Source organism: Heliconius melpomene, chromosome 11, assembly GCF_056956725.1.
Source record: "Heliconius melpomene rosina isolate 202511_hmr_F chromosome 11, ASM5695672v1, whole genome shotgun sequence".
NCBI lineage: Eukaryota > Metazoa > Arthropoda > Insecta > Lepidoptera > Nymphalidae > Heliconius > Heliconius melpomene.
Window position 1 is genome coordinate 5,832,130 of NC_140399.1, and position 272,800 is coordinate 6,104,929.

The window sequence follows — 272,800 nt, forward strand, 5'->3', positions numbered from 1 at the left end:
CGTCATAGCGCAGGACCACAAGCGTGCGTGTGGGGTGTTAAGTTTGATTCCCACTCGGGGGCAATATTTTTTTTTTGCCCGCACACAGCAAGCAAACCTAGTGTTAAAACACTTCGTACCCCATTTTTATGCTCTGGTATCGAGGCAAAGCCCGGCGTTGAGTTCTGCCACTCAACACGCAATGCCTTCATAATTCAGCAGAAAGTGGGGAACGGAGTGTTTCAACAGATTCTCTCTGTATATCCTGCTGTATGCGGGATACAGCGTGAATTTGAAAAAGATAATAAAAAAAGTATTTTTCTATTAAATAGGAATCGATCAAAAAAGAAGACTTGTGGCAGATGGAAGAGAAAATAACAAAAATAGTTCAGAAGTCTGCGGTTAGTAAAAGACAGAGATTTAATTGATGACGCTACTTAGTAGTTAGTATTATGTTTTGGTTTGCTATTTGACCTATTACTCAAGCAAGTATGTAGATAATAAAATAATCGTTTTTGTTAAATAATAATTGAATTATTTCATTTTATTAAACATTTATTTAAAACGAGCAACTTCATTTTAATTTGAAAACAAATCAAATCAACTTCACGCTGTATCTCGCACACAGCAGGGTTGGTAGAGGAAACATAGTGATAAGACACTTCGTTGTTGAGGGTGGAACTCAACGCTGGACTATTGCCAGAGCGAAGAAATAATAATTCATTCCTTCGAGTGGGGATCGAACCCACAACCGTCGCGTTGCAGTCAACCCCTTGTGCCACTGGGCCACGACTTAAATATAGCTTATATATTTATAGCGTTATATTTTCCTTAAATATAGCTTTTGTTGGTTTTCAGAAAGTAGAAAATATGAGCTTATTAAACAAAAACACTAAATGTAATAAGGAAATAGATGAAAAGAAAAACAAAAAATCGTTTAACAAAGATTTAAAGGGCAATAAATATCTCGAAAATGAATCTATTGCTAAGAAAAAAAGTCCCCAAAAAACAAGTTTTTGTTTTGAAGAGCGAAGTAGCCATTTAGAAAAAAGCCCAGGTAAAATTTTCAGAAAAAGAGAACAGTCTTTTGCTGTTAATTTATGCTTTTGTGAAACAGCAAAGACTGTTAATAAAATATCACATAACCAAAAGCAAAAAAGTTTAAAAGTACAGAAATCAAAATTGTCAAAACATAATATAATTAATACAATTAGCTTGAAACAATCAAAACCAATGATGTTTTCAAGCTCTAAGGGTTATTATGAGGCTCCAGAATATAAATGTCCTAGTGATACATGTTTTCATAAAATACCTTCTAACAGATCTATAGACGACTTACTAGATCATTTAAAAAAAACAAAAGGCAATAAAGAAAATTTAATTGATGGAGATAAAAATAATGAGAAATATTATTTTACAATACCAGCGAATTTAAAAACAGTAAAAAGTGAAATAATCGAAAAAAATGCTGAAAGACACACTACTAAAAGTAGAACGAATATTCCCATTTTCTCCGTCATAGCATATAGTTCTAATAATAAAGGAACTGATTGTGTAGATATAGTACCATTGGCCACGCAATCTGAATATATAGCGGAAATAAATTTAGATAGAAGTAATGAAAATAATTGCAAATGTAAAATAAAACAATTGATTACCGGGCTTGACCATAGCTACGGCAACGACATATCTTCAGATGACTTATATACGTGCCTCGATTCTGAAACTAAATGTAAATGCATTAAATATCCCGAAAAGAAAAATAATAAATTAAAAGAACAACTTTCAAAAAATATAAAGCCTGTATTTCAAAAACAATCACAAAATGATTCATTAAGTTTACATCGACTTCCGTCTGGTAGTTGCGAATACAAAAAAAATAAACAAGGCCTAAATTCACCTATAGATTCCTTCATTCAAGATGTTATAAATAAATCAGAAATAATTTCCTCGGACAAATTTGATGTAAAATTTCTAGGTGTGACATTGAAAGATACTAATGAAAATAATGAGGCTAATAATATATTGACGACAGATAGTCCAATTAAAGAATCACAGTCACGTTGTTACTTAAACAATTATAAGAATAGAGATTTATTTCGAAATGTAAAAACTAATAAATTTGAAATTGAATCATTAACAAATAATTCGTCTAATAAAAAAATAAATGGTCAATCTAAGTGTGTTTGTTGTAAAGAAAATTCGATTTCAAACGATTTAGAGATAAATGTCTTTAATTTATTAGAAGAGCACTTAAAAGGAAAGTTATATGAACTCCAGCGTAAATGTAAATTTTCTCATCTAAAAGAAAGAGAATTGTTACTTTCTATTTTACAAAAGGTGAAGGAGGTTATTTCTGAAAGTACTAACCCTCTTACTTGCTCATGTTCAGGATCAAATGATAATGATGTACCTTGGTCTAGAGCCTATGGTTTGTTACAAGAATATATAAAACTAAAAATTAAACGGGTCCAGTGTTCTTGTGAGTCCAAGGATCAAAACGAAAAATCTCCAGTTCCTAAAATTTTACAAAAAGTTTGTGATTTAATTGAGAATGATTTTCAGCGTTTAAAAGGAAAATATATCTTTGAAAATAACAGAAACACTTTTGATCAAACGCAATTGGATAAGCAAACTTCTCCCGTTCGACAACTGCTCACAGATATACTTGTACAAGTAGATGAAAATAATAATAATAACCAAAAATTAAAAAGTATAAGTGATATCAGTTGTCAAGTGTCTTCTCATATCAATGCTGAGAACAAATCATGTGAAGTTCTGTGTAGGGAATTACTAAACTTAAATACAAATGAAAAAAATATTTCTTGTGATTTAAGAAACGTTCATGTAACTGATTGTGAATGTCAAAATGCTGTACAACATTATGTTGATACAGAAGTTTTCGTTAATTTATATACGGAATGTAAGCCAACTTTTTTTTTGGAAGATAAGAATGAGATGTCCAAGTCACCTAAGACCACGTCATCAGCTTTGTTAAGTGCAGACAATACAAAATCTAAAACTGATATCAGTGGAAATAATTTTGAATATCCTTATTTTGGTTATACACTAAATTGTTCGTGCGATCGCGCATTAGGAAAATGCCGATGTGCTATGTCAATGATTAATGCCAGCTACAAAAAAATTGACTATTTGTGGAAATCTGCTGCAAATGATCGTTGCTCTAAAAATATATCATACATTATGTCTAAAGTTCTACAAACAGTGAAATCAGAACCCATAAATATAAATGGACCATCCCATAGCTCTAGCTCTAGCAAGCAGCTTAAAATTGTTACCTTTTCGGATAAAGGAAGCTGTACACCATACTATAAGGACATCGTATTAAAAAAGTCCAAGGAAAAATATGAAATTTTCAAGAATATTGCAAGTTCTACTGACAATCATTTAACCGAGGTCTGTACAAGCAATAAAGACAGTAGTTGTCATGGTTCGAGCAAACAACGCTTTTTGCATGCCAACAAATATAGTATAGACTCAGAACATGCAAGCAACAAACGATTGCTCTATGAGTCTTTGCAACTTCCTACCGAAAATTTCTATAACCATAATAAGGAGAGCTACGTTGTATACTCAAATAATAACTTAGATGCAACGTCTGAAGGATGTGAATGTAAAAGGATTCCTGTTTGTCACGTAAAAATGTTAATTGAAGATATTGAGAAAAAAATGATTGAATCGAAATGTACGTGTGATACGTTTTCTTCCCGAATTTGTCCAGTTCACTCAGACGAGTTTTGTGACCAACAACAAATACAAATCTAATTTTTTCTAATTTGTTTTAGCTTCATTTTAAATATTGATCTAAATATTTTTATTTTCTAAATTTCTTATGATTGTACTTGTGCCATTACTATTAACACACTTTTAATAAATGTACTTGTATATAAATAAACTAAATTGAAACTAAGATTTCGGATTATTTATTAATATCAACTATTTTTTTTTAATAATGACGAAATTATAACTATACATATCTAAATATATATATGGTGATTTTTAAACTTCAAAATTATTAGAATGGAACGAAATAGTTCCCTCTAAATTACCTTAATAAGAATAAAAGCTATATCTAATAATTATATTTTTATTTAGAATTTATTCATAAAAAAGTATATGTTACACAGTTGATTATTAAAACCAACAAAAGTTATAAAAAAATATTCTGGTAAGTTTTTTAATTAGTTGAAATAAAAATATTCTTAAAGAAACTATATTATAATATATTTTTTAATTTATCTATAGTTTATTTTTTTTATTATAAATGGACATGTTTATACGCCTCAGCCTGTATATTATAATAACAAATTGATTATAACCATTATCAGTTGCTTTGCAGATTAGCCTAGTAGTATAGTACCCCAGACGTTTATCAAAGCAACACTTTTTTAAAAATTTAATAACTTTTTCATCTGGCTACAAATATAAACATATTTTAATTTATATGAATTTATAACTATGGATAAAAGTGAAAGCAATGACGTTAAGGAATCGGATGCGAAGAAAAAACGTAATAAGCCAAATATTATATCCAAATTTTTCATTTGCTGGGTGTGCCCTGTACTGTTTAAAGGTAACAAAAGGGATGTGGAAGAAAAAGATCTCATTGTTCCAACTAAGCAATATGATTCTGAGAAACTTGGGGAAAAGCTAGAAAGGTAAAATAACACTTTATTATTTGATAATCTATGAGCAATATTAAAATATTATAGCATATATCTTCATAGTTATCAACATTAATAATCAATAATAATATAAGTGTAATTGGTTATTGCATGTTGCTTTTGTAGTTTATTTATGAACATAAAATTCTCTAATCCATTGATATTTGCATTGATTTTGTAAATAATTTTGAAAAGTCCAAATTCCAATATTTTTGGTATGAAAATTGAAGTATGTAAACATATGTGGGAAGGCCATTTATAAAAGTTTTTATTAAAATTTCTCAATATAATAATTTAAAAATAATAGTAATTTGTACCTAAGTATTTAAATCTGTTAATATTACTGCTTTATTTTCTTTTTAAAAAATACATTAAGTTATATCGTATTGTAGATATTGGTTAGCGGAATATAGTCGCGCTTGCCGTGAAAATCGTAAACCATCTCTTTGGAAAGCATTAAGGAGAGCATATTGGTTGACTTATTCTCCCGGTGCTATTTTGCTTTTTATAAATGCTACAGCCAGGTATTTATACATTTTATATATTTGCAACTAAATCTTAAAAAGATTTCTTCGTCCTTCTCCCGATATAATTGATTGCTGAAATTTAGTATACATGTTTAGTTTGTATCACTATGTACGGAAGTTGTGTGACGTCATTCTACTCCTAAATCTTATATGGCGGTAATTCCAAGATGGCGGATTAAGTTCTTTCAATACATTCCATTCCATTCCATTCCTACAATATGGGTGTCAAATGAAAAGTGACGTCACCACTCTATATCCAATTTGGCGGACTTCTGACGATGACAGGCTAAGATTTTTATGCTTTCCTATTAATATGGGTATGCAATAAAAGGGTCCTTTATTATAGATTTTTTATTGTCGTTTATTTAGTGGAATAGTTTTGCAGCTTTAGTTAATTGACTTCGATTTGTGTAAATTGGCGCGATAAGCGTAATAACTTGAAATCAAGCCCTTTACTGTGCCAAGCTTCTTGGTTAAGTAGGGTAATATTATTAATTTAGCTTTGTTTTAAGTAAAATCCTATATTCTAACACACACGAACATTGACTTTATTTAAAAATATTTTAATACTTAGATTTACAATAATATAAAAGATAAATTGCTTTTTCAGAACTATTCAGCCTTTACTTTTTTCTACATTACTGACTTACTGGTCTGCAAACGCCAGTCAATCTATAACACAGCTGGAGGCCGGCTATTATGCCATCGGAATGCTTGTTCTAAATTTTATATCTCTCATGACACAACATCATAATAGTTTATTTGTAAGTCGCTTTAGCTTAAAAATGAAGGTGGCATGTTCATCACTTATATATAGAAAGGTAATTCTTTTCTTTGTAAATAAATAGATATATGAAAAAAAATATATATACAGGGTGGAATTGTCAGCACCACTTTAAATGAAACCACAGTTTTATCTACTCTATAATAGCCTAATAAACGCCTAATTAATTATTAAGCCTAAATAATTCAGAAAAAAATTAATTCCCAAAAAGTAAAAAGTAATTTTTTCAAACAAAATAAATAATAAAATTATCGTTTTATAATAAAACACCATTTGTAAAGTATAATATAAGCACGCACACACTTACCTGTCAAAGCGGCAACGTCGCACACTTATGTGTGCGTCACACGAAATACAGGTGTGGATAAAAATCTTGAAATGAAAAAAAAATCCTACGTCCAAACTGTTGAGGTACCGTGATTAATTTCTTTTGAAATATTTTACCCTATATGCAGTTTCAGTAAAAGGGGCGCTGCCTCTTCCACCCTGTATATATAATCGAATTAAAGAGTAGTATTTCAAAGTTCGAATCCTCTACATATGTTTCATTTTGTAGATACTACGAATGAGCCAGACGTCTATTAATGAAATCGCAGCAGGCAAGATAGTAAACCTTCTGTCTAACGATATAGCGAGATTTGACATGGCCTTTATGTTCTTGCATTATTTGTGGTTGGTACCGTTGCAATTATCAGTAGTTTTATACTTCCTATACGATGCTGGTGGCTACGCTCCTTTTGTAGGTCTCTTTGGTGTGGTCCTCTTGGTTCTTCCTATACAAGGTATAAATTATAGAACTTTATGTTATTAGTATATCTATGTTATATTCGTTTTTATATAAGAAATCTATTTCAGCTGCATTAACGAAGCTTACGGCTGTAATAAGGAGAACGGTAGCTCAAAGGACTGACAAGCGTATTAAGTTAATGGCGGAAATAATAAACGGTATTCAGGTAAGTAAATACAGCAATACTACATATATAAATACATATTGTATATATTTCCTAAATATAGAGAAAGCTTTATAATTTTATATTAATTTTACAGTTTACTCGTTGTAAACTATGTTAAGACAACGTATGTTACAGTATCACATATCGTTCCAATATATCGTTAATATTGTTCCATAGAGATATTATCTAGTGGACTTTTTTTATTTATATAAGAAAGAAAGTGTTAATGTTAATAATATGTAAGCTATATAGAGATATTAATATATAAAATATATAGATATGAACTAATATTGTCCACATAGTAAAGAAAAGTATTGTTGCAACAGGTAATCAAAATGTACGCGTGGGAAAAGTCCTTTCAGGCCGTAGTAGAAATGGCTCGCCAATTCGAACTAGCTGCTCTCAGAAAATCAATCTGCGTTCGAAGTGTTTTCTTAGGATTCATGATGTATGCAGAACGCAGTACGTTATTCATCACTTCCTTGACTATTATCCTGTCTGGAATGTTGCTTAGAGCTGATATGGTATGTGTTGTTGTAATAAATTCGTAAGAGGGTCGGTGTTTGTACTTGGAAGATATTTTAAAAAAAATGTTATTGGGAACCTTTATTAACGTAATTGAACCCAAAACAATGATTTTTAACATTTTTGTCTGTGCGTTTGTAATCACTAATCTCGCTTAACCGATTTAGATGCTCTGATATTAGATTCGGGAAAGCTTCCGAAAACATAGGGTTATTTCAATTTAAAGTAATTCGACAAATTAGCTAATTGCCGTAAAAATTATTTTATACAACTGTTTTACTAAATCAACTGAATCTTTAGTTTTTAATTTCTTTACTGATATTTTTATTTCAGCGGGCGTAGCCCCGCATGGGCCCACTAGTCATAAATATATTAAATACACTATTATATTTATTTTTGGAACAAATTGTGGTTGAAAATTCAACATTTACAACCTTTTTTTCAGATATACCCTATTAAAGTATTTCTCAGTATTGTGCAAATGAATTTGACCTTTATTTTACCGATTGCCATAGCAAGTCTCTCGGAACTAAATGTCTCATTAACACGCATACAAAACGTTCTCACAATGGGTAAGTAAGTTACATGTTATTTAGAGAATTAAAATGTAAATATAAAGATTTAAATAAATATAAAGATTTATTTCAGACGAACGAGAAGATTTATCGGTTTTAACTAAATTTGAAAAGCCTATTATTCCTGTCAGTTTTAATGGAAAACCAACCGCGATGAGTCCCAATTCAATAGTTGCACAGAAATATTTTGCAACAGACACTTTTAGACCGTCCATTGGTAAGCAATATTTAAAAGATTAAATATTTAAAGGGTGTTAGAATTTTATTTTCTTGTTAATATTCAATAACCGGTTTTACCGATAGTTACGTATAATGATACTGTATGGCCTGGATAAAACTTGAAACTAATCTAACTTTACATGTTATTTTTAGATAGAGAGTTAGTAAAAAATATTATTAAATTATACTAATTCAATGGATATAATTAATAAAATATATTATAATAATAATTTTGTCTAATAAGACAATATTGAAATAGACAATTTAAAACATTTATTTTATAGATTTTTTTAATTTATATTTATTTTCTTTAGTTGATTCACGTTTGCCATTACACGATTTACCAGATCGTATAGTAGAGCTGTCATCTGTAAGCGCTTCTTGGAACATTAATAAGGATAAAACCGAAGAAATGACTTTAAAGAACATTAGTACGTACATTATGAAAGGAAAGCTTTGCGCTATCGTTGGGCCGGTCGGCTCTGGGAAAGTAAATTATTATATGTATATTTTATACTTATATATAAAATGGAATATATATATTGTTCAATCAATTTACGTTTTATTGTTTATTATGTTTTTAGTCTTCACTATTGCAAGTATTGCTTCGTGAACTACCCGTAATTAGTGGAAATTTGAGCGTTAATGGCAGTGTCTCTTATGCATGTCAAGAATCTTGGCTTTTCCCCGCGACAGTCAGAGAAAATATTTTGTTTGGATTACCCTATGATGTTGCCAGATATAAAGAGGTATATCCCATTATCTTCTCTTTTAATTTAAATAGATAAATAGTATGAAGGCACAAGAAAATGTATTTATTTTGATTAGTTATTTCATTATGTTTTTGGAATCGGAAGTTATTTTACATAACATTTTTCATATTATTTCTTAATTAATTAATTAAACAATTTAATAATGTAACCTTCAATTATTATCGACTTTATTATATTTTTGTGTTAAATAAAAATTCGTAAACAATGATAAATTATTTTAAAATGCATGTTTTTAAGATATATTTATTCTATTCATAATTTTATTTTCTTACTTATCTATGTCATTTAAATTTCATAGTAATTGGATCTGTCTACGAATATTATTATATTTTATGTTATATTTTTTTCACGAAATCCTCTTTACAGTTTGTTTTTTAATATATTCACATTTTTTTATAAGGTTTGTCGAGTGTGTTCGTTATCACCGGATTTCACGCAGTTTCCATACGGTGACCTGTCGTTAGTAGGAGAGCGAGGTGTTTCATTATCCGGAGGGCAGAGAGCTAGAATTAATCTTGCAAGGGCCATATATAGACAAGTGAGTATGGTAAAAAATATATTAATATTAAATTTCATAAATAATTATATATCAAGTTAGCTTACTTCTTCGAAAATGACGTAAATAAAGTGGAAAACGCGGAAAAGATCGTATAATGGCGAATACTGTATGTAAATAAGGTTCTTTTTGCCCTGCTATATGTCTTTTCCGGAGCTAATTGGATATTTTTGATCTGGTGGGTTTTGTATTAATTATTTACAGAATTTATGAGTAATTATATTTTTATTATGTTTTTTCGCAGCTAGATTGTTAATGATTACTATTTAGCCAATAAAAGTTTCATATAGTATTATTTAATATGATTTTCATTTTCAAAAAAAATGATCCGGTTCGAATCGGTCTACCCTATATTCAATTATGAGCACTTGTATAAGTGTCCATATTATTGTGAGAAATACAAGTGAAAAATGTATGAAGTCAGTATACTTGTATATACATGTTGTTTCGGCTTTGCGGTGTGAAACGTTATGATGTGAAAAGTTACGAGTGTGGGGTGAATTAAATGTCACAGACTTCATATAATGGATTTTGTGGCTTGAAAATTTTGAAATATTAACATTTATTATTCTGAAAATATTGTTTTGTAATGATTATCATACTAATATTATAAATGTGAGTGTAAGTTTATATGTTACGCGAAAACTACTCAACTATGATAATCTATGAAACCTTGTACCCATATTCTTAGAGGTATTAAAAAGATCATACGACACTTTCATTTGAACACATTTATTAAGATCATATTTTTAAAAAGTTAGTCCTCTTTTGACTTTAATATAAAAATAAGTTTAAGCAAGCAAAGCCGCGTTTGAAAGCAGTATAATATTAATCTCAAACAAAATAATTATTCGTCTTGTTTTATAATCACAGAATTATAATTTTCGACATAAATATGCAAATATCTTCACCAACTTAGCTGTAACTTATGTTCATTAAAGTTTATAGTTTAGGTATATTGCAACCTATTTAGCCCAGATGGCGTCCGATTAAGTCATTAAGTAAAACCCCACCCCCACTTTCTGCCGAATTCTGGAGGCATTGCATGTTGAGTGGCAGAACTCAACGCCGTGCTTTACCTCGATAAGAGCGAAGAAATGGAAATATAAACGTAAATAAACATTTCACTTCCTCGAGTGGGGTTCGAATCCACAACCGTCGCGTTACAGTCACACCCTGGATTAAAATGATAAATTCTAAATTTTCTTTGTATTATTAGTTAAAATTTAATAATTTTTTGGTGATTGTACAATGGAATGTTTCAGGCTGATATATATTTATTAGATGATCCATTATCAGCTGTAGATGCTAATGTTGGTAGGCAGCTGTTCGAAGGATGTATACAAAGGTATTTAAGGGGACGAACACGTATTTTAGTTACGCACCAAGTACATTTCCTGAAGGCCGCAGATTTTATTATTGTTTTGAATGAGGTATTTAAAAATATTGCATCATTTAAGAACTTGAAATTAAAAGGATCTTTAAAAACTGTATGAAAACTTGTTTTCTTTAAAGGGTTCAATTAAGAATATGGGTTCATATGAGGATTTGGTTAAATCAGAAATAGAATTTTCTTCTGTTTTGTCGAGTAATAAGGAAGACGATGACGAGAAAAATACTGATAAGGTGACTGAAAATATTTTGAGTTGATTTGATAAAAATAGCTTTTATGTTATATACCTACATAACTAGTGTTTTTTTTAAAGGACGATGGTAAACCAGTATTACAGCAAAGTATATCAAGAGTGTCTGTTAGTGAGGACAAGCCAAAGGAAGAGAAAGAACAAGTACTGGAGGCAGAGGAACGTGCTAAAGGAAACCTAAAATGGGCAGTGATAAAACACTATATACAATCTGTCCAGTCCTGGCTAGTAGTGATGGGAGCTATATTCTGTTTATTGCTAACCCAAGCTGGAGCTACGTTTTCCGACTACTGGCTAAGTTATTGGTAAGCTAAGTTAAATAAATACTTTTATAAAGATATATGTATTCACTTTCAAAGCTTTTCTTAAGCTATAATTTATATTTCAGGACAAATCAAGTGGATGAATATGAAACATCATTGCCAATAGGAGTAGAACCAGGTAAAATAAAATGAATAATAAAATTTAAATTAAATTATTTCTTTTACTTTTAATGTTTAAATTAACTTTGCTGTTTAAGATACAAGTCTCGGAACACAAGTAGGCTTATTGACGACGGGCCAATATCTATGGATCTACGGCTCAGCAGTTTTATTTATAATAATAATGACCCATGCCAGGATACTGTCTTTCGTGGTGATGACAATGCGAGCCTCACAAAATTTACATAATATTATGTTTAAGAACTTGCTTACAGCAGTGATGAGGTTCTTCGATAGAAATCCTTCAGGTAAGTGGTTGAAAATATGAAAATGTTAGTCTTTAATTAATTATGCTTGCTTGATTTTTGTTTAACAATAAATACATATAATGTACCAGTGACCCGTTTGCAGCTTCGCCCGCTTGAACTACAGATATATTTATCAAGGGACCTGAATTATTTTTGTGTTCTAATAGCATTATTAATTTAAAGATAACAATTATTAATTATAGGTAGAGATACTGTTTTTAAAATGATATTATTATTATAAAACGAAAGTAATGCTTTTGAAAAGATTAGTAAATTAATAGTTTCGTAGTTCAAGCCAGCGAAGTCGCGAGGGGATCGCTAGTTTCATAATAAGTAAATTTTCTGTTTAAGAACCGAAAAACACTAAATGTTATGTATGTTTTTTTTTTTCAAAAAAAAAATGCATTTAAATCATTTAGGCTGTTTCTGACAAACTAACAAAGAGATAAAAAAAAGTAAAAATAATTGTTTTGGGTTCTATAATATTGTTATATATCTCCAAAAACATTTTTTTATATATCTCACAGTTACAATTTTGTTAAGTATAGATTTCATAGAAAAAATGACAACAGTAACTTATAAACAAACGAAACACTTTTACATAGTAAGTAACAAATAAAAAATAATAATTTTGTATTGTTTATTCTGCGATAGTAATTTATAATTTATAATTATGTAAATGTTCACAATAATTCTCTATAAACGGAAATTATTGTCTTGTGCAAGCTTAACAGCAGTGATGCATGCTAAGAGCATCAAAGTTATCAGATTCAATAAATAAGTATATTTGCATTCTTTGTTTTTATCAAACATTTGATAAGTTCAATGTTTATGTAGTCATTGAACGTCATTATACGCACCTGAAAATAATTTGATGTCATCACGTTAAGCCCCAAGATTGGCTGATTGTAAATTACTTTTAAGTGATTGTACATATTTATTTTAATTCATATTCCTGTGGGTGACGATGACTTTTTTTATCAGCTTCGTTGTATCCCGCTTGTAGCAGGATAGGCAGAGAGAGCCTAATGTTAGGACACTCAGTTCCCCCACTTTCCGCCGAATTCTGGAGGCATTGCTTGTTTTTTCATTTATGTTGATTAGATAAACTCATTGGGGACCAGTCGAGGCCCTGAGGCACAAGCGTGTAACTATAAATACGACAGATCGTGGGTTCGATTCCCATTCGAGGAAATGAAATATTTCATATTATTATTTCTTCGATATAGCACCAAGGCAACAGTGTGGTGTTGAGTTTTGCCATTCAATAGGGATAGCCTCGAAAAATTCAACGGAAAGTGGAGAACGGAGTGTCTTAACACTAGGTTCCCTCTGCCTTCCCTGCCGTATGCGGGATACAACGTGAACCTAAAATACATGTATATAACTGCGTTCCAGTTCCACTGACAATGTTGAAATGTGATGTTTAAATCATATTAATATAAATAGCTTTGTTCTATTTTTAACAAAACAACAAAATTATTTCTTTAATATTTTCTTAACGATCGTTTTCTTAAACAGGTCGCGTCCTAAACAGATTCTCCAAAGACATGGGGGCTATGGATGAACTTTTACCTCGTAGCATGCTAGAGACAATTCAAATGTATCTATTTGTTTTAAGCGTACTTATTTTGAATGCCCTGGCTCTTCCCTGGACCCTCATACCGACTGTTGTACTCTTGATTATATTTTTATTATTGTTAAGGTGGTACTTGAATGCTGCTCAAGCTGTTAAAAGATTGGAAAGTACTAGTAAGTATTTGTGATACAAATTATATATAATCTCTGAGTCTAAGAAGTTAAAAAAATAAAAATCAGCTTCACGCTGTATCCCGCACACAGCAGGGTAGGCAGAGGGAACCTAGTGTTAAGACACTCCGTTCCCCACTTTCTGCCGAATTCTGGAGGCATTGCGTGTTGAGTGGCTGAGCTCAACGCCCCGCTTTGCCTCGATACCAGAGCGAAGAAATGGTAATATAAACGTAAATAAATATTTCACTTCCTCGAGTGGGGATCGAACCCACAACCGTCGTGGTTCAGTCACACCCTTGCACCCTGCGCCATGACGGCCTCGACGACGGATTATTATTTATTTTTTCAATATTATTTTTATTCTTTAACAGCGAAAAGTCCAGTGTTCAGCATGATAAACTCTACAATATCAGGACTTTCAACCATTAGGAGTTCGGACTCACAGCACAGATTGCTGCGTACCTTCGACTCCGCTCAGGTATCTTATCAAACATTAATTAAATGTTATTGACTGATAATATATCTATTACAGTCTTTCATTCCTTTATATGATAACCTTGTTTTAATGTTTTTAAACTACCATTGTATGGGAAATAAAAGAAAATATTTATGTAAAATATGATGTTTATATTTTCAGGATCTCAATTCCAGTGCATTTTATACGTTTTTAGGAGGATCAAATGCTTTTTCCTTACTCTTAGATATTTTATGTCTGATTTATCTGGGAGTTGTTCTTGCTATCTTCCTTTTAATCGATTTTGGTAAGTTAATTGTAGTAATGTAAGTAAAGAATTAATTAAATAATAATTTTCGTATTATAATAATTTTAAATATAATATTTTAAGTAATTTATTAAATAATAAGGTTCTTCAGAATTCGATAGAAAGTGGGTAACGGAGTGTCTCAATACTAGCTTCCCTCTGCCTACTCTGCTGTGTGCGGGATACAGCGTGAAGCTGATTAATAATTTTATAATTTTTTAATCCACTTGAAAACTATTTAAATAAAAAAACTAACGAATCCAGTTTTACCAAGAGCTTCGTAAAATTAAATCCTGCCTAGGAGCAGGAAAATGTATAATGATTAATGATAGTCACTATTTATGCACGTTACGTACGTATGGCTAATATGTGTGTTAATGTTTTTAATATAAATCTATTTGCTGAACTTACTATGTTTATTTTATAATATACCATTAAAGTTATTACTTATAATTAAAAAATTAACGTCTGTAATAATAGAAAACATTACTATTAAATTTGCAAAACCTTCAAGTATTATAATTGTGAAAAGTCTTTGAAGATGAATGGTTCGTTCTACTTTCACCCAAAAACTGCTTCTAGTAAGAAGTCCCATTAACTGACCAGATATTTTCGAAAATCATTTGAAAATATATGTCCACAGATTATATATAATTACAAATCTAAAGTAAACTTATATAAATAAAATAAAATACGCAAAAATCCCTCAGGAACCCTCATACCGGTAGGCAGCGTGGGACTGGCAGTGAGTCAGTCCATGACGTTGACCATGATGCTGCAAATGGCGGCGAGAGTCACCGCTGAGCTGCTAGGGAATATGACGTCTGTTGAGCGTGTGTTAGAGTATGCTCAACTTCCCGCCGAGGAAAATATGGAAGATGGTCGTGAGTTGATATATTTTTGAGGTCATATCTTCACCACTTTTTTGCTAATTAATTGTAGAGCACAATGTAAATTTGTAAGAATTTGGTATCTTCTAAACTGAACCGTGTTAAAATTATAGTTGGTATTCAGTAAAAATAAACAATTATTATATTAAATGTTAGCACATGAAGTAAAAATTTCAATAATTCAATATCTCTACAGTAACATACATACATAAGTAAATTCAATACTTTTCAATAAAAATGAATATTTTCAGCGACTCGTCCTCCACAAAATTGGCCGACAGATGGACAAATTCATTTTGAAAATGTCAGCTTAAAATATGGAGTGGAAGATGCACCTGTTCTTGTCGATTTGAACTTCACTATAAATAGTGGCTGGAAGGTATAGAAAATAATTTTTCATTTTTAAGTGTATACAAACCTACCTATAATGGTGCCAATTGCTGTGTAATATAAGTTTATATAAGAAATAAATTCTCTAGGTAGGTATCGTGGGTAGAACAGGTGCGGGAAAGTCTTCATTAATATCGGCGCTCTTTCGACTTTCCCCCATCGAAGGTAGCATTAGGATCGATAGCATCGACACGTGCGGAATATCTAAAAAGGTAATTATAACTTATATATTTTATGGTAATAAGTCTATAATTTCATTGAACTTCTTTTGCTTATAGTGAAACTTGGATTTTTTTTTGACTCCAGTATATAATTTTTGAGGCCAGGCGTGGCGCATGTGCAAAGGTGTGACTGTAAACGCGACTGCTTGTGAATTCGATTCCCACTCGATCGAATATAAATTTAAATAAATATTTAATTTAACGATGAAATAATTATTTAAATTGATATTTTCATTTCTTCGCTCTGGTGTCGAGAAGTGCGGCGTTAAGTTCAACCAATCAACACGCAATGTCTCCAGATTACCGCAGAAGATGGAAAATAGAATGGCACACATAATTGCACTGAACTAGCTGTTTTTTTTAGATAATAATGTTTTTTAAACAACTTAAAAATACCTTTATTATCTGCTCTTGTGGATTTTCTATAAATATTTTAATATACCATTATGCCACCGTTCTACGATTACTTAGCGAATCTTATTATGATAGGGCAGGTATTTCTCGTTTGACAGCAAAATTATTTACAAATTATGTTAAACAAGTGCCTATTTTGTACTAAATATAGGTAGGCATAATTTGAAAAGGAGAACTCTATATATATATTTAGTTTGTTACAAAAAGTAATAATGCTTTTTTTTAACATCACGTTGTATCCTGCACACAGCAGGTTACGCAGAGGGAACCTAGTGTTTATACATTCCGTTCTCCATTTTCCAATGAATTCTGGAGGCATTGCGTGTTGAGTGGCGGGACTCATGAAAATATAAATTTATATTGTAAATAATAATAATAATATTTTTTAATTATAATAGAAACACTTTAATGTTTTATTTACTTTATTAATTTAAGTTATGATTTACTGATTTTCCTTATAATTGTTTGCAGGAGCTTAGATCGAAAATATCCATAATACCTCAAGAGCCTGTATTATTTTCTGCAACGTTGCGTTACAACCTCGATCCTTTCAATCAGTACAGTGACGATGAAATATGGAAAGCTTTGGAACAAGTGAGTGTAATTACTATTAGATAGTTTGTATATAACATTATAATATATTTTTGAATTTGTTTAAATATTTAATTAATTTATTAGTAATGTAATATATATGGAAATGTTATAAATACCGATATGAATGATGCCTTTCGATTATATAAATTTAATGATTTAATTTCATCATTATCTATATATTGTGTAAATGATACATTAACTAAGTTTTAAATTACTAACTAAGTTTAAAGAACAAACCAATTTGGATACTCCGGCCATTATTATTTGATGTACCATTAATCTTTTATTCTATTATTCGTAATATTTATAGTAAATAAGTATATAAATAAATATGAATTCCAGAGTTTTCGTTGTTTGTGATACGAGTTTCAGAGGTCAAATGTCAAGCCCTACTGGAATTTTAATTACGAAATACTGCGCCATCGGTAGTTTCGCTTAATGTTTGTACATACCTACCTACCTGTTATGTAAAATATGTCTGCCGAAATAGGAAGTTTATGTTGTTTATATAATAAAAATAGATTTTAAGAATGTTAATCAAACAATTATGGTTAATATTGAAAGGTGGATCGATAACAGTTTATAATATTTAAAACATTTTTTTTATTTCTAATCAGCTTATCGCTGTATCCCGCATATAGCTGGGTAGACGGAGGGATTCTAGTGTTTTTTTTTTTTTTTTTTATTTTAAAAGCTACATCCACGGGCGCATAGTTGCCCGTGCCTTTTTTTATTATAAGATTTTTTTTTTTTTTAACGTACTTGATTTTGGGACAATTTGAACTGTACTTATATCTAGAGCTTAAACTAGAGGGGTTGGATGAGACCCCTACCGACAATATATATATATATTTTTTTAACATATATTATTATAGTATATTACATATATAATTGTCTTTGATATAATTATTTTATACATTTATATAGCTGTGGAATTTTAGATTTGGCCTGGCTTATGCAGAACGCCTTCAAGTTTTTGGATCAGTGCCTCTATCACCGTATCGTCCCTTTCTTCCCGGGATTCTAGTGTTAAGACACTCATTCTCCACCTTCAGTCGAATTTTTTCCATCTCTTTCAGTCATTGCCTGATGAGTTGAACTCAACGTCTTGGTACCAGATTAAAGAAATGAAAATATTAATAAATTATAATTCATTTCCCCGGGTGGGGATCGAACCCACAAGTTTCACGTTACAGTCATACCCTCGTACCTCTGCATCTCAACGACCTCCAATTATTTATATATAACCGTAAACCAGGTGGAACTTAAAGATGCGATACCGGCCCTGGACTACATGGTAACAGAAGGCGGATCAAACTTTTCCGTTGGCCAGCGTCAGCTCGTGTGCCTCGCGCGCGCCATCTTGCGCTCCAATAGAATACTCGTTATGGACGAGGCGACGGCTAACGTTGACCCGCAGTGAGTAATCAATCTTTATAAAATATTATACTTCCTTATAATCTACTCTTTTATGTAAGATAGGGGGTAGATATAAATTATTGCTTAAATATTTGGTTCTATAGTTTCTGAGGTTTTTTAGAGTTCCGTATCGGAATACAAAAATACGTAAGCCTTTAAGGATCATTTTGTTTGTCTGTCAATATTAACCTGAAATTAATGTCAAATATTTGCGACCACGGTCTCTTGGAACACAGAAGAAATCATTCTTCTAAGTTGAAGCAACTAAGATTTAAGTTTATGTAACGTTATAAAAAACGTTATATATAAAACAACTTTAAGTACATTCATTATATGTTTCATACATTGTATGTATTCATTATTCTCTTTAAAGTGTTTATTATATATATCTTTATTATTTTTCATTGTTATTTTTGTGGTTTTAAATCGTATATTTTTTGTATAGCCTTTGTCACTTCGGCCTATGATACTATTGGTAGAGCACTTTCTCTACAATAACACTTTCCCTTACACTATTAATTGATATGTCTTTTGCATATTTTGGTAAAATAATGAATTTGAGTATTTGACTTATCTGACATTGCTATAATCGGGTGAAGGCGCGAGTTAGTGATGCCCCCCACTACTTTTTTTTTTGTAATTATAACATAGACAAATAAGCAACTCAACCTAATTAAATTCTTTATAGAATAATAATAAATTATGAATTAATTATTGATTAATTTTTATTAACATTTAATTATTAATTAATGATTTTTCTTTGTTTTAAATGTTTTTCCTCGTTCTAAACATTAAAATATCTTTGAAAGAAATAGCCAACTACCGGGAGGAAATGAAAATATTAACAAATATTTTCATTTCTTCAAGTGTCTCAACGATGCCTAAATTTTATTATTATATGTTTTGTTGATTAGTTAATTCGTTATTATTTGGGAGAATTTATTCCATTATTCGATTATGGGAATTTTAGTGAGAAGAACCTGAATTTTAGTGAGGTTTCTATTTTTTATATTTTATACACTGGTATTTAAGACTGCTTTAAAGCATTTTGTAAATTATTTTGGCTTTAAAAAAAACAATGCCAATAACATAAATTTTCGTTTATGATTATGTAAAGCTGTTATTTACTGTAGATGTTAATGTACGTACTCTGCTGACATCAATAATTAAGCAAATAGAAAAATAAAAGGATATATATTTTTTATTTTCATACAACTTAAGCAATGTATGCTTGTCATAGTGATTTGTTACATTTGGCACTTGCTATCATGCTATTGTTTTAATACTTTAAAGGATTAGTTTATTAATGCCTTTATTAAAATCGCTAGCGCTCAGCTGTTGTTTTGCTTGAGCTTCGCAACATAATTTCTAAATATTTCTATCGGTTTCATACCATATTCAAAATTTGACAAAAAACAAACCAAATCTTCATCATCATCATCAGCCTGTTATCGTCGACTGATGGATAGAATCATTGCCAAAGTTACTTGGCGTAGTATCTACTTCAGAACGTTTGCTTCTTATACTAGTCTTTTTTTATTTGATGTGCTACGGTTGTGAGTTCGATCCCCACTCGAGGAAGTGAAACTTAGAGAAATTTATTTACATTTATATTTCCATTTCTTCGCTCTGGTGTCGAGACAAAGCGCGGCGTTGAGTTCTGCCACTCAACACGCAATGCCTTCAGAATTCGGCAGAAAGTGGGGAACGGAGTGTCTTAACACTACGTTCCCTCTGCCTATCCTGCTGTGAGCTTGATACAGCGTGAAGCTGATTTTTTTTTGTTTATTTGATATGGATTGTGTTCAATATATTACAATAATTTTGATGACAATATATGTACCTATTTTTTTCAGAACTGATGCCCTTATACAAATGACAATTAGACGCCAGTTCGCTACTTGTACAGTACTAACAATCGCCCATCGTCTCAACACCATCATGGATTCGGATCGGGTCCTGGTGATGAGCGCCGGCCGTGTAGCAGAATTCGATCACCCGCATCTGCTTCTCTCTAATCCTGATAGCTTACTTAATTCAATGGTGAAAGAGACTGGAGAAAATATGAGTAGCCAATTGCACGATATTGCCAGGCAAAAGTATTTAGAAACTACTAAGTCAAGTTAGTTCTTTGTTTGTCTGTAAGTGTTAGAGTTTTTATTGTTATGTCTCTTTTTTGTATGTCGAAAATAAATATTTATTATTCTAAATTATTTAGTATTTTTATTCATCCCCTTATTTTGATACTGATTGAGGACAGTGGTACCGCAGGGGTAGCAGTGTGTGACTGTAATCGCTGTAGGTTGTGGATTCAATTCATACCCTTGTAAATGACATATTTAATGTTCTTATTTGCTCGCGCGCTCGTAACCAGGTAAAGCGCGGCGTTAGGTTCTGCTACTCAACACGCAATGCCTCCAGAATTCGGCGGAAATTACAGTACGGAAGTATTTTAATAGGAACGGAGTGTCTTAACACTCTGGTGTTATGTTAGGTGCTACGGAGAAGGAACCTGGAAACCTATTCCCGGGTCCCTATCCTGTAAAGTGCGGGATACTGCGTGAAGCTATTAAAAACAGGATAACATGGAGACTGAATAATAACAACATAATTAAAAATAAGCAGCGCAGAAAAACTTCCAGGTGTTATGAAATAACGAAGGTCTTGATGCCACAGGTTCTTGAGCCATTATTATTATTATCTATGTTATTTTAAATTTTTAACATTTTCCAATTAATGCTTATATTTTGTATTCACATTTGTGAAACGATCATTTATTTTTAGCAATTAATTTATTACTACTACTTTTTACTGAACAGAAATTGCTTGTATATGTAATATTACACAAATTTTGTATTGAACTTAATTAGTTATCTATATAGGTACTAAGTAGAAAATGTGAGTGATCCTCTGTGTTTAGTTACTTGATAAAGCTGTAATCGTAAATTTCTCTTAGACTAAAGGATCGTTTGATCCGTTTCTATGATACTTATCGCTCCTTACCTTTGGGGTTTCCACAAAAAGCCTTCATAAATCCGAACATCAATCTCAGTTGTTTGAGAATCTTCAGTTTAATCTTTTAAGAGTTATAATAATCCTGAAACGCTTGTTCATTTTAGGTAACTTATGATTTAAGCAGCTTTTTGTTTAGCCATATTCACTAGAAACAAATGTTTATAATTTAACAAATGTTTATAATTTTATTAAAAAAAGTCAGCTTCACGCTGTACCCCGCACATAGGGTAGGTAGGGGGAACTAGGTGTCAAAACACTCCGTTCCCCACTTTCTGCAAATATTTATTACTGGCATCTAACATTAAGGAGTTTCTTGTAATGTCAATCGAGATAACGTTAGTAACTCGATGACGTTTATTAACATCATCACTGCAAGGATGGCAGAAATATTAAATTTAACATTTTTCTTAGGAAATGAATAAGTGTAATTATTTATGAGGAAAAACAGCATAAAGTATTTTCTTGTCGTAGCCATGCTACCGCAAGACTATGTGGTTATATAAGCTTTGTACGTATTCGGATCACTGTATATATGCCAAGTATGTAGTATGCAATTTATTCGAAATTGGAAGAAAATTGTTAGTAAAATTATAAATTATGTTTATTATAATTATTAATTTCTTTGATTTCAAATTAGAAACAAATATTTTATTTACGAAATTAGAAGTTTCAAAGATATTCTTCATGGCTAATGTAGCATATATCGTGTAATATAGATTAAGTAGATTCAAATCCCTAAAAAGTATATGAAAAAATCAGCTTCACGCTGTATCCCGCAAATAGGGAAGGTTGAGGGAACCTTGTGTTAAGACACTTCTCCACTTTCCGCCGGATTCTGGAGGCATTGTGTGTTGAGTGGAACTCAACGCCGCGATTTGCCTTGACACCAGAGAAAAGAAATGAAAATATACATTTAAATAAGTAAACAAAAAGTATATAATTGCATAATTATTAGTAATATAATATTTATACATTATAAAACAGCAATAATTAGTTTAATATATTTTAGGTCAAATTAGAAACCTAAATTCAAAGCCATGAGTTGCTGCGGTGGATGCAAACAAATAAAGTGGAAAAGATTATTTGAAACTCATAAATTCCATTTATTTTACATAGGCGTAGTTCTAATTATATTAATGCTCTCATATCGACTCTACCGATGCTATCATCCACGCCGGCGCTTACTTTGCATGTTGTTTAGATGAATAAATGAAAAGTAAGTTTATAAATATTTTAAATACATGTATTTATTATTATACGCTTAAAATATTATCTTACATAACATTTTTAATATTTATCTAACTATTTACATTATTATATTATTACTAGGCAAGTTTTTTTAAATTTGTTTTAAATGTACGTAAAAGAAAAAAATCATATTTCTAAAATATTATATAAAATTTATAAATGTTAGAAACATATTTAATGTCATCAGTGAACACAATTAAATGAGCTTTTAAAAGGAGTATATGAATATTTAATATCTTTAATATAACGTTGTTAAATTTTAATAATTTTATAATTTTTGGTTTTATTACAAAATAATAGTTAGTGTTTTCTTTCTTTATTATATTTCAGTCACTTCATTTAATCACAGTTTCTTCAAGTGTTGAAATATCGTTATTGGTTTATTAAATTCCAGTCCATAAAAGAAATCGTACATTAGTAAAAAAATTACAATAAAACATATAATTAATCAAAGGAAAGCTAATCTATCTATCAATCTAATACCTAATCATGCCTAGGACTGTGCCCATCATCATCTACCATTTTCCTTGATATTACTTTGAAAGTAAGTATCTTTGGATATTTGGAATAACATTTCACTGTTCTTTTCACCGGTTTCGTTGACCATCGATGTAAAGTGACTGTTCGGATTTGACAGTAGGATGTATGGATGATCAAATTCTGCAATTTCTCCACTGTTCATCACTAGAACTCTGTCGGAATCCATGATTGTGTTGAGACGGTGAGCGATTGTTAATACTGTGCATGAAGCGAATTGGCGACGAATTGTTTGCTGGATGAAATTGTCAGTTCTGTAAAAAAATAAAGGTTAATTTTTTTTTCTACTTATATCTATTTAAATAAGATATTATAATTAACTTGATTGACTTACTGAGGATCTACATTAGCAGTAGCTTCATCCATTATAAGAATTTTATTTGATCGCAGCACTGCGCGCGCCAAACACATTAGCTGCCTTTGGCCGACTGAGAAGTTAGAACCTCCTTCGGTTACTTTAAAGTCTAATGACGGTACAGAAGATTTCATATCAACCTAAAAATACGAAAGAAGCAATTAATATAAAAACTGCTTAAGGTTTTGGCTTTCTTAAATTTGTATTTGATAATAATAGAAACCTGTTCCAAAGCTCTCCAAAGTTCATCGTCACTATAAATATCAAAGGGATCCAGGTTGTATCTGATAGTCGCTGAGAAAAGAACTGGCTCTTGTGGAATAATAGAAATTTTTGATCGTAGCTCCTAAAAAGAATTAAATCAGAATTTAGCGCCTTTTGCATTAATTTCATAAATAATAATGTAACATATTAGTTTAAGTTGCTTTGGTGTCAGAATTGAGAACTAACCTAACCTAACTGTATAACCATTTTTCTGAGTTCCATTTTGATTCATAGAAATGTTTATCTATAAATAGTTTTCTCAGTATCATTAAGAACCATGTGGGATTCGGTACGCCTACACAATTCACAAATGTCTCTAAAATTATGCTTACATGAAGAGACTGACATTATCACAAGGTTTTTAAGTGCTATAGTAAATTCGTTGAAAATAAATCATGAATTTCTCTATTTACCTGTTTGGATATTTGCGATGTATCAATACCATCTATTGAAATCTTTCCTTCTATGAAAGCGAATCTGAATATCGCTGAAATTAGTGAAGATTTTCCAGCTCCGGTTCTCCCAACGATTCCGATCTGTTAAAATATTTAGTAAATGTTTATTTTCAATGTATATTTCATTATTTTATTAACTCTGTATTAGGAGGATAAATAACAAACCTTCCAACCACTTTCTATTGTGATATTTAAGTTCTTTAACACTGGAGCCTCATCTGGAGCGTACTTAAGATTTACATCCTGGAACAAAACACGGCCGTCATCAGGCCACGTAGGTGGTAGAGACAGTTCTGAAAATGGCACATATATATATACAAAATTATATGTTAAATTATTACTTGTATCAATTTTTATTATATAAAAAATGCTTACGGCCGTCAAAGAGATTAGCCTCTGTTTCTATTTTAGTATATTCCAGCACACGCTCTACGCTAGTAAGTTGTGCAAGAAACTCCACTAACATTCTTGCACCGTGTTGTAACATTGCGGTCAACATGTTGCTTTGAGTCACCGCCAACCCCACGCTGCCCACTGGTATTAAATCACCTGGGCATCAAGAAGTAATGTTAATAAAAATTAAGAATCACGTCGTAAATTTAGGGGGTTCCCCCTATGTTTTACCTGAAGGACAAGGAGAACCTACTAATATTTAGATTTGTAATAAAAATCAAAATATATATAAACTTACACCCATCTGTAAGTGCTTCTCATGTGAAGGTGTAAGTTATCATTTCAAAAATAAAATGTTCTTTTGCAATAGTAAACTATTTTATTTAACACATATTATTTGTTGTCATGTTACCTTATATCTCAGACACTCACCAAAGTCAACATATAGAAATACGAAGATAATAACAGTTAGATACAATTGGCATAACGTGTCTAAATAGAAACCAAAAGCGCAGCCGCCTCCTAAAAAGCTATTCCATGCTGATGTATGTAGATCCTGAAATAAGTATGCATTTTAAATATAAAATGTTGACTAAAAAAATTAATTTTGTCGGCATGTTAAGTAAAATATTGTATTAAATAAAAGGGTTCGATTCCCATTCGAGGTAATGGAATATTTATCATTTTCATTTCTGCTCTCTGGCAAGAAGGCGAAACGTGGCGTTGACTTGTGCCAGTAAACAAGCAATGACTCCAGTATTCACTGGAAAGTGGGAGTGTCTTAATAGGAATAGAGTATCTTAAAAGTATGTTCCCTCTGTCTACCACAGGGGTGTAGCGTGAAACTAAAAAAAAAAGTAAATATCAAACATAAAAATGCTTTTAATAATTTACCTGGTGATTATCAAATTCATCAATTAGTCTATGTTGCGCACCAGCAGAACGGATTGTAGCTATTCCATTAAGAGAAGAGGTGACCATTCCAAAGACGGGACTTTTTGCTGTTATATGAAATTAAATAATTGTATTTTATCTATGTATTGCACACAAGCTTAATTTCGCATATTTTTGAGAATTATTATATACATAAATAATTGTTACTTACTTGTCCCCTCAAGTCTTTTCACTCCTTGAGCCGTTCTTAAGTACAACTTTACGAAAAAGAAGAAGATGATCATGAGGACAGTAGACGGTATTAAAGTCCAATATAAGGCCACAGCATTTAACACCAATATAAAAACTAAAGTACTGTAAATTTGGAATACGTCGAGCAAAGATCTTGGCAATATTTCATCTAAAGCTCCCATATCCTTTGTAAAACGGTTTAAGATACGTCCTGAAAAATTAATTTATGATTTTGGAAAACATGTTGGTTGGCGGCGATAGGTGCTTTATTTATGATTATATTAATAAAAATATGGAAACATTTTCTAAAACTAAAAATATCTTACCAGAAGAGCTGGTGTCAAAGAATCTCATAATGCCCTTTATCATGGTGGAGAACATTCGGTCGTGAAGTGTTTGCGAGGCTTTGACGCAGAGGTTGGCGAAGGGTATAACTCGCAAGTGGGTGAGACAGATGGCGACTAGCACGAGTCCTCCGTGGATCAAAATATATTGCCCAGTAGTAAACAAGCCGACTCTATTGTTTAGTCCGGAATCTAGCGAAATTAAATTTAAATGGGTTAGTTTTATAGACGAATGTATCAATATAGTTAATAAAAATGTATATTATACATTATTTTCTAATTTTCTATTATATAATTTCAAATTTAAGTACTGAAGACATATGTCTCGTACTAGTTTCTAGCTTTTATTCATTTATAGAAATATTTTTCCATGAAGAGTCGGACGCTTATTGCATTCGCTATGAAACTCATACTTCGCACGATGTTCTTTGTACATTTCATACGCATCAGGTACATTCCATTACGATAGTGATATCACGGAATATATCCAATATGAGCATATCATTTTCCATATTTTATGCTCCTTTTCACAAAAATATATTTTTCAACAGAATACATCTCGATATTTATTATTCATATTTAAAGAAATTTAATATTAGTTTCTTTTACACTAAGTTCAACTAATATTCAATTACAGCAAAAATGTTGACAACTTACCCATATTTTCTGTGCCCGTTTCTTCTTCATATAATGCCATTTGGTTAGACCTTAAAAATATTGATTTTATTATATTTCAATTTTATAAACTTCGTATATGTACCAGAAATGATAAACTTTAATTGTTTAACATGTATGTAATCATATTATTACTGTACTATAGCTTAACTTATTCTAGTTTAATATTATCAAAATTGATAAAGAATAAGATAAACTTAAAATTGGTGTTACTGCCTACGTAACCCTTTTTGCCATTTTGGCCATCAGCGCGATAGTAGCGGATGCGATCCCCACATAGATTAAATTCAATTGAATTTCCGCCGCCGTCGTATAAAAATTGGCGTAAAGCGAAGAATTCTATTTCACGATTTTCTACAATTTTCATACGATCAACAGCCATCCACTAATACTCGCTATATTGAATTTGGACGGAAAGTGGAGAAAGTAGTATATTGACACTACGTTCCTTCTACCAACTCTGTTATGTAGAAAAAAATCAAATCTGCTTTCTTTTGCTTTCATAAATAAAGGATTTTGTTAATTTTTTTTTAGCATTCATACAATAGTCTCAAATAAATGAATTTGTATTGGCCATTATAAAAAAAATAATTTTATTTAAATTTGCAACAAATATGTAAAAATATAGTAAAAGTTAAAACTCTATCGTGAGGGTTGAGCCAAAACTGAGAAGTCGCCCTCGTATTGTTTGTTCTGCTTCAAAGGTCAAGTGTTAGTTGTTCCGCGGCGGCAAGCCTTGCTGTTATGTCATTTTATCTCGCTTTGTACGTGTTAACAATGGATAGAAAATGAAGCCTTAGATATTACCTGAAACTATCTTCTTACATGTCTCTATTATTAATTCAAGAAGATATTATACGTTTCTGGAGTTAAGGCTTACCTTTATTTTTTTGATAAATATTATTATGAAATATGTAAAATTTTAAATAAAAAATATACCAATAACTAATCCAGAAGTCTGCAGCCGACGCGCTTGCAGCAGTAAGCAAAATCATCAAAATATTGAACAGTAAGAAAAACAAGCTGCCTCCAGCTGTGAAATATCCATATATTACTTCCCAGCGTAGGTTCCCCGATTGTTTCTCTTCGGCGGCCATTTTTTGGGCTTCGAAATCAGGTATATCTTCGGACTCAGCGACTGATATTGCTTTCAATAATACAGGTTTTTCCTTGTCTTCTGATCTCTATAAGTTTTATTAAGTATAAGTAATTAATTTAATTTCGTAAAGTTTATCGTTATAAAATTTTAAGCGGATTTAAGTAAATAATAATTTTAAGAAACAATATTTTTTCAAAAAGTGGTGTTTAAAGTATAAGAACAAATTTTTAAGTATACATTTTGGCTTATTACATATTATTTAAAGCCAGTCGTGGTGCGTGCCATAAGCGTGTAACTCTAAACTCTATTGATTGTGGGTTCGATTCCTCGAGGAATTAAAGTATTAAATATTTTCATTTATTCGCTCTGGTGTCGAGAAAAAAAAATAAACAAATACTTACAACACTGTCAGTATCTTTATCTTTGCTTTCTTGAATAGAAGATAGCATTTGTGCGAATTCTTTTCCTGTTGCAACAAGTTCATCAAATGTTCCCATGTTTTCAATGCCTCCCTGTAAAGATGAAAATGTTTTTAATTTAATTATGGAATGAAATAGCATAAACTCGGCAATATAAATATATCTATTTTTTATTTAATATATAATAAACTAGTGATAGAAAATAATAAAATAATACCTCATTTAGTACAATAATAAAGTCGGCTGCCTTAAGGAAGTGAATTTGGTGAGTGACCAGCACCCGAGTTCTTCCACGTAGGTAACCATTGATACAGCCCTCGAATAACTGTCTTCCAACGTTCGCATCCACGGCCGAGAGGGGATCGTCCAGTAAGTATATGTCGGCCTAAAATGTTAAATTATTAATATCTTAAGATTTTGTACGAAAATTATAGACAATGCACTCTCGAGAACGATATGATGATGATGATAAAAATGGACTATATGTTACTCAAATAGACTCTTTAATTATCCAAAAAGTTGAGATGTATAATAGTATGTTTTTCATGACGTCAGCAATGAAATATAAAATTTATTATAAAATTTAATTACACATAAATTTGTGTTATAACAAAATCCAATAATATCTATCCTAAAATCACTGAACAAATAACTACTCTAAGCAGCGCAAAAGCTGGCGTGAAAAATAAAACAATTACTTCTCTATACACGGCTCTTGCCAAATTGATTCTTGCACGTTGCCCTCCCGAGAGGGAGACTCCCCTCTCTCCCACTAGGGTTTGGTCACTGTAAGGAAACTGCTTGAAGTCCTTTTCTAAAGCACAAACTTTGCAAACCTGAAATAATAACATAATATATACTCGTATAATGCTTATATTGTACTATTCATGCTTGTAGGACTTTTTTCCTTAAAAACAGAGTATTAAATCTGTTTTTTTTTTCGTAAAACTTTCTATAATAAAAATATTTTTATTCGTATACAGTCTCTCTATACAATCCTGTTTTTTGGGTGCATTTATAAAGATTACATAAATAACGTGACAAATAACAATGACTATATTGGGAAATTTGATTAAATATAGTGAGGTAGGTTAGGAAATAAAAAATATAATTAAATTTTCGGTTGATAGTAATTTAATAGTAATTTCGTATTTGACAATTTTTTATCTTTCAACCTCATTTTTTTAAATAATTACAAAAGCGCTTGAACATTTAAGATATCTATTTATGGACTAACATTAAGTGTGAAGTACAGTTGTCGCTATCTTAACGCAGATATAATTATATTTAATGTTTTAAAAGCGACGAAACTATATTTAAGATATTTTTTAGTAGTGATACAAAAATAGAGAAAACATTTTTGTTTTCATTCATTTTCACGAACAGAAACACTAGAAAAGTTACCTTATATATGACCTAGACTAGGAGTTCTTCCATATGGGATTTAAACTCAGAACCTACAAGTATAGGGTTATAGCTCTCCGTGAGTTTACTTAAGCCGCAATAATATCAGCATTTATAATTTAATCAAAATAAAGGAAAAACAACATTGATTTATCCGTACGAATGAGATATCAATTCAGAATTTATATTGAAATGAATATTACATAATACGAGCCAGATGCTGGTAAAAATAGTGGATAATATAAAATTCATACCCTTCGATATTTATCTGCATCATAAGGAAGTCCAAACAGTATGTTTTCCCTCACAGTGCTCGGAAACATCCACGCCTCTTGGCAGGCGTAGGACACGTCCCCGAACACCGACACGGTGCCGGTGCCCGCAGGCAGCTCTTTCAGCAGAAGTTGTAGTATTGACGACTGAAATATATTTTACATGAACCTTTCAGGAGAATTATACACTTTATTTATCGTTTTCTGCTTATATGCTTCACGCTTTATCCCGCACATAGTAGGATTGGGAGGGAACTGGGTTGCCTCTGCCTATCCTCACGTTAAGACACTATTTTCTGACGTTTCTTATTTGTCTACTTGTAAAAACAGAAACGGATAATGAAATAATTATATATATATGCATTCAATTAAATAATTTTGTTTGTATTATTTCATTAGCCATAATAAAATGATATAAAAGGTAAAGTCTGCATATTGAAAAACGTTATTATGCATTCGCTTTTGTTGGCGCTGTTTTTCCAATCGTGGAATGTTTCAGTTGCACCTCCATTAGCGTGCCGTATCCGCGGATCTGATATACAATTTAGATAAAGATGAAATTTATCCCAGCTCACGAACTACTTGTTCAGTCCGAACTGGAAATTTCCATTTTTCATGCATACACGATGAAATGTAAAATATGAGATGTTTGTAAATTGAGCTCCGTGAATTTTTAGGTTGCTATTCAAATTACGTAATGATTTAGTCGACTGTTTTGTTTTATTTTTATCTAAGATTTCTTCTTAATGGGGACGGAGAGTTATAACACTAGGTTCCTGGATTCTCTCTGCCTTCATTGCTATGTGCAGGAAACATCGTGAACACAAAAAACAATGAAAATAGACACGTTATTGAACGTGTAAGGCAATGTTCCAGATCCAACAGCCTCAGTAATAGCATACAGTTTTCTTTTATGACGGAGTAGTGAAATGAAAATATTAAATATTTCATTTTTTCATTCCCTCGCTATGGTAACGAGGTAAAACTCGGCGCCATTTAACATCCAATGCCTCCAAGCATTCGGCGGAAAGTTGGGAACGGAAGTGTCTTAATGGGAACTGCCATGGGTCCCGCCTATGGCAGTTCCCATATAGTATGAACATATTAAACATAAAAAATAAAAAAAACACATGTGCAATACCTTTCCAGATCCAACAGCGCCAATAATGGCACAAAGCTTTCCTCTACGAAGGCGTAGTGAAATATTTTTTAGAGCTAAGAATTCCGGATCTCCAGTCCAGCTCGCAGATACGTCTCGGATCTCCACCGCCGTGTCATTTGATAGAGATAAGCTTCTACGGAATTTTTTACGAAGTGAACCTGTTCAAAAGAAATTATACTGCTTATTATTTTCTCTCTGAAGTGCTTCTCAAAGTATATTTTCAAAAGGTTTGACCGTAGAGTTGAAAAATATTATATTTAGCTTCAAAAATAAATACAAGTCGCTATTTAAATAACCATCGTAAAATATTTTAGCATAAATTTCTCAATTCAAGCATTTTAATATAAGAAGAGTTGTAAAGATTTATATTTTTAAATTATACAGTTTTATATTTAATATTTTAATAATTTAATTGAAATAAATGGCAAAATTGAAATACTAAAAGTACTTTTAAAAACTAAACAACATGTTATTGGATCCAAGTGGAGGTTTCTTTTATAAATGGACGGGATGAAATCGGAAAATTTCGCTGTCTCAATACGATTTCCAATAAAGATTGGAAGGTATTTGTTTTGCTGCCTGTAAATAGCCACTTCTGTCCTTTAATTTTCTTGTTTAATAAAATGTAGCTTTGGAACAAAATTTTAAAGTGGAGAATAAAAATATTAAATATTTTTAGTTTATCTCGCTATATCCCGCATATAGCAGGGTAAGTAAAGGGAACCAGGAACCTTGTTAAGACACTGCCAAGCACCACCTAATTTTCGAGACATTTCGTGTTGGTAAAATTTAACGCTAAGCTTTGTCTTCTTACCAGAGTGAGGAAATAAAAATAATTCATTCTTCAAATGGAAATCGAACTAACATGTGGCATAACAAACAGTGTGCGAATCGAAACGATTCTTTTTGCGAAAAGTACCGAGTGTTTCAACACTTGGTCTCTCTTTGTCTACTGTGCTATATGCGAGATATATCTAAAACTAAAAAAAAATCAAAAAAAATTAAAAGCTTCCACTATACAAAACTTGTAGTACTTTAATACTGTTATTATACGTACCATTTACACCATTTTCAATAGGAGCATCAGTTTTGTGAAAAGAAAGAGCTTTTATAGAGTCTTTCTTATTCTTTTTGAAGCTACCCACAACATTACGGAACAAATTGGACGATGGAGTCGCCGTAATTGCTGTTAAATCTGGTCTGTCCTCTGTAATAGATTAATATTTAGATATTAGCGCCATCAAAATTAAAAGTTAAACGTTAAACGTTATCATGGATATGTTAAACACGTCATGGCATAGGGTAGGCAGCGGGAGCCTAGTGTTACGACACTCCACTCCCTACTTTCTGTCGAAATGTGGATTAAGTGGAGGAACTGAACGCCGTGCTTTTGCTTTAACACCGTAGCGAAGAAATGAAAATATTAAATATTACATTTACTCAAGTGAGAATCGAACCCACAACCAGTAAATGGTTCTAATAACTAAAATCTACCTAATTTATTTATTTAGTTTTATTTTTAGACAACATAGTAATATTTAATAGTCTCGAATTGGCATTACTTTATTTTACCGTCTGTATATTCATTAACGAAACGTCAATTACACAAAATTTCAAAGTTCATCTCATTAAAGTTAACTTCGGAACAATGTCAAGTGATGATTATAATGATGACAGTGTAAATCTTCATACTTGGGAGGAAAATATTATGAGTAGGGTAGCTGAAACTAATGCTAGGCCTCGATCTAGTGAAGAAAATCGATGTTTTAGTGGGTACTGAACTAAATCTATATATATAAAAGTACTTGTCCTCACTGACTGAGGTAAGACGCACGCACAGCCGTAACCGCTGTGCGTTGAAACGTGGAATTTGGACAGATGTTTACTTTCGTAATCTGGACATCCACTAAGAAGGGATTTTGAAAAATTTTAACCCTAGTGGGGTGAAATAGGGGTTCAAAGTTTGTATGGAAAAAAAAATTAATCGGCACCGATTTTTATAAAATTTGAAATTTAGATTTTTAAAAGTATTTAATTGAACACGTGTTTCATCGTTTTCTAGAATTCTCCCTCTAAGGGTGCAAATAAGGGGTTGAAAGTTTGTATAGGTTTTTTTTTTAAATGGTCAACAATTTTTATAAAATTTGAAATTCAGACTCTTAAACGTATATAATTAAACACATGTTTCATGGTTTTCTAGAATTCACCCCCTAAGGGTGCAAATAAGGGGTTGAAAGTTTGTATGGGAAAATTCTGAAATCGCCACCGATTTTTATATAATTTGAAATTTAGACTCTTAAGAATATTTTATTGAACACATGTTTCATGGGTTATTAGAATTCACCCTTAAATACGCAAGCAAAGCTGCGCGCGTCCGCTTGTATATAATAAAATTATAAAAATAGTAGAGGCGAGTCCTAGCGCAGGGGCTGAAGGGTGTGATTGTAAACTCGACTGGTAATTGGTTCGATTCCCACTCGATTAAATGAAATATTTTTTTAAATTTATATTTTCATTTCTTCGCTCTCGTTAAGCTACGCCACTGAATACGTAATGCCTTTAGAATTCAGCGGAAAATGAGGAACGGAGTGTCTTAACACTAGGTTCCCTTGTTATCTATGTGTGTTTTAAATACATTGAATATTACTTACCAAACACCAAAAACTCTTGAACTCTCCTTAATGACACGAAGAGTTCTGCAGTAAACGACAATACGAGAGGCAATATCAATGTTATGTTTATCTGCGCGGCGTTTATGAACTGCTGCAGTGGATAGATCTGTAAAATTATAATTTAAACTTAATGCTATATGAAATTTATATTTTACATATAATAGTAATTATTACATAAATAATTTAAATAAGTCTTCAATTGTTTACTTAATTTTCACCTGTTTCTCAATTTTGTTTTAACAAACTGAGAAAACGCCTTTATAAAAGACTAGCGGCCCGCTCGCGGTCTCACCCGCGTGAACTAAGTTATTATTAATTTCTGTCTCCATGGCTATGTCCTAGTGACGTCTATGCAAAATTTGAGACTCCTAACATTTGTAGTAACGAAGTTTCATACAAACTTTCGACCCCAAAAACAACCCCTTAGAAGTCGAATATTGCAAATTCCCGTCTTAGCGAGCACCTACGTCCTATAAGTAACTCCTATGCAAAATTTGAGATTCCTAGCACTTGTAGTTTCTGATATTTCGTGATGAGTGAGTGACCTTTCGATTTTATATATATAGATTAATTTTCAAGCAAGTAGAGAGACAGAAAATAATTTATCTATACTTTTAATAAAATCGTAAGAAGGTCGGGGTTTGTAATTGGAGGATATTTAAAAAAATGTTATTGGGAATTGGGAACCTTTATTAACCTTACAGAACCCAAAACAATGATTTTTAAAATTTGTGTCTGTTTGTCCGTTTATCTGGGCGTTTGTTATCGCTAATCTCAGAAGCGGCTTAACCGATTTAGATGCGATTTTTACTATTGGATTCTGGAAAGCTTCCAAAAACATATAAGGTTTATTTTATTACAATCGGTTTATAAATAAAAAAGTTATGTTAATTTAAAGTACCTAGTTGGACAAATTTGCTAATTGCCGTAACATTTATTTTATACAATTGTTTTACTGAATTAACTGAATCTTTAGTTTTCAATTTCTTTATTAATATTTCTATGCCAAACGGGCGAACCCCGCACGGGCCCACTAGTACATGATTCTATACTAGTATATGATTGATGGAACGACAACGTTTCTCAGAGCACCATATTAGCGTTAGACATTCGATATAAGAATTTATGTCCTATTCTACTAAATAAGCGGTTAAACTGTAACCGCAAATCTGATTATTGCTATTTATTATGCGTTACACGTATTATAAATATAGAGTTCTGCTTCACGCTGTATCCCGCACACAACAAGGTAGGCAGAGGGAACCTTGTGTTAAGACACTTCGTTGTCCCTTTTCCGTAGAATTCTGGAGGCATTGTGTGTTGAGTGGCGCTTTGCCTCTACACCAGAGCTAAGAAAAGAAAATATTCAATTTCATTTCTTCAATATTTTTTTAATCATTTCTTCGCGTGGTGATCGAACCCACAAATACCGACCCCTTGAGCCCCTGCATATACAGAGTTATGATATACAGAGTTTATTTCAAATTAATCGAAATGAGCAAAAAACTATATTTAATTCTTGCTATTATTTTCATAATTACATGATTGGTCACTTAAAATAGCAGTTAAAATCCTAATCCTAAGTTTAAAGTTCAATTTTACATAACGATACCTGAAAAAAAATACCAAATATGTTACAAATTATATAAAAAATATTAATTTAAAGAAATATTTTAAATAGACATATCATATCGTGCCTTGCTATATCAGTCCCTGGAGTAAGACCTCCCGGACGCCCAAGGAAGCGCTGGTTGGATGTCGTGATGCAGGACATGAGAGCCAATGGTCTAACCACCGAGGACGCAAAAGACCGTGCAAAGTGGAGTAGGTTGAGTAGGAGGGCAGACCCTGGTAATAACCGGGATTAATGCCAGGAGGAAGAAGAAGAAGATTTTAAATAGACATATGAATAAAAATAATAATAATAACTAGTATGTAGATATACTGTATTATATGTATTAGTTATAGTAATTTGATTTTTAATGTGGAATTTGTACTGTACAATAGCATTAATAAATAGTAAATAGATAATTGCGTCTGTTGCAATATAATTGATTATTACGCGTTGCTCTATAGAAAGAGTGAAATTATAATTGCAAAAGTAGTTGCTATGTTAATATAAAAACGCAATGGCTGAAAATAATAATAAACTATACTAAATGAATAGTAGTTTATGTGTGTTCATGTATGTAAATGTGGAAGAATTCTTTTTGTTAGCGAAAAACATTATTTATATAATTTAAAACAAATTAAATATATAATCTTGTATTTTTATAAGTAAGTTTTGGAAGCGTTACGTTGTTGGGAATCCCCAGTATCGTTATCAACTGATTTCGCATATTAGCCTATGATTTTTTTTATTTGTTTCTTAAACTAAAAGAAATCGTCATTTATCATCAATCATTATTATATCTCAATATCATATTAATTAAAGATATTTCGGAATAGCTAATACATTAAACTGTGAGAACTGTCTTTAAACATGTAAAAATTGTGTATCTGTAATTAGGTGTATTACGCAGTTTCATCCGCGTAAGTTCTAATTATTATCATTTTAGCTGATAGGCAAAGGGAACTGTGAATCTAGTTTTAAGACTGCGTTCCCATTAAGACACTTCGTTCCCCACTCTCCGTTAAATTCTGAAGGCATTGCTCGTTTAGTGGCAAAACTCAACGTCGCACTTTTGCTTAATACCAAGGCGAAGTAAAGAAAATATTAAATATTCCATTCCCGAGTCTGAATCGAACCTACCACCTGTGATGTTGCGCCACTAGTGGCCTGAAGTTCTAATTATTATCAAAAGCTCGTGTGCTGTTCTAATTAGAGCACCTAATATGGTGAATACGCCTTATGTAGGTATTGGCTCTTCATCTTATCATTTTTTTACGTAAAGTCTGATCACCTCATATTTAATCAGTCGCTAGCTTGCATCATTTCTATATTGTTATCTGTACTATAATAAAACTATTAAAAGTTGTAAATTGTGTCTGTAGATATATAAAATATCTTTTATGAAAAAATAATTTAGGTTAATATAAAAATAGTACAAAAACACGAATCTATTGAATATATGAATAAATAATTTTTTAAATTTTTGTCTGTCTGTTTGTCTGTTTGTACACGCACATCTTTCGATCTATTGGACGGATTTGAATGAAACTTTTACTGTGTGTATTTCTAGTGTGCGTCGGCAGGATCTAGGCCATATTATATTTTGAAGATTTCCACATCTGATGTAGAACCCATAGTTTCGGCTTAACTACAAGAATGACTTAAATATGTCCTTTACACAATTTTAATGAACAGTCACAACATTTAATCTAAACTTTGACAAATAATGAAATGTTGCCATAATAAAAATTATTAAGCTTAATGAGCCTTTTCATTTTCCATTTGTTTAAAAAAATTGAAAACCTGAAACATCTCATGAATAATCGTAATAGCAGTAACTATAAGAAAGAATGAAAAGCCTCTAAACCAAAAATATTTAACGTGTTGGGTATTTTCCATTGATATATAAAAATTTAAGATGAAGAACTATAATAGCCCAATTGAGTTATAAGAAATAATAGAAATAAATTGCCTTAGCAAAAGATAATTTTAATTATTAAATAAAATTAACTGAAAATCTATTAAAATGTAGCAAATTCCTTTTCATTGTATTATTAAAATCTATACCTATATATTATTATTTATTCATTCATTTATGATTTATTCAGGAAAATAATATTTTTATCTTATCTTTGAATTTTTATACAATAAAAACTACCACAGATTAACATACATACGTAGCGTAATGGATATCAATGTACCTAAATGATATGGAAAATGGTTACAACAATTAGGTATAAATTGTTTGTAAAATTTTGTATAATCTTTTTCCCGACTGCTAAGGTGTATGTATGTAATATTCTTTATTACCTCCTATCTCTAGTACTGCTGAACAAATTTAAATAATTGAGGTACCGGTAGATTCGTTTCAGCAGCTCTAGTGTTCTTAGATATAATAAGTATGGCGGCTGGTATAAGCTGGGACACCATTGGACTTAGTGAAAAAAAAATTTGGGGTCGTATACCACAATATAGGTATCAAATTCAAGAACATTTCAAAAACGTATATCATGATTATTATTGAATCCTAACAAAAAAGTGAAAAAAGTAAAAAATAATATTTAAAAAACCAAAATCCCCACTGCATAAAACTAAAACGAAAATAAATAAGCCCAATACTTTATTAAGATTAACAGTCGGGACCTATAAGTAATTCTTTATTTAATCAAATCTTTACCAGGAATATAATAATTTAAAAAGGTTCCGACTGTTAAACCTAATAAACTATTGGGCTTGTTTATTTTTTTTTTAGTTTTATGCGGTCGAGGTTTTGGTTTTTTAAATATTTTTTTTCAATATCTGTTTTAGTTACGAAAATGATAGTAATCTAAATGTATAGTTGTATAAACTACTTAGAAGTATATTATAACAAAAACTACATAATTATACCTAAATCGATACTTATTGTTTGTGAAATTGTGATTTCTTTTTAATTGTTATAAGCTTATATTTAAAACAGAGCCAAATTGTACCATAAAAACAAAAAATATATATATTTTCTTAGCTATCAACGGATTTTACACCGTTATTTATAAGGTTTATCTACAATATCTTAATTTATAATTTATAATATGTAATTAAGATATGTTTGAGCTAGTTTACAATTATTATTACATCTGCAAATACATGTGCCTCATAAAATTATTACAAACAAAATGATAACACTTACGAAGCCGCTCAGGTACGAGCAAACATAAAGATAAAACAAGTAATTAATTGACAATACGGTAAAAAAGGCAATAGGAAAAAATATATTTAAATACCTTTAAATATATAATCATTTTTAATTGTTTAGCTTCACCCGCACATGACAGACAGGTAAAGGGAACCTGGGAACCTAGAGTTTATTAATGCCTCTAGCATTGCGTGTTGAGTGGCTGAACTCAAAGTCGCGCTACTTTACCAAAGCGTAGAAATAAAAATATTAAATATTTATTTCACTTGAGTGGGAATAAAACCTATAACCTGTCACCCAAAACATTCACACGTTTGCACCTTTACCAACAACTAAATCACTTTTATAAATATTAATATCCTAAATTATTGTTTAATTAAATTTTCATAGTCTATTTCTCATAATCTATACCTTGATAAAAAAAAACATTTTCCTTTCAAACAAGTTGTGAATAATTAATATAAAGTAGAACTATTATGTTTTATTAAACAGTTGCAAATATCAATGGAGTCTACTTGCAATAATAAGTTTGCTGATAAGACGTAAATTTAGTCACGGTGGAATTAATTTAGCTCGTTGTTATTGGATATAAAGTAATTTAAAATGTCGTTACACTATCCTTTTGTAATTTTATATAGTTAAATATATATACTTACAATATTGGCGGTTAGAACATTTCCAAATAAAATATATGTTAGTATTGTAATAAAAATGGCAGCTCTTTCAGTGAATATCATGAAGCCGAGGAAGACTGTTCTTATAATGGTAGCCAATTTAACTTCTTTCAATTCCTCTTTACGTTTCTCCCCTACAACCTTTTGAAATGGAATCTCCCAAGCGTACATTTTGATCACCTGTAATTTTTTTTTAAAGTTTTTATTTCTTGCATATTATAAATGTCATACGTAAATGAAGTGTTGACTCGCTACTTATTTGTTTTTTCTTTTATTATATTATTTTTTAGTTTCACGCTACATCCTGCACAAAGCAGGGTAGGCAGAGGGAATTTAGTGGTATGACCTCCACCCACTTCCCCATTTTTCGCCGAAATCTGAAGGCATAGTGTGTTGAGTGGCGGAATTCATCGCCGCGCTTTGCCTCGACACCAAGACGAAGAAATTAAAATATTAAATATTTCATTTACTGAAGTGGGAATCGAACCCACAACCTGACTCTTATAATCGTACGTGTGCCCTTGCGCCTAGACTGGCCTCTACAATCATGTACTCGTATAAAACAATATAATGACTTATTTGTTTATTCTTTAATGATATTTAAATGTGAATATAACATATCTATTATTTAAATATAATAAGCCTTTTCAATTCTTAGTTTTATGTAAATAACATTAACTTTATCAGTTTTACTTGTGAAATGTATTGTTTTCTTAAAAGGTCGGATCGAAAAGTTGAATCTGACAGAATAATACAAATGTATCTGCCTACAATACAATGAAGATAACATTTCTTTACATCTTATCTTTATATATTTACACTCGCAATTGATATTTCTTTCTTAAACAAATATTTCTAAACTATCTACTATAATATGTTTATCAAATAATATTATTATTACATGGTCGTTAACACTTTTAGTGCTCACATAAATTTAACTTTTAAACCTTGAAGTAAATAGAAAATAGCAGTGCTGTTATAAGGTAGTATTATATTTGGAAGATAACAATTTGATAAATGTTTCATCTGAAAGTAAGGTATAAATATTTAAGATGTTGATAAGGTGACATCCAAACTTTTCAATGTCATCTCAAATGTCCTTTTAAAATAATATCGCAAAAATCGTATGTGAATGACTTTTTGCCATTTTTTCAATATTACATCGATTTTATTGTCATAATTAACCGATACTATTACAAATATTTAAAAAAAAAACATAATAAATTACACACAAACTAAGCTTCTGCTACTGTTAGTAATTATAAGAGAATTTTATTTTTAAGACATCATACCTGTATTCCGTTTATAACTTCACTCATTACTTTAATTCGCTCGTCAGTTTTTTCAGCTGTACGAAATCTGACTTTTCCAAGCAGTTGTCCAAGACCACCTAAAATAGAAATTGAATAATATTAATACTAGTATTTTATAAATATAAAGTTTATTGTTATAAATTGTTCATATTTATTCTTATACCTTGAATGGGTAAAGCAATAACGATGAGTGCAGCAAGGCCGATGAGTGCAGCGTACCCCGCCTGCATATATCCCAAGTAGCACACTGCACTCAATTGTATCGGAATAATCCAGATATAGTGCAGGAAAAGGAAAGCCAAGTCAAAACGTTGCAAATCATTTGACAGAATATTAACCACTTTCCCAGCAGTGGTGTCCCCCAGTGCTCCGTTATTCATACGCATTATCTAAAATTTTAATTAATTTTACATACATTTATAAAAACAATAAAAAATCTGTATTATTTTTTTGTTTTATCCTATTTAAAAAAAAATTGTTTTTTTTTTAAATTTCTATAAACGTATTTACATAGCTTTAGTCTGTCATTCATTCGTCTCCTGCACTACCCACATTTCGAAGCTATTTGTTTATGATGTCAACAGAATGGTTGGTATCTATACAGCATTGTATACTAAAGCTTAGTTAGGCTTACGTTTCGCCATTTCATTATTGGAAATTAAACACCTTTCATTCGTCTTATATATGCTCTTGATTATATCTACTATTTCAATCAATAATCTATATATATAAAAGGACTTGTCCTCACTGACTGAGGTAAGACGCACGCACAGCCGTAACTGCTGATGGTAGAAACGTGAACTTTGGACAGATGTTTACTTTCATAATCTGGACATCCACTAAGAAGGGATTTTGAAAAATTTTAACTCTAAGGGGGTCAAATAGGGGTTGAAAATTTGTATGGAAAAATTTTTAAATCGGCTCCGATTCTTATAAAATTTGAAATTTAGATTTTGAAAAGTATTTAATTGAATAAGTGTTTCATCGTTTTCTAGAATTCTCCTCCTAAGGGGGCAAATAAGGGGTTGAAAGTTTGTATAGATTTTTTTAAATCGGCACCAATTTTTATAAAATTTGAAATTCAGACTCTTAAAAGTATTTAAATAAATACATGTTTCATGGTTTTCTAGAATTCTTCCCCTAAGGGTGCAAATAAGGGGTTGAAAGTTTGTATGGAAAAATCTTTAAATCGCCACCGATTTTTATAAAATTTGAAATTTAGACTCTTAAAAATATTTCATTGAAATTTCCATTTTTTCATGATTTATTAGAATTCACCCCTAAGTACGCAAGCGAAGCTGCGCGTGTCCCCTAGTTTAATTATATTAATCTAATATTAAACAAATAATTTAATAACTATTTTTACTGTGAGAGCTGAGATTACCTTCCGGAACATTAAGCTGCTAGTAGCGATTCTCAACTTCATACCAAACTGTTGACAGTAGAAGTTTCCTTGGTGGTTAAAGAAAGCTGCAGTAAAATTTGCAAGCACCATACAAATTGCGTAAATAGCAGCCGTCTCTTTTGTCATTGTGGAATTGATTGACCAGTAATTGAGAAGACCAGCGAAAAGTAAAGGTGATCCAGTTCTATTAAACAAGAGAATTATTCTTACATTAAGAGTTAAATATTTTAAGTTTAATTTAAAATAATAGATATTAAAATATTCTATGTAAAAAATAAATAATTTTCAGGGATATATATGTTCTGGAGGCATAATGTGTTGAGTGGCAGAACTCAACGCCGTGCTTTGCCTCAACACCAGAGCGAAGAAATAAAAATGTAAATTTAAATAAATATTTCATTTCTTCGAGTGGAGATCGAACCCACAACTAGTCACAATGTGCCCCTGCGCTACGACTGCCCTCATATGGTTTCTATATACATAAAAATATTTAAAATAAGACCATTGAACATAGATAGACGACTATTAAAATTTTATGTATTTGGAAAACTGTGCGGTATCTATAAAATATAGATAATCTGAAAGAAAAAAATAAATAAATAATGACAACATTTCTTTTATCTTATCTTAAGAGAAAATAACGTTAGTATCTATAGCGGGTATTACGCGTTGGTAATTTCACATCCTTTATCCGATTATAAATGATAAAACAAAATCTTTGATAAAAAAAACATTCTACATATGTAGGTATTTTTTGCATATGCTATTAATTTTAAATATTTAACTCCATTTAGGAGTAAATTTTATATTATGAGAAATTATGAAATGCAAGAAATAACCTGGAAATTTCTATTTATTGAGACAAAATTAATTTTGAAAATAACAAAATTATATATAATAGATTTATTTTTCAAGTGAATATATAAAGTTTGAATTGATATAATAGAAAAGTACAATATATACGTACGCAGTGTTTATTTTCAAACGTCTATACATTATCGGTAGTATGCTGTACTTGTAATATTATTTATTTAAACTTGTAATAACCACTAGCAAACCAAAATCAAATTAATAAATAACTTTCGAGGCATTAAGATTAAAAATGAAGATTTTTGTTATATCACGAAATTCAAAATCCTTATTTTTTAAATACTTCTATTTCAGCTTTACTGCAGAATTTTTGAGAATAAAATTAAAAAAGCTAACATTCTAATTATAATATTGTGTAAAATTGCATTTAAATTATAAAATATTTGTTATTAACATTATTATTTCGCAATGTACATACAAATAAAATACATTCTATACCTATTAAAAGTACCTATGTATATATTAATTTGCCTTACGGTATATTAGTTCAAAATGAAAACTGTCACGGTCCTACAAAAATGTAAAACGGGGCTGTTAGAAACAAGTACCGTTCGTTGAGGCTTTGTAACAACACAGGCCGTATGTCATTAATTTTTGACGACACGCCGTTGTAGGGTGACATCATACATATTAATTTTCATGACGATTGCTGGCATGTCTCCGGGGATTGGTGAAGCCTTCGGAATTATAATCAGCTGCACGCTGTATCCCGCATGTAGCAGGGAAAGCAGAGGGAACATAGTGTTAAGATAATCTGCTCCTCATTTTCCGCCGCATTCTGGAGGCATTACGTTTTGAGTGGCGTAACACAACGCTGCGCTTTACCTCCAAGTACACACCAGAGCGGGGAAATGAATATTTTAAATATTTAATTTCCTCGAATGGGAATCGAATCCACAACCTGTCGCGTTTACAGTCACACACCACGACTGGCCTCCTTCCGAATGAAATTTAACTACATATATAATGTTAAAAATACTTATATTTTGTTAAAAATATTTCAATACACTACCTTAAAGAAATATATAAAAATTGCATTATTCCTCCAGGAATGAAAGACCATCCAAACGTTTTAATTAGTACTTTTGCAAATGACGCCTGTCGTCCAGCAGCTTTAGCCTTAGCTTCTTCTTGGAACCAATTTCTGAAACAATAGAACACAAATTCTTAGTTACAATTGAATTAAATTCATACTTATTCATAATGTTTTGTACATGTATTTTGATTTAGCTATATCCCGCCTATAGCAGGGTAGGCAAAGGGAACCTAGTGTTAAGATAGTGCGTTCCCATTTTCCGCCAGATTGGGCAACGTGTGTTGAGTGGTGGAACTAAACGCCGCGATTTTTCTTCTTACAAAAATATTATTAAATAAAAAATCGTTCCTCCGAGTGTAAATCCCACCCACAACAGACATATGACCTCAATACATCTCAGCCTGATTTAGAAGCCTAGTACGCATCTGTTTTTACATGGTTTTACACTAAGATTATAAATAATATAATACTTAAATTAAAAACTAAAGTAAATAAATAAATTATATTTTACAAATAAATAATATAAAAAATATAAATGGAATGGAAATAGTAATGGAATTTTTAAAAGGTCATCAATAAGTATTTTATTAAGATAAGCCTTCTTATCATTCAAAATGTCTCGCTATCTGACTACCGATTCCGTAAGATATTTATTTATTAGAGTATATACAAAATTATCATCGTTCATCCATCGTTTGCCATAATTTAATACAAATTTGTCTATTGTAATTTAATATATAAACATAATATATTTTAATTAGAAACAAACAAATATCAAGTAAATTTTAGAAGGCGTAAATTTCGCCTTTTATCTCTTTTAAATAGTAGCGTCACAGCGTCTGACTTTAAATGTGATAGTTGTAAGTTGTTCATGGGGTGAATGAAATATTTAATATTAACGTTAACAACACAAAGAACGGCGTTAAGTTCCGCACTCAACACGCTATATTCCGGTAATTTGTTGTTAAATGGAAAACGTAAGCCGGACTCTTTATTTGGTGTGAATTCTTCTAAATTGCATAATTCTAGGTCCACAGGGAGTATCCTATGGGTTTTAATTAAAAAATGTGGCAAAAACGATGCAGAAACGCTCGTATCTTTTGATTGTGTTGACCTAAAATTTTTTTTATACTTTAAGGAAATGTAGACCTGGATATTTGTCATTAACTTCAGCTTGATGATGTCCACGCATTCTTTAAAAAAATTGTCTTGGCAGAAAGTATGACCTTAAAAAAAATGTCTTTATATAACTATATTGATTATACTTAACGTATCACTAAATAAAAGTACCTATGTACACATATATAAGACAAATACATTCCATGTGGAAATATTTCGCTTGATTGTGGAAGTATTTAGTATTGTAAATTGAAGTATGTAATATTTATACTTCAGCAGGGTGGGCAGAGGGAACCTAGTGTTAAGACACTCCGTTTCCCACTTCCCGCCGAATTCCGGAAGCCGCACTTTACCTCGACACAAGAGTGAAAAACTGAAAATGTTAAATATTTAATTTCCAGTGGGAATCGAACCCACAAAATGTGGCGTTTACTGTCATACACTTATGCATCTGTATGCATACATACGTAGATAAATGTACGTATTTAATAAAAACGGAAAATATTACCGTCAACAGAAGATTCAACAGTTTGGTATGCCAAGAGGAAACAATAAAGGGTTTTTGCACTTGTGTATTTGTACCGACGGATGAATAATTTTCTTGATAGTGTTATAATGGTGTAAATTTTATGAAAGAAAAAATCGCACACACACATATTTATATGTGTCTTATATTAATTAGACACACTATTTAGTTTATTCTATTATTAGCAAGTTTAATTGATTATGACTAGATTACAAAATGTTAATTAATCCATTTACCAAATAAAAAAATATATTAAACAATTTTAAAATATAAAAAAAATAATATGTGTATGTAATTACAGAAAACAAGATATGATATTTAAGTAATAAGTTATACAAATACTGTTTTTAGTGCACACGCATATCATACAAATAGAAATAATGAAAATAATTTAAATATAATAATATATAAGATATAATATAAATCTCGTAAGTGGATATCGAACCTACTAAACATAGCAGTTACATACATAGACGTTTCCCTAACATTTAATCGTAAGGGAAAACGAGCGTACTTGCATTTAGTCAAAATTTTAATTTGTTTATATTTTATTAAATTAATTTATGATATTAATTTTTATTTTTATTTATTGAACTATTATTATTAAATCTATAGTTAATTTATGAAATGAACTGTAACTTAAATAAACTATTATTGTCATACTAAAGCTAAAATGTTTATTTCATGATATTATATAGTTATGCAGCAACATTTAATTTTTTACATTTAAATTTGGAACAATATTTTTTATTTCATTTCTATTTGTACCTTATTTAGTTATAGGCAACAGAGTAAGTTATTATTACAGAGTGTAAATTAAAGTCATCCTTTAATCATTTTAACACGAAAAGAATAAATTTATATTCTTCATTAATTCTGTTCTACATTTCAAGGCATAACATGAATTGCTGTTTATAATTTATTAAATTAGATAGCAAATTACATATTTAAGCCATTTATTAACATTTATCACACAGACAATTATCTTCTCAAATATATTCTTAAAATGCATTTTTTAAATTACTTTCATTACCTACTTATTTTTTAACTGTATCTTGCTTGTAGAAGAGTAGACAAATACTGGTTAAATTTGAGACATTATGGTGAAACTCAACGCCGCGGTTAGTCTTGCCAGGGCAAGGAATTAAAAATAATAAATTCCTCCGAATGGCGATTAAACCTATAACTATGGCATTAACCGACAAACGTCTCTCTACACCACCTATCCTATCTACCTTTTTTCTATCATTTCTATACAACTCAAACAACTGATTTACTGAAGTGAGCCTGTTTGATATTGGCTGTAGTGAAGTAGACCTCAGCCTATTAGCTAGTTGGACTTAAGTTTATGTCGGCAGAATCTTAATAATCATAATCTTTTTTGGAATCTGGAGCTTTACTGACCAAGATTTCTTGCTACCATAAACAAATTATAAAGCTACTGCATGACCGTCTATTGATGTTTTACAGATATCCAGGAAACTTCTCCAGTAATCTAAACTCAACTATCGACTTCTTTTTCATGTCAGTTCTAATATTGTCAGCAATCTAGTTTCTATGAAATATTGTCATCTCTATTTGAATATTTTAAGCAATTCCGTGAACACTGTTTTTCATTTCGACGTCATCTATGATATTGGCAATAAATCACCGCGAAAAAACCTCTATTGTAACGAACTTTAATAACTTCACTGTGCATTAGGGTGTTTCCCCTTTTTTTTCACAGATTGAACACTTCTACCCTTCGTCGGCCAATGAAGGCCAGCCAGGCGGGTGTTAGATTGCAATTTCCCTCTTGGACTCTTGGACTCAGGTCCGTGGGGTCACTAACATTACGACACTAAGATATTTAATATTATTTATTTATTTTTGTCAAATTTATTCGATCATGTAGTTCTATACTAAGTTAAATAGATAATATAAATTAAAAACACTCTTACCTTTCCAGGTCGTCGCCGACATTTTTTGAATTATACGTTGCTTTTGTTGGTATTAAATCTTCTTCCTCTAAATCACGTCTATTTCCATAATAAAAAAGAGGAAACGTCCAAATATATAGTAGACGTGAAATTAGTCCAGGGACAGATTTTTTTTTTGGTTGATTGCTGTTTTTATGATTTTTTTCATTTTTTTCATCAGTATGTGCGTTTAAATTTTTAAGTGTAACCATTTTGATAAAATTAATTATATTATATTATATATGTTATACAGTCTCACTAAAACGATAACAATTGGGCTGCGCGCGCGACATGCGGCATATCCGCACGATATCAGGAGCACGTTTAATATTACAAGACAGTACGGCCCGCTAATGACGTATTTATTAATATCTGCAATTGTTTATTAACTGATATCTTTTAATCTATAATACAAAAAGATTATGAACTGGTCGATGTATTCTGTTCATAGTCTCTTTTGCGAACACCTGATGTTTATTTGGTTGCGTCATAATGTTAACCAGATGAAAGGTCATTTCGATTTTGACTGAAATACCGATGGTATAATGGGATTTTACGTTTTGCATGTCAAACTTCATCACTTCATCAACAATTCCATCATTTATGAAGGTGAAGAAGAGAGTTGAAGTTTCTAAGATTAATAGGAATTAAGAAAATGTTTGTACTGTATTTAATAAGCACAAAGATATTTGGCATTTCAGAAGTATATAAAATCTTAGATATCAAAATAAACGTAGTAAATTTGTGGTTTTGCATAAAGATTAGTTATTCTCTGAAACTTAAATTAAAAAAATATTCGTTTTACATATATTTAAATAAGTGTTACATAAATAATTGTTTGTTTCGCACCACAAACCTTTAATTCACTTTAACCTTTAACTATGGACGTGAATTTTTTATAACACACATATGGACGTCGGGTCTGTCAGACCAGTGTATTTATTGGTCATATTCCGTCTGTTTTTTAAAGGAAGAAGACAATTTTTTGTTTTAGTTTACATGAATAGCCTCTAATCAAACAAAATCAATATAAATAAAATCGCTTTTTATTAAACTTTACGCATCACAACGATTTAAGTAACTTAAAGTCACAATTTCAGTCTTTGGCCACATGGGATGACTCTTAAGAAAATAATACTATAAAAAAAAAGACAGATAATAAAATAAATATTTTTTTAACAAAATATAAAGTCTAACAAATAAAAAAAATAAAGAAATTACATCTTATGTTATAAAATAAAAATTTTGACAACACCTCAAGATAAGGTATTATTGAACATCGATACACAATGGCTTTCAACATTGTTGGCTAACAGGACGATTGCAGTCAACATAAGTATGTGTTGTCTTTCTATATATCTTTTGGGGGCAAAGTGTACATATTTTTCAAGAACCCAAAACAATTTTTTTAGCTTTATGTTCAATAAATGATAGATCAGATCGCGAAACGCGAGTCAAAGTCATTCTCAATTCTTAGAGTAGTTTAGTATACGAAACGCGTCTTTTTATTTGATAAAGTGCTATTTTCTTTATAAAATGTCGTCGTCCAATTCTTTTGTTTGATGTTGATTATAAAGTATAGATATTTTTGTCCCTGACGTGCTTGGTCGATCATTTTTTTCCATTTTATCATGAAAACAAAAAAAATTGAATCTTTTTTAGGTAAATAATATTTATATTCCTAAAATATATAACAAACAATGCAAAATAATACATGATATATAACAATAAAAACATTTGAATACAAATAATACAATTAAAATATTAAAGTATATTTTGTAATATTATAAAAATATATGGTGTTTGTAGTAAAACAACTAGCTCACGACCAAGACTGACTTTTATTTCTTATAACCAGTATTACAAATGTTTTACATTCTACCTTACATTTATTAATATTACTTAATATACAACATCTTCCCCTTACAAAAAAAATAAAAAAAAATATACCATCACCAATATCTAGATTTATATAAAACTTAACAATATTTAAAATATACTAATATAGCTAAAAAACTATTATTTTTTTTTATTTTTATATAATAATGCCATTTTTTCGCGTGCTTTACATGCGGCTAACCTACGAGTACGAGTAGTTTCTATATCATCCGTGTGGGGCTCACTGGGCGACGCATTAACTAAAAATGGTTCAATATCCACTTCATTCTCTATGTTATCATCATATATCGCCTTTTCTCCTAAGATTGCAGAAGATGTATCTTGCAAAGACGTGCTGGCCTTAATAAGATGACGACGATTTCGTCTATGTAACCTACCCGTGTTATCCGTAAGAAAATAGGACCGTGGCTGCGGAGCAGGATCGCGAACAATCATACGTTTTCTTGATTTACCATCAACAACTATTACTTCTTCTCCAGAATTTAATTGCGGTAACTTTCGCGCCGACCTATCATAGTATTTTTTAGTATAAGAACGATTTTTCACTATATTTAGATAATCATCGCTATTGTTACGATCAGGTTTTAATTTATTAACGTGTATGGGAAGCTTTGTGTTCAAACGTCTACCCATCAACAATTGCGCCGGCGAGCTCACTCCATTACGAGGAGTCACTCGTATATTAAGAAGACCTAAATGCAAATCAGTCCCCGAAATAACCGATTTCTTAATAATATTTTTAACAGTTCGCACAGCTCGTTCACTCAACCCATTAGCCTGAGCGTAATAAGGTGAAGTTGTCGTGTGTTTAAAACACCAATCCACTGAAAATTGATTAAATTCTTTAGATATATACGCAGGACCATTATCTGTTACTAACTCAGCAGGTATTCCATGTCGAGCAAATTGATCTTTCATCGCGTTTATTACAGCACTCGACCCGATGTTTTTCAACGGACTTACTTCAATAAAATTCGAAAAATAATCAACTAATATTAAATAATATTTTCGATAGCAAACAAAAATATCTGAGCCGACTTTCCTCCATGGCAAACTTGGTACTGCATGCGGTATCATTGGCTCCTTGGAGGGTGATGTAGCAAGATCAGCACATACAGCACACGCCCGAACTACACGTTCAACATCTCGCGACATGCCACTCCAAAACATTACATCGCGCGCACGTCTCTTACATCTATCAATGCCTAAATGACCTTCGTGCACACATTGTAACATTGTCGTCCGTAATTCGCGAGGAATAAAAACTAAATTATCCTTAAATATTACACCATCAATATATTCAAAAGATGTCCTATACGGCCAATGGACACTAACTGCCTTATCCACGTCAGCTCTGTAACGCGGCCACCCGTATAAAATGTACTTAATTAATATTTTACATTCTAAATCCGTGCTAGTTGCATTTTTAACACATATTATTTTATCTCTTATACCGAATGGAATTTTTCGCACTGGACATACTGACGGACATACGTTTTTTTCAATTTTATATTTACCCGGTAGTTTACCTACACCCTGAAATAAATCATCATATGTTTCTATATTTAAAGAATATATACGCTTAATAATTCCCAACTTTTCACAAGTATCTTGACCTAAAACACTCTGACAGTTATCATTACATATTACAAAATTAATTTTATAAATATTATTATTATATATCCAAGACATCTCAATAGAACCAAGTATAGGTAAGTAATTCCCACAAAAAGATTTTGCTTTTATATTACATTTTGTTAAATCATTTAAACAATAACCTAATCTTTTATAAGTTATAAATGATAACACATTTAGATCGGACCCCGAATCCAATTTAAAATTTACAGGCACACCAGTACTATATAAATATAATGTTTCAAACCATTTGCTATCTTTATTACAATAATCTCTTACAGTTGACACAAGAAACGAGTCATGGTCACTAACACTTTCACGAAGCTCATGTACTTGTTTTTTACCTTTCACCGGACACATCTTTCTATAATGCCCTTTATTATTGCACAAAAAACACTGCACAAACCTGGCCGGACATCGATGGTAGCTATCTATATAATAAGAATTACCACACGCGACACAACACTTAGTCGGGACGCACTTGTCACTGTTGAAAGCAGTGCCCAATCGACGGTCTGCATTCCCGCTGTCCAGTGCGGGGCGCCCGCATACGTGCCCGCGGCCCGCACTCGGTGCCGCCGATGCTGCTACGCTGCCGCTACCGCCGCCACGCCACGGCGCACGCGCACCGAACAACGCGTCCACTGTTCGAAGCGCCGCCGATGATTCCGCGCCGTTACATATTTCGATTTGCTTACTCTCTGCAATTGATATTTCGTTTGCCTGACAAATTTTTATAGTTTTTTCTAAGGTCAATTCCTCTGTCCTTAGTAATCTGTCACGAACTGTAATGTCGGATATGCCACAAACGATACGATCTCGTATTAAACCATCCTCTAAATGCTCAAACTCACAGTGATGACTCAGCAGACGCAACGCAGTCACGTAAACGTCAATAGTTTCGCCCGGTTCTTGAACACGTGTAAAAAACCGGAACCTCGCCATTGTTGTATTATGTTTCGACACAAAATATTCATTAAATTTTCTAACGAGCACATCAAAATCGTCCTGGCTCTCATCCTTTGTGAACTTGAAGGTTGAAAATATGTCATATCCATCAGGTCCGATCAAATTAATAAGTAAACTCGCTTGTACTTCCTTTGTTTCTCTGTACACTCCCGATGCCTTTAAAAACACTTGGAATTGAGTATACCATTTACGCCACGCGTCCGCCCGATTTGCAGGGCCACCTTCCAGTATTAATTCCGTTGGAGGTCTAGCGTGTTCCATGTTTAATAAAAAACAATCATTTATCTGTTTAAATTTAACACCGCTGTCACCATGTAGTAAAACAACTAGCTCACGACCAAGACTGACTTTTATTTCTTATAACCAGTATTACAAATGTTTTACATTCTACCTTACATTTATTAATATTACTTAATATACAACAGTGTTTTGAAATCATTCATGTATGGGAAACATGGACGTCGGGTCTGACAGACCCAGGTCCCGTTTAGAAAGTTAAATACTCACGTGTTTTGAACCCAGAGACACAACCACTGCTATCTATACTCATTTTGTCATTAATACGAAAGGTACTGAGCGACTCAGTGGCGGAGGTCACCGAGAAGTGACTGATTTGTAGAATTCGTAGACCTAGATGGGTCTGTCAGATCCGACGTCCATACTTAAAGGTTAAGATTAGTTATCATTTCTTTTATCATTTTTAGTAAATATTTTATCTACATACCTATTTATGAATTTATAACAATATGACAATTATGTACTTTGATCAATGACATAATTTTTACAATTAAATACCTTCATTATGACGACTACCGTATCAGTTCATTTACTTGACTTCAAAGATCGAAAACTTCTGACGGTATTTATAATTAACTAGTGGACCCAGACGCGGCTACGCCTGCTTAAACCATAAGAATATTTATTAAATATATTATTTTCAGTTTTCAATAGAATTAGTAAGAAAATATAAGCTTAATTAATTAAAACGAATTATAAGTAGAGGCATATTATTAGAAAAAATATCTGAGAAATTGAAGTGAACCAACATAAGAAGTAAAAGTAACTATTCTTAATATTAGAAAAAGTACCTAGAACCGTACTTAGAAACTACCTAAAGCAATATTTTTTGCCAGCAATATCAAATAAAGTAAGAAGAGAAACAAAGTGTATTTTAAATCTATCTATACTAATATAATAAAGCGGAAGAGTTTGTTTGTTTGTTATTTGTCTGAACGCTAAGATCTCTGGATCTACTGAATCGATTGACTTTGTTTTTGTTTTGTATGAAAGCTGCATTCTTCAGAAGGGTTATAGGCTATATAAGATTACATTACACATATGTACTAATAAATTAAAATACTTTCTAATTTGACATGCAATTTATTCTGCCATGTTAATAACAACCTGAAGAAGCCTATAGCACTTCTGAATAATGCAGCTTTCATACAAAACAAAAACAAAGTAAATCGAACCAGTAGATCCAGAGATCTTAACGTTCAAACAAACAAACAAACAAACAAACTCTTCCGCTTTATTATATTAGTATAGATTGGTGGGATTGCCAGATACTGAATCAATTAAGTTTAAATAAAACAAATACTTAAACTCCAGTCCTATCGCTTTGGCACAAGCCTGTATGACTGTAAACACGACAGGTTGTGGATTCGATTCACACTCGGGGAAATGAAATAATTAATATTTTTATTTCTTATCTCTGGGGCCGAGGTAAAAGCGTGGCGTTAAGTACCGCCACTCAACACTCAATTTCTCTTGAATTCGGTGGAAAGTAGTGATTGGAGTCTTAGCACTAAGATCCCTCTACCTAACCTGCTACATGCGGGATACAACGCGAAGCAACAGTAACCAAGCAAAACGTCGTATTATGTGATTTCCGAATTGCCATCACTTCGAGGAAGTGTATTATTGCCCATATAAATTTATTGCGAAATATTATGACACATATAATTAATTCCTTTATTTCCTTCTATTGATTGCTTGTAATATGACGCGGTATCTTCTTAAGCTTACATTTGCTGATAAATCATTTATTATAGCGTTAAAAAAATATAAATAAAATTTATAGGTAATAATTATCTGTATAAATGAGCTTCACTGTATCTCGCACACAGGAGGGTAGCCAGAGAGAGTAGAGAGAGAGACAGTATGTTCCCACATAGGAAGCGATTTTTTAGAGGCATTTTGTGTTAAGTGGCGGAACTCAACGCCGGGTTTTTGGTTTGGTGCTAGGGCAAAGAAATGAAAATCTAAGCAAATTACAATTATTTCCATTATTTCCATGAGTGAGGATCGAACCCCCAACGGTGTTACAGTCACACCCTTGTGTCGCTGCGCTACAACGGCTTCAATTATCTGTATAGAAAAAATACATACAATATTCCATTGTTTTCAAATGTAACTTGTTTTTGGGGCTATTGTTCGTTTATCTGTCTGTCTGTCTGTCAAGATCCTTTATCTCAGGAACGATTGGAGATATCGTGTTGAAATTCAAACCATATACCTAGATTTACGACCTCATGATTTCCTGACTTAAATGTAGCAAAACGTAGTTGATACATTTAAGTTTGCGGGCATATGCACTAATTTTGTATTAAATGAACTACAAATATAAATTTACAATTTTTTTTTTATGAAATACGTATAAATTTTCGATTTTCAATTTTTTTTTTATTTTTATTGTAAGTTGTAATTTCCTGCCAAATTTGATAACTTCACGTCCACTGAAACCACTCTTTAAGTTTTATTTTCCTACAAAATGGAAGAAATAAATTTCAGCATGATCTACATGCGATTTCCAAATAAATTGTCTTGACAGATGGACAGGCAAAGAGATAAACTTACTAACTTACTTATTTACTTTAACGTATCGAATACATAAATTAAATTAATATATTATTTTATTTGTTTATATAATATACAGTTATTTAGGCCACTCGCGACTTAAGGCTTTACGCTCTGAGTGACACTCGAGACCATTCACACTACAAACTTGCAGTCGTACATCGTAAAGAATGAAGGAACGTGCTCTATTTTAAGATAGTATTTACTTTTTTTATAATATGCACTGGATTTTTTTTTTAATAAAATAATTTATCAGATTTTGCTATTTATTGGGGCCAGTCGTGGGGCAGGAGCACAAGGATGCTACAGTAGACGTGACAGGTTGTGGGTTCGATTTCCACTCGAGGTAATGAAGTGTTTAATATTTCAGAGCGACTAGGTCTGGTAACGAGGCAAAGCGCCAGAATTTAGTGGACAATGGGGAAAGGAAGTGTCTTAGTGTCTTAACACTAAGTTTATAGTTCTGCCTTCCCTGCTATGTGCGGGAAACAGCGTGAAACTAAAAAATAAACATTGGTTCAAACATACCTCACGTTTCCTTTATGCAATTAAAAGTCATATTCAAAAGTTTATGTAAATACAATTTTTCTTGCAATTATTTCTTTCGAAAATAGATAAATTTATTAAAATATAGGGGGCATTTTAATAAATTTATCTATTTTTTCTTTATATAAGCGAGAACTAATATATGTATTATAAAGTAAAATATTTTTAGTTTGTAATTACAGAATTTTCATTTCATAAGCTGAAACGAAGTGTTGAGCTTTAAATAACTTCGTAAACACAAAAGTTCTCTTTGAATGGAGAAATTATTATCATAATGCATTCACGCTTTGTTATGATGAGGATAAAATTATTCACGTAAAATTAATTTGAAAATAATTCTTTATAATATTTTACAGCTGTAAGGTCGATATTTTTTTTGCTTATTTTTTTTATACGCTGTATCCCGCACACAGCAGGATAGGCAACAAGAAACTAGTGTTAAGACACCCCATTCTTCATTTTCCGCGGCGGTGAGAGGCGGAACATAACGCCGCGCTTTGCCTCGACGCCAGAGAGAGAAATGAAAATATGAATTTAATTAAATATTTGTTTTTTTCGAGTGGGATCGAACCCACAACCAGTCGCGTTTGGTATCACACATTTGGGCCCCTGCGCCACGACTGGCCTCAACTTAATAATGGTGATATATTATTATGATTTGGGGCTTAAATAATTACATTTACTAAATTTGAATCAATTAATCCAAATCAAAAGGCCAAAGCTGGTTTCAGTTTCTTTGTAATACTTAAGTGTTAAGTGTAGACAAGTCCACATCTCATCATTACGACAGTTTCAGGTGGTTTAACGAAATTTGATACAAGGTTAAACATATTTATTGATCAGATATGAAAAATTGGAAACCCATAATTAATTACACATAATTGCAGGCTTCTTATTAAAAGCAAATATATGTTACGCAACTATGTTATGCAAGTTCCTAAAATATTATTAAACAAAAAATATATTAAAATGTGAACAATGTGAATTCTCGACTTCGGTATTCAAATGGAGGTCACATTTAAGACCAACCAACCCAGCTTACCCTAACCACTACCATATGCAAAAGTATTTGGTATTCGAAGCCTTACAGTGACCTATAGCCACCATACAAAGGTGGTAAAAATGTATGTAGTCCAAGGTCCATCAATATAAGCGATGGTGCGTACAGCGATGGTGTATGCGGCGAGCGCGGCCCGCGCCCCGGGCCCGAGCGCCGCCCGCCGCAGTATGACGCGACCCGCCACGCGCCCGCCCGCCCCGACTTCAACGACGCCAATGCTTGCTAACTGTTCACATATTAAATAAATATCATGTCTCCCAATACACATATAGTGCCTTTGATGCTTCTCAAACTTTTATTTATCAACAAGGTTGTGTTTTTATGTGTTTAATTATGTGTTTGTAATTTGGTGAACAGTGTTCTATGGTTCGTTTTATTGATATAGTTTGAAAAAGTGAAAAGTCAAGGTTTTTAGTATCATTCTTGTTTATAGGACAAAGGATATTGTTTACTAAGAAATTGTAGCGTAGCAACGGAATTGATGTGATCGATTTATTATTTGTAATTATTTATATTGATTGTTTTAATTTCTGTAATGGATATGAGTTAAATGTAATACATATTTCAATTTACATCGAAAAAATAATAAATTACACTAAGTTTCGTACGTAAACTACGTCAGCTTAACAAAACGCTTACCGCCAAAGTTTGTTTATGTTTAAAAAGCTTTGGTGACTCATTTTACTTTCATTTATAAAAAAAACTATATCTATATTATAAAAAATACAACAATTTTATTAAATAGTAATATATAATACATTAAACAAAGTATAATAAAAAGAAATCTATAATTTTAGGCTTATAGGCTGTGAAAATCTAGAAATATATACGAAAAAATAACCTTTAATATATCAAAATATGTACATAAATAAGTAGAATTAGAACTACAGTGTTCAATATATAGAAAATAAATAATCCTGGCTGTCACTTGTGGTCATGGAAAACGGTGCCTTAAAACATGGGAGCAATAACAACAATAACGACATTGTTGAAGAGAAAGTGGTAAGTCAAATGTTATTCATTTCTTTGTTATTGTTTAGAAATTATGCTTATTTGTACCATGCAAACAAATAAATATAGGATGTTTGTCTGTATATGTTGTTTTTAAGAACATTTATCATTATCCAGCAGACTGCAGGATAGGCAGAGAAAACATAATGTTAACACACTTTGATCACCATTTTCCGCAGAAGATTTTGGCGGCAGAGAGAAAATATTAATAAATAATAATTCATCCCCTCGAGTGGAGATCGAACTCACAATCGTTACTTTACAGTCACACCCTCAGACCTTTCCGCCACGACGAACTTATAATTTTAGTCAAATAATTAAAGTAGATAGGTATATTGTTATATAATTAATATTTCCATTTAATTTAATATTAATAATATGAGTTAACTATCTATTTATTAATATGCTTTAATCTATATTGATTTGTATATATGTATTTATTATGTACGTATGTATCAATAACACAGTTACCTACTTAATTAATATCGCTAATACGCTAAGCCGCTACTATAACGTAAAGTGAATATAATATAAGGTGGGGAAACTAATAGCCTAAGTGTATAGTCTATTATATTTGCCTTTATTTAATATCTTATAACTTTAAAAAGTTTTATTTAATTTATTTAAAGACGAATGATTGACATCATATCATTTCTCATATATATATTTGAATCACAGTTATATGAAATCGAACTTAATTCTGTTTCAAAGAACTACTTTGCAGGGCCTTCTCTTAACTTTCTCGTTCCCATAACTTTACTTAGTTATTTGAAGCATGCTCTTAATGTTTCTATAGCTATTTATATCCTAACCTGAAGACAACATATTATTGGCATTTTTTCGGGATTCCACTTTAAATACACTAAATAATAACACAATACTGTATGTCACACATAGCAGGGTAGGCACAAGGAACCTAGTGTTAATACACTCCGTTCCCCATTTGCCTCCCAAATCAGGAAGTAATGCGTGTTGAGTGGCGTAACTCAACGTCGCGCTTTGCCAGTCCAAACGCGATAATGGGATACGATTACTGTCACTAAGATAAAAATTATAATAAATTTTAATATAACATTTTTATTATTTTATTCCATTCAGCGCGACTAATTAAGCCGCAACTGCGGCATTATGCAGTATATTTTCTGTTTTTTTTTGGCTACATCCGTAATTCGTCAAGTTATCTCCACTCTGGTACCTTACTACCTATATTACTCTGGTATATCGTTTAATTAAAACTTATCTGATTTTTTACACTTTACGCACACGCCTCTGGTACATGTCTCCATTATCGTAATCTATATATATAAAAGGACTTGTCCTCACTGACTGAGGTAAGACGCACGCACAGCCGTAACTGCTGATGGTAGAAATGTGGAATTTGGACAGATGTTTACTTTCGTAATCTGGACATCCACTAAGAAGGGATTTTGAAAAATTTTAACGCTAAAGGGGTGAAATAGGGGTTGAAAGTTTATATGGAAAAAAATTTAAATCTGCACCGATATTTATAAAATTTGAAATTTAGATTTTTAAAAGTATTTAATTGAACACATGTTTCATCGTTTTCTAGAATTCTCCCCCTAAGTGTGCAAATAAGGGGTTGAATGTTTGTATGGAAAAATTCTTAAATCGCCAAAGATTTTTATAAAATTTGAAATTTAGACTCTTAAAAATATTTAATTGAATATGTGTTTTATGGTTTTCTAGAATTCACCACCTAAGGATGCAAATAAGGGGTTGAAAGTTTGTATGGAAAAATCTTCAAATCGCCACCGATTTTTATAAAATTTGAAATTTAGACTCTTAAAAATATTTCATTGAACGCGTGTTTCATGGTTTATTTGAATTCCCCCTAAATAAGCTAGCGAAGCTGCGCGCATCCGCTAGTTGATTATAATGTGCATATCATCGTCATTTACATTTTTTTTCATTGTAGGTAAAAAAAAGTTGATTAACAATACAATAATAAATATGGTATATTGGTATATGGACTAGCTGTTGGATCAAGAACCGGATGCAGAAGGCAGTTTTACATGAGACGGCGTGTATTGTGCGGAGGTTCCTCTCTCTGGAGCCCTAGCCATCGATGGCTTGGACCCTTGACCCGCCCTCGGAAAAGTGTTTTTTTATATTTCTAAATGTATTTTTTTATAATAATTTATATTTAAAAATGTAAAATGTATTCACAAATTTAATAAAAGTATATTCAATTAATATGGTATTATAAAAATTAAAATACCTAAATTAGAAGTATTGTGTTGAAAAAAAATGGGTATAGTATAGCCATTTAAGCTTGATTAGATATAATAAGCGAATATTTTTTTATTGATAATACACAAAATGATATATCTACATAAGACGTTTTGATTAAAATACTATCTTACATTTCAAATTATTTCCGGATATTCAAATTGTAAGTATGTAAATATATAACACATCTCAATTTTATTTTGAAGCAAATATTTATTATATCAGAATATACTTTTATTAAATTAGTGAATCAATTTTACATTTTTAAATATAAATTATTATAAAAAAAATAAAAAAAATACATTTAAAAATATAAAAAAACCACTCTTCCGAGGGCGGGACAAGGGTCCAAGCCATCGGTGACTATATTTTTATTATTATATATATTTTTATTTGTGTTACTGGTCAATATAAAATTTCAATTAATTGAGTACGAAAATTTTAAGAAAAAATTGAAATATTAAATTCAACTTAAAATTACAATGCCTATTTCATATTTTAATAGCGATAAATACGAATTAACGTATATGTGATAATAATATACTATTTACCTACTAATAATGAAATTATTATCTAGATGTGAGTGATGACGTTGAATATTAGCGATTTATCTTTCAATCTTTTTTCTATCAACCTTTTCTGTCTACCCAATAAGTCTATGCAACTTTTTTGTGTGACAAAATAAATCTTTTATAAAAAGACTTAACTATTTCTTTTCTTAACATCTCTTGACTATTTTTTTACAATCCTCTAGGTAAGTATAACGCGAACAAGTTTAAAGTCATTAAAAATATAATTGGATGCGACGGTGATGCATTTTTGAGAGGACTACTTAATCCTCTCAAAATGTTTCGTAGAGCTCGGTCGGTTTCTTATATTATAAATAGTTATTAATAATAATCCCCTAGATTCAATAAAATTAAGTAATTTGTTATCGAAAATTAATTAAGTTCAGCTTCTGTTCTATTCTGTTACATTGCACTGATGTTCCACTTTTGGCCTATACTCGAAATTCATGATGACGTTCAGCTCCACCTCTGAATACGTTATGTCTTGAAAGGAAGTGAAAAAAAGAATATATATATATATTTATATGGATCATATCCTCGTGGCAAAGTTAACAGTTAAGGTACAATTTCCGATGAGAGTAAGTAATAAGTAAGTAATTTAATAGAGAAATTAATGCAAAATTACATCAATAAGTCTTATTAACTTCATGAAATGCTACGCCATCAAGTTTTGTATCGATGTTAGTGTTTTGACGACGAAGGATAAGCCTATAATCTTTGAGCCTCTTTTGGTTCACGCGGTATCTCGGAAGTAGCAGACAAGCAGACGAAGCCTTGTAATGACACGTAATTCCCCACTATTTCAAATCTATCAAAAGAAATTACACTAATCTAATTGAAAAATCCACGAGACAATATACAGGGTGGAAGCGTCTGCGCTCCTTTTACGGGAACCACATATAGGGTAAAATATTTTAAGCACATACCTAAAGAAATTAATCAAGATACCTCAACAGCTTAGACGTAGGATTTTTTTTCATTTCACGATGTTTATCCATACCTGTTATTCGGGTGACGCAGTTACGCATAGATACCAATAACGGAAACACTACTACAAAAATACTACTAAAGGTTAAACAACTTTGAACTTTGCTGCCAATACATACGACTCGATTTTGGAATGAGGCAAGTGCGGCGGTTTTGTGGTTTTGGGTTGGGTTTTAAGGTTTTGTGTGCGTGCGTCGTCCTTAACAAACAATGATAATTTTATTATTTATTTTGCTTGAAAAATCTTTTACATTTTTAAGAAAAAAAATATATATTTTTTCTTTTATAGAGTAGTTAGAACTGTGTTTTCATTTAAAGTGGTGCTGACAAAACCATTCTGTATACGTAATTATTGCAGCTATCTTACAACAAATATCTTCAAATTAGTAATCAAAAACAATGATGCAAGCATGTTGCGATAACGAGCCTATCATGGCATGAATACTTATCTAAATCCATTATTTTTTAATTATTATATTACTGTTATATTTATTTAAATCGATACTTTTTTACGAAAAAAAGTGAAAACGGAGGCCGTCTGTCTACCTTGCTATGTGTGTAAAATACGGCTGTATAGGTACATACAAAATATATCATACACAACTCTTACTGGTTTCCCCTATTAAGCCCCTACGACTCTATACGGTTACGGCTCTATTGAAAAGTTTGTTAATATTATTTTTAAAAGCAATTTACAAAATTTCAGATATTCCAAGACTATTACAGATATCAAAATAATTGATTATTTTTTTACATTTGAGCATGGGAGCGAAGTCATAAGTAAATGCATCGTCTTTCAAATTCAAATTCAAAATATTCTTTATTCAAATAGGCAATTATTATAAGCACTTTTGAATCGTCGAATGAACATATGAACAAAAAGCTACCACCAGTTCGGAAGGCAGTTCTGTTGAGAAGAGCCGGCAAGAAACTCAACAGTTGCTCTTTTCAAAATCAATGGTACAATCTATTACATTAGTTGGCAGCTATCCTGCATTACATTCAAGAGACATTAATTCCATATATGTTTATCCTCTAAATATTCTTGAATAGTGTAATACGCTTTACTTGTTAGAATTTTTTTACAGATATTTTAAATTTTGGTAGTGGCAAACTAAGAATACACTGCGGAATTTTATTTTTCTTTATGCTTATAAACACGACGACATAAATACAATCAACATTTTTTTTTAATTTTAAAAGAAGCAGAAATTGTTAGTCTTAAAAATTGCCCAATACAAATTGTTTACTACAAAAAATATACTCATAATGGTATTTGTATCATATTAGTAATTCTTTTCCAATTTGATAACAGAATATGACTAGATTTTACCTGAAGTTTGAACTAGAGCTTGGACTTTTAGCTCTTCTGATATTAAAAACACTCGAAATAGCTGACAAACTTGTAAATGTATCCAAACAGTTGGAAATTGTTTTACTGCATTTGTAGCTGCAAAGCTTTTATTAATATAGTTGGTACAAAAAAGAGTTGATGAGGCCAGTCATCGCGCAGGGGCACAAGCATGTGACTTACTTAATTTCCCCCCTCTGATAACGAGGCATAGCGCGTAGAGTCAACACGTTCACGAATTCAATGAAAAGTGAAAACGGCGTGCTTTAACCCCTCTCCGTACCCTATGTGTACGGAATATAGATTGAAGCTAAAAAAACAAAAAGATACAATAAAAGTCTTTTTTACATTATGATATATGTATAACATTAAAAAAAATTTAACCAAAAATATATTTATAAATATATCCCCACTCGAGAAAGTGAAATATTTATTTACGTTTATATTTTAATTTCTTCGCTCTAATCCCCAGAGTTCGGCAGAAAGTGGGGAACAGAGTGTTTTAACACTAGGTTCCCTCTGCCCACCCTGCTGTGTGCGGGATACAGCCTGAACCTGATGTTTTTTTAATATTTATAAAAATGAAAAAATATGTAACATTTTAAACGTACTCGTACATTATTAGCAAACTCAAAAATTAATTAACAAGTAACATTATTAAGGTCGGCAATTTTCCCCACATGCTATTTCCGTGCAAGTGTTAGTGTTAGTGGGGCCAACTCTTGACTTTTCGTGAAATGCACTTGTAGCAGAGTGAAAGTTGCCATTGTGGCTAGCGGAGACTAGGTATAGGTAACTGTTGGACGCCAGCTAAGAGCTGCTAAACCTATTTGCGATTAACACGCGATAGGTCAAGGGCTCCGCACCCCATTTGAATATCTATAATATTTATAAGATGATGTAATCCTAAAAAATTGTCTTAAGAAGCCACCATAGTAAACTTTATATATTTGTACATAGAAAGTTACTTTTTTACCAAAAACTAAATTTAGAAGAATATTAATACGTCGTAAGTTTAGAAAATAAACTATTAATTTATAATTTTTAACAATGCATTAATTCATTACAATAACTTTCCCTTAATATATATATTTTTTGTAAAATCAAAGAATTGAAATTTACCACCACAGAGACCAATCGTTAGACCTTTGCCAGCACGCGATAGGTCAAGGACTCTACAGTGTACACACCTACGAATATCTACACAATCCATGCCCTCATTATGTAAATGTAAGAAAAATATTTAAATATAATACCAGAATTCATATAAATTTAATATTTTTTATTTTTTATATCTCTCTATATTTTTTAAGAAAAGTCAAACATTAGTTCAGATATTTCATTATCACTATTCTTTTTACTAATATAACAAATGAAAAGTAATTTACGGATGATGGTTTCTTCATGGATTTACGGATGAAAAAACATTTACAGAGCAATATTTGAATTCGAAAATTCGGCGTTAAGTTCTGCCATTCAACACGCAAAGCCTCCCGAATTTGGCAAAAGTGGGGAATGGAGTATATAATACTTAAGTTTTCTTTATGTAAACTAACGCTATCATTTTTCACAGTAATGAAGAAACATTTAAAACGCCATTACTAGCATTGGTATCTGTAATTAAAGGTGTAAAACCTGATACAATAGTTAATATATGTATATAGGTATGTTACGTGGTAATGAATGTGATAGTTTTATTTATGACAGCAAGTTCGTAACAATTTTTAAGTATAACAAATTATACTAAATTCTATAATCCATCCATATCTATATTATAAATTCGAAAGTAACTCTGTCTGTCTGTCTGTCTGTCTTTTACGCAAACAGGGCCAAACCGCTAATTTAATTGTGATAAAATACTCATATAGAGATACTTGAGGGTCTCGGAATGAACATAGGATACTTTTCTTTCTCATATTTGTAATATTTTCGATATATACCAATATATTAAAATACTTATTAATTTGACATGCAATTTATTCCGCCATGTTAATAACAACCGTCCCTATGCGACCGTTGCTAAGCAACGATTTTCAAAGTTTGTTGTTAGAAAACGTCACCCAAAATGACCTTGCTTAACGCATCTCTCTATTGAAAACTGAAAATAATTTCATAAATATATTTAATAAATATTCGTATAGTTCAAGCGGGTGTAACTGCGTTCGGGTCCACCAGTGTTTTATATATTCATAATATTTGTATGTATGTATCTGATATTCTCCAGTATTCTCTTTAGAATTTCAGCGCTAATCTAAACGTTTCAAATTAGTTCCTGAGGGTTTCCGGAATATTTAAAACATATTTTTATTACATTGACCTATAAATATTCATAATAGGGTATTATATAAATATATATAATGCACATAAAAATACTTTATTTATTAAACATTTAAGAAAATAATCAATAATAATATATCGTAGGAAAAATTAAAAAAGTAATAAGAAGGGGTCACATTGGTTTTCGTGTTTTGTAGGTCCGAAGCGCCGCATCGCGCTCTGCAAGCGGTAGCAGAGACACTTGTGTAGGACCGCTGGTGGAAGAGGTAAAAATATTGACATCATAAGGCAACACCTGTAAATATCACTATCTTGACAAAAAATAGTTCAAATAACTCGTTTTTAGGGCTCCCTAAAAAGGAATAAATAGAAGCCTTATATATATTAGCATTTTGTTGCCCGTCTGTCTAAACTAAATCATTTGTCACGAGTTCGCGTGAAGAAATGAAGCTAAAATTGCTATCAAATTTATAAATATCATTTCGAAGAGAAAATCATTACAAACTTATTTTATAGATGATTACCAAAATGAGTACCTTTCTAATTTTCCCGTAGACTTTCAATTTCGACATTTTTCAAGAAGTGAGAACTATAATAATTAATAATTATTTATATTAATGTATCTTACAAATAGAAATTATTATAAACTTATAAATATAAGGCACTTATCTAAAATATAAATTGTATTTATTATTTCACATTGACCTACAATCCTGAAATTGGTAGAAATTGTAGATGAACGAGTCCAACTCGTACTTGAGCGACTTTTTCCCAAAAAATGTTTAATTAATTTAACCTTTACAATATACACTATATTTGCTGATCGTAGCATCGAAGTGTAGCAGGCTATTTATAGCTGTATAACTTTAAATATTACTCAATAAAAAGGGGTAAAGTTTAACGTTAAGTGCGTAGCAGACTTTCCACCAAGGCTTCCGTACAAATTTCAGGATTGTAGTAGTATGGGAAGTATAAATTACAAAAGTTGACAAAGGCATAAGTGTCAATTTTGTATGAAATTCCTTTAAATTTTCACTTTTCTGGATATTTTCCTTTATTTATTTTGTTCTCACTTCGTGCCAATTTTCATAAGTGTAGGATTTCCACGACGAATTTCATACAAAATGCAACAAAAACATTGCAAAAATGCTCGTATCGTTTCATTGCTTAAAAGCTTGATTTTCCCTGTTCTCTAAGATCTGCATATTCGATATTAATTTCAGCTGCCTTACTTCACGTGATCTCGATATAAATGAGTTTAGACAGACGGACAAAAAGTGATCCCATAAGAGTATAAAAAAAAAGGTCCAAAAAACAGGATTCAACAATCTTTATTCTTACTTCTTTCCTTCAAATTCTTTATTTTAGAGTTAATAAAAGACGTTCTAATAAATAACTTAAAAAATAACAATAAATAAATTAATCTGTGTAAAACATAGGCGTGAAACGTAGCTTATTGTTAGAAGGCGCGTGGCGTGCGGTTGCGTCGACGAGGAACGCCGCGGTACGGCGACAATGCGTTCAGCTGAACCGTTCGATGGTGGGAGGGAGGTTGTGCGAGGTCACGTCGCTAGGGCTGCGCGCGCACCGGCCTCTGCGCGCGCCGCCCGCCCCCGACGAGTGTAAGTCCGGTGACCACGCTGCGGACTCTGCCGCCTCTCACACTGCCATCGAATTGTTATCTAAATCCGTTCCAGGGGCTTCGCCTCTCGTGAACGTCGCCGCGATATATGCTGTTGACGCTATTTACGCAACAAATCATTCTAAATCCATTTTAAGTTCTCGATAATATGTGAAAAAGTATTTTAAATGAGTCGAGTGCTTGCTTAATCGATCGGCTGCATTAAAAAGTATAAACTGTTATTATCGTTTTGCGGTCATATTTTGCAGCTTTTGTTGCGCTACAACCCAGCTCCAGCTTCAGGGCTTCACAAACCACCAACTACCATCAAATATTCCAAGTGGTTACAGAGCTTGTACGATCGTTTAAATTGAATATCAAAGTGCCGTCCGTGCTTAGTTCATACTGTGGACAGTGCGTGGGTTTAAAGAGGTGTTTTTGTCGTTAATTTATTTGCGAGCTTTAGCAATTTATTATTTATTAATTTATTTTATTATTTATTTGCTATTATTGTGACAAAACGCGATCCATGCTTGGAGTTATGACTACCATGGTATGGTTTCCTTTGTCTACGTTATTAACCTCTTATTCTTTTTAGTAAGGAAAGGTAGTTTATTCATTACATCAAATATATAACCATTTTAGATCTATCTATGCTTTCTCTGTGAATGAATATTGATTTCATTCATAATGTTGTATATACATTTAAAAGATGACACTTTCGACTAATGTAACGCTTTTGGCAGCCTTGCAGTCTTTGTATTTGTAGAACGTTATAGAATTTTGAGAAGCTTCGTTTGGACATTTTTATCAAAATTTTAAAATTTAAATGCATTTGTTATATCATCTATAAGATACTTAAACGTTTTAACAGTAGAAGAGCTTTATTTGAGAGTGTAAAAAATATTTACTAACAACTTTGAGAATCGCTTTGCTTCTATGCTACATAATAAACTCTTTATTGATCAAAGTTTCAATTAAATTAAAATCCAAATTAAATTTAATTATGTTCGGTACTAATAAATACTATCCCAAATATATTTTATTTTAAAACAACATGGTACTTATAGATCGGTTGTGACGTAAAATGTATGCAGACAATGCCCCTCCCTCATTCTAAAAACTAAACTATCTATCTCAGATAGATAGATAGATAGTTATAAATGAAGTTAAGAAACGAATCTACATACTAACATTAACTTTTACAAAGGTATCTAATAGCACCACACAGCACAATACTTTATTTTAATCAGTAGTTCCGTAGTTTACCTGCAGTATAATAGTTTATAGTTAAAGCATGAAGGATATCCTAAATATTTAGCAATACGAGGCACGAGCATTTTACGCGTAGATTTGAATGTTCAATACATTTTCATATTAAACTATTTGAAATATATTTAAATTAAATCAAACAATGTGAAAAATATAATGATACCTTTACATCATATGTCTATAATAAAAATATGAAAACACCGCATTGCATACTTTAAATTAACATTTACAAGACTTTTTAAATATAATTTAGTACGTTTGAAAATATACGAATAAATATTTTAGTCTAAGTAGTTATGTAACGTAGTTACGTACTTTTGCGCCTGTCACTCAGGTTCTGCTCTTATGTACTCGTGGGTATGTCAATTTCTCTCTTATGCTACTTCAATTAACATTACTTAAAACAGTTCAAAAACGTATTCAAACAAATATTTAACAAATATACATTTATTTTAAACATACTAAATAATATTATACTAATCATAAATATATAAACAACAAATATTTCTTAGTTTTATTAGTCCCAGTTTTAAATCGATCGACTAATGAAGTAAACTTGAAAGCCGGTGGCTTATAATTTAAGATATACTCGTATATGTATTTCTTAAATACTTGACAATTAAAATCATTAGTTCTACTTTTCAACATGACTATATAAACAACGATCTACTTTAGAGAAACAGCTCGAACCAAGCAAGGAAATGTGAATAGACCGACCACCCGTTGACACACTGCTGAATAAGGCGCGGCCTCGTTCACCGCTTTCAACCCTAGTGCCGTTATAACGGAAAGCTAGAACTATTCTAAGCGACCATCCAGCTTTAAGCGTAAACGAGAATGGTCATTAAAATAATATCTCGCTTAAAAATACTATTTAAAACTGATCTCGTCAACCATCAAATTCCAAGGTTGTCTTTGTGACTTTACAAAAAACGAACTGAAACTCATTTTCTGTACTCTTCTGAATTCCTTACCCATTTATTCTTGTTGTATCTGTCCCATACGTCACGACTGTTCCTATATTTTATACAAAACAATAGTGCCGTTAGATAATCATTCACGTAGCGTGACGAAATTGATTTGAAAATTTTAGAAAATTCCAAAATTTTGCACAACCAAAGACTAGAGTCACGTGTTCTATTACCATGGTCCTTAATCAAATTTGGCAAAACCATACCATAGTAAACATATTGACGTTTTGGTTAAACAGATTTTATATTAATTAGTTTAAGTTAAGTTAACGATAGTACGTATCGTACCAGAGGACGAAGTGGAGATAAGCGCGCATCTATGCAAAACACGGCTATCGCACTGCTGGAGACGGCGTCGGCCTACGAGCGAGCCGTGCTGGAATGTGAGCACCTGGAGGCGTCGGAGCACGGTGGGTTCCGGTGAGAGCGTTGGTGCGGCAGCGGTATGGAGGAGCGCGGGCCCCCCGACGTGCCGTTGATAGTGACGCCGCCCTGCGCGGGCGCGCGCGGCTCCCGCGACGACCCCCCGCCCTCCACCTGGCGCTCCTCTGTGCGTGTGCGAGACACCAGTTTCCGTGGCTCCCGAAAAAGCGTCGTTCGCCTCGAACCACCCTGTAATGGTCTCAACGGGTTACCCGCCATCGGCAAGGAGGTAATTCACCTGTCTGGCTGATATGACGAGTGGAAATTATATATTGACTATATATTTGTTCATACGAGTTTCGAAAATAACATGTTCTTATTTTTATACCCACAAGGCATTTAGCTTCTTTGTTCTGTCCATATACTTTTGTTTGCTGCAAAAATATAACCTAATATGACTTTTCTAACGTTCTACGCCGCGGTGAAGGGCCAACCTTTTTCATGTTAAAATTTTAGAAAATAGCCATTTTGTATTCGAACCCAAACCTATAGTTTTTTATCAACAAAAATATAAAAATATCAACTTGTAAATGTATAAAAGACTTACACATAATAAGTAGGTTTCAAATGAGTATATTAAAAAAAATATGTAATTTTTAAATCATTTAATATTAAATATACGCTTATAAGGTAAGTCGGAATGTATATAAAAAGGATATATTCATAATAACATGCTTGTAGTGTCAATTACATATCTGCAGCAAGCTTTTAACTTTGGCACTGCAATCACAATTATATATAACTAGCGGCTCGCCCGCGGCTTCGCCTACGTGAACTACGTTATTATTAATTTCTGTCTCCATGAGTACCTACGTCCTATAAGTGACGTCCATGCAAAATTTGTTACTCCTAGAATTTGTAGTAACGAAGTTTCATACAAACTTTCAACCCCAAAAACAACGCCTTAGAAGTCGAATATTGCAAATTCCCGTCTTAGCGAGCACCTACGTCCTATAAGTAACTCCCATACAAAATTTCTGATGTGAAGCACTTGTAGTTTCTGAGATTTCGTGATGAGCGAGTGACCTTTCGATTTTACATAACATACAACAGATAACAAGTGAAAACAATATAACGCTATAATTTTAACTTAATCCATACAAATATTACTTAAAAATAACTAATTAGAATTTTTAATGAATACTTTATACTTATTAAAAAAAATACCATAGTTATTATTTTATACTCGCCTTCATTGTGGAAGTTTCTATCGAATCCAAACACTTGAGTTGAATACTAGAATACTGCAATACTTGTGATGCAAGCCTTGTGACAAAAGTTTTTTTTTCATAATCTCTTACGCTACTTTATTAGCTTAACGAAATAAACAAATAAGTTTATATTATTTTAATGGCAAAGCAAAATATACAATATATTTTGAATGACGATTTTCAAATGTTACTTTTTTTTTCAAAGTAATAGCTTTGAAATCGTTTTAGTTCCACCCAGTGACTCCAATCTAGTGACCTATTTTCCACATTCTCTTCTGGTCTGACAAATCCAAACACTGCCAAAATGTTTTTATTTCAATGCATTGTTATATAACTAAGTAATATAAGCTCATAGGTCAATTATTAATATTTTATTCCTATAATTCAATTAAATTAACAGTTTTTTTTAATTCATAGAATAAATATTCCAATATTTATATTAATCGTGTATTAATAAGTATTAATAATATTCGTACAGAGGTCGTCTCGGAAAATAGGATACAATTTTTTTTATTTATATATAATTACATCATATAAAGATAAAGAAACATATTTAATCTGTGATTATTACGCCATATCTATTACGACATTATGCTCCAAGTTAACGTCAGATAAGCTGTAGAAGTGTTAAAATTTTGTGATCATTTTAACTAATATAATAAAATAAACATTTCCCTTCTTTGCTATGTTTTTATTACTACAATTATATTTTCTTTTGTTTAATTAATTCTTGTAAACTTTAATTATATACTACATAATAAAAAAAAATTTAAAACTATCACACAATATCTAATATAAAATTTGTTTTTTTAATTTAAAATTGATATAAAAAATAGAATTTAAAAACGTTTCATTAAGAAATTTAAATTTAAAAAATAAACACAATTATAACTAAGAGGCCAGTCGTGGCGCAAAGGCACATGCGTGTGACATATTGTGGGTTCGATTTCCACACGGGGAAATGAAATATTTAATATCTTCATTTCCTCGCTTTGGTGTCGAGGTACAGCGAAGAGTTCCGCCACTCAAAACGCCGGAGTGTCCTAACACTGGGCTCCAATTACCTACCCTGCTACATACAGAAAAATATTAATATTCTACACGTAACGAAAAAGAAAGACAATTATCAATAAACTTTTGGATATCTCGAAATAGTTATTTTTCACATACCTACACAGTAAGCATGAATTTCGCTTATAATATACGAGCAATTATAGTTATTTAATAAGAATGCAAGCTACCCAAAGATCATCAAATGAGGCATGGACTGTCTCAGACATAGTTTTGGTTGAAATAGATGTTGTAGTTAAACCTGAATATCTTATACATCCTTTATTTAGTAGCAAGAGGTAGTATTGCTATAGATAGGCTACTTTTCTTTATTTTTGGACAACCAATTTTTTTTTATTTATATATAAAAAATTGTGGAAGCTCACTTATTTAAATTTTAATTATACAAAACCCTACGTGAGATATGAAAGATTTTTTTCTATTTAACAGTATAATATCGGTAAATCCTGTAAGGCATTATTTATTGATGGTTTTAAGCCCCATTCGGAACACTCGAGAGTCGTTGCCTAATGCAATTCACACGGCTATTGAGCTTGTTCGAGTTTTTTATTAGGTAATTATTTTTTCAGTTTTATAATTTCAGTTGCTAAATATCGTTAAAAATAAGAGTCATCTACGAACCTGTTACCATCTCATCATGATATTAAATGTCAATATATTTTAGGAATGACAACGGACGTACGCATGGTAATATTAAAATGTAAAAATGGTATGTATGAGTAAATAAAAAATAAAAAACATATTATTTTAAAAAATGGTATTCACTTTCAAAAGTAATTTCAGGTAAATATAGTTTTCTTTATACATATACGTATCACGGGTTCTCTTGTTCTCAGGTCCTGTCACTGGGCGCGACGGGCGGCCACAAGGGTACCACGCAACCATCACACCCCTGCACTATCCTCCACCATTCTCCTTATAAGGTAATTTATATAAATCGTTATATATTTTATAACTATATTTAAAAAATATATATGTTTGATATAAAATCTAAAAGAAGATATTATTTTTATTTTAAGTCATAAAGAAAACCTTTTACTTTAATTGTTAATTCTTTACTATTATTTTTTATTTAATTCTTTCCGCATACAGTAAAGTGGACGGAGAAAAAGTAATATTAAGACACTCCGCTTAGCTATGGTGGCGGGACTTAACGCCGCACTTAGTCCCATCAGAGTGGTTAAGAGATAATAATTCATTAAGTACTTAACAATATATCTTCAAATATAATCCTCAATTCCCAACCATTGAATATAAACCTAATCAAAATATGCTTAGTTTTTAGAAAGTAGCAAATTGTAAAATTATAATATACTAGCGGACCCGGACGCGGCTACGCCTGCTTGAAATATAAGAATATAATTTCTATAGAAATATAATTTCAATCCATATGAAATGCTAAAAGTGACTATTATATTTATTTTCATAAGGATGAATATCAAAATGACGCGGTAACGAACGCGGTCGCGTAGCGACGACGGTTGTTATTAACATGGCAGAATAAATTGCATGTCAAATTAGAAAGTATTTTAATTTATTAGTATATATGTGTAATGTAATATTATATAGCCTATAGCACTTCTGAAGAATGCAGCTTTCATACAAAACAAAAACAAAGTAAATCGGTCCAGTAGATCCAGAGATCTTAGCGTTCAAACAAACAAACTCTTCCGCTTTATTATATTAGTATAGATCTGTTAATATCATTATAATAATTATATTATAAGAAATATTTACGTGACTTGTATAATTATGTAATTTAATAAAAAAAAAACTGTAGCAGCATAATTATTTAATGTACATAGTAGTTTAGGGAATTCCGGTACCTACTAGTAATTGTTGGCGGTTGTAAATAAAAAATATTTGCCGCATCGACCTCGTTTGTTTTCAGCACGCAAAAGCGCAACACACGCTATTATTTTAAAAGCTATTTTTCAGTAAACTAATATTATACTTGGAGGTCTCCGCAGGGTTATATATTTTAAGTTTTTATTGTTATAGTACAAAATATATTTTGTGGAACAAATATACTTAACAATTGTTAAAGTAGAGACGTGATTATACTCCAATTTGGGTTGGGTTATGAAGTCAAAACCCACTTGGAATGAATTTTATGTTTTAAATATTTTCTGTGGAGACCGTCATGACACAGTGGCACAAGCGAGCGACTGTAGGCCCGACGGCTGTGTGTTTGATTCCTACGGGAAAATGAAATATTTATCATTATCAATATCGCTTTAGTAACGAGACAAAGCGCAACCTTGAGTTTCACCAATCAACACGCAACACCTCAAGAATTACAGAAAATGGTTAATGGAATGTCTTACCACCAGGTTCCCAGGTTCCCTCTGCTTACCTTGATATGCGCCGGATACAGTGAGAAGCTATAAAAAATATTTTCTTATCCAGATCTGGTTAGAACGCCGAGCTATTTATTGCCTTGGTGCTAGAGCGGAGAAATAAAAACATTAATAAATAATAATTCATTCCCTAAGTAGGGATCGAACCCAAAACTATCGCACAGATATACCCTAGTGCTGTTGCACCACGACGGCCACAATAATAATATAATTTAAATTGATAAAATGGATTAATTTTGTTTCAGGCCGCTTGGGATTGGTTGATTCTTATATTGGTCATCTACACCGCAATATTCACCCCGTACGTGGCCGCATTCCAATTAAATGAACCAGATTTTGACAAACGATCGCGAGGTTTCGGCCAGGATCCTATTGTAGTTATTGACATGATAGGTAATATTATTAAAAAATATATATAAAAAATCATAATTGAAGGAAAATTTTAATTGACAAACTTAACATTTCTGATAATCTATTTCCAGTGGACGTGACGTTCATAATAGACATCCTAATCAACTTTCGCACCACGTACGTGAACGCCGCTGACGAAGTAGAGTCAGACCCCGCGAAGATCGCCATGCACTACTTGCGGGGGTGGTTCGTCATCGACCTCGTAGCCGCCATACCTTTCGACCTACTTCTCTTCGGGACCGATACCGACGAAGTGAGCCACCTTTACCTCGCACCCTCATCAACTCATATGATCTCATATCACATCTACACACGACTTTAAATAGATATAGTACATAAAATAAATGCCTGAACTAGAAGGTAATAGCCACCAGACGATCAATTGTCCGAAACGCTAAATATTAAAACATTATATTAAATACAATTAATCCATAACAGAGTAACACAACACAAATATAACATAGTTCTATTATTAATTATTGTAATAAAAAAGCCTAGGTATATTAAATATATTTTTTTATTATAATATAAGATTAAAGTCGCGGAACCTTTATGTTTGTAAGAGAATGATGAAATGGGTTAGAAATGTAGGTCGAGTTATATTTTTACGAAGATTACTTAAAGGGGGAAGAAATATACGAGGTAAATCACCAAAAATCCACAAAGAATATATTATATATAACTAGCGGCCCGCTCGCGGTTTCACCCGCGTGAACTATGTTATTATTAATTTCTGTCTCCATGGCTACGTCCTAGTGACGTTTATGCAAAATTTGAGACTCCTAACATTTAGTAACGAATGACAAAGACAAATGTCATTAGTAACGAAGTTTCATACAAACTTTCAACCCCCAAAACAACCCCTTAGAAGAGGAATATTACAAATTCCCGTCTAAGCGAGCACCTACGTCCTATAAGTAACTCCTATGCAAAATTTGAGATTCCTAGCACATGTAGTTTCTGAGATTTCGTGATGAGTGAGTGACCTTTCGATTTTATATATATAGATTAAACTCACGCCGCCATTTTACTTTCGGACAAATGAAGCTCTGGATAAAATTTTAGAAAATTCACATACAGTAGTGGAATGCAGTTAACGCAACAGTCACTTGAATATAAAACACGATTCTATTATACAAAACGATATATTTATGCTAATCACGAAGCCCCACACTACTGTTCTGATGAAATTGGCTAATATTTACCTTAATATTAAATAAAATCGACCGCCATTATATTATCATTGTTTATTATTATTTACAACTGATGTTTATTATTTCTATATGATTATTATTATTTTGTACAATTATTATTTTATTAATCTTGTATATGTAATACTAATAGGTTGCTTTTACTAATTAATATTCGAAAGTATTTGAGTATTTAGTTCGTGTTAAACTCGTAGGTGTGGAGTTACCCAAGGTGGGTGCATACTGAATTTGTAATACCGTTTCTTGTTACAGCAGGGGCTGGAAAGTGATGAGGTATACCATATTTGTGAACTATTTTTATGTTGCTGCCACTCTATTTTCTTACATTTTAGTTTTATACTTTGAAATTAATTTCCACTAGTCATTTTAACTCCACTAAGCGAATGCGTTAATGGAAGATGAGGACGCTTCCCATGAGCAAAGTTGTTTTTGAATTTTACACAGCGCCAACTTGCTATATCACGAGCTTCGCCACCTATATCTCGAATATAAATTAATGGGGCGAAATTATGGTTATTCCTAATATATATTTGGAAATGCGCATTAATTTTTTGATAGTAGCCACAGCTTTTGCTCTACCTATAGTGCATAAAAGCGATATACCTAGAATTTGAAAATTTTATCTCCAATTTTGTTTTATGCAAGGTAGCTTGGAAATATTATATAGTTATGAGTATTGACGAGTTTCATTTGTTTCCTGCAGAGGCGTAGAACGCAACTAGAGCCAAGGTAATAAAGGCCTCCATCTTTGCTAGCATGACATTCCCTTTTTAATAACCAAATTAAATTCAAGCCTAATTTACCTAAGATGATTCAATATAAATCTATCTTAATTTAACAAAATTCTCACAAAGCAATTATGAAATAATATTTTTATTAGACAGTATTTTTTTTTTCAATTATATGAAAAACAGGGCAATGGGAATATGTAAATATAATATATATCACATCGACAATATAGTACCTGTGTTGTGTTAACTATTAATATACAAATTAATAAATTTTGTATAAATATTAGAAAAAGGCCGTAATAGAAGAGCTTCAATCCTGCAGTAGAGAAGTTCATTATAATATATTGAAATCACATTTTACTTTAAGCAAAACATTATCATAAGCTTAATTAATATACCTTTAGTGATGTGCAAGTCACGAGGTGCACAGGGCTTGGTAGTAAATACGCTCACACTTCCCAGACTAAATATTTGTAAAAATTGCATTTTCACTACATAACAAAGCACTAAACTTTATAGTTTATATATTCGTACATACATACTTATGTACCGATACATATTGCATTCATGTGGCACCCACCTATGTGGCAAGTAGGACAAATTATGAAAAAACTACTTTTTACATCACTATGTTGATTTTTATTAGAATAATAATGATAACGTATAATTAAAAAATAGGGAGAGTTATATTTGTTTTATGCAAATAAACTTTTTAATTAAAATAAGTTTTTATTTTTATTTTTTTTTAACACCGATCCGCTAGATGTAAAAAAAATAAATAAACATATTATATTTTTTTAAAGTACAAACATAAATGTATTCACCCTGCAAATTAAATTTATGATTATAATAAAATTGTAATAATGGGTAAGTTATTTGTATAATATCATTTGAGCGTGTTTGAAATGTATAACAATTATAGTACTTGTCAACCCCTTCAGAGCTGTGAAAACCTACATGCATATATCACAATGCACCTGTATGAAAAACCCACTCATAACATTATTGATTTTGCGCGTAATGTTAAGAATAATAATGAATGATAAGATTATGTTAATTTACGTAGAAATATTTGTGTATTCAACCTCAATTAATTTAGGTTAGAGAAGTCGATAATAATTTGTTGCCTTGATAATAGTTTAGTCTGTAAGAGAGCAGTGACCTTCCTAATTTGAATGTAACAGAATAATTAGAGTTATACAGTTTTATGCACCGCAACCTAAAGAAGCTAATTTTCTAGTTTGGACCAACGCTTGTAATTGCAATACCTGTATGGCTGAGCTCGGAAGACGCTCGCATCGTATGTCCATAGAGAAACTTCCGCTTGTTTGAAGTGAAAAAATCGCTATAAGGCCTCATTAACGCTATTTAGTATTACGCGAACGTTCATACAATGCTTGGGTTCGGTATGCGGCTGAGGAAATTGCTTTTTGTGATCGTCGAATAGCTTTCTCAGTGTGCTTTCTATGTTTGCAGACGACCACGCTCATCGGTTTATTGAAAACAGCCCGCTTATTGCGGCTGGTGCGAGTAGCGCGAAAAATTGACAGATACTCCGAATATGGTACCGCCGTCCTCCTCCTTCTCATGGCTACCTTTGTACTTATTGCACACTGGCTCGCTTGTTTATGGTAAGCTGTGATATGATAGTGTTTTAAAATCCATCAATTATAATAAATGTCTAAAGATATAATAAATTGTAGGTATGCCATCGGGAGCTGGGAAAGACCCCAGCTTCACGCACCCATCGGCTGGCTCGATGCTCTCGCTAATGATGTCCAAGCTTCTTATGATAATTCTACTGGACCTTCTATGAGGTAATTTAAGCATACTTCACTATATGTTATAAAATTAAAATATAAATATTTTCTTTCAAATATTTACATATAATATGTACTTATTCTGATTCACACCAGAACCATACTTGGTATGGTCTGGATGAAAGAACGGCCTTATCATTAACAAATACTCTCTTGATAACATATATACTGAACAATGTCATGTTTATATCACTATTTTTTTATACTGTAATAAATATTCTTAACAAAGATATTTTTGTCTAATTTCAGGTCTCGTTACATCACCGCTTTATATTTTACATGTACATCTTTAACGAGCGTCGGCTTTGGCAATGTAGCCCCTAACACTGATATGGAAAAAGGATTTACAATATTCGTCATGCTCGTGGGCTGTAAGTTTTAATTCATTACTTATAATTTGCAATTGCTATCCTCTTCAACTTCAAAGTATATAATGCTCTATATCCACTTCAAGTGTTTGATGTTTCAAGTATGCCTTTTACTTAATTGTGATCCCAGTAAAGAGCCCTAAGGACAATCGATTTATTTTTCAGCTCTAATGTATGCTAGTATATTTGGAAACGTATCTGCTATAATCCAAAGACTTTATTCAGGAACTGCAAGGTATCATACTCAAATACTAAGAGTTCGGGAGTTTATTAGATTTCACCAGGTACACTTTTTATTTACAAAAATAACATTTAAAATGTATCATAAACATACCTCAAATGGAAACTTTAACATTTTCAGATTACGAATCCTTTAAGGCAAAGATTAGAAGAATACTTTCAACACGCATGGAGTTATACGAACGGAATCGATACGTCCAGTGTACTTAAAGGTTTTCCTGAATGTCTTCAAGCTGATATCTGTCTTCACTTAAACAGAAATTTACTTGCTAATTGTTCAGCCTTTGAAGGTGCTAGCCCTGGTTGCTTAAGGTGAGAATCTAATGCTTATTGAAATACAATACTTAAAATATTATTTAATATAAATAAAAAATATAATTTAAATAATTTTAGGGCGCTTTCTCTGAGATTTAAGACAACTCATGCACCTCCTGGAGAAACTTTAGTTCATCGTGGCGACGTTCTAACTTCATTATATTTTATATCTAGAGGATCTATTGAAATTCTTAAAGACGACATTGTTATGGCTATTTTAGGTAAAATTTTGATTATAGATAAAATAAAACTTAAATTGTAATTATTAAAAAAATCCTACTAATATAACATAAGTATGTTTCCAAAGCAATTTATTTTCTCTAATTGGTTCCTTATAGGCAAGGATGATATATTTGGCGAGAACCCGTGCATTCACGGCACAGTCGGTCGTAGCAACTGCAGAGTTCGCGCGCTGACATATTGCGACCTGCATCGTGTGCATCGAGATGATTTACTAGATGTTCTAGATTTCTATCCTGAATTTCGAGCATCGTTCGTAAATAATCTGGAAATAACCTACAACATGAGAGACGTTAGTGTTACAATTGTATAATTTAAATTGCGCTTTTTTTTCTTTAATCATATTACCATCATTTAAAGAAATAAGAACACACTGAACACGTAGAGATAAGTCACTCCGGTTATCCATTTTAAAAATGTCATCGTAAATAAATGTCTATATAGTAGACTAGCGACCCCCCTACCACAAAGCAGTCATTTAGCTTATCAATTGTAATATTTCAGATCTTAGTTCTTTACTTAATTAGTTCTTATATATCTTTTTACATCTAGAATTTTAACTTATTCAATTTAACTTTATTTCATTTTTATCTCCAGGACGACTTAGGAGGAATAGAACCTCGGCGGCGGATGCGTTATGAGAACCCCTGTGATGCTAGACTCCTTCGTGAGGCGTACGCTCGTACCACACGACGACCCCATACAGAGACATTCGCAGACAAGGTGGTGCGTGATTAGCTTTACTTGTGCTTCATATATGTTACTCTTACGCACATAATGCACATATTTCATTTAACTTATATATGTTATTAGAAAATATTATTTAATATGATAATATCACATAACATGTATGTTGCACACAATAAGACTTCAATGAGCGAAAACATAAATATTGATAATTTTGAAATTAATTCCATAAAAGATTATTCAAGTCAGCTTCTTGGAGTCTACATATTTTATATGGCTTTTAACTTTGCTGTAAATCTAATTATGTATTTTATTTAATTTCAATTCCTTTCATTTAGGACTCTCAATGTAGTGATGAAGATACGGAATCACCACCCAGTCGAGGAATTTTAGAGTTTTCAGCAGATAAAGCTGGTCAGGACGTGACTCCTCTGAATTTTAACTTCAGCAAGCAACGATCAACTACACTGAATTCTATTACAGGTAATTAAATATGGTATAATTAAGGAATGTAATATTAAGTATTTAAAATATTAATTTTTATAATACTTGGCACGACAGTAATTTAAAATCCGGAATACGAACGTCGAACGTCAAAAGCCGTGCTTGGTGCTGTTTATATATAATGTTACCATAGCGTAGTTGCACATAGAAATATGAAACAATGTGCAAAACCCTTTTAAAATTAATATCCATATGAAACTATATAAACGATCCATTTTAAATAGTACCATACTTGTAAATATCTACTTGAAGTAAATGCTTGTATTTTAATATTTACAATTCTAAGTTTTGTAAATTTTTTTTTTTTTGTATCTACAAGAATGGTATCTATATATAATACATACATATTATATCCCTTTTCTTCTTCTTAGGTAGTATTTCTTATTATATACAATTAATTTATCTTAGACATATACATTATCAATTTGAAAATTCATGAAACAAAACAAAGTCTTCTAAAACATTGTTGAACCTCTCATAGTCATTATTACAATTATTTTGAAGAAAAAAAAATAAAAAAATATTTAAACAAATATGTAAAACTTAAATCGTATTGATTTAATTTGAAGCAGCATGTAATACGCTTGTCCCACATTGTCCTTTTCGAAAATGGTGGTGTGAGGAACGTGGAGAAAACGAAGCATAATAATACATAATTCTAAGTAAATTACGGCCATGATGATAAATATATGGAATGCTTCATGGCCACGTTCCTCTTCCACCCGCTCTGAGCGCGGCCCTTGTGTGCAGGCATGCTAGCGCAACTAAAACGGAGCTTCCCAGACCTCTACCACCATAAAACCCACCAGCCGCTACACAACAAATACTGTAAGTATGCATATACAAATCTTTAGTTGCATGTTCCTATCTAAATAAATTCGTCAATTTAAATCCCTAAACAAGTATTTTTTATTAAATTAATATTAAATATATTTATTTATTGTATAGAAATAAAATTAAATTAATGAAATAAATTTTAAATGTTCGGAACACAACATTTGCTAAAATTTGTATTAAACAAATTAACTTTCAAGTATTTAATGTAGGAAATAGAAAATTAATATATTTTACATAACAAATTGATAAATAACATGAAATAAACATCGAGTGGGAATATGTGAATGTGAAAAATAAATTTTGAAAAATTTTAGCTCAATCAACGCCTCAGACCTATAGAGGTAGAGCTGCTGTCCGACGGCAGTCCTCTGTAGGCCCATTGAATGATACATCGCCTTTGACTGGCGGAATGGCTGGAGAACCCGCCGTCAGCACTCCTGCTCACAGCACCACGCTGCCCGTCTCCAGCCTCAGCACCAACCCCAGCTCGTACTACACCAACGCGTCCCCCAGCCCGCCGGCGCCGGCTCCCGTCCACGTCTCCTGTGACGACATCCTAGCTCCGAGTGCGCCGCAAGCCGTAGGTCGCACCTCAAGGTCAGCGCCGCATTCGGCTGTCAATTTGCACCAAACAGGCCGACCGACAGCTCTTGGTTTTCCTGCTGAAAGAGGACAAATGCAGGTAATGTAAAAAATAATATTTCAATGTTAGTAATATATTAATGTTACTCATATTATATTTTACAACAAATTTTATTTTTTTGGCAGGACGTGGTTTCTCCACAGTATCAAAATGTTGGTGCGGCGGCGACTGCGGCGTCAGTGGCAACAATATTGACGAGATTAGAGGAACTCAGCAGACGAGTTGCTGTTTTAGAAACAGGACTGACTGCTGATGTGAGGCGAATTTTGCAATTACTGCAAAATCGCGATGTGACGCAACACAATACCCAATCTGCGCATACTCCCTCGCAGCCATTAGCAAAAGCGTCACTGTCGGTTCCTCAATCAAATGAGGTACAGTTTTTATGATGTGTTATAACTAAGCGTCTGTAACTAGCTTCTATCTAATATCTCTTGTAATCTATCTAATGGAGTTCTTTCAAAGCAATTGTCACTTTTTTAGAGCCAATGGGAGTGGACCTGGAACGGGGACCGCGAGCGCGGCGGCGGCGGACGCGGCGGGCGCGAGCGCGCGGACCGCACGCCGGGGGTGCAGCGCTCGGCGTCGGAGCCGCACGCGCCCTTGCCGCCTGCCCTGCCCCCGCCCCCGCACTCGCACTCCTTCTACAGGTAGTGTGAGGCCGGCGAGACGAGCGCTCCCCGCTCCCGGCCATCGACGCGCTCGCTCGCAGAGTCCGCTTCGTGCGGCTCGCTGGCGGGGGGCCCGCCGGCCGCGCCCGAGGCCCCCGGCGGCACGCGGCCCGTGGCGCCCCGCGCGCGCTTCCACTTCTGCCGGCGCATAGCGTGCGCCCGCCGCGACGACGCGAGGACCTTCCTCTGATACGCCCGACCCCATGGACCAATTTTGTACTCTCGTCAACGTCTCGTTGGCACGTCCTAGCACCGCGCACGGAGCGGCCGCCGCTCGCACGGAGTCCATTTGTATTTAACGCGAATGACTGCTACTGAATGGTGTCCAAGTTTGGGTCGAATAATAATTGGCCTTAGTTCGTTAACGTATAAAAGATTCTCGTAAATGAGTACAATATCTGTGTTTTCACACGCAATGATCGGTGGACGCATAGGGTGCTTTAATTTTGTTGTAGATTACAACCGTTATACATAATTACGAGGTTACATATAATATACAATAGCACTTTTTCAGGACACTACAGAGCTCGATTTGTTAATATATGTACTATCATCGACAGACATTGTCGATTCTAAGTATATCATCGATCAAATGATTTTTAAGTTTATATCTCAGCCGCGCAGATTAATGTTATAAGACTGAGACACTACGTAATGCCGTGAACTGTATTTCCAGAAGAGAGTAAACGATAAACGCTTTCTACCCGTCCTTGCTCCTTGCCTTTACATTGTAGCTAGGTAATATCTAACACTACTTTGATCAAACATTTTGGAATGCTCCTTGTGGAAGTGCGTTTATGAAAAATCACTTGTCATTATTATATATAGGTATATATACCATGTCAAGTTCAACATTAACTATCCACAATTCACATGTTTTCAATTCTTCAATTTTTTTTTAATTTATTTACCCAAACTTTGACTGACAAGTGTTTTCATTATTTGATATGGTTGTTTTAAAGCCAATTTAAATATTAATTTTTATTAATAATTGTAAATTAGTTGTTCAATAAATCAGATCTTTTATATAATTCATTATTGAGCTATATTATTTATTTTAAAATTGAATGTACAATAATTCCATAATTCATTATTTTATAATAAGTATTATGTAAATATGTGAACAACGATTTTTACGTAATGCTAAGTACTAAATCCTGTTATTGTTATCTGGTGAATTGAACAACTAAATAGGGGTGACGACTGCTTTTCAGAATATAATTTAACTATACGTACACATCTTAGACGCTCAAAAACCTTATAAATTATATTTTTATATAGGACAAATACGTAGAGACCCTCCACTCTTAAACTGGACTTACAAACACACACAATTAAATATATATATGTATAATATACGCAGTTTGTCATTTATCATTCAGTAAAAGTCCAAGAATAATTGACGTCATTTAAACTATTATAAACTTAAATTAAAATAAAACCTCTCTCCTCGTATTAAAACAAACATGTACGATTATAATTTTATCTTATTTTTTTTATTAAAAACTATTAAAGAAATTATTAATAAGTTAATTTAAACGTAGTCGTCACATCCCTATTATATATGTATGTATGTCAGACAGCAACTATAATATTCACTGCAATTAACGTCTGCTTGTAAAAGCGACTCTTATAACATTCCATTTTAACTAAGAGTTATTGCTAAATTGTGGCTCAAAGATTCTATGGTAATGTATTATCCTAATTACAAAATAAGACATGTCGCCAATATATCATATAAGCAATAATTTTTTTCATTATAATAAGAACAGGTATCTGAATACGCTATACATTTAATTATACGAATATGCGGCTAGTATCAATAAAAAGATATTTGTATAATAGTGCTATTTTTTATGTTATGCTTACTAAATTATAATTCTTAGAAGTATTGAGCTTACCCTTAACAGCTATCTAGCACGATATGTTGGTAATCTTTTCTTGTACGTAAAAAATTTAATTGATTTTGCCTAAAACATTAAATAGTTGCATTTTTTAACTTTGCTATTCTATAAAAATTGTGCAAAAAAAGCATTCAAATCATGCATTTGCTAACGTTATCGAACATGAAATATCTAAAAAGTATCTAAAAAGGCAAGCAATTCTTTGGTAAAACTTTAATTAATGCAAATGCAAGCATCCATTTTGTTTTTTCAAATCTTTATGATGTATTTTTTAAATTTTCAAAAAGGGCTGCCACGATGCGAATTCGGCGAAATTCGGCCGAATTTAAATCAGCAAACACAAATTTACTCAGTTTAAAATTTGACAGACATTTTGTTTCAACTTACATAATAAATAACCAACCAAAATGTTAATTAAAATTAATGTATGTATCTAATCTTCAGCTCTCCTCTATTTAATCTGTATTACTTTGCTCGTTGCCTGGAAATGCTTAACGCAAACTCTTATGTTAATTATTATTAGAATTCCAGTTTTTCCTTTATTTTTTATATATACTTATACAGAAAACAGAAAAATATAACATTTATTTTAGTCAAAAGCATAATTTGTAGGATATTCTTAATAGGTAGACCTAGAGATAAGTTGGTCAATTGAAAAATGTATTTAGATAACTTACAAGTTAAGTCAAGGCTTTGACTATTGAACAATATTTGTTGCTTAGCTAATTACTCTAGTACGCTTCAACTAGATACCTTTTTGCTTTCATAGGATTAGTAGAGTATACTTATTAACTTTATAATACCAACGAATCAATTTTATCTGAATGTTTAGTTTTTAATATTTCATATAATATCAATTTTTTTTTTATGTTGAAGCTACGAAATAGCAAGATACATACAAAAATCATGAATTAATATACTTGCCTTAGTAAAGTGAAATTCATACATTAAGAATATAAAAACGAAAAAAAGAATAAGTATATAAAACTATTCTATTTTGGTCATTATTTTAAAAATTAAATACATCTTATTACCTTTAAAGCCAACCTTTGCCTATGGATTTAAAATTTATAATAACTCAGTGACTTCATTGTTTTTCGTAACGCTATGGCTTTTGAGGTCAGTATAATTTAAATTGATTTAAAATTCCTAATTGATAATTCACAGTCATTATATAAAATAAAAAAATATTATTCATTTATTTTCATTCACGACACGAACTAATTAATAGATTTAATTATTTAAACAGTGCTTTGTTTTTTGCATTAATTGACAAGGCATAATTATTTCACAAAACATAAGAATATTCTTTAATATAGTGTAACGTATCTTTAATTAACAATAAAGTAGAAATGTATCTACGTTAAACTCATAGTATATCTTTGTACGCTTAGAACGTTAACCGGCACACATTTCACTTCTATTTTATAATATGTTATAGTTTATAATAAAATTGAGTACATTTTTAAGTCATAGTTATCAAAATTTTTCCTACTGTTGAACTGTATTTACTTACCTATGTTTCTTTTATTTTGATGATTTTATTTATATTTATAATTATCTTAATTGTTTTTTATAATCTTAATATAAAGCAACGGACTGCTTTTTTATGTAACTATATAGTTTTTGTTACTTTAAGATTTGCCCGCAATATTTGTAATGCATACTTACTTAGCATTAGTAAAATTGTCGATGTAACTGCGGTTAAACTTATATATTTGTTATTTATATTTATATAGAAGACAGTTCAAATTAGACTAAAAAATTCTGATATCTTTGATGTAAACCTACTTACCTTTGTTACCTGACATTACCTGAGGGACAGTGATCATATTATAAGATAAACATTTAAGTATTGTGGCTACGAAATAAACGCTACAAATCTTTTAGCATAGTAAACTTGTATAAAGATATTCGCTTTATCATTTTAAAAATTGTTGCCTTGAAATTAATTTTAGTCACAAATACCGGTTGTCTCAGCTTTGAATAATCCCACATTTGTATGGTTCTAGAATATTATACTGATAAGTTTAGTATTTTATATTTTAAAAAAACATATTATATGCAAATTAAGGCGTGCATAATAATGTAATTAGTAATTTTGTCTGTGATCGAAATTTTATATTGTTAAGCTGAAAAATAAGCGCACGTTATTTCTAAGTTTCAATGCTATAATATGTTTTACATGTTCTTAAAATTTACCTACAGTTGATTTTGTATTTGTATATAAGTAATGGTATTTTTTACATAATCTTGTTTCATCAACATATGCACTAGATGTTCTAGCAGTATCTATAATAAAAATAATAGTCTAAAACTCTTGTTTATATAGCAATTATACGACTTTTTGTAAGATAGAAATTTACTATCTACTTGATTAAACTACCAAAAATGTTTAAGTTGAAATATAATAATATACAAATTACAATAAAATACAAAATACGTATATAAATCATTTGAAATTTTGTATAATCTGCATTCTTTCCAAATCTTCCTAACATTCAATGGTGCATCTTCACACTTAGCAAAGCTCGGGAAGCGGCCACATATACAAACGTGTAAACGGAGTGTTTGTGTGTTGTGTGTGTGTGTTGTCTGTTTGCGAGAGCTGGCAAGAGCTGATACAGGCTAGAGAAGGTTTTTGAACACAATTCAAATTAAACTAGTGGCAAGCGTATGCAGTTTTGTTTTAAAAATATCGACAATCACGTCTGTGTGCTTGTCTGGCTGCAACATACTAACACACTCGCAAGTCTCAAGCCTCGCTAAGTATGTAAATGAACCATAACAGCGCACAATTAAAACTGCAATGTAAACAAGAGACTTTGGAGGGGCACCCAATATGATTGCGTAAAATAATACATAATGGAGCTGGAAGGTAATTATGAAATGTGTCATATTATAATATCATCTATCTTGACAACTATTACATTTACGTCATTACCTAAAGCTCCAATGCAAATTAAATACATATTTTAAAATGTTTACGACATTTTTATATGAGCAAACATTGTTATCTTATTGTAATTCTCACAAATTCTTTAAAACTTTAAACGAATGAAAAAAACGTTCTTTCTTTTAAAGCTATATTAATTTATAAAAGCTATATTTATTTTATATTTAAACATACGTACTCGCTTTACGACACGTGCTCTTTTAAGTTTTGTTAAACAAAATATGTTATGCATGTTGCGTGTTATACCTATACCGAAAAAGTCTAAAAACATTCCTGAACGATATTGTACTACTAAAAAATGTAAAATAAATCATTGTAAAGTTGGTACTATAGTGGGATACACAAAACATGAACAATTATTTCAATTTAGCAAATATGCTTAAACATTTTGTTTTATTTGTAATCTGTATTACTAAAACGAAATGTGGCCTTTTTAAACGATTTTAACGGTTTTAATTTAGTCTGGAATCCCACGAAGGGATTTTTAATAATATTAATGTATGCATGATACTATGTACTACGTGAACACATCCGAAGTTAGCTTACGAATGGAAATATATAAATATGATGTAAACTACAATAACACAAAAATTAAACGTTACAAATATACCAGGGTAACTAATTTAATTGCTATTAAATTAATAATTTTCCTTAACGCCATTAATTAACCACGGAGCTTAAGAACTTATTACTTAAATCTCAATAGAAAGTTGATTGACTTATGTTTCAGCTATATTATATTGAATTAAATATGGATTGCGGGAATAGATCATTCTTACTCTATTAGAAAAATAAACTTGTCAACGCAATTAATACATTTAAATTAATTTAGTCTGTAAAATTAATATCAATATTAATTTTACAGACTAAGTTTATTCTGTCAAAGGGTGACATCAATGAATGGTTTAAGGGGCATGTGGATATAATAAAGGTCCTATGGGCCGAGTGAAAAGACGTCCCTGGCTCTATGTGCCTTTCCTGACGACACCCTTGACTCTGTCATTATAAATTCCGTATTAATTCTGTATTAATCAATATTTTTGTTTTATTTTGCTTTAAAATAAACACAAATGCAATCACACAAATAGGTATGTAGTATACGATTTGTATAATTTAATACTGGTAGTAATGGAAATGTAGTTGTCATCTTATTTTGTAAAAGATATTTAAAACAGCTTACTTTTTATTTTTTTTTCTTTCGAAGCGGAATTGTTTTAACATTATAAAATTCGACATTAAAATCGAAACCAAATTAATTTAACTGCATTTTCAAATGTCTTATCATGTTAATAATTTTTAAATACTTAGCTTTATATTTTGTCATTGAACTTGATGCCGTATAATTGTATGGACACTTTTTATACCCTATTATTAATGTTATATCTAAGTATTTGTTGACAAACTGTACATTTGTACAATGCTATACATGTACTTAAGTCATTGTAAACTAAATCGAGCACATTAGCCATATTATAGGTGAATGAATATTTGAACTGCGCAAAATTCTCGTTGAGTACGTATCTAAATAAATTCAATGAAAATAAAAATATCACGCACATGCGATTTCTTGTTTTATTCTAGTAGCCAATATTAATATATACTTTGCAAAGAATTGCCACTACATCCTTACGAAATCAGCCTATATTAATATAATATTTAATTCGTCTACACTTTAATTTTGTACAATAAATATCAGACTTATCTCTATTATTTAGTAAAATTGACAACAAGCCTTATTTTAATTTTATTTTACGTTTTTGAAGAAATATCTTGCTTCTTGTTAAGAAATTTATTTTTCAAGTTCAGGAATATAAGATTTGTCTTACTGACATTTAGCAATTGTCAGTTGTCAGAGACATAACAGTGACACATGATATAACCTTAAAATTATGATTAATGTCATTACAATTAATATAACATTTTTTTTCTATCATAATGAATAAAGATACTACAATAAACCCAATAAAATGTCATAAATGTCGACAAATATTACTTACGAATATGGCTAATACTTACGAATCGTTTTGTGACGAAAAATGTGATAGTTATAATTCCAAACTTTTTGTATATCTTTTAGAAGACCAGTTACCTTCTTGGATAAAGAAAAAGATAGATGAAGAACAGTGGACTAGAGGAAAATTACTTTGTGAAAAATGTGGATCAAAAATAGGATCGTTTGATTTCATTTCTGGAAGGAAGTGCAGTTGTGGAAAGTCAATTTTACCATCAGTATACTTTGTAACCAGTCAAATAGATATACCAATATGTTTTTCTAACTTAAGCAATTCGTAATACATTTTTTTGTTCCTAAATTTATTTAAAATACTTAACTGTAAAAAATCAAATCAAAATAAGAAATCAGCTTACACTGTATCCCGCACACAGCAGAAAAGGCAGAGGGAACCTAGTATTAAGACACTTCGTCCCGTGCTTTGAGTGTCTGAATTCAATGCCAGGCTTTTACGTTGATGCCAGAGCGAATGAATAAATAATAATTCCCCCATTTCTGCAGAATTGTTGAGGCAATACACGCTGAGTGGCAAAACTCAATGCCTCACTATGCCAGAGCTGTTACCAGAGCAAGTAAAAATACTTTTTGTAATTTTTCAGTTTCTTTAATATTTAATTAATAATATAACTCTTAATAATAAAAGCCTATTTATAATAAAATATTTATTTAATTAAATGTAATTCTATTCAACAGCCATACAATTTGTTATTTCTTGATTAACTTCTATATCTCTACATGTGGCAGAGTGTAATTCTCTTCGAATCTGGAAATAAAGATTTAATTCATTAAAAGCTATTTGAAAGGCTTTATATGTATGTGTGTGTGTTAATTATTTCTATTGGATTATATATTTCGCATGTTAAAAATTAAAATGATTATAGGTTAGATTCCTGCCTTATAAAGAAAAATATAATTTTATTTAAATAACTCAATTTAAAATATACTAATTGAATTCTATGTTTATTCTATTAATAATATTATTTTACATTCATTAATATTAATGCTTGTTTATAATTTGTAAATAAGTAAAGAAAAATATTCATTGTAATTACTGTGCATTGTCAGAATTTTATTCATAATCTACTGAATTTTTTGAGTTAGTAAAGAAATGTGGAATAACACAACTTTTAAATAATGTAACTTTTAGCTTTCGAAAAGTTAAAAAAGTAATGAATATTACTTAGATATAAAAGATTTTTGTGAATTTAATGTCTAGACATTTTTTTACTGCCAAGTAAAAAACTGAACAATATGACATTGTTGCACACAAAAAATGTTGTCCAGTATTAAGATAAAGATTCTTAACTCAATGACACAAATACCTGCTTGAAAAAATGATGAGACAGAAAATGATGTGAAATTACTGCATTATATGTGAATCATAGTTTTTTAAAGATAATGCTAAATTGTAATAGATTTTTTGAAGGTCTATTCCAGATATAAAAAAAAATTACTTACTTCATGAGTTACAGTTGGATGAGACTGTTTCCTGAGCAACTCTAAGAGTGCATCTCGTTGTTCTGAAGAAATATCCGCTTTGTAACGTTGCACAAATGTTAATAATGCCTGATGCCACAGCACTGGCAACATCCTAGTTTCACTTTGAAACCTGAAATATTATCTGGTTTCTTTTACAATTATCACTTAAGTTTTTTTTGGTTTCACACTGTATCCCTCATTTAGCAGGGTAGGCAGGGAGAATCTGACGACCTAGTGTTAAATTAGTTCATACTCATTAAAACACTTCCAGTCCCCACTTTTCACTGAATTCTATAGAGGCATTGTGTGTAAAATTCTTAGTTTTTAAGTAACATTCTTAATTATTAAGGTAGACCTAGTATTAAGTCCTAGTAGTAACTCCTTTCGCCATTAAGACACTCTTGTTCTCCACTTTCTGGCGAATTGTGGACATGTAGTGCCTGAAGGAAGTCAAAGTCGCACTTGCCTAGTTACCATTGCTGCTAATGGGAATTGAGCCCATCACACTTAAAGTTGTATGCTTGTGTACCCCTGCGCCACAACAGTAGGTCAAAGATCAATCATTCAAATGGATCATTCAATTTGTGAATTGGTCTTTGTGTATTACTGCAAATATCTGATGTCTTGCAAACACATGAAAGGACTTTAATAGAAAGTATTTACCTCAAAAAGTGAAATACAACAGAATCCACAACTCTATATGGAAGAGCATATTTCTTGTCAAACAAAATTCTTAGGAATATTGAATTTGCACCAGTGTAGTCCATTTCAGCAATCTTTAGAAGAGCTGCACTTGAATGAAGTACTGGGACTGAATTTCGAGCTAAAACTGAACCAATGATAATAGCTTCACGCAATGTACAGTCACCAGCCTAAAAAAAAAGAAAAAAATTAAAGAAAACTAAAAAATTATTAAAAAATAGAGATTTCATTCTAGCAAGTAATAAGCACTTACTTCTAGCAATGGTAATAGTATACCCTTCATAAATGCTCCTGGTTTAAATAATGCCTTTCTTAAAGCCTGATATAGGTGAAAATTTAATCGTTTATATTCTGCTAAATCATCCCTTACTCTTGGTAATAATACTAAATTATAGAAGCGTTGTGCCATTTTTTCTTTTAAATTGGAAGCAAAGATTCTTGTTGCCTGTAAAAATAATACACAGTTATAGTTAGAAAATTAGAGCATAATGTGAGAAAAACATTGCTTATGTCGCTATGCATGGAAAGAAGTGAAGCTGCATAAATATATCAATACCTGATACATTGCTGCCGCAGACCATGTTGTTGGCTCTGTAATATATAATATCTGTTCCCAATTTTGTAAATGTGGTACCATTTTAAATGCCTTTGGTAGCTTTCCCGATCTATACTTTTGTAAAACATTTCTGACACCTTCGTACATATCTTTTATTCTAGAAACAGTATAATTTCATTAACAACATACAAACAAACTAAGTAGACAAAAAACAATGAGTATTATTATATTAGATAAATAGCAACAGACAAACCTGGGATCAATATTTTGTAATTTTAAAGTTTCTACATCTGAAAATTGTGTGTGAAGTTCAGTATGTTTATCTGTAATTTTGTCTTTAATAATATCTGCCAAAGTACGAGTTTTTTCTGGTTTAGATGACATAAACATTTTAAGAGCTTCCTCATCTTCCTCGTTGATCTCAATATTATCATAATAAGTATCTGGTTCAAGTTCATCATGATCTGATCCATCATCATTATCAGAAGCAGGATCTGAAATTAATATTTCATAAAATCATTCTATGGTTTCTGAGAGAGACAATAAAAAAGCAATTACAAAACATACCATTAAATGAAATTGGAAGAGATGTTGCTGAAGAAGAAGTTATTCCACTACCAAGCTCAGCTTGTTGTTTCCTTGCCGCTTTAAGAATTTTTTTGGATAAATCTGCGTTTACAAACTAACATAGAAAATTAGAAAATCAAGTTAAATTTAAATGCTAATTTATTGAATTTATGTTTACGTCCTCTACTTACATCTTCGTCATCATCATGTCTATTTTTTTCTTTTATCCTACTTTTATTTTTGACAGAACTTGAAGCTTCAATCTGGTCCGCAAGAGCAACATTTTTGCCGAGTTGTGAGGGTTTTACTTTCTTCGCTTTTCCCATATTAGAGTATTATTTTCACTAATTCATTTACCCACGTGCTAAGTTAAGATAAATTTATTTGACAATTCACAATTGACATTGACATTACAAATCAGATTTTTTCAATTGTCAATGTACTGCAGTTAAAAACAGATTATTATTAGTTTCGTTATAACAATCTACATTAGAAGATGTTTAATTATTTACATTTTTATTTTATTTGCGGTACACAAATTTTAAACACACCTATTTATTTATTGTACTAAAAATACAAGTTCTAATAAATATTTTTTCATTTCGTATATTTATTATTTTTGAAAACAATATTGCTACTAACACTTCGATGCACGAGCGGTATCGATGCATCACTACCATTCCCACTCATATAAAACAGGCACTCAGTCACCAAGCTCCTCACAGGCAGCCACATAATGCTTGTGAACAAAAAAAATTGACTTTTAATAATATATTTATTTATTAAAAGGAAATGAACCGATATCTTTGCACTTTTGCCGTCTGATAGGTAATTCATTGATCCCTTTACTAAAAAAAACCATTCTATGTTATGTCAGTATTTAAAAAAAAAAGATCTTATGAAAATGAAAAATTTTATTACTTTAATCTCAAAGTTGTTTATTTTTGCTTACATGTTTACCTATTTATTTTTACCTATATGTAGTTTAAATTTCTTTATTTGTTTTTAAATAGATTTTTTGCTTGTTATAATGGCATGATTACTAATGTTACCTTACGAATGATACCATATTATACTAATTATGTATTTAATTACATGAAACACCGGGATTACAAAAACAAGATCTCATGAATGTGATAAGTTTGTTATTTTGATCTCAATTTTTTAAAATATCATTATTACCTACGTATTTAGTATTTATACGTATTTTATTTATGTTTAATTAAAAGGAACAAAAAATATTAAAAAAATAATTAACAATCTCTTTTATTGTGATGCTATTTTCTATTTTTCATATTTTCTTACTACCTACAAATTACATTAATAATTCAAGCGCAAATAGTCTTTGTCATCCATAATTAATATTCTGAGAAAGAAACCTTGGAAGTCACTATGTCAGTAGAAATCAAATAAATACAATTATTAATCTTCGTTGCGTCAACCACACTCACCTCACTAATGGATTGTTTAGAATATTTTTAAATTCGCATTTATAATAGGTATATGTATATTTGGATCGATATAAAATCTATGTCCATTTAAAATTAAAATATAAAAACGAATATATTATGCTTGTTGAAATTACGTAAGTTATTAACCGTATATTGATTGATTCTTAGTCTCAACTCTAGGCCAAGTTAGTGTATTTAAACGTAACTTACGTATTTTCGTCTGCGGTTACCTTACTAGAAACGGAACTTTGTTTATGTAAATTCATTCCTATTTTAAGTAAAAAATCCATCATATCTATACGAGAGAAGGTATTATTTTTTATATCATGGATTCAATTTAAAACGCTTTTTTACACACTTACAAATAAGTTAAGAGGATACATACAAATTGCGACATTAGGCAAAAACCAATGTAATATAGAAAAAACACCGGTTTCGTCTACGTAACTGATTTTAGTTTTTTCTACGATTTGTTAGATTTTATAGTTGTAAGAGTATATATATATAGTTGTGAGAGGTATTACAAACGATACATAATATAAAAACTAAAACAGCTCCCGTCTCCCGCATGTAGCAGAGTTTATGAAAAGAACCTAACATTAAGTTACCTAATATTACTCGGTTCTGTTTCGCCGCCGGAATTTGAATTTCGAATTCGAGACTGCGTATTAAGTAAGCAGGGAAACTTAACGCCGTGCAATTATTTATAATTTATAATATTTTGAATCGTAATGTTTTTTATATTATTTTTGATAAATAACAAAGAGGCTATCAAAAATAATGAAGATATACATCATAATTAGTTAATTATTACGATTACGGTTATCAATAAAATATGGATTTGTATAAAAACGTATAATACCTGATAAGCTTATGAGTAATAATTCAATTGCGTTAGAAAAATGAAATCAAATAAATATAAAGCTTTTATTATATTATGTGCCGTGCTTGTTACGGAAGCTAACGTTATTAAATCAAACAGCGCTGTGTACGTATACTTACTATTTATTATTAAATTAATATCTACCTACTGCTGTCCCTTCATGTGTTTCAAAAATAAATACAGTGGGTAAAAAAAGTATTTGCACACCCTAATTTTTTGATGTTACATCTACAAAAAAACAGAATGCTTTTAGTTAATTATTGTATTTAATAGCTTAATCTATATATATTTCGAATTGGTTAATAAAATTTCTCAGAAAATAGAAATTAGAGAATGAGACGGTATAAACACATATTTTAAAGTCAAATAAGTATTTGCACACCAACCGGCTTGTACGTATTTTGTAAAAAAAATCAATAATAAATGAAAGAAAAGACACTTAATATTTTGTGTGCATTCCATTAGCATCAATGATGGCTTGCAATCTCCCTGGCATCGATTCCAATAATTTGGACGTTGTTTAAATTGAGATTTGAGCCCATTTCTCCACCAAAGCACCCTTCAAATCATTTTTATTTAAAAATTTCATTTTCCTCAAATTTTAATTCAGCAGATGCCATGAATTTTCAATTGGGTGGATGTCTGGCGTTTATGGCGGAGTTTTCAGCATTCTACGGACATTGTACATCACCCATTCCTTAGGTTTTCATAGCTGTATGCTTAGGATCATTGTCCTACTGAAAGTAGTATGTCTCACTTACGCCTAATTTCGATGCGCTGCAAGACAAAATATCGCGCAACACTTTACCGTAATCTACTGCTTTCATTATTCCTTCGATAAAAGCCAAGTTTCCCACACCATTTTCTGTCATGCAGCCTCAAACCATCACAAGACCACCGCCGTGTTTGACTGTACTATGCACATGTTTCGCCTGAAGTTCAGTATTTGACTTGCGGCACACAAATGTTTGTCTGTCCGTTCCAAAAAGATAAAATTTGCTTTCGTCAGAAAAAAATAAAATTGTACCAAAATTTTAAAGGGGTATTTAAGTATTCTTTCGCGAAAGTTAGTCTTTTTGCTATATTGGCCTCACTTATGAAAGAATTTTTCCTAGCTGTTCTGCTATGAAGACCACCATTACCCAGTACGTTTCTTACAGTTTGGGCACAGACAACCTTACCTGAACTTGACGCGATATCATTGCTAAGCTTTGAGCGCTTGTAAATGGTTTATTTTGTACCGATTTTAAAATTTGTCGCCTTTCTCTCGTACTGAGCTTCTTCGGAAGAACGGACCTTTCCTTATTTTCAACACTACCCATTTCATCTCAGTTTTTTATAATTTACTACACAGTCGAGTAATTTAACTTTAAATTTGACCCGATTTGGGGTTAACTTCAACCTTCATTACGGAGTAAAATAATTTCTTCACGCGTCGATAATAACAGTTCAAATTCTTTCGGCATGTTGGCTTCAAGATTTTTTCTGAACACTAAACAAATGTCTCGTTATTAGAATACGTTTCCCGATGTTCACATGTATACATACAATGTTCACATTTTACCTAAAGTTGCAAAATGTCGCGGGAATAACATTGTATCTAGGGAATGGTTGGTGTGCAAATACTTATTTGACTTTAAAAAAGGTGTTTTTACCATCTAATTTTTTTATTTCTGTTTTCTAAGAATTTTTAATAATCAATTCTAAATATATATAGATTAAGCTATTAAATACAATAATTAACTGAAATCATTCTGTGTTTCTCTAGGTGTAACTTCAAAAAAATTAGGTGTGCAAATACTTTTTTTACCCACTGTAAATATTATGCCTTTGCTTGTAACTCATAAAGGTGAGGCCAGTCAGGGCGCAGGCACAAGCGTGTGACTGTAAGTGCGACAGGTTGCGGATTTGATTCCCACACGAGGAAATAAGTATTTAATATTTTCATTTCTTCGCTCTGTTGACAAGGCAAAGTCCGCCATTGAAGTCAGCCAATCAACACACAATGCATCCAGAATTTGACGGAAAGTGGGAAGAGGAAGTAGGCGGTTTATTATTACGAGAAATGTTCCCAGATTTCCTCTGCCTACTCTGATATGAAACTTATAATAAAAAAACTATTGAAAGAAATATAAAAAAAGATAAACAATTAGGTATACTTTGTAACATACCCATTAGTAGATATACAATTATCAACACGTGAAGCAAAGGCACATTGCATGTTCCAACAATGACCCGAGTCTTTTTATTAGTCATATTTAGTTTTAGTTTTATAATTGAGACAATTTAGTGTTTCTTTCAAATAGGTACCTAGTGTTCAGCTTCCATGTCGTTATATCTTGTATTTTAATAAATATATTTCTTTGTATATTTTAGTGCAAAATGGAATAATGGCATATCTGCGAAAGTAAATGACTATGTTGACAAAACTATATCGATGATTGTACCGTTCATGCAGGAAAATGGTCTCGATCCCATGGAACTGCCAGATATTGAAGAGGGATTTGAAGTCGTATGTAACCAATTATTGATTACAATTAAATATTACACTTTAATGTAATTTAATGCTCACTAACGACCCGCTTGCCGTTTCGCCCGCCTGGAATATACAATTATTTATTTATTAATCTGAACTACTTTTATTATCTTATATTTTTGTAGCATTTTTTATACAACCTATGAAAATTTATATGTACGTAAGTGCGTACGTAATTTATATGTGTATAAATAGTATGTTGAAAAATGTTAATAAATTCCTAATAAACAATGATTTTCGTTGACAATTTTGTACTACATATGTTTGTATTATCGCTTATTATATATTTTTGTTATATAATAAGGAAGGAAGAATATGTTCGCTTAAACTAATGTAAAATATTTATAATAAATTATAATTTTAGAGACCTCTACTTATCACATATAGCGCCTGGTTGAAGCTTACCCAAGGAAGGATGACTGGTCTTGTTAATGTCAGTCGTTCTGGAGATCAGAACGTTAATTACTTTGCGAAGATGCTCAGAGTGCGAGTGCAACTCCAGTTCTCCGATCTCGAAGTATGATACTACCACATAACTCTTAAATTAATGTATACTTCTACAAAATATTTGCTACTGTCAATACTCTCCGTTTTACATTTTCTGCCCGAATTCAGGATATTGCGTGTTGAGCGACGGAACTCAAGTCCATCAAGACAGTCCCAGAGGCAGAGAATCAAAATAATCCATTTTTTTCCAATAGGAATCGAACCCACAACCGGGTGGTTGTTTAGAATTGGACGGTTGAATCTGTACCTATTTCTAATATATTTTATATATATTATATGGCTTATAATTTATTATTTTACTGTTAATATTTTTTTTAGTTGAGGGACACGTGACCATTTCATATATGGTTTTATGTATTTGCCCTTCTTTAAACAATTACTTCTCGTGTGAAACTTGTAAATAATAAGTTATTTAATATTCATAAGTTTTTTATAATAATATAGACAAAGAATTAGTAAGACATAAGAAAGTGATTAATAATTAATTCAACATCCGATAAGACCGTATTTAATAGCTTTAATAAATAATTTTATTATTAACTTCGATGAGGATGCCAACAGAGTAGGTAATAACAGTAAAATATTCGCGTTAAAACGTTATCGTAAAGGACGATTTAATTAAAATTTAAAACGCTTGTAAATAAAAAATAATTAAATAAATTAATTTCGTTATTTACAAATTTAAAGCTTAAGAGTTTCTTTTTAATAAAATTTAAAATATATTAAACTAAATATGGAGACTATAATTTTATATCTGAATTTTAATAATATGATAACATAAAGTGATAACGTGTTCTAATTTTTGAAATCTTAGATACCTACTAGTACATTTTGCGTATATTATTTGTTAGTTTTACCTATGTGGTTTTTGTTAGTAGTTGGCGTAATTTATCATGTGACTAGAAAATTGTCGAAGAAATCAAATTACATTTGATAAAATCTTATTAAAACTACCTTTTTAAGTAATTCAAAAGAACAATAAAAGCATTTGCTATTTTCACTTTCGATATATTTACCTAGGCATCATCGTTTTGTAAACAACATTCTGTAAAATGTTATAACTTTGTTATTTATTTACCGATAAAAAAAAACGAACGCCAAATATTAAGAGAAGCCAAAATACAATAGTGAGAACTCAATAAATCCAGTTAAGCCGTTTCTGAGAATAGCATGTACAAATGCACCGACAAACAGAAAAAAAAAATCATTATTTTTGTTTCTATTACGTCATTAAATATCACCATAATTTTTTTTTTCTCATAAATCTTCCATTTACGATCCTTTAGGATATCATTATAAGTATAAATAGATGTGTACAAATTTATAAACAACATAATAAAAAACGCCAACTACATGTATTTTAACACCTAAATATACGAGCGTTTAAATGTTTCAAATTTATATACTTATTAAATTTTTTTTCCTATTTTTAGTTCAACTACAGATATTTAGTTCAAGTAATGAACATTGGTCCCAAAGGTGGAATTGTCGGGTCACTGGATCGCTTCGTCATTATCGCTGATGTCTTAATTGATTTTAATAATGACGAAATCCAATTGCAGCAATTCTCTATAGCCGACCGTGGGTGAGTATTTATTATTCATTTTTATCAGATAATAACTAACTAACTAATCGTATGATAGGCTTTTAATTTAATAATTATTATAATTTTATTGTTGATTGCCAACACAGTTTATTCATCTTAACGATTTTATATCTATAATAAATCACTATTATATAATGTCGTGAACTCGTGTGTACTAGCTACTTAGCTGGCTAGTGTAATGTCGTTTTAAACTTTTGAAATTTAATTAATACTGATATTTTTGTATTTCTTAATACAAAATAATGTTTCTATATCTGTGGTTTTCAAACTCTACCTTTTTTATTAAAGGTTTTTTTAATATGGTATTTTTTTTGTTCAGTCTACTTTTTAAAAAAAAAAAAAAAGAAAGGGACTTTATCATCCATAAAGACATTTACGACATTAAAAACGAAATATAAAATTATACTGAGTGAATAATGTAAACACATTGTAGCCGATGCTGTCGTACGTTTTAAATCACAAACTACTTTTTAATTACTAATTATCACCTTATATAATGCAGGCAACTTTAATAACTAATAAAAGGTCGATAAAAAGTTAATTTAACCTTTAAGTTTAGTCTTTGCTCACCTTTATACCTAATGACGATAACCTTGAATCGTTAATGTATTGTAAATAGCCGGTTATAAAATAAGTATTAGTTATTTTAAATATTATGTCTGTCAATATGTTTGTTGCTTAATGAACGCCGAGTTACCTAGTGAAATTTTTGCTTGAAGTATTATAAGCCTTATATTATAAGCTATTTAGTTGATATTTGTGTAATTATACATAGTAACATATGATTTTATTTTCAAATCATAAAACCATTTCATTTATTAAATACATCAAAATGCCCTAAAAATATTTATAAGGAATATAGAGGTGCTAAGAACAAAAATAAGTTCTTTTTACATAAAGACCTTTTAAAAAAATAAGTTGCCAGACATAATAATTTTGATGTAGCTGAAAAACGTATGGTGGTCAGTTTTCGTTTTCTAAAAATGATTTTCTTTTCTTAGTTGGAATATACACACCTATCACCTACGCTTTACAACTGTAAAAATATTATATGAACAAAGTAATAAATACAATTAATTATTATTTTCACATGATTGACCTATTATATGTATTGTTTACAGACGACTACGTGTACGTCTCACTGGGAACCTATTGTACGATTGGTTGTTGAATCCTCTCATTGGAGTATTTACGAGACTCTTCAACGGTATCATATTGACGGTAGTAGAAGCAACCATTCGTAGTGTAGCGACGATAGCAATCAGCTCTATCAACTCCAACATTCGTGAAGTCATTGCACTTATCGAGTCTTTTAATAAATAATACACGAGTAATCAAAATATAATTACATTTTTTTACAAATTTTATAAATTGTACGTATTAAAATATAAAAAGAATTAATAAATATCTTCTTCAAGTTCTTAATAATTATACCTATTAATTTGGATCACTACTACTCATGCAAAATACCCACATATGAAGCTACTTATTTACTAAAAAAAACATTTTTAAAAACATTACTTAATGGAGTGCGAATCAATAATTTTTAGGGTTCCGTATCTTTTTAGAAAAAAGGGAACTCTTATAAGATCACTTACCCGTCCGTGCGTCTGTCTGTCTCGGTAACACTTTGAGATATCGAGTTAAAATTCCAGCCATATACTCTCAGGTCTACGCCAACATGATTTAAAAATAAAGATATGGCACTCAACACGCAATGCCTCCAGAATTCGGCAGAAAGTGGGGAACCGTAGTGACTTAACACTAGTTTCCCTCTACCTACCCTGCTGTGTGCGGGATACAGCGTGAATAAAAAAAATGACACTCTAATGCATGAATTATTTGCCAGCTTCCTTTAAGATAAAATAATTCAAAAATAATATTCAACGGTAGGACATAGAGACAGAAAACTTGTTTGGACGTGACGCAATTGATCCAATATTTCCATGATTTCAAATATTTCCATCAATTCCGCACGACATTTAGCTGAATGGGAGAAATGCCTATATATTTTTAGAATGATAGCTTTTACGTCGATCTAATATATCACATACTCATGTTATGCAAGATGTGAACTTTTAATGTTATATAATCGTTCTTCTTAACGAGATTTGTGTAAACAGAATAAATTAAGCCAAAGTTTATATTAGCATTAAATTATGTTTATCCAATTGTCCACATAGTAATTTTGTTATATGGTCGGCTGTTTCATCACTTCTGCAATTTATTTTGTATGCCTTTTCACAAACATGAAATATAGCACACTTATTTGAAATATTATTCGGTTTTCCTTATTATTACTTGCATTCGTAAAAATGGAAAAAAATCCTCTCTGTTTTTATTCCTCTAATGTTATTTTCGCTAATTCTTGACAATTATTATTCTACTCATTACTGGTTAATTAAACACTAAATATTTTATACTTAGCTCCAAACTCTACCCAGGTATAAATAAAAATTAAATACTTATACAGTTTTTAGCCGATAATATATTAATATAAATTGCCAATTTTATTTATTCGTAAAAATTTTGGAAATTATATTGTTATATAACGTCATTATATTGTTATATAGCGTCATCAAATTAATAATCGTATAAATAAATTATAAGCAAGTTCAAAGTAAGAAAATTAAAATACAAAGTATGTAAAGAAAACATTTATAATTTAATAATAAATTATTATAATTTTTGGATATGTTTAAGTTAAGCAGATTTCTTGGAGTCATCCGCCAGCATCTTTCGTCTTTGTTTTAACATATGTCCAAAGAGGAAAGGAAATAATGGAACATATAAGAACATGTAGAAAATTAGGAAATAATAGTAGTTAAATATAAAGTTCCACTTATTTGGCATTAGTATGGTAAATAGCTGTTTTTCTGCAATTTCGTCCAATGAATGATACATACAAAGAAGCTCCCCGGTTATACCTATAGGATACAACGCGAGGAATGTCGAATACCTGAAAAAATTATGAAATTATTTTTTACTTACATACTGTATCCCGTATATAGCAGGGTCATAATAAACCTTGTGTTAAGAGACTTCATTCCCTAGTTTTAGCCCAAATATCGAGACATTGCGAAACTCAACGCCGCTCTTTGACTTGTTACTAGAGCATGAAAATAATTCATTCTCCCAAGCGGGAATCGAACCCACAAACGCCACGTTTACAGTTACTTTACATAATGCAATTCATATTATGCAAAAATAGATTTTCAAACAAATATACTTGTATTTTAATTAGGACCTAAGACCTCTTTGACTTCAGTTGTATGGAAATTATATGGAAAGTAACAACTTTTTGTTTTTTATTTTGCACCTACAATAAACTAATAAATATTATTCTAATTATTACATATTTTTAAATTCCATTTTTACGAAATTTCATCCGAAATAATCATCTTGAATACCTTGCCCCAATACAGGCCCCAAAAACAACATTCTCTTTGGGCTTATGTAAAGGACTAGTCTACATACACCAGTATTTAAAGATATGAGTCAATTAATTGTTTTTAGGGTTCCGTACGTTTTAAGAAAAAAAAAGGAAGTAACCGCTAGTTCAAGTGAGGTACCAGACGAAAGGGCTATAGCTAGGCTAAGCTTGAATTAACAAAACCCTCGGTGGGCGAGCCCGACTCTCGCTTAGTATATTATAAAAAACAATAAATAATATAAAAATATTTACAAACCATTAAGAATACTCCTTCATATTACAGAAATAATCTTAAAAATATATACTACATTAGTTATAATAATAGCTAATTGCATGTAATTTATAACTTATATAATAATATTGTATCTTACTAATATTATAAAATACGTCAATATGAATATTCATTCTAATTTCAACCACCTACTGATTTAGATGAAACTTTATAGTATTAGGTAGCTTATATATCAAAATAATAATAATTTACCTTAATTTACTTAACATTTACACGAATATATCACTACTTATTCATAAGAGCTGATATTAGCTGGTATATGGTATATGGTACTCACCTAAAGAACAGTAGAAGTTGTGGTACCATGTTTAGAAGATTTAATGCATAATATGCGTAACGTATTATTTCTGTGATAGACCAAGCTAGGACGCATATAGGGAGGCCGGGACTCGACTTGGCTGACTCGGTGGCAAGTAACACCCCGAAAACGATGAACACGCGCGAATATACTTGCATTAATACAACCACAACGCCAGACGGCACCAGACGTATGGCTGCGTGTACTATCTGCAAATATTAATAATATTTAATAAATTAAATAATCAGCTTCACGCTGTATATCGCATACAGCAGAGTAGGCAGAGGGAACCTAGTGTTAAGACACTCCGTTCCTCAATTTCTGCCGAATTCTGGAGGCATTGTGTGTTGAGTGCGAAGATATGGAAATATAAACGTAAATAAATATTCCACTCGAGTGGGGATCGAACCCAGAACCCTCGCGCTTACAGTCACACACTTGTGCCACTGCGCCACGACGGTTACAAAACAATGTAAAATTTTAATAATAACATTTGTAAATTGTATGTTAGCAAGGGCAAGTCTAATACAGATTAATTATACATCTATGTTAAAGATCACATGTATATAATAAATTATTAGGCACTCTTTGTTTATTATATGCATTCACATTATTTGAATACAAAAGCTTATTAGTAAGTACAAAAGTCCACATTCTCACAGAATTTGGGTGGGCCTAAAAACTCCAATATACATATTTTTTCTTATACATATTTCTTCCCACGCAAGTTGATTTTGAATATACTTTTTAAAAAACATGTATTTATTATTATATATTTAATAAATACATATTTTTAAAAAAATCACATAATGAATAATTAATAATAAAATTCATATATAAATCAAAGATTCGGAACTTTTCTTTGGAAGGTATCACATAATTTAACTTAACAGTGCCAACCATAATAATTTAGTACTTACGTCGTATAATTAAACCTATTATAGATATTATATAGATACACCTAATTATAATAAATGGTATTTTATAATAACACATATAAGAAACAAACCTCTAATAGGGCTGCGGTTTGGAATACGAGCACCGACCATCTCACTTCATTCCAATAATTATCCAAGGTGCCACGATTCAAGAAGTAACTCACGGTTTGAAGCAGCAAGTAAGACCATCTGAATAAAATAAAAAAATATTTTGGTTTTTATTTTTGTTCATAAAAAAAATAATCGACACTGTATTCTTAAAAGTATTTATGCTATTGTCATTTAGATATTTTCGCACATATTTTTCATTTCGCGAGGCATAGAAACTTATTTACCAGACCAAAGAAATAAAAAAAGTAAAAAGTCACCATAATTAATTCTAGTTTGTCCCAAGTGGGAACTAAAAATTAAAAAGATTATAAATTACTAAATTATCATAAATTTTAATATTAACGGATCGTTCCATTCGCCCACATGATAATACATACGACTCTATCTTAGTTATTAAGACGGTTCATTTTGAAAGTTCTTATCAATTATAAAGCTCGTATAGATATCATAAAATTATCAACTATTTTTTATTTTATTTGTTATTGAGCTTACGATTTTTTACCAGCTCTCTCCAGTTTTCTCTCTCTATTAGCAGTTTACTCCGCAGTTTATCAACACGGGTCACCTAGGGTCGACTAAGGTCTTACCTTTCTTCAATACACTTACGAAACATATTTATGTTCACTTTTATATAATATCTATAGATAGATGTACAAATGAATAATAATTTAACCCCATAAGGCAAACTCTACAATTTTACCATTTCCATTTAAAAGAAATTATGTAAATACAATAATATAATAATATATATTCCGAGTTTTTCTTCTATCAGCTATTAATATTGTTGTATTCTCTATAATAGAATAATGTATGCCTCATTTAATTATGTAACGTGAAGCCGCCTACATGTAGTTTTTTTATTTGTTCGGTGACAGTTTGAAAACTTAAAAATTTGTCACAAGCTATAATTTTCAATTGATATTTTCTTAAAATTTTATTCCCAAACATTTTGGTCCTTTCATTTCGAAACATCCTCACTCTGTCGTCTTTCAAATGACACCAAATAAATGTTACTCTCAATTTTCCACCTAACTAATGAATTTATCTTCGAATTACGTACGACTTGTAGTACGAGTAATTTACGTGATATCTCTAAAATTAATGTTTAGAATAACATTTATTTTGGTGACCTCTATCACCTGTATCAATCACAAACCTACCCATTATCATATGTCTAGTAATTATATACATTATTCATCACTCATGGTAAGGATGAGTGATCCTTTCAACCAGCTTCAACCACTTGCCTACATCTTTCGTCATTCATAATAATAATAATAATAATAAAAGTCTTTATTGCACATTTACAAGAATTACTTACGATGAATGTATTAGGACATAAAATGCACAAAGGCGGCCTTATCACTAAAAGTGATCTCTTCCAGGCAACCAATCCAAGGATAGGATACATCTAAGAGTAAGGGCAAAATGTGGTGCAAAGCTTACGTAAACTTAATAAATATAAAACCTATACATACAATACATAATACATATAGATATACACATATATACATATATACATACATATATACATAAATACATCATTATTGTAAGGAAAGAAAATACTTAGTTAGACGACTTTTGAATATAAGTAGGGATTTGGAGTGACGAATGTCTGAAGGAATCATATTCCAGAGTTTTACCGCTTTCACAGAAAAAGATTCACCATAAAAGCGCGTGTGAGCAAATGGACACTTTAGTCGGTTGTCAGATCTTGATCGAAGTTGAAGTTGAGAGGATGTATCAGCGCCCAAGAAATGAAACCGGGATTTTAGATAAGAAGGACTGAAAGGATTATAGATGATAGAATAAAGGAGTGAGAGGATGTGCAAGTTGCGGCGGTGTCTAATAGTAAGCCATAATAACATACCTACACCTTTACTTGTATCCGCTGTTCTATACACTATTTATTAATTATGGATCCTTTTGCACAATATATTTTTATCTTTTTTTATCAGTTTCACGCATAGGGCAGAGGGAGCCTAGTGTTAAGTCACTCTGCCGAATTCTGTAGGCATTGTGTTGAGTGGTGAAACTCAACGCCACGCTTTGCCTCGTTACCAGAGCGAATATTTGAAAATATAAAATACTTCATTTCCTGCCCCGTTCGCAATCACACGCTTCTGCCTCAGCGCCACTACTGGCCTCCTATATTACTTAATCTATATCTATATGGCTTTAGATATAATACCAGGGGAGTGCATCTCTGTAACTACCAATATATATTTTATTAATTTTGCTTATCATATTTCCTTTTTTCTCTTTTCTCTTTTTGCTCATCATTTTTCACATGCATGACTATGATATAGTACAATGTTTTTATAGTAGAAACCTAAAGTATTTTCATGAGAGAATCTTATAACGGGAAAATGCTTTCGTCGAGTTTTTAGTTTCTAAACATTTTTTTTCTTTATTATTATTGTGTAACGTTATAATATGTGCAGATATATTGACATTCCTACGCATCATCGTAACCATAGAACCGTTACTTTGTTGACGGTGGCCGTTACTTGTTTGTTTATTGTATTTAGATAAGTTTTAATAAATATAATCAATTATTTGTTTAATGTTAATTAATTAACATATTTTTGTATGTCTAAACAAAATATACAGTTTATTAGAAGCAAACCTCAAAATATAGTTTACGTGTAATTAATTAATAATATTTGGCGCATTCAACCTGTGTGATACTTTTGTAAGGTTAATTGTTACTTGCTCTCGTTAAAATAACTACATAGATTACAATATAAATTATTTATAGTAAGGCTTTTTTCTTACTAAGTGTCATTAATTTACTTCTGAAGCCCACGGACGAAATTGTAGCTACGGCTTTGTATTTTATTTAGTTTTGTGTAGGTACATACTATACATATTACAGAATAGATCATTTTAAAAGATACATTTTTTATTAGTTTAAAAAATCATATACATATAGCGCATACCTGAACGAATATTTTTCACGAAGTTAAAGAGAAAAGACGTACGTGCCTAACAGACGTAAAGCTAGCTTAACAAAACAGTTTTCTCCGGGCGTGGTTAACTTTCTAAGTATTAAGTATATTTGACATTTAAAATTTACTATTTTGTTTTGTGGAAACGCTCAATGTGAAAGTTGCGTAAATTATGCTTTGATTAATTTATTGTTTAATTATGTAATATGTGACTTGTATATAATATAATATAGTTATTATTTCACATTATAATTTTATAACAGTACTAATAAATTACAATTTCTTTAATTATCAAAGTCGGATTTTTGTAAACACAATTACGAAGTTACGATAAATTTCTAAGTTTAAATAAAATATATACCTAGTTCATAAAAAAATATTAAAATAAAGTAGCTTAATATTTTCAAATAATATATAGAACAATTACAAATGTACAAAAAAAATATCAACAATATTACTTACCCCAATGTTTGAACACTGTTGTAGGCTAGTAGATATAATTTTGCTAAAGCAGAAGGTTCCGATTTACTCTTTTTTTGAACTTTGGCCGACATTATAATTCAGTAAATTTTAACATAAAATATTTATTTGCAATTTAACAATAAACACGATATAGTTCGCTTGCGTCATCAAAGTAAATAACTACAAGTGCCTATCGGTCTCGTAAGACTCGATAGCTCTATAAGACTATCGAGTTCCGACTGAAATGAATATGTAAAGTGTAGACATAAGTGTTAATTTCCTATTCAACTTAATATACTATATTATGTAAATTTGCAATGCCATCGGCTACTATTGTAACAGAAGTTAGTAAAAACGTACGCACAGTTGACATTGGCATATATTGAAATAAAAATTAGCCTATGAAACTGTCATTGAAATATGTCAGCTGATGTCAGCATTTTTTTTTTTTTTGTGCATACAGAAAAAAAATATTTGAAAGTTTTAACAAAAGAAATATAAAAATTATTAAATAAGCAGAAATGATTTTTAAAATTTACTTCTTAAGTGGCATTTTAAATTTTAATTATTTGAAAATATTTCATTCAATCCGTTTTAACATTATCTGTGAATTTAAGATCTGCCATTGGCTGTCTGTGTAAAAAATCATTCCTTTTACATCGGTGAAGCTTGGAGAGGCAAGTGCTCGATTTATTTTTTAAATTTATTTCGTGTATATGATATATATATATGAAGTATTTTGTTGGAATATAAAACGTTTCTATTTTATTACAGTGATATTTCATATCAACGCTCAACAAAATGGTTGCAGCCAAGAAGCAGGTTTGTTACACGTGGTCTTTATAATATTACTACTTGGGGACTTGTTAAATAGTTATTTATAATTAAAATATATTTAACACATCAAAAATAAGTCCTAAACTATACGTTTCTCGATAGGCTCACATTTTCTGTAATTTGTGAGGTTGAGAATGTAACGTACATTTATAGGTTATAATTTTCTGCCTGACGCCCCTTCTTATTTAGCTGTTCATATTTAAACTATACGTTTATTACCTTTAAACTTTGTTTATATTCTTTTTAAAATTTTACATAATTGGTCACTCCTATTAACAAGCTATGTTTTTTTACAGAAAAAGACCATCGAGTCAATCAACTCTCGATTGGCTCTAGTAATGAAATCTGGCAAATACTGCTTAGGATACAAGCAAACATTAAAAACTTTACGTCAAGGAAAAGCAAAACTGGTCATCATTGCAAAGAATGCACCCCCATTGAGGTGAGACTACTGAGAAGTAGAGTTCCCTATTTCTTTTTTTAATGGGAAGCATATGGAGTCTTTAGACAAAGAAGTATGGTATCCCACAAAAGTGATTCTATAATACATATAATAATCATTAGCACAACTATTACTTAAATGTAATATATAATTCTATACACTTAAGTGTAGTATATAAAATACTAGGTAATAGTTATCTTTTGCATATTTTATTAAATGTTGTTAAAAATGTATTATTCAATCGCAACATTCATGGGAACCCTATGGAGTAGTCTAAATCCATTTGCATCTTGATGAAAATTTTGATAGGTGAGATATAAAACATCTATTTATAGGAGCAATTTCTTATGACTTGATTATCTTATGTCATGAATCTTATTAGATTTATAAATTACATACATTTACAGGAAATCAGAGATTGAGTACTATGCTCTACTCGCCAAAACTGGTGTCCATCATTATAGCGGTAACAACATTGAGTTAGGTACTGCTTGCGGAAAGTACTACAGGGTGTGCACATTAGCTATCACAGACCCAGGAGATTCTGACATCATTACGACCTTGCCTGAGGCAACAGTTTAGTTAATAAATTACTTAATATATTTTTTCGTTTTATTTTATTAAATTATTAAATATATCAATCAAACTATAAATAATGAATTTTTTTAACTAGTTTAAAATTATTAAATTAAAATAAAAAATTATTATTATTTTAAAAATATTTTTTTTAATTATTTAAATATTTTTTTTTTAATTATTAAAAAAATATTAAATGATAATAAAATAAAAATTTTATTCTCTGATCTTGTTGAATGTTGTCTTACTAAATAATTTATTACTTAATGTACCATGTTTAACCATTATTAATATGCATTAAATTAGACATTTTTTAATCATCACATTCTGTTTAAATTACTTTTCATGAATATATGATTTTGGTTTTGGATATCTCAGTACCAGCCTATATATCAAGAAACAGACTAGAAATATATAATATTAAAGTTAATAAATTAAGTCATTACCTAAGACAAACTAATTAATATGAATTTCGTAATTAAAAAATATCAACATTTTTATAGGCACTTATTTTTTAATAAATTACACCTACTTTAAAGCGCCGTATTTATCAACCATTCTCAACCACCTGATCTCAAGCTCCAGGTTAGTTATTTCTAACCCTTGATTTTCATTTATATCGTCAAAGCATGATCACCGTGCTGAGTAAATTTTCCGAATATGATGATTCCTGAATATAAATTATGTCGACATTACAATTATTATTAGAATGCCCCATCCAGGAACCTATTGAAATATATATGCATATAAAATCTCATCCAAATTGGTCCGGCCGTTTTTAAGTATTAGTGGGACTAATATTAAGCATTTTTTTAGCTTCCCGCATACAGCAGGATAGCAGAGGGAACAAAGTGTTAAGACATTCCGTTTCCCATTTTCCGCCGAATTGCGTGTCGAGTGGTGGTCTTCTTACCAGAGCGAGGAAACGATAATATTAAGCATTCCATTGCCGCAAGTGGGAATCGAACCCCTTGTTTAGTCGCAAGCCTAAGCCCCTGCGCCACGATGGCGTCAAATCCACGGACGTTTTCTCGTGCGTCTAAAGCCTGTATTTACAAACTGCTCATTATCCAACCTGAATATTCTAATTTAATTGACCAAAGTCGCTAAATAATAACATAAAAAAAATAAAAGGTAAATGAAAAAAAATATTGATATAGATTATAAAATTTTATTCAACATAATTCACGGTCATTGTTTGAGTCTGGGAGCATATTTTATGAAAAGAATAAAAGAAACAGTATTTAAAATAAATGTTCGTAGGAAAGAAGTAATAAAAGATTGTTGCTGCCACTCCATGAAAGGACTAACAGAATTAAAGAATTATAAAGTACTTAACTTGAAATGGTATTTAAAAATAATCAACAATATTATTTCTATTATATTGAATAGTTTGTTAATTTTTATCTTGCTTTAATGCCCAACTCCCAGTATTGCACTTTAGAATTAAAATGTACAAATAAACATATATCGTGTTTAAAAAGGTACAAATCCAATTGTAATATAACATAATTATGTATCACAGACTCTATTAGTGAAATCTGCATAATATATCTTGACGAATCCTGCCTGACTCCAACCTCAGACCTGAAATAAAAGGAAAATACTGATTTAAATTTCTGTCCTTATATTTTTGTAATATTCATTTCTTTTAATTATAAATAGAATAGTAAAATAATAAAAGAATTAATCGCCTAATATAAGTATATATATATTTATAATTGAATCCATTGAGAAGAAATCAAATGACCTTTTAAAATGCTATCAATTTAACTAACTTGACTGAGTTATGCTGCGGTAAAGCACTTTCAACGTGTGGTGGCCGCCCTGAAGTTAGATTTGCCGTACTCATGCACATTGTTTACTCAGGAAAAAATAATTAAGAGAAAAAATAATAATCCTCAAATCTGACCAGCCATCTATACTTCACGGCGGCCACGACTCAGCTGAAAAAAAGTTACCTGTCTTTCAAACGGCTTCCATTTCGACAACTTCAATATCTTTAAGCAAAATTAGTGCTTTCTTTTTATATTTTCAATGTCTGGTCACATTCAACCTGAAAATCAAGTAATATATTAAGTTTAAATAGTAATGTATTTAATAACAATATAATTATATTTATAATAAAAAATATAAATATTAATTAAAAATATACTGAGAGCTGTTTGACTATATTATTTCCACTACATTTATTTAAACCTATTTTGTTTTTATAAACACATATTCATTATCATGTACCTATTTTTCTTATACCATATGAACTACATACATACTTTAGTATGTCATATTTTAAGTCCAATAATATATTTATTTCTTATTTTATCTCATATTAAGCTAAGACATTTCTTAATATAGTATAGAAAGCAATGTACCATACAAAGTTATATTTTATTTAATACTGCCGTAGACCATGACCTTATATTTATTTCTATAGCTGAAAAAACATATTTTCTATTTGGTAATTGTTTGTATATCGTTACATTTCACCTACTACAAAGCCGAAGTCGTAAATTAGGTTAAAATACTAAAAATAAATGAGTAAATAATGATTACCTGTCATTCATCAATAATTATAATCTCCAACCTGTAGTTAAAACTACTCTCGTTAATTGTTACTGGTGCTGCTCACATGAAGTTTTAGGTCTATGACCTTTCTCCCAATTTAGAATAATGCATTTTAGTAAGTAAATAAAAAAACATTTTATTATAAAAAAATTAAATATCTTATTAATATTATATTACTTTTATATTGCTTCAAAGACTTAGATTAAATTTACCTGTATTTTATCTGTACTAGCAACATTTATAAAATACTATAAATATCAGTTATTCACTTTTATTTTAATGTATGTTTTAATTACTAAACAATATTTAACAATTAAAACATTTAATTTAATACTATTCATTATTATATCTTAAAGAAATTTTCTTTTATGTAATGCTGTCAACATAAACTTATTGGTCATTATTAATCGTATAATAGGTATATATATTAAAGTAATTTACCATCTATTTAGTATTCTGAAATCAGTAAATAAATTGCACACAGTTTCTCTTTTATAATTTTATTACGAATTTTTCTTAATTTCTAGACATGGTATCTACTCATACCATCTGTTACACATATTATGTTAATACAAAATGTATATATTATAAATCCCATTTAATATATTGACATGTAAATGAAATAAATTTATAAAGTTGAATTCAAAGAAATCCTACATTTTATAATTGTAAAATATGCGATTTTATCAATAACATTGTCTTCTTTCTAATGTCAATTTTAATTTAAAATGTGAAATTGAACCTAATTACGACATATGACAAAAATAAATAAACCATTGCATCCATTAATGCTTCAGAAAATTGATCCGGCTACTAACATATAGTGTTGCATATAGATGGTTCATACTTTTTCTTAGTCAAACATCACCAACTGCCTGTAATACAAACAATAACAAAAACATTGATGCTTCACCCAATATTGGTCTAAAAAGCTTCAAATAATTATTTAAAACAAAGCTTCTTTGTCATCATGGTTAGTATTTTGATATTATGCATTTTAATTATTTTACTGATATGCTTATAATTAATTATGCTGGAATGTTTTATCAATAAAAAAACTTCATATTCTTTCATTATATAGACATCTATATGAGTTATTCATGCTCTCTATTATTACTACTAAAGTAAATATTTCATTGAATATAAATAGATACTGTATATTAAGTCATCTTTCTGAAAATAATACATTAATTAATATAAATGACATTGTTTATTGTTTCTACTGTTCATAGACTGTAATAATTTATTACTCCAAATTTACCTAATTTTAACCTTCTTAACAATTGTATCATTAATTCATGGCAGCTAGAGCTACTAACTTATATGATATGTATAGGTTGTCTTTTGTGCAATTATAATTTGTCTTTCCTTTATCTTTATATATTTTCCTACTTTTGTCCAATGTATATAGTGGATATTAATTATGAAATATTTTATGACTATGGAGCATTGCCTGACTACAGAGAAGTATTACATACATTGCATATATATTTAGCATTATTCTTCACACATTCACTTTGTACCTACATACATGATAATTGTCTTAGCTTTGAATAATTTGGGATTTTTCTATTTCTTATGCATTAATAGCTGTAACTAATAATATGTCTTTCTTATAATTGCAATAAATTTTTATATTTAGACAATAGTGTCATTAGTAAATAATAAAACCAGACATATTTAATATAATATCATAAGATCATATTATTTATTCCTACATATTAAAAAGAGATCATTGAGTAACCTACTAACTTAAACTAAACAATAATTTACCTATATGACTTAGACCGATGGCCATGTTGTATCACAGGAACAGCAACATATTATATCTCGTACTTACCATACGTGTTATTGTACTGCGACTGAGGCTGCTGATAAGTGTTGTAACAAGGCTGTGAATAGGAATCGTAGGCAGGTGCTGCGCCGCGATATTCTGGTCCAGCTGATCCATAGCCGGCGTCACCAGCCCCACCAGGGTTGCTATTGGATATTTTTTTAATATAAATTATTAAACAAAATAAGTTTTGCATTGTTTGCAAAATAAGTAATGACATTACATACACAATACTTTTGTATATAATATAAAATAAGTAACAATTTATTAAGTAAAAAATTTAACCTACATTTTATGCTAAATGTTCATAAAAATATAATAGTAATAAAAATATAATAATATTACCTATAGCTTTCATTTTCATAACCTTGTTGACTCCCAGTGGAATATCCATAGTTGGATCCATATCCACCAGAGTTGTAGCCAGAAGTGGGTTGAGCTGGAGCTTGTGATGAGTAGTTGCTTTGATATGCACTGGAAAAATAAGTATATTGAAAAAGGAGCAACAACTTATTATAGACCATAAAATCTTTTAATTACTCAGAATATTGAATATCTGCATCTAAGTATCAGACGGCAATTCCTATCATGTCATTATTTTCATCATTCTAATTAAAAATGAACATATATATTTTTTAACCGACTTCTGTAAGAAAAGGAGGCTATCAATTCAACTGTGTTTTTTTTTTTTAATTATTATTTTTTACTTCTTAGTTAATTACCTTGATGTGTTGTATGATTGAGATGGATAGGGTTCTGGTACTGGTTGTTCATAGGGCTGATATCCAGTATGCCTAAAAAGAGAGTTTGCAATTAAAACAAAATCTTATGAATTGTAAAGTGTATAAATAATTTAAATAATTCAGTATTATATGAAGCGTCATGTATGTATCAGACGGCACATTCCTATCGTGTTACAGGATCATCATTTAGATTACCAATATAATAAACTTTTTCCATAATATTTATTAAGTTTCACAACAGTTACAAAAGTATTTGTGATACAAAAAATATTAGCAAAATTTTTAAACAACTTACGATGGTGGTCCATATCCATTAGATGCTGGTGGATTATGTGGATTATGCTGTGGTGCAGATGCTTGATAGCCTGTTGGTGGTGGTGGGCGACCTCCGCCTCCTCCTCGCGGACCTTCAAACCTGAACAATAATACTTACAAATTATTCTCTACTCAATATCATAAAACTATATAAAAAGAAATATATATGAAAAACATCTCAGAACAAAAAATATATATGATAAAGATATAGCTATCTTGGTTTCTCCCCCTAATTGCTTCACTTGCTGTAATGATAGAAATAAAAAGCCTTTTATAGATGTTGCATCCACACATACACAAACAAAGTAGTTACCCAAACATATTTCAATTAATAATAATACCAAAATATTTTTGTATAGTTGATTTACCTTCCCCGTTTTGGGGGGCCACCTGGACCACCATGTGGGGGGCCGCCACCCCTTTTGTATGCACCACCTTGTGCTCCTCCACTTACTGGATGCGGTACTGGTGCTGCTCTTGTTGGAATATTAGGTCCAGGAGCTTGCACAGGAGGACCATGCATCCCTGGTCCTGGGTGAGGTCCAGGGCCACCAGGTGGCCCACTTGGTGGTCCATGTCCACCTCTTCCTCCTCTACCTAAGTTATAAGAAAATTTATAATTTTCTTTGAATTTAAAAAATTATGTTATCAATAGTTTAATTCAGTACATAATTTTAAAGCTACAACTTTTTTTGATTAAACACACTAATCTCAGGAACTACTGGTTAAAATTGGCATATTATTGGTGTAGGATAGCCCATTTACTTAGAAAGCTGAAAATTGTGATCAGAGTTACCTAAGGCACATTAAAATGTGTCATACACAACTTTGGGTTATTTCTTTCTGCTAATTCCAGCAATCCGCATGTTATAGGGAGTCTTAGTCACATATTAAAGGACTTAAAAAATATTTTAAAATAAAAAGAAAAAGCCAAAATAAAATCAGCTTCACACTATATTACGCACACAGTAGAATAGGCAGAGGCCTATTCTGTTTCCTCTGGACCGTAGCATTAAGACACTTGTTTCCCACTTTCCAGCAAATTCTTAAGCCATTCCGTGTTGAGTGGAACCCAAAGCCACACTTTATCTCAACACCAGAGTGAAGAAATGAAAATATAAATAAATATTACATTTCCTCGACTAGGGATCAAACCCACAACCAGTCATTTTAACACTCACACTTGGTGCCCCTGTACCACAACTAGCCTCAAATGTAAATGCATTTTATTACTAATGTTTTCCGTAATATGTAATTTTAAAATTTAAATTGGAATATTTCCACCTGTCCTCACTTTATATTGTGATAACTGTATCACAACGTTTAAACTAAAGAGAGATTATACATGTAATGGCTCATTAAGATAAACACATAACATCTTTACTTATTACTTTTTTGTAATATTACTGTCTTTCTAGTCTGATTCAATAAAATTTGACTAGGAGTTCTATCACTGGACCACAAATCTCTGTTTTGAATTTTGTGAAATCATTACCAAGCCCTTAACAAAAAATTATAGAAGATAGAAAAGAGAAAATATTTAATTACATATAATTAAACATATAACATTCCCTCACCTGGTAATGTCACAAAATTAAGCAGAAAAAGAAGAACATCATAATATTCTTATCAAAAGAAAAAGTATTTACCTCTCATTGGCATTCCACGTCCACCTCGGTCATTTCGTGGTCCAAAGTCTCCTCTTCCTCTACCACCTCTTCCTCTCATCCCACCGGGACCACCTCTATTGTTATTAAACCCTCCTCCTGCACAAGAATAGTTAAATTAATTACAATAATACAATAACAATACAACACAATCAATATTTTTATACCAAAATTAAAATAAAATAAATCAGGTCACTGTATGCTGCACACAGTAGAGTAGGCAGAGCGAATCTAGTGTTAAGACACTCCATTCCAGACTTTCTGGCGAATTTTAGGAGCTATTGCGTGTTAAGAGGCGAAATTCAACAGCGCCCAGAATGAAAAAAGAAAATATTCATAAATGATAATTCATACCCTCAAGTGGGGGGCAAACTTACAACCAGTTGCGTATAGTCACACTTTGTGCCCCTATGTCACGATAGGCCTCAATCAATTTTTATACTTTAAATATTAACATGAAGCTTATTTTGAAATTTTGTAAGTTTTAAAGTATACTAACATATTTCTATATCAGATCTTCATACAGGGAGTTAGAGGTTATAGTGAATATGCAGTGTAATTACATTGCACTATTACTCTAAAGAAAGAATTATAAGAAGTTGATTAGAAAACAAAGATATTAAGCATATTTTGTAGAGTACCTCGAGATTCAATAGTAGGGACAGGATGAGGGCCGGGCCCTTGTGGCCCTGGTGGGAATCGTCCTCCTCTGTCGCCGCCACCTCCACGCATTGGAAGCCCACGGAAACCTCCACGAGGGCCCCCACGTGGTAATCCACCGCCCCTGTGACCACCAGGTGGCCCACCTCGACCACGCATCACTGGTCCACCCCTAAAAAATAGAATAGGAATATAAAATAACCTCTCCATTCATAGAATATAATTTCACTCTTCACATGTAGCTGATAACATTATTATAAAAGTATGCAGTACTTAAATATTATCCAACAACAAGGAATAGTAGTAAGAGTTGATGTAGTAGATTACCTTCCACGCATATCAAAGCCTCCACGACCGCGAGGACCCGGACCACCGCGTCCTCCGCGGAAGCCCCGGTTCGGACCATCCATATTTAGTCTTAAGAATTATTCACGTTTAATTCTGGCAATTATTAAACAAATGTAATTGTTTCCATTTGTTTTTAATGAATATAATAAAAGGTAAGATTGCCTAGAAAATAGCGTTAACTTTGTGACAAAATGGCGGGAGCGAATCTGCTTATAGATCAGTCACTTGGAGGCGTTGTAAGCGCGAACGCCAAGGCCCAAAAATCAAAATCTCACGCAGGAAATAGAACAAAACCACAGACTAAGATGCTTGCGGTATCATATGAGAGGGATGTCAGAAGTGAGAAAAAATATCGATATATGGATATTTATCAATATATAGTGTAGAAATATCGATATATTAATTATGCACACACTTTTAAAATACAAGGAGTATTATTTATACAAAATGTACAAAAATCTCAATAAAATATATTTATCAGAATTCTTCTCTACGAGGTTAGCATTTCTCTTAATTAACGGTGTATAAATAGTAAAAAGTATAAAATTGCCAGATGTCACGACCCAAATGTTCAGTTCTCAATACTTTTACTTTATTTCCGTTCGTTCGTATTGATTAGGGTTTTTGAATCCTAGTGACTTTATTTAGGTAAATATAAAGAATATATGGTTTTTGAAACAATTTTCGATATTGGATATTTTGTATGTGAGGCCAGTTGTAGCGCAGGGGCACAAAATGTGACTGTAAAACCAACTGGTTATGGGTACGATCCCCACTCGAAGTGATAAAATATTTATTTAAATTTATATTTCCATTTCTTTGCTCTGGTGTCGAGGCAAAAAGCGCGGCGTTGAGTTCTGCCACTCAACACACAATGCCCCCAGAATTAGGCAGAAAGTGGTGAACGGAGTATCTTAACACCAAGTTCCCCCTACCTACTCTGTATATGTGTTCTGTAATCTGTACTTGCATATTTTGACATTAAAATTGACACTCATAATTGTTGTTCGATACGACTGTTTTCTTATATTGTGTATAATTTTTATCTTATAGGTGAAGGCAGTATCTTAGCTGGATCTCTTTTTAACGTGCATCTACTATTGCGTAATATTGTCTCTTTACCGTACACTCTCCTTTGTGTTTTCCATTCAACGTGACATTGGCGAAGTGATTAGTGCTGAACTGGCACGCTCGGATCGCCATAATTAAAGAACAACAACAACTGTTTTCTGAAAATTCTTTACAATGGAGGATCCTTCTAAGGTTTTAAAATATCTAATTTCAGTAGAAAAACTAGCTGAGGAAATATTAAATGACAAAAAGGAAATTATAATGTTAGATAAAAGAAGAAATGAAAACAGAGAAGCCTTAAGAGAACTGTTAAAATCATCCGTAGCAAACTGTTGGGTGACAGTTGGCTCAACCTTAGTAAAACATAATTTAAACGCTACAATATCTTTATTAGAGGCAGATCAAAAGCAAATAAATATAGATATAAATAAACTTCGTAGTAATCTAAAGATAAAAGTTAATAATTTAAGAGATATAGAAATGCAACCACCTGTTCCAGGCTTAATGTTAGTCCCAATATCTGATAAAGAATCTGAGGGATTATCAAGAGCTGGATTATTTTCTGCATAGTTTGAATATATTTTCAATGATTGTTATTTTTATGTTCCGTGTAGGTTTAGTTCAGTACATTAAGTTCATTTATTAAAATTAAAAAACAATATTATATTTACAATTAAAGGGCTTATGTATTATTTAAAATAACCAGTCTCTTGCGTGAAAATGAAATTTGAAAGCGAATGTGAAGTTAAAGTTAGATTCTTTTTTGACATTTTTAAAGTGTTCTTCCACACTGGACAAAGACAAGTACTTATTTAGAAAACCACTACACTAGAAACTCGATTAACTGGACAAATTGTTGTCATTGGTCATTTGTATGATCTGATCTATAAAAAAAGCTAGTTTTGTGTAAATATCTATTAAAAGCAACAAGTACATATTAACAAAAATCAACATTTATTAAGAAATTATTATTATTTTCTAACATACGATTATACATATTATTTTAAGTTTCATTGTATAAAATAATAGTCCAGATAATTTGTAAATCCTATATGGATGGACTGAGGAAACTGATAACGGATAATCAAGGTTCCACTGTACATTAAAATTTTTGTTTTCCAAGAGTATTTTGCCATAGTTTTTAATGTTTATAATAAGAGAACAATGTAAATAAAAAACTCAAAAATATATATAAAGCAAGGAAGTATGATTGGTTTTCTTTTTAAATCATATTTTGCATTGAAGAAGTTGTATCAGTATGTTTATTGATCAACTTTCCTATTGCCCCTCCTTTTGGGGGACACTTATACAAATGCTGAAGCTCAGTTTAACCCTAGTGAACAGTAACTTTTCTTAATATGCAAATTTTTATTTGTAAAAATATTGTTAGCAAAATGATCATTTATTATCTTAAATAGTAAAAAGTATAAAATTGCCAGATGTCACGACCCAAATGTTCAGTTCTCAATACTTTTACTTTATTTCCGTTCGTTCGTATTGATTAGGGTTTTTGAATCCTAGTGACTTTATTTAGGTAAATATAAAGAATATATGGTTTTTGAAACAATTTTCGATATTGGATATTTTGTATGTGAGGCCAGTTGTAGCGCAGGGGCACAAAATGTGACTGTAAAACCAACTGGTTATGGGTACGATCCCCACTCGAAGTGATAAAATATTTATTTAAATTTATATTTCCATTTCTTTGCTCTGGTGTCGAGGCAAAAAGCGCGGCGTTGAGTTCTGCCACTCAACACACAATGCCCCCAGAATTAGGCAGAAAGTGGTGAACGGAGTATCTTAACACCAAGTTCCCCCTACCTACTCTGTATATGTGTTCTGTAATCTGTACTTGCATATTTTGACATTAAAATTGACACTCATAATTGTTGTTCGATACGACTGTTTTCTTATATTGTGTATAATTTTTATCTTATAGGTGAAGGCAGTATCTTAGCTGGATCTCTTTTTAACGTGCATCTACTATTGCGTAATATTGTCTCTTTACCGTACACTCTCCTTTGTGTTTTCCATTCAACGTGACATTGGCGAAGTGATTAGTGCTGAACTGGCACGCTCGGATCGCCATAATTAAAGAACAACAACAACTGTTTTCTGAAAATTCTTTACAATGGAGGATCCTTCTAAGGTTTTAAAATATCTAATTTCAGTAGAAAAACTAGCTGAGGAAATATTAAATGACAAAAAGGAAATTATAATGTTAGATAAAAGAAGAAATGAAAACAGAGAAGCCTTAAGAGAACTGTTAAAATCATCCGTAGCAAACTGTTGGGTGACAGTTGGCTCAACCTTAGTAAAACATAATTTAAACGCTACAATATCTTTATTAGAGGCAGATCAAAAGCAAATAAATATAGATATAAATAAACTTCGTAGTAATCTAAAGATAAAAGTTAATAATTTAAGAGATATAGAAATGCAACCACCTGTTCCAGGCTTAATGTTAGTCCCAATATCTGATAAAGAATCTGAGGGATTATCAAGAGCTGGATTATTTTCTGCATAGTTTGAATATATTTTCAATGATTGTTATTTTTATGTTCCGTGTAGGTTTAGTTCAGTACATTAAGTTCATTTATTAAAATTAAAAAACAATATTATATTTACAATTAAAGGGCTTATGTATTATTTAAAATAACCAGTCTCTTGCGTGAAAATGAAATTTGAAAGCGAATGTGAAGTTAAAGTTAGATTCTTTTTTGACATTTTTAAAGTGTTCTTCCACACTGGACAAAGACAAGTACTTATTTAGAAAACCACTACACTAGAAACTCGATTAACTGGACAAATTGTTGTCATTGGTCATTTGTATGATCTGATCTATAAAAAAAGCTAGTTTTGTGTAAATATCTATTAAAAGCAACAAGTACATATTAACAAAAATCAACATTTATTAAGAAATTATTATTATTTTCTAACATACGATTATACATATTATTTTAAGTTTCATTGTATAAAATAATAGTCCAGATAATTTGTAAATCCTATATGGATGGACTGAGGAAACTGATAACGGATAATCAAGGTTCCACTGTACATTAAAATTTTTGTTTTCCAAGAGTATTTTGCCATAGTTTTTAATGTTTATAATAAGAGAACAATGTAAATAAAAAACTCAAAAATATATATAAAGCAAGGAAGTATGATTGGTTTTCTTTTTAAATCATATTTTGCATTGAAGAAGTTGTATCAGTATGTTTATTGATCAACTTTCCTATTGCCCCTCCTTTTGGGGGACACTTATACAAATGCTGAAGCTCAGTTTAACCCTAGTGAACAGTAACTTTTCTTAATATGCAAATTTTTATTTGTAAAAATATTGTTAGCAAAATGATCATTTATTATCTTAAACAAAATGTATTGTAAAAAAAATGTTTTAGACAAAATCTGTCCTGTAGGTATAAGCTTATTGCTTAAAACTAGGTACTTATCTATGATGAATTATATCCTTGGAATACTCAAATAATGAATAAACTATTATATTTTGTGATTTATTGGGCTAAGGTATTTCAAATAAAAAGACATTAAATATATAATTTTCAATATGCACAGTTACATCTTTATACATGTAAATAATATAGTACATAACAAATAAATAATAAATAGTACCAAATTTAAGGATTTATCCATTAATAAAATTATTGCAGTTTGAATGTGATAATTATCATATACAGTGATTCCACTAAGTGCCAATTTCTTAAGTGAATCTTATAGAATGAAGAGTAATTTACAGTGACTAAATCTTATTTGTAAGTTCACTGATCGTTAATTATAAAAAAATGATACGTCATTGATTATTTTTATGTTCATTAAACATAATAACATAAATTTTTATGAATCATTAGTTATCACCCATCTAGCTTAACATTATAAACAATAAAATATGGCATAATATGAGTTGATAGTTAGATTTGAATTATATTTTCATACAGAAATTAACACCAGCAACATAAAACCTAAGCATTTTATTAACTTACTTAAGAATAATCGTCAATATCAAAACATTTAATCTATAGGTTATTGCTTAATAATATATATTCCTTAGTAGCTTGTATTGAAATTACAGTATTCAGTACAAAATGCCACATTTGTTAAAAGATAAGATTCTCAAATGCGAAAATGTAAATTGTAATAATTTGTGGTTTGTCTTTTGAGCATATAATCTGTCATTATCACAAGTCTTTGAATTTCGAATGGCCAAAGCACATGATTGAATTTTGTCTCAGAATAAAATACTGGCATGTCAATGGCATCGCATCACATAAGCTGAACGTCCTCGGCGTCAGCTGCGTCCTGCCACTACCAATTGGCCATCCCTGGTTTGTTTAAAGTCATAAAGTATATTTGACAAGATGAGCCACCTTTGGCAGATGAGAAGAAAACTTTGTCATTGCGCTCGCATAAAAATTTCAGCCGTTGGGCTTTTTTGTGCATAAAAACGCCGTCGAGATGGCCACTTTCAACAGAGCGTATTTCAATGGCTTTATTGCCCCACCCCATTATTTGTCCTGTACCTATATATGCAACAGATGTAGGCATCTCACCCCACTAAAACAAAAAAATACTATAAAATAACTCTCAATAAACGAATGTTCGAAATATCTCCAAAATTGGGCAGAAAAGTGGGGTATGAAGTGTCTTAACACTAGGTTGTCTGCCTACCCTACTATATGCGGGATAAATTGTGAAGCGCATACAACATTTAATAACGTAATAGGTAACGGTCCCATGCACAAATTTATAAATATTGTTTACAAAGTTGTACTTATGAGTAGTCTGTGACATTAAACTTTTGACTTAATCAAAGGTTGGTAATACAAAAACTTTACTATATCTACATCCTATATATAATGTTATAAAAATGTAGTAATTCTACCTGCAATACAATATTTTTGCTGACCCTTCCGTATGTATTGACATAAACACCTTCATTATCATAGCATAACAATAGCTGCACTCCATTAGAATTTGGCAGTGGTACAATACAGTGAGGAACAATAGCTCCTTGAGTCTGAAAAGCAAATGATTAAGTAATTAAATAAATATTTGTATCTGAATCTGACTGAATCCATCATTATAGCCAAATTATACAAAATCTTTACATAAATGTGGTCTGCGTGTTGTTCTGATGTATAAGCTATATGACTGTAGTTTCATCTAAATCTGTTCAGTAGTTTTTGGGTGAAAGTAAAACTAACATACATCCATGCTCATAAAGTAATATTAGTTTTTATTACTTTTACATTTGTAATATTAGTAGGATTAGGTATAACATTGGAAAATAAACCAAAATGAGCCCTTAAAAGTAAATATTTGCATCACATAACAGACACAAAATTCCATCACGATTTTAAACAATCAAATTTTTTACTTACATGTTTTGGAATATATATGTCATATACACTGGCAGTATCAAGATCAACAGCATGGAAACCATCTGCAGATCCATAGATCACTTTCAGTCTTGTCCCTTCTTCTATAGTCAAATCAACTAACAAAGGTCTGAAAATAAAAATTAACGAATGAATAATAAAAAAAAGTAGAATGGAGCTAACAAATATAGAATGTCTTCCTATTTGAAAAAAGAATTCGGTTACAAATAGGCACGTTTCTTATCACCCACAAAAAAATATTATTTACCTATGCTGTAAATCTCCAAAACTTTTGAAGGCCATAAATTTGTGATATGGTTTTGGAGCCCAAGCATAAATTTCGATAGAATCCTTAAGAGCGATAACCAAAAACTTGATCCGCTCATACTTGACTATACGAAAATGAACAGCACCCTGTAATTCTCCTACATTTATCCAACCGTTTCTCCTTTCTACTTGCTAAAAATTAAATAAAAAATTAGGCAACAATTTATAACTCTCGTTGATTTCACGGATTCAAATTAATTAATAGATCATTTGAACGTTACTTACGTCACTTAAACCATCTGTCCGTAATATCTTAGACTTTAACCAGCTCAAATAATACACTCGTACGCGATTCTTTTTACCGGACACGGTTATAAGTATATTTTGTCCCTCTAACACTTCCATCTGTTGGAAGCGACGTCTTGAGATCAATTGATAAACTTTGCCCTGGCCAGAACGATCCAGCAGCATCAAACCATTTTCAGTTCCAATAAGGAGATTCACACCTAAGAATTAGATTAATAAACAACATTTAATAATAGCATTATTATTAGTAAATAGTTTCATAACACTATTAGTAAACTATATGGGTTAGTAAAAATGGATATAAATCATTTTCTTTTATCTAATATGCATAAAATAATATTACTTATAAGCTCTTATATGTGAATAATAATAACCATCTTACTTTTGAGATAATGCTACAGTAGAAGTTATATTTTACTACAATATGAAACTACTATTAGCCAACGCTGCCAAATAATATTCGCATAAGAAAAGTATGAAGATTGTTTTTTTTATATTTAGCGCGAACTCACCCCAAAGAGCCGCACACAGAATTTCCGAGTTGAACCTCTTTTTGTATTTACGTATCTCGGGCGTGTCTGAGGAGAGGTCGTGGCCGGTGGGCGTGACGTTGACGTTGACGTGGCTCTCGCGGCGCGACGCGTTGCCGGAGCCGCCCGTACCGCTGCCCGTGGAGCCCGCGCCAAACCCGAACGTGAGGAACGAGCGCTGCTTCTGTTGCAAGGGGAGGAACTGTTGCGACAGCTGCGACCCCACCGACGAGTTGGACGGGGACTGCTGCAGCGGGGGCAGCGGCGACGCCGGCCCCGCCACGAACGACTTGGATGGCGTCGATTGCGCCGAGGACGGGGGAGGGGGCATGTGCGGGTGGTGGTGGTGGTGGGGCGCGGGGGTGGAGGGCGTGCCTCCAGCGATCGCTTGCCTATACTGAAAGAGAATATACGCTTTTACTATTTATATACAGGCCGGAATTGTTTATTGTTTCATAATATGTAATATACAGTCATACATACGATGCTGAAGAGCGGACCTTAGCATCATATCATTAAATGTTTTTGTTAGTTAATAATAAAAATCCATCTCCCATATTATTAGTTTACATTTCGAATATGATAGGAAAGTTATTTGCGATGCTATTATCTACAAAAAATAATCTCGCGCAATTGTTTTTGTAATAATATACACATTTGTGCAGGCAAAGACCGATAGTTTGACATTTAGTGCATCATGCACTTCACTGACAGATGGAAAATAATGTTGATAGCAATTTATGCAATATACGTTTCAAGTTGGTTTTAAATAAAGTAATATCTGAATGGTATTAATACTTAGTAAAAGTAAAATCAATGTATTTTTTTGTATGCTACGCTAATTTTGAAGTTACATCTATGATGTTTATTTTAAGTCATGTTATGTACACTAATATTTCTTAGTTTTACAAATATTTTACAGTTTTACAAATCAGACTTTCTTCTAAATTTATGATCTTATAATAGTACCCATTATACCGGCTGTTGCGTTTATAAAGCTGGCTCGTTTTTTTTTTTGGAACTACCATCAAGGCCTGAATTATATGATTCAGCGGATGAATAAATATGGAAGCTGTCTAGAGAGCATACACAGAGAAGGAGTGATTTGTGTAAAAACATTCTATGATATGCTATATGGAAGCATTCTTGTTGCGATATTCGTACTTACGTAGTGATAACAGCAGTCTGCAAACCGGTCGCGGACCGTAGCTCCATGGTGTTTGCATGATTGACAACCATTATCACATTAATACTATTATACTAAAAGCTTGGCACCACATGTTGCGATAACGGGAGCTCCTAATGTCTATATTACGGGTTATTTAATAAATTATAAAATGTATAATCTATGAAATTATTTTTATATTTTGTGAATAATGTTGTTTAGCCATGAATGTATTTAAAATATTCAACACACACTACGTACAGAGTATACATTTGTATTATGTTTTATGCGGCAAGTAAATAAGAAATTATTTTGTTTTAAATGTTAAATTAGGAGCCCCAGGTTATAAATATATAGTGGCGTAGTAGAACAACACTTGAACATTAAGCAGATTTAGTGAAATGTGTAATATCAGTACTATAACGTAAAGTTTAACATATAACTGCAATATTTGATATAATATAATATGAAGTCTGCTAATATGAAGTGAGCTTATGCTTATAATTTTTAATAGCTAATATTTGACTTTTAAGACATTACAAGGGTATTTGACGTCTTTTATTGATTCCAAATATATAAACTAAAACAAATCTTATAATTTAAGCGCTATAATTATTTTATTAATTTTGTAATCCATAATAGTGTAATATATTTCTTAGACCCGTGCAATATTTAGTTCCTTTACAACTATACAAACCATATAATATGTCCTCTTGGTATAAACAAAGAGATGTCAAATACCCTACTGCTGTAACTTTGTAGGCAGTGGCGGTGGTTGTGGTAGTGGTGGCGTGTACATACCTCCTCGCTGGTGGACTTGTCGTGGCGTGGCGGCGTGGTGGGCTGCCCCGCTTGGCTCAGCAGGTCGGGGAGCACGGAGCTGGTGCGCGACCCGCTACCCTCGTTGTTACTTGATCGCCCCTAAACGTTATATTTGATCATCTTACCAAAATTTAGAAATAAATTAGATAAATTAATAATTTGGATATATATTATATATAGGGTATACCATATTATGTTCGTAGTATACTAATCAAACAAAAGTTTTAAAAAATATAATTTGTCCGAGTAGGACATGCAACAATTATTTTTTAGTCTTTATTGTTGTACGTAAGATAGATGTTTATAAATATTAACTTCGATCAGTAATTAAAATAATATGAAAAAATAAATAAAATCAAGTAAGCAATGTTTTTTTTTCATTTCATCTTTCCTTTCCAATGACCTTGTTGCGTCGCATTACTGGTCGTTAACAGACCACAGCCTTTATGTATTAATTTGCATAAACGCTTTGTGATAAAAAAATGTTATATTTAAATTGTAAGGTAAACGAAGAACTTTTTAACAAATAAAAAAATGAATTTAGAAATCTTTTTAACCCTATATAAAAATGTATACTGTATATATTACAAATATGCATAAATGGACACGAGTTATTTTTATTACTGATTGATGAATTAATATAATATAACATTTATAAGTTATTAATAACATACTATCCTAAGATTAGAAAATATTTATTATATTTTCAAATTTTTGTTTGTGTCTCGTGTAACTAATATTTAATATATACAAAAATGCACTGTTTTATAAAGACAAAACACGATAAAATTATTTTCTTTATATAATATAATCAGCTTTACGCTATATCCTCGCACACAGCAGGGTAAGCAGAGGCTAGGGTTAAGACACTCCGTACCCACTTTCCGTCTAATTCTGGAGGCATTGCCTGTTGAGTGGCGAAACTGTGTAATATATAAAATACAAATTATGTTTTGTTAAATAATATGTGAATTTTATGTTATATTTCCATGTAAATCCGACGCCGCGACAGCAGCTATTAATAATAATGTGAAACAAACAATTTAGGTATTATTATTTAATTATCATTAAAATAATAATATCTATATTTGTCAACATACGTGCTTTATACAATTTCTATTGAATACTTTTTATTCAGAAATAATCATATATATTTTTGCTAACATAATGTCAGAACTCAAATTAATAAAATATTATAGAAAAAAATAAGGTGGGCTCAGTGTGACGGCGTCGGTGTGCGCAGTTATTGTTTTACGTTGCGGCATTTGGCATAGCGTGACAAACACAAACACGGCATAAACATGCAATGTAAAACACATTCACAAAACGTAATTATGTTGAATGTTCATATATCTGCAGCTCCTGTGAGTCGTTAGCGATCATTCCCGCTATTGTTAAGTTTAAACAGTTTTGGCACAATCTAGTTCATCGATGAGGATGTTTTGAATTTCGTGGCAGGAAGACGGTATTCGCGCAGACATGTGTTAGTAGGTATGTTATGGTGAGTAAGTGTTATTAGAGAGACTAGCTACTTCTACTCATTGTTACTTTTATGCTTGATGACCTTGTTGGCTACATGTAATGCCTAATTTTCTTTGTATATAACAAAAATAATATATAATAATAAGTCACGCCAAAACGTAAGACGTGTGAGCAAATATTCTACTATAATTCAACAAACAAAAATAATATAATCAAAATATAATCAAACCATTCTATTCATAAGTTAAATAAAAATAAAAAATAAATAAATATGCTTAGTTCAACGAATCCCACACGCTCTGTTCTTGCACCATAGCCCCACACCCATAGCTACAAAATCACGTACAGGACGTCAAGAATACAAACAGCATCGGCAAGGTTAGTTCAATACAGCTATGTTAGACCAGCCAGCAGTAGATAATTAGAGCCCTCATACCAAACGTAAGTAAAAAGGTATTAATCAAACTATCCCGAGCAGTGAGGAATTACCTGATCCTGCGCGATTACCGCTTCCTGCCCGCTCGGTATTAGGTCATTGTGCCGAATTAACTGTGAGCTTCTTCGGAATATGATGTCGGACTCAGTCTTCTCCCTGCGAGGCCTCACCACGTCGGGCGAGGCCTCGGCGCTGTCCTGCCGCAGCAGCACGGCCACACTCTTTAGGGCGTCCGTGGGATTGTTCGGACTCTTCCTCTCTCTGTTTTTCGTGTCATGTCTTTGAGCCATTTTCAGACTGTCGTTCATTTTGATGAAATCCGTTAGGATCGGTTCCCCTGACGTTTGAGATTTCGTCGATTGCTTACGAGAGTTGTTAAAGATTCCGCTAGATCTTAGTGGTTTGTTGACGCTGATTTGGTTATCGTGCTTTGGGTAGTATATAGCGGAGTGCCTGGTGCTGGAAAGTGGAAGCAGATCAGAGTTCTCTCGGCGGAATCCCCTAAAGAATCTGCTTGGTCCATTGGGGTCCGCTTCCTGCTCCTTTTTATATTTGAGTATATCAGACAATTTGTCATGAGCTGACTTCTCGACGGGCTTATGAAATAATTGCTTGTGACGGGAAGGCGGTGTCGCGATCCCTTTGTACTTGGCCCACGCATCCTCCATTTCAATTCTTGACTGACGTTGGAGTTGCGCACGCTTTTGTTCGGCCTCTTTAGTAGTGTCTTGCTTCTCTTCTTTGATCTCAGCATTTTTCGATGGGAAAAATCTGGCAAAGTCCCAATCTTTGAGGAGGACGGCTTCGTCGATGTCTGATTGTCTTTTATCTTTTCCAGCCTCTTTCTGATATTTTTTAAATATGTTTAGTATAAAGTGACACAAATGATAAATAAAAGATTAACAAATTAAAAACTTTGCGCTCACTAATCTTACTTTGGCGTGATATGTAAGTTCTTGAAATTTTAAATGCCTACTGATAAAAATTATATATATCCTATTGGTATTCATTTAGTGATGAGATTTGTAATTTTTATTATGGATCAAGCAATTGATAGTTAAAAATTTTTATATAATTAAACTCGTTATTACAATAATATATTGTCATTATTATAATATCAAGCTTATTGATTGGTCCACGCTAACAATTAAAAAATATATTAAAAAGCTTAGCAAGAGGAAAAAATCCTTTGCTCAAATAATCTTAATCTAAAGCAGACAGCTAAAACGCAACACCAAATTAAAAATACAGGATGAGTGACAAATATAAATAACGCAAAGTAATCAACATTAGGAGCACATAATACGAGAAGGTGCGTTTACCCGCTTTACGAGCGTGCGGTCGGCGTGCGGGTCGGCGTGCGAGTCGTCGCGCGGGTCGTCGTCGTCGGGAGTGGGCGGCAGGGGGCGCGTGGGCGCGCATCCGCCGCACCCGTCCTCCGACACCGCGCTCAGCCCCGGCCTATAGCAGAACTCGGGACTAACAAGCAAACCAAACGAACGGAAACGGGGCGAACCAAATACAAGCAAATAAAAGTAAAGGGGGGAAAACACAAAAATTGTTGTCATTAATAAATATGATACGTTAAATATGCATTATTTTAAAGCAACTAATACATTTAATTTGTTGTACGAATATGATGGCGGTTGATGCTTTTTTATAACATCACTGTATATCCCGCATATAGTTAAACATTGTTTTCCGTAAAATTTTCTAATCGCTTGTTAAGTTGCGGAAATCAACGCAACACTACTTCTTACCAGAGCACGAATATGAAAATAATTAATTCCTTCGACGAGAAATAGAATTCGTAACCGTCGCTTCGAATTGAATTCGTTACGCGATGATGGCCTCAATAATTATTTTGTTTTAAATACAACACAACAACATATACGGTATAGTGGCGTGCACTCACAGCGGTTTGGGCGGGTCGCTGGCGAGCAGCGTGCCGTCATTGCGCACGCGGCCGCCGCTCTCCTCTGCCTCGCTGTCGCTGTCGGACTCGTCGAAAGTGGGCTCCGGCGCTGCCACTGGACCTAAAATGGATTATAAGCATTAGTTTTTTTAGCTTCATAACTGTGTTCTACGGTATACAGCGCAATATATAGGGGGATAGGCAAAGGGAACGTAGTGTTAATACACTCCCCTTCTCACTTTCCGCCGAATTCTTGAGGCATTGCATGTTGAGTGCGAGTTTACAAAGCAAAGAAGACGTAAAATTTTCATTCCCGAGCGGCAATTGGAACCATAATCGTTGCGTCTAGCGTGTAACACGCTTGTGCCACTGCGCCACGACGGCGTAAAAAAAATTGGGATATAGGAATAAGTGTATAGCATAAAATCGTGTGGCTTAAGTTACTTAACAAAACTATGATATATAAGAAATAAGTACCTTAATTTAATTATAAAGAATAGATGTTGTTAAGTCTCTATTTAAAAATACAAACATATAGCTCACATCTATAGTCTTAGCAATGAAACTAGTACAAAGGATTGATTGTTTAGTAATACATGTCATGTGGACTCCCACTATAAACACCTTTTGTACTGGAAGGCATAAAAAAAACTTAACTTTGTATTTTTCAGAAACAGTGAAAAGCGAGATTGGCAATAGTTGTGAAAACTTTACAAACTGTTGTGTGAGGTTAAACCTCATGTTATATATATCCTTGTAGCTACATTGTCATCCATTTGATATTTATGACTTACCTTGTCCATTGGTTGGCGCACGAGGCGGTCTGTTTGGAGGTTCGTTGCCCGAAACTACCCCAAGCTCGTTAAGTTGAGCAGCTAACTTATCCAAGTCCTGAAATTCATAAGTTAAACGTTCAACATACCTCCATCGATACGAAATTACTATTTAACAACCATAACACTAATTTATAAATTTGAGGGGGCACAATTAAACCTACCTCTGGCCTTCGCGGTGGGAGCTGCAGTCATTATATCGGATGTGCAAAGAAAAACAGCGTGACATGAAAACAAAAACATAAGCTAATAAAATAAAAACATCACGTGTACAATAAAAGGCGAAAATTTCATGCATTTAAATAGTCCTATACTTGATTATTACAACACATAAAGAAAATAATAGAAATATAATAAACATTAAAATCTTGCCATACAACAGATATAGCTGAACTCAATATAGATTTGGAAAAATATCTTTTTATCTCAGTTGTATATAACCATAAGCAATACTAGCAACAATTCAGTACTCTTATTTGCATCTACTTTTTAGCACTACCATTAAAAAAATATAATAGAAGAATAATAACAGTTACCATCAAAAGAAAATGTAACCACAAAAACAAAAGATAATTACATATAGATTAATATATTACGTACCATGGGTTTAAAAATGTGATGTGATCCGCGTTGCGGGGGCTGCGGTCCGCCGGCCGGGGGCGTGCCGTTGTTGGAGCCCGAGCTGTTGGACGAACCCGACGACTTTGGCGTTGGAGGAAGTGGCCTAAATAGTTTAAACAAAAACATTATATTATAATTCTACATCTATATACAAATCTATACTGCTACTCCAAGTTAAATTAAAAAAATGATATTAAAATTCTTTATTCAAGCAGGCTTTTGCAAGTACTAACATGATTTCGTCAATTCAAAAAGACAGTTGAAAAACTCTTTTAGAAAGTGGCAATTTTGTCGAATAGCATAATATATAAGATGATTATAATAAAACAAAAACTAAATATTAAGTGAAGGTTGGCAGAATCCAATGGTGAATGAGATTAGCTTAAATAAACAAAGACAAACAGACAAAAAAATGAAAAAATATTGTTTTGGGTTCTATTACAATAATAAATGCGCTCTGAATTACTGAATTAAGTATACAAGTACCTATATCTATTTGGCTGTTGTGCCTGTGGATCGGGCACTACAATCAGTCTTTGTGGAATGGACGGCCGCGCTGGCGGGCCAGGTTCTGTTGATACAATCAATAGTTTTTTACTTGTTAAACATGATCCTACATGAATTTAAATGTCTTATGTTTTTCAATAAAAAATAATGAAAAATCTTACTATTATCATTTATAAATCTATAAAACATAATTAATATACTTAATAACAATCGGTAAGTTTTAAGATATTTTATATTTGAAATTACTGCTATAATTAATCATATTCTGTATTTATGTTATCAATATGAGAGGATAAAATTGTTGTTGGGATGAGTTAATATTAATAATTAATTTACATTTAAACTTTACCTATAAGAAGTGATAAAATTACAGACATAAATAACTATAGACATTAATGTATAAGTGTATGTTACCTGGTATTTCCTCACGTTCTTCGCGTTTGCTATTGCGTTTCGGCGGCGGCTGGGGTTGTTGTGCTTCAGCAGCAGCTCTAAAATACGTTATTTTTTAGTTACATTTCAATATATTTTAAAATGAATATGCCAAATAATAATAGGTAACTGAACCACTGTCAAACTCACTACAACATAGCTCAAACTAAGAAGATTTGGTAACATATTTCTGTCAGCAGCAACCTTGGGCACATGTGTCATACATAAACTCTTAATTACTTCCATTTGAGTCGTAAGTTTATCATATTTGCCTCTTTTGTATTCTACTATTATTAAACTATTAATAATATTTTTTTTATTATTATTACCATTTATCAATACATTCACAGCAAAAAATCTCAGAATAAACATCATAGTTTTTTTTTTTTTCTTTTCTGTGATGAATTTACAATCAGTCCTTTACTTTTAGCAAATGTGTTCCGTGCTGTTGGCTATCATAGTAACTTTAAAATTATATGATATATGGTTGATAAAATAAAAAACAAAAAAAAATTAAGTATCACTCTAACGTTATGAAAAAAGTGTAGATGTGCTAACCTGCCCTCTTGTATTTGCTGGAAGTTCCTGCGCAGCGTGTCGCCGCCCTGGTGCGCGGCAGCGTTGTGCACGATGGAGGAGGGCTCACCGGCCACCGCATTGTCCTCCTCCTCTCCCTCCGACCCTGAGTACTTGTAGTCTTCACGGACTGAATTGTCCTGCTTTCTCTTCTTACATCTATCTATATGATCCTTTAGCTGTATCCTAACTTGCCTTTCTGTGGGCTGATCTCTGAAAATATTTTATTTATTTTTTTAATTTGAAGTGTTATAAACATATACTAATATATGAGAGAAGTGAAGATGTAAACTTGGTGTTTTAGTATTTTTATTAACAATAATTATGTAATAATATCTTCTATTGCTTCCATTAATTGATATTCATTTAAAAGTATATAATGTTAAAATATTAATAATATATCAACTAATTAACAATTATGATTATTTACCTAATAAATGAATGTTTCAAGAGTTGTTCAGTATAAGGTCGCTGATGATAGTCTTTTACAAGAACAGTCTCAATAAAACTATGAAATTTTTTTGCCCACTTCTTAGACTTTAAGCGTGGTGGTGGATTTCTGTAAAAAAAAAAATAGACATTACATTTAATTACTCTCGATCATTATTAAATTTAAAAGCTATATGAGTTTTTTTATAGTAATATCTTAGTCTATGTTAAAAGAGTACTGAATAGACCAAAATATTTTTTATATAACAATATGTAAAAGTGAAAACATATATTCAATATAGAAAAACAAATTACCTTGGAATGAGGAAGAGAGCTCGCATAGGATGAAGATCACAAAGAGGTGGTTGACTCTCAGCCATCTCGAGCGCAGTGATACCCAGTGACCAAAGGTCAGAGCGATTATCATACGTGGCCTCAGGGTTTTCATCGCAGGCAATTACTTCCGGCGCCATCCAGTAAGGAGTACCGATAAATGTATTGCGCCTGCCAATAGTTCTGTCCAATTGTGCGGATACTCCGAAATCAACTGTAGAAAATAGAAGACATTTTTTGTACACATTGAAAACATTAATAATTTTTAGCTCAAGACTGAATTCCGCATATAGTAGAGTAGGCACAGGGAACTTAGTGTTGAGACACTTTCTTCTCCACTTTATGCTTTGTGTCATTATACACATCTTGTCTTTCTGTCTTATATGTTTTGTATTATTTAGCTTATTATATTCAACAGTAAGAAGAACTAAATGAAGACTGATATGAATTACTATTTACTTTTCTTTTTATTTTTTTTACTTTTATACAATACACTGTATCCCACATGTAGCAGGTTAGGCAGAACAAAGTCCTAGTGTCAATACAGCCTCTAAACATGAATTAAACAGGACAATATGCCACATTATGTATAACATAATCTTAATACTATATAGAGAATTCTGGTAATGTAAAAAAATATTACTTTAATTACCAACTGGAGGGGTATTTTGTATAAAAATCAAATGCCTCACAAATTTGTAGAAAAGCAATAATTTGCATTGTCTTGTTACCTCTATATTCTATCTATATCTATTTACCAATTTCATAAAAAAAAATATGCAAGATTTTACCTATAATTATAAAAATAGAATTTACATACCAAGCTTAACCTCAGCATTGTCTGTCAAAAGTACATTTTGTCCTTTTATGTCACGGTGAATAACTTTGTTAGAATGCAAATAGCTAAGGCCTCTTAATATTTCTCTGCAAATGTATGAAATCCATTCTTCTTTTAGGGATTGTCCCTTAGTTGACTTAACCAAGTCTGTCACAGAACCTACAATAAATCAGAAATGCTAATTATAACAAGAAATGCGAAATGGTTTTGTTTTGGTTTCAAAATTCAAAATACATTCACACAAAATTATTTGTGTGATATTTTCATGGTTTAATCTAATTGGATCTATATTCATAGATAACTTATGTAAACCATAGTAAACACTGTTTATGCAAAATAGAATTTCTGTATAGTAAATATAAATTGTACTTATAATTTAATAAAAATAATTAATGTTTAAGGTTAACTGTTGTTCACTATGTGTTACTCAGACCTCTTGTCTCAGTTAAAGGTCATTAACCTGATGCTATAATTAAAAGCAATAAAAAGTGAACACACCCTTTATGTACATTATCCTAAAAGCTTTGTAATTGTCTTTTGCTTAAATATCATCTTACTTTATCTAAATTGTTTTTCATTTTTAATAATTGGTAAATATACAGATTATATAAAAAATACATAATTTCAAAAAACACTTTTTAAAATTAAAATTAAATTAGTTTAATTACTAAATAAACAATATCAATATTATTAAGATTATTTTATTTATAATACATACCAGCACCACAATATTCCATCACTAGCCAAAGTTGGTCATCCTTGCCAGGAGGGCTCTTTTTAATAAAAGCACCATAATAGGTAGCAATATTACGGTGGTTGGAATATTTTTTAAGGACATTAATTTCAAGTTTTATCTCTTCTTCCTCATCTTGTGTAACATCCATAACTTTGATGGCAGCCAGTTGCCCAGTTTTGGTGTGGCGTCCCTAAAATGAACATTATATGGTGTTTTTTTATTGTGCACTTCAGTCTTTGTTTACTTTCTGAAGTATGTTCTCTTGATAAAAAACAAAAACAAGTTTTAAATTAGGAAAATTTTATAATAATGATATTTTATAATATTGTTATTTACAATGTAATATGTTATGAATGTAAAGTGATTTTATATTTGTATGAAGTATAGGAATTGAATTTTGGTTAAGTAATCATATGCTGGTTTTTTAAATAAATTATGTACTTGTCGCTAGATAGCATAATAAATGAAATCATTTTTAAAACAAGTTAGATTTGCAAGTATGAGATTTTGAGACATTATAATATGGATATATAAATACCTTATATACTTGTCCATAGGTGCCATTGCCCACAACTTCAATAAGTTCAAAAATTCCAGCAGGATCCTGGAAACAAGTATGTTACCAAAGGTATAGATAAAAGCTAATTATAATCCTTATTGAACCCAAACTATGATTCACGCCCTGTGAGATCATTGCTCCCAAAGACTTAGCATTTTTTTATTTAATCATATGTTTAACAATTATATTAAGATACTCTTAAAAAATATAATGTTCGAAAATATACCTTTAGTGCACTGAGGTCAATGTCGTCCAATGAACAATTTACAGACGGTGCTAGTTGATGCGCCATTTTGAGTATATTGTCACACACGAAGACAAAGCACAAGAACCTTACATCAATGTAAAAAAAGTAAATAAAGACCCTCAAATTACAACATTTGCACGTATTTAAATGGAATTTTATTTTTTTACGTAAAAACGATTTATTAAACACATTGTTTACAATTAAAACTACAGTAAATTACAGATACACAATTTATATGCCGCACACACACCCGGCAGGGATGCCAGTTGAAACGACGTCCTACCATTTTTATCAAAAATTCTACTACAGATTACAAAATTTATACTAATAGATAATATATTTTTGCATTTCATATTTCCAAACTGTTAAAGATGAATTATATTCACGTTATATGCAAGTAGTAACTAATTTTTAATATAGAAAATATATATTTGACTGATATTAATATTAACATTAATAAATATTAATGAAATTTTGCATAACTTGTTGCAATAACATTTTTATTTTTTATTATTTACAACTACTTTTGTAATATTTATTTAGTGTTCAAATAGGTTAATAATTCTTTTTGATGCCTTTTAATACAGGTTTCACGACTCCTACATAAGCTGACTTGCGGACTGGTAGATCTCCTCGAAACTTACTACCCGGGACAACAAGCGATAGGAAGCTATTCGCGGCGCGGAGCCAAGATTGTTGGGTCATCCTCGACGGCCTGTTTAGTAGCAGCGTAGGGGGGGTAAAATTATCAATGGACATAGTGAAATTGTCAATTCTGTGATTAACACATTAAAAAGTTTAGTTTCACTATATCGAAATTCATTCCGAACAAAAACAATAAGAATTTGCAGTTCGTACGGTGCCATGCCGACCTCTGATCGGTCAATGCGCGTTACACTGTCTGCCTGTTACAAGCCTTATTATCAAATTGCCCCATGGTCATTTAGTAATATTCATAACGACCAGACAATGTCACAAATAATGAAGTTGAGATAGTAATTACTCAGATGGGCTGATATAATTAGGTCATTATTGATAATGTCCGGTAATTATAAACATTGCCCTTTTTATTATATAATATATAATACTATGTCATAGTGGGCAATTGGGCATTCCTATTTCCTAGTAGGAATACTTTAGTGTAATTTATTTGATAATAGATGGCGCAATGTGTTTCTTATTTTATTTTATTTTATAATATTGTTTTTTTAATGAAAGACGCCAATGTATCTAATTTAAAAAATAAATAAATAAATATACACAATAATTTTATTAGCTGTATGCGATGTACTTAGTAGTTATTTTTCTTCACGAACACGCGCGAACGAACTTTAAGAATATCTGTTTTTAAGTAGTAAATAAGAAGGTATATATTATATTTTTATACACTAGATATAGTTCGACGATTTTTATGTTTTCTTTTTGACAATATGACGTGTGTTTTTATTATTATCATGTCTGTAGACGACGACTCTACGATGACGATCGCAAGGTTAAGACGAATCGATTGACGTAAGAACCATCATCATATGTTCTCTACAATGAGACATAGAAACTAATATACATACATGCAAACTTATATTGATAAACACATTACTGTCCTATGCGTCGAGTAGTCGGGTAAAAGGGTTCGAGGCAGAGGTTCAGAGGAAGTATCTATTTTTTAAAAATATTGACTTTGATAAATAAAATGGTTTTAGGAATCTCAATGTGATTTTTAAGCCCCTATATATGGCATCCCGCAATATAAAGGGTAGTTACAGGGAACCTAGTGTAAAGGCACTCCGTTCCCTACAAAAGTTAGATTTTGCGGAGCTACCCCTAATATTTACAGAATACACGAAACTACAAAGTTTCATATTAAAGTGGTTGTGACATACGGACGGATCCACACAGTGATGACGGTATAAAGGGGTTTTTCTATTTGGCTACGGAATCTTATGTATGGAATATTGTCAATCTAAAAAAATCTATCTACATTACTTATTGAAATATGACATAAATAGGTATTAAAAAAAAAACCTAAATAAAACATTATAATATGCGCATACCATAAAGGATTAAGGATAAAATTTTCAGGATATGACTTGCAAAAGTACTTATACAGTATGTAAATAAATCTAGGATAACCTTAACTGTCAATGGCTAGTCTTGAGTAGACATACTCGAAGTCGTTCCTCAGAATTTTATATTATGAATCATGACCTTCTTGAAATATCTGTAAACGTGATCTAATTTCGGTAGGTGAAGGTTGTAAATCAATCTTTTGTTTTATTTATTAAATATATAACAATATTTAATTAAAAACATTAAGTTAGTTACATATTAAATGCTTTTATTTCAGCGTCACGCTTTATTCCGCATGCAGAAGGGTGGGCAGAGCGAGCATAGTGTTACGATACTTCGCTCCACACTTTCCACCGAATTCTGCGTATTGTGTGGCGGAACTGAACGCCGTGCTTTGCCTTGACACCACATCAAACCTATCGTATTTACAGTTACACGCTTTTGTCCCTGCGCTACGACTGCCCTCAATATATTAAATGCTTGTTGAAATTAATACAATTAAATATAATATATAAAACATCATATTATAAATAAGTTACAGAGAAAATATTATATAGTACGTCTAGACTAGTTTTGGCCTAGTTACAGAAGCGTGAGACGTATGTTATTGCACAAACAACTGAAGTTAAATTATTGACTACATATTATAGGAGTAAAATAATGCCTCAGCCAGTGCTACGTGTATACCGAATCGTAAGATCAAAGCACGCATAGGTACTTCAGCAACACCGACACCCACACGACTCCACGGGCCGAGGGTACGAGCGTGTTGGTAACACGGTGAATAGAACACACAGACGCAACGGTAACACTAATAAAGGTACCAACTTCCAAGACAGAAGTGTACGGTACTATTTGTTAGGAGGGAGGTTGAGGCACTCGTACCAGCAACGGAGAGGCTGTGTGGCGCGCTGCCAGTTTACCGTTGCAAGGCGCGTTGTGCGGCCGGACGTTCCACCGTCACCCGCGCGCCGCCGGCACTTCTACACCATTGTCCCTCTCGTTACCCTGGACTGTAACCTGGATAAATCCTTTCAATCATTGTGTATTCTAAGGGTGTTCGTGGACTGATAACTACTAATTTGTTCTCTAATTTAGAGACCGAGTGCTACTACTGTGCTTTTACACTGAAGTGCTAATCCAAATTTGGTTCTTTATTGGATCGCCTCTATATCAACGAAGGTAAGTTTACTTTTTAAAGTTTAATAGTACCTATGTTAAATTATTTTTTATGCTTTTATGAAATCAATTGCTCGTAAGTAAAGTAATTAAGGTAGTCGTGACTAATTTTAATATAAATGTAAATTGCATGATGATATGTTAATAAAAACAATAACTGTTAGACTGTTCAATATCATTTGCAAGCAATTGCACTTTTGTGGGTGGTGGCTACAAATTATATTATCAAACGTTCATAGAATAATATAAGTTATTTGTATAAAAGCAAACTTATTTATAACTTTATTGACAACGCGTAAAGTATATAATAGTAATCTTATTTGATATTTACTTTTAAGTCATCATTATAAGTTTTTATAAAATATAAAAACATCATATAAGTCTTGCGATACCTACCATATAATTTTTGAAAAGCTTAGACTATATATATATATAATACCTAATAATATAAATATAACTACTACAAAAACTAGTTTTTCTTTATGCCATGTGGCTATATTATCTCTACACATTGGAATTTTATACAGCTATTAAATAAGTTGCAACGCACATTTGGCAATCGCTCTTTCCGCGTTTTCGGCAATGATTTTGACATTCTAACACATATATTTAATTGTCTATGTATTTTAACTGTTATAATGGGTACATGAATTTTTATTAAAGTATATCGTATTTTTATATGAAAACAGCATTTTTCAAATTAAATCTATGCTTAAAAAATACCACGTTTATAAGGGAAATGCCTACTATCCTATTAATATTCTACGGCCGGATATATCCTACATATACAAAAAATCATTCCAAGTAAAGTGGTTGATTGAAAGAAACAATATTGAATGAAATTCGATAGTGCTATTTATATGAAGAAATAAATATGCATTCATTGTAATTATGCATTGTTTTTATATTTTTCCTTATCTAAATACTTTAAACAATTTATTCTTTAGGAACAAACAATTAATTAATAAATGTTTTATGAGCCGTAACTCTACTAAACAGTAACTATGTAATAAGTAACTACAAAAAGTAATTTAAAAATTAAACCACTACAAATACTTGCGAATTGCCTATAGAATAATATGATTCCTATAGATTATGATGAAACATAGTCCATGTTTCCCTATATTCTTCATCAAAATACAAATGGATCGTCTAGAAATGACATTTAGTTTCCTAGAAATTCCTGAACAAAGATAGAAATATACACTTACGAAATTTAACAAGTACTTGAAAGCCTATATTGATATCTATTTCAACAATATCACATAACAAACTGATAACCTCCTTTTATGAAGTCGGTCAAAAACGTTGAGTCAAAGACTCAAGTGTAGTTACTTAATTATGATTCTTTCGAATGAAACAAGACGTTAAGGAAATGATTAATGCCTATTTTAGGCTTATAATTACCTTATTTACGTTACTAGAACAGGGAAATTAGCAGTTCGAAGAATTCTATTTTACATCGTGTATTTGTAATTTGTCTTTTTTTTTCTTTTTAAAGAAGTAAACGACTTTTGAAAATTACATTTTAGACATGTCACTATTATAACAATTTTAATTTATTATTATTATATTAATAGAATAAAATTAAAATGGATTACATTAATAAAAATTATGTAATAATAATATATTAATACAATAACTATATCGTACCATAATGACATTTTTTTATTTTTCTCTTGTGTTGAACTTAGTTATTAGTTATGTACATAACTGTTGTGTGTTTATGCAATTTAATCTATTCTACATTTACCTCACAGGCATTTTTATTATTACAAATGCAATAATAAACTATAAATGTTAGTAATTTATTACTTTACGCTGCGTCATCGCTGCATACATATATTGTATGGTGACATTTAAAGATATATAATTTTATAAGTTTAACCAAAATCAAGATATATTACTTATAAAAGTTTTATTTTACTTATTAAATATTAAAACATAATTCATATAATACTGCCGAACTCCAGAGGCAAAGACTTCAACGAGCGTTCTCTACATAGAGCTAATAAACGTTTTTAAGCGTTAGTTATAAACGTATGAGTAACGATAATTATATAATATAATGTTTCAAAATTAATTTAAAAATATATTAATTAAATTGATGTATTAATTTAATTTTTAAAGAAAATTCTTTATTGTATTGTTTAATGAAAGTAGAAATTCATAGTTATATGAAAATGTAAAGTCAATAAAAACTGGTTAATTTTGAAAAAAATATATATTGTTTTCTTTATTTAAAGTTAATTTTACATAAAAATAAAATAAAATAAATATTTATATTTAATTAAATATATAATTAAAATTATGTTCCGTACCACGTCAATATAATAGTAAAAATTAAGCCACGTCAGTCGCGCATGTTTAAATATATCTCTTTATTAATATATTTTTTATAATCTATAAAATATCTTGTTCAGTTCCTTAAGTTGTTATATTTTTCTTTTTGGTAACTAACACGGACATAAAAGATTTAATCTTTGTAGCACTTTCAATCATGTCAATTGAATTAAAACTAATAATTTTGTATGCTGTTTTATACTAGTTTTTTTTATCCATAGAAAGCTTAAAGCTTAAACCATAATACATTTGGTGAGTATTTTATATAAACGATCATTTGAACGTGTTGCCATACTTTGTAGCAGTTTATAGAATAAATTAATAAATATAAATGTTTACTATTCCCATGTCTATGACAGATAACGAAACTAAAACACCAATATTATTAGAATTAAAAAAATGCTTAATTATATTTATTATTATTTATATAAATAGGTATAAAATAATGTTGATAATAATTAACATCATAGCATAATAAAAAGTAGTAAAATTTTAAGTGTCTACATTTTTCTCATCTAAATGAACATTTTTTTTTTCAAATAGATAAGCATAAAAAATATATTAAAAAAGTTTTTAGCCTTCAATTATCTACTACTTATTATCGGTTCACTATGGAAAGCAAGTTCTGTTTAAATAAAAACGACAATTAGTCTGTGCGCGTGGGAACAGATTATAAGTAAAAAATAGTTTGTAGATTTTTTAATAATATTTCTTCTTATTAGAATCAGTCACTTTTATATTCAAATGTAACTGATAAAAAAACAAACATTAAATACTAAACACAAATAAAATCTGAAAAATTAAATAAGAAAACATATTATGCTATACGCGGCTATTGTTACAAAGGACTAAAAAACCAAACAACCAGCTAACAACTACATATAATGTCTATAATCAATAAACCCAATAATAAACACTATATATTTCATAGAAATGAAAACACAAATAGGGTCACGTCACATGGCTAGTTATCTAACTCTACATATAATATTATAGGTTTCATTTTAGCAATATTACCAAGAATTCGCTTTTAGCGGTCGAGAGATGCCATTAAAGTCGGCGGGCGCGGTAGGGGCGTAGCTTGCATTGTTCGAGCGGCGTGCAATAATATCTATACCCTATGAGCATGAACCGATGCTGTGGATCCGTTTACGTAACTTATCCATACAAAACCTCGTTTCTCTCACGGTTCTCCAGCTCGTTGGATCTGTACATGCAAAATAGATATGAGATGTCTTTTAATTATGTAAAGGGTTAGCTAAAGTTATCGTTTTCTTAATGTTCTTACTGGTTTAATGTTAATATTAATTTTTCATGGAAATATTTGATGAGGTTAAAAGTGTATAAGTGTATCTCTATATAATAAAAATAGTAAGTAGTTTTTATTAAAATAATACATGAGATACTTGAGGCAAGTTGCTCCAGGGGCATAAAGTGTGATTGTAAAAGCGACTGGTTGTGGGTTCGATCTTCACTCGAGAAAATGCAATATTTACTTAAATGTATATTTCGCTTTTCCTCTTTGGTGATGAGGCACAGAGCGACGTTGAGCTCTGCCACTAAACTCGCAATAGCTCCAGAATTCTGCGGAAAGTGGGAATCGGAGTTTCTTAACACTAGATTTCTTCTGCCTACCCTACTGTTTTGCGGGATACAACGTTAAGCTGACCAAAAGATATTTTTATGAGTTATATTATGTTAATTAACAAAACAAAAAGTACTTTTTTTTTAATTTCACGAATTTTTCTTCAATCTTTAGTTCACTAAAAAGTTTAATTGGTGTAGTGGAGTTGAATTGAGTGAAATGACCGGGCACCTTGACCCTCGCGGCGCAGGCACTAGGCGGAAGGTTGGTGCTCGTCCGACCGCGACGTACTCCTGCGTAGAAATTGTTTGTCCTTGTAAAACCAAACAATACTTAACCTTTGGCCTCCAGCGAAAAGCTAAATCATTCTGAAGGTTTAGGCCTTTAAAGATATATTCTTGTCAATTAATTAATAAATGCACGTGATTTTATAATCATTATTATTTAAAGATATGTATACATATACTTTAATTCGAAATGGCGTAAGTGTGTAGAGCACGTTTTTTTAATTTTATTGACATTTTGACACACGATAGTAGCTAAGACGAATTGCTTTTACAATATCCTGTCTTTAATTTTTCAATAGGAAATATAATCCAGTTTGGACTTCCTGAGAACAGCTACTACGCTCAAATTATTTCCGCTCTTTTCACTGTAGGTGAAAATAAGTAGATCCTAAATTGAGTTATGTATCTAAATAAATACGTTAACCTAAATATCTTAATATCTTAAGAGCATACCAAAATTGTTTTATTATAATATGTATCTATATATATAAAATCGAAAGGTCACTCACTCACTCATCACGAAATCTCAGAAACTACATGTGCTAGGAATCTCAAATTTTGCATAGGAGCTACTTATAGGACGTAGGTGCTCGCTAAGACGGGAATTTGCAATATTCGACTTCTAAGGGGTTGTTTTTGGGGTTGAAAGTTTGTATGAAACTTCGTTTGACGTCACTTATAGGACGTAGGTACTCACGGAGACAGAAATTAATAATAACGTAGTTCACGCAGGCGAAGCCGCGGGCGTGTCGCTAGTGTCTTATAGTAATAAGGAAGCTTTTTAATATTGATTTTGTATTAGCAAGTATAAATAATATATATTTATCCGATGTTAAAGATAGTATGACAGTAATTAATGTACTTACAAGTATTTTATCAGAATGATTTGAATATTAACCTATAAATAGAGTATTACGACTAGGTTAGTAATAGAATATTGTTACTAGAAAAGTAAAACGACTGCTCTGAGTAATATTTGTATTAAGCTTTTAATGTCGACATAGGTTAAAATCAGTGTGCAAATATTTTTTTGACCATATACACACACATATACGCTAACACACATAGCCACTTGCCGGCTGTTTTTGTCGAATATTAGTACTTACTAAAGAAACCACCGAATACCGCTAGCACCGCAGTCGGTTATTGCTCTCAGATTCCGCAACAAATTAACATGTATTCAGTACAACTACATTTTATACTTAGTGTCTATAGAATAATTGGTGTTTTTTTTACTAAATGCTTGTACAGAAAAGCTTACAAAAGCTAGCAAAGTATATTATGGTTAACGATTAAATAAAATCACCTCCACGCTGTATTCCGCACACAGCAGGGTAGGCAGAGGGAACCTAGTGTTAAGACACTCCGTTCCCCATTTTCTCCGTTTTCTGGAGGCATTGCGTTTTTAGTGGTGAAACACATCGCCGCGCTTTGCATCGAGACCAGAGAAGAAAGAAATGGAAATATAATTTAAATAAACATTTTATTTCTTCAACTGAGGATCGAACTCAGAACCGGTTGCTTTTACAGTAACACTTTGTGCTCCTGCGCCACAACTGGCATGTTATGATCTAATGAATTAATAGACCTAGGATTGATGTTATTAAAAAATATTATATTAAAGTATATTTATTACGTTAGATTATAGTATGTACAGTTTTTTGGCAACGCTTCATGTTTTTCGCTTTTTTCAGTTTTTAAACCACGATAACTAATCAACTTATCTATAAACCTTCATCTATAGTGAAAAAAAATTAAAATCCATTGTATAATTTGAATACACTAAAAGTAGGAAATAATTACTACATCGGTGCGAAATAATTTTATTTTTACTAGGTAGGTTTTACTAAACGAAACAATCTTAAATTAAATTTGCTGTTTATAAGACGTAAAAATATAGGTATATTTTTCAAAAATGTTGTCTAAAAACAAAATTTTATCAACGAAATATATAAAAAAAAACGATTTTACTATTAATTGCAATATCACACCCAAAAACACATAATAAATACTTCATATATTGAATTATATTAGCCAAATAGGATTTAGAAATAGAAATAATGATATCAGTGATTATTAGAAACCAAACCTGATAGTGATTAATGATTACGAGAGCTTTATCTGCATTTTCTATTTTTAAATCATCCGTTTATTATATTCATATCAGCTATCATTTATTATATATGTTATTGTATTAATGTAGATTTGCATATTTTTCTAAACGATACTCCGAATAATCTTTGACTTATAACTAATAATATCTGTATAGAAATACAAAAATTAAATGCTAAGAATTTTTAGAACCGTAGCTGATATCTAGCTAGTCGAATTAAGAACTGGTTTCCTAAAGAAATATTCGATGATTGAGTGTAAGTGAAAGCCATGATCTCCGTGCATATAAAAACAGTTCCGTTTAATATTACATCCACTATGAAACCCCATATCTTATTATTACTTAGGCGTCGTTGCTTAAAATTCTTATTTTATGTTTTTTTGTATATGTGTAAGTTTAATATATATTTAGTTAAATAGATTAAATTAAATCAATAATTATACTATTTGCGAATAGTATGCTTCAGTTCTTTATGATGAAGAAAGTGGAAAGCAAAAAATTCAGGATAAAAGTGGTATCCAAAGTAGAATATATGCGAATATTACATATTATACTCTATGAATAGATATTTGATTAAAATTTAAAAGACATAACAAAATAATCTCTTAAATTAGATCCAATACATTTACAATGAAATGTCCTTCAATGTGCTTGACGCGGAAATTGATCGATAAAACTAAGTAGGTAAGTACCTACTGCCGAATTCACAATGTTATACGGACGCAAGGTATAATTATATATTTAAATGAGTTGCAAGATTTACACATTTACATAAATTCACTATACGTTTTACATACAAATAAGATTATTAATGCATTTTGCTACAACTAGCCTACGATTTTGATGATTTTGCTGAATATTCTCAGTTTTGGTAAGTTAGTTTTAGCCAGGAAATTAGGAAAAAATGTAATTAATGCACTTAATATCATAAATATAAAGAGAAACGTAAATTATCTTCTACGTTCATCTAGCACGCCACAACACGTCACACTTTTAATATGTACATTAGTATTCATATTTAATTTTAAATTGAAGTAACATAGTTCAATAAAAAAAAAAAAAAAAAAATCAACTTCACGCTGTATCCCGCACACAGCAGGGTAGATAGAGGGAACGTAGTGTTATAACACCACTCCTTTCCCCATGATTTCTGCCGAATTCAATAAAAATTTAACTACATATTTATAAAAAAATTAACGTAATTTGTAATATCAAGAATTAATTATACCAAAAATTGAAGGAAAAACAACAAAAGGCAACGAGGTGGTACAAATTTATATTTAATTATAAAAAATAAATAAATAAATAACAAGAACATAATGTACCGAGATTACTAAGGTTTGCAAAAACCCGATAAGCTGTTTAATCGGTCTCTCGAGCGTGGGATTACGATCTCAGAGTTAGGTATAAACTTTATTCGCTACGTACTTTTCCAGTAATACGACCTTCAGCTTTTAACATAGAGCCGGAACCTTTGTCACAGGGAAATATTTTTTATATATAAATGGTTTTTTGGAAATACGGCATCAGTTTAATATATCTTTTTTTATTATTTTAAAATATATACTTTTTATAGAGGTTACCTATTTTCGACAATATATGAAAATTGTAAAGGTTCTTTATTTAAATACTTGTAGCAGGGTAGACAAAAGGAACCCTTGTATTAAGATACTATGCTCCCCATTTTCCGCCGAATTCTGTAAGAATCGAAACTAGAGCAAAGAATTGAGACTATTAAACATTTTATTTTCTCGAATGGGAATCGAACCCAAAACCACTGCCTTGTGCCCTTGCACCACGACTGGGACAAGTTTTTTTTTATATTATTTTAAAAAAACGTTATTATAGAGTCGTTCTCTACACTCAATATTAAACTATACGTATGTATATATATGTTTTTCTTCTTTTATATTAATTTAATAATGTACCACATTTGATACATAAAATAATCATAAAGATTTAATCTCCAATATACGCTTCCAAAAATATAGCTAAGATGAATTTGCAGAATGAATAAAACCGCAACAGTGGTATCCAATTAAGTAGATTGCTAATAAAAGTGAAATCGAAGCGAGTGCAGTGGCCGCTCTGCGCTCGCGATCGCGCCGGAGCGCTGGAACGGTGGTCGGCGTCGTGTCACGACAGAACCACCACCACCACCACACCACCACACCACTGTATATTGTTTACAGGCTTTACTTGTCCTTCTCTACATTTGATATAATTGGTAATAAAAAACAAAAACTCGATCGCCAAGGACGCATATATATACTGACTTATATGTTTTTCTCTATAAATTTTAATGTTATCGTAATCTTTATAAGCCTTTTATGATATTAATATTATATAGTTGTAGAATTTTTATAAATTATACACCTAGTTATTATATTTTATGATATTTTTAAACATATATATAACTGTTTGTTTCACACTAGTAATATTTTTTAATAGTATGTTTATATTTGACAATACCTCCATAATACTAAACAAAAAAATGATAACAATGTCATTCATATTCACATGGCATCAAAAATGTCAGTAAGACGGAATCGCATGGATCTTGACTGACCAAGCACGTAATAATACGTAATATATTTTTATAGCATGCAATATATAAGATTGCTACTTGTTTTAAAGTAAATATCTTAAAAAAATCAGCTTCACACAGTATCTCACACAGTAGGGTACGCAGAGGTAACCTAGTGTTAAGACAACCCGTTCCCCACGTTTCATTGAATTCTGGAGACATTGCGTGCTGAGCGAGAACGAAAAAGTAAAAATAGGAATTTAAAAAATGACTTAATTTCCTTGAGTGGGATTCGAACCCACAACCAGTCGCGTTCACACAACTAAATATATATATATATATATTATACTATATACTATATATATATATATTATACTATATACTATATATATATTATACTTATTGACAATAGGTTCGATTAGTGAGCTAGTTTTCGTCCGGACATGATTTATCTCGGACTTAGATCCGGTTTGTCGTTCAGCAGCATGTACTCGTTGTTGGCACCCACGCCAGCCCGATCTATTATATTATCTAAGTAAAGCAATCGTTTTATACATTGCTATTAAACGTTTGTTCTTGTTGAAAGTGGATTATATTTTTATATCTTTATAAAATTATATTATTTAATATTTGTATATATAAAAATACTATACTTAAAGAAACGTTTATTAGGCCTTAAGTAAATAAGCTAAAGCGTGATACACTTTTATGTTTAGTTTAACCAGTTCTTAGAAGAAGAAAGTTTAAATTATGATAATAATATAATATTATTTTAATTGCTAGCATTAAAAAATATGAGGGTAGCGGCGCTAGTTAACAAATGGAAAAGCATACAAATAATTGTAATAAAAGAAAAATAATATTAAATGTTTACTTATTTTTTAAATTAGATATATTTAACGTAACATACATTCTGTACCTACGTGGAAATATGCCAGAAATGCTTGTTACGTGCTCCTTATTTAATTCGTCTAACAGAAAATTACGAACAGTGTTAAATTTTCAATCCACTCTTAAAATTCTTGGTCTACCACTTTAATAGGAAGACTAGTTCAATAAAGTTGTACAAAATTTCAATAGATTTTTTCTTATTATTATGATGTTCAGTTATTTAACATAGTGAATATTAACCACATGCGAAATTCGGTTTTATAGTATGATAGTATTAACCAAAACAAGAATCTATATTCTATATATATAAAATCGAAAGGTCACTCACTCATCACGAAATCTCAGAAACTACATGTGCTAGGAATCTCAAATTTTGCATAGTAGTTATTTATAGGACGTAGGTGCTCGCTATGACGGGAATTTGCAATATTCGACTTCTAAGAGGTTGTTTTTGGGGTTGAAAGTTTGTATGAAATGATTCGTTACTACAAATGCTAGGAGTCTTAAATAGAGTAGTGCATGGAAGTCACTTATAGAACCTAGGTACTCATAGACAGAAATTAATAATAACGTAGTTCACGCAGGCGAAGCCGCGGCCGCTGGTTTCTTATAAAATCAAAGCAATCTTTTTCTTTAGGCTGTATTATTATTACAAGAAAATATTGATGGTCGAAGCCTACGAAAAGGAAAGTACGAGCACACATGACAAATCAGAATGATTGCTCATAGATCATGCAAATGGAGCAGCTTGTGCTATTATCTAGACATATCACGAACAACTGACGTGACTCTCACGTCGAACGAACTCTCGTGACTCGGAGCGAGGCTGCTGCGAGTGCTGGCGTGCCGTCGACCAAGTAATACGGTTATGTTTGTTTGTATTACACGCATAGCGGCAAAACTAAAACGCCTAAAATAGTTCGACGGAAGTGCTTGAAAGGACAAGCCATGGTTAGCATTTGGTTAGGCTGTTTAACTTATTTTATTAAATTTTGTCGTTCAAATTTTATTGTTGAAGCCAGTTGTAGCGCAAAGGCACAAGCTATGCACAAGGTTGTAGGTTCGATTCTCACTCGAAGAAATTAAATATTTAATATTTTTGTTCTGGTGTCGAACCAAAAGCGCGGCGTTGAGTAGCCCTACTCAACACGTAATGCCACAATTTGGTGGAAAGTTGGGGGCTAAGTTTCTTAAAAATTAGGCCCAGTCTGCCTACAATATGCGCGATTGAAAATAAAATTATCTTATCTTTTTAAATTTTTATTTTATTCCATTTAGACGTACGTATAATTTAGTCGTATACAGCAATTTTGCGCACATTCATTTGTGCACACTTTCTTCAATGCTCGTTGTCGCTCGTCAATGAAACATCGTTATTGATTGACCATTTGACCTCACGTAATTTGTTTACAGTGCATGTTGTGATGGAACTAATATATCAAATAAAATATTACTTCTACTTGCTCATGTGACTTATTTAATTTTAGATATATTATAAATCATAATTAAATTCAGAATCATTTAGTTACATAAATTAATTGATATAATGTTATTTTTGGATTATTAATCTTGATCATTAAAAGCTTATACTTGTGAAATATATTGGTATTTTTCATATGGACTTGCAAGTTCCTCGTTAACTTAGACTTCAATAAAATTAATAATTATTATATATATGATAAAAATATTATTTTATGTATAAAAAAATAATATTGTCTACTATTTTGAAGCTTAAGGCGTTGCAGGAAGCTTTGGGTCAGCGGCCATACCGACGTGCAAAACTACTTTCATCGACGCCGCTCACGATTTACATTATCGGTGCATCATTCCATTAGCCGCGCCCGTAATCATCACATCACTATAATCTCTACAGATTTTGTTCTAATGTTATCACCTAAATATCTATAACCCTAAAGTACTAAAAATCCACGAAATATCTGATTTTAAGAATAATATTAGGTAAAAAAATTTTGCAAAAAAGATAGAATAGAATGAAATAAAAAAAACTTTATTGCACAAAAAATACAAAAATACAGATAACAGGAAAAAAAAACAATATATGTTTTTAAAATGTATGCAAAGGCGGCCTTATTGCTTCAAGTAATCTCTTAAAGTCAACACTTGTATAATTATATACTATAGACGTCCTTTTTTATTAATATTACATAGCTATTACTATTTAGGTTTAAAATTTTGCTAAAATCCAACGTTTCCCTTATATTAATAAAACAAGACAATTACCTTTAGCAGTGATTACTTTACGTTCAGCGATTATCTAAGTAAAGTATCAGATGTTTATGTGATTTCTAATATTTGTCGTAAAATTTAAAGGAAATTAAGTTTTACTAAAATTTTTAACGACTGCGACGTCATATTAATATAAGAGATATCTTTAAGATTTCACATAGATTTATAACTAACGAAGACATTTATGACTTCACCATTTCTATTCGGTACAAATATATTTTGTAATACACTACAGTTTATGGATAACTTATCTTTTAAGTATCAACTTAAAGGTTAGCTTTCTAAGCTACGTGCGAAATATTACTTAACATTATATGTAGTTGTAACTGTATTTCTTTGAGATGCTACTTTAAAATATAAATATTTATTATGGCAACACTTAAATCCTTAAAAAAAATACCTGAAATTGACATTAACACAGATTAGTAGACGCTGTGAAATATAATACAGACTAGCGACCCTATTGCGGCTTCGCCCGCTTTTACTACTGGATTATTCATATAATGTATGTTTGCAAAGCACTCAAGATAATGTGAAAATTAATTAAACCCTAATGCAACCCGCATATTCGTAGTTTCAATAAGGATTTTCCAATTGTTTCACACAGCAAGGATTTTTTAGTAGGTACCGTAATTTTAAATCTGTGCTACTAATCTTTTCAAGTACTTATTAAAATATATTTAAATTACTATTTTAAGATAGTTAAATGACATTAAATAATACATTCAACTCCAATTATCCAATACGTGCAAACGCATCTAAATCTTCGTTGCTATAAAGGCAGGCGGGTTTTTTTTTTCGAGCTTGTGGTTAATGCTGAAGAGGGTATTCTGTCCCTGATGAAAAGCAAGCACTACGTGGCTGCCTGTGACGAAAATTAAACAGAATGCATCGGCCGGGAATTGAACCCGGGCTGCCCGCGTGGCAGGCGAGCATTCTACCACTGAACCACCGATGCGTGTAAGGCAGGCGGGCGCGGCGGACTCGCTTGTATAAGCATAACGTCGCGAGGCGCGTTTCGCAGCAAGGATGTTTTGATATTGTAACAACTTCTAAAGTACTTATTAAAATGAAAAACAGAAAAGACAGTTTTGATCTACATTAAATGGCCAACGTAACTAATATACTTATTTATATGCTGAGAGTACGGGATAAGTGAAACTTGACTCGATACAGCTGATGTGTGAACGGCGTGATGTGTCAATAATTAAATGCGTTTTTCTCTAAAACTATTCGCAATTTCGAAATAGCTTAAAAAGCAAGTTTTATCTTCGTTTAACGTAGAAATTTAATAAAGTATTTTAAAGGATAAGGATTAATACCATTATGGAAAAATATCCCTCACAATAAAAAATATATTGAAATTACTATTTTTAGACAGAAATATGATCACTACACGTTATTCTTAAAAGATACGAATATGCCATCGCGGACTTTTTTGTAGATCTTATTAAGAGGAACAATACTCCAGTACATTTTTTTCATGTAGTATTTACCATTAAAGCAGCGCATGCGCCAAAGTGTCTCAGCGGGTAGGACTTTATACACATTTATCGTATTTATGTTAATTTACATAAGAATGTACAAATAATAAACTATATATAAACCTTCCCTGAGAAATACTCGACCTAATGGTGAAAACCGCATCCAAATCCGTTGGGTGGTTTAGAAGAAGAAGAGTTAGAAAGTTCAGACAGACACAAAAAGCGACTTTGTTTTATAAGATATAGGATAATCAATTCATATAGTTGGCATAGGTTCAGTAAAAAGTAAACATAAAGTTAAAATGCCATGCCAAAAAAGAAAAAGTGCACCAACTACCGATAAAGCTGTACAAGAGTTAGACGTAAATCAAATTGAAGATGCTCGATAAAGTGGATAATAATTAGTGGAAGATGTGAAAGCGTTGGGAGAAAAATTCGTGAGAGTTTTTGTTAGTGTGATTGTACATCTGGTGAGGGACATCCGGTTGCGGTTTGTAACGTAGACCACCTCTAATAAGAATGTAGGTATTCTGTTTTTTTGGCAGTCGGTCTCGTTGCGAACATGGGCCATATATGTGATATATAACATCAGTAACTTTTGTATAAACTAATAGGATATCGTTTAGTTGCTAATTTAAATTTAGTATACTTATACATTTACAAGTTAAATTTAATAATAAATAATAATTAAGGCCGTAGTGACACAGTGGTACAAACATGTGACTGTAACGCGATGGTTGTGGTTAGATTCTCACTCGGGAGAATTATTTTTTTTATATTTTCATTTATTCGCTCTGGTACAAATACAAAGGCAAAAGCGCGGCGTTAATCTCCGCCACGCAACACGCAATATCTCGAAAATTCGGCGGAAAGTGGGGAACGGAGTATATTAACACTGGGTTGCCTCTGCCTACCCTGCTGTAGGTGAAATGCAGCGTGAGACAAAAAAAAGAATAATTAAAACAGGATTAAAATAAATATTTCTAAATATAATAATATAACTTACAGTTTTATTTTTATATGAACAGTAAGTTAGCTAATTTTCGCTGCAACGCAAACGTTTACTATGATTACATGTATTAATTGCAGCATTGGCCATTTAGTTGGAATGCGGTGTTATAAACTGCTTCTAGATATGACTTATGATGTTAAAGAGCAAAATATTGTTAATTTCCAATACGTCACTCAAAATCAGGAAATGTGCGTCAACCTATTAAGTTTAAGTAGTCTTTAAAAATCTAAGAAAATGATTTTTATATTATTTAACCAAACACTACAGTCACGTAGTCCATAGCTTAAAAATAAATAAAAAAATATTTGTTATAACTGCACTTTTTTAATCTGTTACTTCATGTGTATGAACGAATTTATATATTGCAAATTTAGGCCCCAAATGGAGAAATAAAAGAATTAAATTTTTTCATATTATATACATTTTTATACTTTATTGATTCATGTTAATTAATACCAAAACCAGTTTATGTATTGACCTCAGAATTATAATAAAAAATATATTAATCACTATATGGTAAAAACTTTTGTAGGTAAACCAATATGTTGGCTATTTAAGTTAAGTATAATTAAAAATTGATTCTTAATTTACAACTCACTTCTCATATCTTTCGTTTAGTTATATAAATAGAATAAATACTAAGTAAGGCTTCCTTTTTTAATAAAGATGTTTAATATTGGTTAAATAAGGCACCTGTGCACCAAGGTAGGCAGAGGGAACCTAGTGTTAAGACACCTCGTGTCACCAGTGCAAAGAAATCAAAATATAAATTTAAATAAATATTTAATTTCCTCAAGTGGGGAATGAACCCACAACCAGTAGCGTTTACAGTCACACATTTGTGCTCCTGCGTCACTACTGGCCTTAATAATTGGTTGATCTAGTCAATTAATTCTAGTCACCTAAAATAGTTTTAAAATGTATATCAATAAAGTTTTTATTTATAATAATAATATAAATGAATAATTCTATATAATTAAACTCAGTACAGTACCAAGAAATACTTTGTAATGACAGGTACCGGTAGCGATTATGCAACGAGCCGGACCCAGGACAATGTTAATAATATTTATACCGCACGAGCTCCGTGACCAGATCTAGTTTTCATTCCACTTGATGCTCGCTACTGGCTATATTATCGCTGTTTTATATATACTTGTAATAAAAAATATTTGTATTGTGAACGAGAACCACTAGGTCACGTGCTTTCAATAACATTTTTGCAAATGAAGCTGAAAATTTTATGGTGGAAGATAATTCGGTAAATAATAAACGAACGGAATCAACTGATTTTTGTTTCGATAGAAGCAAAGACCAACAAAAGCCAAATGTCCATGTAAGAAAATTATAAAACACGTGTCTCTCTCTACAATACATAAAATATATGAACAAAAGTATAGTATGTCAACAGTAACACCCACGATATGAGGAGAACTTAATGATGACAAATAATTCGATCAGTATGTTAGTTACTCTTTATGTGTCAGAGCTATAAACGAAGTATTTTATTCGCGTTTATTATTTTTCTGATGCAAAAATGCTCCAAAAAATATTCTATTTCTTTAAAAGTTTTAGAGAAGTTACTATAAATACAGAATATTTTTTGTAATCATATTAGCGTACAGCATAGTAATGAAAGTTAGTTCTTAGTTTAATTAATTAATAATATAATTATTCCAAAAAATATATGACGATATATTTAAAATGAAGCCCATAGTTTCACTTCTATTGAAACGCCTAGTCTAGACTTATACAAAAGGACGGTACTTTCAATTGAATAAACACTCGGAAACTTTTTAACGAAGTAACAAAAACTGTCTGCACACCGTGAATCATCTAAGCACTTGAGTACGAGTACTTGGCGTGACCGGTGACATTTGATTTCCACTTGTATATACTTCGATGATTGAAGGTGTGGCGGTGGAGCATTCATGATGAGCCTATGTTAAATATACCATTTTTTAACTTTAAAACTATTTATAACATTAGTATATTTTCTGATTTCTGATATCTAATTGCAGAAAATATGTACCTACTGTTAAATTGTGATAGTGATTTTGGACCATCAAGAAATTTGAGCAAATTCGGGCTCAAAACGATCAGGGTTCGTTTTAAGAACCATTAAAGGTGATAACGTGATAACATGAACACTGCTGTATAACTTTCTTGTTCGCAACTTCTTAGAATATTATTTAGTAGTATAGAGACCTCACTACGCGACTCATTCTATACTAATAGCATGAATACACAAAAGATTCTTGCAATAGCAAAATGGAATTTCATGAAAGAGACTACCTTTCTATTGTCAATACTTCCGAATGATTTCCTTAGATGAACGTAGAAGGAGGTTTATTCTTTTTTTTGTATCAAAAATTTTCTCTAACTTCAGCCACTCCATAAGTGTACTCAAGAAATTTCCTCTTGACAAACTAACTCCTTTAATAAAATAGCTTTCCACCACAAAACAAAACTTGAATCAAACTCTCCTGTTTTTAAACTTTGCAAGCTGGTTAACAGAGTACACTAGAATAGATTCAATCAGCATATATATTCAGTAAAACAGTTGTATAAAATAACTGTTACGGCACTTACCAAATTTGTCGAACTAAGTACTTTAAATTACCTTTTTATTTATGAACCAATTGTAAAAAAATAAACCCTATATGTTTTCGGAAGCTTGCCAGAATCCAATAATGAAAACCGCATGTAAATCGGTTAAGCCGATTCTGAGATTAGCGATTACAAACGCACAGATAAACAGACAAAAATTTTATTATTACGTTAATAAAGGTTCCCAATAACATTTTTTTTTTTAAATATCTTCCTAGTACAGACACCTCTTACGATCTTATTATAAGTATAGATATAGAGAAAGCCACTAGCGTACCTTGCTCGTATATCTACTTGATAAAAAAAAAGATACTAATATATGCTGAGCAATACTTTTCAACGCAAGTTAAACCATCAGCGAAACTTTATGTATCAGAAAGTGAAATTAATAAATAAAAAGCAAGTTAACCGAGTCGCATCGTTTCTCCTTTAGTTAGATACTTGATCTAGCTCGCATCTGTAGATTGCCGCCGACTCCATTATAAGAACATTAATATTATACTTACCTAACTAATGTTCTTTGTATTTTAAACATATAAAATATGTTTTATGATATAAACTGAAAATACAGTATTGAAATAAATATTTTACAATTATTATAGTTTTCCTTCTTTTTGAACTAAAAACAAAAAATTGGCAGTGACCTTGGATAGAGTTGGACTTGGAGGTCTGTGTGCAAACAGCAGGTCTGGACATAGACGACTATACTTTCTTTGTAGATCTTTTTAAGATATATAATCTGTAATATATATTTGACATTTGTAGGGTACTTTTATTGCATTATATTATATAGCAAAGAAAAAACTAAAAATTTCCCTACTAAATAAAATAATGTAAAATTTTAAAGTAATATTGTATTACAATATAGTATACTAGCGGCTCGCTCGCGGTTTCACCCGCGTGAACTATGTTATTATTAATTTCTGTCTCCATGACTACGTCCTAGTGACGTCTATGCAAAATTTGAGACTCCTAGCATTTGTAATAACGAAGTTTCATACAAACTTTCGACCCCAAAAACAACCCCTTAGAAATCGAATATTGCAAATTCCCGTCTTAGCGAGCACCTACGTCCTATAAGTAACTCCTATGCAAAATTTGAGATTCCTAGCACTTGTAGTTTCTGAGATTTCGTGATGAGTGTTAAATAAATGAATAATTTTATAGAATAAAGCTTTATTTTTGATAGGAAGTAGGGTCACGATTCATTATCACTTTCTAATTCAATTACATTTCTTTTATATCCAAATTAGAACACTTATCATTTCGATCGGTGAGAATTCAATTGTAGATTTTATCTGTATTTGAATGGAAAGCCTCAACTTTTATTATATATTTTATGCTTATTTATTTCGTTCTATTTACCGTTTAACCTAAAGTTTAATATTTTCACAACAAGTAAAACAGCATTATAGGTGTAATTTTGAAACTCTTCATTAAAAAAAAACCTATTTTACCTCTCGTTTACTTACATTTTTGAAAATAAATGATTCAGATCGTAATGATTAATTTTTTTAAAATATATAGGTCTCGTCAATGATTACCAAGAAGTATACTGATTGTTTTACTGCCTACTATAAAAAAATATATAAAAAGTTATTAAAAAATTGGGCTAAGCACGTATTTCTGTTGGAAATAATTTTTATGGACCATTACGTAGTACAATGTTCTCGTAAGTCACTAAATCATAAAATTTATTCAGACGTTAAAGTTGCAAGGTGAAAGGCAGTTTGATTTATATAATTTAATTAACTTTTGCTAGTTAATACCAAAATGCTAAACACCATAGATTATAATAAACAAATGTAAACTAATAGTTTAAAAAACTAAAAACACACGTTTACTTAAAGCCAAAAATAAACACAATATTGTTCTCAGTTTACTTCATTAGACCTTTAGAATGACCCATCTCTATAGTTTATTTTAACGTAGGTACTCCCCTAACCTATATTGTCCCATCGTTGGGCAAAGGCCTCGCCAATTTTTTCCTAGGCTTGTAATGGTCCAGCTCGTCTCGTCATCTCCGTTTTGGTCTGCCAATTCTCCTTTTAGAGATAGACGTAGGTATATGTTATATAGAATGACTGGGCTTTATCGTCAGCGGCCCAAGGTTCCATCAGCTATCTTCCAATTCCATCATCAGACCAGCTCGATTGGGCCATAATATTAACTAATCTACATATAATTGCCCAGTTTCACGATGATACAACAATTAAAAGTGCGTATAATTTCAGTTTCTTATATTTTATTACAAAGTTATTTAGTTACTTTTTTACAGCTCGACCCAATAAAAGCGTATTAATAAACGAATGTATTGATGAATTGATTGTACCTTAGTTCATAAATTTAAATATAATAATACTCAACCGATTCCTTTAACAAACAAACAGTAATATTTTATTCATCTAGTAATCCTATATCTGTATTCAAAAGACTAGTTATTATTCTGTCAATGAGTTACTATAGAACTGACCACCGCACTCACTCACAAATAATTACTAAAATTATACAAATACTAATTTTGAAAAAAAAAATCAGCTTCACGCTGTATCCCGCACACAGCAGGGTAGGCAGAGGGAACCTAGTGTTAAGACACTCCGTTCCCCACTTTCTGTCGAATTCTGGAGGCTTTGCGTGTTGTGTGGTAGAACTCAACGCCGCGCTTTGCCTCGACACCAGAGCAAAGAAATGGAAATATAAACGTAAATAAATATTTCACTTCCTCGAGTTCGAACGAGGATCGAACCCACTATTCGAAACTCGAACTATAACTTAGATGGGCAGTGAGCGGGATTTATCGTGTAAGATGCTATTTACAAAGAGAATACGCGTGCGGATCTCGTGACTGCCTCCTATGATTATAGAGCTGCCTTTTATCGTGCCGATAATGCAGCGTTCTGTCTACGTAATTCTCATACAATGGCTCGCTCTATAGTGAAAACAGAAGTAAACATTAATGCGGAAAGAAAAGAACTTCTGGTCTAGCATTAGAGCTGTTAGTTCACCAGGATCTTAGAATTTATCGCCAATGCGCTTACTTCTAGCTTGTAGCTTGGTAATTATAGCAGTAAGGTATTATAGTGTAACGTGTCCACGATCGAAAGCACTCGGTCGTGAGCCTGCGCATATAGTCAGAGGCTGGAGGAGGCGGTCGGTTTCTCTTCGCACTTATATCTCTCGATCGTAGCGGGGGCGTTTCGTCCACCTTTTTTGGAATAACTCGAGCAAATTTCGTCGGAAACATTTATTTGGCTGCGCGCGAGTTGCACTCTTAAATCGAATTTTTATTTTAATGAGCCAGTTTCGCGGCACCGTCTCACTCACACCCGCCGCTGTACTGAATAAATAAATGACTTGCTCTACTTTCTATGAGATCGTTTCTTTGGGCGGCCGATGAGACTTGCCGGCTTGCAGACTTGCCGACTTGCCTCTAATGGAGTCCGCCTTTGTTTGATAACCGCTATCGTAATTCCTGACTATCTACTTTATTTTAACGTTTTTCCTTTATTCTATATTATAATTCAGTTTTAGTTCTACTGATTCTAGATAAGCTTGTGTCACGATCGTATTATAATGAATGCCATCTTAAAAGATTATGCACAGAATATATGTATTAAATGTAACAATTTATTTTCTATAATGACATTTATTTGTCAAATTAAACAAATTTTTAATTAATTCTCTTTAACACTAATGCTAGAATACTTCTTTATATACCATGTTATCTATGAAGTCATTAAATATTTAAATTTAATATATTATATTATTTGTTACCGGATATAAAATCGACTTACTAGTGCAATGCACTTGTATGCGTCACTAGAATGACATGAAGGACAAGCTTTGTCTGGATCAGGTGCCCACAGCAGCTTGTAGTGAAGCAGTGAGGAGCGGGGAGTGGAAGGTGGTGGTGGGGACGGTGGTACGAGGGGGGAGGGGGAGTGCGGGAGACGGCGGGTCTCGAGGCCGCTTCCTGTCGCAGGACTGGTTATGCGGTTTGCACCACTTCGCTTTGCACCAGTTTTCATCAAGTGCGCGAACAGCCTTAACATTTAAATGGTTGCTCAAGTATTTTTTTGAAGTTAAAACCTATAACCACCGTTTATGTATTTTAGCAATGTATAGCCCGAATACTTTTATTATGTTTAATTTTCTATTAAATCATATTGAATTATTTAGTGAGGTTTTTTATATACATACACACTGATTAGCAAGTTTTTGCGTGAGGTCTGCAATGTCTGGCCAAATTAAATGAATATTAGTCATAAAATAAAAATATATTTTAAGGCAATTAAAATACTGTACTTTATTTCCCTATGCTAATTGATAGCTCGTGAACCGCGAAGCTGCACCCTCTACCTATTTGTAGCCATTATCCGTGAATGACTCGTGACGATTAAATCCATATATGAAAGTAATCATTAAAATTGTAAGTCAATTCTGTGGTCTGCCATACTGATCGTCTCTAATAATGTATAACAAAATAACTATTTATTTATTATATTATTAATATTTAAAAAAATATTATACTAGTTATTTTTCTTTTATAGATGATGTTAGTTAATTAACTATTTTTAATTTTTCTTTTTTATTAAAAAAAATATTATTTTATAGATAAAAATTATGATGGCTTCCGCCTCTTGCTTATATATTAATAGAATAAATTTATATATAAATGAAAAATAAATCGTATCCTCAATTTTTTATTACCTGATAATAATTACCTTGTACAGATAGAATATTAAGGGAATTTACCAACGTCGTTTATGCTTTAAGCCTTTTTTTAATCTTAATTATAAAGACTTTTAGTTATGTTTATAAGATAAATTTAATAATCTTTATATAATAAAAGTATTTAGTATTATATAGTAAAAATAATGTATTAAAACTCCGTTCTATGACTCTATTCTAGTGAAATAGTAAAGGAATTCTTGAGTTAACTAATGTTCTGGTAAAAATAAAAAAGAATAAAACGTCTATAATATGAATAGAACATAAAATATATATATTTTTTTAATCTGAATGCATTTCTGACTGCTTTGCAAACCTGACTGTGATTCGAATCATGAACACTTGCATATCAAGGTCACCTAGTGGTTTACTAGTCATCAACGTTTGACTTTGATTAAAATATAATCTCTCTGTGGAAGAATTCCTATTATAAGTAAATTATATTTTCTTATTAACTTATATGTCATAAAACTATTTTCTATTATATTAATATGAGTACTAGAAAAAAATTAAATTCCTTAAACGATAACAGGATCAACTGTCAAGGTCAAAATTAATTTGAAAATCTAATTTAGCTCGAATAAAGGTTACAACATAAATTATTAAATAACAATTAAAATGTATATTTTAGGCTTTGTTTTAATATACGTGAATCATAAATTATGAAAATGTCAAATTTTAATCATTATTAACAAAGACCGTCAAACGTTATCAAAAAAATAATGAAAATCAAGACTTCTTTTATATTCATATATATTAGGAGTCGAATCGAGTTGAGAAACTGGTTCGCGACACTTCCGTGTCACATTGCTCTACACCCACCGACTAAAATCTTGCACACACCAGTTAGGACATTATTAAACAAAACTTGACATCTAACGTACCTACTGTTTGTATGGGATTATATTATAACAAAAACTTGATTTAATATATTTGATATTATTAATAATATAATAATGAAATCTAGGCTAATAAATTCTTATCCTTTGTAATAATAGAGTTTAGTAAATTATTAATAATTTTAGAAAATGTTGGAACGTAAAAGTTACACGTAAAAAATTTTATGTCATTTCATAGATTTTTTACTCTGAATTAAGGTTTATAAATATATGAAATGCATAATGTTTAACTTTACAAAATTACTGTACTACATAATTCCTTATATTTTTTATATGGAATTATGTATATATAGTACTTTGGAAAGGAAATGGAATTTGCGGAAATGACATTCACATAAACCGTAATATAATTTTATTTTAAAAGTCGATTAATTTTGTGTTTTTATTGCTTTTTACCTGACTAAGCAAAGCAAAAAGAAGGAGGTTTGGCCCATATATATGTATGCACGAATGTGTGTATGTCTTCTACTGCTACTTCTTTTCATAATCAGATTTGAGGTCAATAGAAGGTCTTGGTCGTTCACTGGTTATAGGTCGTATGACGTGACAAAATTAAAAATAACGGCTTCTACGAAGTGGTTGACTAAAAAAACCCGATAACACTTGATCTGGTTATATTATAAATATATATTTATTATTTGATTTAAATATATATTATTTAATTAAATTTAGTGCATATTTTCTATTAGATTTTATTACAATGTAATCATGGCTAAAGTATATCTCTAGTATCAATAAAAATTTCAACGAATGTACTATGTATTAATTAAATTTCATATGAGAATATTTTTATACTAATTAAAGCGTAATTTTTCAGTATTCGGATTTTAATCCCTGCTATATGCGGGATACAGTGTGAAGCTGATTTATTATATTCTTAAAAAATATTGGAATTTGTATAACTATTCTAACATAAATAACAATGATAATGTGTCACGGTTGGTAGTGTGTGGTGGTCGATGGTTATTTTGGAATTTATATATTAATATAAACAAATTTAACAAAACAAAATTGATCCAAAGTCAATGTTATACTATTAATTACAATGAAGTGCATTTTTATATAAATATTATAATAAATGTATATATACTATTAGTATAAAATATTAATTTCTATTTCTACTCTTTAATAATTTTTTAAATTTTTTAATTAATTATTTTATTAATGTGCTAAGTATATACAAATCTATGTACTATTTTACGTACAAGCAAAGTGACCTCGTTGATGTCTTTTACACTGTTGTTTTTACACCGTTGCATATATCGGAAATAAGATTGAGATTTTTTCTTAGATGTGATATATATTTGTTTAATAGGTATGTACTATATTATAAAAAATATTATTACAAATATTATTAATAAAGTTTAACACTTTATTCCGAAACTAATATTGTAAATATTTCTCCGACACGAATATCAAATGCAGAACTACCATGTTTACAATTACATTTTCTTATAATAATTTTAATATTTCTTATATAACGACATTTTTGAACCCATTTACTGCATTCGACAACGAATAATAATACTAGAACAAGATTGTTAACATTGGAAATACTGAAATAGTGTAAGCACGAGTATATCTTAAAGGATTTTTTTCCTAATTCAAAAACATCGATAATAGCGCACTGTTTAAGTAGAACAAGGAACTCGTGGAGTGGCAACTGGTACGTTGAACCTCGTATGCCTGTGTTTGTGTACGCACACCAATGTCGTACGTCGTCCCCACTGCGGTCCCGCTGTCCACATGTGCGTATGAAAACACACACAAATAAATCTCCACTGAGGGAAATTAATCTGTTTCACGTCAAGTACACGATCTTTAGACAAAATATTTGATAAGTATGGTATTGTATTGCTTAAAAAATATTTTTAATATATTTAAAATTTTAATAAAATTTACGTTACCAATATTCCTATTATTTTAAAGAAATCTTCATTTATAAAAACATTTGTGCGGGATAGAGCCGAAGCTGATAATAAAAACAATGATAACATGTATTTTTAGATAACTATAACTCTGTAGATAAATTAAATGTATCAGAACTACCTACGTAAGCTCCTATCCAAGTGATTGCTGCAATTCACGAGTCGATCGGCGTCCTTGCTGTTTGCGACATCGATAATGCATTAATACGCATCGTAATAAAAGCTTTTAAATATTAAAAAACCTATGTACCTATACTTCAAAAAAACATATTATAAGTAAAATATTTTTATAAAATAGAAAAGGCGTAACAGACGTAATGAAAAAATAGAGAGAAAATAGAGAGATATTAACCTTTCTATGCACTTATAACTAGGTCATTTAGACTTGATAGTAATAAAGGATTTTTTTTTTTTATTGTCGGCGCCGTTTCTTCTGACCTCAGTGATATAGTTTCGTAATTGCCACACGCATGAATCGATTGTTAACAAACATCTAAGTTGCAAGGTCAAATAACAAAAGTCATTATAAACTTAATAAAAGTAATAAGCGAATTCAATAACAAACGCTATACAGCTTTGCAAATATTCGTCGACATATCTAAGCACTTATTTTTATGCTAGTTGTAGTAATCAATCTTTTTACTTGTGTGCGTTTTGCGTTATTTTTTTTATTTATTTATAATAAATTTAAAATAAGCTCATATATAGCTTTGCTATAGGATTATACTTCTTACTACATTATATTTGCTGCATTTATCTAACAATATTCCGTAATATCCGTTAGGACTAATTCAATACACGCACACAAACGTCTCGTACAACCGCGTATCACGCACACATACTACATTGAATAAATAGGGTTATCAAAAGTAATTCTTATATATAATTAAAGTAATAGACATTACTGAGGTACTGTTAAAAAGTATCAGATTTAAAGAACACTATGTTAGTACTTTTACCAATAACATATAATGCAAAGTTAAATAATAATCAATACGAGTATATAAGTAAAAATCTAAGCGTCTTTGCTAATACTGATTGATTATTAGGAAAGACATTAATATTTTCGATAGAAGGCAACCCTTAGAACTAGCGAGTACTGTAACACACGTGCAGTGCAGCAACAGCGCGGAACGAGTTGAGAACGACCTGCCGCGTGAGAGAGAACTCAGCCAAGGACGCCCGCGTAACGGTCCGGACGTGCCTCCCAGGAGGGACGGGGGACCTCTTTTAAACGTCCCGCTACGTCAGCGGGACACCTTCACAACGCCAGCCATATGTTATCTTACGGGATAGTTAAGTAAACGTACTATAAGAACCTAATAATTTATTAGTTAACATTTTTCATTAATACTACTAGCTCTACACGAAATGAATTCATTGATGGTTACCATAGCAATATTAAAATAAATATTCGTGCTAAAACAAAAAAAATAAAACAAATCACAGGAAATTCAAGACATTTATATAGTGAAGTAATTGGGAATTTAGTATATTTATATATCTATATGTGTAATATGTGGACGTTACCGTCAGTATAGTCTTATTAAGCTCCAACTTCCAAAAGACATTGAACTCTAGATATCATTACTAGAACACTATACGATAATATTCTTATAAACTTATGGATACTTAACTTTGTAAGAAAAAATCTGCTTTCGCATTTGCTTGGTTACCAATAAATTATATATTATTTCAAGAATGTATGAATTTATTAGGTAACTCTATACAAATATTTTTATTATCATAATCTAACACTATCTGTGATGATTGATGTGTGCCAAATAAACGTTATTCTACGTAAAACAAAATCCAATTTTAAGTTCCTTCGTCCGGGCATCGACCCAAAAACCTTAAATTCTGTCTCACTCGCACACCTCTATTTCTATAGTTTTATCTCACGATCACGAATACCGCTGCTCTGTCTTTATTTTGTTCCATTACAACCAAGAACAATGACTATTTGTCGATAGGAACACAATCCTATACCTGTTTCTCTCTCACTACTAGAACACTCCACGCCACGAGCGAGACAAATATATTATTCAAAGTTCTTGCTAAAATTGGAATGCTTCGAATTCTTATTGGGCCATCGTGAGTTTAAAGATGGCCACTCGAGGACCGTTTTCTTGGTACGATAACCTAATTTTATTCCATTACGTCGGTAGGTACTTGTTGCGCTTAAATTTCAATAAGGCAGCTCCATTAAGATCGAATGTCAGGAGGTAATACGAGTAAAAAGACAGCGACCTCGCGGCGTGCGAACACGCTGCTACCCCCTTCCCCTCCCTCGCCGCCCTCAGCCGCCGCGTCGCCGCGCTGCCCGCCGTAAGCGCTAGTCTCTACTGTTTTGCTCGGAAATGTCGAAGGTTTGCCGGACGTCAACTGACACGGAACTACCTTCGCCTCGTGCGTGTTTCCAGGTATTATCATTATAATCAATATGGTCAATCAGTTAACTGGAGCACAAACAATGTACCTAAACTGAAATTACAATATCATACTTGAATTATTTGTGATACGTATTGTGAGTTTTCAGGAGGAAAATTTAACCAGTTTCGTATTTTTAAAATATTTTATGAAAATATTGACCTACTACACTCTACTAACTACTATTTACTAATTGTACTACCAAAAGACTTCAACGCGCTGTTCGTATTAATATTTTTTAGACAAACCAACATTTTTTTTACTTTTAATAAATATAAATAAATAAATAGCTTATAAACTTAAATAACAATTTAACGTTAAAATTTTATATAAACATTAAAAAAAAATACACACCGATTAAAAATAACAAAAAGATAAATGGTAGGTAATAATAAAACAATATAATATGCAAATAAATCACAATCTTTTGCTGTTTTCGGCAAGTCTAGTATATATAAGACTAGTTATAACTAAAACCACAAAGACCAGACAGGCTGTACTATAGCGCGGCCAAGTTGCCAATGACAACGACATTACATTTTTTGCCAACATGACTTTGAACCGCGTCCCTATGTCATTGTTATGCGGATTTACTATGAAATCCTGTTTAATTTTTTACACAAATTTATATCTAATAGATTTAAATCAGTACTGACCTTAATATTTCGAAGAATATTTTCTTGTAACGTTAAAAAGAGAGTGATTTATTTTCCAGTTAAACGTTCATCGGTTAGTATGACATGTGTACTTTCAAGAATTCTCTTTCATTAGCAGCAGGTAGTGAAATTGTAGTTTACTATTGAATTAGTTGTAGTAAGTTTATAAGCTTCTAAGCGATACATCGAAAGTGTAGATACGAGTACCTCACGATTTTTTGAGGTCAAGCTGTCTAAAGAAATAAACTATATAGAATGTTATATTAATTTAAAGGAAAGTTTGTTTTTTTAATATATTTAAGAAACCTTTTAGTATGCTGTTTGATGGTTATTGTGTCTTACAATATTATTGTATAATTTTAATTACTCAAGTTACAGCTTTAGAAAGAGTAAATTATATATATATTTATATATATATCAACATGACATCAGCTTACCTATCAGCTTTTATTATCTATTAACTTGGATAACATAATTATCAATTATATACTACCCGAAGTATATACTCGTATATAATATTTTTAAAAGAAAAAGCTTATAAAAAGTAAAAAGATAAATGTAAAGAACTCTACAAAAGGTGTATGGAATGTGCTAATATTAAAATGTTATTTTTGCCTGTCAAAACAAATATTAAAATGTCTTAATATCATCAAAGATAATATAAGTAAAGAAAAAAGATACTAAAGTCGAAACCATAATTCTCAATCTTCGTTTTCAAAAATAAATCATAAGTGAAATGCCGTCAGGAAGTGTATTTTTACGATGTTAGCTCGACCAGATAGAGATCTTGTCTTGTCTTGCAATCTATCATTTGGTCGATCACTTATCAGAACCTACTTATCGTATAACCGTTCTAAGTGTAGCATTCTGTAGATGCCAAAATTAAATGAAAACATTAAAAGAAGGCTACACTGACAGCCTTAACCGACAAGTTAATTATTTATTAAGTTTTAAGTTATGCATTATTTTGAACTAACGTCGAAATGGAGAGGAGGTAATCAATTCATGTATGGCTTTTTGATTAAATAAATATGTATATTTAAGAATTTTATTAATTTACAATATATTCAAAGGCTTTTGGAATCCTAAACCTAAGGTAGAATTTACTAGCCTGCCATTAAAAAAGAAATCCTAGGGTTAGAAGTTTTTCATCTATAAGCAGACGTCAATGTCATTAAAAGTCGATGTTAGACGTAGGTAAAAATAGGACAAAAATATCGCGTTTAATTCTATTCGTGTATACTTTATCTATAGCTCCGATATATGTAGTCACATACAATACATAAAAAACTAAGCAATTTTGGAATCTCCTGGCTAGCATATTCACACTGCTATTGCTTATCTCTGTCTCTGTCTATATCTTACTATTTCATTGTCATCACATCCTTCCTTATCATGGGCAACGTTTAATCGGCTTTAACTGGGCCTTTGCCAGATCAAAACTCTAAGACCTGCAACTTTTATTCACATAAATAATGCTCATATAATTAAAATAATATAATTCTCTCAATGTTGGTTGCGCTTAATTTTCTTCTCGACCTGTCAATATGATAAGAAAAGCAAAAGAACAGAGCCTTACCTTTCGAGTAAATATAGATTTTATAGAAATCTTTCTTAATTTTAATAAAAGAAAGTATGATGTTCTAAAATTATCCCAAGCCGTAGAAGGCCATTATCAATCAATCTCACACGTAAAAAACAAACGATATATAAACACTTTACGTATACGGAATTACAAACTGCTTTTCTTGTAATGGGAATGTAAATTTTTTATTGTAACTCGTGGGTTTTGTTTATTAATATAATTGAATTCCAAATAAAACGTAAAATAATATTCGATTCCATATACGTATTACGATTTAATGACGTTCTTTTGTTGTGGATAAAATTAAATGTAAGGGTTCTCAAAAACGGCTATTATAGAGTCGTATATGTAACCAGTGGAAGATATATAGATACTTTTACATAGAAGTGTGAAAGAAATAAACAATTAACGGCTTCGTTTATCGTATTATGACTCTTAACTGTGTGATCATGTTATAATAATAAACTTTCACACAATTAGTTTATCGATAGAAAAACTGACACAAATATTTCGGCCAATAAGTTAATTCATATATTTTATTTGATTATTAAAATATGATATATTTGTTTAAATAATATATCTATGTATTGTAATTAATATATTTGGCGCAATACAAAGAACTGTGCAAATATATTCTATATATATAATAACAGGAGATGAAGTTAGTTTCGTAAAACCGATTACAGGCCGAGATTGGTTTCAAGCCGTGTCTAATTTATCGTAATGCATCAATATGCTATGAATGAGCTGTACAGTGGAATAAATTTTGTCGAATATATACTCTTTGTTTAAGAAATACCCAAATATTGATAACATTTTACTTTCTATAAACATAACTGTAAAAAAAAACCATTATATTTTTTTCTCAGTTTCATATTGTATTGAGCATATAGGTAAGACAGAGAGAATCTTTAAGAGTTAAGACACTCAGTTCCCCACTTTTCGTCGAATTTTCAAGGCAATTTATTGCTGATATTATAAACTTATTTTTTTCCTATTTCCTTATATATACTAAAACATTATGTACTTTCAGTTGCTTAATTATTCTAAGAAACAAAAGACTATCTACTATAATTACCATACACCATAAATCATTAGATATATTACCCAGGGGTTGCAGATGTTAATATCGAAGCGTTAGTAATGAACGCGTCGTACAGGCAGGCAGGCAGCGCTACGACCTCGCACGCATCGTATCAACTCGATTTCCAGGGAAAGCATCGTTATTATATACGTACATAAAATTATTATAATCTACACTGTTGCTAAAACGCTTAAAGATACATTATAAATTCATTATTTCAAGAATAGTTTCTACTCTTAGTAAATTAAAATACTGTACGTATAAAGAGTAGGCAAATAATAATAAATAATATTTATATAAAATGTTTTTTCATACTCAATCGATTAAGACATAAAAGGAATTAAACAATTTAAATAACTACGTTAAATAACTATGTAATAATTAATATATATTATTATATTACTAGTGTCGTCAATTAAGTTATACACATTAGGTTAGTTATACCCATTACTAAGACTCCGCTGTCTGTCTGACAAACAAAATGTTATCAGGATGTTTCTCATGAACTGTGGTACTTGGATAGTCGAAATTTTCACAGATTATGTATTTCTAAACAAATATTAATATATTATACAAATACTACACAGAAAAAAATAAAGAATTTTAGGGAGCTTCCAACAAACGTTTTTTTTTTTGCTATTTTCATAGATGTTACGAAACCCTTCGTACACGACTCCTACTCGCACATGGCCGATTTTATTAAAGTAGTAATAATTTCATATACTTTTTTATTTATTTTATTATTAACATTATTGTATTTAATTTTATATTTTTACATATTTTAGGTAATTTAAAATATTAAGAAATTTATTTTTTCATCAACAAATTTATTTATACCTAAAAAAAGTTTTAATAGCACATTGTGTCAGATTCGTTAAAATTAAATGTCAATATCTAGAGCGCTCAAAGGAAAGTTTGTAAAATAAATTGTTTTCACTTTAAGCTTGTCGCAATTACCTTCAAAAAAGTTTTAAAGGCTTCAATTAAAACAAAATTCCGGTTTCTCAATACCGGCACTGTTGTATTAATTGCAATTTGACTATATAACCGAGGTTGAATTTAGAGTTGCAGGCAAAATAACAATTGACATTTTATTATTATAATAAAAATGGACTCTTAAAAAGGTATTATAGGAATAAAATATTATTTATTTTATAGATTATTCCTGCTGCTAATGATGTAAAGTTACTTTTATCATTGATATAAGAAATAACTGTTATATAGACACGTTTTATAATCAAAGAACAAACAAACAGACATTTATACATTATTTAATAACAAGTGAAAATTGTTTTATATTGTTTATGTAAATATATTTTCATTATTTTTCTCATAAGGACATGTGTACATTAATAACCATTAGAAGTGGATAATTACTATTTTTTTAATTTTACAAAATTTTATAGTGAAATGCTAAATTAATGTGTTCATACATATCCAGTAACTTACATAAATAGTAATAATTACTTACATAAATTCCTGCAACTTAACTTTTATAAGTCATACTAATATATTTTTTAAATTAGATATTGTTACTAAATGAATTTAAAATCTTGCATACTTAAAACAAATTCTAGTCGTGTACGAAATTCTTTCACTTCGACCTCTTTGCTTATTGTGATGTGAGTTTTTATCTTCACAATTATGTAAATTTATTAATATGCTTCTTAAAATATAAATTCTAGTGAGAAATTATAACGAAAAACTATTATATTTAGAATGTTATTTTTATAGAAACTACAATGAAACAAAGTATGAGGAATTTAAAGAAATAAGAAATATAAAAGATATACTAAGATTTATATAAAATATATGAATAAGTGTTAATATTCTGAAACAAGTATATACATATATAATAGAAATATGAAAAAAATATTGAGAACCATAAAATACAAATAAGTCATACATTGGCTTAAAAGGCGGAATAAATAATCGCTAGCTTACAAACACTTAATTAACAATATATGACACCTTGAGAATTTTCCAATCTATATATTTAATGCAATTCCAGTACTTTTTAATTACATTTAATATTGAATCTGAAAAACCTCCCATACCTGTAAGAAGATAAAGAAAGCTCCACAATACAATATCTCATATGAAGGCCATCATTTTTAAGATAAAAAAATACATCACAATCGTCGTTTAATTGAAAATGACCTTAATACTTATTTCTGGAAAAACATTTTTTTAAGTTTCCGCATTTTTAATCATTTATTAATAGTAAATGTATATTTTTCGTCTTTCAATATGAATAGATAGAATCTTTATGTAGATTCCCTGAGTCATCGATTGCATATAGCAGAGAAAAATTGTCAATATCTCCGTTTTTAATTAAAAAAAATATAATTAAATCCTCGAAAGACAATATATAATGCCATAGATAACAGCATCATATTTTCGTAATAGCTTATGTCGTATTTCTCATATAAATGAAAATAGTTATGGAGACTCTATTGTATTTCTATAGCTTAATAAAAAAACTTCGAGGCAATATATTTGTATGACGATAACGTCATTATATAGTGACTACAGTGACTCATATGCATGTGCGTGCGCATATAAAATAAATGCTATGTAATAATTTAATATATTACCTACCTATTAAGTACTTATTTTCTACATAATTACACCTCTAAAATTATATTATAAACATATTTAAGACTATTTCTTATCTTAAAACATTTAAGAAACAACCGATTGTGGTTGAAAAATATATTTAATTTTCTTTTTTCACTATTCTTTTATTCCTCTAAATAAAAGTGATATATATGTACATTGTATATATATATCTTCTTGTACTGAACTGTGTTAATAGTTTGTTGGGACATTAAAAGCCGCGCATCGGTAATGGCCAGCGGTCGAGTCGTCGATCTCAAGGTTCCTAGTGAAAGGATGCATACATCTGGATCATCCCAGCATCCTAAAATATGGAAACTATTTTATAAGCTAATATGGTGTATGTACGTAATAGAATTTATTTATTGATATATTTGAATTTATTATTTAGATATACAGAACATTCGTTGTTAAGTCGTATTACCCGGGTTTCTCACATTATCATTTTTTTATTAGCTTCACGCTGTATCCCGCACACAGCAGGGTAGGCTCTGGCTAACATGGTGTTAAAACACTCCGTACCCCACTTTCCGAAATTTGGAATAATTGCGTGATCTCGACACCAGAGCGATGAAATGAAAATATAAATTTAAATAAATATTCCTCGAGTGGGAATCGAATCCACAACCAATCGCATACAGTCACCACTGGCCTCGGCACAATCAATTTGGGCAATAAAACCTATATTAGTTGTTGGGGTTTGTATAAAGACATTTAAACATCGACACCATCACGGAATATGCAAATACTAGTAGACCGCCGTATTACAAAATATCACCGGCCGATACTCGAGATAATATATATAAATAAGTACACTATTAATGGTGAAATACATAATACTGTAAGATCACGACTTGCAAATTATTAAGAGAAGCTATTTACCGTACACAAGTATTTTAATAGATACATTTATTAGTAATAAACAACGTTTAGCCTTTTTTAGTATTATTAATTAATACATACATAGATGTTTTTAAGGTTTACTCAGATAATATTAGAGAAATCTTAAATTTTAGTCAATAATAAAAATTTTGATTTAGGTAATGGAGTATCCATTTTAATTATATATAACGTAAAAAACAATTTATAGGTGAATTTATAGTAACCAGAAGCGATTTGTAAACTAAATATATCTACAGTTTTAACATTTAACACAAGGCTTTAGGAGATATTTGCAAATGATAAATGATAATGCTTAGCAACAAACTAATTTAAATTTTCATAATTTTATGCCATCAAAATGCTAAAAGAGATCTCTTAAATCCTGAGGCCAGTTGTGGCGCCAATGGGGTACGAAGGTACTGTAAAGGCGACACATTATGGGTGTGATTTTTCACTCGAGGAAATTAAGATATTATATGAAATAATATCTTAATTTTTTCGCTCTGGTGTCGCGACAAAGCGCGGCGTTGAATTCCGACATTCATCACGAAATGCCTTCAGGATTCGGTGGAAAGTGAGGAAAGGAGTGGTTTAACTCTTAAAACCAGACTCCATCTGGATGTTACATGCGGAATATATAAAGAGATGTCTTAAAACTTACTAAAAAAAAGACATGAATAAAAGTAATGTCTTAAAAATACAGTTAATTAAAAGAGATGTCTTAAAACTTACTTTCATGTCTTTATTCTTATTACTGCCGTCATTATTATGCACTTCCATCTAATAAAGCTTTACCTGTCAGCGGCATGATTACAATTCGCTTCCGAATTTACAAACGTCATTAAAAGTCATCACAGTACCAACTAACTAGCAATTAGAAAAAGTTTTTTAACATCGATAATAAATGGATGTGCATTGTGCATGTCATAGCAAAGTATTCTCTATTTATTTGTGTTGAGTCATGAGTTGTTTAAGCTTAAATATTTTTTCGCATCGACTCTTTGAAGAACCGCTTTGTATATTTGATTGTAATTGACTGGTTAAGTAAATTTCAATGGAGCTTTCTTCAATGTGTCGAATTGAATTAAAATTATTGTTATTGGTATATCAAAAATATTTTTTCGATCCTTTCATTTTTACTGTATAAAGATATTAAATATTACGGTTCATGATTTACATTAACATTTTTTAAAGACGGTAAAGAAATATCATATTATTTCTTTGTGTAAATATTGGTACTTTCATCTTCACTCCTTAAGTTACTATGTGATATAAGAATATGTCGTTGTGGTTACTTAACAGGATTTTAATGAGAATAATGTCCTTCGTGTAACAGACGACGTTTTACAGGTTTTTTTTTTTGCAAAATTATTTTTTATTAACATTGATATTGAGGTAAAATATATAAAATAAAATTTATGTATATCATCATAATTATGTATATGTCCACTGAACGGTTTCAAAAGTAAGAATTTTAAAGTCGTTTAGTGAATTTTGTGAAAAATAAACTTTAAAATTGGCCGTCGATATCCAATAAAACGTCGATGTCGTACATAAAGGAGTGCTCGTATACGGAATAACAGTGATTAAATACTAAGAGTGAAGGTACGAGTAGTTCGCACGAAACAAGAGCAAACCGGATCCAGATCGGGGGAGCTGTAACTGGAGCAGGCGCCCGGCTCGAATATCGCCCCTTTTGACGATAATAAGATTTTCTTTCCAACGCTGCAATACCTCAGTTTCTCTTTTTTGTGTGTGCACCTGTGAAGTAGGACAATATTTCATGATTTCGACATTGCTCGATTAATATTATATTTATCGGCAAATCATATCGCTATTGGAAATATTTTCAAATTTTCTCGATAATTACATATTTATATTATTATTTACTTACGCATAAATATTTTATACATTCAGTAAATGAATATTACAATTTTCTGTAATATATTACATGTCAAATATTCCATACAATTGTCTGTCCATAGTTAGATATTCATTTATGTAGATAAATACGCAGGATAGAGTATAGTCATGAGCTAGCAGACAAGCCGCTAGCCGCGTGGGAAAATAAAGCGGCGATACTGTTAAATGCACTCGACGATATTTTACGTCAGGATTCGACGCACTCCAGTTAGCGAACGATCGCGTAAGTAATCTACGCTATTAGATGTAAAGCGTATTTGGAAATATATCTAGATCACATTTTTGAGAAAATGTGCTTTTTTTATTGTATTTAAATACTTAAATAGCAGTGGGACTTTATATTTCTATGTAATATTGACATTACTCATACAAAAGTGTTCAATTACTTTACCCTTTGCGGAAATACATTTTTACAATATTTTTTAGTATATAGTATGTAGTAGTAGTTCTTACTATATCTATATTTCATTATTAATCGTATATTGTATTGAACCTTACATTATATTGAAAGGTTAACAATGAAGCCAAGTACGTGCAAAATTTTCACCGCTATTGAACTTTAAAACTTAACAATTGATACAAAATATCAAGTAACGCGTGCACGTGAAGAGATCAAAGTTGAGAACACGGATGGTCATCTCGTCTAAAAGTCAAAAGTTATCAGCTAGATATAGCTGTGGTTGTTGCTATATTTAACACCTAAACAATATTAAAATATATTATACACATATAAAATGTCGTTGTTATCTATATATATAAAATCGAAAGGTCACTCACTCATCACGAAATCTCAGAAACCACAAGTGCTAGGAATCTCAAATTTTGCATAGGAGTTACTTATAGGACGTAGGTGCTCGCTAAGACGGGAATTTGCAGTATTCGACGTCTAAGGGGTTGTTTTTGGGGTTGAAAGTTTGTATGAAACTTCGTTACTACAAATTTTGCATGGACGTCACTTATAGGACGTAGATACTCATAGAGACAGAAATTAATAATAACGTAGTTCACGCAGTCGAAGCCGCGGGCGGGCCACTAGTATATTATATTAGTAATTCGTTTATAATGAAAGTAAACAAGTAAGCTTCTTTAACATAAATCACAATGACAATTGAAAATTTAATATAATTGCTGCTCTGCGCTCACACGCTTAATAGTGCACCTGTGCATACATTTTGATGGTCTTTAATCGAAAGCTTACAGCTTCTCAAGTCATGGCTATATAAGAACGCCAATTAAAACCGTAACATTGTCGTAGAACGTATATCAGTTCTAGAAATCTCTACCGGCTCCATCGATCGTGTCCACACAGACAACGCTATCAACATCATCGAAATCGTACCAGCAAATGTTAGTTATTTTTACAATAAATAAATACAATACATTTCGTAGACTTTTGTACTTCATTCGATTATAGTATAAGATAAATCGGTGTTTTGTAGTTTCGATTGAGGCCACTACGTTTCATATTAATTAAGATAACGAGATACTCTGCGTTAGTAAATTACCAATAGTTAGTTGAGTATTTTGTTTATAGTGTGATTGCAAGATACGAACTTATTACAAGGCACCCAGTTATAGGCTTATAGGTACATTTGAATACGTGTGCCGGCTAGATGGAGTTATGTTTCTCGTTTGCGGGTTGGATTACATTTAAGAGCGGGACAGCGTGACGTTACTATAAGTAGAATACTTTAAGCAGAATTTAATTTTGTATTTAATAAAATAAATTGATTTAATAAAGTTTGTTATATTAGTTTTCGTATATATTATAATTTACATATATTTATTTTCTTATACTATAATTTCGTATTATTATATAAATTTCGTGAGCTTCAGCTTTTATATTAAAATGTTTTAATATGAAAACATTTTAATCGAAACATATAATCGATATTTTATATCGATATTTTTATATGAATTGTAACAATAAAACGATTGTATCGTGGTCCGATTGGCTGGTAGAGGCGCGCGCTGGTGCAACACTCGTTAACCTACATGCACTACGATACATAATTTAACATCCCTTACAGACAAAAAACTGCATTCTGATGTAAATGGACGTTTAGAAAATGTTACTTTGCAGCTGAGGCCAGTCCTGCAGCGGTACAAGAGTGTGACTATAAAGGCGACAGCATGTGGGTTCGATTCCCACTCAACGAAATTTTAATATTAAATATTTGTTAAGTTCCCCCACTCAACATGCAATGCCCCCAAAATTTGACGGGAAATGTGTTTAAACTAGGTTCCCTCTGTCTACCAATCTACATGCGGCATACAGACTTTTACTAAATTTCGACTTACATTTAATTTTAATTTATTAAATTTGTATTAAAAAATGATACAGTGTTGCTTTTGAACACTAAAATTTCTTCAGTTTAATTCTCAACATTCTAATATTAATTAAGTACCTACATAATTTTTAATGTTTCATTACTAAAGTACTGATTGAATCCAAGATTTTACGAGCTTCGACCAGATTTTACATGCAAGAATAAATAATTTCATTTACGATTTATATAATTTATCTCAGTGTGTTGCAAGCTTAGTAAAGCAACAAAAATATATTAAACTATTAGAGGTAAATTGAAGTTGCGACAACGGGTTATAATTAACCGTGGATAGTAATTTCATCTTGTAAAGATCAAAAGGTCAAATGATAAATAATAACATGTTCTTACATGCATTCAACAACACAGTACTATAGACTAATATGACAATTTGATTAAAAATTATCGACTTCGACTTCGATTATCGACGCTTTTCAATACAAACGTTTGAAGTATTGTATCTACGTAAGTACTTCTTCTGTTCTTAACGACATATTGTTATTGAAATTATTAATTTATATCAATTAGTTTGACAAAATTGGTATAAAATATTTACAGAACAGAAGAGAACAGAAATATTTACAGACGAAAATTTTTTATAAAAGGTTTTATTGAATTGTATATAGATATTTTTAAAATGAAAAAGTTAGAACACGAAAGTTATTCCGATTAGTAAATAAATAATTAAATCAGCTTCTCGTTGTAATCCCGCATACAGCAGGGTAGGCAGATGGAACCTAGTGTTAAGACACTCCGTTCTCCACTTTCTGTCGAATTCTGGAGGCATTGCGTGTTGAGTGGCAGAGCTGAACGCCGCACTTTGCCTCAACACCAAAGCGAAGAAATGGAAATATAAACGTAAATAAATATTTCACTTCCTCGAGTGGGGATCGAACCCGCAAGCGTCGCGTTACATTCACACCCTTGTGCCGCTGCGCCACGACGGCCTTATATTTTTTATTTTTTATGGCATAATAAATAATATACTTTAAATTATTTTATGAGACTTAAAATAAGAAAGGTCTGTCAAATGACACGATGAATTGGAGCAAGCCCGCGAACCGAATCACGTCGTATAATATTACGTATGTCAGTTGATACAGTTATAATGTGGAATCTATATCTGAACTAAATCAAAAAAATACAAAATTGAATAATTAATTACATTAAATAACGTAATTTCTGATATTCTTGTTTTATAATAAACCGAGCTGCCTTGGCAGGTATTATTGTCCTTTCGGAAAAGCGCTATTCTTATTTTAAACACCGAGCTGGTATCTTAGAAGTCAACACAAGATATTCGTGACCCTCAATTTTAATATATCAACATATATTAAAATGAAGTACGAGTAAATCTTCAGGCTTAATAACGTTTGCTAATCTGATATTTCCTGATTTATTATAGCTTAGCAGATGCACCGACTAAAGCGCCATCTACCGGGTTCTATTCTGTTTCCAAATCCTCTAAAGTCCTGTATTCGGATGATAGATACACCTACAGCAGAATTATATTTATGACTAACCACCTGTTCACGACTTGGCCCGTTTGAACTACATAATTATTAATTTACATTATTTTATTAATTTAAATAATTGAATTATTTAGTTTTAACAAAACAGTTACAGTTACATTGTATGCACAGATAAATATATAAATTTATATCCATTTAAGAATAATGCTTAGTAAATCATACACTTTTCATTTGCTTAATTAATAATAACAATTCGACAAGAGCTGCGGGGCAGGCGTTACGTGACGCCTGGTAGGCACGCCGCGTGACTCGCTCGCCCTGGTTTCGTGCAGGATCTAAGCATATAAACCAAATATCTTATTAATTAAATATTTCACGACGACTTTGTTTTAATTTTAAAATGTTCTATAGAACTTAATGTTATTTAAATTTTTTTGTGGTCTGTATAAGTAAAATAATATCTATTTTTTCTTTCTTTTCAGATATTGGCCAAGTCTCCGTTGGACTCTCAGTAACATCAGAAAAATGGAATGTGTTCTAAAGTGTGCTGTGATTGTGATGCAGTGACTCCTTCATAAGTTGTTACGGCTTGGGGTGAATAATGGGAAAAAGGAACGTTCGGATCAAGTTTGCACATTCCATTGGTCCGCCTATCAAATTAAGTGTACTGAACACTTCAGAATAGCACCATCGCCCACGCCTCACGCACTATCAGTTACCGAAGCTCTTGCGGCTGCCAATAAAGTACAAGTCATATCGGGTTAAATATAACTCACTTATTTAAATATAGATTTATTTTAGTACAAAAAAAAATTAAAATTATATAGCACAATATTATTTAATGTATAATTTGTTTAAGCTCTTAAGGGGCCTTCTTTCTTTGTGAAACAATTTAGTAGTCATGACGGCCACTGCCCCGGAATTATCAAAATCGGATTTTTTTGATTTTGTTACTTCAAATGAAATAACGGACGCTCAATATAAACAACAAATGCGATCTGTCAATGTATTCATGGAATCACCTGATTCACGCTCCAACCCGCTGTTGTCAGAAGAACCCAAGGAACAGAATAATAACAGCTTACTCAGTGTTACCGGGGTGCAGTCGACTACCACTAACAGTATGACAACGGCAACTAGTTCTAATCCATTACAAAGTTTTGATTCTATTTGGAATGTGGACAGAGACAGAGATCGCCTAGAGACGGCTATGCTAGAAGATCTCAATAAATATTACTGGAACCAAGACAATGAAATAAATGGAACGCATCCGTGTAGCGATACTGCCATTTCAAATAAATTAATTAGCAACAACACCGATGGGCAAATATATACGTTAACTGTTCTCAACCAAGATATTAACGAGACAAATACGAACCGCCCCTACAATTGGGGTAAAGAGGAAGATGTTTCCATGTCAAGTCCCACAGATATGGAACAAAATTCTTCTTTAGATTTAGAAACAATATTAAATATGAATGGATTTCCTAACGATTTCAATCAAGATGCACTTAATACAAATATACTCGCAAAAGATACATTTAACTATGAAGAAGGGGATTCAGAAAATCCAGCAACAGAATTAAGTACTAGTAGTTTAGTAAAAATTGAACCATTTAATTATGATGACAATGACTTTCAAAATAATGACAAGAAAGATGACTCATCACATAGCACTATAATTGGAACACCAACAATGTTAGAAGTCGAATATAATAACAATAATAATGACTGGAAATTGACTGACCAAAATACAGAATCAAATGAGTCTCTATTACGGAGCGCCCTACAAGGAAAAGCTTTTATTAGATATAGTACAATACAACAGAAAAATTCTGCCACAAAACTCAGTTCGGAACAAGATTTAAAGACTGTTATTATTAACAATAATAACAAAGCAGACGTACCGTCCATGTACCAAGATAGTAAAGATACCGACACGGAATTATTAATGGCGATAGGGCCAGCAAACGGCAACGTTATTTCTATCTTATTAGAAGAGCCCACTGCTACTGGTGTAGCTAATGGAGAAAACCCAACCTCAACACAAAGTGTTGATGACATTATCCTTTCTCAGCTTGACACAACCTATCCAGACGATTATGAAAAGTTAAAGCGAATTGCAACGGAATTAGGGGAATCAGTACAACCTTTCTGCACGGTCGAACCTATAGATCCAACACGTAACGTCTATAACATCCATCATGTAAATGGTGAATTAGTTACAATGATACCTGCTGGTGAAGTACAATTACCACACAATATACACGTTGTAACAGCATCTCCTACTGTTTCAAGCACTAAACCAGGCAAAAGATATAAAAGACCGCCAAATAAGAATTCACCACCCTCAATTCAAGCGCAGACGGGAACCGCTGTTCAGGCTGCAACATCTACGTCAAATGGAGTCAGAAAAGAAAGATCTCTTCATTACTGCTCTATCTGTTCGAAAGGTTTTAAGGACAAGTACTCTGTCAACGTGCATGTGAGAACGCATACAGGAGAGAAACCCTTCACTTGTTCTCTATGTGGAAAAAGCTTTCGACAGAAGGCACACCTTGCGAAACACTATCAAACGCATATAGCACAAAAAAGTGCAGCAGCTAACGGGGCCGCAAAACCGACTAAGCAGCGGTAACCGCTTAAACGCAATATTTTCATATACTTTTAAAGGCTGAAATATCAGATGAATTTGGTAAGGTGCTAAATAAACTAATAGTTTAAACAGTTAAGGCAAGAATGTAACAAAAAGATTCCCGACCGTTGTAAAGCTTGTTAATTTGTATGTAATTCCATCCGTTACCGACTACTTTTAGCTTTAGTTAGTTCTACAGGTACAATTAAGTGTTTTTAATTACGAGATTTAAACTATACATTCAATTTATATAAGTCATAATATATGAATATTTTATAAATCATAAGATTATAGGAAATTCTTATACAGTACTTCTATCCATGTTTTGCTCCATTTTATAATTTATACGCAAATAATATCAATTATAATATTTTGTTAATGTAGTAGACATTTCTAAGATACAATAAAAAGTAATAAGATAAAAAACCAACAACGATGAGCAAATTTAGGATTACCAATAGACTATCCGCACTGTAATTTCTCCGACAGAGCGCCCGGGCAAACTTTCTAAAAAATAATAAAAAAAACAGAGTAAAAGAAACAACTATCAGTACCAACTATCTTTCACCGCTCAACTATCGTACATACTGTCTTGCTTTTGCTTGCCCAGTATTTTCCTTATGTCGAGACGTGAATAACTCTCATTATAAGATTTTTTTTTGGTTTATAATAATATTTCATTAGTACTATTATTATTATTAGTAGTAAAAAATATTATTATTTTTTACTTTCTCTATTTTTACTAAAAGTAAAAGCAGCATTGTGTTGTACAATATAATATAAAAGTAAAAATTAAAAGCTTAAGCTTAGAAAACAGGGTAACGTTTATATAGAATTAAAAACAACCATATCTGGTAAGGTCTTATTACACCTAAATTGCTATAAATTTCAAATACCAATATTTCAATAGCTATCTCTTAAATTGTGCTCCCTTTCCCATCTAACAAATTGGCCTTTCTTTATTCCTTTCGTGCAGTGCCGCACCCTGTTATTTATGAAAGTATCTAATACGAGCATTTTTAACTTATCTTTTTATTTGTAACTGCTATAACGTTTTATAAAACATATCAAAGCTTAATTACAAACAATTACAAAAATTTAAACTTATATATATTTTAAAAAATATATATTAATTTAAATATTACAAAGCTTTTATAAGACGCGGAAAAAATATTACAAATTGGATCTGAATGACCTCTTTAACAGGAAACGTGGGTCTTTTATAATAGGTATCGAGTCGTGACACTACTGTAATTGTATTGGTAAAGCGTCAGGCTTAGTCTCATTTTACTTTGCCTATATCGATTGAAACAAAAATTAAATTATACAGTCGCCTTATATTTTGGATTATACACTTATTAAGTGTAAATACTCTACGTTTTTACTTTTAAAACTAGGTCACTGGTTCAGCTTAAATTGTAGTTAATATATACAAAAGCATATTTTATTAATATATTATTTATGTATACATACATATTAAAAAATAATAATTTATAATTTTCTTTTATTATTTAAAATGACATTCGTTTTTATACTCAAACTTATGTGGCGACGCGGAAGTAAATTGCACGTCCGGGTGGTCAAACATTGTGGCTTTTTTTTTTTAATCTTTTTATTTTTTTGTTGATACAATTTCAGTATTACGCTATGGATGCAAAGTGTGGTGATTTTTAATCTGTCATAATACGCTAATACTCATTTTGATGTTTTTTTAGCATCATTCGCATTTTATATAGTACTCGGTAATTTCCAATAATTTAAGATTTTATCTGAATCTTTATTTATATCTCTTGCCAATATAAATAAAACTTGTAAGTTAAGGTAAACACGTCACTGCCGATGATTGTTTCTATGTAACTGAAAGACTATTTTATCACAAACTGAATATTCCTTAGGTACTTGACTCTAGAAATGTGTTTATTTTACTGAATGTAATACAATTAATTTTAATAACAATTTTACAATTTTGAAATATTTATATAAATTCAGTTATTTTTATTTTAAAATATATATTTATTATTTATGAAATTTATATGTAATCTGTGCTAGAAAATGTTGCATGATATGAGTATAATGTTATTTGTAAAATTCAAATATTGACGTAATACGTCACTTTTACATATAATTCGTTTTTAAAACCTTTTGAAAAATGTAATATAAAATAAATACAACTATAGTAATTAAATTACTAGCTTAGAATAGTAAAGCTAAACCATGAATTTCAAATAACCATTACAACTCATGCAGCATTTATTTTTTTAATTATTTTTTTTTATTTGCAATATTTCTCAGGGTATCTGGCCGATTGAATTAATTTATAATTTTACATATAATATACCATATTTTTTTCCTTTTCTTTTTAATATTTTACAAAGCTAGTTATAAGAAGCTTAGAAAATTCCTTTAACAATACTCATTAATTGTAAATACATTTGTGTAACCAATTTGAAGAGAGAAACTAATATGTGACGTTAAAATTATTCTCTTGTATCTCATTAGATGATATTTGAAATGTTAGCGAATTTATAGATATTATTTTATAAGCATTAAGATATTTTTGAGAGATTTACCAATTAGTTATAAGAAACTATGGCTACCTTACAATATGCTATCGCATAAATGGTTGTTAATATATTCGTGTAATATATTAATTTATGTTGGTTTTATAGAACTTTTTCGAAAAGATCTTCTAATTTGATCAATTATTATTGCATTTGTTCCTGAGTTGATTATTATATTTTATTCATAATTTCTTGTTTGTAAGATTTCTATTAATTATATTATTGATTGACGTAAGAGTAATTTAATTTTAATATACCAATTTGGCTTCGAGGACGTCATGGAAGAAAAGAATCGAGTGATTGTTAGGAAGTGACTAACAACTTGTAAATATATTGTTATTTATTTGGAATTTTTATTGTTGCTCAATCAATGTGTGGATTTCTAAATTGTATTAATGTCCACTTCATCGTTAAACCGAGTTCGTCCTGTACAATACTTTATTATTTATTTATAGAATTATGGTTAAGACGAAAAGAGAATACAAAAGTTAATTTTATTTCAATTAACCCGAGCTGTGATTTTTACTAATGTATATCTATTGATACAGTACCCTCTGTAAGGAACGCAGTCGTAGAGAAATGTGACAATGTGCCTTTAGAGCAGTATCACCGTGTCGATGGATGCGAAATTAAATAAATCTATAAGAAATATCTAAAGCACAAACGTTTCTTTGCCATAATTGACACAAGTGGTACAGCTCACAAGTTAATGATGGCCGAACAACAAGATTTCTATCACATAATATATCTGGAACCCTTTTACAATGTTATATTTTTGATACAGCATTTATGAAAATTTACTTCTGCAACTTTTAAAAAAAAATTAAATAATATTATTGTAAAAGCTTCTCACATTATAGGACTCTAGTTGCCTTCCTATTTATCAATTATATCTGGTCATCCATATCAGTATCAATATAAGGTCTATACGTAATGTAAAGAAATTCGTAGCTACCATAATTTTTACACGTTTACAGTTTTGTAATAAATTTCATATATTTTTTACTTTCCTACTTAAGTTTGCTAATAAAATGTTTTGATAATATGAATGTCTTTTATTCCCTAACTCAAATTTTCATGACAATTTACAAATTTTCATAAACAACTAAATTTAAAATGCCAAATGATAATAATCTTTCTCATTGAATATCAAAATGACGGATTCAGTTGTGATCTGCTTTATTTACCAATTGCTGGCAATGATGGTTAAGTATAAGAATAATTTGCCTACTATTTAAAGATTTTTATTTAAATTTCATCTTAGTGTATAATTTTGTTGATAATTCTAATAATAATTTTATTAATAACTCTAATTCTAATTAAACATTATGTGTTGAGTTCTGGGATTTGTATTATCAACCACATCTTACATATATAGCTGTGCAGTCGTTTACAGACGTTTAATCCTCATGTAATATATTAAATATTTCATTTTCTCAAGTGGGAACAAAACCTACAACCTGTCGCTTACAGTCACACGATTGCGCTCAAGCGCCACGAGTGCCTTCAAATTTGTACACTACTAAATAATGACCTTTTGAAGCATTTCGTGGATATAATCCACCATTCTTACTGCAATAGTTTAAATAATTCGCTTAATCCCATTGTGATAAAAGTAAGACAAGTGAACAAAAGGTACATATAGATACAGACAGATATAGATAGCTGGTCCGCGGCTTCGAGCGGGCATTGTTCCAAGTGTTCCGGCCTCGGCGTCCACGCGTCGTAATTAGTTCCATTGTAGCCAGAACGATCCTATCGACGACGCTTCCGATGGACTTACCTATGTAACTCCAAGTAACAACTGCTTTTCACTTATTGTTTCACACACGAAGCATCGTCTCTACTGAGTTTCATATTCCATTCGTATATAAATTAATACTAAAACTTCAAGCAAGTATTTAAATCTAATAAAATGTAAATTAACTTTCATTCCAATTGTGTGGATAGACTAAAAATTTCACAACCGGTTTTTTCTTTTTTTTTTTTGTTTAATTAAAATTAAAATAATCTTCTTCTGAGGATCATTGTTAATTTGACATAATGATTATTTATTCTAATGATTAACTAATCTGAAATTACACTAAAAAAGACACTTTATGAGGTTTTGTCCTAATACAAATTACGCAATGCATACATGCATATAATTTGAGGCCAGTGGTGGCGCAGGAGCAAAGGCGTGTGACTGTAAAGACTACAGGTTGTGTGTAGGTTCGATTCCTACTCAAGAAAACAAAATATTGAATATTTTCATTTCTTCGTTCTGGTGTCAACATTAGTTTGCAAATTTAATTGGACATGCGTTGATTCCATTTAGCTTTAATCACATCCTACTCTTCCATGTTAACAGTTAATATGCAGGCTTAATCAGCTGTCTTGGGTGTCGTCCAACGAACATCTCATAATTGGACGAGCTTCTTAATATCTTGTATACTTAAGGAGATGTTAACTAACGGAGTACAACACTATCTAATTCCTTACTTATTATAACCATGTCTTAATGAATATATAAAATTAATTAGTTTTATTATAATTAACTTGCTTACACAACTTAATATTTTTGAATATGTAATTATAAAAAACTTAATTTTCTATATATACATAATATATTGGAGAAAATTTCAATTCAATTTGAAAAATAAATATCCAGTTATGATCCAAGTCTAATGTGATAAAATTAAATGAGAAACCGAGTGTCGTAATACTGTATTTCTTTTGTTTACCTTGCTATGCAAGAAAACAACGTAAAAATAAAATTTTCAATCCATTAATAAATAATTAAATTATTACCCGACTTCTGTAAAAGGAGGAAGTTATTAATTCGACTCTATATTTTTGTTATGTTTGTTACCTCAGAACTTTTGGCTGAGTTACCTGATTTTGATTATTCTTTTTTTATTTGAAAGCTGGTGTTCCCGTGTGGTCCCATTTTGATTTGGTCTATTTCTGACTTATACGACTTATTTGATTTTCTGTTGAGTAACATTATCCATGAGAAAATCACATAAGTCTTAAATTTGCATTAAGTATATGACAAATGCAGGAATAACTCAATATCACGCCAACTAATTTTGGTGATTTTTTTTATTGAAATGGACACACTTCAAGGGTAATTTGATAAGAATTTGGTTAGGTTCTGATTATACTCGTAAGATCTGGTTAAAGTCGGTTTTTTTGTTAAAAAATATTTTTGCTATCTATTTTTTGTTAAAGCGCGGCGATGAGCTCTGCCACTTAACACGCAATGCCTCCAGAATTCAGCCCAAAGAACAGAGAACGGAGAACGGAGAAACGGAGAACAAAAAACGGAGTGTCTTAACACTAGGTTCTAGTGTGACTTCACACTAGGTGAAGTTGATTTATTTATTTTTTGTTATAGACATATTTGTCTTTATGTTTATAAAAATAATGTAACAACGATAACTGTGCAAATGCTTGTTAAAATATTTAAACAGGCGTTACTGATTATTAGAAGCACGCGAACTTTCTAAATATGATGGGTCGTCAAATTTATCGTATGAGATTTTCTACTATATCATTTTACTTATTAATTGAGGTCACACACTGTAGTTGAAGGGTCACTATGTTAAGCATTATAAATTTAGTTATTCGTATCTAAAGTGAAGGTAGAAGGTAGCAAAAAGTAATATTTGAACTAGATACGTTTCTAATGAATAATTATGGATAAGAAATAACTTAGCATTAATGACTGAGTAACATCATATTACGTTCGCGTATGTTTTGTAAACGCGACATGCGGGTTCGATTCCCACTCGAGGAAATGTTTAATATTTTAATTTCTTTGCTCTGATGTCGATGTAGCGCGGCCTTGAGTTCTCTAAATTCGGCGGAAAGGGAGAGCGGAGTGTCTCAACCCTAGGCTCCCTCTGCCTACCCTACTACATGCGGGATACAGCGTGAATTTAAACAAAACATATCCCAATATATATGTATGTTGTCAATTATATATGCTATTGTTCAAACAATTTTACTTTGTCTTTTTCCAATTACTGAATTACATTTTAAGCAAGTAGAAAACCATAAATAAATAAATTTCTTTTAAATATTAAAATATTTATTACAGGGAGACAAATTCAGTCAATACATTTTAAGGTAGGAATCATTCCCTGTTAGGATGATATATAATAGTAGTACGAATGAAACAAGATGAAATTAATATAAATAAAAATATTTAATTAACGTTATAAAATGTGATCTTTATTTGTATATTATTTTTAATAATTACCTTCTGATAAATTAGATTAAAATCTTTTATAACAAAAATAATACATAGTTATTAAAATAATTACTTTAACTTAAAGGAATAAATTAATGTTTAAATTATCATAGTATCGAAAAATTACCTATCATCTACAGTCTATCACATTTTTTAATATCTTTCATAGTATTATTAGATCTGAATATTAAAAAGAAATATAATATTAAAATAGATACAATAATAATCCATAACCATATGTTACGCTGTTATTCTTGTGGACTTTTTTACTTCTTAGGATCCCTGTAGACTCCCATAAAGAGAACGGAATTCGTGGGACGCTCATATATGACGTAGACGAAAGGGAAGTTAGCGATGAAGACGCTTGGCTCAGCGGGCCGGGAAGAACGGAATCCGAATATGGCAGTGGCAGCCGCGGCTACAGTACCTAAAAGAAAATTAATTGCATAAAAGATAAACCAATGAATTCATTAACGAAGTCGTGGTAGTGGTACAAGCGTGTGACTGTAAGCGCCATGGTTGTGGATTCAAGTCCCACTTAGGGAAATGAAGTATTATTTATTAATATACTCAACACGCAATGCCTCCAGAATTCAGTAGAAAGTGGGGGGCAGTGTCTTAACACTAGGTTCCCTCTGCTTCTTAATATCTTAAATTCTTCGCTCTGGTAACAAAGCAAATGCCTCGAAAATATGGCAGAAAGTGGAACGGATAATGCAATCATTGTGACTAAGCATTGGCAAACCTCAATTTGAAATATTCATATGACATGAAGAAATAGACGAGACAAGAGCTTTTACCAAAGTAATAAAACCAAAAACAATAATTTCTAAAATTTTTATCTATTTGTCTGTGCATTTGTACACGATGATCTTAGAAATGGCTGCACTTAATTAAAGACGGTTTTTCCTATTATTAAATTTTCGTAAACTTTCCACAACATTTAGTGGTTGTCTTATTTCGGTTAAGCCACATCTGAAATTAACGTGGACAAACACAGAGATAAACAGACAAATATTTCAAAATTGTTTAGTTTTTGGTTCTTTTGCATTACCTATTAATTCCCATACAATACCACCAATAACGTTTTTTATATAAGTATCTTACATGTACAGACTCAATTACGATCTTATTATAAGTATAGATTTCATTTCTTCGAGTGGAGTGGAATGGAATCGGCTCACAATCTGTCGCATTTACAATCACCCGCTTGTACTATTATCCACGAATCTAGGTTTTTGTTTTTGGTAATGAATAACCCACCACCCAGTATGTATCTCTAAAATAGGCAAAGAGTAAAGGAGATTGTGTCTTAATATTAAGACACACTCTTCTCTACTTCTATAGTCTTCTCTAGTCTTTCCATACTATTCGGGGGATCCATGATGTTATTAAAAACTTCAAGAAACAAATAAAATTAACATACCTTCTTCATCTACTTGTATTTTGGCTTTGTGTACAGCATCGTCGAAAACGATTCCGTGGTCATCTGAGAGAGTGCTGAAGTCAGAAGTGGCGTTGAATAAATCTCCTACGCCAAGCTTTTCCAGAATCTGCAAATAAAATTTGCAATTCAAATATTATGTAAATGAATGAAGAATCAACGAAGAATCAAATGAAGAATCAGTGAAGAATCAAATGAAGAATCAATTTGGATTCCTCTGCACTATTCTTGTTACGAGTATAAAATACCCGTCATTTTTATAAAAACAGGATCGGACGGAAGGAATCTAAAAATAAGACATTTCTTGATTGTCATTGTCTTGTTACCAAAGCTAAGAGAAAATATTCAATGTATTTATCTTTTTTATTACCGGTCAATTTCCTTCGTGTGTTTCCCATACAACGTGACATTGGCGAAATGAATTTTGCTCAACTGGCACGCTCGAAACGCCATATATCAAGAATTCAATTCAATTCAATATTCAATGTTTCTCCGTTTCTCCGAGTGGAAATTAAACCCACAACCGTCGTGATTACAGTTAAATACTATGCTACTATCTATATATGGGCCGTTTATTTTGAAAGTAGTGTAAGTCCATTTTTGGGAAAAATGAGCTATCACGTAATTCATGCTTAATTTAATGTAATTTTTTTATATATAACTAGTCCGTGTTTAATTTCTCAAAAAAATCCCACATTTTGAACAACTTAAAATCGGTCGGTGAATGAAATTGCATAATCATCGATATACTAATCTTTTCAATTTTCTCAAAACAAAAGATGGACTTGGACTATGGACTATGGACTTGGACTATGGACTAATGGACTTACACCACTCTCAAAATAAACGGTCCATATATAAAAGGACTTGTCCTCACTGACTGAGCTAAGACGCACGCACAGCCGTAACCGCTGTGCGTAGAAACGTGACATTTGGACAGATGTCTACTTTCGTAATCTGGACATCTACTAAGAAGGGATTTTGAAAAAATTTAACCCCTTTAGGGTGGAATAGGGGTTGAAAGTTTGTATGGAAAAAAATTTAAATCGCCACCGATTTTTATAAAATTTGAAATTCAGACTCTTAAAAATATTGAATATTGAACACATGTTTCGTGGTTTATTAAAATTCACCCCTAAATAAGCAAGCGCAGCTGCGCGCGTCCGCTAGTATAATATATACTTAAAAAATAAAAAAAAGATATCTTACATTTCTGAGAGGAAGACTTCTCTCGACGGTAAATTTAGGTATTTCTACTATCACCTCGCGACCCATGTAGCTTTCCTCCACTACGGCCGCCAAGCGTTCAGGGGTGAGCTTAGCAATAATGTTGGATAGGCCTGGCAAAAAATATTATGTTAAAAAAATGGTATGAATGTGTAAAATATGATAAATGCTGATAAGAGACTATATTAAATAGTAATATATTTATATACTTTAAATATTCTATAATATTAAAGTCAAATGTTATTACTTATAGAAATTAAGGAAAAAAATAATACTTTAAGTACTTTTAATCAGCTTCACGCTGTATCCCGCATATAGCAGGGTAGGCAGAGGGAAATTAGTATTAAAACATTCCGCTCCCCACTTTCCACCAAATTCTGAAGGCTTTGTATGGACACCAGAGCAAAAAAATTAAAAATTAAATATTTAAATTTCTTTGCGCCACAACTGGCCACAGTAAAAAAAAATCTTAACAAAAAGAAAGCTAAGAAAAAGAAATTATAAGTATTATAAATATATAGCCAATTTAAAAGCAATTGAAAATAAAGAAACCAAGAACAAATTTTTATGACTAAACTGACCTTCTTCTAAGGCGTATGGCGGAAGTAAAATGAACATGCTCATATCATGGCCCTTGTACGGTAATTCCAAAATTTTTGCACCCAATTCGTCACTTACCACTGGAATTTTAAAAATGAATATATTTATAAAAGGTTTTTTTTTTAATTTATTAACTTAAATGTTTTCGCTTATATATCATCCAATTTCTTAAATAATCTCAAATTCTTTTGATATAAAAATAAATGAATGTATTGCTCTAGATTAGTTAAGTAATAAATAAGAACTCTAGCTAAGTAATTACATATAAAAAAAGGTTAAATTACTGTAATGAAATATCCCCTTCTGTCGCATAAACGGTACAAATGTTTGACGAGATTCTGATACGTAGAACGGTTGTTTCTTCGTTCTTTCTGCAGGGAATTTGGAGGCCCATACTCCTTTGAAGTATGCAGCATTTGCCAAAACTAGTTTAGTGGCTTGACTGATGCCGTCCACTGGTATTAGATCTTTAATGTTGTTTTTAGTGACGCGAGACACCCAATCGTTTATTAAAAGACGAGATTCGCCAGGATTGTCATGGAAATTCTGGAAATCACACAAATTACACCTATTAATGTTTATTATTAATAGAAAAAATACATTAACGACATTATATTTAGTATTTTTGTAAAGTAACTTAAATACTAATAATTAATATTTTGTAGAGTAATTTAAATATCAATATAATATACCAGAGCCTCCAGTTCCCCAGAAAGAAGGTCGAGCATACACTGACGCAAGTGTAACTCGTTGTCCACGAACATCTTGTTAGCGTTCGTGAACTCATAGCTGTCGCTATTGTTGTTGAACTCGCGCTCTCCCTTGTCCACCTTGTAAACAGCCAGCAGGTTTACTTTATCCTGTAAATGAAAACCCTCAAATATATTAATTTATTTAATATCCTTAACATTTTCCCTATGACGTTGTTAGAAAAAATACGCGTTATGTTTTTAAACAAAATATTATTGAATTTATTTAAAATTTCTTGAGAATATTGTAATAACTTCGATTAAATCTTAGAATCATCTCTATACATATGTATTACTTATGTATATGAATAAAAATAATATCCAAGTATAAATAAATATCTAAAGGCCGTAGTGGCGCAAGTGTGGCATACGCGTTAAACTGTAAGCGGAATGGTTGTGGATTCGATTCCCGCTCGAGTTGAAAACGCAATGCCAGAGTACGCGGAACACAGCATGAAACTAAAAAAAGTAGAAAAAAGAACAGAAATATGAATATTAATATCAGTTACATGAATAATATAAATAGCTAAAAATTTCGTTTGTATTAATGTTTATTTTTTCTACAAATATTGTAACAAAATAATCTGCTACCTCAGCACACAGGGAATGTGTTCATAAAAAAAATCGTAATTTTTTTGCTAAATAGGCCCCTGTGAAACGAAAATATGATTATAAACATTTTAATATAGATCCTGGCCTATAAGCTCAAGTGCGGCTTAAGCTTTTAATTGTGAATCAAAACTGCTGTAAAATACTACTTTTGAGTTAAATGCAAAACAAAAAAAAATACATATTTTAACTTACCAGTTCATCAGAAATTCGTAATGATTGCTTTAATGATTTTTCAGTTTGTCCACCGGCGGCAAAATAAGCGAGCAGTAACGCGTGGTACACCGAGAATGGTGAAAAGAATATATTGTCATCCGGAACAGCTTTGTTTATTATATTGAAGAGATTTAGCGTAAACTCCAATTGATTTCTGTACAAGCTTGTACGAGCACCAGGATTTAGTTTTTTCTCGCCATCGTTTTTGTAAAAACACTGGCTCTGGACGGATGTCGACAGAGCAAGAAAGAAAATGACCCCCAACTTCAGCATCTTCATTTCTGCAAAAATAAAACATAAGATATTATAAGATAAGATAATAAGATAAGATATAACGTAATAATAAATGCATTATAAATAATTATCCTATCCTATCCTATATCTTATAAAACAAAGTCGCTTTTCGTGTCTGTCTGTTGTTTCTAACTCTTCTTCTTCTAAACCACCCAACGGATTTTGATGCGGTTTTCACCATTAGGTCGAGTATTTTTTGTAGAAGGTTTATATATAGTTTATTATTTGTACATTCTTATGTAAATTAACATAAATACGATAAGTATGTATAAAGTCCTACCCGCTGAGACACTTTGGCGCATGCGCTGCTTTAATGGTAAATACTACATGAAAAAAATGTACTGGAGTATATTGTTCCTCTTAATAAGATCTACAAAAAAGTCCGCGATGGCATATTCGTATCTTTTAAGAATAACGTGTAGTGATCATATTTCTGTCTAAAAATAGTAATTTCAATATATTTTTTATTGTGAGGGATATTTTTCCATAATGGTATTAATCCTTATCCTTTAAAATACTTTATTAAATTTCTACGTTAAACGAAGATAAAATTTGCTTTTTAAACTATTTCGAAATTGCGAATAGTTTTAGAGAAAAACGCATTTAATTATTGACACATCACGCCGTTCACACATCAACTGTATCGAGTCAAGTTTCACTTATCCCTTACTCTCAGCATATAAATAAATATATTAGTTACGTTGGCCATTTAATGTAGATCAAAACTGTCTTTTCTGTTTTTCATTTTAATATGTACTTTAGAAGTTGTTACAATATCAATAAATCCTTGCTGCGAAACACGCCTCGCGACGTTATGCTTATACAAGCGAGTCCGCCGCGCCCGCCTGCCTTACACGCATCGGTGGTTCAGTGCTAGAATGCTCGCCTGCCACGCGGGCAGCCCGGGTTCAATTCCCGGCCGATGCATTCTATTTCATTTTCGTCACAGGCAGCCACGTAGTGCTTGCTTTTCATCAGATACAGAATACCCTCTTCAGCATTAACCACAAGCTCGAAAAAAAAACCCGCCTGCCTTTATAGCAACGAAGATTTATCGTCATTTAACTATCTAAAAATAGTAATTTAAATATATTTTAATAAGTACTTGAAAAGATTAGTAGCACAGATTTAAAATTACGGTACCTACTAAAAAATCCTTGCTGTGTAAAACAATTGGAAAATCCTTATGAAACTACGAAAATGCGGGTTGCATTAGGGTTTAATTAATTTTCACATTATCTTAAGTGCTTTGCAAACATACATTATATGAATAATCCAGTAGGAAAAACGGGCGAAGCCGCAATAGGGTCGCTAGTATTATATATACTACAATGGAGAATATAATACTACTTTTACAATCTAGTAATAAAGAGAACTACTTATAAAAAACTTTCTTACAATGAAAGCTATTTATATTGTTTCTAATTTCTAACTTTCAACACCGTAAGTAATTCTCCAGATAGAAAACAATATACCTATTAGTAGAACCGAAATAATACATTATGTTTTGCTTTGTTATTAAATATTCTTCTTTTATCAGTTTCCCGCTGTATCCCGCACACAGCAGGGTAGACAGAGGGAACCTATTATACAGACATTCCGTTCCCCACTTTCCGCCGAATCCTAGAGGCCTTGCAGACACCAGAGCGAAGAAATGAAAATATTGAATATTTCATTCTCTCAAATGGGAATCAAACTCACAACCAGCCGCGTTTCCCATTAGATAGTCCTTTTATCTATTTTTAGTTGTAGATATATGTGTACCTATAATGGGAAAAATGTTACAGTTAAATACAATGCAGATGTCGATAGCAACAGTTTATTATACAATTGTGCATAATTCTAAAATAGGTATTCGTCATAAATTCTAGTTAATTTGAGCACGGCCGCTCTAACCCTGAGGACGGAGCACATCACGGGAAATCCCAGCTAGCATCGAGTTGTTACGGTTGTTATTGATATTTACGATATTTCATTTTTACGATAAAGTGCGAAGCGTACATATATAATATTTATAATTATTTATGTATATATATATAATTTAGTGACACAAAAAAGTAAAATTGTGTAGTTTAAATTTATTTAATTTTATTTTTATTAATTTATTTCAAATTAATAATTTCATTTGTGGCATTAATTTATTTATTTATAATAAATGAAGCGCAAAGTACTTATAAGGGAATCCCAGTTATAATATTTGGGTGATGACGACAGAATGCTTGGATTTCCCTGCATGCGTCGGCCGCCAGCGCCAGCAGCGCCTCTGATCGCACGGAGAAAGTCAACACGTCACGTCATGTTACACAACAGCCGGACCATAAAGCGTGTCAATACGTATTATGCTTAAATCAAATAAATTATAGATTCTTACTAAGGTAATGCAGCGGTTATTTGAAATATATGGATAAATGTTAGTAATATAAACACATAATTGAATTTAAAAATATATATATTTGTGATGAAAGTACCACCAATAGATAGATCCCTTTCATCAACACATTAAAAAAAGAAATAATTAGAAAAAATAAGTTAAGTCAATCAAGTCTTGGTAGACAAAGAGAACCCAGTCCTTCGTTCTGCCCTTTCTTAACGGCAGATTTTTTTTTATTTTATTTTATTTAAATAAAAAATTCGAGGTAGACTAACGAATATAGTATTTAATTATAATAATTCGTTTATTCTTTAAACAATTACGTTTTCAGGATGCCAGTTTTTATGGAAAATACGTAACCTACTAACCTACATAAGTTATGACGACTATAAATCATTGATTAAAGCAATAATACTTTGAAAGAGAAAAAGGTCATTTTTATGACAGCCCCGTTACAAAATAAACCGTTGCATGCATAATATTGTTTTGATTGAGAATCCTGATTAAAATGATTTGCTTTTTATATGAAAAAGATTAATCACAATTTATTTTAATCACTAGGTATATTCATTTTTTGGTACATACCTAGTATAAAGATTGTTCCCAAGATCTATTCCCCAAATGCATGTAAAAAATAAAAAAATATGTTCATATGTCATTTAAATGGTTACATTAATTAACAATTACTTTTGTTTTTAATTAAAGTAAAAAAATGAAACGTTCCACATAATATTATATTATTATATATAATTATTGCTTTTATAAGCAGCATATTATGTTTTATTTATTAAAAAATTTTTTTTTTATTTCTCTTTGAATATGATAGAGCTATTATGTTTTTTATTAATTTATATATAGTCTGTGCCATATAATTTTAATAAGTTAAACATTTTTTTAAGCAACGAGAAGTTATAATATTTTAAAGTCTAAACTATTCGTTTATTGAATTATGGACGACATTCGGGTCGGTTGCGGTGTTTGTAACACTTGCATAATACAGTGTTATGCTGACAGAATTATAATTAGATATCATCAATGTATTTGACACTACGGCAAGGCATTGTTTGATCTAAATGATGAGGTTTTTACCACAGATGTAGATATATTTCTTAAACACAAATATAGATAATTATTTGTGCTTACATTTAAAAATATTTATGTCTTCTAGAAAATAATTATAACTATCGAGCAATTATTATAAATACTATTGTAGATATGCTTTTTTTGTACTCTATCTTGTTTTTAAAGATAACCAAATGACTAAATAATGAACTTTTTTCTTAATAGTTATAATACCGGTATTTTACTGCTTTTAATATATCTACATATGCTTGATATGCAATCAAGAAGACGCCGTTTGCATTATTTACACTTTGTGTCGGTATGTAGTTGTCTTCAGTTGGTGCTTCCAAAAAAAATACCATCACGATAAATTTACAAAAGATGTACCTATGTAATATGTACCAAAAACGTATAAACGTATGCAACAACGCGGCAATTGGCAATAAAATTCCAAAAATTTACTATTTTGCTTGTTAAAATCGAATAATCACCTATTTGCTGCGTTTACGTTGTGAAAGTAAACATAAATGTAAGCCGGATTTGAAATTCCTATCCAAATTAGTACTTATATTTCAATTTATATATAACATAAGCTTGAAGTAATCTTTGTTTCTTTACGGTAACAAGTATGGGATGCATAAGGAAGCAAATGCCCATTGCACTTTCGATAACTGAACACAGTAAATATTTCATATATATTTATTCTTGTTTCTATCATATCCATGGTATCAAATTCGCAAAAACCAAAACCCCAACATGATATTCTTATATTATGATGGCTAATTACTTTTTAATGACTGTAAAAAATCATGTTATTTCAAAGAAACCATAGTATCATAGAAGAGTCGAATAACGGCCGATACAAACTGTGCTCGAATTGGTAGCATTTTTGAAATATTGATGAGTCAAAATATAAAATTTTCATATTTTAATATAATAAGTAAAGTGATTATATCAGTCACAATTTTTTTTTCGATAAGAGTATACATGTATATCGACAGTCGACAAAATAGCACTCTACCACTAAAAATCACACATTTTCACATAAATATAGGATACGGTCAACAAGTTATGACCACCCTGAAATTAGCTGTAGGTGGCAGTGCAGCTTTGATTTTAGGACTTTTCTTACTTTTTTAAAATTAAAGTTTATTTGACTAATTACGTTATCGAATAATTTCATTTTTACCAATTATATTTATTTCTATATACTATATTGTAAGTATAATATTTATTGCCTGAGAAATTTTAGAATTTTAGAGTAATATTAATATTTTATGTTCAATTTCGTAAATTCTTTTCTTATTATTTTCGTAATGAAAATGTAATTTTCCTAACATAAACCTGAAGGTTTTTATTTTAGTTTTCATTGTTATTTAAACATTGATATCAAATAATAAATTTCGAACACGTAATTTCGACTTACCTCAAAAGATTTGTAGAGCTGTAAAAATTGTGGTAAATGACACGATCAAGGGTAAACGTGGATTAGTGTGGATTTTATGTACATTTAGTTGACGCTACCTCTAAAATGGCCCCATGGCATGTTGGGATCTCAGTCTATATTACTTATTATAATTTGCTCTTTTTAATGAAATGCTCATCATTATTGGTTAGTAGAGTAATGCAAGTACATACATTAAATCATCAAATTTATGCTAATGCTAAAACAAAAATGGTTAACGTTTTTTAGAGGCAAAAGTTGGAAATATACGAATATGTAGAATATATAATGAGATTCTATTATATATTAGATGATAATGATAAGTATCTTTTAATAAACTGATATGATAACTTCCAATAAACGCCGTTACATTCAAGCATCTGCCTCGATTGACACAATTTAATTGCCTTTATGGTGTTTTCACTTATTACTACCCTAGTTCTACACGGGTTTCCTAACACTAAAATATATGTCTCGTATTATTATTTGGTTCTCAATCTTTTTATACATAGCTGATGAGAAATCCCACATTATTACGGCCACCACCCACATTAATAATATGGTTTTCTCATACTCACGTGATGGTAATTTATAAATATATCTTTACATAAAAATAATACGTGATATGTGATGTTACAGACTAGAACTAGTTGCTGATTGCATTTAATATACCTAAGAATAAGTAAGATAATAATAAATAAAAATAAGTACCTAGACAATTCTAATCTTTATATTGAACCTTTTATTATCGTTTAAGTTATTATATAATGTTAGAAATATGTATATAGGTAGGGTAATATATTTATTTATTATTTATTTTATTTTTTATATTGTTATCAAAGATATGAATGTTTTAATCAATGACTATAAATAGTATGTAAGTAACTGTTGACAATTAATGTTTGATATGTAGAAATGTGTTTGAGCCTGTTGTGGTGCAGTGGGACAAGCGTGTGACTGTAAACGCGAAGGTTGTGGGTTCGATTCTAGATCGATTATTACTCGATGAATTATTATATACTAGCGGACGCGCGCAGCTTCGGTTGCTTATTTAGGGGTGAAAGTCTAATAAACCACGAAACGTGTTTATTGAAATATTTTTAAGAATCTAAATTTCAAATTTTATAAAAATCGGTGGCGATTAAAAGATTTTTCCATACAAATTTTCAACCCCTTATTTGCACCCTTAGGGGAATAATTATAGAAAACCGTAAAACACATGTTCAATTAAATATTTTTAAGAGACTCAATTTCAAATTTTATAATAACAGGTGGCGTTTTAAAGATTTTTCCATACTAACTTTCAACCCTTTATTTGCACCCTTAGGGGAAGAATTCTAGAAAACCATGAAACATGTATTCAATTCAATACTTTTAAGAGTCTGAATTTCAAATTTTATAAAAATTGGTGCCGATTTAAAAAAAATCTCTTTCATCCCCTTATTTGCACCCTTAAGGGAATAATTATACAAAACAATGAAACACGTGTTTAATTAAATCTTTTTAAAAATGTAAATTTCAAATTTTATAAAATCGGTGCCGATTTGAATTTTTTTCCATACAAACTTTGAACCCTTATTTCACCCCTTTAGGGTTAAAATTTTTCAAAATCCCTTCTTAGTGGATGTCCAGATTACGAAAGTAAATATCTGTCTAAATTTCACGTTTCTACGCACAGCGGTTACGGCTGTGCGTGCGTCTTACCTCAGTCAGTGAGGACAAGTCCTTTTATATATTTAGATTAATATTTTCATTTCACGTTCTGGTAACAAAACAAAACGCGGCCTTAAGTTCCTCCACTCTCCATTTTCCACTTCGGCGGAAAGTAGAAAATGGTGTGTCTTATCACTTTTGTCTATCCTGCTAAATGCGGGATACAGCGTGAAGCAGAAAAAAAAGGATTTTAATTAAATGGTATACTTACTGCTCTACATTTATCGTATCGTTAGCAGACAACGTTGCTCATTTGCAACGTAACTTAAGTTACGGTAGCCAACCGGCATTTAAGTCAGAAATATAATATTATTATATCGATATTAATGTAACAAAAACTGTTTTTAAATGTAACATGGTTAATAATAAATTAGAAAGCGTAATATATCTACCTAGAACGACTCTCTACTCTATCATGAAATGCATATAAAAGTAAAAGTACCTACTAATTAATTATCAAGCAATATTAACAAGATGAAGTAAATAAATAGATTCACAAGTATATTTTGTCATAAATATATATACATATAAAAAAGACAACAGTTGTATATTAAACATACTAGCTATACATAATTAAAAAACATAACTTACCGTTCCTCGGACGTCCTCGTTTAACACAGTAACAAATAAGTGGTCCTCAAAATTAAAGTAGGTTTTGCAAAATCCACTGGACAAAAACTATATTAATATTAAATAAAGGTAGAATTTGCAGAACGATATCGTTATTTCATTTACGTAGCGTTGTTATGCACCGAGACTCTAAGACGGACTGAATGAGGGGCAGCCGCTATCCTCTTTTATGTTAGTGGTAAACTGGTATCGCTCGAGCTCGGACCTAACGCTATTGCTGATGCGATTACAATCTTTGACAAGGCTTTTTTTTATTCGTATGTAGGTTTCCGTTTTTAGAATATCATTTATATGGGTTATATGCTCTGTTGTACAATGTAGAGATTTTGGTTTTAATATAACTTTATTATATTATCCATTTTTATGTGATCGATTGGTGATGGACGACGTATATGTTATTCATTAAATGAGAAATTATACTGAAATCATTTTTTTAAAAAGAAACCATTTAATTTTAATAAAAGTATTAAATATAAAAAATGTTAGTAAACGACGTTGAATAAACACATATTATAAAGATTACAAACACAGTACTGACTCATAGTAAAAGACAGAGTCCTTACTTTGAGTGGGTTTGAGATATAAAATTTAAGAAATTATAAAAAGAGCTCGAATGGACAACGGCGTGAAAGTTTGTCTTTACAGACTGAACAAAGCCTCGAGTTCAACTTAAATGTAGGTTAAGTGAATACACGCATGGTTTCCAAGAAATATTGAAATAGTAGAAATAAATTAATTTGACTCCTGTTGTGGCCACATGCGTGTAAATGCGACAGGTTGTGAGTTCGATTACTACTCGAGATTCGACTACTACTAATTAAATATGGTAACGAGACATATCGCGGCGACCGGAGTGACTTAGCACTAGTTTCCCAGGTTCCCTTTGCCTTCCCTTCTATGTGCAAAATAAAACATTAGGCTAAATATAATAATAAAATGAGATAAATTGAAAATGTCTAACATTTAAATGTCTTAAATGATTCTATCTAGCTGTAATAGGTGCCTACTACGTACAGGTAGACGTCGATTATCATCACACAAGTGTGTAATGGAATAACTTGTAATATTTTCTCAATGATTTGAAACATAAACGATTTATATATTTAATCTACAAATATATCAATAATCTATGTAACGTTCTATCTATGTAATCTATGTAACGTAATCGTTGTAATATAGGATAAAGTGTAAATAAAAGAAAAATATATTCTTTTATTTACACTTTATCCTATATTATAGGTAAATTATAGTTAAATTTTTAAACGACGTATCGTTGAATGAATTGTGTTTTAATTAATTTTATTTATATAGACCACCATAAAAATCGACATAATTATGTAATTAAAAATAATTATTTATTCGTACAAAAACACATTTACTTATATAAATTTTGTAGGTATTCGTATGTATAATTAGTATGACTAATATATATTTAATGTTACAGTTTTGACCTTAGTACAATGTCAGTGGAACGCATCGGCTTAGAAAAGTTAGAAAGTAAGCGATATTCGCATTTCGCATGATTGATCTATTGTTGCTCTATTATGACCGTCTTAGGATTAAACGTGGCCTTATTGCAAATACAAGATACCTGCTGAGACCGATATCTAAAATTCTACTTACTATAGAGAAATTGGTCAGTAGGCTATCAAAGAAATCGTTTAAAAAAAAAGAGAAATAAAAAGCAAACGTTTGAAGAACATATTAATGAATCACTTAGTAAAAATTAAAGAAAATCTTCCAATAAAAGCTTTCCACATTGTTCGGGAAAATCTCTTTATGCTTTGGCTTTTCCCAATACACAGACAAAAACTCCGTTGGCGTCATAAGCTCCCCACAAGATATATAAATAATTCTTCTATATATGCACAATGCACATCTAAAGCGGTAGATTACCTACTCGAAGCCATAATTTACATATATTTATACTTTTTTCATATTATTCGTATTATTTCTTTGTGAAATGAAGCTATTCTAATGGTTTTTATTTGGTTTTTACTTTATACGCTGCATGGTCTGTACTTTTTTACTACTTTGATATATAGGGTGGTACTCAATCGACGGATCAAGAGTGGTCCTCTTTGCCTATCCATTTCACCCCTATGAATGTTCAGGGATTTTCAGGGGTTCACCAGATATTAGGGAAATTGTGATTTTTTGGAAAAAATAGGTTTCTTGAAGAGAATTGGCAAACAATCTGACTATTGGCTCTGCGCTCATGATTCGAGGTTTCGTACCTTTTAGGTAAAAAAGGAACTCTTATAAGATTACTTTGTTGTCCGTCTGTGTGTCAAGAGCCTTTATCTCAGGAACGCTTAGAGAAGTCGAGTTGAAATTTAAACCATATACTTAGATTTAGGGTCACTTGATTTTCTGAAAAAATGGTATTTGTAAATTTACTTTTTAAAAAGATATGGTCATTTATATCGCAAATGCGTATTTCAACACTATAAAGAGATTCAAAATTAATAGGGTACTTCTGATTGCCCTAGTATTATGAAATTTGGCAGGTAGCATCTACAGGTAGTACTAGTTCAGAAAAAAATCTGAACCCATACGTTTGTGGTTAAATCCTAAAAAAATTGCCTAGCCAAAGGCGGGCAAAATTTGGAATTAGAGCCCTAGTTCAAGTGAGGTATCAGATGAAAGGGCTTTGGCCAACCTAAGGTTGAATTTGAAGAAAAGCTCGAGACCTCATATTTTTATACTTGGTGAGCCAGACTTGCGCATGTCCGATTTTTTTCTTCAACATACCATAATAATAGGCATGCGTATCAAAAATTCAAAAACTACCGGTCTACAAATCATGGAAATAATGTAAAAATAAAAAAAAAATAAGAAAAAAAGGAGTTTGTAGCGAAAAAAATGACTGGGGATTTTTTTTCCAGCACAAATTTTTAACACTACTTAGTTATTAGATAAGAGCTGCTTAAAAATATAATCATTACAATAAATAATTATTGTTTTAATAGAAAATATTGAAAATATCGTAATATAATTTATTTTTAATGAAGAGAATAATAAATAAATCCATACCACAAGTGAAGCGTGTGTACTTTTCGTACTTCAAGAAGGTACTCTTGATGACTGATAAATAATTCTCTGAAATAGATTAATTTAGTATTTGTAAGTAGTGAGTAGGCAACCGTAAGCACCGTAGATAAGAAGGTTTCAATTCCAATACACTGCGTTACACTACATTCCAATATTACTTGACACGCTTGTCTCACTAAATACTGTCGCAATACTACCATACAAAGTTTACTACTTATGTCTTTGTGTTTATTATGTCGTCACTCACCATTCTTTTCTCACCATGTATGTCGTCATGGGCGTAGGAATGGTGGGAGAGTGGTTACCCCAGTATTTTTAGTAACAAAAAATTTAAATGGAAATGTAAGGAACAAAAAGGTCACAGCTCAAATCCAGAAAGTTTGACAAATATTTTTTACTAAATGATTATTATTTTAAATTTGAAAAAAATCTGCATTTAAATACACAACTGAAACGTAAATGACCCTGAAAACATGTCTCCAGATTCGCTCACGGTGTTCATTTTGTGCAAACCACAGATAATATAAGCATATTTTAAATACCTACTGGTACCTACCGGTACTTAAAGAAATACATAAGCGTAGAGACACGAACAATATCGAGCTACTTTTTTGTGTATATGTCTGATATTTGGCAAAATTGAAGCTTGTGCCATATATAAATTTCGATAAATAAGCTCAAATAATTATAGATATTAACGTTTATTTTGATGTTGAAAATTTCGATTAATAGTAAAATGAAACAACGTATAAACATAAACAATTTATTATGCAGCAAGAATACAATATAAAAAAATACAATTGAAGTATAGTATAGTATACTTTTTTTAAATAAACACTTATTAAAAAAAGAATAAGAAGAAAATTATTATGTAAAAATACTGTCACCACAATGTTTTTCGTACATACGTCATGTAGCACCGTACAAAATTTATTTTTATACTTTCGTATTTATTATGCTTAGTAATAAGGCACATTTTACATTTAAAATGCTACCATTGTACTTATTGTTAGGGCTCATTTTAATTGGTCGTTATGCAGTATTCAGGGAGTCCCCTAATACTGGCTATTGACTAATTAAAGCAGCCTATCTATGCATAGGCATGCGGGTATTCCCCGAAACTGAACAGAAATCTCTCTCATCCCCAGTATCGCTGCTGTAACGACCAATGAAAACCCGCTCTTATTTATAGAGGAATGCAGCTTTGTCATCATATATTGAGGGTTTCTTAAACGTGGCATTAATACTAATCCAATAAAATTAAAAAGAGCATCCTTATTATTTTTGTATGTAGGTAAATGGAGTGACAATATATTTAGTTTTCATTAGTCTTATTTGGCAAGTTTCCCAACTTCATAGAGATATGCAGCGAACAGTTTAATCTGAAAAAAAAATGGTAGACATAAATAAGAATTACTTAAATATAACCAAGTAATAACGAAAATATGTACATAATATTATAAAAGGTATTGTTGACATTCTATAAACCTAAACGTTACACACGAAGGACACATAGCAACATTATCGCGTTAAACAATTTTAATTTTTCAAAGAATATTTTTAAAGAATATTCGGAATCATATTTAAAACGGTATAAATCCGACACTGACCCCTTCTATATAGTTGCGCACGTTGAGCTTCTCGTTCTGGGAGTGCGCCATGTCGTCGCCTGCGCCCATGGGCAGCAGCAGCACGTTGCGGCCGCTGGCCTCCTGCAGCGTGATGGTCACCGGGATGGAGCCGCCCTCGCGCGACATGTCCGGATCCGTCTGGAACCATTATACTCACTTATAACAAACAATGCCTCCAGAATTCGGCACAACATGAAGAATCGTAGTGTCTCACCACTATGTTCCCTCTGCCAACCCTTTTAAGTGCGGGACACAGCGTGAAGCTAAAAAAGATACATTCTTACACGAGAAAAGCGAATAGATTGACAAGTTTTTTAACCATAACGGGTGAAGCTAAAAAAATATATTGTGTATACTCGGTAAAAATGTAGTATACTATACCTGGTATATGAGCTTTGTGGCGCGCGCCGCGGCCTGGTAGTGCGGGTGGTCGGGGTTCTCGGTCCACGCGCGCCCGCTCTGCGCCGATATACGCATCTTGTTGGGAGAACCGCGTTCAGACCACTGCGGAGAATAATACAGTTTTTATATTTTGCTTCGGCTTCATTTTAGTCCAAGATTCTTTAATTTCTTTAATCATTGCGCATTTTTTTAATCGTGCAGAAGAGGAAGAGGAAATCTAGTAATACCAGTTAGGAATATTACTTTAAATGTCGTCTACAAATATTATTCAAATACTGAGGCAACCCACAATATAATTAATTATTTACCATTTTACATATTATGGTTGGAGCTCCAATAGTTCCAATCTTAATTAGAACTGAGAACATTACAAATAAACATAAAAAAGTATCTAAATATTAATATTTATACCTTTTTGTTTACAAAATCAAACACAAGTTTCTCAACTTCTTCCGGCTCCTGGTCTGGCACAATACGAATAGAGAACTTTCCCACAACTTTTGCCGGAATGACTGTTTTTGCACCTGTTTGATAATGTGCACCTGGAAATACAAAAAATATGTTTACAATTATTTTATAGTTTCAGTAATTTTGTAGTTTCAATAGTGTTGAGTTTCGGAACTCAAAGCCGCGTTCTGACTTGACATCAGAGCAAAGAAATGAAAATATACATTTTAAATAAATATTCCATGTTCTCGAGTGGAAATCGAACGTACTGCGCCACCACGTCGTTTTTAAGGGACTTATAATCTATTTTTATGAAAATAGAGTTTTTTATTTACCTTCAATGCCATGGAGTGACAAGCTGGGATACCTCCAACGGTGCATCAACAATTGCTCTTTTACAGCATTATGAGGAAGTTTGAAAGCTTCAATTGAACGTCTGAAAATAGTAATAAATATTAATTTATAATAATAATCAATTTGAAATTCCAAAGCAGTATCAGGCTGAGCTAGCCTAGTGTCAAGTCACTTTCTCAAACAATGCTTGCTGTGTGAACGGAGGAACTAAACGCCGTTTCTTACCAGAGGGACGAAATGAAAATAATTCAGTCCTCCTAGTAAAAATTGAACTCACAATCGTCGCGTTTGCAGTCAGAAGTTGCCCCATTTCTTAAGATATATTTTTATTTCAATCAGATATAAATATCAATATAATAATATATTTTATCAGTAATTTGTCTAATAATAATTTTATAAGTAATTTGTTTCTATCTTGCATGGATACAAATTTCAAGAATTTGTTGATAAAAAAATTAGCAGACAATGCTAAAAAGTAAATCAATATGAAATATAATTTTATAGATTTTTTTTTCATTTGAATAAATATGTCCTAGACATGTTGACATTGCCAATGGTATAATAAATATCACAAAAGGAATGTTTAATTAAAGAAATGTTTAATTTATGTCTCAATATAGATGTGGTTGGTTCTCTATAAAAAAAAGCCGAGCGGTGTCGCTGTCAATAACTGTATAGGTAGTATAATAACTGTCATAGGTAGCAATAAAGAGAAAGAGAAGAAAAAATATGTCTATAAAAATGTACAGTGTGGTCGACGAGTCGTGGCTATCCTGAAGTTAGCTGTATAAAACTGTGGAAGGCTTGACTTTGACAGTTCTTATTGAATATTTTCTTGCCAAGTGCACAATGCGCAAAAGTCCATAAAATCGAACTACAGGGTGGCCATAACTCATATTGTACACATAAAAGAATGTACAAAATCATACCTGTAAGCCTCAGGATCAAAATCAATTGAATTGTAAAGCTTCTTTTCATTTTCAAGAAGGGGGGCCACAGATTTATAAATGTCCGTAATTAAAATCCTGCCGTCCTTGTCAACCAATTCATTCATCAGATAGATCAAATCAGTCATGGCTGAAATAATTAAGCAATGAGTGGTATTGTATCTATGTTAAGAGGCCAAAAGGGATGTAAAAGCAAAAGTTATTTTGTTTGCTACATTTAATATAAATGTAATGTAACAACTGTTATATTTATGTTTCAAATAATAGTCGAAGCCCTAATGATGCAGTGTCTGATCCATTGTTTTGGTTTTGATCTTTACTCAGAGGAATAATTTATTATCATTTATAGTTCTGGCAAAACAAATAGCAACGTGTTGACTTCCACCATAGGCACCATAGGCAATGTCTCAAACTCAGACAGAAAATGGAAAATGGAGTATATTGATTAATAATTAGTTCAGTCTGCCAACTCTCTTTAAAAACCCATGAACATCTTTGTACATAGCTTCAATTATATAAAGTAATAATAATTAGTATTATTACACAATTTATGTACAGAAACAATTTATGCTTATCTAACCAGACTGTCTATACTGTAGTGATTAGACAACTGATAATTATACATTTATATTGTAAAGATAAATATTATAAAAGTTGATATTCACAGAAAAATCTACCCCTGATGATTTGATAATAAATATATTACAGATTTGAAATAGTTATTAGAATACAGTATAATATGGAAATGGCAATCACAAGTTTCATGTAGACCAATTAATTAGTTTACTAAATTTCCAGAACTACATATGTACTGCATTGCATCTTTATTTAACTAAAGAAGATATAGTGCAGTAATTTAACTTTTTATTCATCTCCAATTTGCACAATTATTTTTTTCGAAGATACTTTTATGCTATAGTTTTTTTTAATTTAGTATATTTGTTCAAATTTTTGGTGTTGGTACTAACACCATCAAATATAAAAATTTACAGATGTTTGTAAGGTAGATGGCTTATTGGAGTCACACCTTTGAAAGCCAACAGCACAGAACACATTTGCTAAAAGTAAAGAACTGATTGTAAATTCATCACAGAAAAGAAAAAAAAAATAATAATACAATAATTTTATAATCTATATATATAAAAGGACTTGTCCTCACTGACTGAGGTAAGACGCGCGCACAGCCGTAACCACCGATGGTAGAAACGTGAAATTTGGACAGATGTTTACTTTCGTAATCTGGACATCCACTAAGAAGGGATTTTGAAAAACTTTAACCCTAAAGGGGTGAAATAGGGGTTCAAAGTTTGTATGGAAAAAATTTAATCGGCACCGATTTTTATAAAATTTGAAATTTAGATTTTTAAAAGTATTTAATTGAACACGTGTTTCATCGTTTTCTAGAATTCTCCCCCTAAGGGTGCAAATAAGGGGTTGTAAGTTTGTATAGGTTTTTTTTAAATTGTCACCAATTTTTATAAAATTTAAAATTCAGACTCTTAAACGTATATAATTAAACACATGTTTCATTGTTTTCTAGAATTCACCCCCTTAGGGGGCAAATAAGGGGTTGAAAGTTTGTGTAGGAAAATTCTTAAATCGCCACCGATTTTTATAAAATTTGATATTTAGACTCTTAAAAATATTTCATTGAACATATATTTCATGGTTTTCTAGAATCCACCCTTAAATACGCAAGCGAAGCTGCGCGCGTCCGCTAGTAACTAATTAAACTAATGATTGATTTAGTTATGACTTTTTAATATTTGGCAATATCGCTTTTGTTTTAATTGTATAAAGCTTTTATAGAGTAATTAAAACTGTGGTTTCATTTAAAGTGGTGATGAAAAAAACACTGTATAGCTTAGTATAGTAATGCTTAACATATGATAAGTTAAACTCTGCTATATTAAAACTTATCTAGAGATTACTATCATGGTATGTACACAGTCTGATCTGGACATAAAGAACAGGTTTTTAAGAATATTTTTAACTAAACCTGAAAAACTTATTACTTAATATTACTACTTAAGCATAGGGCTATCATTTTGTGTTCATAAATAAAATTTATGAAATTCTACTATGTTGATTTATTTTTATTGTGAGAAACCACTCCCATATAAATAAATAGGATTGTTAACATGGCAATAAACTCTTATCTGCAGACATAAGAACTGTTTGTTCAGCTTTATCTCATTAAGTATTATGTATACCCAGTGTCCTGTTTTAGATTTCACATTGCAATATGTGACATTTTTAATATATGTACATCTATATATAATGTAAGAAAGCACATAATTATCACTTAATATTTATGAGTAATTTTAATTCATATTAAACAAATAACAATAATACCTTCATGTACGGTTCCTCCATAAACTCCACTGTGTAAATCCATCTTAGCACATTCAACCTCCAAAAAATAGTAGCTTATTCCTCGTAATCCATATGTAATACATGGTTTTGTTGTTCCCAACCAATAATTGTCAGATATACATACATAGTCCACTGAGTCAAAGAAACCTTCTGGTTTTAGTTTTTCCATAAGCAACTCATCCAAACCTTCTGATCCAGATTCTTCCATACATTCAAAAATAAATTTTAAATTCACTGGCAGCTATAAACAAAAGATAGATAGCAAATATTTCATCAAAGCAATAGTTTCTATCTCACAAACATTAGAACACTTTGAATGTGGATAAGAATAATATAGAATAACATAAAAAATAGTCCATGTTAAATTATAAATGGTTACGGTTTACCAATAACATCTTGCATAAAATTGATAAAAAAACAATTACTTACTTCTTCTCCAATACCCTTATATGCATTAATAGCATGAAGCCAGCCTAAAACAGGCCCTTTATCATCAGTGGATCCTCGTCCATAAAGTTTTTCATCTCTTTCTTCTAACTCAAAGGGTTCAGAAAGCCAGCCATCTGATTTTAAAGCTGGTTGAACATCTAAATGCCCATAAATGCATATAGTATTTTTCTTCGAATCCTAAAAAAATCACAAGGAATGAATTGGCAGTTTTGATTAGCATTTACAAAAACTATTACAAGAAATCATTACATTTCCTAATGTGCCAACAAGAACAGGCGGTAATTTTACTTCTACTCCTTCTAAAACTTGAGACCCAACATCCCTTAATTCCGTCGATGCACCAACTTCCTTTAATTTATCTTGCATCCATTGTACCATTCGAATACAATCATCGCGATACTTTATATCGCTCGATACTGATGGAATTGCTACAGCCTCCTTCAAAAGCCCTTTATAGGATTCTTTGTTCTGATCTACAAACTTAAAGATTTGAGGCAACATTTTATCGGCTGCCATTTTCTTGGATACTTCTTTCTCTACTACTGAATAGTGACGATAATGGGGGAATAACTTGTTTACTGCAGACGTCAACGCTATTGCCGGCGAACTACGGCCGTGGCAAACACGTATTGCTTTAATAAGCAAAGACATTTCAAAATGCAGCTGACATTTGACATTAAAATTAATTCTCATAAGTGACATTGTCCTGGTGACTTATACCAGTGTGGCAATATCATGTAATAATTTAATTGGGTGAATAGAAATATTTTTAAAATTTAAATGAGATTTTTATAATATTTTCAATAAAAAAATCACCATACTTAATTTCATTTCAAAACAATAATAAACCTACATATATCTATATGCATTTACTCTAGCTTTTTTCACTATTATTTTTTTAGATCATTAAATGTCATAATATAATTTGAAAATCATTTTTGTACTTATTAATTAGAGAATATATTTGATATTAAAAATGTCTGTTTTTCTTAAATTTTAATGTTTGTGGTTGTGAGTTATGCCTAATTACAAATCGTTAAAAAAGAATTCAAACTATGAACGGTTATGAGAGGAAAAAACGGTTAAATAAAAATGTATAATTTGAAATAAAACTAAATCACAAAATTAACATATACGTATACATATATCTTTGAATTATGATTTTTTATTGACTGATTATAATAAAATATTAAGGTACAGTACAAAATAATTTCAATCTGATTAAAATGGATGTAGTTCGGCACATTATAGAAAAAGAGAAACAAAAAAAGAAAATGATAAAAAGATTTTTAGTAAGGATTTGTCTGTGCAATGAACTATTTATTGCAAACCAGACGTTATGTCCTGTTAGAACATTACAGAAATTATTAAGAAAGAATAAAACATATTGTAAAGGAAAATATAATGCTTTGCCATATACAGAAAGAAATGACCAGAAATTATCATTAAAATATTTTCGTCCTAATATCGCTTACACATTCGATATAATTACACTTCACTATGATGGTGCACAAGTTAACATTTGCGTATTAAATATTGAACTGAATAATTTCAAAATTAATATTATTACTATTACAAATAATTTTGAACCATTGCCGAATTTACTCTCGTATTCCACTGGAGGGAATATTAGGAGAAGCAATGAAGATTTACTAAGTAAAAGTATAACATTTATGAAGGATAATTTTTGTCTTACGAATAAAAAATATGAAGAAAATAATTCCTTAGTTTATAATTTGACTCTTACAGCCGTGATAATAAAAAAATTTGCAATTATTTTTAACAAATACTATAAAATGAAGATTGTCAATCACATGCTGTTTTCTGTATGGTCATTCCAAGATATATTTGCGGGATATGTGCTCACTGCTATATTGAAAGCAAATTATTTTAATATATTTAACGTGAATATAAGTAATGGCTTTGCTATTATGAGAATTCATCAAAATAGTATGCTGCAATTGAATTTTAAATTGTGTACATTTGAAATTAACGACATATTCACTTTACGGGTTCCTATGTTTCAATTATATTTGCCTATAACAATAAAGGCCAAATCTTTCGATCTTAATGCGAACTCAAAAATTAATGCAGATTGTTATTTTAGTAGCATAAAAAATAAAGAATATGAAAAGCAAGATAAATCAACTTATGTAGTATATAAAAGTCCAAAGACTTATTTTATAGAATGTGGAATCAATACAGAACAAAATAAATATGAAATGGAAACCGATTCGCAAATAGATATAGCTAATGTTAATTACTTTGAATTTATAAACAGTACGTTATGGTTACCTTATTTATGTGGGGATTGTTATGATGACAAAATTGGTAATATATCATACATTTTAAAATGCAGTTGCCTCGATGAATCACTATTAGACCTGGATAATATAGAGAGATATTTAAGAGAAATAGCCAATATTTTATTTTCTATGAAATTTTGTACTACAGCTTTTAAGGATCTGAGTAAATATTTGGCATTTATGCTTATGAAATTATAATTTCATATAATAAAAATGTAAGTGTTAGAAAATTATAAATACTGGACTGTATTGATATTTCTATTCCAGGAATTATTCATTAATAGATTATTGAGAATATTTTAATATATACAAATAATATTGGCAGATTAAATTATCTTATGTACTATTCAAATAAAAATCGATATATTTATTAAGATTTATTATTACTACTTAAGAAATTAAATAATTAGGATAAACATAATTCATTTCATATTACAACAATGTTAAGAGATCAGTAAATAAAATAAAAAAAGCATTGGTGTGGATAATGTTAAAGATTTCAATATTAACAAGATAAGGCTAAATGTATTGCTCAATTTTGAAATTTACTTAACATTTAAAGCTGTTCTTGATTTGACTTTTATTTTTTGTAGTCAAAAAGATCTTACTACTTAAATGTCTCCAATTGATTCACTCCTAAATTCTTGTTTCTACTTCTTTTTCTTAACAGTTAACTGTTCTTATAATCCTGAAACCATATAATATAATAAAATAAAATATTTTTCAGCTTCACTCTGTATCCTGCATATAGCAGGAGGCAGTAGGCAGAGGGAACCTAGTATTACGACACTTCCGTTCTCCACTTTTCGCCGAATTTTCGACGCATCGCATGTTAAGTGGTGGAACTCAATGCTGCGCATTGCCTGGTTACCAATGTGAGAAAATTAAAAAATAATAATATTTCATTTCCTCGTGTGGGAACTGAACTAACCTGTCGCGTTAAAATTCGCACGCTTGTGCCCCTGCGCCACGACTGGCTTTTAAGAATATCAATGACAAACAAAATTAGTGTTTGTAAATAAGAAAAACTTGAACATATTCTTTGAATTGATATTTATACTATATTTCTTTACTATTTTCTTTACGAAAAGCAATTTTATGCATTTTCGCTATTGCAAGGTAGGCAGACAAGACTTAATGTCAAGACTTCGACTTAGACTCTATTTTAAGTTCCCTGATTATATGGTACGTTATGCATTCACGATATCGTGCCATATAATCAGGGAACTTAAAATAATTTAAGAAGAAACCATGCCAAATTTCAGTTATAGTAGCTTCACACTAAGTGTCCCGCACTTGGCAGGGTAATCTAAAGACAGTCCGTTATTATCAGTCTGTCTGTCAGTGCCGAAAGAGTTTTATATGTACAAAATGCAATTCACCCAGTGGCGTCGCTATGCACAGACACAGGCGCATCAGCAAACACCAGCGCCGCGTGTCGCCGCAGCCAGTACGTGAGCAGCGCGGTGGCGAGCGTGGCCAGCGCACCCGCTGTCGCCGCCAGCGCCGCGCCTGCGCCGCTCGCGCGCACGAACACGCGCGCCCACATGGCCTGCCACACCGACTCCGTCCAGGTTGAGTATTCGCCGGAGGTCATGTCGTAATCTGGAATTTTATTTTTTAAGTTGATTTTTTTAGCTTCACACTGTATCCTGCACGTAGCAGAGTAGGTAAATGGAACCTGGGATCTAAGTGTTAAGTCATTAAGATACTTCCTTTCCCCAATTTCCACTGAATTCTCGAGGTGTTATGTTGAATTCCACAACTCAATGCAGCGTTGTGTATCGTTACTAGAGCGAGAAAATAACAATATTAAATAAGTATTTCATTCTTCAAGTGGGAAAGGAACACAAAACGGTCGCGATTACATTGGGATTCGAACCCACATCCGTCGCATTTAGAATCTGACGCTATATGACTATGAGGCGCGTGAAATGAAAATACATATCAAAGAATTGTTATTTATAATGGCTACATTGGAGTTATACTGAGTTGTCTATTGAGGCTTAACACTTACCTCCAAAAAAAATATTTAATAATTTTAAGTATAGTAAATATCCAAACTAACAAAAATACATGCAAATCAATGATTTCAATACTAATTTACTTTGTAATTTTATAGAATTTGTATAGTTTATTTTTGATTAGCTGTACTAAACAAAAATAACGAGAGGGCCACATAATAAATATAGTATTAATTGCTAATAAAATAAAGCACCTGGTTTAACAAACGCTGGACTGACGGCCTGACTGAAATTCATGGTCGTCTGTATACAAACACCGCTGTTATTCCAACCTTTCAACCAGTAGTAAGAGAATCCCTGGAATAGGAACAACAAATGAAAACCAGAAAAATTGTAAAAAAACGTACACCACAACATCAATAATTATTATTTACCTAATATATACAATACATAACTATTGAAAAATAGTTTAGTTTATCAATAGTTTAAAATACAAATTCACATAAAAAAAAGTATGTCGGTGTCGGTATGTGACGTAGGGAGGTTGGCGTGTGGACTCACCGGATCCATACAGTCATCGCAAGCGGCTCTATCCCGGGCGGAGCGGGCGCCGGTGAGTAAGGCGAGCGCCCGGGCGATGGGAGACCCCCTTGCCCCGGTCCTACTCGCCCGCTCGCCCGCTATCTGACGAGCGACACAACAGTACTCACTCACCTCCGGGCCGCCCGTGTGCGTTAACACAAAACAAACAACTCAGTTTCATAGAGCTGCAGTGTAAGTAACGGGTGCGTCACCTAGTACCGAGTAACGAAAAGGTATTCACGAATGCATTTCATTACTCGCATTTTTCGTATTATTCGTACTTACACTGTTTTGATTCACGATAATTTCGATAAGCTTGGTGACACAGATAATGTGCGTTACGTTTTAAACTTTACTTATTAAATATTAAATGAAACTAAATTTAGAATAATTAAACTCAAGTATACTTCAAGACTTGAGGTCTTTTATTTCATATCCTTTTGGTCGCTCTAGGAAAAGGATAAAAATGCACTTTACGTAGCTTGGTATATAATGTATAAATGTGGTTTTTTACAAATTAAAAATGTGTCGACACCGCGACATACTGTATGCGTACGCAATACGACACGATTCATTTCTCTAATCGAACATAACAAGTTATGCGGTATCAGAAGTAACGACTAACGTAATCATACGATAATAATGAGTACTAATTGTTACTTTTACACCTGTTTCATCACAACAAACAATATGCGATAGGCACGGTGTCCGCGGCGTACCTCGTCGTCGTGCTTGTCGCAGGAGGCGCGGCCGAACACGGGAGCGCCGGCCAGTAGCGCCAGTAGGTGGCCCAGGTAGACGGCGGGCGTTCCGGCCCACGCGGCCACGCCTACGTAAAGGGGGGCGGCGCGCGGGGCGGGCGCATCGTCGGCGCCGCTCGCGTAGTCTGCCGCCGCCAGCAGCCGGCACGCCTGGCTGCGCAGGAAGCAGTATAGCATCTCGTCCACCTGCGATCAGTTTTTTTAAATCTTTTATTCTATTCACATAGGGTAGGCAGAGGAAACTTGACAATCTAGTGTTGCCTTATTGCCAGAGCGAAGAAATTAAATTATTAATAAATAATAATCCATTCCCTCGAGTGGGGATCGTACCCACATACTCATAACCCTGCGAGCTGCTGTACCAATGGCCTGGTCAACAAAAATTACATAAATTTAATTAATTGAAAAATATAGAAAATCTATGAAAACTGGCGTAGATTTTTTGGAAATCCTTTTAATCCCTTTAAATCCTTATTAGGTATACATTTATACATACGTATAAGGTATACATTTATGTTTACTACATACCAAATGCGCAGAAGCTGAAATATTTCCTATGTAGGCTTTCCCGGTGACCTGCTGGTACAAAGTCTGTGCCAATGCCGTAGACAAGCGAGCTATCTTCACTTGTGCCTCCGTATCCTTCATTATTCCCTGAGCAAGTAAGTCTGACGTGGACATAACTGGAAAAAAAAGGTCGTTTATACATTAGTATTGTGTGTGCGTGCGTCGTCCTTAACAAATGACGTTTTATTTTACAAGGATAATTTTATTATTCATTTTGTTTGAAAACTTTTTCATTGTTGGGAAAAAATAATAATAATTGTAATAGGCTGTTATAGAATAGTTAAAACTGTGGTTCCATTTAATGTGGCACTGATACTTCCACCTTATATAAACATTGTGAAATGAAAAAAACAATCTATGTCCAAACTGTTGTATCTTGTATGTATCTTGACTAACTTCTTTAGGTATGGGTTTGAAATATTTTACCCTATATGTTGTTCCCGTAAAAGGATATACCTGTATATAAGATAACAGACACAGATTCTTACATCACCCCGAGTAAGAAATGAAGCTACGAGAATCGTGTTTCTGTAGACGCACGCTTGTACCACTGCGCCACGACGGACTCAATTATCTATATTAAAATAAATCAGCTGCACGCTGTATCCCGCATATAGCAAGGTAGGCAGAGGGAACTTATTGTCAAGACACTCCATTTCCCACTTTCCGCCGAATTTTTCGAAGCATTGCGTGTCGAGTCGGGGAACTTAACGTCGGATTTTTGCCTTGGTGCCAAAGCGAAGAAATGAAAGTATAAAGAAATAATAATTCATTCCCTCGAGTGGGGATAGAACCTACAACCGTCGCGTTAGAATGACTTGTGTCATTGCTTTACGACGGCCTCAATTATCTATGTTATCTGCTATATTACACTTACATTTGCCGTCTGTACCAATACTTATATTATGGTACAAGAATCCAATGGACTCATAATCATCTAGAGCTGACTGATAGTACTTGTTACTGAATGTTCTCTTGAAGTCCGCCAACAGTATCTCAGGTAGGTCTCCACTTTCCGTTTCATTCCTTAAGATGCGTCGAAACGAGTGCAGGGAAGACGGTGGTAAATTAACACTAAACTCAGGTGCAAGCGTCAGGTTGTTTTTGTTAGAATTTTCTGACATTACTTGTAGAAACTCATTGACCTATAAAAGTTTAATTGACGTAATAAAGTAACTTTCGAAGATACTGATTTGATAGTTTTTATGTTACTTTTATTGAATGCATTTTTCTATACACTAAAACTTTTGGACGAGTACTTCAAGGAACGCTAAATCAAAATAGTTTGAAATTTTAACGAAAATGGTTAAAACAGACTGAATAAGACAGTAACTCAAAAATGTTAACTTAATGAATGACTTAGGATTAAAACCTTACCTTTGCAGGTATTTTAGAGAATTCCTCATATGGTGCATAAGCGTACAATGGCCAAGAACTGTTATCCTTAAAAAGCTGCAAAGAACCACCTATCTGTCCAAGTTCTATATGTAAATTAATATCTTTGGGTGCGAGAGGATTAGTGGGAGGCCACACTCCTCTAGCTATGTCGTATGCAACACGCTGGGATCCGATATAGTCGAATGCTTCACCATTAAAAAACGTCCAAAGCACATTATTATCTAAAAATAATAGAAAAAATAAACCAACAATTATAGTAGAAATAAAGCTATAATATTTTCAAATCAACTTATTTTATCTATCAATATTAAACTGCCAGTGAACTAGAATTATAAAAAGGTTTCAAAAATACATAGGTATATTGCATTTACTAGTTTATTTAATATACTTATAATAAAAAATCTCAAAATAAGTAAATATATATTTACCATACAAGTTGCTATCAGTTACTGGAATCATTTGAGAAAGGGTAGTTGCAGCAACCATTTGTGTCACCATTCCAACAACTGAACTAGCTGCTCCAGGAGCTATACCTGCACATAGATTGTACTGTAAAGCACTTAATTTATGAATAAAAAAAAGAAAAAAAATATGTTTGATAAAAAACACTTATTTATATAAAAAAAAATACTAATAGAAATAATTTAAACTGAAGACAATATTCACAATCACATATTTTAAAATTAATTATTAAAATAAATCTTGCTCAATAAGTTTTAATACAGTATTAAGAATAGGCACAAATTGTAAAGGAGCATAAAATTTACTGTTGTTATTACATTATTGAGGTTATTGTGGTGCAGTGAGTGTGTATGCACATCATGTTGTGAAAACAATATTGACTTGGGGAATTATATTTAAATTATTTTCGTATCTCTCTTCTGGCAGACCAAGGACAGTGAGTTTCGCTGCTCAATATATGAGTTCTCGAAAATATGGTGGCAGTAAAGGTCTTAACACTAGGTTCAAGGTATAAAGTATCATGCTACTTTTGTTTAATATTATATATTAAATAAAATAAGGCTATAAAAGGTTTGCGCTTCATTACTTGTTTATACAATTAAATTATTTTATATACCATCAAACAGAGATGCAGAGTCAATGCGTGCTGTGACTAACGCAACAGGTTTCTTCTTAGTTGTAGCTTCCTAAAACAGAGTATTTTGTTAGCTCTTCATTATTACAAATATAATTTTAATATTTATTTGTTGAATATTTGTATATATTCAAATAGTATTTTATAGATTAAAAGTAATTACTTAAGTAACATATGTTATTGCATGTGTGCCTTCATATTATTCAATGTTTTATAAAAAAATATTGTTTAAACACACCTTTGCTCGAGGGAAAAGACTATAGTAGACATTGTAGTCACCAAGTGGGTCACAGACTTTAGTGGATGTCAGAAGTGCAGATGATGCAGATCTATCCAACAAAAAGCAATGTTTTTTTTAAATATTATATTGAACATCTAAAAATATGCAATCACCAAATGTTATGCATAAATTTTAAAAGATGTGTGACAGAACTCTATACTGCACATTGTTGTGTCAGGGCAGACAATTGATTTAATAGATCATTGCCCAAGTGAGGATCAAGTCCACAACTACTCTGCTTATAAGTAGATGATGTTCCTCTGTTTAATAGCAGAATGCATACTGATACCTCTTGGTCTTGATCCAAGCACTTTCGCTTTTTTTAATCATATAATTTACTCAATGAAACACATTATGTTAAAATAATATGTTACATATCTTATTATGGTTTTCTCTTTAGTGAAGTTACTATAACAAAGCCACATCACCATAAAATTTTATTAAGTTTACGTTTTTCATACACACATTAAATGACAACAAGTATCAATTTGTATATGTATAAATTAAATTTTAAATAATTGGAAAACTGTAAACAAACCTCCTTAAACATACTACACTATTGACCGCTGCATACATGAAAGAATTTAATTGCAGTGAGCACAGAGGTAGTCCTTTTTGATTACTTAAATCTGAATTATACCTGAAATATAATTAAATAAGATACATACATAAAAAGTCCAAACTGCCATTCTAAACATTATATTATATAAATTATAAAGTAGTTACTTTTGAAAACATTCATTAATTTTATCAATTACTGCTATTCTTGGTTGTGGCAAGAAGAATATGGGAAAAGGTATATTTCTTCTTAACAAATTTGTGCCTTTTTCATTCCAAACAATTTCATCCACTGAGGAACACTGACTTCCAGGTCCTGAAGAGTATTCATTAGGACATCTTGATTCTTGGCTAAATGCATCAGGCCTAAAGAAAGAAAAGTTAAATGTGATTGACACTTGCTTATTAATATAAATGTCAATACTAAACCTAATATTTAAGGTTTTGTACCTGGTAGCTGGATTATCATACAGTAAAATACCAGCCACGTTGTCTGATTTCTCCATTAACAAATCAATAATATCATAGAATACTACTGTATTAACAACAGCCATGTAAGGTCCAGCACTAGCATTGTAAATCATCCACTCAGCATCACTTGTATTTTGAATCATGTGAACCACTCCCACTGCGCCACTCAATGATGCTATAATGATATAATAATCGTTATGGATAAAAGCCTATATAGTACTTTTAAATTTATAAATAGTTAACCAAATACTAACATGAACATCCTGCTTGATGTGTTCCGTTTAATCTTCTAAAACAAGCTGCGCCACCTTCAATCGACGAGTATATTTGCTCGTGAAGCCTTTCACATAAACTTACTGCAATTAATATGTATGATAGTTAGATAGCTAACCATTATGACAAAATAAAAATAAAATTTATAAGTATGGCTTAATTGTTTGATATAGATATATAATAACTTAATTTCAAGTACAAATTATTTTACCAGTTATTAGTGGCAGAAGAAAGAAATAAATGTAATAAATTTCCATCTTTTTGTTATTTATTTTACTTATGCTAAATAGAATTTATATCTCATAAACACGCATTGCAATATTTTAATATGTTGATAATGTGAAACAAAAATAAAGAAGAAGCACTTAAATAAAATATAATCGAAGTAGAATAATTTAAGACTTAAATTGGATTACTAATGTTGTCAATTGTCATATTTTGTTAGTGACAATGACAATCATGCCATCGGTTTATGGTCCAATGTTGACAATATAACATAGATTATAGCAGATTCTAGGTACTGTAAAATATTGCCATCCTTTCTTAAGTTTATCTAAATTTAAAAAAAACGAGAAACCTTTGAGAAAGATTATAGTTTTACTATCTACTAGCGAACCCTCGCGGCGTCGCTTGCTTGAAGTATACGAAAATTTATTAAATATATTTAAAAAAAAGAAATTAAGAAATTATGTTCAGTTTTCAATAGGATTAGTTCCAAATATTTGATAGATTATGCATTAACGGTAATTACAACGGATATAGACTCACTGTAAAATTTAATTTTGTAATTAAAAAACGCATTTGTTTATTTTGTTCTCAGCAATTTAATTATTTATAATTTTAAGTAGTTAAAATATTGTTGAAAAAGTATGGTTTTCGAAATTAATTAAGATTTTTGAAATTTAAGAATCATGATATTTACTTCAATAATAACCATAAGTTAACTTATGGACCATGACTTCAAGTGAGTAATGATTTTTTGTACTTTTTAATATTGTAATATTTTTTAAGAAAACATATAATGTGGAAAAATTTAGAATTCTCAGAGTAAATTAAGAAAAATTACATTTATATGTATTCGGGGTCGGTCCTTCTCGTGTTTTGGCGCCAAGCCAGGGGATCTTCGTTTTAGATCCTATATTCCAAACAAGATCTTTGTTATGAGAGAGATAGACAGAAGGTATAATAATAGGTTATTAACCTGTAAGGAATATCTGGCATACAGACGAGCAATCGGGTTGCAGTTACCTTTTTTTTTTAATGGCCTGATTTTGCGAAGTTACCTTTTTTATACGTAAACCACATGTCGGGTTACATGGACTTATACATCAACGTCTCTGCCCAGGGTTGCTGCCAACTGTCTTCAAACTTAGAAGACTAAGGCGTTAAAAATAGCAGCACAGATTGTCTTGTGGTTTAAAATGAACTCTTAACTATAAAAAAAGCTAATTACATTTATAGTACTTTATTTTTTTTATTATGTTCAAGATAGAAAACTTAAAAATCATTAAAATTTTCTATAATAATAAAGGTACAATGCGACTATCATTGTGCCGATAGTGGTTTCGGTTAACGGTTTAATAGCGAAAAGCCTCGACCAACACCTTAAGAGGCTATCGCTTAGCTGTTGAATCAAGAACCGGATAGAGAAGGCAGTGTTACTTGAGACAGCACGGATTGTGCGGAGGTTCCTCTCTCTGGAGCCCTAGCCACCCATGGCTTGGACCCTTGTCCCGCCCTCGGAAAAGTAGTTTTTTTATATTTTTAAATATTTTTTTTTATATAATAATTTATATTTAAAAATGTATGTATGTATAATGTATAATAAAAGTATATTCTGTAAGGTACAATAATTAGGCAACACTGGGAACAAACTTTCGTAATGTCGCTTTCGTTTACTCCTTGGGTCGGCCATTTGTAACAGCCGCAGCTGTGATTCACTTTGTTAATGTCGTGTTCTCTGCTCCTAGAATTAATAAGTTTTTTTACTTAATATTAATATTTTTTAATAATTACCCGTTATGGTTGAAAAAGTTGAAATTAAGGTATGTATATTTAACGCTTATTAATAAACTAGATTTAAAATTCCATTGTTTCAACCTTGTCGGTTGGTCGATATTTTTTATACGCGTTTTGCATAAACGTGTCCTTTGATGCAACATTATTATTGTATTTTAGTTATTTTGGATTATTTAATATTATTTATATTTATCAAAACAATGTTTTTAATTTTTATATAGGTAATTCAAGCCAAAATAACATTCTTTTCTTTATCTTGGTAGTTTTAAAGTATGTTATTATTGTTTCTTTTTGATATCTAGTAAAATAAATAACATTACCATATTAGATATGGTTTTTTTGTTATTATGACAACGTGGTGTTTCGCATCAGGATATAAATTCGTTAACTGAGAAAAAGTAAAAATAAAAACTTGTATAATACCACTGTATTTTTATATTTTTAAGAGTGGTCTTTTTATATGAGATTAATTTCCTTGTACTTACACATGGCATGTACATATGTACTGTCTTAAAAACTTTATTTAAAAGTTTTTACCTTCACATGTAATGTAATTTCCTTGTAACTGTTTTAAGCAAGGCCTTGTACTGAACTACATACTTAATATGCAGTTCACAGTAACTATATTTTTGTCATTCTAAATGAAATTTTACAAAATTCCGAGGGTACATCAGTGTAAATCAAATTCTTGCAGTTATAGACAATGATTTAAATTTAAAACATCAATATCATAATGGAAATAACACTTCATCATATTTATACAATTTAATCAAATTTCTAATGATCTATTAATTAATAATTACCTATGTTAGAAATGGATTCTCAAAAATGACTATTTCTTTAAATTTTTACATGGATACCTAATGATTTATTAGTATAAATTCTTTATATATTCTATTCCTTTGGGGTTGAAACAAAATGTAAACAAATAAAACAAAATTTCTCCAAGTTTTATTTTAATTTTTTATATTTGTTTAATTTTTGTAGCAAAGGGTTTCTCCCATATATGTTGTTAACCCTGTAATAAAAATGATGAAATCCAAGTTAAACAGGTTGCAAATAAAAATAATAAATATTTCTTTTTAAGTACTAGTGAACAAATATTTATATAGATGATTTCTTTTCTAGTTTAGGATTTGTTTACCAACACTTACCAAGTTTTTGCTGGTTTTATTGTTGCCAAGTTACTCTCAAACCATAAGCTTTCAAAGGCCATGTTTGAAGTAAATTATTTTTCTACTTACAAGGTACAACTAAGTATGTACTTACAAAACTCTATCATAGCTCTATAGGTACAAAAATATTTAAACTTAAATTATCACTCCATATAAAATTTTGATATCTAGATATGGACGTCTCAATTTTTTTAGCATTTAAACATAATTATTAACTATTGTAACTATATTTGGAGGATGATATTAAAAATTATTGAATTCATTCAGCTAATGAAGTTTTCATTTTTAATTCTACAATATTTTCATTTTTCCTTCTACATTATATTCAGTAATATTATTTCTGTACTTTTAGTAGTAAGTGTGTAGGCTTTTTTTACTTTACATTGAAATGTAACTTTCCCAGTTATAGCCATTTGTTAAAATAAAAATATAACTATCAATAACAACATTTTATCTATCAATTATGCAAGAAATATGATCAATTCAAAAATGTTTCATTGTTTTTCTCGTAACAGGCAGAATCATGGCTGAATTTAGACGACTTACTACAATGCCCTGTATGCTACGAGATTCCATCAGGACAAATATTTCAATGCAACGAAGGTCATCATGTCTGCGGCAGGTGCAAGATGCGTCTGGATGTGTGCCCAGTCTGCCGGGCTCTATTCTTTGGGACACGCAATTATGCAATGGAAGAATTAATAGCCAACTTCAGAAAACTGCGTGCCTTTGTATGTATCATCTTTTTATTTTAGCTATCATCATACAGTCATACCTATATTTAAATCAGGTAGTACATCTGATCCCAATATTTTTCAACCCATTTTTATACTGCCCTCGTTTAGCAAGATTTTTGAAAATATTATTCTAAATCAAATATTAGTGCATTTTAGTTCACATAATCTTATGCAAGATAAAATATATGGTTGTACCAAACGTCATTCAACTACAGATGCTGGAATAGCTCTTATAAAGAATATATATGAGTCATGGGAGGGATCACAGGATGCTCTTGGCATGTTCTGTGATTTGTCCAAAGCTTTTGATTGTGTCCAGCACTTTGAGATTATGGTGGCTGTACTATTACTATGTCTTATAACACTGATAAATTATTAACCACTGTTTATGTGTGTGTGTAATATTGCCATATCACATTATCAGTATGTACATATCTGGATTAATTGTATTTTATATTTTTTTCGAAAATATTAATTAAATCTTAAAATAAATATATTAAACAATTTTAGAAAACAAGTGCCAAAGCACAAACTGGCTCAGGGTCTTCAGAAAGCAGTGCTCCAGCTAGGGAAACAGCCCCTGGAGAAGGTGAAAATGAAAACAATGAAGATGATGAAGAAAACAATCAAAATATTATAAATGTATGTAACTTCTTGATTTTTGCTGAATAGAATAATATTTTAGGTGCAATGAATGTTTCTAAAGTATAAAAGTTACTAGAGTACTGCACTAAAGTTTGCCTATTTCAATCCTCCAATAAATAATGAATACTTTATTGGTAAAATGTCATAGCTGTCTACTGAACCTCTATGTCTGAGCTATATGAATTAATTAACCTCTGCCATGGTGACTTAATGCTGTTTTACATAAATGTTTTTCCTTATTGGCTGCACCACTGTCCATCCAACTCAATATGCTATCCATCATACTCTTAAAACATAATAGCACTAATAGCGGATACAAACAAACTGTTGCACTAAGTTACAAAGACTGCAGTATTATATGGTCATGGGTAGACTTCAGTAGCATTTGTCTGTCAGTTGACATGATTATATCAAACCACCACCACCAACAATTTCTTAGTTGTTTTGAGTATTGCTTGTATTTTCCCAGAATGAGGTGATTGTTCCTTGTGGTGTGGTGCGGTGGGTGTGAGACTTTTTTTCATTCCATTTCATTTCATTTCAAGTTTTTTATTCAGATTTCATTCATTTTTGACAAAAAGTTGTATCGGTGTGGCTAGTATCTAAAATACAACATTTAAATGCCTTACAAAAAACTGTGGTTATTGTTTTTTATTATGTTTTTCTGTTCTCCTCCTGCTCCTGCTATCTTAGATGCTATACTATGCTTAATCTTGCTTACACTTGTATTAAATGGTAACTTATATTAAATGTAAACTTATATTAAATGGTAACTTTTATTTTACAGCAACCTGCTCAAGGACCACCGCAAGCATGTAAAGGTCTCTTTCGGTGTCTCTGTTGTAAAAATGGCAGTGGAGAGAGATTACCAGCTGCTAGATTACTCAACCATCTTCGTTATTTTCATTCTCCAGATCTACTTGAGGTAATTGTTTTCTATTTATTAATGTTCTGTTATTGTTAGAAAATGTTTTGGTAAATTATATTAATTTCGCACTTTTTCAAAATTCCGGAATTTTAATGTAGAATTTTTTAAAGCAAATATTTTCATTTCTTTTAAATATTACATACTAACGACCCGCCCGCGGCTTCGCCTGCGTGAACTAATTATTATTAATTTCTGTCTCCATGAGTACCTACGTCCTAAAAGTGACGTCCATGCAAAATTTGAGTCTCCTAGCATTTGTAGTAACGAAGTTTCATACAAACTTTCAACCCCCAAAACAACCCCTTAGAAGTTGAATATTGCAAATTCCCATCTTAGCAAGCACCTACATCCTAAAAATAACTCCTATGTAAAATTTTAGATTCCTAGCACATGTAGTTTCTGACATTTCGTGATGAGTGAGTGACCTTTCGATTTTATATATATAGATTAATATTATATTTATGAGGCTTACCTTGTTTTTATAAACAATGGATGCATGTTACCTTTTGTATAGCTTGAGAGGCTTAAGGTGAGCTTGCATTTGTGTAAGTGAATTTAAAGATAAAACCAGAAAAAATTTACAAAATAAAATTTATCATAAGAAATCAATAAAAAAAAACCAACATATGCCAATTATAATTTTTTTTCATAAAATTTTTTTTACGCCGCTCATTGCATCTTCATAATGTTTACCCTCGTTTAATGTTAATGAATCTCGTTGAATTATCGAGAGCAGCATTTAGTCTACGATTTTTTTTACTGCTTGCGTCACAAAAAATTTTCCATTCTTGTAACTGTAGAAGTATCACTGGATACTGCCAACATCATTTTTCATTTTTAAGAAATCGAAAACAAAAATAAAATATTAAGAATTAATACTTGGGCAGCGTCATATCACACGTATCGTGATAGTACAAGAGGCCTAGGCCGGGTTCAAAAAACGGTATAAATGGAGTTAGGAAAACCAAGTGTTGTTACACCTACACTAAAATGAACACTCACCCATAGGCAAAGCTTAAACCTGAACCAGACTGTATTATATTACCTTTTTAGGGTCGATCTGAAAATGGAGAGTATTTACAAGCATGGCAATTTTCCACTACACCAGGCAAGATCGTGACGGCGGTGAGAATCGCTGACATGGGCATTTTTTTCTTAACTATAGAATTAAATAGTGAGTTTTATCTTCATATAAGATTTAATGAAAACATGTAACATTTTTTCAATATATTAATATAACTATTGCTTTGAGTAACAATTCACTAATTATCTATGTATCTTAAGTAAAGCAGCTTTACGCTTTTGTTTTTTTCCACCACAGCAGGGTAGACAGAGGCAATTTAATGTTAAGACACTCCCCCGTTTTCCATTAATTTTAGGAGACATTGTGAATCGAGGGGCCACTCCACGCCGCGCCTTCTGCATCTCATTATGCCATGACGGCATTACTTATATTTCTTAATGTTTTATATAGAGCACAATACAATTTTACATTTAAAATAGAAGTACATACTTGCAGCAATTTGAAAAAAAAATTATCATTAATTATTTTCTTGCAGATGATGCTGTATGTGCATGGTTGACTATGGCTGCATCGCCATGGGTAGCTCACGCTTTTCATTATACTGTTACCATTTGTGGTAATGACCGTGAAGCTATTTTTTCAGATTGTGTAAATATCTATTTATTTTTTATTTTATATTATTTTTTTATTTTATTGTCTATGACATTACTCTGTTATTGTGTTCTTTTTAGGTTTGGTCGGTAAGGTCTTGTGAAGGATCTTTGAAAAAACGTGGGCACTGTTTAGTCGTTAAAGAAATGGACGCTCGGGCGCTAATGGCGCCCGCAATAATCAGTGGGAAACTGTCGGTAAGACGCACTCAACTCGACCAAGTCACCAATCAGACACAACCACGAGCAGTCCTCAGAATTGCGAATAGAGGCAATAATAACATGCCTCGGGTTTTGGAATCATCTTTTCTTGAGGACTTACAGAATGACGTCGAAAGACTTTCTCGAGCGTTTGAATCTCTAGGCCGAGAAACGAATGCCCTAGTGGTGCGTACTGAAGCACTAGGATCAAGGGATGAACACGAACCTGAGCAAGGTCACAATCACGAGTCCCCTGAAGACGAGCAACCTGCGGAGGAGTTGCCAAGCGACGGTCTCCAGCTGTCGCGCAACGCCCGGAGACGTATGCGGGCGCGCCTGCGCGCCGCGCTCAACGAGCCCCCGGTGGCGCCCCCTCCCGCTCCCACGCACAATCAGCACAGAGGGTGGAACTTCTACGAGCACAGGCATGCCTTCCCCGCCCTCCGGGCCCCCGCCTCGCTGCCCGAAGAGCCGGAACCCCCCGTGCCGCCCCCTTCCTCTTCGACGGGCCCCTCTCAGGCGCAACCTCAACCCGGCAGCGGTACACGCAACAAGAAAAAACGCCGTCATCGCAGATAAGCGATTGTTGCTTTTTTATTCATACTATAAGTCCATATTTGAATGTCATTATGTAATGTTATTTGTTACTTTATTAGTGACTTTGACGATCGCTCTGGGGCTTCCTATCGTGCATGGACTGTTTTCCTTGTAAATATTCTACGTCTTATGACAACGCAATCTTTGCTAGTGCTGTGATAAATAATTAATGTGTGCTAAGTTCATGTTCAACCATTAAGTACTGGTTTAATTAAATGTTTTATTGTTTGACATGCCCCCAGAGTGAATACTTGTGATTTAGGAAATGCATATATAATGAATTGTTATGAATTTAGTTAGATATATTTCATGAATAATGATTAAATACAAGCAATTGTATTATTTTTTTTTGAATTTTGACTCGTAAGGCATGTGTCCTTATTAGTATATAAATTGACTTCTGATGTAACTGTGGGTCTGCTTGTTAATGATCATTATAATCACTAATTCTAATGTAGAATTATAATGTTAGCTAAGTGTTAATCATTTCATTAACAAATAATGTTAATTAAAATATAAGGAATTACAAAGTTTATTATTTTTATTTTACTCTATGCCAATTTTTTATAGCATTATGCTGTATCCCGCATATAGCAGGGTAAGCACAGGGAACCTGGGAACCTAGTGTTACACTTCGTTTCCTATACATTGCGTATTCAGTGACGCAACTCAACTCCGTGCTTTAGCTCTTGACGGAGCAAGAAAATGAAAATATTAACAACTATAGCAATTAGCCCATGCGCCACGATGGCCTCGATCTACATAATTAAACAATTTAATTTCGAAAATTCATCCATTTTCCTACATCATAACAATTGCTCAAGTACAGTATAGGAAATTATGCATTTTTTTAACAATTTGGTAGAGTAGAACTAATTAAAAGTTATTAACAAAACAATACAAAGACGTATTAAATATAATTTGCATCTTTCCAATTTTATTGGGAAGAAAGCTGATAAATAAGAAAACGTAAAATGGAAACAGTGTTCATATTTCACAATGCTTTTAATTTGAAATATAAATATTGTTGTTTTTACACTTACTTCACAGTAAAAGGTGTGTCTGTGTGTGTAATTTACAACATGATGAAATACAAGAATGTGCCTAAGTCATTTCGAAACAACTAATGCAATAACTACTGCGTCACCTACGTACGAGATGCACGTAATCTTTTACACTCTCAAGTCGCTTTGTTCCCTTATTTGGAGACAGCTTTCCAAATAAAAAATTGAACACCCAAGCTATGTATGAAACGTGCCGTTATTATGCTTATCACAAAAGTGGATATCAAACCAAAAGTATATGCCAGCTCCTATTTGCACGCAAACTGAGTTATTTCTATAATGAGAATACACGCAGGACTACAAAAGCACATAAAACTTTACGCCCACTAAATTTAACAGGTTTAGGGCCTCGCATTGTGTCTACTACAACATCGTTTCAAATTTCTCTTGCATTCTTCTCGCTTATATTTAAACATACGTTTACTATCCAAGCGTATTTAATTTATAACTCTATAATTACAGTCTATCTGTGAATCTGTATCTTTATACAAACATATCAGAAGTTGAGAATATCATACAAAGATGTCGTAACGGCAGCAGAAGCAGAGATGGAGTTGTGTTGTGGCCACGCTTGGTCAGATTTTTGTGCAACCGACGCTGAAAAACAGGGGAGGTCCCGGACGATTATAGGTCCCAAGCGAGGTGTAGGCATCATGCCTTTGTATAAAGGCAGAGGTTCACAGATACACTGCAAGCTAGAGAGCTATTAATTTCAATAATTTGTATAGTAAAATTGTACATACTAAAATATTAACAAGAAGAATGAAGGAGAGATTCGAAAGGCTACTATGGCAGATCCAAGGCGGCTGTAGACCTGAAATGATGTAGGGAATTTTTTGGCCCTAAGTCAAGATTTTTTTTGAGTATTTATAAAATACGAAAAGATGTTTGATAGGGGTGTAACATATTTTGGGAGACCGCTCCGGTACAATATAAGCGAACCCTTGTTGCGAAGTCTATTTATAAAGGTCACTCAGCCTTTGTGAGAAAAGGAAAAGGCACGTCGCATGTACTGAATTAGGTTGTGCCATGCCACCTTGGTTGTTCAATTTGTACTTAGCTGTCTCCAAAGGAGTGCCACAACATACGAGTGAATTTCCCTTAAGAAAAACCTCTCTCAAAGAAGAACTATAGGCATATTGCTGCCGGCAACAGAAGTAACGGTATCTTAGATGCATTGATGAGACCGTGAAATGACAGAATAGTGGCACGTTGGGGTACAAAATGCAATGGTGACGACTGACGTTGATATACGGCAACTAGTTGTGTAAAACATCCTAAATCTAAATACATGGTTACCGAAAACACACAATAAGACTCACTGACAAATCGATATGCCGAGGTATAAACTGGCTCAACGTGCCAGGGATTCTTACCATTTTGTTTGTGGGTTGAAAGATCTAAAGCTAGATAACAAATAATCCATGCTCACATACTTCGATAGTGAACCTTACCAAAATTTCATCACACGAACCATCCCTGAGTTACCTATTAGAAATATATTTTTTTATAATTTTAGGCTTACAGCCTCAGCTCAGACCCATTCGTATACCATTCGTATACTACCTTCTTTTATCAATTTGCTGGCAATGGTGTCGCTATCCATAATGTTTTTATATAAAACACGTTGGAACTTTATAAAAAACTCATTCGAAGTAGGTTACAGATTTGTTCAACATGTCAACATAAGTATATCGACGGTGAAGTGCCAATACACTATTAAAACTTATAATATTATTTTTTGAAATACTTAATAGAAAATAATTGAGGCTGTTGTGGCGGAGCGGCACAACGGTGTAACTGTAACGCGACGGTGTTGCGGAGAACGGTGTTGTGGGTTCGGTCCCCACTCGAGGAAGTGAAATATTTATTTACGTTTATATTTCCATTCTTGAAGTAAGTATATCCTGTCAAATAAAAGAATCATCGAAATCGGTTGGTGCGTGAGTTATTCGTCTATTAGTCGCGCATTTCGGAGAACTATCATTATATATGATGGTGGATATGAAAAAAAAAATAAGGAATATTTTTTATTTCTAATTGTAATAGTATTTATTACTAGTCTGAATATAGAATATATATATAGACAGAACAAAATATAGCTTAATACTTAATAAATAATAATGCATAATAGCATTATGCTACTCTGTAAAATTTATTTAATCTGTGTGCAAATAAAATATATTATTGACGTAATATGATGTTTATAGCTGCGTCCCATTTTACACCATTGGTAGAAATTATCTAGGGGAAAATCATGCTTGTGATTGGTTACATTTAAATGTGTCGCTGTCGATAATGCTACTTCATATCGTAGTTTTGATAGTTTTTGACAGATGGCTATAGTATATTAATATAGCAATATAACGCTAGATGGCGTAACAGCTTTGTGTCCAATCTTAGAACATTCTGGAAATTGTCAATATTGACAGTGACACGATTATCTGAAATGGACGCATGTAAGTAATTTTTTCTATTTGATATTTTCAATTGTAAGGTTAATATAAACACGTATTAATATAAGAAGCTCTAGTAAAATAGGAATCAAAGCGCTAGGAAAATGATTCTAAATTAATTTAATTTATTTATGAACTCTGCCACTGTTTTTTTTTATTTATCTGCCAGGGGCCATGTGGTCCATACTTTTTGTTATTAACAAGGAGCTTCTCTTTATTACATCTTTTTATTATTGTGATTATTCAATAATAAGTTTATAAAGTAAAAGAATCTAGTAACTGTATTGTCGTTTGTCTATTTTTGTTTATTTATCTATTTGAATTAAATATTCATAAAATATAAATAACCCATGTAAATTGTGTATTTTAACCCAGTTACGAGTTATAACGACCAAATATCACTACACATGTATCAACCAATACATACGTCAGCGAAAAAAAAATAATCTACGCACATATGACATAGGTGACGTTGGCAAATTGACATTTTGTTTACGTCCCCATATTTTTATCATAGCGGGTCTTCGTTGACGTATTAAAATGCGCCGATTGAAAGTTTCAAAACATTGACATTAATTTTAATATAATTTTGTATATTATAATATTTATAATACTGTTTTTGTATATTATGAACTAAAACTAACACTTTCTAATCAATTATTTTCGATTAAAATATTTATTGATGATTGATTTCTTCTCATTTAGAAAGAAAAAAAAAAACAAATAATAATAATAATAGTGTTAGAAATTTGAAAAAAAAAAAACAAGATAAAAACACATATTGTCTATATGCTTCTCACATATTCGGAAAGAGATTCTACATAATTGCTATATATCACCCAATAACAATATTTCACTCGCCTGGGGGTTCAGCCCAGTTAGGTGAGTCAGCTCGGCTACCCGGGGCAGGCCCAGTTTAGGCGACAGCTCAGGAGTCGGATGTTGGAGAGGGAAGGAGATGGGTAGTCTGCGCGCGTCTGGCGGTCTTGAATGCCACGGGGTGATGTCCTTTCCGCGAGCCGGTCGATGTGCTTCTCAAGGCTTTCCATCTTGAGGTCGCAGTGTATTGTTGTATTTCTGACGATATATGGGGCCTGGGTGACTCGTATAAGAGTACGGTTTTGGAGCACTTGCAGGATGTTCCTTTGGCGGGGACTGGCTAGTGCATACCAGGCTGGCGACGCGCATGAGTTGGCAGTTTGGTGAATTTGCCCAGTCATGGTTAACTTTCCGTCGGTCACGTCACTCCCAGGTATTTGGGTCGAGGATTCCATTGGATCTGCTGACCGTTGCACTCTCCTTACGGTTTGCAGCTGTGGCGGCAAAGTGAAGGACTCTTGCCACCTGTAGCGTAGTTGAATGTCCGCCGCGGAAGCCAAACAGTTCGTGCCGCGGCTGGAGATGCGACATGAGAAGCGGGAGGGTGAGCTTCTCAAACACATTCGAACAGTTTGGCTGTGGAGCTCAAGAGGTAATGGGTCGGTATCCCTCTGGACGTCTCAGGTTCTGCCCAGGTTTTGAGATCATAATGACCAGACCCTCTTTTAACGCTTGGGAAAATATCACTGGCGTGGAATGGCGTTGGTGACCCCGTCCTTACCAGGGGTTTTCTTCGGCTTTAGCTTCTTAACTTTCTTTACTGACGCAGGCGAGAAGAAAGGTGGCGGAGGCGATTTTCTACCTCCTTTTCTACAGCGGCGTGGAACTCGGGACGCTCACTGGGGTTAGGCCAAAACTGTGTTGCCAGGTGGCCTGCCAGGATTTCTGCTCTCTCTCCCGCCGAGTAGTGGAGAGATCCGTCAGGGTGGTGGAGAGGTCTCACCGGGAGTTTATCGTTGGCAATTTGGCGGTACAGCCTATTGATCGAGGGTCGATCGTCGTGCGCCTCCGTGATGCGAAGATCCTATGCGTTGGCTGCCGTGTCCTTGATGGCAGCCCTTATCTGTTCTATCAAACTGTTGAGCTTCAGTTTGAGGCTTTGGTCCCTGGTCACCTGCCAGTCGGCACGCGTCCTCCTTTTTTGCACGACTAATATTTGTACCCACCTAGGGATTGGCGGCAGTGCGTGAGTGGTTGTGGGTAGAGTGGAATTGACGACGTGAGGTTTCTTCCAGGCGGTCGATGCTATCCGCATCGTTGAGGGGCTCAAAGATCGGTTCTTCTGTTGCAGGAGGGCCTCGAGCCGCTCCCAAGAGATCCGCCGTCCGGGCGGTGGGCCACCGGCTAGAGTCAACCTGCCCGTGAGTGGGACGAGAACGGGCAGGTTATCGGATCTGAAGGCGTCTGAGAGGGTCTTGAGCTCAATTGCGGCGAATCCTCTGTGGACCAACAGTGGTGTTGGAGTAGTGGGCCGGCTAGTCGGGACCCACTACCTCGTAGCCATTGCGGATGGTATCATTGGTGATGGTGACGTCTGGTCATGTAGGTGGCCGGGCACCTCCAGGCTTGGTGCTTGGCGTTCCAGTCCCCAGCAGCGAGTGTGGGGGTGGAACTGCCAACCACCTGATGGACTTCATTGGTGCGCAAGGTGAGGGAGCCAGGGCGGTAGATAGCGTACAGTTCGATGGCGCTTAAACCCAATTGTACCTCGACACCCAGGGACTGGAACTACTGGGCGTTGAGGTCGGATTGCTGGCGGAATGTTGACCAAATGTTGAATGGACCAGCAGCCCGCGCCATGGCTTCTTTGCAGTGGCGTCCATCCGCAAGACGTGGTAGCCCGGCAGGTGGGTGGTGTGCGAGGGGTGGAGATGCGTTTCATTTATAAGCGCGACGTTGACGCGGCGGTCGCGCAGTATGTAGCGAAGGAAGGGCAGGCGACGGTGAAATCCTGCGGCGTTTCAGTATATCATCCGTAATTCAGCCATTGGACATGGCATCAAGGACCGTTTGGATAGGGTTATACTTATCATCCTCCCTGAGGGCGATAAAGACTCTTTTGAGGGAGTCAATGGCCGTGTCGATGGTGATGTGGGAACTTCTCTGGGTCCCGTTGCGGGGCTACGGGCTTGTACGGCTCCAGTTCTGGTGGCTACAGATGTAGCAGATGTGATTGGGGCTGCGGGCGGCGAGGCTGTCGGTTGCGCCATGGTAGGGGGAGGAGGGTCCTCTCTTCGGTTTCTCTTCCCCTGTCCATTCTTCTTGTGCCCCTCTCTGGCGGGGGGTTGGTAGGGGCCATCAACGAGGGGGCCTAGGCCTCCGCTGGTACCGTGTTAGCGGCAACAGGGGTAGGTAGCGCTGTTCTTCGACTGGTGGTTCGTTGTTGGGAGTGGGCTACAGTGCCAGCGTCTTGAATAAGGGGCATGCTGAATAATTCGTGGGGTGAGGGCCTCCGTAGATCGCACAAGTTGCAGCTACATCGAGTCGCGCGTGAAGTGTCCCTCTCCACACCTCACGCATGCCAGCCGCCTGTGGCACCCTTGGCAATAGCATCATCCGACCGGTTCTTTTATACGGCAGCGGAATGCTGCCCTATCTCGACACACTCAAGAGCTTCACGTTACGGAAATGAAGATGCTGAGGTGGATGTGCGGCGCAACTTGTATATCAGAGCAGAGCTTGTATATCAGACCCTTGCGCTTGAATGGTATCCTGCGATCGCACACAACACCAGTGACCTCCCGTCATTTAGCCCAGGCAACGCTCATCCGGCCATGGAGATCGTGATCGATGCCTCCAGACTCGTGCATAACGGATCCAAGGTACCTGAACTTTTCCGACTTAGTGGGTGACCCAGAACCTATAAGGATAGTGCTCGAGTCCGGGCTCTCGCAGGCTATTTTCTCGGTCTTTGACACATTTCCAATATGCATTTCATTCATGGAAAATGGTTATGTAACGCTAATGCTGCAGCTAGAATATATCGGAAAAGATACCAAAACGCTGAACGTCATCCTGATTATGGTATATTTCAATTTTTCTTTCTTCAATAAAAAGTGTTCCAGCAAGTATCATACCATTTCGGAATCCAGATCAAACGCGCCAACTTTTAAAATTACTAGTAAAAACAGTGTAATACATATTTTACAGTACAGTCGGTTAAAATTGGGTGTAATTATTTTGAATTTAATGTTTGGCAAAAACACGACATTTTATTGAAAACCGATGTAAGTATGTTTCAATCTTAAACTATAATTCACAGAAGGGTTAGTCATGATTACATTACAAACAAAATGAAGAAAGAGTAATATTTGTAGTCTTAGGATTTGCAAAATCATCACAGAGTGACGGTTTTCCCGATTTTTTTAAAATCAATATAATATGAAAAATATATGACAAAGACTTTTTTCATATTTTTCTCATAACTGTCACGACTTATTCTATGACCTGTTTTTGACGGTTGCTAAATTTTTTGAGAAAATTTTCCTGCCGTTATTTCTCCCACACGCCGCCCTCAAGGAGGAACAATTTGGCTTCCACAGCAGGCATTCCACCACACTGCAGGTAGCCAGAGTGGTGAACCACGCCGCGAACATCATGAATCAAAAGGAGAGTGCAACCGCAGTCTTTCTCGACTTGTCACGCGCATTTGACCGCGTGTGGCACCCGGGACTTCTGTATAAGGCGCTGAAAGCCGGCACCCCTCACCACGTCACGCTAGTCCTCGCCAATTTCCGTGGCAGGACTTTTCGCGTGCCAGTGGAGAGTGTACGTTCTAGCAGCCATTCGATCGTTGCGGGAGTCCCACAGGGCAGTATTCTGTCTCCGGCCTTGTACAGCCTATATATGGATGACGCTGCTGGCGTTATACGCTGACGACATTGCCCTCGTCACCAAGCTGCTGAGCCCCGCGCACGTTGCGAAAAAAATACCTTGGAGTCGTCATCGACCGGAGACTCAACATGACGGGGCAAGTAAAGAAAGCCACCTGAGCGGCGAGAGCCGTATTGTTCCTATTGTTCCTGTTGCGTCCGCTCTTCTAGTCACGCCTCCCTCTGAAAACTAAGCTTTCGCTGTACAAGGCCTACGTCAGACCACATCTGACATGCGAGCCCGGCGAGGTACGCTCTCACTAACCCCCAGCAAAGAAGAAACCTGCAGGTGGTCCAAAACCTCGCCTTCAGGCGAGTGACCCAGGCCCCATATTTCGTTCTAAACGCTACGCTCCACCGTGGTTGGAGGAACACATCGGTCGCTACGCTCCACCGTCGCCTGTAGGAACACATGGGCTGACTCGCGCTTAACGTTTTCCGCCGCGCCGATGCATCCGACCACCTGCATCTGAGGAACATTGCATCCCTACACGCCAGACCACCAGACGCCAAACATCGCCTCCCGAGGGATATCCTTCCCCCCTGACTCCGATCCCTGAGCAGCCACCTCGATTGCCGGTCACTTAAGCTGGGCGTCCCCCAGGTAACCGAGGATCTCACCCGGCTGAGTTAACTGCCCAGGTAGCACATGCTCATCTTGTCTTTCCCCCGACTCCCACGCTTTGTATCTGTCCCGGAGGGCAGCTACATCCCTCGGGCCACATGGCCCACCCCAATGACGCACCCATTGTCATGGGTGCCGTAAGAGACCTCGGCCAGAGGCCTGATCCCATTGGCTATCCCACTTGCCTGATTGACCCCGACTTCGGTTAATACGCTTCCACGCTTCTCAACATAAGTATGGGCTTCGCGGCCAATAAGGCACCCCATAACCGACATTACTTTCAAAACACCTTAAAAACTTTCATTAAAGATGATTGACTGATTGTTTTTCACACTCGCACGATAATATAATTTTGAAACCTAAGCCTCGAAAACTTGATTGATAAATAGACACATCACTTTACAAGTTTTTCAGAAATTGCAGCGAACAAAGAAACAAACTCCAAGATGCAATACGCGAAATTCGAAGCGATAGGAGCCTATCGCTTCGGACCAACCATGTTTATCCTATTTTGGAGTTTTTTCGCGGAAGTTAATGTAAATTCCGTTTCATTTCAGGTGGTAACGGTTTCCACAAAATTTTTTTTTTTTACTACGACCAGGATGAACACTCCAACTCGTACATCCTGTCCGTCCACTTATTTTGAAAAGATATAATTTGTTGCACTCTTTGAAGTTGAACTAAGACTAAAATAACTTTAATAAAATATTTAATAATTATGGAAATTCTTTTTGAAGAAACTTGTATGAATGTGTATTTGAATAAAAAGGTGCCAAACATAAAACCGACCATACACACTAACGACTGAAAACTCAGCGCTCCACACAGCTGCTTGTTCTACCTATTGTATCTTTAAAACGACCTCGAATTTTCAATAAACACTTTACTACCATATTCTAGACATTAAAAAAAAACTATTTTTTGAGCTCATCACATGGGATGACCCGTAAGAACTGTTACGTACGATATTTAGCCATAATGATGACAAAAATGCGGAAATAACCAAACGACTTAATATATTTTTTAAATAAATGTATTAAACAACATAAGCTTTGTTTTTGAAATAATCCTCAAATCAATATTTAATCGATTCAATCAAGGCAAATATAATCTATAGCTATATGGACAATATACATATTTATATATATAGATACAAAAAAGTTAATAGCTATAGGTACCTATAGGTACGGTGGCACATCTATCTCTAGTATATGTGTATTATCTATGAGCTACTTGATGGCAGATGTCGCTAGTGTTATTGTATTATTGTAACTCGTTTGACACTTAGCGATTGCCTCGTTTCTTTGATACATATTAATATTATTTACAAATGACATAATATATTAAAAGGTAGAAACTTGTGTGTAATGTATTATACCTTTTGTATATTAATTTTATTTTTGTACAATTTATTTATATACAACATTAGATATCATTAAACAGTAATATTAGACTGGTAAGTTGATTGAAACACATTTTTCATCACCTTATTTTTTAATAGTTTCATTGGTTTTAAAAAATAATAAAAAATATTATTAATTAACTTCTACTAAAAATAAAAACAGGTCAGGGTCAACAGACACTCCGGGATTTATTTAATAAAAATGTTGTTACTCATTAATTTCTTTAGTGTTACTGTGTATTTGTTTATTATGTGTATTTAGTGATTAATTTATTAATATGTAATATATTAATCACTAACATTAAAGAAATAGATTTAAATTGCATTTTATTTTTATTTCTAGGAAATAAACATAGAAGCCACAATGAATATGATAGAAGTAGATCATAAATTATTTGTAACATGTCGATTGTGTGTAGAAGAAACTGGTATATATCAGATTGTGCCAGAGGTACAGAAGAAGATCAAATATTGTCTTGATCTAGATGTAAGTATTTACTAGGAAGAAAAAACTTTGTAGAGAATAATTTATTTGAAGCCAATATTTTGTTTTTAAATATTTCAGATATCACTTTTTGAGGGCCTACCACCTCTAATATGTAAGAAATGTGAGTTAATGTTAAGTCATTATGCTCAGATAAAAGAGACATTTCATGAAAAACAAAAAAACCTCATTAAAAAATTTAAAGAAAATGTAAGTATTTAACATTTAAGTATCTTATTTACATTTAATTGTTAATTTAAAAAAAACAAGTTCAAAGAAGCAATTTTAATATTGTATGATTGTTTTAGCTTGATGCTAAATAAGGATAATGATAATTAGGATAAGGATTGGGATAATATTTAAGATATTCCATTTCCAATTTTCTATACAATTATCCCAATGTTGTGTGATACAAATATACCATGGATAAAAAAAGTATTGCACATCCTAATTTTTTGAAGTATGCTTTCAGTTAATTATTGTATTTAATAGCTTTATCTATATATATTTCGAATCGGTTAATAAAAATCCTAATAGAAAATAAAAATGAAATGACTTGGTATAAAAACATATTTTAAAGTCAAATAAGTATTTGCATACCAACTGGCTTGTACTATGTTTTTTTAAATTCAATAATAAATGAAAGAAAAGACACTTAATATTTTGTGTGCACTCCATCAGCATTAATGATGACTTGCAAATTCCTTAGCATCAATTCCAATAATTTGGACATTGTTTAAATCGAGATTTGAGCCCATTTTACCACCAAAGCACACTTCAAATCGTTTTTATTTAAAAAAATAATTTTCCTTCCTTCGATAAAAGCCAAGTTTCGAACATCATTTGCTGCCATGCAGCCTCAAACCATCACATGGCCACCCCCGTGTTTGTCTGTACTATGCACATGTTTCGCCTGCAGTTCAGTATTTGGCTTGCGCCATACAAATCTTTGTCTGTCCGATCCAACAAAATTTGCTTTCGTCAGAAAAAAAATGAAATTATTGCAAAATTCTAAAGGCTTATTTACGTATTCTTTCACGAAAGTTAGTCTTTTTGCTATATTGGCCTCACTTTTGAAAGAATTTTTCCTCGCTGTCCTGCTGCGAAGACCAACATTACCTAGTACATTTCTTACAATTTGGGCACAGCCTTACCTGAACTTCACGCGATGTCATTTGCTAAGCTTAGAGCGCTGGTAATTTTTACTACATTTTAGCACATTACATCTGTTTGGGAGGGATGATTGGGTCATCGGATCGGTTTGGGGTCTTAAAATAGTCCATAAATAATATATGTAAAATTATAGCGTACCCTTTTTGTATTTGTTACCAGGGGGTAACCCTGACCAATATCTGTCCGATATTTGTTCTTAGGCATACTGGTACGCGACCCCTTATCCCGTGTCACCACTTTTTTTACCTCCATTCAGCCCACAAAAATGGCGCTCCTTCTTTAAATCCTCTCCGCCCATTTTTCCTAACCTTCCTTTCTACCTATTCTTTCCCGTTTTCTATCTGTCCTATACCTCCCTCCTCAGTTTTTCCCCAAAAAGGGGATTTGGAAGTCAGATGGCAATTACTCCATTTAAAAATCGCCACCCGCTGCTAATATGGAACGCAACAACGTGTCAAGTATGGACATTGCTAAAGACGCAAGTAAAACTCCGCTTTGCAACATTGGAATATTGGCTCTAACCGGACCATGCAGAGAACTCGCAGATCAACTCATTAGAGGTCAAGTCCAGTGTGTTTTCCTCAAAAAAATTAACTGGATGGACCATAAGTCCCGCAATAATAGACAGATTTAACGGCTTATATATACTGGGGACATTATATTATTATTATTATTATTATATATACAGATTTAACGGCTTATATATACTTAGTGATGTCTCAGTGATCAATAGGTTTAATACCGGAAGCGATCACCGACTCGTACGAGGCACACTAAATATTGATTTAAAAGCTGAAAGAACGCTAATGATAAAGTCTACTCTCCGACCATCAGCGTTTCAAGCTACACATAGTTCCGAAACGTTCCAGACCGAACTCCAAAACCGATTCAACGCACTGGAAACCACTAGCAACATTAACCAAAGAACCGATGATCTGGTCAAAACGCTGCACAATGTCTCAGCCAAATATTTTCCCCCAAAGCGACGAGTCAACGCAACGAAACTCTCAGCTGAGACACTCGAGCTTATGAGAAAGCGAAGAGAACTGCCACCACCGTCTTCGGCAGATATGAGTGCCTTAAACCTATCCATCAGAAAGCTGACGCGTCGCGATCTCCGTCGCTCAAATACACGCGCTATCAAAAGTGCGATCATGCGGAATCGGGGATCGAAAGTTTTCGCTCGCAATTTAGGAAGGCCTCATCTCACGAAACTCAAAAAAGAAGATGGCAGAATCGTTACCTCTATGTTTGAGATACTCGATGAAGTTGAGCGTTATTACGAGCAGCTATACTCGTCAAAATCAGGGAAACCCGGCAAATCCAGAGCTAGTGACCAACGCGCTCCTTTAACGCGCCATTACACTGAAGATCTCCCGGATGTTGACCTCGGTGAGATTAGGATGGCTTTGGAACAGCTTAAAAACAACAAAGCTCCAGGCGATGACGGAATTACTACAGAACTTCTTAAAGCAGGTGGCACCCCAGTCCTGAAAGTGCTAACAAGCCTCTTCAATTCCGTTATCCATCACGGTAAAACCCCGGAAACGTGGAGCAAGAGTGACGTGGTACTGTTCTACAAGAAGGGAGACCGAACTCTCTTGAAGAACTATAGACCGATCTCACTCTTGAGCCACGTATACAAGCTGTTCTCCAAAGTTCTGACGAATCGTCTTGCCAGCAGATTTGACGAGTTCCAGCCGCCAGAGCAAGCCGGGTTTCGATCAGGCTACAGCACCGTAGACCACATCCATACTGTTCGGCAGATAGTACAAAAAACACAGGAGTACAATCGACCGCTGTGTATGGCTTTCGTGGACTACGAAAAAGCCTTTGATTCTATCGAAACCTGGGCGGTTCTGGACGCACTGCAGCGATGCCGTATCGATTGGAGGTACATCGAGGTGCTGCGAAGTTTGTATACGTCTGCTACATTGACTGTCCAAATCCAGAAGAATAAAACTAAGGCGATCCAACTGCGCAGAGGTGTTAGGCAGGGTGATGTTATATCCCCGAAAATGTTTAACAACGCATTGGAAGACGTCTTCAAAACCCTGGATTGGACCGGCTTTGGAGTCAATGTAAACGGCGAGTACATCACGCACCTCAGATTCGCCGACGATATCGTAATCGTAGCAGAGTCGCTGGAACAGCTAGCCGAGATGCTGCAGAGCCTAGATGGATCTTCGCGGCGTGTTGGTCTCTGTATGAACTTGAGCAAGACAAAGGTCATGTTCAACGAGCATGTCATACCGGGACCAATATACGTGGACGGCACTCCTCTTGAAGTTGTTCGGGAGTATATATACCTAGGGCAAACTATCCAGCTTGGTAAAAACAACTTTGAGAAAGAGGCCGATCGAAGAATTCAACTGGGTTGGGCAGCGTTTGGCAAGCTACGTCAAATCTTTTCGTCGCCAATTCCGCAATGTTTGAAGACAAAAGTCTTTAACCAGTGTGTTTTGCCAGTCATGACATACGGTGCCGAAACGTGGACACTAACAGTCGGTCTAGTCCATAAGTTCCAAGTCGCCCAACGTGCTATGGAGCGAGCTATGCTCGGAGTCTCTTTGAAAGATAAAATCAGAAATGAGGTTATCCGGAAAAGAACCGGAGTTACCGACATCGCTCGCAGAATTAGTACGTTGAAATGGCAATGGGCTGGACACATCTGTCGAAGGACCGATGGCCGTTGGAGCAGACGAGTCCTTGAGTGGAGACCGCGGATTGGCAAGCGTAGCGTAGGGCGCCCTCCAGCTCGATGGACCGACGACCTGAAGAAGGTTGCTGGCTTCGACTGGATGCGGAAGGCAGAGGATCGGGAGCTTTGGCGCACCCTGGGAGAGGCCTATGTCCAGCAGTGGACCCGAAAAGGCTGATTTGATTGATTGATATACTGGGGTGACACACTGTTTTTACCTGAAGGTGACTTCAGGTAAAAACAGTGGTGTTTTCTGAAGAGGTTCAGAATGGGCTTCTTGAAGCTGATTGTCGCTACAATCGCTTGATGCGTGTAAGGGTGCTAATTGAGGGTGTTACCACAAACTTAATCAGTGCCTATGCCCCGCAGGCTGGCCGTAGCGCATCCGAAAAAGAGTCATTATGAGAGCATTATAAAGAGGTCCTATTTGCTATACCGTCTACCGAAGTGGCTTTAGTTGGGGACGATTTGAACGATTACGTCAGTAAAGCTGCTGAGCCGTACGAAAGTGTTCACGGGTGTTTTGGAAACGGTCTTCGTAATACAGAGGGAGAAAATATTCTGAAAATCTAGGTATATTGCGTTTGATTTGGCCGTCATGAATACTTTCTTCCAAAAGAGCCCTCATCACCTTATTACGTATAAAAGAGGGTCTTCCTCAACTTAAAAATGACTACTTATTGACCAGACGGTCTTCCAAAAGAGGCCTCAGCACCTTATTACGTATAAAAGTGTGTCCCCCCAACTCAAAATGACAACTTATTGACCAGACGGTGTCATATTGGCAGAGTAACTATCATTCCGGCGAAAGCCTGACGCCCCAACATCGTCTTCTTATCATGGACTTTAACGTCACCCCGAAGAAAAAAGTAGACGAGAAACGTAGGCCTGGGACCAAGTGGTGGTAGCCGAATAGACCTATGCAGACTGACTTCCTAGCAGAGGTGAAGGCTAATATACAAGAGCATCATTTGACCCGTTCTTTTATACGGCAGTGAATGCTGGCCAGCATTATCTCGGCACACTCAGGAGCTTCAGGTCACGAAACTGAAGATGCTAAGGTGGATGTACGGCGTAACACGATATGACCGCAATCGTAACACATTCATTCGAGGTAGTTTTGCCTCTTGGAATCCGAGACGTAGCGGTTAAGCTCCAAGAGCATCGCCTGAGATGGTTTGGCCACCTTACACTTATGCAAGTGCCGTGCTATATCAGCCCCTGGAGTGAGACCTACGCCGGAATAAGCGCTGGTTGGATGTCGTGATTCAGGACATGAGAGCCAATGGACTCACCACCGGGGTACTTGCAAAACGACCATACAAAATGGAGTAGGTTGAGTAGAAAAGCAGACCCTGGCAATAGCCGGGGTTAATGCCAAGAAGAAGAAATATATCTTAATGTGTCCCAATTTTTATATAATACAAGTGTTAGGTCTCTCTGTAGTTACTCATATCTGAAGATAGAGGTCAGTATCAGGGTTGTGTCTAGACCAGATGATCTGCCTCGACCTGTATCTATCAAGTGGTAGTGATAGAGAATATCAGTGTTCGTACCATTCTTATTTTGGTTTTGATACAAATTACTCTTTTCTTCCATACGTTATTTAGACGGATCATAGCTACTTTTGTTATCCCAATGCGTCTTTTTATCTCGAGGACACGAAGATTTTTTTTGCTAAATTCTACTACACGTATTTGATATTTCATATTTTATTCTTCTATGTTTATACAGGGTGGAAGAGGCAGCGCTTCTTTTATTGAAACTGCATAACTGCATATACTGTAATATATTTCAAACCCACACCTAAGAAATTAATCAAGGTACCTCAACAGTTTGGACTTAGGATTTTTTTTTCATTTCACGATTTTTATCCATACCTGTATTTCGTGTGACGCACACATAAGTGTTCGACGTTGCCGCTTTGACAGGTAAGTGTGTGCGTGCCTATGTTATACTTTACAAATGGCGTTTTATTTTAAAACGATAATTTTATTATTTATTTTGTTTGAAAAAATAACTTTTTCATTTTTGGGAATTATTTTTTTCCGAATTATATTAGGCTTTTATAGAGTAGTTAAAACTGTGGTTTCATTTAAAGTGGTGCTGACAATTCCTGTATAACTCTAAATCAAACATAAATTACAAGATGTAAACTAAATAAGCATATACACTAATATGTACATGAAAAAAAATTGAGATATATAAAAATCTTTTTACACTGGGGGCCTCATTTAACTACGCTGCCCCGGGCCTCTCACGGGGTTAGTCCGCCCCTGGATTTACGTATTTATGGAAGTAATATACTAAATGAATGAAAGATATAGCACACAGAACAAATATCGGACAGATATTCGTCAGGGTTACCCCCTGGTAACAAATACAAAAAGGGTACGCTATAATCTTACATATATTACTTATGGGCTATTTTAAGACCCCAAACCGATTCGATGGCTCAATCATCCTCCCAGACAGAGATGTACCTGAGTACGCCAACTTTTCTAAAATGACGTAAGTCTGGAGGCCCTAGGAACTTGGGCTGTAAGTGGCTAGTCATCAAGAAAGTAAAAAACTACGAAACTGGAACTACATGCAAACTAAATGGACATTAGAAAAATAAAAGTAATTTTATTTAATATAATGTAATCTACCGGTAGAGGCTGCACTAATCCTTGTATTTATTTGTTTATGGGGCCTCCAACCCTGAACTTCCTCTTAGTAGGTACTATGCGTTTTTTCTAGGGCTCTTAGGATTTGTTTAAGGGCCCCCCTAGGACCCCGGGGCCCGGGGCGGAATGTAATAAATAAAAAATAAAGATTATTTTTTTTTATTTAAATTCAATAATTTTTAAATACTTGATATGTAAAGGCACCCAAAAGCCAACTTCTTCTCAAACTTGATACATATTTTAATAGTAAAAATAAATTACATAGTGTAATTGACTACTGTAATTATGACGAGTGAATATTTTGTATTAAAATATTTTGTCATCTGTCAGATTATATTCGCTATTTTCAGTTATTTTCATTGAATTTTCGTGATTTCGTTGTTACTTTTGTTGTTTTTATTAATGAAAACTTTAGCAGTAGAAGCTTGGCAAAGGTGCATTGACCATGGGATAAAAGAAGAGCAAAAGATGCAATAAATTGATCATATAATAGATAATATGGTGGACCGTTTCGTCATTAATATAGTTGATAGTTCCTCAGAATCCTCCGAATTCTAATAAATAATTGAATTATAGATATATTTAGCTTTATTAACCTCATAGTTAAGTACGTTTTAGTAAAACGTGTGCATAAATAAATTAAATAAAAATAAAAAAATACATAAAAGTTTGAGATACAGATTTTTTTTGTTTACATTCCGTCTCCCGCCAACTGAAATCATTCTGTATTTTTGTAGGTGTAACTTCAAAATAGAACTCAAACTTACCAACATGCTTACAATCGGACTGTACTGCTAGGCCAAGTACCACTACTTGGCCTAGCATTTTAATATTTTGTCAGATATTCATGTTTAGCTAAAATATTTGAATTTTAATTAAACATAAACAATATGCAATAAAAAAAGTGTAAGAGTATGACAAAAATTGTAGCATACATAAGAAGGGCTAATTAATATATAATAATAATTTATTATTTATTATTATATATATTTATTAAAATAAATATATTAATATTTATCAAAATATTTTTCCAGCCAATTAAAGAAAATATTACAGAGCAGCAAACATCTGAACTTCCTGTTCCCCAGATTGATATTCAAAACAATGATGATAATAATTATAATAAAAACAAAAAAGGATACTCATTAAAAAATAAGAGATGTATATTGAACAACCATAAAAATTCATCCATTGACAAAAGTTCCCCACATGCTGACAACACAGAACCTGTGAATGTAGAAATTGTACCATTTAAAAATGTGGAATCTACAACACTTAAAAATGTGGAACCTGTACCATTTAAAAATGTTAATAAATCTGTTCAAAATGGTTGGCGAAAACATTATAAAAGACAATTTGTGTGCAGATTTTGTTCTATATCGTTACGACATAAAAGGAAAATGGTATGTCATGGCGAAAGATGTGTCTTAATGCAAAAATATGCAGATGTTTACAAATCGTGTTGGGTACAAGTAAAAAATATAAATTCAAAATGTAATTTTACTGAATCAAGAGACCATATTGTGTATGAAAGAAATAAAATAGTAAACACAACTAATCCTAAGTACTATGTCATATACTCATTGAAACCAGAGAAAAAAAAAAATTCCTCTGAATCATCTGATGATGAAAATTTTGCAAAAAGCAAAAGAAAACGTAAAAGACAAAGGTTAATTTCTGAGAGCTCTGATGAGACACTTGTAATAGATAATGTCTTGGACAAAGAAAATAACAAAACTATATTTAATGCCCAAAGAGTCATTGAATGTGTATCTTTAGATGACTCTGACAATGCATCGACAGTAAGTACAGCGACCATGACACCTGATAGTTTAAAAAATGAGAGAATCATCAACAACATTGTCTCTATATGTCACAGTAAATATTTAAAAAGATATAATGTTGGTGGCAACTATAGTAAAAGTTGCAGCGATGAGTTAGGGAACCTGCAACGAAAACTTTTAAGTATAGGTACGAAAATAATAAACAAAGATGGTTTTAATCAAACTGGTCTGTTGAGATACATGGAACAAAAAGATCTTGATGTTGTTTGGATACCAAAACTCGAAACAAATGTTTGTATTAGAACTACACTTAAGGAGAATAAGCAACATGGTGATGAACTTAATTTAAAAAGCTTAAGTCTTATAGATAACGATTACAAACCTAGGGACTTTGTAGATATATTAGAACAATGGTCTGCCTCTGAAATTAATTCAACTAAAAGTAATTTAATAATTTGCAATGATAATGTTGTACAAGAAGAAATAAATAATAAAGAAATAGAATGCATCCATTCAAATGACAAGCAAGATAGCTCTTCAAATTATATTGTTCACAATACAGAAAAAAAAACAACCCAAAAGACGAATTTAGTAGACACCACAAAAGTAATAAACACATATGAAAAAGTTATTAAAAATAGTGCCCTTTATTTACAAACGCCAAAAGAAACAAAGAATTTGTCTTATGTCAAAAAGTTACTGAACTCTACTCCTGTAGCTAATCCAAGGAAACTGACAAAAAAGGCAGTTCCAGAACTCACAACAAACAGCAATACACCTGATGAAACAAATGTTAACGATACTGCTGATAGCAGTGTCTTTGATAATTGCTTGAGTTTACCAATCATTACATCTACAGTATCTTTAGCACCGTCTGTCAACAACGTAAACAGTACAGCGCAAAGTATCTCCGATAATGAAGCCCCTAAGGAAATACCTGAAGCGCCACTCCCAAGGATAAAAGTGAAGCCGGTGTCAGAGCTTATGGCTGCAGGCCCAGATAAGCCTAAAGGCGCACAGGTCCCCGCCAACGTGTGGGCAGGGAACTCGAATGATTTGCAACAACAATTTGTACCTAGCATTTTGCCAAACTTAATTCTCACGCCAGTCCAGACTAGTCCGGTTCCAGTGTACGTCAGCTTAGTGCAGCCTAATAATGTTACATTCCCACAGTGTCAAACTTCTCAGACAAATAATTTGACTCAAGTGACTTATAGTAATAGTATGCAAACGCCACCTCAAGTTAATAATAACCGTGACTATATTATAATGCACACTGTAGAGTTGCCTAGAAAAAGAACCCATTCACCATTTCTTTACTTAAAGGAATTGTTACAATTGCATAATATGAATCTTATTGACAGCTCAGAGCCCACGTCCCACATGTATTGCATTATTAAGTTTAAATTGCTCTTTGAACAAGCCGGTATAGCCTCGGTGACATTGTGCCTGTCTCTCCTCTGTTATATGAATACTTTCTGTATTCAAGTGAAAGACTTACAATCTAGAATGCTGGATGTGAATAATTTCCCTGCATACTGGCAGTGGGAAGTATTGAAAGGTTTTAAAGGTAATGTCATTGACATGATGTTGGAAAATGCAAAAAAGTATAGTAATGAAATATTGAAAAAAACAACATATTTTGTCACACTACTTAATAATATCACAGTAAATATAGAACGAGATCTTTAAAATTTTATTGTAAAACGTAAATTGTTGATATCTTGATTGTGATCTGAGTAGGATATTTACTATATTCAGTGGTCTACATATCTTTTGCTTAAATAATATTTTTCGTAAATCTTTATGCAATTAATGTGTTCTTTTCTTTCAAATTAGGCACAGCCACAGATATGTTTCTGTAAATGTTTTTTTAATAGGTGGACATGGATGGAGGGCACGGACTACCAGCCCCCTCTTCCTACGCCCATGGGCACAGCTGGTTATCGAACTCCTGCTCATGAAATAAATATTATTAAAGAAATCTTTTCTTATCTGAAACATTTTTATATTATCTAACATTTATGGATTCAAAACAATTTTAAATGATAATCAGAAAGAATAGCTATAATTCATTAGCAGGATATTAATGTTACAAATATATTTAAAACCAGCTGTAACTTAGATAAGTGTTTTTTTTATATTTTATTATCTTTTGTATTTTTGTTGTTCACATCAGTTGTTATTATTTCAAACTTGATGAATATTTAAAAGTATAGGAAAATATTTAAATTGTGAATGTGCAAGCTAATGGACTAGCACTTTCCTGTATTTTTAAATCTGTATTTATATTGATAATTCATGTTGTCATTAAACATTAACTTTATTATTAAGTAAAGTTGAAAATCCTATTAAGGATGATCATCTTTCCTATAAGCTCAGATCCTTTCCCTTTGGAAAATATGTCTATATGTCCATGTTGATTAAAACAACTATTTAACCAACTTCAAAAAGGAATGTTCTTAATTTGGATGGTACACATTTTTAAATACTTGTTATTTGTTACTTTGTACATTTTCGTTTAGTTTATTGATATACTTGATGTTTTGAACATGTTGCAGTAGTCTAGTTTACCCACGGTCATAAAATTTCAGTTGTGATATTGGACTAAATTATATATGTTCTTTTTGTAAAATAGTTTACTCAATATGTTTTTAAGGATACTAATGTATACTTAAAAATCAGCTCCACGCTGTATCCCGCACACAGCGTGGTACGCAGGGGGAACCTAGTGTTAAGGCACTTCATTCCCTGCTTTCTTTTATACTTAGTTATATATTTATTTGGATGGTTGTGTAGGTAACATTCTAAGAGACTTAAATAAAGAACATAAAATTGTATGACATTATTATTGTATGTTGCATAATTGTATATAAGATGGCCATGCAGACTAAAACTTTTCTAATAAAAACATGTTGGTATATAAAATAAGATTTTTTATTTTTCTCTAATAACTAATCAATTTTTTTATCACAGTTTGTTAACCGAGGGTCCATATTGCATCAACATCGGATAGTACTTCATTTGGACTCGAATGCTTGTGAAACATAAAGTAACCTTGTATCTGAGCTGGGCTTACATCTTTTTGTTTCTCCATCACCCTAAAAATAAAATTTTAAAAGAAATTACCTAATCTATACAGTGTAGAATTGTCAGCACCACTTAAATGAAACCACAGTTTTAACTACTCTATAAAAGCCTATATATTATGTTACTTGTTTTCAAGCCAAATGCGATAGATTTATCGAGGTAAAATAAAAATAGGATTAACGAAACATACTTGTTTGCGAATATTTTCGCATGTTCTGCTTCTTTGTAGAATCTCAGGAACATTAGTTCCACTTGTTCTCGGTTACAGTACCCAACATACTCTTTCATATCCACACGGCCGGGTCTTATCAATGCTGGGTCTAACCTGAAAACATTGTCTATTTGAAAGACAGTGCACATCTAAGCAACAGCTTAACATTAATACCAACCAAATTTTCATAATACTTAAATTTTAGATAGATAGATAAAACTCTTTATTGCATACATAGTGGAAATAAAACATTTTACAAGAGAGTTAGGAATACTAATATAAAATAACACATAAATAAATAGTAAAACAACAATAAACACATTTTGCGCATAGAGTAGTATGCAAAGGCGACCTTATCAATGTTAGTGATTTCTTACACCTTAACTGACATAAACTTACGATAGAACAGGATGTCTCGGTACTGCATAAATAATAAAGAGTGATATGAATGCAAATAGATAACATAACCATTTTTTTGATATATTATACAAAGACGATACTTATCTATATATTTAAAATCGAAAGGTCACTCATTCATCACGAAATCTCAGAAACTACATGTGCTAGGAATCTAAAATTTTGCATAGGAGTTATTTATAGGACGTAGGTGCTCGCTAAGACGGGAGTTTGCAATATTCGACTCCTAAGGGGATGTTTTTGGGGTTGAAAGTTTGTATGAAACTTCGTTACTACAAATGCTAGGAGTCCTAAATTTTGCATGGACGCCACTTATAGGATGTAGGTACTCATGGAGACAGAAACTAATAATAACGTAGTTCACGCAGGCGAAGCCGCGGGAGGGCCGCTAGTATTACATATACAAATTATAATATATACAAAAGGGTACATATAATAATTGGAGCGAAAATTGAGCTGAAGCAGGGAATCGGTGCCAAGGATTTAAAAGGCAACACAATTGTGGTAATGGGAAGTGTCTTGACACTAGATTCCCAAGTTTCGTCTGCCTACTTTTCTCTGTGCGGTATAAACGCGAAGCTAACAAAAAAAAATAACAAACCAGAGTTTCAATTGATAATGTACGTAGGATCATATTCATTAAATTATTATCAAGCAGTAAAAACCTTTCTAAATAATTTGTAGTCATGAAAACGATACGAGCTTCGGTAGAAGCAACGCCGTCCAGACAATTCAGCAGCCCACTGAAAGTAACGCGATTTAGACCCTCGAAGGCAGCCTTCTGTTGCGTTGTGTCCTCTCTGGACACGAACGCGGCGTCAATGTCCTCGAGAAGAATTATGGACTGCTGAGGAGCTACACTGAAAATTATATAAACTTTTAAATATAATATACATATATTGTTTTGCACTATGGGTTAGAATGAGAGACGAGGAGCCTGCCTGCCGCTGCAATACGCGTGAGAGAAAGGGAAGGCAGACAAACTGGCATCGTAACGATGCGTTACGTAACGAAGCGGTTTTCTCTTCCATAACAAGTTATCTTATGGGCGGATAAACCGCATCAAAATATTTGAAATATATTGTGGACAATTGATTATGATTAGAATTTTTGATAATCATATATCTTCACATGGTAAGTTTGCTTTCTTATTAAGTTTGTTTAGGGAATAGAATGTTAAATTTCCTATCTATACTAATATAATAACGTGGAAGTTTGTTTAAACGCTAAGATCAGATATCTTTGTGTTTAAACAAATCTACTGGTCCCATTTACTTTATTTTTGTTTTGTATGAAAGCTGCATTCTTCTGAAGTGCTATAGGCTATATAACATTACGGTGCAATTCTTATTTAGCCTTAAATAACTAAATAACAATAGTAAAAAACGCCATCAAATTGTTTTAAAATCGCTTTAGGCGCGTGCGCCGCACATATAGTTAATTATATGTCAGTATGTTGTATGACAAACATATTCAATTTTATTTTATGAGGGTGAAGCCGCAAGTGGGCTGCTAGTAATATCAAAATTAAGTTAACATTGCTTACCTTAAGAGGTGATTTAATCTGTCATCTGTAAGTCCTCTTTCAGATAAATTTAAGACACAAATATTGTATTCCAATTCTCCAGCTAAAGCCATAATAAACGAAGATTTACCACAACCTGGAGGCCCATATAGTAAATATCCTATGTAAAAAAAATAACGATATAAATAGTTATCTAAAAAAACAATTATATACACATTCTAAAATAGTAAAATTGTAATAGTATTGTATAGTTAATAGTTAATAAGTTAAATGTTTACAAAAAGGCAATCAAAAAATACTTGGACTTTCTTAGGAATTAAATATCTACATAATTACCTCTAGTTATAAGCTTAATTTAAGTAGCAGATAAATATAAAACTGTGGAATAGCTGATATTTATGAAAAAGTTAAAAAAAAAGTATGGACCATGTCTATGTAGTGTTTAGTTAAAATAAATAAAAAAAAATGGTTATTATGCAGAATACATGTACATAGTTGCTCATCAAGCAGTTTTCTTCTATTTTTTTGTATCACTACATCACACAAAGTTGGTAACAGGGCTATATGGTGTAAAATATTTAAAAAGACTGCCTTACTAAAATTTAACTTAGCATAAGTAGGCAATGAAATAGTTTCCTACCTCTCCTATAAGGTATTCCTCTATCTGTGTACCAACTGGGATTATCTATAAAATCTAAGCAATCTCTGACAATTTTATCCGTAAGGCCTGAACGTAGTACTACACTTTTTATAGGTCTTCGCCGTCGAGGATGTCCAAATGGTCTCCACTCAGACCCCATTGCTGTGTACATTACTGTCATACCTTCATGCTGCTTTAAAGCCATGGTTCTGGCTGTATTTAGGAAAATAAATTTTTGTAATTGTCTTAAATTATTGTTATGATTTACTTACAATTTTTTTGTTTTGTAATAAATAAATTAAAAAAGTATAGACCCAAGTTAAATTACGCAGTTAACCCCCATTTGAACAATTTTTTCACTTTTTTCACACTTTTTTTTTTAAATAATGATAAAATGATCATTGTAAATTGTTACTGTGTGTACTTAAAATTCCTTGAAAACTACATGTATTACATATGTATACAGTATACATACCTTCTTCAAGTATATTATAAAAGAGTTGTTTATTTCTTCCAAATGAGGTCAATGTTACTGTCTCCCATGGAACACCCATGTGTAGATCTAAAGTATGCTGTTCTCTTGTTCGATCTACTTTTATCCATGCTCCACTATACCTGAAATGTTATATAATATCTTATGTAATTACACTAAAATTTGTATTTTCCTAAAATTAACTAAAAACTAAAATTTAAGAACATGTGATATATGCTAGAATCTGAGAATAATTTCTATATCTTCTACTTAAAAGGAGAAATATTTATTATATATTATATATGTTATTTTTATGACTAACCTGAAAAAATGTTGACCTATGCTGGGTATAAAATCATATTTGGTTTTTATTTGTCCTGTGTCCTTCTGAAGAAAAGAAGTTTCTACACTAAGGTGCTGTGTTTGTCTAGCTCCTTTTTGCGTAATCCATTGCAAAAGCCATTGATATGACTTATCTCTGCATGGAACTTCAAGGGTTATCATACAGTGTCTTCTAAATAATAACACAGAAGTCTGGAATCCTTTACGCAATATAGCGGCTCCAGCTCCGACACCGAATAAGCCAAAACCAGCGCCAAAATATGGATTGGCTGATAGAGAAGCTACATATTCCGCTAAAGTCATGCTTAAAAATTAAGTTTAATTCATAACTATACCTAAAAATACTTTAAAGAAAATTCGAAGATGTGAATGAAACACAGCTGTCCTCCTAGCTTTGACAATTGAATTTGACGTTTTAAGAACAATTCTGAAATTGTCTCTATCAGCTGTTTAAGTCCATAAATAAAGATTAGGTTAAATGTTGTTGTTGTTTTGTTCTGTTCATTTTATTATGGCGTTCCGAACGTGCCAGTCGAGCACGAAGTCACGTTGTTTTGAGAGGAAACACACGAAAGAGGTTGTACGGTAAAAAATAAATGTTAAAATTAAAATCAAACCGTCAATAATTGTTACCGTGACATTTATTATAAAGATAGGTATAATATATCCATCGTTTTCTACTATACGTGACACTGGCAGATTATTTTGCGCCTGTCATCGCAAAATCAGGCCATTAAAAAAATGGCCTGCATTAAAAGATATATATCTTCTATCTATACATATAATAAGAAAGTAAACATGACGCGTCTGTACATTGAATATATTTACAAAATAATAATTGAGGAACAGTACCTAATGGAAACAGTATAAAAAGGTCCACGCCGTAAAATCCACGCAACAAAACGAGTGGCATTTTTGGATTGTTTATCTGTAAATAAATGATTACTTTTTAGTTTCACGCTGTATCTTCCATATTCATAGCACGTAACGTAATTTTTAAACGTTACGTGTCCCAGGCTTAGACTGCCTTTCACCACGCGATACATTATCGTCTACGCCAGGGCTTCTTAAACTTTTGTCATTCACGACCCCATTCATGATTGCGAGTTTCTTAACGACCCCCCATACAAATATAAAAGAAAAATAAATTAATAGTTTTTGATGATTTATTTATTAGGTAACAATATACATATACATATGAAAATATATAGTTTTAGAATCGTTTTGAAACCTACAAAAATCTAAAATTAAAAATTGCACAAAAAATTATAAAATTTTATTTATCATAGTTTGAATAATAAAAGTGGATTCTGACCGTATTAATTTGCTCGAATATATTCAAGTAGTTACGTGGTAAGTATTAAATTAAAATATAAGTAAGAAATTTAATGAGATGAATGCGCCTGTTTTTTATTGCATAACAAATCAAATCTTGGTGGAATGTTTGAAACTGCTGGACGTAAGACCTCTTCAACATCTCTCTTCAATCTCTTGCGACCCCAGAATTTTGCTACGCGACCCCTTTTGGGGTCGCGACCCATAGTTTAAGAAACCCTGGTCTACGCCCATCGTTAGTATTTGAATATACTTAGTTATACTATACTACTGGTATATAAATAGCTAAGACTGATAACTCTGTTTATTTACTATTTATTTATGTGTTATTTTATTTTGTTATTCCTATCTCTCTTGTAAAATGTTTTATTTCCACTATGTATGCAATAAAGAGTTTTATCTATCTATCTATCTGTATTTTCATTAAAACGCTTTTTAGATAAAATCTCTAAGCATATGACACCATATAATAGATGGCAGAAGTAATAATATAAATTTTAAGTTGAATACAGAGTCAATTGTAATGATGTTGGCACTTAGTGCTCTCCCCGTATAACGTACGCGCTGCGGGTCACGCGACCCGTATAGTCGAAGCTGGCGTCGTATCGTCTTAATTTACTGTTAATTTTTTTTGTAAATAATGAAATTAATACATTCCTTTGATCTTTCAAGTTATTTTTTTTTGTTATTTTCCTGTGTTGCTCTTAGTAGCTATACGATTCGTTATTTTTTTTATGGGATAATAATTTTAGTCACGTTGCTAAAAATTATGATACACATTATTGACAAAAAATATATAGATATGCGTCTTTACTAATATAATTAAATAATTACATTGATATATTAACTTATAAATAGGTAATCATATTTTTAAATACCGGCCACCTGCAAGTCGGAGTCGCCCTCCGTAGGTTCCGTAGTAATTTCAGGATTGTATGTCTACGGGAAGCAGGTACAACTTAGTATAAAAGTTGACTAATTTCAGCTCGCGTATATAGCTACTCATTTTGTATGAAATTTATTCTTGATTGCTTTATAATGACCTTTTCCTATAAGTGACCTAAAATTTTTACCTTTAATTTTCGTATTTTGTACAAACTGCAACAAAACGATGTATAAATGTTCGTATCCTTTGATTACATTGACGGTAGACCTGCTACGGAACCCTAAAAATAAGGAATTTTGAAAATTTTTCAGACAATAAATAAATTTGGGTAATTATTAAATGTATTGTTGAAAGTAGAAGCGAAGTTGTTTAGCTGTGCGTAATTTCAGCAATACAAGTAAAAATTCAGAAAACGGCTCGGCTTCGGCTTCTGGCTTTAACGCGATGGTTACGAAATGGGGTACCATAGGTCCAGAAAATTATTGTATTTAAATCGTTTTGATTAACCCACTCTATGACGTTTTACACAAAAAAGTTAAGTATATAGTTATAAATAAAGGACGTTTGATTAAAATTAGGTCCAAAACGTCAAAAATATCTAATTTAATTTACAATATTAATGATGGCCGTGGCCGTATAGAGCAAATATATATAAGAATAAAAAGCACAAATGAAAGTTACATTGTTAATTTTATTAATATTTGCAACTCATGTCAAGCATATAGTAGATTTAGCAATAGCTGACCGAAAATATGTTGACCAGAAGGACATCTCAGAGCGTTGCAAGCGCCGGGTTGCGCCTTCTATATTCTTAGGGAAACAAGTGATGGATGCTAGCTCACATGTTATGCAGTTTTCTCGATTGGAAGTGCCTTACAGTTGTTCGTTTAGCGTTAGGTCTGTAACGTATGCTTGCCGCTATATACTGTATTGATATGATAATATAATAATTTTCCTAGTAATATTTTAGGAATTAAATAGCTAAATGGTAGGTCTCATATTTATGTTAGTAGTAACTAATAAATGTATTTTTTGAACACTTATTTAGGGCAGAAATTGGATATAATATTATTATGATTATTCATTTGCTGTCGTCGAAGAGTTTGAAAGAAGCTTGCTCAAAAAATCCAAATCAACTGATAGTTTATGAACTTGGAGAAACTTTTGGTGGATATTGGGGCCACATGCCAGACGTCATGATGGAATATACTAAAAGAAATTATACAAAATTTTACACCATCAAAACAACAGCATTTACTACTCCCAAAACTCAAAGGTAAAATAAATTTATAATAATCAGTACAGTACCTTACATGAAATTATGTATGTGTATTTTTTTTTAACTTCACTTTTAGGGTTCCGTACTTTTTAAGGAAAAGAGGAACCCTTATAAGATCTCTTTGTTTTCCGTCCGTCTGTCCGTCTGCCTGTCTTTCAAGAATCTTTATCTCAGGAACGCCTGGAGATATCGAGTTGAAATTCAGACATACTGGGTACAGTCCTTTGATTTCCTGATACCTAATCGTATTTCTACATTTACTTAAGTAAAAGATGTGGCGTATTTTGACACTATAAAGGGAATCAAAATTAATAGGGTACTTCCGGTTGACCTAGAATTATCAAGTTCGCTAGCTAGCATATACAGGTAGTACTAGTTCAGGAAAAAAGAGAAAAATTCAGAACGACTGTCCTTAATATAACTTTACATAATATTATTATATTATACTTTAGAACACGTACACACAAAGAAGAACAGTATGAAAAAATCTTGGTACAAACAATCCCAGCCACTGAGAAGGAGCCAGACTATATCAGAATGGAGCTCCCGTTGGTGAATGTCTCCGGAAATCTTCAATTAAGGGACCCGCTTCGTCATACCTATAACTCTGAAGAGATGTTTGACTTTATATTCGACGTCACACCAAAGTGATATTATTTAGTTTATAACACTGCCCACAGCAGGGTAGGCAGAGGGAACCTAGTGTTAAGAGACTCTGTTCCCCTCTTTCCACCGAATTCTGGAGGCATTGCTTATTGAACCGAAGAAATGGAAGTATAAATTAAATTTTTATTTTCGAGTGGGACTCGAACCTACAACCATATAAATAGGTAAGACTAATGTTTGTACGGGCATGCAGGTTCTCCGGGGAATGAAATATTTAATATTTCCATTTTCTTGCTCTGGTTCGTGTCAAAGCGCGGCTTTAAGCTCCGCCACTCAACACGCAATGACTCGAGAATTCAGTGTCTTAATGAGAAGAGAGGGCATTAGCACTAGGTTCCCTCTGATTACCCTTTGTATGTTTTTGTATGCTGGATACAGTAGAATAAATAGTTATCTATTTCATTTTTTTTTAAATGAATTGTGATAAAAAAATAATATATTATGACAATTAGCTACCTATTATTATAAGAAATAAGTTTAATAACAAGTTTTTTCGTTAGAAATGGGAGTGAATATGAAACGAGTATTTTGCCGCTAGTACAATTTTCAATACGACAACAGAAGAGTGACAACGATATAAAGCCTCTCTACGAACTAGACTATGACTTTAAGGGATTTACTGTAGACCCAAGGTTATCTTTAAACTTACTTAGTATTTTTCTAAATAAGTTATTTTTGAGTTACTTTTTTATATTAATATTTTTTCTTATTTTTTTAACTTCATTCTCTTTTTTGTGCTGGGTAGGCAGAGGGAGCCTTGCTAATTTAGTTCCGCCTAATTTTCGACACATTGCCAGTTCAATGGCGAAACTTAACGCCGCGCCTTATATACTGGAGCTGTAAAAGCAATACATATTAAAATTTTAATTAGATTTTGTATCGTACACGCATAAAACAATAAATTGTTTCACAGATTAACTTATAGTACTAAACGTAGAATGAACACTATAAAGAGTAATTGGATGGCAAATAGGAGATATAATTTGAAAAAGAAAATTAAAATTCCTCATATGAGGACAAACAATGCAGTTACAGATAATAAGTTAGTATAATATAAATATATTGCTTACCTGTTGTAATACTATTGCAATTTTAAATACTGACTGTAAATTAAAAACGAAAGTTTGATCCAATGTTTGTTTCATGTCTTTTTGTGTTAAATAGTTCATTTATTAAGGAACCATAATATAGGCCATAGCCTCCAGTGTAATATACAACTCCTTAGCTTTTTATGAAAAAAAAAGTCATTATGGAAATCAGTTGCCCGATGTGTTATTACATAAGTAACCCCACACTTTTAAAAAAGCCCGTCTATCTCCACCTCAAAGGCCGGCAACGCACCTGTAGCTCCTCTGGTGCTGCACGGTGTCGTGGGCGGCGATGATCACCATCAGGTGACCCGAACGCTCGTTTGCCTTGTCATTTTTCCATAAAAAAAATGTTTTTTCTATTTCATTCATATCTTGCATTAATTTAGGGACACCTTTACTAGTAATTACTCAAACTTTTGATTGTTCCATATATTACTCATCACATATGGTGTATAAAGTACCTATCTAATATTTTAGATTATTTACTTCTTGGCCACATTTCACGGCTAATACTTTAAGAGCCACTACAAAACCTACTCTGGATGCATTACCGTGGAAGGATCTTGAATCTATATTTAACGTAACTACACCAAGTACAGTAATCGAAAATATAACGTTAAGGAATATTTTAAATAATAAAGATGAGATGCAAAATAGTTTAAGCGGTATGTTCAAAAATGTTACACAATTAAGTTCACTGAGAATCCTACATTTAAAAAATTATAAGAAATTAAATTAATTATTTACTGAAACTATGAATTTCAGCATATTTAGTTTCAAATGTTTCCATTTTCAACGATATTACTGCAACATACTATGACGATTTAAAGGAAAATTTGAGCGGTAACTCGGATAGCATATTTGCCACTGTATCACAAGCATTAAGGTATTAGGATGTCGTTATTTAGTCGCATTAATAAAAAAATATATCTATGTGTACCTGGTGTGTAAATATTACTTAAGGTAAACTGTACATTGACAAGATAATTTGAGAATAATTGTTGGAAGTGTCAAAACACTTCGATCTCCGCTTCCCGAATTTGATATATTGCATATGGTGTCTGTAAGTGGCGGAGAGTAATAAAATTATAATTATTAATTACCACAAGTGGAGATCGAACCCACGACCTCCGTGCTTACAAGCACACTTGCTCTATAACACAAGTTGTTGTCCTAAACGTCGTCGTCAATAAAATTCCTTCGAGCGTAGCTTCGAGTACCTATAGCCTTTTTAAAAAAAGATTCCCAGACAAATATCTTTTACAACCTAAAAACCACGCGTCCACTCAACACGCAATGCCTCCAGAATTCGGCTGAAAGTGGGGAACGGAGTGTCTTAACACTAGGTTCCCTCTGCCTACCCTGCTGTGTGCGGGATACAGCCGACGCCGAAAGAAAAAATAATAATAATCCTTCATTATAAAAAACAAAAAGATCCTCTTCAGTGTATAAGTAAAAAAATATTACATTTATTAAGATGTTCCAATGTTTATATTATTTTTAAAGCAACGGTCCCGGTAATAAAATATAAAGATTTAAAATAATGTTTTCGTTACATTATTAAAAATAATTAAAAGTAATTAAAGTAAGCTTTCTAGTGACTATGTGCCAAGAAACAATACAGTAAATATAAAAGATAATATTAATAAGAAAATGTTGGTTGTTGAAAGTCAAAATTTGTCTAAAAGCAATAATGAAAATAACTCTAAAGGTGCGTAAATATTTTCGAACTTTCTTTTGTTAACAGTCAGTTTTGTTGCCAGTCGTTGCGCAGGGTTGGGGGTTCGATTCCTACTCGTAGAAATGAAATATATGATAAATAATAAACTATTATACCAAGCTATTTCAATGATGTGTGACTATTATATTGGATGGCTTAAAAACTAATAATGTTTTTACAGAATCCACAAAAGAAAATGAGAAAATAATAAAACTTGACATAACAAATATTACTACATTAACCACTATCACGAGAAGCGATCATAACTTGTAAGTTATTCAATCAATTAAAGTATAAAACTCTTCTGTTACTTGCTTAGGTTCTGGTACACAAATTATAACTGGAACTAAAACGCTTGGAAATCTGAACTTCCATGTAGGTTCCATGGGAAGAGTAAAGTAGGTCTCATAGAAAGAATTCCCAAAATTCCTAGGGAAATGAAAAAGAAAAAATACATTTAAAGTCGAAATTACAGCAAGTCGAAATGCAGTCAAATAGCAAGCTTAAGCAGTGTTTTTAAAGAAGAGATGGGGTTTAGTGGAGGTGGATTTTTACATATACATTACTGTGAAATACTTACTAAGTAAAAGATTTTTTTTATTGTAGCTTTCCAAATGGGACGTTAGTAAATCATGAATCTTGGGAAAATATTGTACAATCGGCTCACGTAATGGCCAAGATTTTAAATAGAACAGAATTAAATACGACGAAATTAAATAATGAAACTGTAATGTCGCAGCAAAAGTAAGTTATATACGAGTAAAAGTTTAGATTATAATAAATTATTATTTTTTTAAATGTATTGTAATAAATAATGTTTTTATGACAACAGAAAAATACGTAAAAAGCGTTTTGTGAAATCTTTGGACATAGAAAAATCGCGGCCGCGTAACTTAACTACGAAGCAATATATAGTTACTGAGACAGAGACAATAAATTTATTTGATATCCAATATCTAGCCCGCTTAGTGGAGCTGCAGGACGACGAGGTTATTGTTTAGCTATTCTATAATATTATTTTTAAGTATAAAAAGATATTTTATATATATTTTAAGATATATTAAAATATTTATTTAATTAATAAATTAATACCGAGGCCGTCTTGGTGGCCGTGGTGTTGATGGTACTTATTAATAATTTAATTTTCTTCGCTCTGGTACCAAGGCGAAGCGCGGCGATAAGTTCCGCCATTCAACACCTCGAAATTTATGTGAGAAAGCTGAAAAATATAATAATAACAATATTTTAGATTGGAGGTCGCGTAGCGCTACGCTATCTACGCAACTACGTGAGCGGAGCGCTTTTCAACATCTGCGACTACAACGAGCCCCAATCAAAACAAATGTTCCTATTCAATGCTTCACGTGTTGTCATCGCTGTTAGTAATATGACGGTAAAAATATTGTTTTTAATAATATCTATCTATATGTATTTACATAGTTATAATATAACAGTAATATTTTTATAAAAAAATTAAAAAACTATAATGTAATGCGAATTTTTATAGAGTTATATGTGATTTTGGGCCGAATTGTCGATTAAAATGGATAGAAATAGGTAGAATAAGTGTTGAAGAATGTAAAGGCCACGCGAACAAAGTTGAAGATGGCAATTAGCTTATAAGTACATAATTCTTTACGTATTTTCTACAATTTACGGTTTATATAGCGAAATCAGTAATAAGTGGAAAATTATTATTTAAAGTATTGATAACAAAAATATTTCAGTTAGACCATATGATGGTTGTGCTGACACCAGCATTTCCACTTTATGGCAACTTGTCCCGCTGTCCGCCGGAGCATCTCGAATGTCAAATAGTTGGTTCCCGAGTATGCATTGACTCTTTGAATGCTTGCAATGGAATACCCAATTGTGGTTCATATGGTAAAGTCATTAATTTAACTTTATGATATTTTACGAAAATAATCTTATCTAAACTCCATTAATTACACATCTACTATTTAATAGGCGTTTTTTTTCAGCTTCACACATATCTCCTATATAGCAGGGAAGTCAGAGGGAACCTATTGTTATAAGACACTTCGTTCGTCCGAATTATTAAGTGGCGGAACACAAAGCTTTTGCATTGGTACCAGATTGAAGAAATGAAAATAATAGTAAATAATAGTTAATCCATTCTCCCGATTGGGGATTGAATCCACAACCAACGCATTACAGTCATACGCTTGTACCACTGCGCCTCGATGGCCTCTTTTATTGGCCTATTAATTACTAATTTCAGTTATTTTCAGGACAGTATTCATAACTCTGAATTAAATTTAGTCTGTGTAGCATTATGGGTATGACAGTAGCGTTATACACATTAAGGAGAAAAATAATAAAACAATATATAATTAATATGTACTTGTAATATATTAATATTATAATTATATAGTAACTAGCGGACGCGCGCAGCTTCGCTTGCGTATTTAGGGGTGAATTCTAATAAACCATGAAACATGTGTTCAATGAAATATTTTTGAAGAGTCTAAATTTCAAATTTTATAAAAATCGGTGGTGATTTATAGATTTTTCCATACAAACTTTCAACCCCTTATTTGCACTCTTAGGGGGTGAATTCTAGAAAACCATGAAACACATGTTCAATTAAATATTTTTAAGAGTCTAAATTTAAAATTTTATAAAAATCGGTGGCGATTTATAGATTTTTCCATACAAACTTTCAACCCCTTATTGGCACTCATAGGGGGTGAATTCTAGAAAACCATGAAACACACGTTCAATTAAATACTTTTAAGAGTCAGAATTTCAAATTTTATAAAAATTGGTGCCTATTTAAAAAAAATTCTATACAAACTTTCAACCCCTTATTTGCACCCTTGGGGGAGAATTCTAGAAAACGATGAAACACGTGTTCAATTAAATACTTTTAAAAATCTAAATTTCAAATTTTATAAAAACCGGTGCCGATTTATTTTTTTTCCATACAAACTTTGAACCCCTATTTCACTCCTTTAGGGTAAAAATTTTTCAAAATCCCTTCTTAGTGGATGTCTAGATTACGAAAGTAAACATCTGTCCAAATTTCACGTTTCTATCATGAGCGGTCACGGCTGTGCCCGCGTCTTACCTCAGTCAGTGAGGACAAGTCCTTTTATATATATAGATAATACCTTGTACAGATATATATGACGAAGATCGTCGTCTATGTGGAGTAGCCAAAGGTCTTCCACACAATGTTTACATAGCAGCTTTCAGCTTCCTAGCTTTGCTCCTAACTTTACTATACACAATATTCTACTGGTTGAAGAGATGTGTTCCGAGAGTCTCCGAAGCCTTTTTCATCTTCTCTGATACTTCTGAAAATAAGTAAGTCTAAATTATAGTTAACTATTTTTAATTTTATCAGATTTAAGGGTTTTAGGATTTTGAATCTTACAAAAACTATACTAATATATATCTGTAACTTAATTGCAATACCTTTTAGCCTTGTACATTTGTATAAGCGATGTTTGAGTAAGAAAAGTACTTCTTTATGGAACACCAATAATTTTGTATATTATATCTTCAATTAAATAAATATTTAACAATTTGTATTAACGACTAAATTGAATGTTACTTTTCAAGTTATTCGTTTAAGTTATTTATATGTATAGAGTCGTTGTCGACGTATTCATAATTATAATGTCGTTCAAATATTAGCAAGCACTAGAGTTCTGTTAATAATAATCATAGTTTTAATATGTTATCATCATAATTATTATATATTTTCACATTAATGTTATAGATTACAATTGGATACCATTATGAGATCACCATTAGATATTGACGATTTTTCCGATAAATTTGTATATCCAGGAAACTTTTTTGATGATGTCTCCTTACAAGATTATAAAGAACAAGGCAAAAAGAGTAATATTTTAACAAGACTATGCATCGCATATTGCGGATTTTTACTATGCATAAAGAGGAATAAAGAAGACCAAACAGAAGTAAAAAATAAAGAAGATTATGACCTCAAAGGCCGGCCTTCAAAAATGTATTCATTTACTGAGCTCGAATTACGTAAGTATGCGGCTCGAACGGTGAAAGATGAAGGTGTGCAAACTGGTGACAGTATTGACATGAGGCTTGATAAAAATATATATAATTCCAAAAGCACAGCACTTGACTCGTTAACTAAATTTAAAATGAGTAAACGTAATGTCGATGATCGAAAGTACAGCGACGAATTAAGTTTAATCAAGTTTACTAAAGAAACTAAAACAAAACAGAACGATATAAGTACAAAGGGAGAAACAGTTAAAAGTAGAAGAAGGCCCATGCTTCATGAAGACGAAGAGGAAATAAAAAACACAATTTACGTCGGTTCTTCTGATATTCTTCCAAAAAAGATACCAGTTACGTGTGAGATCCACCAGGAACAAGTAAAAAAAGCAAGTACATCTAAACACTTAAGATTTGATTCCTCTCCTACATTGATAGAAACAAAGTCTTATGATGAAGATATTACAGAAGATTCTATTGGAAGAGATAGCTTTTCACGAGGAAATGAGCATCCAAATAAACACAGATTAGAAACGGTTAGTGAAGAAGACACTAGAGATAATACTAGATTTTGGAAATTTATGAATAAAAAGCAAAAAAAGAAAAAACTTTATTCATCGCGTTAATTAATTAATGGATACAAATGTATGGAATAAAATAAATGTTATTCATTGTACCGTGTAAATAAAATGATTAAATATATTAATTGTCGTGTTTAGTTATTACTCATTTTACAAAATTTGATTATCTTTTGCAATTTCATGATTTGTAACTATGCAGATAATGAAAAATTTACGATTAATATAAAAAATGTATCGAAATGTATACCAAAGACAACATTATGTTTTTTTAATACATATTATGTACGTAGGTTTTGACGAAACAACAACTAATTGTTCTGTTGCAGTATACTTGATTTAAATAAAAATAATAATAATAATTGCAAAGAAAAATTGTCATAGAGATAGACGTTCTAATTTTTTAAAATTTTCCTTATTCATGCCTATGTATAATAGGACCTTGTTTAATATATTTACGCAACTCTCCAACGCCACATTCTCACCAGAACGGCAAAATACCCATTTAATAGCTTAGCATCTTTTTAACAAAATGACTAATAATTTTATTAATAGAATGCAAGTCTGTCACCAGCACATGTGTAATGTTAGAAATAAGTGTGTCAAATACAATTAACATTACTACAACAAATATTGCAAGGAATAAAATTTAATATAATAATTCAATTTAAATATAATATACATCTAAGTTAATTAATATACGAGGTAGATTCCATGAACGCTTAGGTACCGCTCGTCTGCCCACATAGTTCAAGACATTTGCGCTTTACGGCCGTCCCGCGCCATTTCCTAATTAACGCCAATTGTGGACCGGACAGAACACGTGCCAAAATGTGTGTTGTCTTTTTAGGAATTTAGTATACTGTCATTGTTTGTAGATTTATTTTTAACATTGCTGGATGATAGTGGAAGAATTATATGAAAGAGACCGTCGCGCAGGGGCCCACGGGTTTGAATTCCGCCACTCAACACGCAGTGCCTCCAGAATTCAACGGAAAATGGGGAACGAAGTGCCTTAGCACTAGTACCCTCTGCTGTCCTTGCTATGTGTGAAATACAGCATGCAGATTTAAATTATACATTACATTTCATTATTTTTGGCATACTCATGTAACATTTCATATTGTAAGTAATTGTCCTGTAATGTATTTTTGACAATAAATATTCCTATTCCTTTTAACAAGACTTAAGATTATAATCCAAAAGTATGTATAAATAAACAATTATTCACATTAATGTATATTGTAGAATAATATTAAAAGAAATAGATAATGTAAATACACTCCATAAACTCGCCTTCATTCCATCTAACGACAGTCGACGCCATTATTCACGTATCGAATTGCGTTACTCTAGAAACTTACGTAACGCCAGCCAGAACTAATATACATAAATAAACTACATACGAGTAGGTACATATAAAATATAGGCGAGTGTTGTTTATTGGGTTCATGTAGGGGCACTGACGTATATCATTTACTTTTATGTCAGCTCCAAAAAAGATAGATGTAAAAGTGTCAAGCTAGAAGTGGGAGCCGGTGGTCGGTGCGCGAGGTCATATCAATTGAAATCAATTAAAGCAATTGCCTTCAATTGAGCGGGCGGCAGATTCAGCGTCGCTGCGTCCACAGAGAGATTTTATGTGATGCGCCTACGCCTCGTCACATGACTCATCGTGTGCTTTTTTTATTTTGTAATATTACTAGCGAACGCACGCAGCTTTGCCTGCTTGCTGCTTTTGCACCCTTAGGGGTGAATTCTAGTAAACCATGAAACACGTGTTCCCTGAATTGTTTTTAAGGGTCTGAATTTCAAATGTCATAAAAATCGGTGCGGATTTTTTTTTCCATACAAACTTTCAACCCCTATTTCTCCCCTTTAGGGTTAAAATTTTTCATAATCCCTTCTTAGTGGATGTCCAGATTACGAAAGTAAACATCTGTCCAAATTTCACGTTTCTATCATCAGCGGTTACGGCTGTGCGTGCGTCTTACCTCAGTCAGTGAGGACAAGTCCTTTTATATTTATGGATTATTATTTAAAGGTGCAGGAGAATACGCAACGGTAGTGGATTCGATTCCCATTCGGGGAAATGAAATCTTGTAAATTTACATTTTATAGCTCTGGTAACGAGGCAAAACATGTTGTAGAATCTTCATTCTATCCTTTATAAGAACGGCATGTTTAAACACTACGTTCACAAGTTTCCTTCTGCCTAGTGCCTACCCTTCTGAGTGTAAGATATAGCGTAAAACTGAAAATAATGGCGCAAAAATATAGCGTCTAAACGCAACGATTGTGGATTCGATTCCAATGTTTTCTCAAAAACGAGACGAGAACAAAGCGCGAGTTTGAGTTCTGCCACTCAACACGCACTGCCTCCAGATATTCCGCAGAAAGTGGGGAATGGAGTGTATTAACACTAGGATTCCTCTGTCTACCCTGATGTGTGCGGGATACAGCGTGAAGCCGCTTCAATTTGATTTAATAATTATTTCTAATAATAATATAATATGAGGCCGCAGCACAGAGGCAGAAGCAGATGATTGTTGTAGGTTCGATCTCCACTCGAGGGGAAGGAATTCTTATTTATTAATGTTTTTATTTCTTCCCACTTGTCTTGACTTGTAAGCCAAAAGCGCGGCGTTGAGTTTCGCCACTCAACACGCAATGAACTAGACTAAATAATAAAAACATAATATAAATATGCCTGAAAGAAGAAAGCATACTAAGCGACACTTAATTGAAGACAGAAAATGAAAACCGCAGGCGACAGTTGAATGAACGGATAAAACGTCCAGGATTATTAAGTTTGGTCTAATGTGATCATAAATGTGAGATATAAAATCGTTACTGTATATTAAATGGCTGTTTCTCATTTGCAATTGATATTTTACAGCCTAGTATATTCGTTTGTGGGTTGCTACTTGTGTTTATTATCCACCTTGTTCACTTCACGCTATATCCCGCACACAGCAGGGTAGGCAGAGGGAACCTAGTGTTAAGACACTCCGTTCCCCACTTTCTGCCGAATTCTGGAGGCTTTGCGCTCTGCCTCTTTATCAAAGCGAAGAAATGAAAATATTAATTATTTCATTTTCTTGACTGGGAATCGAACCCACAATCTGTCACGTTTACAACCGGACTCAATCGTCATATTCTTTGAACACATATTTAGAAAAATATGAAATCTAAAAAGCCTATACATAAGTTGTTATTTTTTCCTCTGGGTAACTTATAGGAGACTTATATAACTAAGAGGAGACAAAAAAATTTTTTACATGTAACCCTATGGGGAAATTTGTCACTTGATTATTCTTGAAGTTCATTGAATTTTTTGATTTCTTTTCGCCTTAAACCATCGTGGTCAAATCTATGTATATGTTTGCAAATTTTCATCTCAATCAGTCAAACTGTTTAAGAGCCTATTGGTGACAAAGAGTGTAAAAGTATCCAGTAGATCGCTTCGCTCGCTTCGCTCAATGATCAAATACATTTAACCGTACGAGAAATAGTAAAGGTATTTGCATTTCTACTAATACTCGTTCATCATGGGCTTATTTAAAGTTTAGAATGGAGGCAGAGCTATCCCTTCTAAAGTCTTGACTCTGCTGAGAGCCACGTAGCGATTGAGGTCCTATATGAATAATGTATAAAAATTACAAAATCTATACAAATAAATTGGTGTAAAATAACTATCAACTACGAAGATTGTATTAGCTACAAACAATACAAAGATTTTTGAAAACGTTCAATATTATAACAATAGAGTTAAAATACAGAAGAATTTTTTGATTTGTTGCTAAGATATTTTAATACATTAGGCTATAGAGTTTAATTGTTATTAAACGGTTTTTTATAGTTTATGAAGTTTATTATTAAAGGAGTTGTAGCTTGCAACTTCATCTGCGTAGACTGTTAATTATATAGTCTACGCAAAAGGAAAATTTTTGAAATGAAACTAACACTACATGTGGGAAGTTCATCATAATACAATAGTGAAAACTGCATTTAAATCGTTTAAGCCAATTTTAAGATTAGAGTGCGCCAGACAAACAGATAACATTGATGAAATGTAATAGATTTTCTATATAACGATGAGTCACATTTTTAATAAATAAATAAATAACAGGTCCATATTTTGTGGTTCATAATTTTTATGTTTTTAATTATTTGTTTCTCTATTCTCTGATTTGAACACTTTAAAAACAAAAATTACTACAAATAGTTACCAAAATCCTATAACGGTAGACGGGGCAAATATTGAATACGTAAGCGAATATGTTTACCTTGGCAAACAAATCTCTTTCAAGAAAACAAGGCACGACGACGAATTAGAGCGTCGAATAAATGTGACATGGAAAAAGTATTGGAGTTTAAAAGAGATATTAAAAGCAAAATTTCCACTAAAGCTGAAGAAAAAAGTCATTGACGAGTCGAGTTTGCTACCATGTCTATCCTATGGTGCACAAACAAGGACCTACACGCATAAAATAAATAAGAAAATACGTTCCTTTCAGCGTGCCGTGGAACGAAGCATCCTAGGAATCAAACTCAGGGATAAACAAAAAAGCGAGAACATAAGGAGAAAAACTAAAATTATAGACGCAGTACAATACATGCAAAGCTTAAAATGGAAATGGGCAGGTCATGTTGCTCGGACAACAGATAATAGATGGACAAAGCGAGTCACCAAATGGAAGGGCCCAAGTGGTAAAAGAAGATCAGGAAAACCTAAAGACGTACGGGTACGGTACGACGGGTAGACGACATTCAGAAAATTGCTGGAAAGGAATGGGTACAGACGGCACAAGACAGAAAAGTATGGAAAAATTTGGAGGAGGCCTATACCCGAAAAGGGGCTATGTCTTGAACATATATTTGTTATGGTTTTAATTTTGTATTTTTTGTATTATCAAGTCATAGAAATAAAGGCTTATTATTATTTATTATTATTATTATTCTCTGATTTATCCGCCTGCCGGTACCGAGGTCCAATACTGCGGCGTAGCTGCGGGATTGGAAGCTTTATTTCAGAGACATTGGCGGAGGAGACGTCATCATTGCACTGTCTCACAGATCGGGGTAATAAAAATAATTTTTAATTCGAAGTTTCCCCAAATGTTGATCGAGCTAACGACCATTGTGTGTAGTCTCGAGGTGACCGACGACTTTTACTTTGTAATTTGTATTAAGAAAA

General features: G+C 32.1%; 20 protein-coding genes across 35 annotated transcripts; 11 read left to right on the top strand and 9 right to left on the bottom strand.

The window, feature by feature from the left end:
• Window positions 1-305: 305 nt before the first annotated feature.
• Window positions 306-3,904, top strand: LOC146534584 (uncharacterized). Its single transcript, XM_085192877.1, has 2 exons — window positions 306-422; window positions 838-3,904. The coding sequence occupies exon 2, from the start codon at window positions 850-852 to the stop codon at window positions 3,763-3,765; it is 2,916 nt and encodes a 971-aa protein (XP_085049003.1). The 5' UTR covers window positions 306-422; window positions 838-849; the 3' UTR covers window positions 3,766-3,904.
• A 420-nt stretch (window positions 3,905-4,324) lies between these two features.
• On the top strand, window positions 4,325-20,603 carry LOC146534585 (ATP-binding cassette subfamily C member 4-like). The gene is made up of 25 exons (XM_085192876.1): window positions 4,325-4,658; window positions 5,057-5,188; window positions 5,802-6,012; window positions 6,532-6,757; window positions 6,831-6,928; window positions 7,255-7,452; window positions 7,899-8,025; window positions 8,102-8,245; window positions 8,562-8,737; window positions 8,832-8,996; window positions 9,421-9,558; window positions 10,842-11,009; window positions 11,092-11,202; window positions 11,283-11,524; window positions 11,608-11,660; window positions 11,740-11,949; window positions 13,471-13,701; window positions 14,073-14,179; window positions 14,339-14,462; window positions 15,173-15,346; window positions 15,604-15,731; window positions 15,832-15,954; window positions 16,849-16,971; window positions 18,230-18,390; window positions 20,247-20,603. Exons 1-25 carry the CDS (start codon window positions 4,459-4,461, stop codon window positions 20,515-20,517), a joined length of 4,041 nt encoding a protein of 1,346 aa, XP_085049002.1. The 5' UTR covers window positions 4,325-4,458; the 3' UTR covers window positions 20,518-20,603.
• Window positions 20,604-22,626: 2,023 nt separating this feature from the next.
• On the bottom strand, window positions 22,627-47,843 carry LOC146534586 (ATP-binding cassette sub-family C member 4-like). Its single transcript, XM_085192878.1, has 25 exons — window positions 47,500-47,843; window positions 43,891-44,022; window positions 41,988-42,192; window positions 40,767-40,992; window positions 40,583-40,680; window positions 39,273-39,470; window positions 33,809-33,935; window positions 32,215-32,364; window positions 31,137-31,315; window positions 29,978-30,142; window positions 29,018-29,155; window positions 28,537-28,704; window positions 28,302-28,412; window positions 27,741-27,985; window positions 26,784-26,833; window positions 26,109-26,318; window positions 25,763-25,993; window positions 25,552-25,658; window positions 25,090-25,213; window positions 24,640-24,813; window positions 24,430-24,557; window positions 24,223-24,345; window positions 23,769-23,891; window positions 23,525-23,685; window positions 22,627-23,444 (listed from the first exon to the last, which is right to left on the bottom strand). The coding sequence occupies exons 1-25, from the start codon at window positions 47,727-47,729 to the stop codon at window positions 23,165-23,167; spliced, it is 4,083 nt and encodes a 1,360-aa protein (XP_085049004.1). The 5' UTR covers window positions 47,730-47,843; the 3' UTR covers window positions 22,627-23,164.
• Window positions 47,844-56,664: 8,821 nt separating this feature from the next.
• LOC146534587 (potassium voltage-gated channel unc-103-like) lies at window positions 56,665-82,622 on the top strand. 6 transcript variants are annotated; one of them, XM_085192885.1, is made up of 19 exons: window positions 56,665-56,795; window positions 57,283-57,487; window positions 72,336-72,422; window positions 74,105-74,252; window positions 74,342-74,523; window positions 75,734-75,754; window positions 77,689-77,843; window positions 77,916-78,029; window positions 78,282-78,403; window positions 78,566-78,684; window positions 78,762-78,952; window positions 79,034-79,176; window positions 79,294-79,487; window positions 79,793-79,921; window positions 80,221-80,365; window positions 81,137-81,214; window positions 81,538-81,905; window positions 81,992-82,240; window positions 82,350-82,622. In XM_085192885.1, the coding sequence occupies exons 2-19, from the start codon at window positions 57,422-57,424 to the stop codon at window positions 82,518-82,520; spliced, it is 2,682 nt and encodes an 893-aa protein (XP_085049011.1). In that variant the 5' UTR covers window positions 56,665-56,795; window positions 57,283-57,421; the 3' UTR covers window positions 82,521-82,622. The 6 variants fall into 6 exon arrangements, with proteins under 6 accessions (XP_085049011.1, XP_085049006.1, XP_085049007.1 ...); XM_085192880.1 differs by lacking the exons at window positions 56,665-56,795; window positions 57,283-57,487 and adding exons at window positions 66,546-66,983; window positions 69,086-69,446; XM_085192881.1 differs by lacking the exons at window positions 56,665-56,795; window positions 57,283-57,487 and adding an exon at window positions 66,546-69,446 and having other exon boundaries at window positions 79,793-79,918.
• Window positions 82,623-90,055: 7,433 nt separating this feature from the next.
• bys (Bystin) lies at window positions 90,056-93,118 on the bottom strand. The gene is made up of 8 exons (XM_085192886.1): window positions 92,904-93,118; window positions 92,713-92,827; window positions 92,399-92,639; window positions 92,146-92,302; window positions 91,843-92,034; window positions 91,551-91,759; window positions 90,867-91,017; window positions 90,056-90,171 (listed from the first exon to the last, which is right to left on the bottom strand). The coding sequence occupies exons 1-8, from the start codon at window positions 93,036-93,038 to the stop codon at window positions 90,091-90,093; spliced, it is 1,281 nt and encodes a 426-aa protein (XP_085049012.1). The 5' UTR covers window positions 93,039-93,118; the 3' UTR covers window positions 90,056-90,090.
• Window positions 93,119-95,022: 1,904 nt separating this feature from the next.
• Window positions 95,023-101,123, top strand: LOC146534589 (uncharacterized). Its single transcript, XM_085192890.1, has 5 exons — window positions 95,023-95,151; window positions 97,423-97,558; window positions 97,947-98,099; window positions 99,523-99,674; window positions 100,817-101,123. Exons 1-5 carry the CDS (start codon window positions 95,066-95,068, stop codon window positions 101,016-101,018), a joined length of 729 nt encoding a protein of 242 aa, XP_085049016.1. The 5' UTR covers window positions 95,023-95,065; the 3' UTR covers window positions 101,019-101,123.
• Window positions 101,124-102,337: 1,214 nt separating this feature from the next.
• Window positions 102,338-108,573, bottom strand: Hacd1 (3-hydroxyacyl-CoA dehydratase 1). Its single transcript, XM_085192891.1, has 4 exons — window positions 108,181-108,573; window positions 104,728-104,845; window positions 103,698-103,927; window positions 102,338-102,654 (listed from the first exon to the last, which is right to left on the bottom strand). The coding sequence occupies exons 1-4, from the start codon at window positions 108,270-108,272 to the stop codon at window positions 102,399-102,401; spliced, it is 696 nt and encodes a 231-aa protein (XP_085049017.1). The 5' UTR covers window positions 108,273-108,573; the 3' UTR covers window positions 102,338-102,398.
• A 179-nt stretch (window positions 108,574-108,752) lies between these two features.
• Window positions 108,753-110,061, top strand: RpL30 (ribosomal protein L30). Its single transcript, XM_085192893.1, has 4 exons — window positions 108,753-108,857; window positions 108,955-109,002; window positions 109,314-109,459; window positions 109,867-110,061. The coding sequence occupies exons 2-4, from the start codon at window positions 108,982-108,984 to the stop codon at window positions 110,039-110,041; spliced, it is 342 nt and encodes a 113-aa protein (XP_085049019.1). The 5' UTR covers window positions 108,753-108,857; window positions 108,955-108,981; the 3' UTR covers window positions 110,042-110,061.
• A 1,125-nt stretch (window positions 110,062-111,186) lies between these two features.
• On the bottom strand, window positions 111,187-118,456 carry LOC146534592 (uncharacterized). Of its 2 annotated transcripts, XM_085192887.1 has the most exons (11): window positions 118,147-118,448; window positions 117,801-117,991; window positions 117,142-117,258; window positions 115,861-116,089; window positions 115,473-115,592; window positions 115,157-115,228; window positions 114,780-114,908; window positions 114,441-114,580; window positions 112,589-113,475; window positions 111,997-112,091; window positions 111,187-111,622 (listed from the first exon to the last, which is right to left on the bottom strand). In XM_085192887.1, exons 1-9 carry the CDS (start codon window positions 118,227-118,229, stop codon window positions 113,465-113,467), a joined length of 1,092 nt encoding a protein of 363 aa, XP_085049013.1. In that variant the 5' UTR covers window positions 118,230-118,448; the 3' UTR covers window positions 111,187-111,622; window positions 111,997-112,091; window positions 112,589-113,464. The 2 variants fall into 2 exon arrangements, with proteins under 2 accessions (XP_085049013.1, XP_085049015.1); XM_085192889.1 differs by lacking the exon at window positions 112,589-113,475 and having other exon boundaries at window positions 118,147-118,456.
• A 679-nt stretch (window positions 118,457-119,135) lies between these two features.
• Window positions 119,136-120,445, top strand: LOC146534593 (p53 and DNA damage-regulated protein 1-like). Its single transcript, XM_085192892.1, has one exon. It carries the CDS (start codon window positions 119,413-119,415, stop codon window positions 119,806-119,808), a length of 396 nt encoding a protein of 131 aa, XP_085049018.1. The 5' UTR covers window positions 119,136-119,412; the 3' UTR covers window positions 119,809-120,445.
• Window positions 120,446-121,369: 924 nt separating this feature from the next.
• Window positions 121,370-122,402, top strand: LOC146534594 (p53 and DNA damage-regulated protein 1-like). Its single transcript, XM_085192901.1, has one exon. The coding sequence runs from the start codon at window positions 121,370-121,372 to the stop codon at window positions 121,763-121,765; it is 396 nt and encodes a 131-aa protein (XP_085049027.1). The 3' UTR covers window positions 121,766-122,402.
• Window positions 122,133-137,952, bottom strand: msn (serine/threonine-protein kinase msn). 6 transcript variants are annotated; one of them, XM_085192900.1, is made up of 22 exons: window positions 137,645-137,952; window positions 137,398-137,463; window positions 136,842-137,049; window positions 136,106-136,282; window positions 135,268-135,499; window positions 134,954-135,082; window positions 134,506-134,736; window positions 133,930-134,006; window positions 133,495-133,579; window positions 132,988-133,111; window positions 132,552-132,572; window positions 132,349-132,445; window positions 131,555-131,675; window positions 130,962-131,100; window positions 129,693-130,484; window positions 127,701-127,820; window positions 125,717-125,918; window positions 125,184-125,404; window positions 124,900-125,090; window positions 124,635-124,761; window positions 124,136-124,270; window positions 122,133-123,807 (listed from the first exon to the last, which is right to left on the bottom strand). In XM_085192900.1, the coding sequence occupies exons 1-22, from the start codon at window positions 137,708-137,710 to the stop codon at window positions 123,559-123,561; spliced, it is 3,810 nt and encodes a 1,269-aa protein (XP_085049026.1). In that variant the 5' UTR covers window positions 137,711-137,952; the 3' UTR covers window positions 122,133-123,558. The 6 variants fall into 6 exon arrangements, with proteins under 6 accessions (XP_085049026.1, XP_085049021.1, XP_085049024.1 ...); XM_085192895.1 differs by having other exon boundaries at window positions 125,717-126,131; XM_085192898.1 differs by having other exon boundaries at window positions 130,962-131,118.
• Window positions 137,953-140,576: 2,624 nt separating this feature from the next.
• On the top strand, window positions 140,577-184,631 carry LOC146534596 (uncharacterized). The gene is made up of 2 exons (XM_085192902.1): window positions 140,577-140,914; window positions 181,029-184,631. The coding sequence occupies exon 2, from the start codon at window positions 181,448-181,450 to the stop codon at window positions 183,182-183,184; it is 1,737 nt and encodes a 578-aa protein (XP_085049028.1). The 5' UTR covers window positions 140,577-140,914; window positions 181,029-181,447; the 3' UTR covers window positions 183,185-184,631.
• Window positions 184,632-189,915: 5,284 nt separating this feature from the next.
• LOC146534597 (serine protease inhibitor 88Ea-like) lies at window positions 189,916-205,568 on the bottom strand. 2 transcript variants are annotated; one of them, XM_085192905.1, is made up of 8 exons: window positions 205,375-205,568; window positions 194,804-195,105; window positions 193,943-194,110; window positions 193,535-193,796; window positions 193,232-193,330; window positions 192,633-192,763; window positions 191,406-191,532; window positions 189,916-190,406 (listed from the first exon to the last, which is right to left on the bottom strand). In XM_085192905.1, the coding sequence occupies exons 2-8, from the start codon at window positions 195,101-195,103 to the stop codon at window positions 190,246-190,248; spliced, it is 1,248 nt and encodes a 415-aa protein (XP_085049031.1). In that variant the 5' UTR covers window positions 195,104-195,105; window positions 205,375-205,568; the 3' UTR covers window positions 189,916-190,245. The 2 variants fall into 2 exon arrangements, with proteins under 2 accessions (XP_085049031.1, XP_085049030.1); XM_085192904.1 differs by lacking the exon at window positions 205,375-205,568 and adding an exon at window positions 202,300-202,441.
• Window positions 205,569-206,141: 573 nt separating this feature from the next.
• On the bottom strand, window positions 206,142-212,665 carry Cndp2 (Cytosolic non-specific dipeptidase 2). The gene is made up of 9 exons (XM_085192903.1): window positions 212,249-212,665; window positions 211,979-212,176; window positions 211,529-211,790; window positions 209,156-209,303; window positions 208,208-208,308; window positions 207,837-207,967; window positions 207,405-207,527; window positions 207,003-207,161; window positions 206,142-206,774 (listed from the first exon to the last, which is right to left on the bottom strand). Exons 1-9 carry the CDS (start codon window positions 212,648-212,650, stop codon window positions 206,724-206,726), a joined length of 1,575 nt encoding a protein of 524 aa, XP_085049029.1. The 5' UTR covers window positions 212,651-212,665; the 3' UTR covers window positions 206,142-206,723.
• Window positions 212,666-214,669: 2,004 nt separating this feature from the next.
• Window positions 214,670-222,702, bottom strand: Nct (Nicastrin). 2 transcript variants are annotated; one of them, XM_085192767.1, is made up of 16 exons: window positions 222,467-222,702; window positions 222,237-222,338; window positions 221,962-222,157; window positions 221,680-221,877; window positions 221,492-221,593; window positions 220,912-221,002; window positions 220,656-220,725; window positions 220,006-220,110; window positions 219,557-219,798; window positions 219,057-219,324; window positions 218,141-218,295; window positions 217,571-217,798; window positions 216,831-216,953; window positions 216,524-216,626; window positions 215,688-215,910; window positions 214,670-214,993 (listed from the first exon to the last, which is right to left on the bottom strand). In XM_085192767.1, exons 1-16 carry the CDS (start codon window positions 222,510-222,512, stop codon window positions 214,969-214,971), a joined length of 2,277 nt encoding a protein of 758 aa, XP_085048893.1. In that variant the 5' UTR covers window positions 222,513-222,702; the 3' UTR covers window positions 214,670-214,968. The 2 variants fall into 2 exon arrangements, with proteins under 2 accessions (XP_085048893.1, XP_085048895.1); XM_085192769.1 differs by lacking the exon at window positions 216,831-216,953 and having other exon boundaries at window positions 222,467-222,701.
• A 1,418-nt stretch (window positions 222,703-224,120) lies between these two features.
• On the top strand, window positions 224,121-230,761 carry LOC146534600 (uncharacterized). Its single transcript, XM_085192761.1, has 7 exons — window positions 224,121-224,300; window positions 225,965-226,180; window positions 226,697-226,828; window positions 227,619-227,756; window positions 228,813-228,933; window positions 229,319-229,431; window positions 229,515-230,761. Exons 1-7 carry the CDS (start codon window positions 224,277-224,279, stop codon window positions 230,211-230,213), a joined length of 1,443 nt encoding a protein of 480 aa, XP_085048887.1. The 5' UTR covers window positions 224,121-224,276; the 3' UTR covers window positions 230,214-230,761.
• A 2,842-nt stretch (window positions 230,762-233,603) lies between these two features.
• Window positions 233,604-252,268, top strand: LOC146534601 (uncharacterized). Of its 3 annotated transcripts, none has more exons than XM_085192907.1 (4): window positions 233,604-233,754; window positions 240,873-241,016; window positions 241,095-241,223; window positions 248,591-252,268. In XM_085192907.1, the coding sequence occupies exons 2-4, from the start codon at window positions 240,894-240,896 to the stop codon at window positions 251,030-251,032; spliced, it is 2,694 nt and encodes an 897-aa protein (XP_085049033.1). In that variant the 5' UTR covers window positions 233,604-233,754; window positions 240,873-240,893; the 3' UTR covers window positions 251,033-252,268. The 3 variants fall into 3 exon arrangements, with proteins under 3 accessions (XP_085049033.1, XP_085049034.1, XP_085049032.1); XM_085192908.1 differs by lacking the exon at window positions 233,604-233,754 and adding an exon at window positions 240,365-240,477; XM_085192906.1 differs by lacking the exon at window positions 233,604-233,754 and adding an exon at window positions 240,433-240,583.
• Bcs1 (mitochondrial chaperone BCS1) lies at window positions 252,260-256,769 on the bottom strand. Its single transcript, XM_085192909.1, has 7 exons — window positions 256,018-256,769; window positions 255,699-255,838; window positions 255,224-255,436; window positions 254,605-254,743; window positions 253,724-253,918; window positions 252,621-252,755; window positions 252,260-252,441 (listed from the first exon to the last, which is right to left on the bottom strand). Exons 1-7 carry the CDS (start codon window positions 256,338-256,340, stop codon window positions 252,321-252,323), a joined length of 1,266 nt encoding a protein of 421 aa, XP_085049035.1. The 5' UTR covers window positions 256,341-256,769; the 3' UTR covers window positions 252,260-252,320.
• A 2,159-nt stretch (window positions 256,770-258,928) lies between these two features.
• LOC146534603 (uncharacterized) lies at window positions 258,929-264,981 on the top strand. The gene is made up of 10 exons (XM_085193285.1): window positions 258,929-259,155; window positions 259,307-259,534; window positions 259,990-260,184; window positions 260,704-260,835; window positions 261,117-261,245; window positions 261,772-261,959; window positions 263,599-263,746; window positions 263,847-264,003; window positions 264,264-264,407; window positions 264,742-264,981. The coding sequence occupies exons 1-10, from the start codon at window positions 258,929-258,931 to the stop codon at window positions 264,922-264,924; spliced, it is 1,731 nt and encodes a 576-aa protein (XP_085049411.1). The 3' UTR covers window positions 264,925-264,981.
• Window positions 264,982-272,800: the final 7,819 nt, after the last annotated feature.

Bases quoted from the DNA above. Each gene is read 5' to 3' on its own strand.
- LOC146534589 (XM_085192890.1), top strand. From the start codon at position 95,066: ATGAAATCAAATAAATATAAAGCTTTTATTATATTATGTGCCGTGCTT. The intron at 95,152-97,422 runs GTACGTATACTT...TGTATATTTTAG, and splicing joins ATTAAATCAAACAGCGCTGT to TGCAAAATGGAATAATGGCA. The intron at 97,559-97,946 runs GTATGTAACCAA...TTATAATTTTAG, and splicing joins TTGAAGAGGGATTTGAAGTC to AGACCTCTACTTATCACATA.
- LOC146534586 (XM_085192878.1), bottom strand. From the start codon at position 47,729: ATGGTTACACTTAAAAATTTAAACGCACATACTGATGAAAAAAATGAA. The intron at 40,993-41,987 runs GTAATCTCAGCT...TTAAAATTTTAG, and splicing joins GCAGCTTAATGTTCCGGAAG to ATAATGCGTATGAATAACGG. The intron at 28,705-29,017 runs GTAATTGTTTTA...TTAACATTTTAG, and splicing joins CAAGAGCCGTGTATAGAGAA to GCCGACATATACTTACTGGA.
- Cndp2 (XM_085192903.1), bottom strand. From the start codon at position 212,650: ATGTCTTTGCTTATTAAAGCAATACGTGTTTGCCACGGCCGTAGTTCG. The intron at 211,791-211,978 runs GTAAGTAATTGT...TTTTGTTTATAG, and splicing joins ATAAGGGTATTGGAGAAGAA to CTGCCAGTGAATTTAAAATT. The intron at 208,309-209,155 runs GTATGATTTTGT...TACTATTTTCAG, and splicing joins TTTGATCCTGAGGCTTACAG to ACGTTCAATTGAAGCTTTCA.
- RpL30 (XM_085192893.1), top strand. From the start codon at position 108,982: ATGGTTGCAGCCAAGAAGCAG. The intron at 109,003-109,313 runs GTTTGTTACACG...GTTTTTTTACAG, and splicing joins TGGTTGCAGCCAAGAAGCAG to AAAAAGACCATCGAGTCAAT. The intron at 109,460-109,866 runs GTGAGACTACTG...ATACATTTACAG, and splicing joins AAGAATGCACCCCCATTGAG to GAAATCAGAGATTGAGTACT.
- LOC146534592 (XM_085192887.1), bottom strand. From the start codon at position 118,229: ATGGATGGTCCGAACCGGGGCTTCCGCGGAGGACGCGGTGGTCCGGGT. The intron at 117,259-117,800 runs GTACTCTACAAA...ATTCTTGTGCAG, and splicing joins CCCTACTATTGAATCTCGAG to GAGGAGGGTTTAATAACAAT. The intron at 116,090-117,141 runs GTAAATACTTTT...CTTATAACTTAG, and splicing joins ACGTGGAATGCCAATGAGAG to GTAGAGGAGGAAGAGGTGGA.
- LOC146534594 (XM_085192901.1), top strand. From the start codon at position 121,370: ATGGAGGATCCTTCTAAGGTTTTAAAATATCTAATTTCAGTAGAAAAA.
- LOC146534584 (XM_085192877.1), top strand. From the start codon at position 850: ATGAGCTTATTAAACAAAAACACTAAATGTAATAAGGAAATAGATGAA.
- LOC146534596 (XM_085192902.1), top strand. From the start codon at position 181,448: ATGACGGCCACTGCCCCGGAATTATCAAAATCGGATTTTTTTGATTTT.
- Bcs1 (XM_085192909.1), bottom strand. From the start codon at position 256,340: ATGACTTTAGCGGAATATGTAGCTTCTCTATCAGCCAATCCATATTTT. The intron at 255,437-255,698 runs GTATGTATACTG...TCCTAAATACAG, and splicing joins TTATAATATACTTGAAGAAG to CCAGAACCATGGCTTTAAAG. The intron at 252,756-253,723 runs GTTTTTACTGCT...CAATGTTTTCAG, and splicing joins ACTACAAATTATTTAGAAAG to GTTAGACCCAGCATTGATAA.
- msn (XM_085192894.1), bottom strand. From the start codon at position 137,710: ATGGCGCATCAACTAGCACCGTCTGTAAATTGTTCATTGGACGACATT. The intron at 135,500-136,105 runs GTATGTAAATTC...TATTTTCTACAG, and splicing joins CAATGCTGAGGTTAAGCTTG to TTGATTTCGGAGTATCCGCA. The intron at 134,737-134,953 runs GTAAATAATCAT...AAATATTTTCAG, and splicing joins TTGAAACATTCATTTATTAG to AGATCAGCCCACAGAAAGGC.
- LOC146534601 (XM_085192907.1), top strand. From the start codon at position 240,894: ATGAATATGATAGAAGTAGATCATAAATTATTTGTAACATGTCGATTG. The intron at 241,017-241,094 runs GTAAGTATTTAC...TAAATATTTCAG, and splicing joins AATATTGTCTTGATCTAGAT to ATATCACTTTTTGAGGGCCT. The intron at 241,224-248,590 runs GTAAGTATTTAA...ATATTTTTCCAG, and splicing joins TTAAAAAATTTAAAGAAAAT to CCAATTAAAGAAAATATTAC.
- LOC146534603 (XM_085193285.1), top strand. From the start codon at position 258,929: ATGAAAGTTACATTGTTAATTTTATTAATATTTGCAACTCATGTCAAG. The intron at 260,185-260,703 runs GTGATATTATTT...TTTTTTCGTTAG, and splicing joins ATATTCGACGTCACACCAAA to AAATGGGAGTGAATATGAAA. The intron at 263,747-263,846 runs GTCGCAGCAAAA...TTATGACAACAG, and splicing joins TTAAATAATGAAACTGTAAT to AAAAATACGTAAAAAGCGTT.
- Nct (XM_085192767.1), bottom strand. From the start codon at position 222,512: ATGGAAATTTATTACATTTATTTCTTTCTTCTGCCACTAATAACTG. The intron at 218,296-219,056 runs GTAAGTGTAATA...TTTTTTTTCCAG, and splicing joins TATTGGTACAGACGGCAAAT to TTATGTCCACGTCAGACTTA. The intron at 216,954-217,570 runs GTACGCCGCGGA...GTCGCTCGTCAG, and splicing joins GCGACAAGCACGACGACGAG to ATAGCGGGCGAGCGGGCGAG.
- LOC146534600 (XM_085192761.1), top strand. From the start codon at position 224,277: ATGGTTGAAAAAGTTGAAATTAAG. The intron at 226,181-226,696 runs GTATGTATCATC...AAACAATTTTAG, and splicing joins TCAGAAAACTGCGTGCCTTT to AAAACAAGTGCCAAAGCACA. The intron at 228,934-229,318 runs GTGAGTTTTATC...ATTTTCTTGCAG, and splicing joins CTTAACTATAGAATTAAATA to ATGATGCTGTATGTGCATGG.
- bys (XM_085192886.1), bottom strand. From the start codon at position 93,038: ATGGGAAAAGCGAAGAAAGTAAAACCCTCACAACTCGGCAAAAATGTT. The intron at 92,828-92,903 runs GTAAGTAGAGGA...TTTCTATGTTAG, and splicing joins GACATGATGATGACGAAGAT to TTTGTAAACGCAGATTTATC. The intron at 91,760-91,842 runs GTAAGTGCTTAT...CTTTTTTTTTAG, and splicing joins TACTATTACCATTGCTAGAA to GCTGGTGACTGTACATTGCG.
- Hacd1 (XM_085192891.1), bottom strand. From the start codon at position 108,272: ATGTCGGCCAAAGTTCAAAAAAAGAGTAAATCGGAACCTTCTGCTTTA. The intron at 103,928-104,727 runs GTTTGTTTCTTA...TAATATTTGCAG, and splicing joins AAACCGCAGCCCTATTAGAG to ATAGTACACGCAGCCATACG. The intron at 102,655-103,697 runs GTGAGTACCATA...TAATTTTTTCAG, and splicing joins CAACTTCTACTGTTCTTTAG to GTATTCGACATTCCTCGCGT.
- LOC146534585 (XM_085192876.1), top strand. From the start codon at position 4,459: ATGGATAAAAGTGAAAGCAATGACGTTAAGGAATCGGATGCGAAGAAA. The intron at 11,950-13,470 runs GTAAGTGGTTGA...TTTCTTAAACAG, and splicing joins CTTCGATAGAAATCCTTCAG to GTCGCGTCCTAAACAGATTC. The intron at 16,972-18,229 runs GTGAGTGTAATT...ACCGTAAACCAG, and splicing joins TATGGAAAGCTTTGGAACAA to GTGGAACTTAAAGATGCGAT.
- LOC146534593 (XM_085192892.1), top strand. From the start codon at position 119,413: ATGGAGGATCCTTCTAAGGTTTTAAAATATCTAATTTCAGTAGAAAAA.
- LOC146534587 (XM_085192880.1), top strand. From the start codon at position 69,240: ATGGAGGAGCGCGGGCCCCCCGACGTGCCGTTGATAGTGACGCCGCCC. The intron at 74,253-74,341 runs GTAATATTATTA...ATCTATTTCCAG, and splicing joins TGTAGTTATTGACATGATAG to TGGACGTGACGTTCATAATA. The intron at 79,177-79,293 runs GTAAAATTTTGA...GGTTCCTTATAG, and splicing joins CATTGTTATGGCTATTTTAG to GCAAGGATGATATATTTGGC.
- LOC146534597 (XM_085192905.1), bottom strand. From the start codon at position 195,103: ATGAAGATGCTGAAGTTGGGGGTCATTTTCTTTCTTGCTCTGTCGACA. The intron at 193,797-193,942 runs GTATATTATATT...TGTGATTTCCAG, and splicing joins CTGGGGAACTGGAGGCTCTG to AATTTCCATGACAATCCTGG. The intron at 190,407-191,405 runs GTATGTTAATTT...ATTTTCTTTTAG, and splicing joins AATACAAGTAGATGAAGAAG to GTACTGTAGCCGCGGCTGCC.